The sequence below is a fragment of the Xenopus laevis genome, chromosome 9_10L (assembly GCF_017654675.1).
Source record: "Xenopus laevis strain J_2021 chromosome 9_10L, Xenopus_laevis_v10.1, whole genome shotgun sequence".
Classification (NCBI taxonomy): Eukaryota; Metazoa; Chordata; class Amphibia; order Anura; family Pipidae; genus Xenopus; species Xenopus laevis.
This window is the reverse complement of record NC_054387.1, coordinates 128,364,448-128,652,805: the sequence shown is the minus strand read 5'-3', so window position 1 is coordinate 128,652,805 and position 288,358 is coordinate 128,364,448. Positions and strand designations below refer to the sequence as shown.

The following is a 288,358-nucleotide window of genomic DNA, read 5'->3' as shown; positions in this document are numbered from 1 at the left end:
CAAAATGTTGGGAGGTATGGAGATGGGCAAGTCTGATTGTACGATGATTCATACGATGGGATCTTTGCGTCTATGGCCAGCTTTAGTGTCTATTAAGATTGATTTAGTGGTCTGCTATTTTAATGGCTTCTGTGAAATGCATGTCTGTGATGTGTATTTCTGTGTGTGTTTAAGCTGGCCACGGACGCAAAGATCCATCGTACGAATCAACGTAAGATCGGACTTCCCCATCTCCCGACCCGCCACTAACCATTCAGATCAAATAAAGTAGTAAAAGAACAGATCAGAAGATGTTCTGCCCCTGACAGTAATCGTACGAAAGTTATGTCTGACAAAAGCTGGTGACAGTCTCCCACTGAAAATCACACAATCGGCAATACACGCAGAGATATTATCGGCAGCCAACAGAAATTTTCTAACCTGTCCCATCGACCAAACCACCGATCTACGACGGACGAAAAATGTCTGGACTCTCCACACACGGTCCGAAAATCGTACGAATCCTCGGTTTGTACAATCAGATGTTTGCATCTATGGCCAGCTTTAGGGTATCTCTGTGTGTGACTATGTGTGTGTCTGTGACTGTATGTGTGTGTATGTGTGTGTGTGACTGTGTGTGTGTGTGACTGTGTGTGTGACTGTGTGTGTGTGTGTGTGTGACTGTGTGTGTCTGTGACTGTATGTGTGTGTATGTGTGTGTGACTGTGTGTGTGTGTGTGTGTGTGTGGACTGTGTGTGTGTGTGACTGTGTTATATGTGTGTGTGTGACTGTGTGTATATGTGTGTGTGTGTGTGTGTGTGTGTATATGTGTGTGTGTGTGTGTGACTGTGTGTGTGTGTATGTGTGTGTGTGTGTGTGTGTGTGTGTGTGTGTGTGTGTGTGTGTATATGTGTGTGTGTGTGTGTATATGTGTGTGTGGTGTGACTGTGTGGTGTGTGTGTGTGTATGACTGTGTGTATATGTGTGTGTGTGTGGACTGTGTGTGTGTGTGTGTGTGTGACTGTGTGTGTGTGTGTGTGTGTGTGTGTGTGTGTGTGTGTGTGTGTGTGACTGTGTGTGTGTATGTGTGTGTGTGACTGTGTGTGTAGTGTGTGTGTGTGACTGTGTGTGTGTGTGTGTGTGTGTGTGTGTGACTGTGTGACTTGTCTACTCCTGATCTTTCTAACTCTGTCCTTTCCCAAGTCACAGACTGTCTCTCTGCTGTCTCCTCCTGGATGTCACAGCGCCACCTGAAACTGAACCTTTCTAAAACAGAACTCATTATATTTCCTCCAAGATCTTCCCCTGTCCCTCAGATATCACTCACCGTAAACAACAACACCTTTCATTCCACCACACAGGCTGCCTAGGAGTCATCTTAGACTCACATCTGTCTTTTTCACCACACATTCAAACACTTGCAAAATCTTGCCGTATTCAACTGCGCAACATTGCTCGAATACGACCCTATCTCAGTCAGAATCAACTAAAACACTGATTCAGTCTCTCATCATCTCCCGCCTTGATTACTGCAACTTACTCCTCACAGGTATTCCAACAAGTCACCTTTCACAACTCCAATCTGTACTAAACGCGGCCGCTAGACTCATTCATCTATCTCGCGCTCAACATCAGCTGCTCCCATATGTATGTCCCTTCACTGGCTCCCAATCTCTTCTAGAATCAAATTCAAATTACTAACACTCACATTCAAGGCCCTTAATAATGAAACCCCTCCCTATATTTCATCTCTAATCTCCAAATACTCTCCTTCACGAAACCTACGCTCTGCTTCTGATCTTCGCCTCACTTCTCCTCTGGTCACTTCTGCCCATTCTCGTCTACAAGACTTCTCTCTGGCTTCTGCTTTTCTCTGGAACTCTCTGCCACAAGCTGTCAGACTTTCTCCTTCCTTCCAAACTTTCAAGCGCTCCTTAAAGACCCATCTGTTTAAAGAGGCTTATTCGATGTACCTTAATTAATCATTGCTGTATCAAAAATGACAAAGTGTTTATACAATCCTAATGTCTCAATTGTACCCTAACCTTTTTAGTTTGTAAACCCTATTGTACTCTGTAATCCTTGTCTGTTATCCACCATTTATTCCCTGTTTGCTATAACTGCAGTAAAGCACTGCGTATCTTGACAGCGCTATATAAATAAATGATGATGATGATGATGATGATGACTGTGTGTGACTGTGTGTGCCTGAGTCTGTGACTGCGTGTGTGACTGTATGTGTGTGTGTGTGTGTGTGACTGTGTGTGTGTGACTGTGTGTGCCTGAGTCTGTGACTGCGTGTGTGACTGTGTGTGACTGTGTGTGTGTGACTGTGTGTGTGTGTGTGTGACTGTGTGTGTGTGTGTGTGTGTGTGATGTGATGTGTGTGTGTGTGTGTGACTGTGTGTGTGTGTGTGTGTGACTGTGTGTATGTGTGTGTGTGTGTGTGACTGTGTATATGTGTGTGTGTGTGTGACTGTGTGTATATGTGTGTGTGTGACTGTGTGTGTGTGTGTGACTGTGTGTATATGTGTGTGTGTGTGTGACTGTGTTGTGTGTGTGTGTGTGTGACTGTATGTGTGTGTGTGTGTGACTGTGTGTATGTGTGTGTGTGTGTGACTGTGTGTATGTGTGTGTGTGTGTGTGTGTTGTGACTGTGTGTGTGTGACTGTGTGTGCCTGAGTCTGTGACTGCGTGTGTGACTATATGTGTGTGTTCCTGAGGCTGCGTGTGCGTTTGCCTGTGTTTGTCTGAATCTGTGCCTGTTTGTGTATCTGAGAGTTGTTGCCAGTATTGCAGATTGTGACTGCATAAAGAGAACATGATAAAAAAAAATGTGACAATTTCATGTGGGAAAGTGACTATTGAGGGAAGAAGTGGAGAGAAAAAAAATGGCAAAGGGGCAAATGGCAAAGGCAAGTAGAGAAAAAGAAAATGGGATAGATAAATTGTTGCATACATGAAAGAAAATGGAATTGTAGTGGACAGCAGAAGAGAAAAAAAAAGGAGGAGAGGTACAGAGAAGAACCACTGAGGGATGGGAACAAGAACAAAATAAAAAGAAAAAATGTTAAATTATTAAAGGTGGAAAAGTGGCAACCCATAAAAAGGAGAAGTAGTCCTTTAAAGCGAAGTGAACAAGTAAAGAGGAAAACTGGAAAGATCGAGCAAGGAGAGAATAGAATGGAGGAGAGGCCATTGGATAACAAGGTATGCCATTCATACATACATACTATAAGCTTCAAGAAGGGGTTGGATCAACTTGAAGATCAATGAATAAAGCTTACCCTGGAGAACCTTAAAACCATTGTCTTGTTTATTTCAATACACACAACATGTTTCGAGTCCAAGGACTCTTCATCAGGTGCTTATTACACAGTGCAAAAAACCAAAAGAATAAATACATCCTCAAACCCCATCAAGTGGTGTCAGCTCCACCCACCGGCCAGACCATAATAGTATCAAATACATCCTAAAGAGTACTGCCATCTTGTGGCCTACTCCAAAAACACACCTTTTTAACATTTTAGTGTAAAAGTATACAAAGTAATTACATAATAATCACAATACAGTGTATACATTGTTTCAAAAGGAAGTAGTGGTTTCCTACCCTTTGTAGATATAGAATATCTTTAACTGACGTTAATACAATGTTGCAGTTCAACTCTACAAAAAAGAAACAGGTTTATATTAGTCACATATACGTATTACAAAAAGCATTTAATACTGAAGGCATCATTCAATCCCCATGGTTCCATTGCATTAAGTGTATCTATCCACTTGGCTTCAGTTTGTAAGAGTAGTGTTTTTCTATCGCCACCCCGTGTCGGTATTTTCACCTCCTCAAGTACCTGCCACCTTAAACTGGCGCTGTTATGTCTGTAGTCATGGAAGTGTTTTTCCCACTGGGGTGTGAGTTTTAACATCAGTGGGGTTATAATTCGTAATGGAGCGTTTATGTTCTCCAATTCTGACCCTAACTTTCCTCTTAGTCTGGCCAACATAAATTTTACCACAAGGGCATTTGAGCCCGTATACCACAGACTCTGTGTTACATGTGCTGTAGTGTTTAATAGCAATTTTATTGCCTTTTAAGGGATGTGTTACAAACGGACCTTTTATAATTGTAAGTATGGGACATTCCCTTGCCTTAACTGCAGTAATTGCAACTCAATTATAAAAGGTCCGTTTGTAACACATCCCTTAAAAGGCAATAAATTGCTATTAAACACTACAGCACATGTAACACAGAGTCTGTGGTATACGGGCTCAAATGCCCTTGTGGTAAAATTTATGTTGGCCAGACTAAGAGGAAAGTTAGGGTCAGAATTGGAGAACATAAACGCTCCATTACGAATTATAACCCCACTGATGTTAAAACTCACACCCCAGTGGGAAAACACTTCCATGACTACAGACATAACAGCGCCAGTTTAAGGTGGCAGGTACTTGAGGAGGTGAAAAATACCGACACGGGGTGGCGATAGAAAAACACTACTCTTACAAACTGAAGCCAAGTGGATAGATACACTTAATGCAATGGAACCATGGGGATTGAATGATGCCTTCAGTATTAAATGCTTTTTGTAATACGTATATGTGACTAATATAAACCTGTTTCTTTTTTGTAGAGTTGAACTGCAACATGTATTAACGTCAGTTAAAGATATTCTATATCTACAAAGGGTAGGAAACCACTACTTCCTTTTGAAACAATGTATACACTGTATTGTGATTATTATGTAATTACTTTGTATACTTTTACACTAAAATGTTAAAAAGGTGTGTTTTTGGAGTAGGCCACAAGATGGCAGTACTCTTTAGGATGTATTTGATACTATTATGGTCTGGCCGGTGGGTGGAGCTGACACCACTTGATGGGGTTTGAGGATGTATTTATTCTTTTGGTTTTTGCACTGTGTAATAAGCACCTGATGAAGAGTCCTTGGACTCGAAACATGTTGTGTGTATTGAAATAAACAAGACAATGGTTTTAAGGTTCTCCAGGGTAAGCTTTATTCATTGATCTTTGAGATTCCATGACTGGGCGGAGTCAGACACCCTGTTTGAGAGCAAATACGCATTTATACAACGCTGCAAGGATATCACCTAAAGCATTGTATTTCATTTGTAAAATTCCGTCGTTGGATCAACTTGTACTATGTTCTATCTTCCATAATCCTGTATTCAATCCCTTGCTAAAAAGCCATATTATAGAAAAGCTTTGTAGATTCTGAAACCAGAATATTGGTACAAGTAATTTGTGCGATTCCTTTGCCTCCTTGCCCCCTGGAAATTTTCTGCGAACACCCATGGTCCCACCAGACCAGTCCGACCTTACTATCACAACCTCATAGCATCTGGTTCATCCAAGAATACCTCTCAATGGTCCTGTTTTTTTGAGAAGCTTCATGGGAAAGTGGTGCAGTGTGGCCAGACCAGGGGAGTATCAGGGCTTTACTGAATGTAGTCAGGATGTAAGTAAGAAATTTAGAGGGATGGGGATGTCTTTGACATTAGAAACCATTCTGAGAGGGCCAAGCAAGGCCTGGAGGAAAAGAGTTTTCATCAGAAGAGAGGCACCATGATGTGCTTTGATGTGGTTACTTGGCCTCCTTTGTAGAAGATGGTGGCTGGGATCTAAGGGGGGGGGACATGACAGGGTTATGTTGTGGGGGTATCTTCCATACTCTCTTCTGAGAAACATCTGAGGAGAAGTCGTTTAGCTTGCACATTGAGTTACACTGTTCTTCGTTATTGATCGTTCTTCATTGGTTGTGTTAGCAGCCCTCTGTACTGTATGCCATTTGTTTGTTTATAAGAGTAGGGAAATCTAGAACAAACACAGATTTTGGCTAATAATTCAGCAAACAACAATTGATGGATGGAGCAGTGTTTTCTTGGATGAGAACGTATGTAGGTCCAGAACCTGTGGTAGGAGGACTTAAAAAGTTCCTTAGCTAGATGTAAAGGAATCAAGTGAAGGAAGTTCTAGTAGAGGACTGTTTATGAGGGAAACTTCTCAAGGTGCTTTTCAGTAACCAGCAGTGCAGGAGATGGAGGACAAGGACAACAGAAACTAGAAGGTAACAGATTTTTTTGCATAAGGCTGTTTTTATCTGTGTTCTACCCATGTGAAGGGAATACAGGTATGGAATCCATTACTGAATTAAGGGAAGGTCATCTCCCATAGACATCATTTTAATGACATTTTTTAAGATTTCCGTTTTCTGTGTAATAATGAAACAGTACCTTCTACTTGATGCCAATTAAGATATCGTGAAAATTATTAAAGGCAAACAATCCTACTGGGTTAAATTGATTTAAATTACTTTTTAGTAGATGTAAGGTCGGGAGATTCAAATTATGGAAAGATCCATAGTCTAAAAACCCCAGCTCCCAAACATTCTGGATAACAGGTCACATACCTTTATACTGATCCACACATTAGAATGCACAACATTTCTATTTTGCCAGTAAAGTTTTTGGACTAGGAAGGAAAAACCTTGGTATATACAGGGACCTTTTTCTTTTCTATGAAATGGTGACATAGATTGCAGATATCTGGGGGGTTTTCTTGGTTATTTCACTGACGAATGCAATTACAGTTTGGCAGCCATGCAATGCAGAATACACAAATGCTACAATGATTGACTGGATTAAGATCTGGTGCATTGATAGATTTTATTTGGCCTGTGATGAGTAACCCACACACTGTACAACCAAACTGCTAAATCAGAGAGCAACATGTTGCTCCCCAACCCTTGGATGTTGCTTTCAGAAGCCTCAAAGCAGGTGCTTATTTTTGAATTCCAGGCTTGGAGGAAAGTTTTGGTTGTATAAAAACCAGATGCACTGCCAAACAAAGCCTCCTGTAGGCTGTCAGTCCTCATAGGGGCTACTGAATGGCCAATCACAGCCCTTATTTTGCACCTACCAGCAACATTTTTAATGTTTTTGTGCTCCCAGCTCTGAATGTTGCTCATGGGTAAAAAAGTTTGGGGACCCCTGTGCTAAATCATGTCCAATAAGAATAAAGTGTCCTGTTTTAAGGCAGGGCTGCTCAACTCCAAAACTCAAGTTCCTTGCACAGTCTATTACTGATTATTCACAAACTATATATAGTTTAGATAGACTTCCCCTTTAATGTTGGAATTCCAGAAAAACACAGAGAGACTCACAGAAGCTCCTGGTTACATCCTGCTGTGTATTACCATATTGTAAATAAGGGCTCAGCAGATGACTCTCTAGAGATAACGAGTGTAGGGAACGTATCTAAACATACAGCGAGAGGTAAGAGACTGAGGGACGGTGGGCTATAGAAAGGCAGGGAGAGTGGAACAGTACAGTGTAATATCAAACTATTGCATGTGTAATATATAGAGTGGGAGATCATTAGAAAGAGGATCGAGTAGTTAATCTCTACCTGTTACTGATTGCAGCTATCGGTTTTCCATTGGGGATCAGTTGGCCATTCTTGCATGATGCTTCCACTGGTGTTACTGGTCCTGGGACTGTTTGCAGACTGGGGTGAGGAATTCTTCATCCAAATATCCCAGTTCCTCTCTTTCTCTTTCTTATTTTCCTCTCTATCTATCCCCACTCCTAGGGATGGCATTGAAATGTAACACTCTGATAGAGGGGCGTAAGGAGGTCACTGAGTGTCCACCAGGGCAGAAGATCTGCATGACCCATTCTATCTCCAACAATAACAGAACAGGTGAGTATGACTTTATGTGAGTACAAGGTGATTCATGAGATCACACTCAGGCATATGGAAAATACAATGAAATTCCATGTGCAGCATTCTTTAATTCTTAGGCACATAGGGTGGATTTCACACATTTTACCCTTTAGAATTTTTTGGGGAGGTGAAAGACCTCTGTTGCTTCCTGTAGAGTTAAATAGCAGCAGCTCAAATTCCACAGTAGCCTTGTCCATGTTTAGGCTGTTGGCTTGCAACTCTGTGGGAGGTGGTGTGGGTTGATTTGTGAGGTTAAAGGAGAACTTTGTGCAGTTTTTTAAATCAGGATTTGTCTCCTAAAGCTATGTAGCACAAACCAGTTCATAAGCAGATCAGGGATTGACAAAAAAAGTGGGGAGAAATTTTAAAGGAATTTCCCTTAGTTTTCTATAGATGTTGCAGAAAAAAGTATTTATAGATGCAAGAAAATTCAACAGTGAAAATTCTACTGATCAAAAACTTCATTATAAATGCAAAAGAAGTGACCAATAAGAACGCTGATTCCCAGCACTATGTCAGACATCTTGCTGTTATGTTACATATAGAGATAATTATTATATCATTTTATTCTTCATTATATGACACAGGAATCAGACATGGGGATAAAGGACAGACTTGTTCAGTAATGGGAAACTGGGCTTAAAGCTTCCAACTCCAGTTGCAGGAACAAAGAACATGGAGCCACATTGATACAGATCAGCTGGGATTCTCATTGGAGGATTTTTTGCATTTTAAATCGGTCGCTGGCTGTGGAGATTTTGGGATAAGTTTTATTGTGCAATTTTGCTTTAAGAATACAACCCTGATGTTGCTTCACTACAGCTCCCAGCATGCCTCAACCTTCATTATATATTACATTATTCTGGGATTTGTAGTCCAACAACAACTGAGTAAAGTTTGGTTGCGCAGTGCAGCAGGGTTTACTACCCCTTTAATAAAACCTATATGTAAATATTATTTAATATTAAAGTGATAAGGTGGCACTGCAAGTGCAAAAGCTCAAAGAGAGGCTGAAATCTGCATAGTAGTGACACAGGAGCAACAGACTGAAATAGAGAACCCAATCACCTTATTAATTGCACCATTGTAACCCCTTTCTTGCTGGTTCTTATACTTACGTTAAACCCATTTTTCTTTTTCCTCCTAAAACAGACATCACCAAGGGTTGCACCACGTTTGGCAGATGCACCAGGCGGGACGTCTTCCTCTATGAAAGTGAAGAGATTCACTGCTGTAACATAGATCTGTGCAATTAGACACCAGCCTGTAGAGCATCTAATCAATTCCTTCAGGTGCCTCTAGAGGGCGCCAGTCTCCTCTTCCCAGTCTTTCTTCTTCTCTTCTCTTTGGTCATTGTATATTCAGCCTCAGGTATGGCTGTTCCCCCAGAGCTTCACTGTCCAGCTTCTTAGCAGTAGATTATTTAGCTGTAATAGATGATGGTATATAAAGAAGGGGATGGTTCCGATTGACCAAGCAGGAGGAAATAAGAAGATTTTGGAAGACCTTACTGAGACCTATTGGCCTCTAGCTAGAAATTCCAGGCCCCATAGAAGGCTGAGTATTTCTCCTTTATGAAACCAGTTTGCTCTCTGCTCATCAATAAAGACCCCTTAACGTTAATGATACATCAATGCATTTGTTGAATTTATCCAATTGCCTTGTTTGAAGAAATGCTTCATTTACCATTATATTATACCAGTGTATGATCATCACTCACGTTTGTCCAGCGTTTTCTTTGTAAGTAGATGAAACTGATGACATTTATGGATAAGTGACAGCAATTGTTGGTGATATGTAGATAGGGTAGACTTTACTGTGCACACCATGTAGCTCAATGGGAGATGACTTACGGGACATATAGTATCAAGAACAAGTATTTAGAGTTGCCACCTTTTGCTGCTCGGTGGGTGGCGATTTCATGTGGGAGGGATGGTGAAGACATGTGGGCGTGGTTTGGACAGATTGGGGTGGAGACTGAGAGGTGAACATAGTTCAAGTGGGTGAGGACTTAAATGGGCAGTTCATGGCATAATTATGTGAAGCGGTATTAAAAATGGTTTGGCAAATACTGGCTATGCAGAAGAGTCAGCAGCGTTCTGCATTGTAGACCACCGGCCAATGAAAAGATAGGTGAAGGGCTGAGTTACAATGGCAGTTAGCAGCAGTCAGAAGAAGAGAGGAAGAGGAAGTCCTGGAGCCCCAGTTTTGGAGAAGATAGAAGATGCACTCGGTGTACCCCTTCATCAGTGAAATAGTACACAGATGCAAGTACAACCCATTAGTGTTCAAATACCCAACAGTCTCCATCTCCCCTGAAGTGGCCTTCATGCCCAACATCACATGATAGAATGCATATGAGGTTACTAGTCATTCTGCTTACATCTCCATCTTGCCAACCAGTGCAAAGGAATGTATATGCCATCTTGCCAACCACTTGCCAGCCTCCAGTGGCCTCCTTGCCAGTGACACCCAGTCTTGGGGGCACCTACTAGAAAGAGGCAGAATGTGAGGGCTACACTTATTAATTCAAACACATTCTACAGCACTTATAATAGCACAAGAGGACAGAGGGGCTACATGGGATGCTGCAGTTTTTTAGTAGCCCAAAAATGCACCTCTCCGTAGACCTGAATATAAATCGCCCAAGAAACATCACTACATCTTCCTGCCATGATTCACAAGAATCTAGAATTGTCGATCAGTGAAGTCCAGGTTGTTTTATTGCTCCAAAAGGCTTTATGAAGAACTGATTCTGACCAGTTAATAATTTCAATAATTAATCATTCACACAATGATGCACATTTTGTGAAGTTGTTTTAATTCCAGACTGATGTGATTCACCCGATTGTGCTAGTAAAAAACACAAATCTTGGTTAGTAATCCAGTTATCAGAGGGAGACAAAAAGAGGGTGGAACCTTAGGCAAGAGGTAGAGATACCTGGGGCTAGGACACCAGGTTCCTATGGTAGCCCTGTTGCATCTCCAGTTAATAGCTTTATTGTAATAATAGACATGCAGGTGGAGTTGTCATATTTGCATGCTCCATTTTGAGGAGAAAAGATGCAGGTCCAGAACCTGTAGTAGGAGGCCTCAGAACAGAGTTCTCAAGGAGCTGTATAGTAGCCAGCAGCCCCATAAACTCATCATCCCCCTCTTTGCTCAGGGCAGGAAAGGAAGGACCATGTCTCTGACATCCAGAAGGTAATAGAATTGTTTTAGTGGACTTCATCTCACTAAGCATAAGGCTGCTTTTATCTCTGTTCTAACCAGGTGAGAATATATCCAAAAGGAATACAATAATCTTCACATTAGAGTGTGCATCATTCCTGTTTAGTTTTTGGACTAAACATGGACAAAGGTTGGTATATCTAGGGACCACTTTGACCTCTCAAATGATGGCCCAGACTTCAGATATCTGTGTTTTTGACTATTTTGTTGGCCAATGAAATTACAGTTGGTCGCTATGCATCCTGCGGTACATTGGTTGCTTGGAAGAGCTGATGTATTGAGGATTTTTTCACCAGTGAGGTTTACCCCATACACTGTACAACCAAACTGTATGTCCACTCAGAATTAAGAGTCTGGTTTCAAGGCAGGGTTGCTCCACCTCAGAACACGAGTTCCTTGAGGTGATTACCCTAACTAATTATATGTGGTTAAGATAGACTTCTACTTAAATTCTGGAGGAGCAAACGCAGAGATCCTGCAATGTATTACCATACTGTAAATAACGCCTCAGCAGACGACTCTCTGGAGATAATGAGTGTAGCAAACGTAACTGAACATATAGCGAGAGGTAAGAGACTGAGGGACGGTAGGCTATAGAAAGGCAGAGAGAGTGGGACAGTGCAGTGTAATATCAAGAGAAGAACATATCAAGTTATTCTGCTTCTTATACAATATTAAAAATCCCCTATTATATATAAAGAGGAATAGAAGCTAATATATATGTGTTATATAGAGAATAGATTGAGATTTAGATGTGTCATAGTACCCTAAATAATACCAGAGTAGTACAGGTATGGGACCTGTTATCCAGAATGCTCGGGACCTGGGGTTTTCCGGATAACAGATCTTTCCGTAATTTCGGTCTTCATGCCTTAAGTCTACTAGAAATTAATTTAAACATTGAATAAACCCAATAGGCTGGTTGTGCTTCCAATAAGGATTAATTGTATCTTAGTTGGGATCAAGTACAAGGTACTGTTTTTATAATTACGGCGAAAAAAGAAAATCATTTTTAAAAATTTGGACTATTTGGATAAAATGGAGTCTATGGGAGACAGCCATTCCGTAATTCGGAGCTTTCTGGATATCTGGTTTCCGGATAAGGGATCCTATACCTGTAGTTCATTTGACAGAGGATCTAGTAGTTAATTTCAGTGAGATTGAGGCTTTCCCTTGGGATCAGTTGGCCATTCCCCCATAATGCTGCGCAACTGGTGTTACTGGTCCTGGGGCTGAATTATTCATCCAAACATCCCAGTTCCTCTCCTTCCCTTTCTCCCTCTCTCTATCCCCCACTTCCAGGGGTGGCACTGAGATGTAACACTCTGAGAGAGGGGCGTAAGTGAGTCAATTAGTGCCCACCAGAGTAGAACATCTGCATGGCCCATTCTATCTCCAACAATAACAAAACAGGTGAGTATGACTCTATGTGAGTGCAAGGTGGTTAATGATATGACGCTCACTGATTACTATGGGATTAATTTAGGCCTAAAGCACAAAAGATATCTAAAAGAAATTTCAGATACAAGCCACTTTCTATTATATATACATTAAAGTAGGCATTATACTGATTTAAAGTTATTTGTAAATGCAATGTAAGAAGTCAGCTCAAAAAGCAGACCATGGATAGATAATAAAGTGGGGAACATGTTAATAAAAAAATATATATAAACATTTTATTAAACATCCCCTAAATGATAAGTGCATTTTTTTTACCCGAATGTTCCCCTTTAATTTGTCAGGCACTGGGTGGCACTATGAGATATACACACAGTGTAATGATTATTACATTTTTCTTTTCCTCCTGAAAGAGAAATCACAAAGGAGTGTGTGTGACATCACTTCCTGCCTGAGTCTCTCCCTGCTCTGGGCTCAGATTACAGCAGAGAAGGGAGGGAGGGGGGAAGAGGAGCAAACTGAGCATGCTCTTGCCCAGGGCAATGAGGTTTAAGCTGAAGACAGGAAGTCTGATACAGAAGCCCATGTATACACAATAGAAGGAAAGAAATGCTGTGGGTTTTTTTTATAGGGGACTCAGAGCAGCATTACTTTGGGGGTTTACTGGTATATTTTGATGGACCTTGCTGATAAGGCTTACTTAGTTTTAAAATTTCCTTCTCCTTTAAGGATGGAATTACTTTCTGGCAGGCTGTTTTTTCTTCCTACTCAATGTAACTGAATGTGTCTCAGTGAGACCTGGATTTTACTATTGAGTGCTGTTCTTAGATCTACCAGGCAGCTGTTTTCTTGTGTTAGGGAGCTGCTATCTGGTTACTTTCCAATTGTTCTGTTGATGGGCTGCTGGGGGGGAGGCTATCACTCCAACTTGCAGTACAGCAGTAAAGAGTGACTGAAGTTTATCAGAGCACAGGTCACATGACTGGGGGCAGCTGGGAAACTGACAATAGGTCAGATTTTCAAAATTAAATATAAAAAAATCTGTTTGCTCTTTTGAGAAATGGATTTCAGTGCAGAATACTCCTGGAACAGCGCTATTAACTGATGTGTTTTGAAAAATAAATTTTTCCCATGACAATATCCCTTTTAAAACAATAAAAAAGATTTGTGTTAGTAATGTTCTTAATGTAAATGTGGGCAGGCTTTCCTTGTCCTTGTAGTTATCAGATGGTGGCTTTCTTTCTGATTGTTTGTACTTCCAGCGCTCAAACAGGATATTATTGAATTAGAGAGGGTACAGAGAAGGACAACTAAGCTGGTAAAAGGTATGGGAAATCTTAGCTATGAGGAAAGACTGGCCAAGTTAGGGTTGTTCCTGGGCTGGTCTATTGTTTAGTCTGGGATGCTGTGACTCAAACTTCCCTGGACTGGTGAAGTTTTTTGCTGAAACTCTGGCCTAGCGATTCTATTAAAATACTGTCAAGTAGTGATGTGCGGGCCGACCCGATGCCCGCGGTACCCATGGTTTACCCGCGGGTCAGGCGGGTTCCAGTCGACCGCGCACTGCTCCTCGTGGGTGGTGGGCAGGTGCGGATTGAGCCCTTCTCCTGCTCTCCCCGCCACCTTCAAATGCCGACGTCCGTCTTCCGGTTTTATAGTCTCGCATCTGCTCGCCCCGCCCCTTTTGTGACGTCCTTTTTTGTGACCCCGGAAGTGCGGGCGGGCGTGGGCTGGAGCAGGGCGGGTTAGGGTCGGGTGCGGTTCAGGAAAACCCTGACCCGCACATCACTACTGTCAAGGCTTCACAAAATGAAAGCCCCACATATTCCTTTTTTTGAGTTATCTTGCAAATTGACATTACGATAAGCAGTTTGCATATTTTTGTCCTTTACATTTCTGTTTTCATTGAGAAACAACAACATTTTCCACTTTGCCATAGGCAGTAATGACAGAGGGAAAACTAAAATAGACTAAAAACAGGAAACTGCATTATCGTAAGGGGCCAGAGGAGGCGCTGCTGCTACTGTGGATTCCACTGGCTGTACTGTATTCTTACATAGGCAGAGATGTTATTCTACCTTGGGACATCTTACTGTTGTCTAGTAAAACACAAGATAAGGGGTCTCAGTTACAGTATGTAGGTGTGTCCCCAGTAACAAAAGGCACCATAGGGTTCATTTACAAATGTAAGTACAAATTAAATGACAAAAAGCACCCAAATCTGTAACATCCAGATGCTTCAAACGATGCTTGCATTAATACATGCCTTTACATTCCCCTTTACTGAATAAGGAGCAAATTTGAAAACCATTTCCAAAGCAGAGAGCATTGCCACAGCAGAATTGCTACCCACATTGACCCCAAGAATGTGCGCACTCCATTTATCAAATCAGTTGTTGATTATCTCCATTAAGTTCATAACTAAGGCAAGTCAAAAATAACTCCAGAAGTCTACATCTGCATTTCTTTTATTATGTTATTGCCATAAATGGAAACATCTGGAAAGTCCATCGTCCTCCACTTTGGGACATTGCAGAATTTTCTAATCACTCAAATAAACATGTTTATCATCTTTATTATAAAAGCCCACAATGGCGTCCTTTCACTTGACATGGCCAATATATTCATTTTGGTTTATCTCCCCTTATGCTTCTGCAATATGGAGTTGCAATATGATCTGATAAAGAAAATAAAAACAGAAACGATTTATTATATTGGGAGCAAGGATGCTCTGTTCTAGGCATAAATCTTCTCCATGGGTTGATAGAGCCCATACTACTGTACAGGGAAACTGTGAGTGGGTAGGGTTGCCACCTTTCCTTTACTGGTTCTCCAGATGGTGGGAGAGGGGTGACATCATGGTCAAGACTAGTGATGTTGGTGCAGGACTAGTGATGCTGGTGCAGGACTAGTATGTTGGTGACTAGTGATGTTGGAGGTGGGACTATGATGTGGGATCAGTGATTCCAAGATTGTCACATCAATCAAAGGGAGTCCTCTCTGGATTTCCTCTTTAAGAAAACTGGACATGCAGTTTTGGACAGTCCCTCCAAAAAGGGACATGTGGCAACCTTATGGTTGGGTAGCACTTCGGAAATTGAGAAGGAAAAGCAGCAACAGAATATCTAACTGGAGTAGATAACTCAGTAAGTGGAATCAGTGGTCCAGGTGCATCATCCCCAAATCATCAGCTCAGGTAGTGGGAAACCAATATTATGCAAATAAACAGAAATGGGTAACCCGGCACTGTAGGGAATCCACGGGGGCCAAAAATATAGAAGTAAAAGTAATATTAATTAATAACGTAAAAAAATACACATCTCCCTAGGCCCTATGCGTTTCATGCCCAATAGGCACTTAATCATATTGCTTTTACTTCTATATATGTTGCCTTGTGGATTCCATAGAGGGGTAGATGGACCATTTCTGTTTATTAGCACTTGGACATTCTCTTGGACATAGCTTGAGCAGGCATTACGTATAGGACTCTATAGCACACAAACGTGCTGCTCTTGGCTCTTTGCACCAGAGTTTTAGTACAAGGTTGTACATCACTGGGCACAGAATGCAATGCATAGTAGAGTGCTACATTCATGAGCCCTAGCAACCATGCAATGACTAAGACACTGGAATACGAATAGGAGAGGCCTGAATAGAAAGATGAATACTAAAAAGTAACAGCAATAACAATACATTTTAGCCTTACAGAGCATTTGTTTTTAGATGGGGTCTAGTGACAAGTCAGAAGAAGAAGGCAAATAATTAAAAAACTATAAAAAATAATTAATGAAGGCCAAATGAAAAGTTGCTTAGCATTAGCCATTCCATAACATACTAAAATTTTACTTAAATGTAAACTACTCCTTTAAACATGAAATAAAATATATTTATGGAATGTGAATAATTACGATAATACGTGAGGCCAATCAGGCTGGAAGATAGAAAGTATTGTCACTACCCCAGCCGGCACCACATAAGTTTCACTCAGTCGCAGGCCCTGGAATAGAAAGAAAGGAAATGTTTCAGGAAGAGAAAATAGTAACAAGAGGCAGATGTTCAGGAATCCATTTCTATAAAAGGCTAAAGATTTGAATTGTCTGCAAATATCTCCTTAAAATAAAATAAACGACACTACAATGAAATCATAATCAGAATTTAGGCACCTTACATCTTAAAGTCTTACATGCCTACACTTAAAGGGATACAGAATATTTGCAGATACATGAACGTATGAAAATCCCAGTGGTTACTGAAGCTTGATATGGTTTTCTATGGCATCATACGCCCCTTAGATAGAATATAAATACTTACAGCAGGGATGTAGGGTATATAGAATGTATTTCTCACAAGTCCCAGGGAAGCTGCAACCCAGGGAAAGGCAAGAGCCCACTGTGAAGAACATAGAGAAGACAAGTTCATCAGTGTCATTGTCTGACATCAAACATTCACTACAATATGGTGGAATTACTGTCTTTTCTGCTGATATTTCAGTTACTGTGAAAGGTGACACTGAAAATGGCTACTGATTGGTTCCCATACATATAGCACACACATATATTTCTTTATACTCACGTTCCATACGCTGGGTCTGCACAGTGCATTTCCCACACAGATTATTGTAGTTCCGTATGTTACAAGGGACAAAGAGACAGAGCTCTAAAAGAGAGGGTTTGTGTCAGTACCAGTGCCCAACTTTCCAAGGTACCAGGGTGTAACTACAGAGGAAGCAGACCCTGCGGCTGCAGGGGGGCCCATGAGACTTATGAGACCCTCATTATTGAAAAATTTCATACTGGTAAAACAGGACAACCTCTGGATATATTGGGGACCCTAACATTATTTTGCTGTGGGGTCCAGGAACATCTAGTTACACCACTGTCTGGTACATCACTAAGGTATGAGACAATATATATATAATTATATGTATTTCCCACAATGCCTAAAACCATCAAGGCCACTCATCATTCTAGTCACATGCCTGCTTCCCTGAGCTGGCAATCCTTTTCTGTTATCCAAAGTGCTCGGGACCAGGGGTTTTCCTGATAAGGAATTTTTCCGTGATTTCCATGCTTTAAATCATTTCCATACTAAAAAATAGTTTAAACATTGAATAAACCCAATTATCTTGTTTACCTCCAGTAAGGATTAATTATAGGGATGCAGCGAATCCAGGATTCGGTTCGGGATTCGACCAGGATTCGGGCTTTTTCAGCAGGATTCGGCTGAATCCTTTTTCCCGGTCGAACCAAATCTGAATCCTAATTTGCATATGCAAATTGGGGTGGGGAGGAAATCACATGACTTTTTGTTACAAAACAAGGAAGTGATTTTTTTCCCCTTCTCACCCCTAATTTGCATATACAAATTAGGATTTGGTTCGGTATTCGGACGAATCTTTCGTGAAGGATTCGGGGGTTCGGCCGATTCCAAAATAGTGGATTTGCATCCCTTATTAATTATATCTTAGTTTGGTCAAGTACAAGGTATTTCTTTTATTATTACAGAGAAAAAGGAAATCTGTACAAAAAAAATGTAAGTATTGATTAAAAAGGAGTCATTGGGATATGGCCATCCTGTAATATGGAACTTTCTGGATAACGGGTTTCTAGATTACAACCTGTACCACATTTGCCATGAGAACTTGTTCTTGAGTGCCATGTAGGCATCTCCTTCCCTTCTCCCAGGTGTCCCCAGCGCCAGATCTAGGAGGGCACATGCACAGTAGGGAATCTCAGGAAAAGTTCTTTACTGAGCATGTGCTGACCCACTCTCAATAGGGGGTGCATGAAAGACTGGAAGAAGCTCCCAGGCTGCTGCATATTTTGAAGAAAAGAAACCCAAGCCTGGGGTTACAGGTAAACACCTAGAATCATTCAGGGTGCCCAAGAACTAGGCATAAATTTAAACCCACTTAATATCTTTTCTCAATGTACAGCTCACTGGAGAGCTCATTACAATTGTAGAAGAATGGTGGAAAAGCCCTTTAAATGTTTAAAGACATACTATTGTCACAGTACAATGCTCCATAGTGCCTGAAACCATGTAAGTAGAACTTGAGAGCAACTCCAGGGATGTCCCTGTCACCAGCAGCTATTAAATCTGTCCCTTGTCCAACAAGCTTTATAGTTCAATGGGGGGGCTGGATGTCCCAGAACATGAGGATGTTTGTGATCCCTACAAGGAAGACTATCAAGATGTTCATCATTAAATACAATACATGTGCTGTAGTTACTTACATCTGGCACGCGCATAAACCGTCTGCTCCACAGGGAGATTGTTGTGCAAGCAAAGAGAAGAGAAAGCTGTTCCAAAAACAAAGAAGAGAATGTTTTAGTTATATTCTATCCTGCCTTAAATAGGGACCTCTGCTCCCACCATGTCCATAGGTTTTTTCAAGTAAAGTTCACTATTTACTGTAATACCATTTTCTAAACTTCCACCATGGTTTTTGTGTCAAATGGAAATATTAAGAGGAGAATGGATAAGTATTTTTGATTTTGTGAAAATATTTATCCGCTCTGCTAGAAATTTAGTTCTTATACAAGTTGTTCTTTCCAGGCTCAACCACAACCTCAACTTCCTTTGCTTACTCTGCTAAATTGACTTTTATAATCCCATTATAAGAGATGTTGCAAAGCACAAAAAATGTGCAAATCTGCATATGTAAATCACTTTTTATCTTCCAGGCCATTAAAGTCATTCCCCTAAGTTAGTATCCTCACTGCCACTTTCTCAACAACAGTACTGCACCCCCCCCCATACTGCCTGTTTCCCCTACCTGTTTGAAAACATTAGAACATTTGATTGGCAGGTGCCATCTTACACCCAAACAGAAAACAGAAGGTGCTAAGATTAAGTGCCCATGTGCACGAAACGCATAAGGCTATGTATTCATTTACTTTGTGGCCTGAAATAAAGTTCTCCTTTCTTTTACAAGCCTGACGTTTTCTGTTTAGTTGGATACCTTCACCTTGAGCTGTAGGTCTGGGGCATGTGCACCCAGACCCCATGTACTACTGGTGAGATTAAAATTCATTGGCCCTGCATTGGGAATTTCTTTCTTTGAATGTATCATTTATAACAGCCATCTTACACCACATAATCTTCTCCTCCAAGCAATCACCAACACTGAGCATGTGCCTTTGTAACCTCTAGATCTGGCTTGAACTTCTAATGCTCAGTGTGGTTAATATCTTGGAGGAGAAGATTATGTGGGGCAAGAGGGCACCATTGAACTCTGACTTTTGGGAAGAGTTAGGGAAATGCGAGGTGCAGTGATGTGTTTCAATTGATACGATATGGGAACCTTACCAACAAGATGATCTTAAAAGTATGGCCAGCTTTAATTCTTTGCAAGGCACTGTATTCATGTTTTAAAAAAAACAAGAATAGTATTGGTTAATAATGGCAATTTCGCCCCTTGTGAAACATATAAAGATATTAGGATTTATCTTAAAGGTTAAGTAAACCTTAAAAATAAGTGAATGTAAAATGAATGTACTATTCTAAGCATTTTTGCAATGTACGTTCATTATTTATTTTGTTTTTTGTTTCTTCCAAGATATTAAGGATACATGTACTGTTAATATGAATGAATTTTGTTACAACAGCACCACCTGCTGGTCATTTTCCCACCAGTCTGACCACCAAGTAGTCAAGGAAGTTGTCAGGAGAAAGAAAAGGCTGCTCTGATGTTCTTCTGCTTAGGAAAAAAATTAGAAACCTTTTTCACATCTTTCCTAATCATAAGAACATCAGAGCAGCCTCTTTCTTTCTCCTGACAACTTTCTTGACTACCTGGTGGTCAGACTGGTGGGAAAATGAACAGCAGGGGTGCTGTTGGAACAAAATTCATTCATATTAACAGCACATGTATCCCTTAATATCTTGAATCTAAAAAAAAAAATAATAAATATACATTGCAAAAGTGCTTAGAATATCCCCTCGTTAACTTTATATTCACTTATTTTTAAGGTTTACTTATCATTTAAAAATTTTTGCTCTGTATATAAATAGCAGAAAATGATTTCTTATTAATAACAGCATTACCCAAAAAATACAGTATTCTATACTTTGGCTTAAAACCAGTAGTACTTACGTTCTTAAAAGTTGGATCAGAGCAGGCACATCTCAAGGTGACCAGGTTAGCGCATAGCATATGAGAGACACCAAGGGGGAGTTCTAAGAGAGAGTAAATTGTTCACTCAGTTTCCAGGAAAAATAATTACAATAGACAAAGCCAATCGAAATGCACCTTTATGTTCATTTTCATCTCCAGATGAAAATTAACGGGCAGTTCAGATTCACAAAATTATTCTCAAATAGTATGCCCCAATTAATGACCTTTTTTCCCCAATATCATTGTATTCTTCTAAAATGTCCATTTGTGTAATGTTCCTAATGGCAGTTTTTTTAACAGCTACAGTCTATCATATGTATATATATATATATCAAAAAGTTCTGTGCAGGAAATATAAATTGGACACACCTCAATGTTAAATTAGAAGAGTAGGATATGGCATAGGTATGGGACATGTTATCCAGAATGTTTAGAACCTGGGGTTTTCCGAATAATGGATCTTCTATAATTTGGATCTCCATACTTTAAGTCAACTAGAAGATGATGTAAACATTAAATAAACCAATAGGCTGGTAGTTCGTCCAATAAGGATTAATTATATAATAGTTGGGATCAAGTACAAGCTACTGTTATTATTACAGAGAAAAAGGAAATAATTTTTAAAATTTTGATTATTTGGATAAAATGGAGTCTAAGGGTGACGGCCTTCCTGTAATTTGGAGCTTTCTGGATAACGGGTTTCTGGATAACGGATACCATAACTGTAATTAATGTAAGACTTCCAGTTGCCAACAAAATCCTGGACTATGGAAAAAAACATTACATCAGATTCATGGACAAGAGTGCAGTGAGAACAAATTATCTCATGGTTTATCATGTGATCAAGTCATGGAGGAGATTCAATTTGAGGAGAAAAAACTTTTCTCCAAATTCAGTTCCAGTTTTTTCTCCCATAGACTTCAATAGCGTTTTCTCCTGATACACAGTGAGATAAGTGTTTCTGAATTGATTTGCATCTCAAATTGAATCTCTTCCATGAGTTAACGTTGGATAGTTAACTATGGGACCTCTGTGGTCTTCTGTGTGGGTGGTATGTAGAACATTTTGGACCTACAGTAAAGCAGGTGAGTAAAGCACCACTCAAGAAAAGGCTGTGGTTCATTTACACTGTCTAGGAGCCAGTTTGAATGCAACATTATTAAAGAGGAAATATATTGGTGAAAATATAGAAATGCAAATGAAAAATATCTGTCTGATTGATGTCATCAAGCCGGCAGTTGATCTGTAATGGTAGGATGTTACCTTTCTGGGTTTCAAGTCCTTCTCTTTATCAGGTGAGTCTTTCTCCTCATCCCACTGATTAGATATGAAGAAGAAAGAACTGACAGTCAATCATACATCTCTAATGGATATTCTGTATAGTAACAAGTAAACCCAAGTCTAGTAACCCCTGAGATGTTTGTTTTCAAACATTGGCCCAGTAAATGCTACCAGTTGACTAGATCCTATAGGTGACTAGCAAACATTTCACACTTTGAATCAGATTCAATTCAATAAGAAAAAGGTTTATCACATGAAAAGTCATGGATGAGATTCAATTTGAGAGGCAATTCATCTCAGAAAAACTTCTCAGGGTTTATCACTTGAAAACTCTATTGAAGTCTATGGGGAAAAAAACTGGAACTGAATTTGGAGAAAAGTTTATTTTCCTCTAATTAAATTTTGTCAATGACTTTTCACCTGATAAACCATGACACAATTCTTTCTCACTGAATTGAATCTGGGCCTTTATTGCATAACACAGCAGAAAGAAAAAGTTATCTCCTGTTTTATCACGTGAAAACTCATGGACGGGACTCAATTCGAGGAGAAAAATACTTTTCTCCAAATTCACTTCCAGTTTCTTTTCCATAGACTTCAATAGAGTTACGTAAAAAACAGTGAGATTTGAATCTCGACCATGAGTTTTCACATGATAAACCTTTTTCTCACTTTTTTTTTGTGAATTTGGCCCAATATGTCTTATCCCCACCCATAGCCATCTTATAAACCCCCTACATAGGTCATGTGGGGCTGGTCATATATATAGATACCAGTATATTATACACATGATTCCAACCCAGGGCCCTAACAGAGACTGGGGGGGGGGGGCAATTGACCAATGTAGGGACGACAATACCAAATACAGGTATGGGATCTGTTATCCCAAAACCCGTTATCCAGAAAGCTCTGAATTACGGAAAGGCCATCTCCCATAGTCTCCATTTCCATTTTCTCTGTGATAATAAAACAGTACCTTGTACTTGATCCCAACTAAGACCAGATTAATCCTTATTGGAGGCAAAACAATCCTATTGGGTTTAATTAATGTTCAAATGATTTTTTTAGTATACTAACCACCATATGTTATAAAAGGCACTAAGTTTGCCCAGGAGCAGTAACCCTTAGCAAACAGGTGACCAGTAAATTCTACTTGCAGATTGCTTACTATGGGTTACTGCTCCAGGGCAAACTTAGTGCCTTTAATTACATAACCCCATTGTGGAAAACCCCAGGTCCCGAGCATTCTGGATAACAGGTACCTTACCAGTCACTGCTGAGTGCCCATGTGGGCTCTAAAAGCTTTACTTTTACCAGAAAATTGGTCCTAAGGTCAATAGATAGATACCCACCATGTTTATACTCTTGTGGGAAGCTGTGGAAGAAATAGACAGTTATTATTTTACATTTATAACGTGTAATTCTGTAATTGATTATAAAATATACTCAGTACTTACCTGCAGTAATTATTTCTTTTATGGGTGCCATTTTGCTTATCAATATGTTGTTATTAGTCTTGTCCTCCTGCTGAACAGGAATAGATCCTGGGCTTTGAGTTTGATGGTTGGTTGACTATGAAGAATTCTGTTCTTTGCATTATGACTGCTGTCAACTGGGTCATCAGCAATTACCATCACTTGTCTTTCCCTGCCAGAATGACAGGACAGAGAGTTACAGTGGTCAGTTAATGACTAAATGATGAACAAGTTCCTCAGATGCTGGAAGGCTCTTCTACACAACATATTGGAGAGCCACAGTCTGCAACAAGGTTGACCCTGTGCCAACCTGTAATCTTGAAACTGTAGTTGTCCAAGTTTTTTTTTTTTGTCCAAGTTGTCTATTTGAAGCCAAAAGCCTCTCCATGTCTCATGTATTTTTATATTTCTGGTCATCAAGACCATCAATAGGTTTTATAATAAGCAGAAAGGGTGATTTCAATACTCTTGGTGCCAACACAGATAGGGCATCATAAACAAGGGTGTTCCTGGGGCCCAGGGCATTCCAAGGTTACACAATTACATAGTTAATTGGGTTGAAAAAAGTCCATCAAGTTCACCCCCTCCAAATGAACCCCATTGCATGCATGTATATATATATATGTCGTCTGAAGGTGCACACCGTTTCCACGTTCATGTACCTGGGTGCCAGCTGAACATTAAGTAGATGCAGAAGTTGAAAGTAGCGACACTCACAGGTTTTGTAGAAGGTTTGAAAACAAAAGTGTTGTTTATTGAAGCTCAACGTTTCGATCCCCACAGGGATCTTCGTCAGGAGAACACAAACAAACGTTTGTTTGTGTTCTCCTGACGAAGATCCCTGTGGGGGATCGAAACGTTGAGCTTCAATAAACAACACTTTTGTTTTCAAACCTTCTACAAAACCTGTGAGTGTCGCTACTTTCAACTTTTATATATATATATATATATATATATATCAAACAAGGGAAAGTTGTGCTCACCACTATTTTTTTAAAAACATTAGGCGGGGGTGCAATGAGGCTGTGACCACAAAATACATATAGACACATACAAGAGTCCTCTGCACTCAACCCATTCTCAATATATTTAAGACAGCGACATTTTGTGCATACTGCTACTAAAAAATGCCTTACCCTTTAAACAAAACAGGGATTGTTTGTCCATATATTGCAATATATTTAAGCTGGCCAACTACGTCAAAGTCATCCCATATCTGGCCAGTCCTACGCTTAATTTTCATCTGATTCATTAAGAATTCTATTGCTTCATTATACATTTTACAAAGGGACTAGGTTTTACCTGCAACTTACTAGCTGCTTTCAAAGTAAACCTCCATACTTGGCTGCCCTTTTATTAGACACCAGTGGGATCACCTGACTATAGCTGTAAAATGTATAATGAAGCAATAGAATTCTTAATGAATCAGATGAAAATTAAGCGTAGGACTGGCCAGATATGGGATGACTTTGACGTAGTTGGCCAGCTTAAATATATTGCAATATATGGACAAACAATCCCTGTTTTGTTTAAAGGGTAAGGCATTTTTTAGTAGCAGTAGCACAAATGTCGCTGTCTTAAATATATTGAGAATGGGTTGAGTGCAGAGGACTCTTGTATGTGTCTATATGTATTTTGTGGTCACAGCCTCATTGCACCCCACCTAATGTTTTTAAAAAATAGTGGTGAGCACAACTTTCCCTTGTTTGTTATAGTTATACAAGAGCAGTGACCAGCTCTATGTTTGTAGCTCCCACCCTTTCCCAATATAGTCAGGTGATCCCACTGGTGTCTAATAAAAGGGCAGCCAAGTATGGAGGTTTACTTTTGAAAGCAGCTAGTAAGTTGCAGGTAAACCTAGTCCCTTTGTAAAATTATTAATGAAGCAATAGAATCTTAATGAATCAGATGAAAATTAAGCGTAGGACTGGCCAGATATGGGATGACTTTGACGTAGTTGTTCAGCTTAAATATATTGCAATATATGGACAAACAATCCCTGTTTTGTTTAAAGGGTAAGGCATTTTTTAGTAGCAGTATGCACAAAATGTCTCTGTCTTAAATATATTGATAATGGGTTGAGTGCAGAGGACTCTTGTATGTGTCTATATATATATATATATATATATATATATACTTTTTGTAGATTTTAATAGTTACATAGTTAAGTTGGTTGAAAAAAGACCAACATAAAGGTGTTTTGACCTCAGCAAGTACATTCTGGGAATTCAAGATTACAGTGTAACAGGAACTAGTAAAGGGAGCAATGAAGGTGCAGTATCACATGTTAGAGTGACCATATACAGGCAGATTTAATCTGCAGATTCGTGCTCCTTTACACCATGTATGGGGACCTCCAAGAGAACCACACAACAAATATCTGTCTGAAAATAGGACAGCTATCGATTGGGGCAGGTTTGAATTTTCCTCAAATTTGGGGACCATATTGGCTCGTTGATGTGTCCTTCTTTCCGACGGCTTGCCATTCCCAGCATTGTACTCTGATTGCTTGGCCCTTGTGAATAAAGCCAATATTGTCCACCTTAAGTGGGCATATTGGGAAAAGATCTGCTCATTAGGTGACCTCCTAGATCTTATAGTGTATGGCCACCTTTAGTGTAGCCCTCTGATCAAATGCACAGTCCATTCTCTTAAGTATCTACAGACCATAAATTCACAAAGCATACACTATGTCTATTGCATTAAAGGCATTGTAAATGATAATGAGGATAATGAGCTTTTACATTAATAACCCTATCGTGAACCAATGTTTTGATCTTCTTTCAGTGGCATAACTAGAGTGCACCGGCCCCCTCCAAAAAAATCTTCAGGGGGCCAGGTGCACTCTGATCCCCATCCTCCCGCCCACTTCCCATCCTGCATCTGCTCCGCCCAATCCCGCCCACTCCCAGCCATCTTGTGCCCCACTTCCTCACCGCAAGTAAGATAGTGGCTGGGCAGGAGGGTGTTTTTATATTAGCTATAGAGGAAGGAGACCCCACAGTCTGGGCCCCTCTGTGACTGCATGGTCTGTTTCCTCTATATATATATATATATATAATATATATATATATATATATAGTGAAGGGAAAAACCGGCACTCACGAAAATGTCATCAATTATGCCTGGGTGCAGTCCTAGTTGAAGTTTGAATATAAAGCTGGAAATGGAGATCGCACTCACAGGTCTTAGAAGTGTTTAAATGTCTTTATTCAGTGGACAATCGCTGACGTTTCGGCTGACACGACAGCTTTTCTCAAAGAAAGAAAGGCTGTCGTGTCGTGAAATACTTCTAAGACCTGTGAGTGCGATCTCCATTTCCAGCTTTATATATATATTTTTGATATTATATATATATATATATATATATATATATATATATTATATACTGTATATATAGTTAAAAAAACTTCGAACTTCAAATTCAAAAAGACCAATTTTTGGGGGTCGAAGTGAGCCGAATTCGGCCTACTTTCAATCGTATGATCGTACTTTGATACTAATTTTTTTTTTACTTCGACCTTCGATCTCCCAAACTCCCCCAATTGTCTCCATACAGGTTCTAGGAGGTCCCCCATAGGCTAAAACAGCACTTTGCAGCTTTTAGGTTGCGAATGGTCGAAGTCGAAGTTTTAAACAGACAGTACTTCAAAAAAATTCGACCTTCGAATTTCGAAGTTTTTCTTTCCACTTTGAATCTAAGTATGATTATTCCCTAGTCGAAGTACACAAGAAATAGCTTGAAATTCGAAGTTTTTCACTTCGAAACTTCACCTCAACCTTTGATTAATCTGCCCCATAAAGTAGCCCTTGTTGGAAAATATGAGGATATTAGAAGTAACCTCATAGTTCCATGACCTTTATAAAAGCACTCGGCTTTCGGCCTCGTACTTTTATATGGTCATGAAACTCCTCGATGACTTAAAATATCCTTATATTTTACAATAGGGGGTACTTTATTCACTATATAATATTATTTCCTATTGCTTTACCTTTCTCCCAAGTCTCTTTCCTGTTCATCCTTCATTCTGACTAGTGATGGGCTAATTTGTCCCATTTTGCTTCGCCATGAGTTTTGCAAAACTGATTTTTGACGCCTGCGACAATTCAAAGTTGACGGCGACGCCCATTAAAGTCAATGGGCGTCCATTACTTGTCACCGGTGTCTAAATTGTTGCCGACTTCGATGAAACTTTTATCGCGGCAAATTCGGGAATTTATTCGTCGGTGATGAAACACGGACATTTGCCACGAATTTGCGCCTGGCGAATAAATTCACCCATCACTAATTCTGACCTTCAAACTACCGATTGGTTACTAATGCAATATTCATCGCAACCAACCAGCAGGCGGCTTTGAGCTACTGTATCTACGGCAGGCAGAGAAAAACTGTGACTGGTTATGTGCGGCCCATTTATATAACTAGATTTTTGGTGTTGTTGGAAACTTTACCCCTTACCGAGAATGCTGGATAGAACTTGCAGCTCATCGTCATACAGAGAATCAGTCACGTCGGTGATATTGAGCCTCCCACTGTTCATGGAGTGATACAAAATGGCCAAAGTTGTTAGTATAGACGGATTCCCTAAAAGCGGAGGCGTTGGAGTTGGTAATGACAAAGGGCTGGAGGCAGATGTTGGTATAATCCCGCAGAGCGTTGACAAGCCAAAGGTATTCATCTTCCCCACTCCTGGAGAATATCCCCACCGCTGTCTGTTTGCTCGACGACATTTTTACCTGGAGAGATAAGCGCTTGAGTCATTGTGTTTAATGATTATTTATCCTGTTCTTACCCCCCATTTCTACTGGCACCAGCTTTATTCTTTATAAGTGATCTGGGATGGTTTTAAACACAGAGGGATGGAGCGAACTTCACTGGGAACAGAAAGGGCAGTGACATAGTGACAAAGTGCTGCGGAACATGTTGGTGCTTTATCAATAAATAATAGCAATAATATACAGTCCAAGGGCAGTTACAGAGCTGAGGACAAAAATCAAGGTGCGGATCAGAAACTGTTCATATCCATAGTGTTTGAGTTCCTTTGTATTGTCCCTGTGCTGTCTCTTTGCACCCATTGCACCCTTGATAGTATATTGCCCTAAGATAAGTGATTAGTGCACGACTGTATATAAACCATATAGTGACACACTGTAGTGATCAGTGCCTGGATCTCATAGTGTATTTGTGTGCAGTACTAAAGGCAAAGTCACGCCACTTTTCTCTCTCTCTCTGTTCTCCCTCCCTCCTTCCCCTTCTTCTGTCCCTGCCTCCATCTGTTCTTCCCCCTGCATTAAATTCCCAACACTTTCATACTTCTCCCCTCTCCTCTTACCTTCTAGCTGAGCTTTTCCTATTGCTTTTGTACGTCTTCTTTATCCCCAGCGACTTCACTCATTCTTCTTGTCCCTCTCTCAGGCCTTTGCCCAGTGAAAGTGAAAGTAAAGGAGTGGTTGGAGCGTAGCTGAGAGACAGGAGGAGGGGGGGCAGGTCTCAAGCGAGATCTCTCTTCCTATCAGTGCTAGTTGTTAGTGACACCCAGTAATCAGCCTGCAGTCACGGCTATGGGTGCTCACTCCCTGTCCCATTCCATCATCTCTCCCCATAGAAAATACCGTTTCATTCTGCTTAAAAATCCAGTTTGTTGAAATAAACACATTCCTATCATTTCTGCCTATATGTGCTTTGCTACAGCTGAGGTTCTGTGACACCTGCTTAATTCTCTTATTTTGGGATATTGTTACAATGAATCTATCACTCTCGCGTTATAACAGTGACGCACAATCAATGCGCCTTACATTATTATTCTTTATTTGTATTTTACGGAAGAGCCTGACAGAATCTCCAGATGAAAATTAACGGGGCAGTTCAGATTCACAAAAATTATTCTCAAATAGTATGCCCCAATTAATGACCTTTTTTCCGCAATATCATTGTATTCTTCTAAAATGTCCATTTGTGTAAAAAAAAAGTTCTGTGCAGGAAATATAAACTGGACACACCTCAATGTTAAATTAGAAGAGTAGGATATGGCATAGGTATGGGACCTGTTATCCAGAATGTTTAGAACCTGGGGTTTTCCGAATAATGGATCTTCTATAATTTGGATCTCCATACTTTAAGTCAACTAGAAGATGATGTAAACATTAAATAAACCCAATAGGCTGGTAGTTCTTCCAACAAGGATTAATTATATAATAGTTGGAATCAAGTACAAGCTACTGTTTTATTATTACAGAGAAAAAGGAAATAATTTTTAAAAATTTTGATTATTTGGATAAAATGGAGTCTAAGGGAGACGGCCTTCCTGTTCGGAGCTTTCTGGATAACGGGTTTCTGGATAACGGATCCCATAACTTTAATTAATGTAAGGCTTCCAGTTGCCAACAAAAATCCTGGACTATGGAAACAAACATAACGTCAGATTCATGGACGAGAGTGTAGTGAGAACAAATTGGTTTATGGTTTATCATGTGATCAAGTCATGGAGGAGATTCAATTTGAGGAGAAAAAACTTTTCTCCAACTTCAGTTCCAGTTTTTTCTCCCATAGACTTCAATAGCGTTTTCTCGTGATACACAGTGAGATAAGTGTTTCTGAATTGATTTGCATCTCAAATTGAATCTCGTCCATGAGTTAACGTTGTATAGTTAACTATGGGACCTCTGTGGTCTTCTGTGTGGGTGGTATGTAGAACATTTTGGACCTACAGTAAAGCAGGTGAGTAAAGCACCACTCACGAAAAGGCTGCGGTCTAGGAGCCAGTTTGAATGCAACATTATTAAAGAGGAAATATATTGGTGAAAATATAGAAATGCAAATGAAAAATATCTGTTTGATTGATGTCATCAAGCCGGCAGTTGATCTGTAATGGTAGGATGTTACCTTTCTGGGTTTCAAGTCCTTCTCTTTATCAGGTGAGTCTTTCTCCTCATCCCACTGATTAGATATGAAGAAGAAAGAACTGACAGTCAATCATACATCTCTAATGGATATTCTGTATAGTAACAAGTAAACCCAAGTCTAGTAACCCCTGAGATGTTTGTTTTCAAAACATTGGCCCAGTAAATGCTACCAGTTGACTAGATCCTATAGGTGACTAGCAAACATTTCACACTTTGAATCAGATTCAATTCAATAAGAAAAAGGTTTATCACATGAAAAGTCATGGATGAGATTCAATTTGAGATGCAATTCATCTCAGAAAAACTTCTCAGTGTTTATCACTTGAAAACTCTATTGAAGTCTATGGGAAAAAAACTGGAACTGAATTTGGAGAAAAGTTTATTCTCCTCTAATTAAATTTTGTCAATGACTATTCACTTGATAAAACATGAGATAATTTTTTTTCTCACTGAATTGAATCTGGGCCTTTATTGCATAACACAGCAGAAAGAAAAAGTTATCTCCTGTTTTATCACGTGAAAACTCATGGACGGGACTCAATTCGAGGAGAAAAATACTTTTCTTGTCCCCCCTCTGACCAGAAACACCCCCTTTCAGATACGGCTTTGAGATGGTCAAACTACCTGTTAAGGGACATTACCCCTACTCAGTTAACTTCTTCATTGGTTAAATTTAATAAATGTTTTTTCTCGGAGGATTGGAGATCTCAACATTTCAAATTAATCCATCTTGGTTATGGTAAACTTTTTCGTTCTTATAAGGGTTTAAGTTAGGTTTCGTTTTGTCCCAAATGTAATCAAGAAAATGTAAACCTTTTTCATTATCTTTGGAGCTGCCCTCACATTACTCTTGTTTGGCAAAAAGTAAGAGATTTTATTAATTCTAAGTTGAAAATAAATCTAACTATATCTCCAGTTTATGCCCTTTTGAATATTGGCACCCCTTCTTTTTCTTTGAGTAAACATTGTAAATCTGATCCTGTTTTGATCTCAAACTTAATTTTACGGTTTATGGCGGCTACAAAGAAGGCCCTATTTCTGTTTTGGATTTCAGAGTCTACCCCCTCCTTAAAAGAAATTTTAGTATATCTAAACCAGTTATGCTGGCAAGAGGCCATAAAAATTAAATTTGAAGAACCACACATTAATACTATGTTTTCTAATGATTGGTCTCTTTATTTCGATCAAATAGACTCTAAATATAAAACTAATATTCAAGAGCTATTATTGATTTAACTATCCTAATGTCTGGGCAACATAATTAACTCAGTGTTTTTTTGTTTTTTTTTGTGTTTCTGTAACTCCACCATGCGAGGTATAGGTTTGTTTTAGTTATGTGTTGCTTTTGTTAGTTTAAACAGTAGATCTGGTAACTAAACATTATTATATACGTCATATGTACTCTTATTTGAGGCAAGTATAATCCTCATGTTTTCACAATTGTATTATTCCTTTGTAGTAGAAACAGCACGTTAAATGCATTCAAATAGTTTAATCATACTCAATTTACGCTGTGTAAAAGTATTTCTGTATATTTTTGAAAACCCAATAAAAATGTTGAAAAAAAAAAAAAAAAAAAAAAAAAAATACTTTTCTCCAAATTCACTTCCAGTTTCTTTTCCATAGACTTCAATAGAGTTACGTAAAAAACAGTGAGATTTGAATCTCGACCATGAGTTTTCACATGATAAACCTTTTTCTCACTTTTTTTGTGAATTTGGCCCAATATGTCTTATCCCCACCCATAGCCATCTTATAAACCCCCTACATAGGTCATGTGGGGCTGGTCATATATATAGATACCAGTATATTATGCACATGATTCCAACCCAGGGCCCTAGCAGAGACTGGGGGGGGGGGCAATTGACCAATGTAGGGATGACAATACCAAATACAGGTATGGGATCTGTTATCCCAAAACCTGTTATCCAGAAAGCTCTGAATTACGGAAAGGCCATCTCCCATAGTCTCCATTTCCATTTTCTCTGTGATAATAAAACAGTACCTTGTACTTGATCCCAACTAAGACCAGATTAATCCTTATTGGAGGCAAAACAATCCTATTGGGTTTTAATTAATGTTCAAATGATTTTTTTTAGTATACTAACCACCATATGTTATAAAAGGCACTAAGTTTGCCCAGGAGCAGTAACACTTAGCAAACAGGTGACCAGTAAATTCTACTTGCAGATTGGTTACTATGGGTTACTGCTCCAGGGCAAACTTAGTGCCTTTAATTACATAACCCCATTGTGGAAAACCCCAGGTCCCGAGCATTCTGGATAACAGGTACCTTACCAGTCTCTGCTGAGTGCCCATGTGGGCTCTAAAAGCTTTACTTTTACCAGAATATTGGTCCTAAGGTCAATAGATAGATACCCACCATGTTTATACTCTTGTGGGAAGCTGTGGAAGAAATAAACAGTTATTATTTTACATTTATAACGTGTAATTCTGTAATTGATTATAAAATATACTCAGTACTTACCTGCAGTAACTATTTCTTTTATGGGTGCCATTTTGCTTAACAATATGTTGTAATTAGTCTTGTCCTCCCTGCTGAACAGGAATAGATCCAGAGCTTTGAGTCTGATGGTTGGTTGACTATGAAGAATTCTGTTCTTTGCATTATGACTGCTGTCAACTAGGTCATCAGCAATTACCACCACTTTGTCTTTCCCTGCCAGAATGACAGGACAGAGAGTTACAGTGGTCAGTTAATGACTAAATGATGAACAAGTTCCTCAGATGCTGGAAGGCTCTTCTACACAACATATTGGAGAGCCACAGTCTGCAACAAGGTTGACCCTGTGCCAACCTGTAATCTTGAAACTGTAGTTGTCCAAGTTTTTTTTTTTTGTCCAAGTTGTCTATTTGAAGCCAAAAGCCTCTCCATGTCTCATGTATTTTTATATTTCTGGTCATCAAGACCATCAATAGGTTTTATAATAAGCAGAAAGGGTGATTTCAATACTCTTGGTGCCAACACAGATAGTTACACAATTACATAGTTAATTGGGTTGAAAAAAGTCCATCAGGTTCACCCCCTCCAAATGAAACCCATTGCGTGTATATATATATATATATATATATATATATATATATATATACTTATTGTAGATTTTAATAGTTACATAATTAAGTTGGGTTGAAAAAAGACCAACATAAAGGTGTTTTGACCTCAGCAAGTACATTCTGGGAATTCAAGACTTACAGTGTAAACAGGGAACTAGTAAAGGGAGCAATGAAGGTGCAGTATCACATGTTAGAGTGACCATATACAGGCAGATTTAATCTGCAGATTCGTGCTCCTTACACCATGTATGGGGACCTCCAAGAGAACCACACAACAAATATCTGTCTGAAAATAGGACAGCTATCGATTGGGCAGGTTTGAATTTTCCCTCAAATTTGGGACCATATTGGCTCGTTGATGTGTCCTTCTTTCCGACGGCTTGCATTCCCAGCATTGTACTCTGATTGCTTGGCCCTTGTGAATAAAGCCAATATTGTCCACCTTAAGTGGGCATATTGGGAAAAGATCTGCTCATTAGGTGACCTCCTAGATCTTATAGTGTATGGCCACCTTTAGTGTAGCCCTCTGATCAAATGCACAGTCCATTCTCTTAAGTATCTACAGACCATAAATTCACAAAGCATACACTATGTCTATTGCATTAAAGGCATTGTAAATGATAATGAGGATAATGAGCTTTTACATTAATAACCCTATCGTGAACCAATGTTTTGATCTTCTTTCAGTGGCATAACTAGAGTGCACCGGCCCCCTCCAAAAAAATCTTCAGAGGGGCCAGGTGCACTCTGATCCCCATCCTCCCGCCCACTTCCCATCCTGCATCTGCTCCGCCCAAGTCCCGCCCACTCCCAGCCATCTTGTGCCCCACTTCCTCACCGCAAGTAAGATAGTGGCTGGGCAGGAGGGTGTTTTTATATTAGCTATAGAGGAAGGAGACCCCACAGTCTGGGCCCCTCTGTGACTGCATGGTCTGTTTCCTCTATATATATATATATATATATATTTTTTTTTTTGTTCCTGAAGATGGCTCCAGCGGACGAGCCGAAACGTTGATCAATAAAAGTTTTTCTATTTTTGTATAAAGATCTGTTGGTGCGGTTTTTCTTTATGCTTATTACTATTGATATATATAACCAGCACACAGGCATTGCTCTTTGGTGTGCACTGTGTCTAAATTTACTATATATATATATATATATATATATATATATATATATATATATATGATATATATATGAAAGCAGCTAGTAAGTTGCAGGTAAAACGTATTCGTCCCTTTTATAAAATATATAATTAAACCATAGAATTCTTAATGAATCAGATGAAAATTAAGCGTAGGACTGGCCAGATATGGGATGACTTTGACGTAGTTGGCCAGCTTAAATATATTGCAATATATGGACAAACAATCCCTGTTTTGTTTAAAGGGTAAGGCATTTTTCAGTAGCAGTAGCACAAAATGTCTCTGTCTTAAATATATTGATAATGGGTTGAGTGCAGAGGAATCTTGTATTTGTCTATATATATATATATATATATATATATATATATATATATATATATATATATATACATACAGTATATATATATATATCTATATATAGTTAAAAAAACTTCGAACTTCAAATTCAAAAAGACTAATTTTTTGGGGGGTCGAAGTGGGCCGAATTCGGCCTACTTTCAATCGTATGGTCGTACTTTGATACAAATTCTTTTTTACTTCGACCTTCGATCTCCCAAACTCCCCCAATTGTCTCCATACAGGTTCTAGGAGGTCCTCCATAGGCTAAAACAGCACTTTGCAGCTTTTAGGTTGCGAATGGTCGAAGTCGAAGTTTTAAACAGACAGTACTTCAAAAAAATTCGAATTTCGAAGTTTTTCTTTCCACTTTGAATCTAAGTATGATTATTCCCTAGTCGAAGTACACAAGAAATAGCTTGAAATTCGAAGTTTTTCACTTCGAAACTTCATCTCAACCTTTGATAAATCTGCCCCATAAAGTAGCCCTTGTTGGAAAATATGACTATATTAGAAGTAACCTCGGAGTTCCATGACCTTTATAAAAGCACTCGGCTTTCGGCCTCGAGTTTTTATATGGTCATGGGACTCCTCGATGACTTAAAATATCCTTATATTTTACAATAGGGGCTACTTTATTCACTATATTATATTATTTCCTATTGCTTTACCTTTCTCCCAAGTCTCTTTCCTGTTCATCCTTCATTCTGACTAGTGATGGGCTAATTTGTCCCATTTTGCTTCGCCACGAGTTTCGCAAAACTGATTTTGACGCCTGCGACAATTCAAAGTTGACGGCGACGCCCATTAAAGTCAATGGGCGTCCATTACTTGTCACCGGTGTCTAAATTGTTGCCGACTTCGATGAAACTTTTATCGCGGCAAATTCGGGAATTTATTCGTCGGTGATGAAACACGGACATTTGCCACGAATTTGCGCCTGGCGAATAAATTCACCCATCACTAATTCTGACCTTCAAACTACCGATTGGTTACTAATGCAATATTCATCGCAACCAACCAGCAGGCGGCTTTGAGCTACTGTATCTACGGCAGGCAGAGAAAAAACTGTGACTGGTTATGTGCAGCCCATTTATATAACTAGATGTTTGGTGTTGTTGGAAACTTTACCCCTTACCGAGAATGCTGGATAGAACTTGCAGCTCATCGTCATACAGTGGATCAGTCACGTCGGTGATATTGAGGCTCCCTCTGTTCATGGAGTGATACAAAATGGCAAAGGTGTTAGTATAGACGGATTCCCTAAAAGCGGAGGCGTTGGAGTTGGTAATGACAAAGGGCTGGGGCAGAGGTTGGTAACATCCCGCAGAGCGTTGACAAGCCAAAGGTATTCATCTTCCCCACTCCTGGAGAATATCCCCACCACTGTCTGTTTACTCCACGACATTTTTACCTGGAGAGATAAGCGCTTGAGTCATTGTGTTAATGATTATTTATCCTGTTCTTACCCCCCATTTCTACTGGCACCAGCTTTATTCTTTATAAGTGATCTGGGATGGTTTTCAACACAGAGGGATGGAGCGAACGTCACTGGGAACAGAAAGGGCAGTGACATAGTGACAAAGTGCTGCGGAACATGTTGGTGCTTTATCAATAAATAATAGCAATAATATACAGTCCAAGGGCAGTTACAGAGCTGAGGACAAAAATGAAGGTGCGGATCAGAAACTGTCATATTCTTAGTGTTTGAGTTCCTTTGTATTGTCCCTGTGCTGTCTCTTTGCACCCATTGCACCCTTGATAGTATATTGCCCTAAGATAAGTGATTAGTGCACGACTGTATATAAACCATATAGTGACACACTGTAGTGATCAGTGCCTGGATCTCATAGTGTATTTGTGTGCAGTACTAAAGGCAAAGTCACGCCACTTTTCTCTCTCTCTCTGTTCTTCCCCCTGCATTAAATTCCCAACACTTTCATACTTCTCCCCTCTCCTCTTACCTTCTAGCTGAGCTTTTCCTATTGCTTTTGTACGTCTTCTTTATCCCCAGCGACTTCACTCGTTCTTCTTGTCCCTCTCTCAGGCCTTTGCGCAGTGAAAGTGAAAGTAAAGGAGTGGTTGGAGCGTAGCTGATAGACAGGAGGAGGGGGGGCAGGTCTCATGCGAGATCTCTCTTCCTATCAGTGCTAGTTGTTAGTGACACCCAGTAATCAGCCTGCAGTCACGGCTATGGGTGCTCACTCCCTGTCCCATTCCATCATCTCTCCCCATAGAAAATACCATTTCATTCTGCTTAAACATCCAGTTTGTTGAAATAAACACATTCCTATCATTTCTGCCTATATGTGCTTTGCTACAGCTGAGGTTCTGTGACACCTGCTTAATTCTCTTATTTTGGGATATTGTTACAATGAATCCATCACTCTCGCGTTATAACAGTGACGCACAATCAATGCGCCTTTACATTATTATTCTTTATTTGTATTTTACAGAAGAGCCTGACAGAATCTGAACCTTTACTATCACTAGTGATAGGCTAATCTGTCCTGTTTCGGTGAAAATATTTGCAAAACTTCAAAAAAAATTAGCGAAACAACGAAAAATTCTCAATGGGCACCATAATTATTTTTGAAGCGCGACAATTTCGACGAGTGGCGATTTTTTTTTTTTTTTTTGTCGCAGTGAATTTTCCCACTGTGAATTTTCACGGCAATTGCGATGAAATTCATCGCCAATCCATGACTCACGAATAAATTCACCCATCACTAACTATCACGTCACTAAAAAACACTGGGCAACTTTTTTCATGTGCTGCAACTTGAGGATGGGATTTAGTCTTTTTAGGGCGGATTTGGTATTTGATTTCACGGAGAATTATTATTCAGATTTATTTCATTTCTTGCAGCTTTTGGATTGGGCTTCATCATTTTTTCATGGATTGTAAGTTACTGTATGATCTTTCCTATTCTGACCATACACTAGAAGAACCAATCTTTTGCCAAGGTTGCCAAGAGAGCGGATCTTTCCCCCGATATGCCCACCAAAGGTGATATTGGGCTAATCCTATTGTTTGGCCAAACGACTGGATTATAACAATGGCAATGGGTGCTGACAGGACAAGGATCACATCAACTAGCCAACGTGGTCCTTGATTTCAAGGGAAAATCAAACCCGATCCCCATACCCAGGCAGATAAGCTGACGTCACAAATCAGACCGATATTGGCAGCTTAAATCTGTGTGGCCACCTTTAGTCTATAACTGTTAGATTGCAAGCTTTGTTGAGCATGATGAGTCCGTAATGTTCATACTCTGTAATCCTCTGCTCTCTCACTGACAGTCTGTATCATTCCCACACTTTAACCCACTGTTCTTTCTTTATTCATATGTCACTTTCCCCTTTTATTCGTTGATTTCCCATTACCCATGTGCCTATTTACCTTTAACCTTTGTATTTGTCTTCAGTCCCCCTGCCTGTAAGCACATTCCTCCCCCTCCTCTGTCTTTAGTTCAGCCCTTCGCTGAGTCAGAATGAAAGTGAAAGGGACTTTACCATGTGGATGGGAGGGGGAGGAAATGGATAAGCCACATTCTCTCTAATCGCTGCACTTCTGTATCTAATCACTCACGTACAGGCCTCTGTCTGGGCTGCCTTTCTTCCTTCCTCATCTGTTCTATATTGAGAGCACGTGGGGATTTTAATAATTGCTGATCAGACTTGTGGCCCCTAGAAAGTATGAATGTGTAGCTTGTGTTGTACTAGGAATTTATTAAAGGGGAAATTCGATTTTTCCTTCTGTACTGGTTTAAAGATTGTGCATCAGCACAACAAAAAGCTGTAACATGAAATCGTGTCAATCTCTGTGTTAGAGGGAGGGAATATTGCTGGACCATGTAACTAATAGTGAGCTCCCTAGAGCACTTATAGAACAGACTATAAGGGTAAGGGCACACGATAAGATTTGGGAACATTTAGTCTCTTCTTTGGACGACTAATCTCCCCAAAAAGCCTTCCCACCGGCTAGAATCTAAATTGCCAGGGGATGGCACTAGGAATGGAGGAAACTTTGGGCGACTTCGGAAAACGCAGTGATCCGAGTGCCATCCCACCGCCAATTTAGATTCTAGCCGATGGGTGTCTCTGCCCTAAGGGGCAGATTTATCAAATTTTGAGTCGTTTTTTCCCTGAAAAATTCTTATTTTTTCAGTACATATTCACTAAAAAATAGAATTGTTCGGATTTTTGAATAAAAACTCAAGCTGGAAAGAGCTTGAATCCAAAAATTCTTGTAGCCTTGATGTTCAAGTTTATTCAGTGGTTTTCACTCGAAAACTCAATCATTTCAAATTTTGTTCTGTGGCAAAACTCGATCAGTTCATTTTGCGTCCTGACTTCACTAATACCAGTTTTTTTACATTCAAATGTTTTCTTTAATAAGAAACCATTTGAGTTGTAAGTTCATTTGAGGTCTAAATAAGATGATATACCTTTAAAATTTGACCGTTGACAAATATGCCCCTATGGTCCATAATCATCTGAAGTCACAAACAATTGGATATAGAAAGCAAAACACAATGACTACAAACAATATCATTTTATTAAAGGATAAGGTTTTGCACTGCCCATTCCTGTGTGGATGTAATTTGCCTGTAATATACTGGGAGCAGCTGGTGGAATCTGGGGCTGGTAGATAAGGAATGTAGGTAAGGTGGGTATCTGTACCATATCCAGAGTGCAACTGAAGAGTTATATACCAGGGTACAGGAGGTTGGAGATGTTTTCTGTGCAACCTAATTCCAGCACAGGACTCTATAAGCCTTAGTTGCATGAAGATCAGTTTCCAAGTATCATAGGCATTTTCTTGGATGACCCTGAAATGTAATAGTCAGAATTACTGTAAGTCAGAGCACTAGTTAGTTGATGGGTGAAACATTATAAATAAACATTAATACCATTGGAAAGAGGCATAAGTGCATCAAAGCAGTTACTCTACCATAAGAGAGTTTATGAATAGGGCCTCTATGTAATAAACTTTTCAAATATAGTTTTAATCAAATAAGTATATCATTAAAGAGGATTATATCAACTTACACTGAAAATTTGGGGCCCCTTATTAAATAACATAATGACCAAAAGATCCATCCCAAGAGCAATCACTGTGTAGGGAACCTAAAAAAAGAAAAAAGGAGAGGACACTCATGTAAGCATACATTCTAATAAAGGAGTTTTAAGTCTTTTTGCTTTTTAGACTTGAAATGAGTCTAAATGAGTTTTTAGATCTTTTGTTCTCCATCGTTTGGTCAGAGACACCTCCTCATTACCAAGTTTATAGATGTAACAAAAATTTGTAGAATTCATCCTGCTATTGTTTTAAAATGTCAAGGTCAGCAAAATAGACATCAACCTAAAAGTCCTTCATGGATTCCATGAGTATTTATATGAGCATATAAGCATCTAACCCTCACTTTCAACCTAGAAGTTCTTCAAGCAGGGATTTCATGCGCACATAGAATTAAGAGCAATTAAGAATTCAACCCAAATCTCAACCTAGAAGTTCTTCAAGCAGGGATTTCATGGACACCTAGAAGAACAAATGATAATTCAACCAAAATCTCAACCTAGAAGTTCTTCAAGCAGGGATTTCATGGACACCTAGAAGAGCAAATAATAATTCAACCCAAATCTCAACCTAGAAGTTCTTCAAGCAGGGATTTTATGGATACCTAGAAGAGCAAATAATAATTCAACCCAAATCTCAACCTAGAAGTTCTTCAAGCAGGGATTTCATGAGCACCTAGAAGAGCAAATAAGAATTCCACCCAAATCTCAACCTAGAAGTTCTTTGAGAAAGAATTCCATGGCTACCTAGGAGAGCAAATACGCAGTCCCCCAAATCTTAACCTAGAAGACATTTAAGCATGATAATCTAGGAGAGGAACTAAGCGTTAATCCGAAATCTCAACCTAAAAGTCATTCAAGCAGGGAGTCCATATGTATCCAAGAAAATAAGAATTCACCCTAAATCTCAACCTAGAATTCTTTCACACAGGGATTCTATTAGTATCTAAGATATAAATTAAGAATTAAAGCCACATCTCACATTATTTGGCCTTCAAACTATAACCACAAGTTGCTGCTTTTGGCAGGTCCCTTAAGGAAGCCAGACCTACTGATCTAATAAAGTAATAACATTATTTATACTTACCATCTGTACTGACCAAACTCCCCAAATCATAACAATGCCTTCAACCAGAAGTACTGCAGATACTAATGGTAGGAGTGGGCAAGCAAGGCTCTGTAATAGAAATTTCATTTCTATTTAATTAATGGAAAATCAAACCAGGCTAAGCGCATAACACAAGAGCAAACTGAAGCTGCTGCGGAAGCGTTTTCCTATGTAACTAAAGTTTAATAGGAGCAAATTCTTTCTAATTTAAACAGAATGCCTCTAGGATTAAGCAGAACATATAATAGTCAATATTAGCAACCATTCTAAAACAAGTAAGCATCTTACTGAACCTTAAATAGGGCAAAAACTGTTGACTGTCCCAAACAATGTGGCTGCTCTTGGATCAGGAGTTAAAAGTTAAAAATTACACATCTCCATGGGCCCATAATGTATCTGCTCTTGGATCAGGAGGTTTTGAAAATCCCATGAGGCAAGGACCAGTTCTTGACCAATTCCTGACAAGTCTTCTAACCTGGTGCCAAAGATCCTTTAGTTTGGTGGCCTTGGATCTTCTTGTGTATAGCCATCATTAGACTGTTCAAAACACTTACACTTTTCTGCTGTGAAGTTTTCTTTCTTGATGGGCTGTCCACAAACATTGGAAGCAAATCAGGCTGTGGGGTAAATGAGAGGTAAAGCAAAGCATATATGTCCCACTCAAAGCAAAGAAACACAGTATATACCAAAATATTTGCTCATTAAATGGATTAACATGGATTTGTCAGCTTGGTGGTTATTCGCACAATCTGGGACATATAAATATGCCTTTAAATTCTCAACATAATAACTTACTAAAAGGGCCTTAAAAGTCATAGTTGGAGTAAATATGGATCTGGGTCTGTTCTATGGAATTAGCAGGGAGTAACTCGTATTGGTTCACAGAATATATGTAGTGGTAATACAAAGCCCTATTGTGCTGTACCCCTCACTGCAAAATCTATCCCCAAAATAAATGATCTCTTTAATTCTTTCTTCCTACATGCTTTCCATAAAGTAGAAATACTTACATCACTGCCTGAAAATGCAGCTCTGTAAATCATAAAGGACACCTTCAAGTTGGTTATCACTATAAGAATGATCTGCAGAAAGAAACATTTCATTTCACTTGATATTCCATTAAATCAGCACTTATAGTCCATATATACTACATCTTGATTCTACATCTGTCAAGTTATACACATCACCATGTTGGGAATCTAAGAAGGACATTAAATTGCCCAAAAACCTAGGGGCAAATTTACTAATCTCCGAAAATTCGCCAGCGACGGCTTCGCTCACATCGCAACACTTCGCCAGTCGTGGATTCACCAGGTCAACGCTAATTTACTAAAATCCGAAGTTGCCCCCAGGGAGCTGAACGATGACGAAGTTCCGCTAGCGTTACAGCGACAATCGAAGCGAAGTTGCACTAGCGTTGCCTAATTTGCATACAGTTGGAAGTTAAATTTGAATGGATGTATATGTTGCAGCAAATACTTTACACTACCGGGAATCCTTAATAAAATAAAATAAAGTTGTTATATTGCCCTACACATGAAGCCACTGTATAGTTTATGTGCCATATGTTAAGGGGAAGCCTGGTTACCCCAAAAAAATGTACAATCTTTTGCAGCCTATCACCCTGAAAAAGGAAAAGACGCTAGTGTTTTTTTGGGACTTAGAAAAATTGTAAACTATTTTTGAGGAACTCCTATCTACTCTATTGCACTTCGCCTGGTCTGAGGTGATGAAGGCAAGTCTGGCGCAAGAGGTAGAAATCTGCATCTTATTGAATTTGCGCAGTTATGTCCATTCGCCAGAGCGAAAATTCGCCAGGCGTTAGGGAGCGAAGAAGCACTAGAGTCTATCTCCATCGCTAGCGATGTTACGCCAGTGCCTGTTAGTAAATCAGTGAAGTACCGAAATGATGTCACGCTGGAGAATTTTTGCCTGCTTTAGTCACTTGCCCTTAAGTAAATTTGCCCCATAGAATAGACCTTACTGGTCTTACATTATGGCACAACATTTCATCTGGGAAAAAGGGTGTGGCTAATTGTGCCAGATGTATCAGTTGACCTTCCTCCATCTATACAATATATTGCTTTATTGTAGAATGGAATGGGATATGAATGGGATAATTAAATCGTTAGTCAGGGTTCTCATAAAAGGGATATGTTGTGGTGGAGGGGGGGGGCTAATAAATAAATCCAGTATTCTAGCTAAATTCTTTGTTGGGTTTTAGTTCCCCTTTAATTGTTGAAAATTAAATAGCTTACATACAGTAGGTCTTAATTGAAAGTGAATACATACATTATAAAAATCATCAGGACTTCGGACAAAGATAATGGCAACAAACCATAAAACAAGGAAGCACAATGGAACAATCTAAAGGATTAAAAAAAAACAAGAAAAAAATGATTATTCAAGGTCACTTCATGATCCACCGATTTGCAGCATTTCATTGTTTTTTTTCCATTAGTCAGCACTTTCATGACAGTCAGGAGAGGGTTAACAATCAACATTAATCAGTTCATCAAGTCAATGAATGTGTCACATCATCACAGTTGTTGGACTGCTTGAGCCACAGCCCCGAGCACTAACTCCCAGACAGTTTGTTAATCCCAGATGCAGATGATTTTGGATTTTGGAATTTTAACATAATAACTTCATAAATCTGAATTTTTTTCAGCGACATCATTAATGGCCCTTAAGTTTTTTAGATTCCAATGCATTACTTTCATTTCTAAATGAAATATATTAATAAATGTATTATAATATTATACAAATATTTAGATTAAGATATTTTATATATATATATATATATATATATATATATATATATATATATATAAAATATCTTAATCTAAATAATCCATAAATAATTATATATATATATATATATATATAATATATATATATATATATATATATATATATATATATATATATAATTATTTATGGATTATTTATGTCATTTTGAGCCTTCCAGTTCCCTGTTTATTACAGCATTACAGTACATTACAGACCCCTTGGATATACTGTATTAGCACGAGGTGAAAGAATGAAGTTTTAACCAATCATTTTGCTTCCTTTTCTGCACCTAGCGCTGGTTCTCCTAATACTAAATGAGACCTGGTTTGTGTTATTAAATGATATTCTGCCATTGCATTTGAAGGAACGAGTAGATTACTTACAGCACTTCCCAGGGAGTGGCCACTGCCCTCTAGAACAAAAACAGAAGACATTTTTTAAGATACTTATCTTTATTATACAACGGCTGATTTCCTGATGGTTCCAAAAGACAAAAAACAAAAAGCTTGCCTTATGGTAAGCAATCCCAAAGGTTGGAAAGGTTAGATGAACATATACAGTATAGTAATAATATGATAAATAAAAGGTGCAACCAACTTGTTACTCCAGACCGGTCTAGTTTATTGTTTTGTTTCATTACCTTTTGTGCAAATTGCAATAATTATACACAAATCATGTAGAGTCGTTATTATTGTGCATTTTGGTCACTTTCTAGTCCTGAACAGCAAAAAATGATTCTTATAACCATTTGGTCTGGTGGTAGGGCCCAAGTCTAAAATCATCTTCAAGCCTAAACCTACCCTGATAATCCAGCCAATGAGAATACACAATAGATTAATGTATAAACTAACTGAGTCTGCACAGCTTGCTGGATATCCTCTGCAACACTGATCTTAATAAGGCAAGCCTTGGAATTGCTTCTGTTTAAAGCCGCCTATATTCTTTAAACTTGGGTAACTACAGAGTAAGGTTAAAGGGATACTGACATGGGAAAAATGTTTTTTTTCAAAACACATCAGTTAATAGAGCTGCTCCAGCAGACTTCTGAACTGAAATCCATTTTTCAAAAGAGCAAACTGATTTTTTTATATTCAATTTTGAAATCTGACATGGGGCTATTGGCAGTTTTCCAGCTGCCCCCAGTCATGTGACTTGTGCTCTGATAAACTTCAGCCACTCTTTGCTGCTATAAAGTGAGTGATATCACCCTCCATCAGCAGAAAATGGGAAGGTATAGCTGCCTGGTAGATATAGGAACAGCACTCAATAGTAATATCCAGGTCCCACTGTGACCCCCATTCAGTTACAGTGAGTAGAAGAAACAATAGCCTGTCAGAAAGCAGTTCCATAGTGCAGCACTCACTCTTTCTGAAAGCACATGACCAGACAGAATGAACTGAGATGCGCCTACACACCAATATTACAACTAAAAAAATACACTGTATACTTGTTGGTTCAGAAATGTAATTTTATATGGTAGAGTGAATTATTTGCTGTGTAAACAGTGTCATTTAAAAATAAAAAGGACCCCATACAAATCATGACAGAATCCCTTTAACTAGAGGAATATGAAATAATGTCAGTATCCCATACAGGTCGTTTTCTGTACATCTGACTTTATTTCTTAAAGCCATTAAAGGATCAGTAACATAAAATAAAATTCGTTAGTATAGAATGGAAAAAAACCCCACAAAGGCAAATGAAACTTTTAAATAGCTAAGTCTTTATTAAGAAATAAAATACCGAAACTCCGCTTTCGCGACACAGCGACGATCCATCATGCTGTGATCGATTTCTCCTCCCTGGCTATCTCCTATAAGGAAGGCAGGGAGAAGAAATTGAGCGCCGCACGATGGATCACCACATCACCTTTTCTGAAGAGGAGCGCAAGCGGAGTTTCAGTAAGTTATTTCTTAATAAAGACTTAGCGATTTAAAAGTTTTGTCCTTGTGTTTTTTTTTCCGTTCAATAAAAAAAATTGATGTAACTGGTCCTTTAAGTAGATTTGACTAAAGCTGGGTGTTGGCCCCATTTGTTCTCTTGGTCAGCCAGTGGCTCCGTAATGTGTCAGATGAAGGTGAAACATTATCAAGAATAGGAAGGAGCAGTGTCAATAAAAGGTAACGGCTAGAGGGAAACAACAGGGATAACAGCTCTTGAGGCTGCTGGTGGTCCCAGAGAAGCCCTGATTGCCACTTTCAATACATGTTTTTCCTTGAATCATCTTTGCCATGGCATGGGGGCCCTGATGCCATGGAATGTTTAGTTCAGCTGTTAGTATTGGCACACTGGCTACAGTATGGTAGCATCACAAGATCGTCATGTATGACGATGTACATAATGATGACATGTACAAAATGTATGACAGTGCAGCCTAACTTTTAACTTTTAAGGGAATATATTAACATCACCACAACTCAGAAACGACTAAAAAAAAACAAACAAACAAATGAAATGAATCAAAAATTAAGTTTTGCTAATTTATGCAGCTTTATTCAAGATGCAGTATTTGTAGAAACAGCCATGCGGAGGAGTATTAAGCCCAATATATGCCATGGATAGAGGAGGGGAGACGGGGTGCAGAGTGGGAATAAAACTGCTGCTCATCACTTGCTGGAGTGAAGCCACGCTGGGTTTATATGCACTGGGTCAAAGGCGAGAAGGAACATTTTTCAAGTTTACATTGAAGTACCTCTTCTTGTTACAGTCTTCTGATGAAATTATCACAAGCCTGTAAAAAGAAGAGATGTACAGGGTATTATATTTTAAATTTGTGAATTAATAGAACCGTTGACACCTTTGCAAAGATAGAAGCCCCATGCAGTTAAAATGTCAACCCCTTATTCTCCCCTTCACTTATTTGTAAAGTCCATTTGATGCAGTTGACCTCCTCTTATGGTTATAGGGTTTCCTAAACTAGACACATTATTCAATATTCTGTACGTGTCCCTTAATTCCCCTGTGTATTCTGTATAAGTCACTTAGGAGAACCTCTGTAAATGGACCAGCAAAAACTTTGTAGCCTATTTCAAGAGTCAAGACCAAGTTTCTTGGAGTTATCTAAATGTATCAATCAAAAAAAAATCTACAACATTTAATGAACATATTTGCCTGCTAAAACATTCAACTTTTTTTTGTAGGAAAACAGCACTAGGCCAAGTCCCATGTTTTCTAATTTTCCCTGAATTATAAAGAGTTTTAGAAAACACTGAGAGAATTTTAATGAAAGAAAATGAAAAACATGAATGTGCCAAGATACTGTATGTACTAAAATGACTGTACCTGTCGTGAACTTTTCTTTGAAGGGATTCATCAAGTTCCTCATAATACTGTTATTCTGCTTTGTTTCTTTGTCTATAAGGAAGATATTCCAGGCCAGATTTGCTATCTTAGGCTGACTCTTAAGGATTCTGTTTCGAGCAGTGGAGCTGCTGTCATCTAGATCATCAACAACTACTGCAACCTTGTCTATGCCTGTAAAATAAACACAAATATAGGAATAGAGAAATTTTCATTATACTGTGATCATAAACAAATTCAAGGCTCCATAATAGACGAAAGTGGGTCATCTAATCAACAAATCCATTTTTTACTCCCTTTGGCCATCAATCAGATCATTTTGGAGGCCTATGGAGATAAACCAGAAGAGGACTCCATCAACAGGTAGATGCAGTCCTCTTCTGACACCATTTTCTAACCCGCCTGATAGATACCTGGTGACTCTAAAGTTGATAGTTTATATCAACCCATGCATGGCCAGATTTATAAAGGATGACAGATCTATGCTTCAGTATACAATGGAGCAAGTTTAATGAACCCTAATGGCTCAGCATGAGCTTTAACAGTATTCCGGGGACAAGTTTTGGACCTACATCCCCTTTAAGATGGGCATGAAGATAATTTTGAAATCTTTGAAATGCTATGTGTGATGCATGATGGAGGCAACTCTAGGTACCTAGTTCAGATGATAGATATTCCAGCTCGTCATCATACAAAGAATCCATCACATCAGTGATATTGGTCCTTCCTCTACTCAGGGAGTGATACAATATGGCATAATTGCATCGACACACCTCTTCTCTGAATTTAAAGCTGTTAGTATTGGTGATGACAAAAGGTAAGACAGTGTGACCTGTGGACTTTATCAGGTAATTTATAAGCCAGTTGTATTCCTCAGGGCTGGATCTGGAAAACATTCCAATTGTTGCTTTTTTGCTAGACCTCGGACTCTGCCATGAAATACAGATACACAATGATCATTCACATCATCAGTAGATTTAATGACAGTACATGTAAGATAAGAAGTACTTCCAAAAAGTCCCATGCAGAGTCCCATTTACAGCCCTGGACAGTTGTCTGCCCCCTAACTACAAAGATTTCTCTGGCTTTTAGTATAAACACAACAGGAGCCCTGTGAGAGATGATAAGGAGCTTATGCTCCGCCTTCTGGTAAGACAATGGCTGATTAGGCAAGGTTAAAACTGCAAGCTATGCTAGTAACTCTAACTCACAGTAGCTTGGGCAAAATAAAAAAAGTAAACATATATTACCCTTGGGCAAACCCACATGAAAAATGAAGGTATTCTAGACCTTTTATCATGTAATACTAGACCATAATATATTTCACTGTACCGTGTCAGGATAGTTGACTTCATGAGAGACACGTGCACTGGAGTTGAATCTTTTGGCAATAATCAACACGGCTATTCCACTGGATAGAAATGTAAGAAGAATCTTTGTATAAAAGAAAAGAAAAACAAATGTTAAACAGGATATCGCACAGTTTATTGTGTTATACGGAAGCTATAGGCAAGCACACAAGACTTCATTTCTGTAGCAAGTGGGGATTTTTCCATATTTAAATAATAATAATAGTGTTTTAAACATAACAAATTCATATTTTAAAAAAGAATATTGTTTGCGTGTCTATTATGGACTATGTACTCCACATGAGGCACATGGAATGTCAAATGTCTGTTGGCAAACCTAAAAGGTTGGACGTGTGGATGTTGCTTACACAATTGGGCCCTAGGTGTTTTATTTGATAATATTATACATACAGGTTTTCATTAAGTTATTGGTTAAACAAATTTCTGGTTTAGAGGAGGTTTTCGTGAGGTTTTAGTCCAATTTAGGCAGGATAATCCCAAATTTCAGACCACCAAAGGGGTGAGGTTTACCAAAAAGATGGTGGAACATTGAGGAGATTATGCCCTTCTCTTATAGTCACCACGTGTGGTTGACCATATCATGGCCATGGCCTAAAGTGTCCATGTATATGTCTCATTTCTCATCTTTCCATAGAGTGGCCAGAGCTTAAACAGTATGTGACTGATCTGCTCATATACTGGCATATATGGTGCATTGGCAGATAACATTTTCAAAGCTGCCCCATTGCCAAACTGACCAAATTTCACAGTAGTGGTCTATCTAATATAATATAAGTTGGGTTATAAGCTGTTTTTCTTTGTTGAGGATGATTAGGAATGTTGAGGATGATTAGGAAGAAATGTAACTGTCATGCTAGTCATTTTTCTCATTTGTGGCAAAATTTGTAATTGTGTGGACCTTAAAAAGATGAATTTAATTCAATTTTCATCCAGTAGGGTAATGAGAAGTCTCCACAGTAAAATATATTTAGATCCACCATCTACTGAATATTGAGAGAAGTTGTATATTAGCACACGCATCCTAAGTTTGCTTTCTTTTTTTCAAAGCCCCTTGTAGGAGAAATATGCTCACATCAGGTCCTTAGACTCCATCTGGCAAGGACTTTAATATTTCTTCTCAATGCGGCCACAGTACGTGCTGAGGCTTTTCCCAATATGACAACTCTACCCTGGTCTTTATAGGAGCCTCCTTCTTTCTCCTTCTACATGACACTCAACACCCCTAACACAATTAGTTAGTCAGCTCCACTTAGAATATTTCCCAGGCAGCCTTTGGGTTCTTCCTGCACCTTCATGAACTCGTATTCACCCTCAGCTTCGACCATCACTGACTGTAAATAATACATGTCGAATATTCCAAAAATACTCCTCACACAGCAACATTTTCTAAGCTAAGGATAATTTTCATGAGCTAGGCATGTAGACATGGACATACTGTACTTACAGTAGCGTGATATGATGCAACTTCCATCCAAAGAATGATATTCATTTCCAGGTAGGTAACTAAAGCTGCCCATATGAGCACCCCCCGCATGGAATGCTGAAAGAACAGTATATATGGTTATTATTCTAACAGTTTTTGTCTTTGGTGATATCATTGTCTCCTTCAACAGTTGGTTTCACAATCTCACTTTGTAGAGATAAGCCAAAAACCCTTAGGTTTGTTCTACTAAAAGAGACTTCTGGTCAAATGTCTCTGCCTAGTATGGTGCAAATATAGAGATGTAGCTGTTCTATTTATTAATTTATAAGGGTGGTAGTATGGGGATATTTCCATAGCAACTGCAAGAACTTGGCATATATAACTTGTGCCCATACAGAACACACATCATCATATATATAATGTAAAACTTCCTCTGTGGGAATGGGATTAAGGGAAATGCACGGCACTAATAATAATAGACCCCAAAAAAACGCAAAGGAAAACTCACAGAATTGCTTGCGAAGATGATGAGTAAAGATCCTACAGCAATAGTTGTGATTATCAAACCCATCTGCAAAACATGATATAAATCAGCACCTTCAGCAGGTGATTCCAATGTTGTGCTACTTCTCAGTTGTTTAGGACACCCAAGCACCCATGAAAGAAAGAAATGTATGTGTTTTGAATATGTAAATAGGTCTCGGCCTAGTAAACATATGAAAACACTTTTCATCAAATACTTGCACCTAATAATGGTATGTCTAGCACCAATATACTCAACATACCTATTAATGTATAAAGGAATCCTGTATGTTCCATGTGCCATTGACCTACTTGTGCTCAATATACAATCATCAGATTAACATTTTGCACCCATAATTGTCTGTTGAGACATTTTTCACATTCTGCAAAATGGTATCAGCCATTTTCTAGCTTGCAGCTTTTATGTTAAAGGATAAGTAAACCTCGAAAATAAGTGAATATAAAATGAATTAGGGCGATATTCTAAGAACTTTTGTAATTTACATTCATTATTTATTATGTTTTATTCCAAGATATTAAAGGATACATGTACTGTTAATATGAATGAATTTGTTACAACAGCGCCACCATCGCTGCTGGTCATATTCCGTCCAGTCTGACCACCAAGTAGCCAAGGAAGCTGTCAGGAGAAAGAAAGAGGCTGCTTTTAAGTTCTTCTGCTTAGGAAAGATTTGAGAAAGGTTTCTAACTTTTTTTTAAACCAGAAGAAAATCAGAGCAGCCTCTTTCTTTCTCCTGACAACTTCCTTGACTACTTGGTGGTCAGAATGGTCGGAAAATGACCAGCAGGTGGCGCTGTTGTAACAAAATTAATTTATGTTACAGTACATGCATCCCTTAATATCTTGGAATCTAAAAAAAAAAAAAAATAATAATATACATTGCAAAAGTTCCTAGAATAACACCCTCATTTACTTTAAATAAAGATTAAAAAGTAATATGTAATAATAAATATAGTTATATTTCAGTGGGTTTGCATGTTATATATTTACTTACAGAAAAGAAAACTGATTTATCAGGGAGCAGGAAGAGGTACCAGGACAAAACCAAGACGCCAGCAAGAAGCTAAAGTAGGAAACAACAACGCAGAAGACATTGTATTACATAGATTAGTTTTGTTCTATTCGCAAATACTGAGCATTCTGCATCGTCCACTATATAATAAAGGATGATGTAATCCAGCAAGAGCTGTGAACCCCAAAGAGATACCATCCAGAGCCTCTAACAGTTGTCTGCCCCCTAACTACATCCTACCAAGATTTCTCTGGCTTTTAGTATAAACACAACAGGAGCCCTGTGAGAGATGATAAGAAGCTTGTGCTCAGCCTTCTGGTAAGACAATGGCTGATTAGGCAAGGTTAAAACTGCAAGCTATGCTAGTAACTCTAACTCACAGCAGCTTGGGCAAAATAAAAAAAAAAGTAAACATATATTACCCTTGGGCAAACCCACATGAAAAATTAAGGTATTCTAGGCCTTTTATCATGTAATACTAGACCATAATATATTTCACTGTACCGTGTCAGGATAGTTGACTTCATGAGAGACACGTGCACTGGAGTTGAATCTTTTGGCAATAATCAACACGGCTATTCCACTAGATAGAAATGTAAGAAGAATCTTTGTATAAAAGAAAAGAAAAACAAATGTTAAACAGGATATCGCACAGTTTATTGTGTTATACAGAAGCTATAGGCAAGCACACAAGACTTCATTTCTGTAGCAAGTGGGGATTTTTCCATATTTAAATATATAATAATAGTGTTTTTAAACATACCGGTAACAAATTCATATTTTAAAAAAGAATATTATTTGCGTGTCTATTATGGACTATGTTCTCCACATGAGGCACATGGAATATCAAAATATGGACTGTGTTTTCAATGAATGTGTGTGTGTTGGCAAACCTAAAAGGTTGGACGTATGGATGTTGCTTACACAATTGGGCCCTAGGTGTTTTATTTGATAATATTATACATACAGGTTTTCATTCAGTTATTGGTTAAACAAATTTCTGGTTTAGAGGAGGTTTTCTTGAGGTTTTAGTCCAATTTAGGCAGGATAATCCCAAATTTCAGACCACCAAAGGGGTGAGGTTTACCAAAAAGATGGTGGAACATTGAGGAGATTATGCCCTTCTCTTATCACCACGTGTCGTTGACCATATCATGGCCATGGCCTAAAGTGTCCATGTATACGTCTCATTTCTCATCTTTCTATAGAGTGGCCATATAAACCCAGACCTTAAACAGTATGTGACTGATCTGCTCATATATTGGCATATATGGTGCATTGGCAGATAACATTTTCAAAACTGCCCCATCCCCAAACTGACCAAATTTCACAGTAGCGGTCTATCTAATATAATATTAGGTGGGGTAATAAGCTGTTTTTAGTTGTTGAGGATGATTAGGAAGAAATACAACTGTCATGCTAGTCATTTTTCTCATTTGTGGCAAAATTAGTAATTGTGTGGACCTTAAAAAGATGAATTTAATTCAATTTTCATGCAGTAGGGTAATGAGAAGTCTCCACAGTAAAATATATTTAGATCCCACCATCTACTGAATATTAAGAGAAGTATTTTAGCATAAGCATCCTGAGTTTGCTCTCTTTTTTCAAAGCCCCTTGTAGAGAAATATGCTCAACCTCCTTCTTTCTCCTTCTCCATGAGACTCAACACCACTAACACAATTAGTTAATCAGCTCCACTTAGAATATTTCCCAGGCAGCCTTTGGGTTCTTCCTGCACCTTCATGAACTTGTATTCACCCTCAGCTTCGACCATCACTGACTGTAAATAGTACATGTCGAATATTCCAAAAATACTCCTCACACAGCAATATTTTCTAAGCTAAGGATAATTTTCATGAGCTAGGAGTGTAGACAATGACATACTGTACTTACAGTAGCGTAATATGATGCAACTTCCATCCAAAGAATGATATTCATTTCCAGGTAGGTCACTACAACGCATATGAGCTTCACCAGCATGGAATGCTGAAAGAGCAGTATATATGGTTATTATTCTAACAGTTTTTGTCTTTGGTGATATCATTGTCTCCTTCAACAGTTGGTTTCACAATCTCACTTTGTAGAGATAAGCCAAAAACCATGGGGTTTGTTCTACTAAAAGAGACTTCTGGTCAAATGTCTCTGCCTAGTATGGTGCAAATTAAGAGATGTAGCTGTTCTATTTATTAATTTATAAGGGTGGTAGTATGGGATATTTCCATAGCAACTGCAAGAACATGGCATATATAACTTGTGCGCATACAGAACACACAACATCATATTTATAATGTAAAACTTCCTCTGTGGGAATGGGATTAAGGGAAATGCACGGCACTAATAATAATAGACCAAAAAAACGCAAGGGAAAACTCACAGATTTGCTTGCGAAGATGATGAGTAAAGATCCTACAGCAATAGTTGTGATAATCAAACCCATCTGCAAAACATGAGACATAAATCAGCACCTTCAGCAGGCGATTCCAATGTTGTGCTACTTCTCAGTTGTTTAGGACACCCAAGCACCCATGAAAGAAAGAAATGTATGTGTTTTGAATATGTAAATAGGTCTCGGCCTAGTAAACATATGAAAACACTTTTCATCAAATACTTGCACCTAATAATGGTATGCCTCGCACCAATGTACTCAACATACCTATTAATGTATCAAGGAATCCTGTATGTTCCATGTGCCATTGACCTACTTGTGCTCAATATACATTCATCAGATTAACATTTTGCACCCATAATTGTCTGTTGAGACATTTTTCACATTCTGCAAAATGGTATCAGCCATTTTCTAGCTTGCAGCTTTTATGTTTAAGGATAAGTAAACCTCCGAAAATAAGTGAATATAAAATTAATAAGGGCGATATTCTAAGCCCTTTTGTAATTTACATTCATTATTTATTATGTTTTTATTCCAAGATATTAAAGGATACATGTGCTGTTAATATGAATGAATTTGTTACAACAGCGCCACCATCGCTGCTGGTCATATTCCGTCCAGTCTGACCACCAAGTAGCCAAGGAAGTTGTCAGGAGAAAGAAAGAGGCTGCTTTTAAGTTCTTCTGCTTAGGAAAGATTTGAGAAAGGTTTCTAATTTTTTTTAAACCAGAAGAACATCAGAGCAGCCTCTTTCTTTCTCCTGACAACTTCCTTGACTACTTGGTGGTCAGACTGGTGGGAAAATGACCAGCAGGTGGCGCTGTAGTAACAAAATTAATTTATGTTACAGTACATGTATCCCTTAATATCTTGGAATCTAAAAAAAAAATAATAATAATATGCATTGCAAAAGTTCCTAGAATAACACCCTCGTTAATTATACATTCACTTATTATCATGGTTTACTTGTCCTTTAAATAAAGATTAAAAAACAATATGTAATAATAAAATATAGTTATATTTCAGTGGGTTTGCATGTTATATATTTACTTACAGAAAAGAAAACTGGTTTATCAGGGAGCAGGAAGAGGTACCAGGACAAAACCAAGACGCCAGCCAGAACCAGAAGCTAAAGTAGGAAACAACAACGCAGAAGACATTGTATTACATAGATTCGTTTTGTTCTATTCGCAAATACTGAGCATTCTGCATCGTCCACTATATAATAAAGGATGATGTAATCCAGCAAGAGCTGTGAACCCCAAAGAGATACCATCAGCAGCCTCTAACAATAAATGCGCAATCAAGGGAGGACATCTCACGTAGGGGCAAATTTATCAAAGGTCGAATTTCGAAGTTATATAAAAAAAAAATAAACTCTAATAAATTTGAATGTACTCACAACTCGAATGGGAGGTTATGTATGAAAAAACTCAAATGTCTAATATTCTATTGGATACGAATGACCCGAAAATTGTAATCAAATCGGTTTGACTTGTAAACGGACTAGGGATGCACCGAATCCACTATTTTGGATTCGGCCGAACCCCCGAATCCTTCATGAAGGATTCAGCCGGATACCGAATCCGAATCCTAATTTGCATATGCAAATTAGCGGTGGGAAGGGGAATAAATTTTTTACCTCTCCGACCCTAATTTGCATATGCAAATTAGGATTCAGATTCGGTTCGGCCCGGGCAGAAGGATTCGGCCCGAATCCGAATCCTGCTGAAAAAGGCCGAATCCTGGCCGAATCCCGAACCAAATCCTGGATTCAGTGCATCCCTAAAATGGACTCGGCAGGTGTTAGGTAACAAATATCCAAATTAGAACTGTTTCCAGGGTTGAGGTGTGATAAATCTCGCATTCAAATTCGAGTTGGTGATTTCAAATTAACATTTGTTGAGTTTTAACCAAAAAAAATTTCAATTCGCATTCAAACCTTAATAAATCTGCCCCCTTAATCTATATTTTACAAAGTGAGGTTACCATTGTCCTTGAGCCTCCACTGTATGTGCAGCAGAAGTAATTAACATTGGGACCATGGTTTTAAGTAATAACATAAGTTAACACTATTACATCCTTAGTTCTCCGGTTCTTCGACCCCTCTAGTGACCATCTTTAGGCCATTGCTTACTCATATAGCTGAGTGTGTTTATTTACATTACTCTTGATTCCTGCATAAGAAGTGGACATTTTACAGATGTCAAGAACTGATTTAAAGGAATCAGATTTGCTTTCTGTAGAAAACACTTACAGATGCAGCCACTTTGGTTTTGTCTGTTTGACACAGAATAACTAAACACAGATATCCCATTTATCTCATTAACACAGAAAACTGTGTCACAACATCCCATCTAATTAAAGCATTCACCATTGTGAACAATGGTGCTTTGGTATACTAATGAAAAGGTTAAATGCATTAAATGAGTTAAGATGACTTTAGATAACCCAGTTTCTTCAATTAACACCTGAGTCATGACGCATTTAACTCACAAATCCAAGTGGCTTCATCTGTACTTCAAGCACTGGTTGTCCTCCAGCATGTCCTGCAAAAAAAACCCAAAGAAATAGGAATTGTCATTTTCAAGTCTTCTCAAGTAGAACTTTGTCACCCATGGAAGAATGCCTCAAAGCATCCAAAAATACCTTTCAAGCTATTAGAATGCATTCCATGCTATGATCCACATTTTTCTTGGTCATCTGTAGAGAGGTGATCTCCCACAGTGTGACAAAGTTGATAATGCCCTAAAAGTTCCTCTTCATTTCACAGTGCTACTGTTGCCTTGAAAACATCTCAGTGGGGAGAAGATAAAATGTCTAAGCACAGAGTTCTTGCATCTAGACCAATGGCTATGCTCTGGGCCCAGATTAAACATTTAGAACAAGGTGCAGAGTGCAACACTGTTGGGCACAACCTTCCTTGCTCAAGCTAGTGGCAGTGACAGGGGACACTTACCCTCAGTACCAAGTAATAAATACCTGTAACATCCTGGTTTCTTCTGCCTTCAATTCGGTTCATTGTCTATTGAGTAGTCAGTCTCTGAATGAAGAAGAATCTTAAATAAGCATGGCAACCACTTGTGGCCTCATAACAAATACAAATGACCCCAAGGGAGGAGAGGAGACTTGGTAAGGGGGAGGTGAGCCCAAGAAATGGTGGAAAACAAGGTCAGACTGATCTACCAGAATATCCCCCAGTAGAACCAAGCCTAGGACTATTCCCACTTGCCCATCCTTATTTCCGACATGGACCTGATAAACAAATATCACTTGCCTCAATCTATATCTAATCTATATCTAAGGAGGAGAGAGCAGGAGGCCGAACCCCCAATCCTTCGAGAAAGATTCGGCTGAATACCAAACCGAATCCTAATTTGCATATGGAAATTTTGGTTGGGAAGGGGAAAACATTTTTTACTTCCTTGTTTGTGACAAAAAGTCATGTGATTTCCCTACACACCCCTAATTTGTATAATGTAAATTAGGATTCATATTCGGTTCGGCCGGCATAAGGATTCGGCCGAATCTTGCTGAAAAAGGCAGAATCCTGTCCGAATCCCAAACTGACCCCTGGATTCAGTGAATCCCTAATATTGACAACATGCCTCTGAAATATGAGTGAACTAGAGTGCCATCTTTCCCAATGGAGACCAGGCAGGGGGCGAGGCTGTGACATATAGGGGCATGGCAGTGATGCCGGCGATCAGTGATTGGTCAGTTGATCTGTCAATCATGGGGAACCAGGCAGGAAGTTTTTACCTGGACAGCCCTTGAAAATACTGGTGGGCAACCCTAAGTGTAACCCTGTTGTGTTATAACCTTTGTTATATGTTCGAGAACCTCTGGCATCCTGTTTGCTTCCTCGCTGCAGCAGAGAGTTGTAGTTGCACAGCTCCCTCTCACTTATACTTATAGAGGACCCAGCTGGGAAGAAGAGTCAGTTGTGGCCCATGTTCCACCAGCCTGAGCTAGACAAGTGCATTGTGGGACAAGATAGGGTTACGCATGATTCTGTCTGGTGGATTTACTAACAATTCTGCCAGTGTGAGACATGAGCTGATAATGTACAAACACTCCCCTATCTGACCAATCCCACCTCACTGCACCAAACTGCAATCTTGCCCTTAGTCATATAAGCCTCAGGAGATCCGGGCCACTTAGACCTTCCCCTAAGTAAGACCCCTCTTAGTGTCCTGCTCTGCGCTCCTGGTCTGTCATTGCACAGCTACTACATTTACCCCTCTTACTTACACTTCTCTCTCTGTATCTGTCGCTCTTCTACTTCTCTTCTTCTTCTTCTTCCCTGTTACTTTCTGCTCGCACTTCTCATCCCCTCGGTTGTGAGCTGAATTATCAGTATAAAGTACAAGGCTTAGAATGGCAGCGAGTCAGAATGAAAGTGGAAGTGAATTATTTTAGTACATTAGGGTGGGGCAAGAGAACATGGCAATTGCTGGAGACAGCTGCATTATATATACACGTATCAGCCACTAAAAAGATATTAAATAAAGAAGGGTTTCAAACTTCCACAGCATTTTTGTAAACAACATAGTTGAGTGTTTAGTAAATAAATATATAAATATAAGCCTCGGGCGGTAACTTGTATAGGATCTATAGAGTGGGCTATTAGTACATGTGCTGCTGGTACTCAGAATGAACTTGAATAGTATATACAAAACTGAGCGGAGAGAAAGAGAGAGTAGAACAAAGGACTTGGCACTCCCTGCACCTTCCTGCAATGTGAGTGATTAGTACCAGGAAACCCAGAGTACAGTGAATAAACACGATATACATATAGTAATTATAACACAGGATTAGCATATACAGTATATATATAAAACATACCTCCCAAACAGTCCCGTTTTCAGAGGGACAGTCCCCTCTTTTGAGGAACTCATCCCACAGTCCCGTTTGTACTAAAAAGTCCTGATTTTCACTGCACAGAACAGCCAGTAAAAGAAAAAAAAGTTTCTAACTTAATTGGCTTTTGGCAGAGAGCCAAGAACAGCTAACAGGTGCAACTAAGATGCATTGTAACAATTTTGAGTAATTTTGAGTAATTGTAACGATATAAGATAACAGGTCCCTTGGGAGAAGTTAGACTCACAGCTTAAATGGCAATTCACCTTCATTAGTAAAACTGTAATAACTGAAAAAACTTTCATAACTGCCAAATTTTGTAAAATGAACATTGTTATTAGGGGGGTGTGGCCACAAAATGGGCGTGGTCAAAAAATTGCCTCTTATCCCTCTTTTTATTTCCAAAATGTTGGGAGGTATGGAGATGGGCAAGTTGATTGTACGATGATTCATACGATGGGATCTTTGCGTCTATGGCCAGCTTTAGTGTCTATTAAGATTGATTTAGTTGGTCTGCTATTTTAATGGCTTCTGTGAAATGCATGTCTGTGATGTGTATTTCTGTGTGTGTTAAGCTGGCCACGGACGCAAAGATCCATCGTACGAATCAACGTAAGATCGGACTTCCCCATCTCCCGACCCGCCACTAACCATTCAGATCAAATAAAGTAGTAAAAGAACAGATCAGAAGATGTTCTGCCCTGACAGTAATCGTACGAAAGTTATGTCTGACAAAAGCTGGTGACAGTCTCCCACTGAAAATCACACAATCGGCAATACACGCAGAGATATTATCGGCAGCCAACAGAAATTTTCTAACCTGTCCCATCGACCAAACCACCGATCTACGACGGACGAAAAATGTCTGGACTCTCCACACACGGTCCGAAATCGTACGAATCCTCGGTTTGTACAATCAGATGTTTGCATCTATGGCCAGCTTTAGGGTATCTCTGTGTGTGACTATGTGTGTGTCTGTGACTGTATGTGTGTGTATGTGTGTGTGTGACTGTGTGTGTGTGTGACTGTGTGTGTGACTGTGTGTGTGTGTGTGTGTGACTGTGTGTGTCTGTGACTGTATGTGTGTGTATGTGTGTGTGACTGTGTGTTGTGTGTGTGTGTGTGTGACTGTGTGTGTGTGTGACTGTGTGTATATGTGTGTGTGTGACTGTGTGTATATGTGTGTGTGTGTGTGTGTGACTGTGTGTATTGTGTGTGTGTGTGTGTGACTGTGTGTGTGTGTATGTGTGTGTTGTGTGTGTGTGTGTGTGTGTGTGTGTGTGTGACTGTGTGTATATGTGTGTGTGTGACTGTGTGTATATGTGTGTGTGTGTGTGGACTGTGTGTGTGTGTGTGTGTGTATGACTGTGTGTATATGTGTGTGTGTGTGACTGTGTGTGTGTGTGTGTGTGTATGACTGTGTGTATATGTGTGTGTGTGTGACTGTGTGTGTGTGTGTGTGTGTGGTGTGTGACTGTGTGTGTATGTGTGTGTGTGTGACTGTGTGTGTATGTGTGTGTGTGTGTGACTGTGTGTGTGTGTGTGTGTGTGTGTGTGACTGTGTGACTTGTCTACTCCTGATCTTTCTAACTCTGTCCTTTCCCAAGTCACAGACTGTCTCTCTGCTGTCTCCTCCTGGATGTCACAGCGCCACCTGAAACTGAACCTTTCTAAAACAGAACTCATTATATTTCCTCCAAGATCTTCCCCTGTCCCTCAGATATCACTCACCGTAAACAACAACACCTTTCATTCCACCACACAGGCTGCCTAGGAGTCATCTTAGACTCACATCTGTCTTTTTCACCACACATTCAAACACTTGCAAAATCTTGCCGTATTCAACTGCGCAACATTGCTCGAATACGACCCTATCTCAGTTCAGAATCAACTAAAACACTGATTCAGTCTCTCATCATCTCCCGCCTTGATTACTGCAACTTACTCCTCACAGGTATTCCAACAAGTCACCTTTCACAACTCCAATCTGTACTAAACGCGGCCGCTAGACTCATTCATCTATCTCGCCGCTCACATCAGCTGCTCCATATGTATGTCCCTTCACTGGCTCCCAATCTCTTCTAGAATCAAATTCAAATTACTAACACTCACATTCAAGGCCCTTAATAATGAAAACCCCTCCCTATATTTCATCTCTAATCTCCAAATACTCTCCTTCACGAAACCTACGCTCTGCTTCTGATCTTCGCCTCACTTCTCCTCTGGTCACTTCTGCCCATTCTCGTCTACAAGACTTCTCTCTGGCTTCTGCTTTTCTCTGGAACTCTCTGCCACAAGCTGTCAGACTTTCTCCTTCCTTCCAAACTTTCAAGCGCTCCTTAAAGACCCATCTGTTTAAAGAGGCTTATTCGATGTACCTTAATTAATCATTGCTGTATCAAAAATGACAAAGTGTTTATACAATCCTAATGTCTCAATTGTACCCTAACCTTTTAGTTTGTAAACCCTATTGTACTCTGTAATCCTTGTCTGTTATCCACCATTTATTCCCTGTTTGCTATAACTGCAGTAAAGCACTGCGTATCTTGACAGCGCTATATAAATAAATGATGATGATGATGATGATGATGACTGTGTGTGACTGTGTGTGCCTGAGTCTGTGACTGCGTGTGTGACTGTATGGTGTGTGTGTGTGTGTGTGACTGTGTGTGTGTGACTGTGTGTGCCTGAGTCTGTGACTGCGTGTGTGACTGTATGTGTGTGTGTGTGTGACTGTGTGTATGTGTGTGTGTGTGTGACTGTGTGTGTGTGTGTGTGTGACTGTGTGTATAATGTGTTGTGTGTGTGTGAACTGTGTGTAATATGTGTGTGTGTGTGTGACTGTGTGTGTGTGGGTGTGTGTGACTGGTGTTTATTGTTTGTGTTGTGTTGGCTGTGTATATGTGTGTGTGTGTGTGACTGTGTGGATAATGTGGGTGTGTGTGACTGTGTGTGTGTGTGTGACTGTGTTATATGTGTGTGTGTGTGTGACTGTGTGTGTGTTGTGTGTGTGTGTGACTGTATGTGTGGTGTGGTGTGACTGTTGTATGTGTGTGTGTGTGTGACTGTGGTGTATTGTGTGTGTTGTGTGTGTGTGTGACTGTGTGTGTGTGACTGGTGTGCCTGATCTGTGACTGCGTGTGTGACTATATGTTGTGTTTCCGAAGGCTGCGTGTTTGCGTTTGCCTGTGTTTGTCTGAATGTCTGTGCCTTTTGTGTATCTGAGAGTTGTTGCAAGTATTGCAGATGTGAATGCATAAAGAGAACATGATAAAAAAAAATGTGGACAATTTCATGTGGGAAAAGTGACTATTGAGGAAGGAAGTGGAGAGAAAAAAAAAAATGGCAAAGGGGCAAATGGCAAGGAAGTAGAGAAAGAAAATGGGCATAGATAAATTGTTGCCATTACATGACAAGAAATGAAATTGTAGTGAACAGCAGAAAGAGAAAAAAAAGGAGGAGAAGGTACAGGAGAAGAACCACTGAGGGATGGGAAAAAGAACAAAATAAAAAGAAAAAAATGTTAAATTATTAAGGTGGAAAAAGTGGCAACCCATAAAAGGAGAAGTAGTCCTTAAGCGGAAGTGACAAGTAAGAGAGGAAAACTGGAAAGATGCGAGCAAAGGAGAGAATAGAATGGAGGGAGAGGCAATTGGATAACAGAGGTATGCCAATTGCATACATACATACTATAAGCTTCAGATAGGGGTTGGATCAACATTGAGTCAATGAATAAAGTTACCTGGAGAACCTTAAAACCATTGTCTTGTTTATTTCAATAACACACACATGTTTCGATCCAAGGACTCTTCAACAAAGGTGCTTATTACACAGTGCAAAAAACCAAAGAATAAATAACATCCTCAAAACCCCACAAGTGGTGTCAGCTCCACCCACCGGCCAGAACCATAATAGATCAAATACTCCTAAAGAGATACTGCCATCTTGTGGACTAACTCAAAACACACCTTTTTAACATTTTAGTGGTTAAAAGTATACAAAGTAATACATAATAATCCAGCAATACAGTGTATCATTGTTTTCAAAAAGGATAGTGGATTCCTACCTTTGTAGATATAGATAATCTTTAACTGACGTTAATACAATGTTGGCAGTTCAACTCTACAAAAAGAAACCAGGTTTATATTAGTCACATATACGTATTACAAAAAAGCATTTAATGACTGAAGGGCATCATTCAATCCCATGGTTCCATTCGCATTAAGTGTATCTATCCACTTGGCTTCAAGTTTGTAAGGAGTAGTGTTTTTTCTATCGCCACCTCGCCAAGACCGTGTCGGTATTTTCACCTCCTCAAGTACCATGCCACCTTAAACTTGGCGCTGTTAATGTCCTGTAGTCATGGAAGTGTCCAACGGGGTGTGAGTTTTAACATCAGTGGGTGATAATTCGTATGGGCGTTTTTGTTCTCCAATTCTACCCTAACTTTCCTCTTAGCTGGCCAACATAAATTTTACCACAAGGGCATTGAGCCGTAATATCACAGCCTCTGTGTTACATGGCTGTAGTGTTTAATAGCAATTTTATTGCCTTTTTAAAGGGATGTGTTAAAACGGAGCTTTATAAATTGTAAGTATGGGACATTCCGCTTGCTTAACTGCAGTAATTGCAAACTCAAATTATAAAAGGTCCGTTTGGGTAACACATCTTAAAAGGCTAAATAAAAATTGCTATTAAAACACTACAGCACATGTAACAGCAGAGTCTGTGGTAATACGGCTCAAATGCCCTTGTGGTAAAATTATGTTGGCCAGACAAGAGGAAAAGTAGGTCAGAATTGGAAATAACGCTCCATTAGAATTATAACCCCACTGATTTAAAACTCACACCCCAGTGGGAAACACTCCATGACTACAGACATAACAGCGCCAGTCTTAAGGTGGCAGGTACTTGAGGAGGTGAAAATACCGACACGGGGTGGCGATAGAAAAACACTACTCCTTAAAACTGAAGCCAAGTTGGATAGATAACTAATGCAAATGGAACCATGGAAGGAATGATGCCTTCAGTAATAATATCTTTTTTGTAATACGTAATATGTGAACTACTAAACCTGTTTCTTTTTTGTTAAGTTGAACTGCAAACATTGTATTAACGTCAGTTAAAGATATTCTATATCTAGCAAAGGGTAGGAACACTACTTCTTTTGAAACAATGTATACACTGTATTGTGATTATTATGTAATTATTGTATACTTTTTACACTAAATGTTAAAAAAGGTGTGTTTTTGGAGTAAGGCCACAAGATGGCAGTACTCTTTAGGATGTATTGATACATTATGTCTGGCCGGTGGGTGGAGCTGACACCACTGATGGGGTTTGGAGGATGTATTTATTCTTTGGTTTTTTGGCACTGTGTAATAAGCACCTGATGAAGAGTCCTCTGACTCGAAAATGTTGTGTTGTATTGAAATAAACAAGACAATGGTTTTAAGGTTCTCCAGGTAAGCTTTATTCATTGACTTTTGAGATTCCATGTGGGCGGAGTCAGACACTCCTGTTTGGAGAAGCAAATACGCATTTATACAACGCTGCAAAGATTCACGCATAATAGCATTTGTATTTCATTTGTAAAATTCCGTCGTTGATCAACTTGTATCTATGTTCTATTCTTCCAAATAAGTCCGTATTCAATCCCTTGCTAAATAAGCCATATTATAGAAAGAGCTTTGTAGATTCTGAAACGCGATAATTGGTAACAGTAATTTGTGCGATTCATTGCCTCCTTGCCACCCTGAAATTTTCTGCGAACACCCATGGTCCCACCAGACCAGTCCGACCTTACTATCACAACCTCAATAGCATCTGTTCATCCAAGAATATACTTCCAAATGGTCCTGTTTTTTGAAGAAGCCTTCTGGGAAAGTGGTGCAGTGTGGCCAGACCAGGGGAGTATCAGGCTTTACTGAATGTAGTCAGGATGTAAGTAAGAAATTTAGAGGATGGGGATGTCTTTGACATTAAAACCATTCCTGAGAGGGCCAGAGCAAGGCCTGGAGAAAGAGTTTTTCATCAGAAGAGGAGGGCACCATGAATGTGCTTTGATGTGGTTTACTTGCCTCTTTGTAGAAGATGGTGGCTTGGGATCTAAGGGGGGGGGACATGACATGGGTATGTTGTGGGGGTATCTTCCATACTCCTCTTCTGAGAAACTCTGAGGAGAAATCGTTTAGAGCTTGGCACATTGAGTACACTGTTCTTCGTTATTGATCGTTCTTCCATATGGTTGTGTTAGCATCCCTCCTTACGTAATGCATTTGTGTTTATAGAGTAGGGAATCTAGAACAAACACAGATTTTGGCTAATAATTCAAGCAAACAACAATGATGGATGGAGCCAGTGTTTTCTTGGATGAAGAACGTAATGTAGGTCCAGAACCTGTGGTAGGAGGATTTAAAAAGTTCCTTAGCTTTAGATGTAAAGGAATCAAGTGAAGAAGTTTAGTAGAGGACTGTTTATGAGGAACTCTCAAAGGTGCTTTCAGTAACCAGCAGTGCAGGAGAGGAGGACAAGGACAACAGAAACTAGAAGGTAACGAGATTTTTTGCATAAGGCTGTTTTTATCTGTGTTCCTACCCATGTGAAGGGAATACAGGTATGGAATTCCATTACTGAATTAAGGGAAGGTCATCCTCCCATAGACATCATTTTAATGACATTTTTTTAAGATTTCCGTTTTCTGTGTAATAATGAAACCAGAACCTCTACTTGAAATTGCAATTAAAGATATCGTGAAAAATTATAAAGGCAAACATCCTACTGGGTAAATTGATTTAAATTACTTTTTAGTAGAATGTAAGGTCGGGAGATTCAAATTATGGAAGATACCATAGTCTAAAACCCCAGTCCCAAACATTCTGGATAACAGGTACATACCTTATACTGATCCACACTCATTAGAATGCACAAACATTTCTATTTTGCCAGTAAAAGTTTTTTGGACTAGGAAGGAAAAACCTTGGTATATACAGGGACTTTTTCTTTCTAATGAAATGGTGACATAGATTGCAGATACGGGGTTTTCTTGTTATTTCACTGACGAATGCAATTACAGTTTGGCAAGGCCATGCATGCAGAATAACACAAATGCACAATGATGACTGGATTAAGATCTGGTGCTTGATAGATTTTATTTGGCCTTGATGAGTAACCCACACACTGTACACCAAACTGCTAAATTCAGAGAGCAACATGTTGCTCCCCAACCCGTTGATGTTGCTTTCAAGAAAGCCTCAACGCAGGTGCTTTATTTTTTGAATTCCAGGCTTGGAAGGAAGTTTTGTTGTATAAAACAATGCACTGCAAACAAAGCCTCCTGTAGGCTGTCATCCCTCATAGGGCTACTGGAATGGCCAATCACAGCCACTTATTTTGCACCTACCAGCAACATTTTTAAATGTTTTTGTGCTCCCAGCTCTGAATGTTGCTAATGGGTAAAAAAGTTTGGGGACACCTGTGGCTAAATCATGGTCCAATAAGAATAAAGTGTCCCTGTTTTAAAGCAGGGCTGGCTCAACTGCCAAAACTCAAAGTTCCTTGCACAGTTATACTGATGTATTCACGAAACTATATATAGTTTAGATAGAACTTTCACCCTTTAATGTTGGATCAGAAAAACACAGAGAGACTCACAGAAGCTCCCTGGTTACTCACTGCTGTGTATACCATATTGTAAATAAGGGCTCAGGCAGATGACTCTCTAGGATACAGAGTGTAGGGACGTATCTAAACATACAGCGAGAAGGTAAGAGACTGAGGACGGTGGCTAGTAGAAAGGCAGGGAGAGTGGAACAGTACAGTGTAATATCAAACTATTGCATGTGTAATATATAGAGTGGGAGATCATTAGAAAGAGGATCGAGTTAGTAATCTCTACCTGTTACTGATTGCAGTATCGGTTTTTCCATTGGGGATCAGTTGGCCATTTTGCTGATGCCTTCACTGGTGTTACTGGTCCAACTGGGACTGTTTGCAGACTGGGGTGAGGAAATTCTTCAACCAAATATCCCAGTCCTCTCTTTTCTCTTTGCTTATTTTCCTCTTCTATCTATCCCACTCCTAGGGATGGCAATGAAATGTAACACTCTGATCAGAGGGGCGTAAGGAGGTCCCACTGAGTGTCCACCAGGGCAGAGAAGATCCTGATGACCCTTCTATCATCCAACAATAACAGAACAGGTGGAGTATGACTTTATGTGAGTACAGTAGGTGATTCAGAGATCACACCTCAGGCCATAAATGAAAATACAAATGAAATTCCATGTGCAGCAATTCTTTAATTCTTAGGCACAAGGGTGGATTTCAACACATTAACCTTTAGAATTTTTTTGGGGAGGTGAAGACCCTTGTTGCTTCTGTAGAGTTAATGCAGCAGATCAAATTCCACAGTAGCCTTGTCCATGTTTAGGGCTTGTTGGTTGCAACTGCTGTGGATGGTTGGTGTGGGTTGATTTGGTGAAGGTTAAAGGAGAACTTTGTGCAGTTTTTTAAATCAGGATTTGTCTCCTAGAAGCTAATGTAGCAAAAACCAGTTCATAAGCAGATCAGGGATTGACAAAAAAGTGGGAGAAATTTTAAAGGGATTCCCTTAAGTTTTCCTATAGATGTTGCAGAAAAAAGTTTTTAGGATGCATAGAAAATTTCCAACAGTGAAAATTCTAAAACTGATCAAAAACTTCAATTATAAATGCAAAAGAAGTTGACCAATAAGCAACGCTGATTCCCAGCACTATGTCAGACATCTGCTGTTATGTTTACATATAGAGATAATAATTATGTCATTTTATTCTTCATTATATGACACTGGAATCAGACATGGGGATAAAGGACAGACTTGTTCAGTGCTGGGAAACTGGGCTTAAAGCTTCCAACTCCAGTTGCAGGAACAAAGAACAAGGAGCCAGACTGATGCAGATCAGCTGGGATTCTCATTTGAAGATTTTTTGCATTTTAAATCGGTCGCTGACTGTGGAGATTTTGGCATAAGTTTTATTGTGCAATTATGCTTTAAGAATACAACCCTGATGTTGCTTTACTACAGCTCCCAGCATGCCTCTACCTTCATTATATATTACATTATTCTGGGATTTGTAGTCCAACAACAACTGAGTAAAGTTTGGTTGCGCAGTGCAGCAGGGTTTACTAGCCCTTTAATAAAAACCTATATGTAAATATTATTTAATATTAAAGTGATAAGTGCAATTGTATTACTCTGTTCCCTTTTAATTTATAAGCCATCCACTGGGTGGCACTGTAAGTGCAAAAGCTCAAAGAGAGGCTGAAATCTTCATAGTCTATTGCAGGGTTCCCCAACCTTTTTCACCCATGAGCAACATTCAGATTTGAAAAGATTGGGGAGCAACACAAGCACAATAAATGTTCCTGGGTGGTGCCAAATTAGGGTTTTGTTGGCTATTGGTAGCCCCTATGTGGACTGGCATGATACAGGAGGGTCTGTTTGGTAGTACATCTGGTTTTAAGCAACTAAAACTTGCCAACATGTTGCTCATGTGCTGCTGGTTGGGGATCACTGCTCTAGTGACACAGGAGCAACAAACTGAAATAGAGAACCCAATCACCTTATTAATTGCACCATTGTAACCCCTTTCTTGCTGGTTCTTATACTTATGTTAGCCCCATTTTTCTTTTTCCTCCTAAAACAGACATCACCAAGGGTTGCACCACGTTTGGCAGATGCACCAGGCGGGACGTCTTCCTCTATGAAAGTGAAGAGATTCACTGCTGTAACATAGATCTGTGCAATTAGAAACTAGCCTGTAGAACATCTAATCAATTCCTACAGGTGCCTCTAGAGGGCGCAAGTCTACTCTTCCCAGTCTTTCTTCTTCGCTTCTCTTTGGTCAGTTGCATTGTATATTCAGCCTCAGGTATGGCTGTTCCCCCAGAGCTTCACTGTCCAGCTTCTTAGCAGTAGATTATTTAGCTGTAATAGATGATGGTATATAAAGAAGGGGATGGTTCCGTTTGACCAAGCAGGAGGAAATAAGAAGATTTTGGAAGACCTTACTGAGACCTATTGGCCTCTAGCTAGAAATTCCAGGCCCCATATGAAACCAGTTTGCTCTCTGCTCATCAATAAAGACCCCTTAACCTGTAGAAATGATACATCAATACATTTGTTGAATTATGATCCAATTGCCTTGTTGATAGGGAAGAAATGCTTCATTTACCATTATATATACCAGTGTATGATCATCACTCACGTTTGTCCAGCGTTTTCTTTGTAAGAAGATGAAACTGATGACATTTATGGATAAGTGACAGCAATTGTTGGTGATATGTAGATAGGATAGACTTTACTGTGCAAACCATGTATCTCAATGGGAGATGACGTACGGGACATATAGTATCAAGAACAAGTATTTAGAGTTGCCAACTTTTGCTGCTCAGTGGGTGGCGATTTCATGTGGGAGGGATGGTGAAGACATGTGGGCAAGGTTGGGACAGATTGGGGTGGAGACTGAGAGGTGAAGATAGTTCAAGTGGGTGAGGACTTAAATGGGCAGCTCATGGCATAATTATGTGAAGCGGTATTAAAAATGGTTTGGAAAATACTGGCTATGCAGAAGAGTCAGCAGCGTTCTGCATTGTAGACCACCGGCCAATGAAAAGATAGGTGAAGGGCTGAGTTACAATGGCAGTTAGCAGCAGTCAGAAGAAGAGAGGAAGAGGAAGTCCTGGAGCCCCAGTTTTGGAGAAGATAGAAGATGCACTCGGTGTACCCCTTCATCAGTGAAATAGTACACAGATGCAAGTACAACCCATTAATGTTCAAATACCCAACAGTCTCCATCTCCCCTGAAGTGGCCTTCATGCCCAACATCACATGATAGAATGCATATGAGGTTACTAGTCATTCTGCTTACATCTCCATCTTGCCAACCAGTGCAAAGGAATGTATATGCCATCTTGCCAACCACTTGCCAGCCTCCAGTGGCCTCCTTGCCAGTGACACCCAGTCTTGGGGGCACCTACTAGAAAGAGGCAGAATTTGAGGGCTACACTTATTAATTCAAACACATTCTACAGCACTTATAATAGCACAAGAGGACAGAGGGGCTACATGGGATGCTGCAGTTTTTTAGTAGCCCAAAAATGCACCTCTCCGTAGACCTGAATATAAATCGCCCAAGAAACATCACTACATCTTCCTGCCATGATTCACAAGAATCTAGAATTGTCGATCAGTGAAGTCCAGGTTGTTTTATTGCTCCAAAAGGCTTTATGAAGAACTGATTCTGACCAGTTAATAATTTCAATAATTAATCTTTCACACAATGATGCACATTTTGTGAAGTTGTTTTAATTCCAGACTGATGTGATTCACCCGATTGTGCTAGTAAAAACACAAATCTTGGTTAGTAATCCAGTTATCAGAGGGAGACAAAAAGAGGGTGGAACCTTAGGCAAGAGGTAGAGATACCTGGGGCTAGGACACCAGGTTCCTATGGTAGCCCTGTTGCATCTCCAGTTAATAGCTTTATTGTAATAATAGACATGCAGGTGGAGTTGTCATATTTGCATGCTCCATTTTGAGGAGAAAAGATGCAGGTCCAGAACCTGTAGTAGGAGGCCTCAGAACAGAGTTCTCAAGGAGCTGTATAGTAGCCAGCAGCCCCATAAACTCATCATCCCCCTCTTTGCTCAGGGCAGGAAAGGAAGGACCATGTCTCTGACATCCAGAAGGTAACAGAATTGTTTTAGTGGACTTCATCTCACTAAGCATAAGGCTGCTTTTATCTCTGTTCTAACCAGGTGAGAAATATCTCCAAAAGGAATACAATAATCTTCACATTAGAGTGTGCATCATTCCTGTTTAGTTTTTGGACTAAACATGGACAAAGGTTGGTATATCTAGGGACCACTTTGACCTCTCAAATGATGACCCAGACTTCAGATATCTGTGTTTTTGACTATTTTGTTGGACAATGAAATTATAGTTGGTCGCTATGCATCCTGCGGTACATTGGTTACTTGGAAGAGCTGATGTATTGAGGGATTTTTCACCAGTGAGGTTTACCCCATACACTGTACAACCAAACTGTATGTCCACTCAGAATTAAGAGTCTGGTTTCAAGGCAGGGTTGCTCCACCTCAGAACACAAGTTCCTTGAGGTGATTACCCTAACTAATTATATGTGGTTAAGATAGACTTCTACTTAAATTCTGGAGGAGCAAACGCAGAGATCCTGCAATGTATTATCATACTGTAAATAAGGCTTCAGCAGACGACTCTCTGGAGATAATGAGTGTAGCAAACGTAACTGAACATATAGCGAGAGGTAAGAGGCTGAGGGACGGTAGGCTATAGAAAGGCAGAGAGAGTGGGACAGTGCAGTGTAATATCAAGAGAAGAACATATCAAGTTATTCTGCTTCTTATACAATATTAAAAACCCCCTATTATATATAAAGAGGAATAGAAGCTAATATATATGTGTTATATAGAGAATAGATTGAGATTTAGATGTGTCATAGTACCCTAAATAATACCAGAGTAGTACAGGTATGGGACCTGTTATCCAGAATGCTCGGGACCTGGGGTTTTCCGGATAACAGATCTTTCCGTAATTTCGGTCTTCATGCCTTAAGTCTACTAGAAATTAATTTAAACATTGAATAAACCCAATAGGCTGGTTGTGCTTCCAATAAGGATTAATTGTATCTTAGTTGGGATCAAGTACAAGGTACTGTTTTATAATTACGGCGAAAAAGAAAATCATTTTTAAAAATTTGGACTATTTGGATAAAATGGAGTCTATGGGAGACAGCCATTCCGTAATTCGGAGCTTTCTGGATATCTGGTTTCCGGATAAGGGATCCTATACCTGTAGTTCATTTGACAGAGGATCTAGTAGTTAATTTCAGTGAGATTGAGGCTTTCCCTTGGGGATCAGTTGGCCATTCCCCCATAATGCTGCAACTGGTGTTACTGGTCCTGGGGCTGAATTATTCATCCAAACATCCCAGTTCCTCTCCTTCCCTTTCTCCCTCTCTCTATCCCCCACTTCCAGGGGTGGCACTGAGATGTAACACTCTGAGAGAGGGGCGTAAGTGAGTCAATTAGTGCCCACCAGAGTAGAACATCTGCATGGCCCATTCTATCTCCAACAATAACAAAACAGGTGAGTATGACTCTATGTGAGTGCAAGGTGGTTAATGATATGACGCTCACTGATTACTATGGGATTAATTTAGGCCTAAAGCACAAAAGATATCTAAAAGAAATTTCAGATACAAGCCACTTTCTATTATATATACATTAAAGTAGGCTTTATACTGATTTAAAGTTATTTGTAAATGCAATGTAGCAGAAGTCAGCTCAAAAAGCAGACCATGGATAGATAATAAAGTGGGGAACATGTTAATAAAAAATATATATAAACATTTTATTAAACATCCCCTAAATGATAAGTGCATTTTTTTTACCCGAATGTTCCCCTTTAATTTGTCAGGCACTGGGTGGCACTATGAGATATACACACAGTGTAATGATTATTACATTTTTCTTTTCCTCCTGAAAGAGAAATCACAAAGGAGTGCATTAAAGGACCAGTAACATCAATTTTTTTTTCTCAAAAATTCGTTAGTACACAACGAAAAAATAACACCAACACAAATTAAAATTTAAAATAACAAAGCCTTTATTAAGAAATAACTTACAGAAACTCCACTTCCTGTCCTCTGCAGAAACGGCGAAAGGGCGACCATTCTTCCTGCAGCGCTCGATTTGTCCTCCCTGGTTAGCTCCAACATTCTACTGACAGCGTGTGAAGCGAGGTGAAGCGAGTTGAAGCTGCGGATCAAGACCCTGCGGGACCAACACTTGAAGCCCTTGCTGCTGTAGGAGTGCGGGAAACCAACTGGTGCAGGCAGCCTAAGATGCAGGCAGTTTCCTGGGAGCAAGCGGTTCTCCCTCCACAGGCAGCTGAGGCTCGGTATCTCCACAGCTCAGTGCGAGGCAAAGGACAGGGGAAGACTTACGGCCAGTCTGGAGCTGCCTCAGTGCAGCAGTGCAGCGAGACGCCATCCAATTTTAGATGTGCGAGTGGTTCTGCAAGAAATAATCGGCTGTCGCGGTTTGCTTGTCCTCTATTTAGCCCACTGGTCATTATTAGCCTGTGTGTCCGTATGTACTCACCTGCCAAGAGGGAGCCGGGCAGAAGGAGCCAAAAGAGGACCCCGCACAGGACTTGCAGTTCTATCCGGCTTCAGCTCTTCAGTCCAGAGTAAGGGAGAGCCGGGCATGGAGGAGCGCTACTATCCAGTCACGTGTTGCAGCAGGCATAACCCTTAGGGCCGGAGGAGCGCGGCTCTCATTGATGAGTAGTGAGTGATTCGGACTCCGTTGAGGAGGGCACATGCAGCTCAGTCCCGCACCTCCCTCCTGTCCGACACTGCTGGGACAAATTTCGTCAAGTGGGAAGCGGCGCTAAATAGAGGACAAGCAAACCGCGACAGCCGATTATTTCTTGCAGAACCACCCGCACATCTAAAATTGGATGGTGTCTCGCTGCACTGAGGCAGCTCCAGACTGGCCGTAAGTCTTCCCCTGTCCTTTGCCTCGCACTGAGCTGTGGAGATACCGAGCCTCAGCTGCCTGTGGAGGGAGAACCGCTTGCTCCCAGGAAACTGCCTGCATCTTAGGCTGCCTGCACCAGTTGGTTTCCCGCACTCCTACAGCAGCAAGGGCTTCATGTGTTGGTCCCGCATTGTCCGCAGCTTCAACTCGCTTCACCTCGCTTCACACGCTGTCAGTAGAATGTTGGAGCTAACCAGGGAGGACAAATCGAGCGCTGCAGGAAGAATGGTCGCCCTTTCGCCGTTTCTGCAGAGGACAGGAAGTGGAGTTTCTGTAAGTTATTTCTTAATAAAGGCTTTGTTATTTTAAATTTTAATTTGTGTTGGTGTTATTTTTTCGTTGTGTACTAACGAATTTTTGAGAAAAAAAATTTGATGTTACTGGTCCTTTAACATGTGTGACATCACTTCCTGCCTGAGTCTCTCCCTGCTCTGGGCTCAGATTACAGCAGAGAAGGGAGGGAGGGGGGAAGAGGAGCAAACTGAGCATGCTCTTGCCCAGGGCAATGAGGTTTAAGCTGAAGACAGGAAGTCTGATACAGAAGCCCATGTATACACAATAGAAGGAAAGAAATGCTGTGGGTTTTTTTTATAGGGGACTCAGAGCAGCACTACTTTGGGGGTTTACTGGTATATTTTGATGGACCTTGCTGATAAGGCTTACTTAGTTTTAAAATTTCCTTCTCCTTTAAGGATGGAATTACTTTCTGGCAGGCTGTTTTTTCTCCTACTCAATGTAACTGAATGTGTCTCAGTGGGACCTGGATTTTACTATTGAGTGCTGTTCTTAGATCTACCAGGCAGCTGTTTTCTTGTGTTAGGGAGCTGCTATCTGGTTACTTTCCAATTGTTCTGTTGATGGGCTGCTGGGGGGGGAGGCTATCACTCCAACTTGCAGTACAGCAGTAAAGAGTGACTGAAGTTTATCAGAGCACAGGTCACATGACTGGGGGCAGCTGGGAAACTGACAATAGGTCAGATTTCAAAATTAAATATAAAAAAATCTGTTTGCTCTTTTGAGAAATGGATTTCAGTGCAGAATACTCCTGGAACAGCGCTATTAACTGATGTGTTTTGAAAAATAAATTTTTCCCATGACAATATCCCTTTAAAACAATAAAAAGATTTGTGTTAGTAATGTTCTTAATGTAAATGTGGGCAGGCTTTCCTTGTCCTTGTAGTTATCAGATGGTGGCTTCTTTCTGATTGTTTGTACTTCCAGCGCTCAAACAGGATATTATTGAATTAGAGAGGGTACAGAGAAGGACAACTAAGCTGGTAAAAGGTATGAAAAATCTTAGCTATGAGGAAAGACTGGCCAAGTTAGGGTTGTTCCCTGGGCTGGTCTATTGTTTAGTCTGGGATGCTGTGACTCAAACTTCCCTGGACTGGTGAAGTTTTTTGCTGAAACTCTGGCCTAGCGATTCTATTAAAATACTGTCAAGTAGTGATGTGCGGGCCGACCCGATGCCCGCGGTACCCACGGGTTTACCCGCGGGTCAGGCGGGTTCCAGTCGACCGCGCACTGCTCCTCGTGGGTGGTGGGCAGGTGCGGATTGAGCCCTTCTCCTGCTCTCCCCGCCACCTTCAAATGCCAGCGTCCGACTTCCGGTTTTATAGTCTCGCATCTGCTCGCCCCGCCCCTTTTGTGACGTCCTTTTGTGACCCCGGAAGTGCGGGCGGGCGTGGGCTGGAGCAGGGTGGGTTAGGGTCGGGTGCGGTTCAGGAAAACCCTGACCCGCACATCACTACTGTCAAGGCTTCACAAAATGAAAGCCCCACATATTCCTTTTTTTGAGTTATCTTGCAAATTGACATTACGATAAGCAGTTTGCATATTTTTGTCCTTTACATTTCTGTTTTCATTGAGAAACAACAACATTTTCCACTTTGCCATAGGCAGTAATGACAGAGGGAAAACTAAAATAGACTAAAAACAGGAAACTGCATTATCGTAAGGGGCCAGAGGAGGCGCTGCTGCTACTGTGGATTCCACTGGCTGTACTGTATTCTTACATAGGCAGAGATGTTATTCTACCTTGGGACATCTTACTGTTGTCTAGTAAAAACACAAGATAAGGGGTCTCAGTTACAGTATGTAGGTGTGTCCCCAGTAACAAAAGGCACCATAGGGTTCATTTACAAATGTAAGTACAAATTAAATGACAAAAAGCACCCAAATCTGTAACATCCAGATGCTTCAAACGATGCTTGCATTAATACATGCCTTTACATTCCCCTTTACTGAATAATGAGCAAATTTGAAAACCATTTCCAAAGCAGAGAGCATTGCCACAGCAGAATTGTTACCCACATTGACCCCAAGAATGTGCGCACTCCATTTATCAAATCAGTTGTTGATTTATCTCCATTAAGTTCATAACTAAGGCAAGTCAAAAATAACTCCAGAAGTCTACATCTGCATTTCTTTTATTATGTTATTGCCATAAATGGAAACATCTGGAAAGTCCATCGTCCTCCACTTTGGGACATTGCAGAATTTTCTAATCACTCAAATAAACATGTTTATCATCTTTATTATAAAAGCCCACAATGGCGTCCTTTCACTTGACATGGCCAATATATTCATTTTGGTTTATCTCCCCTTATGCTTCTGCAATATGGAGTTGCAATATGATCTGATAAAGAAAATAAAAACAGAAACGATTTATTATATTGGGAGCAAGGATGCTCTGTTCTAGGCATAAATCTTCTCCATGGGTTGATAGAGCCCATACTACTGTACAGGGAAACTGTGAGTGGGTAGGGTTGCCACCTTTCCTTTACTGGTTCTCCAGATGGTGGGAGAGGGGTGACATCATGGTCAAGACTAGTGATGTTGGTGCAGGACTAGTGATGCTGGTGCAGGACTAGTGATGTTGGTGCAGGACTAGTGATGTTGGAGGTGGGACTATGATGTGGGATCAGTGATTCCAAGATTGTCACATCAATCAAAGGGAGTCCTCTCTGGATTTCCTCTTTAAGAAAACTGGACATGCAGTTTTGGACAGTCCCTCCAAAAAGGGACATGTAGCAACCTTATGGTTGGGTAGCACTTCGGAAATTGAGAAGGAAAAGCAGCAACAGAATATCTAACTGGAGTAGATAACTCAGTAAGTGGAATCAGTGGTCCAGGTGCATCATCCCCAAATCATCAGCTCAGGTAGTGGGAAACCAATATTATGCAAATAAACAGAAATGGGTAACCCGGCACTGTAGGGAATCCACGGGGCCAAAAATATAGAAGTAAAAGTAATATTTATTAATAACATAAAAAAAATACCCATCTCCATGGGCCCAATGCGTTTCATGCCCAATAGGCACTTAATCATATTGCTTTTACTTCTATATATTTTGCCTTGTGGATTCCATAGAGGGCAGATGGACCATTTCTGTTTATTAGCACTTGGACATTCTCTTGGACATAGCTTGAGCAGCCATTACGTATAGGACTCTATAGCACACAAATGTGCTGCTCTTGGCTCTTTGCACCAGAGTTTTAGCACATGGTTGTACATCACTGGGCACAGAATGCAATGCATAGTAGAGTGCTACATTCATGAGCCCTAGCAACCATGCAATGACTAAGACACTGGAATACGAATAGGAGAGGCCTGAATAGAAAGATGAATACTAAAAAGTAGCAATAACAATACATTTTAGCCTTACAGAGCATTTGTTTTTAGATGGGGTCAGTGACAAGTCAGAAGAAGAAGGCAAATAATTAAAAAACTATAAAAAATAATTAATGAAGGCCAAATAAAAAGTTGCTTAGCATTGGCCATTCCATAACATACTAAAATTTAAATGTAAACCACCCCTTTAAACATAAAATAAAATATATTTATGGAATGTGAATAATTACGATAATACGTGAGGCCAATCAGGCTGGGAGATAGAAAGTATTGTCACTACCCCAGCCGGCACCATATAAGTTTCACTCAGTCGCAGGCCCTGGAATAGAAAGAAAGGAAATGTTTCAGGAAGAGAAAATAGTAACAAGAGGCAGATGTTCAGGAATCCATTTCTATAAAAGGCTAAAGATTTGCATTGTCTGCAAATATCTCCCTAAAATAAAATAAACGACACTACAATGAAAGCATAATGAGAATTTAGGCACCTTACATCTTAAAGTCTTACATGCCTACACATAAAGGGATACAGAATATTTGCAGATACATGAACGTATGAAAATCCCAGTGGTTACTGAAGCTTGGTATGGTTTTCTATGGCATCATACGCCCCTTAGATAGAATATAAATACTTACAGCAGGTATGTAGGGTATATAGAATGTATTTCTCACAAGTCCCAGGGAAGCTGCAACCCAGGGAAAGGCAAGAGCCCACTGTGAAGAACACAGAGAAGACAAGTTCATCAGTGTCATTGTCTGACATCAAACATTCACTACAATATGGTGGAATTACTGTCTTTTCTGCTGATATTTCAGTTACTGTGAAAGGTGACACTGAAAATGGCTACTGATTGGTTCCCATACATATAGCACACACATATATTTCTTTATACTCACGTTCCATACGCTGGGTCTGCACAGTGCATTTCCCACACAGATTACTGTAGTTCCGTATGTTACAAGGGACAAAGAGACAGAGCTCTAAAAGAGAGAGTTTGTGTCAGTACCAGTGCCCAACTTTCCAAGGTACCAGGGTGTAACTACAGAGGAAGCAGAGGAGGCCCATGAGACTTATGAGACCCTCATTATTGAAAAATGTCATACTGGTAAAACAGGACAACCTCTGGATATATTGGGACCCTAACATTATTTTGCTGTGGGGTCCAGGAACATCTAGTTACACCACCGCCTGGTACATCACTAAGGTATGAGACAATATATATATAATTATATGTATTTCCCACAATGCCTAAAACCATCAAGGTCACTCATCATTCTAGTCACATGCCTGCTTCCCTGAGCTGGCAATCCTTTTCTGTTATCCAAAATGCTCGGGACCAGGGGTTTTCCTGATAAGGAATTTTTCCATAACTTAGATTTCCATGCTTTAAATCATTTCCATACTAAAAAATAGTTTAATCATTGAATGAACCCAATTATCTTGTTTTACCTCCCGTAAGGATTAATTATAGGGATGCAGCGAATCCAGGATTCGGTTCGGGATTCAACCAGGATTCGGGCTTTTTCAGCAGTCGAACCAAATCCGAATCCTAATTTGCATATGCAAATTAGGGGTGGGGAGGGAAATCACATGACTTTTTGTTACAAAACCAGGAAGTGAATTTTTTTCCCCTGCTCACCCCTAATTTGAATATGCAAATTAGGATTTGGTTTAGTATTCGGCCGAATCTTTCGTGAAGGATTCGGGGGTTCGGTCGATTCCAAAATAGTGGATTTTAATATTAATTATATCTTAGTTTGGGTCAAGTACAAGGTATTTGATTAAAAAGGAGTCAATGGGATATGGCCATCCTATAATATTGAACTTTCTGGATAACAGGTTTCTAGAATACAACCTGTACCACATTTGCCATGAGAACTTGTTCTTGAGTGCCATGTAGGCATCTCCTTCCCTTCTCCCAGGTGTCCCCAGCGCCAGATCTAGGAGGGCACATGCACAGTAGGGAATCTCAGGAAAAGTTCTTTACTGAGCATGTGCTGACCCACTCTCAATAGGGGTGCATGAAAGACTGGAAGAAGCTCCCAGGCTGCTGCATATTTTGAAGAAAAGGAACCCAAGCCTGGGGTTACAGGTAAACACCTAGAATCATTCAGGATGCCCAAGAACTAGGCATAAATTTAAACCCACTTAATATCTTTACTCAATGTACAGTTCACTGGAAATCTCATTACAATTGTAGAAGAAAGGGGGGGGAAGCACTTTAAATGTTTAAAGACATACTATTGTCACAGTACAATGCTCCATAGTGCCTGAAACCATGTAAGTAGAACTTGAGAGCAACTCCAGGGATGTCCCTGTCACCAGCAGCTATTAAATCTGTCCCTTGTCCAACAAGCTTTATAGTTCAATGGGGGGGCTGGATGTCTCAGACCATGAGGATGTTTGTGATCCCAGCAAGGAAGACTATCAAGATGTTCATCATTAAATACAATAAATGTGCTGTAGCTACTTACATCTGGCACGCGCATATACCGTCTGATCCACGGGGAGATTGTTGTGCAAGCAAAGAGAAGAGAAAGCTGTTCCAAAAACAAAGAAGAGAATGTTTTAGTTATATTCTATCCTGCCTTAAATAGGGACCTCTGCTCCCACCATGTCCATAGGTTTTTTTCAAGTAAAGTTCACTATTTACTGTAATACCATTTTCTAAACTTCCACCATGGTTTTTGTTGTCAAATGGAAATATTAAGAGGAGAATGGATAAGTATTTTGATTTTGTGAAAATATTTATCTGCTCTGCTAGAAATTTAGGTCTTATACAAGTTGTTCTTTCCAGGCTCAACCACAACCTCAACTTCCTTTGCTACTCTGCTAAATTGACTTTTATAATCCCATTATAAGAGATGTGGCAAAGCACAAAAAATGTGCAAATCTGCATATGTAAATCACTTTTTATCTTCCAGGCCATTAAAGTCATTCCCCTAAATTAGTATCCCAGGAGCCCTCACTGCCACTTTCTCAAAAACAGTACTGCACCCCCCCCCCATACTGACCTGTTTCCCCTACCTGTTTGAAAACATTAAACATTTGATTGGCAGTGCATCTTACACCCGATAAAAAAAGGAAAACAGAAGGTGCTATGATTAAGTGCCCATTGCTACGAAACGCATTAAGGCTATGTATTCATTACTTGTGGCTGAAATAAAGTTCTCCTTTCTTTTACAGCTGACGTTTTCTGTTAGTTGATACCTTCAGCCTTTGAGCTGTAGGTCTGGGCATGTCAACCAACCGCAGTACTACTGCGAGATTAACATTCATTGGCCCTGCATTGGGAATTATTCTTTGAATGTATGCATCTTTAAAGCAGCCATCTTACACCACCTAATCTTCTCCTCATTGTTCCTTAGCTTGAACCAGAGCAAAAAAATCACCAACACTGAGCATGTGCTTTGCAACCCACCTCTAGATCTGCGCTTGAACTCCTAAAATGCTCAGTGTGGTAATTAGCTTGGAGGAGAGAGATGCGGGGCAAGAGGGCAACCATTCAACTCTGACTTTTGGGAACGAGTTATGGAAATGCGAGGTGCAGTGATGTGTTTCCAATTGATACGATATGGGGAACCTTAACAACAAGATGATCTTAAAAGTATAATGACCAGCTTTAATTCTTTGCAAAGCACCTGTATCAGTGTTTTAGAAAACAAGAATATTATTGGTTAATAATCGCAATTTCACCCTTGTGAAACATATAAAATATTAGGATTTAATCTGTAAAGGTTAAGTAAAACTTATTATTATTATAAGTCAAAGAAATAAGTGAAATGTAAAAATGAAGTAAGGGGTACTATTCTAGCACTTTTGCAATGTATATTCATTATTTATTTGTTTTTTGTTTCTTCCAAGATTTAAAGGGATACATGTACTGTTAATATCGAATGAATTTGTCACAGCAGCACACCTGCTGGTCATTTTCCCACCCAGTCTACCACTCAAGTAGTGCAAGGAAGTTTGTAGGAGAAAGAAAAAGGCTGTGCTCTGATGTCTTCCGCTTAGGAAAATAAATTAGAAACCTTTCTATCATCTTTCCTAATCATAAGAAATCAGATGCAGCTTTTTCTTTCTTCCTGACAACCCTGACTACTGGTGTCAGACTGGTGGGAAACTGAACAGCAGGTGGTGGCTGTTGAAGCAAAATTCGAAATCTAAAAAAAATAAATAAATAAATATACATTGCAAAAGTGCTTAGAATATCCCTGCGTTCACTTTATATTCACTTATATTTAAGGTTTAAGCTGTTATCATGTTAAAATTTTGCTCTGTATATAAATAGCAGAACTTTAATAAGTGATTTGCTTATGTAAATAACACATTACCAACAAAACTCAGTATTCCTATACTTTGCTTAAAACCAGTAGTACTTACGTGTCTTAAAAGTTGGATCAGAGATGCCCATCTCAGGTGACCAGGTTAGCCGCATTAGCATATGAGAGACAGCAAAAAGGTGGGAGTTCAAGAGAGAGTAAATTTGTTCACTCATTTTCCAGGAACACTAAGTTTCTGTGCAGGAAATAAAAACTGGCCACACCTCAATGTTAAATTTAGAAGAGGTAGGATAGGCATAGGTAATGGGACCCTGGTTATCCAGAATGTTTAGAACCTGGGTTTCCGAAAATATGATCTTCTATAATTTCGGATCTCCTACTTTAAGTCAACTAGAAGATGAATGTAAAATTAAATAACCCAATAGGCCTGGTAGTCTCGTCCAATAAGGATTATTATATAATAGTTGGATCAAGTACAAGCTACTGTTATTACAGAGAAAAGGAAATAATTTTTAAAATTTGATTATTTTGGATAAATGGAGTTCTAAGGGATGACGGCTTCCGTAATTTGGAGCTTCTGGATAACGGGTTCTGGATAACGGATCCATAACTGTAATAATTAAGCTTCCAGTTGCCAACAAAATCCTGGACTATGGAAAAAAACATTACAATCAGATTCATGACAAGAGTGCAGTGAGAACATATCCTCTTGGTTTTATCATTGTGATCAAGTCCATGGAGAGCATTCAATTTGAGGAGAAAAAACTTTTCTCCAACTTCAGTCCAGTTTTTCTCCATCCGACTTCAATAGCGTTTTCTCCTGATACACAGTGAGATATAAGTGGTTCTGATTGATTTGCACTCAAATTGAATCTCTGTCCATGAGTTAACGTTGGATAGTTAACTATGGGACCTCTGTGTCTTCTGTGTGGGTGGTATGTAGAGAATTTTGGACCTACAGTAACGCAGGTGAGTAAAGCCCACTCAAGAAGGCTGTGGGTTTCATTTACCTGTCTAGGAGCATTTGAATGCGAAATTATAAAGAGGATAAATATATCTGGTTGAAATATAGAAAGCAAAATTGAAAAAATATTGTCTGATTGATGTGCATCAGCCGGCAGTTGAATCTGTAAATGGTAGGAGTTACGTTTCGGTTTCAAGTCCTGTCTCTTTATCAGGTGAGGTCTTCTCTCCTCATCCCACTGAAGTTAAATATGTAGAAGAAAGAACTGACAGTCAATCATATCATCTCTAATGGATATTCTGTATAGTACAAGGTAAACCCAAGTTCTGTAACCTCCTGAGATGTTTTGTTTTCAAACATGGCCCAGTAATGCTACCGAGTTGACTAGATCCTATGAGGTGACTAAAATGCAAACATTTCACACTTTGAATCAGATTCAATTCAATAAGAAAAAGATTTATCACATGAAAAAGTGATAAGATTCAAATTTGAGAGCAATTCATCTCAAAAAACTCTCAGAGTTATCATTTGTCTTGAAAAACTCTATTGAAGTTCTATGGGAAAAAAAACTGGAACTGAATTGTGGAGAAAAGTTTATTTTCCTCAATTAAATTTGTTAATGACTTTTCACCTGATAACCATGGACAACATCTTTTCTCACTGAATTGAATCTGGGGCCTTTTATTCATAACACAGCAGAAAGAAAAGTTATCTCCTGTTTTTTTATCAGTAAAACTCATGGACGGGACTTCAATTCGAGGAGACAAAATACTTTTCTCCAAATTCACTTCCAGTTCTTTTCCATAGACTTCAAATAGAGTTACGTAAAACAGTGAGATTTGAATCTCGACCATTGAGTTTTCACATGAAATAGAACTTTTTCTCACTTTTTTTTTGTGAATTTGGCCAATATGTCTATCCCACCCATAGCCATCTTATAAACCCTACATAGTATGTGGGGCTTGGTCATATTTATATAGAACAGTATATTTATCATCATGATGCCAAACCAGGGCCTAAACAGAGACTGGGGGGGGGCGAATTTGCCCAATGTAGGAGACAATTACCAAACTACAAGGTATGGGATGCTGTTATCCCAAAACCGCGTTATCCAGAAAAGCTCTGAATCTACGGAAAGGCATCTCCATACGTCTCCATTTCCATTTTCTCTGTGATCATAAAACAGTAACCTTGTACTTGATCCCAACTAAGACAGATTAATCCTTATTGGAGCAAAACAATCCTAATTGGGTTTAAATTAATGTTCAAGATGATTTTTTTTAGTATACTAACACCATATTGTATATAAGGCACTAAGTTTGCCCAGAGCGTAACCCTTAGCAAACACGGTGACCAGTGAAATTCTACTTGCATGATTGGTTCTATGGTACTGCTCTCAGGGCAAACTTAGTGCCTTTAATATCATAACCCATTGTGGAAAACCCCAGTCCCGAGCATTCTGGATAACAGGTACCTTACTGTCACTGCTGATGCCCATGTGGCTCTTAAAAGCTTTACTTTTACCAGAATATTGGTCTAAGGTCAATAGATAGATACCAACCATGTTTATACTCTTGTGGGACTGTGAAGAATAGACAGTTTTATTTTACATTTATAACGTGTAAGTTTGTTATTGATTATAAAATATATCTCAGCTACTTTACCTGCCGTAAGTTATTTCTTTTATGGGTGCCATTTTGCTTTATCAATATGTCTGTTATATGTCTTTGTCCTCCCTGCTGAACAGGAATAGATCCTGGCTTTGAGTTCGATGGTTGGTTTGACTATGAAGAATTCTGTTCTTTGCATTATGACTGCTGTTCAGCTGGGTCATCAGCGAATTACCATTCACCTTGTTTTCCCTGCAGAATGACAGGACAAGAGAGTACAGTTGTCAGTTTAATGACTAAATGATGAAGACAAGTTCCTCAGGCTGCTGGAAGGCTCTTCTACACAACATATTGGAGACTCACGTCGCAACAAGGTTGACCCCTGTGCCAACCTGTAATTCTTGAACTGTAGTTTGTCCAGTTTTTTTTTGTCCAAGTTGTCTATTTGAAGCCAAAGTCCCTCTCATGTCTGAGTATTTATATTCTGGTCATCAAGAACGCATCAATAGGTTTTATAATAGCAGAAAAGGGTGATTTCAATACTCTTGGTGCAACACAAGATAGGGGACATAACAAGGGTGTCTGGGGCCCCAGGGCATTCCGAAGGTTACTACAATTACATAGTTAATTTGGGTTGAAAAAAGTCCATCAAGGTTTCACTCCCCTCCAAATGAACCCCATTGCATGCATGTTATTATATATATATCTATACATATATTATATATTACCCAATAGGCTGGTAGTTCGTCCAATGAAGGATTAAATATATAATAGTTGGGATCAAGTACAAGCTACTGTTATTACAGGAGAAAAAGGAAATAAATTTTTAAAATTCTTGCAATTATTTTGGATAAAATGGAGTCTAAGAGGAGACGGCCTTGGTGGGTGGCTGTGCATTTGGAAGCTTTCTCGGATAACGGGTTCTGATAACCGGATCCATAACTGTAATTAATGTAAGACTTCCAGTTGCCAAAAAATCCTGACTATGGAAAAACATTACATCAGATTCATGGACATAGAGTGCAGTGAGAACAAATTATCTCATGTTTTATCATGTGATCAAGTCATGGAGGAGTTCAATTTGAGGAGAAGAAAACTTTTCCAATGTCAGTTCGGCAGTTTTTTTCTCATAGACTTAATAGGTCTTTTCTGATACACAGTGAGAATAAGTGTTTCTGAATTGATTTGCATCTCAAATGAATCTCTTCATGAGTTAACGTTGGATAGTTAATCTAATGGGAGCCTCTGTGGTTTCTGTGTGGGTGGTATGTAAGACACATTTTGGACCTACAGTAAAGAGGTGGTAAAGCACCCCTCAAGAAAAGGCTTGGTTCATTTACACACTGTCTAGGAGGCCAGTTTGAAATGCCACACATTATTAAGAGGAAATATATTGGTGAATATAGAAATGCAAATTAAAAATATCTGTCTGAATTGATGTCCATCAAGCCGGCAGTTGATGCTGTAATGGTAGCGATTTATTTCCTGGGTTTCAAGTCCTTCTCTTTATCAGGTGAGTCTTTCTCCTCATCCACTGATTAGATATGAAGAAGAAAGAATGACAGTCAATGCATACATCTCTAATGGATATTCTGTATAGTAACAAGTAACCAAGTCTAAGTACCCCTGAGATGTTTTGTTTTCAAACATTGGCTCAAGTAATGCTACCAGTTGATAGATCCTATAGGTGACTAGCAAACATTTCAACACTTTTGAATGCAGATTCAATTCAATAAGAAAAAGATTTATCACATGAAAAGTGGATAAGATTCAATTTGAGAGGCAATTCATCTCAGAAAAACTTCTCAGGGTTTATCACTTGAAAACTCTATTGAAGTCTATGGGAAAAAAAAACTGGAACTGAATTTGGAGAAAAGTTTATTTTCCTCTAATTAAATTTTGTTAATGACTTTTCACCTGATAAACCATGACACAATTCTTTCTCACTGAATTGAATCTGGGCCCTTTATTTCATAACACAGCAGAAAGAAAAAGTTATCTCCTGTTTTATCACGTGAAAACTCATGGACGGGACTCAATTCGAGGAGAAAAATACTTTTCTCCAAATTCACTTCCAGTTTCTTTTCCATAGACTTCAATAGAGTTACGTAAAAAACAGTGAGATTTGAATCTCGACCATGAGTTTTCACATGATAAACCTTTTTTCTCACTTTTTTTTGTGAATTTGGCCCAATATGTCTTATCCCCACCCATAGCCATCTTATAAACCCCCTACATAGGTCATGTGGGGCTGGTCATATATATAGATACCAGTATATTATACACATGATTCCAACCCAGGGCCCTAACAGAGACTGGGGGGGGGCAATTGACCAATGTAGGGACGACAATACCAAATACAGGTATGGGATCTGTTATCCCAAAACCCGTTATCCAGAAAGCTCTGAATTACGGAAAGGCCATCTCCCATAGTCTCCATTTCCATTTTCTCTGTGATAATAAAACAGTACCTTGTACTTGATCCCAACTAAGACCAGATTAATCCTTATTGGAGGCAAAACAATCCTATTGGGTTTAATTAATGTTCAAATGATTTTTTTTAGTATACTAACCACCATATGTTATAAAAGGCACTAAGTTTGCCCAGGAGCAGTAACCCTTAGCAAACAGGTGACCAGTAAATTCTACTTGCAGATTGGTTACTATGGGTTACTGCTCCAGGGCAAACTTAGTGCCTTTAATTACATAACCCCATTGTGGAAAACCCCAGGTCCCGAGCATTCTGGATAACAGGTACCTTACCTGTCACTGCTGAGTGCCCATGTGGGCTCTAAAAGCTTTACTTTTACCAGAATATTGGTCCTAAGGTCAATAGATAGATACCCACCATGTTTATACTCTTGTGGGAAGCTGTGGAAGAAATAGACAGTTATTATTTTACATTTATAACGTGTAATTCTGTAATTGATTATAAAATATACTCAGTACTTACCTGCAGTAATTATTTCTTTTATGGGTGCCATTTTGCTTATCAATATGTTGTTATTAGTCTTGTCCTCCCTGCTGAACAGGAATAGATCCTGGGCTTTGAGTTTGATGGTTGGTTGACTATGAAGAATTCTGTTCTTTGCATTATGACTGCTGTCAACTGGGTCATCAGCAATTACCATCACCTTGTCTTTCCCTGCCAGAATGACAGGACAGAGAGTTACAGTGGTCAGTTAATGACTAAATGATGAACAAGTTCCTCAGATGCTGGAAGGCTCTTCTACACAACATATTGGAGAGCCACAGTCTGCAACAAGGTTGACCCTGTGCCAACCTGTAATCTTGAAACTGTAGTTGTCCAAGTTTTTTTTTTTTTTGTCCAAGTTGTCTATTTGAAGCCAAAAGCCTCTCCATGTCTCATGTATTTTTATATTTCTGGTCATCAAGACCATCAATAGGTTTTATAATAAGCAGAAAGGGTGATTTCAATACTCTTGGTGCCAACACAGATAGGGCATCATAAACAAGGGTGTTCCTGGGGCCCAGGGCATTCCAAGGTTACACAATTACATAGTTAATTGGGTTGAAAAAAGTCCATCAAGTTCACCCCTCCAAATGAACCCCATTGCATGCATGTATATATATATATATATATATATATATATATATATATATATGTCGTCTGAAGGTGCACACCGTTTCCACGTTCATGTACCTGGGTGCCAGCTGAACATTAAGTAGATGCAGAAGTTGAAAGTAGCGACACTCACAGGTTTTGTAGAAGGTTTGAAAACAAAAGTGTTGTTTATTGAAGCTCAACGTTTCGATCCCCCACAGGGATCTTCGTCAGGAGAACACAAACAAACGTTTGTTTGTGTTCTCCTGACGAAGATCCCTGTGGGGGATCGAAACGTTGAGCTTCAATAAACAACACTTTTGTTTTCAAACCTTCTACAAAACCTGTGAGTGTCGCTACTTTCAACTTCTATATATATATATATATATACTTTTTGTAGATTTTAATAGTTACATAGTTAAGTTGGGTTGAAAAAAGACCAACATAAAGGTGTTTTGACCTCAGCAAGTACATTCTGGGAATTCAAGATTTACAGTGTAAACAGGGAACTAGTAAAGGGAGCAATGAAGGTGCAGTATCACATGTTAGAGTGACCATATACAGGCAGATTTAATCTGCAGATTCGTGCTCCTTACACCATGTATGGGGACCTCCAAGAGAACCACACAACAAATATCTGTCTGAAAATAGGACAGCTATCGATTGGGCAGGTTTGAATTTTCCCTCAAATTTGGGACCATATTGGCTCGTTGATGTGTCCTTCTTTCCGACGGCTTGCATTCCCAGCATTGTACTCTGATTGCTTGGCCCTTGTGAATAAAGCCAATATTGTCCACCTTAAGTGGGCATATTGGGAAAAGATCTGCTCATTAGGTGACCTCCTAGATCTTATAGTGTATGGCCACCTTTAGTGTAACCCTCTGATCAAATGCACAGTCCATTCTCTTAAGTATCTACAGACCATAAATTCACAAAGCATACACTATGTCTATTGCATTAAAGGCATTGTAAATGATAATGAGGATAATGAGCTTTTACATTAATAACCCTATCGTGAACCAATGTTTTGATCTTCTTTCAGTGGCATAACTAGAGTGCACCGGCCCCATCCAAAAAAATCTTCAGGGGGCCAGGTGCACTCTGATCCCCATCCTCCCGCCCACTTCCCATCCTGCATCTGCTCCGCCCAATCCCGCCCACTCCCAGCCATCTTGTGCCCCACTTCCTCACCGCAAGTAAGATAGTGGCTGGGCAGGAGGGTGTTTTTATATTAGCTATAGAGGAAGGAGACCCCACAGTCTGGGCCCCTCTGTGACTGCATGGTCTGTTTCCTCTATATATATATATATATATATATATATATATATAGTGAAGGGAAAAACCGGCACTCACGAAAATGTCATCAATTATGCCTGGGTGCAGTCCTAGTTGAAGTTTGAATATAAAGCTGGAAATGGAGATCGCACTCACAGGTCTTAGAAGTGTTTAAATGTCTTTATTCAGTGGACAATCGCTGACGTTTCGGCTGACACGACAGCTTTTCTCAAAGAAAGAAAGGCTGTCGTGTCGTGAAATACTTCTAAGACCTGTGAGTGCGATCTCCATTTCCAGCTTTATATATATATTTTTGATATTATATATATATATATATATATATATATATATATATATATATATATACTGTATATATAGTTAAAAAAACTTCGAACTTCAAATTCAAAAAGACCAATTTTTGGGGGTCGAAGTGGGCCGAATTCGGCCTACTTTCAATCGTATGATCGTACTTTGATACAAATTTTTTTTTTACTTCGACCTTCGATCTCCCAAACTCCCCCAATTGTCTCCATACAGGTTCTAGGAGGTCCCCCATAGGCTAAAACAGCACTTTGCAGCTTTTAGGTTGCGAATGGTCGAAGTCGAAGTTTTAAACAGACAGTACTTCAAAAAAATTCGACCTTCGAATTTCGAAGTTTTTCTTTCCACTTTGAATCTAAGTATGATTATTCCCTAGTCGAAGTACACAAGAAATAGCTTGAAATTCGAAGTTTTTCACTTCGAAACTTCACCTCAACCTTTGATTAATCTGCCCCATAAAGTAGCCCTTGTTGGAAAATATGAGGATATTAGAAGTAACCTCATAGTTCCATGACCTTTATAAAAGCACTCGGCTTTCGGCCTCGTACTTTTATATGGTCATGAAACTCCTCGATGACTTAAAATATCCTTATATTTTACAATAGGGGGTACTTTATTCACTATATAATATTATTTCCTATTGCTTTACCTTTCTCCCAAGTCTCTTTCCTGTTCATCCTTCATTCTGACTAGTGATGGGCTAATTTGTCCCATTTTGCTTTGCCATGAGTTTTGCAAAACTGATTTTGACGCCTGCGACAATTCAAAGTTGACGGCGACGCCCATTAAAGTCAATGGGCGTCCATTACTTGTCACCGGTGTCTAAATTGTTGCCGACTTCGATGAAACTTTTATCGCAGCAAATTCGGGAATTTATTCGTCGGTGATGAAACACGGACATTTGCCACGAATTTGCGCCTGGCGAATAAATTCACCCATCACTAATTCTGACCTTCAAACTACCGATTGGTTACTAATGCAATATTCATCGCAACCAACCAGCAGGCGGCTTTGAGCTACTGTATCTACGGCAGGCAGAGAAAAAACTGTGACTGGTTATGTGCGGCCCATTTATATAACTAGATTTTTGGTGTTGTTGGAAACTTTACCCCTTACCGAGAATGCTGGATAGAACTTGCAGCTCATCGTCATACAGAGAATCAGTCACGTCGGTGATATTGAGCCTCCCACTGTTCATGGAGTGATACAAAATGGCAAAGTTGTTAGTATAGACGGATTCCCTAAAAGCGGAGGCGTTGGAGTTGGTAATGACAAAGGGCTGGAGGCAGATGTTGGTATCATCCCGCAGAGCGTTGACAAGCCAAAGGTATTCATCTTTCCTACTCCTGGAGAATATCCCCACCACTGTCTGTTTGCTCGACGACATTTTTACCTGGAGAGATAAGCGCTTGAGTCATTGTGTTTAATGATTATTTATCCTGTTCTTACCCCCCATTTCTACTGGCACCAGCTTTATTCTTTATAAGTGATCTGGGATGGTTTTAAACACAGAGGGATGGAGCGAACTTCACTGGGAACAGAAAGGGCAGTGACATAGTGACAAAGTGCTGCGGAACATGTTGGTGCTTTATCAATAAATAATAGCAATAATATACAGTCCAAGGGCAGTTACAGAGCTGAGGACAAAAATCAAGGTGCGGATCAGAAACTGTCATATCCATAGTGTTTGAGTTCCTTTGTATTGTCCCTGTGCTGTCTCTTTGCACCCATTGCACCCTTGATAGTATATTGCCCTAAGATAAGTGATTAGTGCACGACTGTATATAAACCATATAGTGACACACTGTAGTGATCAGTGCCTGGATCTCATAGTGTATTTGTGTGCAGTACTAAAGGCAAAGTCACGCCACTTTTCTCTCTCTCTCTGTTCTCCCTCCCTCCTTCCCCTTCTTCTGTCCCTGCCTCCATCTGTTCTTCCCCCTGCATTAAATTCCCAACACTTTCATACTTCTCCCCTCTCCTCTTACCTTCTAGCTGAGCTTTTCCTATTGCTTTTGTACGTCTTCTTTATCCCCAGCGACTTCACTCATTCTTCTTGTCCCTCTCTCAGGCCTTTGCCCAGTGAAAGTGAAAGTAAAGGAGTGGTTGGAGCGTAGCTGCGAGACAGGAGGAGGGGGGGCAGGTCTCAAGCGAGATCTCTCTTCCTATCAGTGCTAGTTGTTAGTGACACCCAGTAATCAGCCTGCAGTCACGGCTATGGGTGCTCACTCCCTGTCCCATTCCATCATCTCTCCCCATAGAAAATACCGTTTCATTCTGCTTAAAAATCCAGTTTGTTGAAATAAACACATTCCTATCATTTCTGCCATATGTGCTTTGCTACAGCTGAGGTTCTGGACACCTGCTTAATTCTCTTATTTGGGATATTGTTACAATGAATCTATCACTCTCGCGTGTATAAACAGTGACGCACAATCAAATGCGCCTTTACATTATTATTCTTTATTTGTATTTTACGGAAGAGCCTGACAGAATCTCCAGATGAAAATTAACGGGGCAGTTCAGATTCACAAAAATTATTCTCAAATAGTATGCCCCAATTAAGACCTTTTTTTCCGGCAATATCATTTGTATTCTTCTAAAATGTCCATTTGGTGTAAAAAAAAAGTTCTGTGCAGGAAATATAAACTGGACACACCTCAATGTTAAATTAGAAGAGTAGGATATGGCATAGGTATGGGACCTGTTATCCAGAATGTTTAGAACTGGGTTTTCCGAATAATGGATCTTCTATAATTTGGATCTCCATACTTTAAGTCAACTAGAAGATGATGTAAACATTAAATAAACCCAATAGGCTGGTAGTTCTTCCAACAAGGATTTAATTATATAATAGTTGGAATCAAGTACAAGCTACTGTTTTATTATTAACAGAGAAAAAGGAAATATTTTTAAAAATTTTGATTATTTGGATAAAATGGAGTCTAAGGGAGACGGCCTTCCTGTTCGGAGCTTTCCGGATAACGGGTTTCTGGATAACGGATCCCATAACTTTAATTAATGTAAGGCTTCCAGTTGCCAAACAAAAATCCTGGACTATGGAAACAAAACATAACGTCAGATTCATGGACGAGAGTGTAGTGAGAACAAATTGGTTTAATGGTTTAATCATGTGATCAAGTCATGGAGGAGATTCAATTTGAGGAGAAAAAACTTTTCTCCAACTTCAGTTCCAGTTTTTTCTCCCATAGACTTCAATAGCGTTTTCTCGTGGATACACAGTGAGATAAGTGTTTCTGAATTGATTTGCATCTCAAATTGAATCTCGTCCATGAGTTAACGTTGTATAGTTAACTATGGGACCTCTGTGGTCTTCTGTGTGGGTGGTATGTAGAACATTTTGGACCTACAGTAAAGCAGTGAGTAAAGCACCACTCACGAAAAGGCTGTGGTTCATTTACACTGTCTAGGAGCCAGTTTGAATGCAACATTATTAAAGAGGAAATATATTGGTGAAAATATAGAAATGCAAATGAAAAAATATCTGTTTGATTGATGTCATCAAGCCGGCAGTTGATCTGTAATGGTAGGATGTTACCTTTCTGGGTTTCAAGTCCTTCTCTTTATCAGGTGAGTCTTTCTCCTCATCCCACTGATTAGATATGAAGAAGAAAGAACTGACAGTCAATCATACATCTCTAATGGATATTCTGTATAGTAACAAGTAAACCCAAGTCTAGTAACCCCTGAGATGTTTGTTTTCAAACATTGGCCCAGTAAATGCTACCAGTTGACTAGATCCTATAGGTGACTAGCAAACATTTCACACTTTGAATCAGATTCAATTCCAATAAGAAAAAGGTTTATCACATGAAAAGTCATGGATGAGATTCAATTTGAGATGCAATTCATCTCAGAAAAACTTCTCAGTGTTTATCACTTGAAAACTCTATTGAAGTCTATGGGAAAAAAACTGGAACTGAATTTGGAGAAAAGTTTATTCTCCTCTAATTAAATTTTGTCAATGACTATTCACGTGATAAAACATGAGATAATTTTTTTCTCACTGAATTGAATCTGGGCCTTTATTGCATAACACAGCAGAAAGAAAAAGTTATCTCCTGTTTATCACGTGAAAACTCATGGACGGGACTCAATTCGAGGAGAAAAATACTTTTCTTGTCCCCCCCTCTGACCAGAAACACCCCCTTTCAGATACGGCTTTGAGATGGTCAAACTACCTGTTAAGGGACATTACCCCTACTCAGTTAACTTCTTCATTGGTTAAATTTAATAAATGTTTTTTCTCGGAGGATTGGAGATCTCAACATTTCAATTAATCCATCTTGGTTATGGTAAACTTTTTCGTTCTTATAAGGGTTTAAGTTAGGTTTCGTTTTGTCCCAAATGTAATCAAGAAAATGTAAACCTTTTTCATTATCTTTGGAGCTGCCCTCACATTACTCTTGTTTGGCAAAAAAGTAAGAGATTTTATTAATTCTAAATTGAAAATAAATCTAACTATATCTCCAGTTTATGCCCTTTTGAATATTGGCACCCCTTCTTTTTCTTTGAGTAAACATTGTAAATCTGATCCTGTTTTGATCTCAAACTTAATTTTACGGTTTATGGCGGCTACAAAGAAGGCCCTATTTCTGTTTTGGATTTCAGAGTCTACCCCCTCCTTAAAAGAAATTTTAGTATATCTAAACCAGTTATGCTGGCAAGAGGCCATAAAAATTAAATTTGAAGAACCACACATTAATACTATGTTTCTAATGATTGGTCTCTTTATTTCGATCAAATAGACTCTAAATATAAAACTAATATTCAAGAGCTATTATTGATTTAACTATCCTAATGTCTGGGCAACATAATTAACTCAGTGTTTTTTTTGTTTTTTTTTTGTGTTTCTGTAACTCCACCATGCGAGTATAGGTTTTGTTTTAGTTATGTGTTGCTTTTGTTAGTTTAAACAGTAGATCTGGTAACTAAACATTATTATATACGTCATATGTACTCTTATTTGAGGCAAGTATAATCCTCATGTTTTCACAATTGTATTATTCCTTTGTAGTAGAAACAGCACGTTAAATGCATTCAAATAGTTTAATCATACTCAATTTACGCTGTGTAAAAGTATTTCTGTATATTTTTGAAAACCCAATAAAATGTTGAAAAAGAAAAAAAAAAAAAAAAAATACTTTTCTCCAAATTCACTTCCAGTTTCTTTTCCATAGACTTCAATAGAGTTACGTAAAAAACAGTGAGATTTGAATCTCGACCATGAGTTTTCACATGATAAACCTTTTTCTCACTTTTTTTGTGAATTTGGCCCAATATGTCTTATCCCCACCCATAGCCATCTTATAAACCCCCTACATAGGTCATGTGGGGCTGGTCATATATATAGATACCAGTATATTATGCACATGATTCCAACCCAGGGCCCTAGCAGAGACTGGGGGGGGGGGCAATTGACCAATGTAGGGATGACAATACCAAATACAGGTATGGGATCTGTTATCCCAAAACCTGTTATCCAGAAAGCTCTGAATTACGGAAAGGCCATCTCCCATAGTCTCCATTTCCATTTTCTCTGTGATAATAAAACAGTACCTTGTACTTGATCCCAACTAAGACCAGATTAATCCTTATTGGAGGCAAAACCAATCCTATTGGGTTTTAATTAATGTTCAAATGATTTTTTTTAGTATACTAACCACCATATGTTATAAAAGGCACTAAGTTTGCCCAGGAGCAGTAACACTTAGCAAACAGGTGACCAGTAAATTCTACTTGCAGATTGGTTACTATGGGTTACTGCTCCAGGGCAAACTTAGTGCCTTTAATTACATAACCCCATTGTGGAAAACCCCAGGTCCCGAGCATTCTGGATAACAGGTACCTTACCAGTCTCTGCTGAGTGCCCATGTGGGCTCTAAAAGCTTTACTTTTACCAGAATATTGGTCCTAAGGTCAATAGATAGATACCCACCATGTTTTATACTCTTGTGGGAAGCTGTGGAGAAATAAACAGTTATTATTTTACATTTATAACGTGTAATTCTGTAATTGATTATAAAATATACTCAGTACTTACCTGCAGTAACTATTTCTTTTATGGGTGCCATTTTGCTTAACAATATGTTGTAATTAGTCTTGTCCTCCCTGCTGAACAGGAATAGATCCAGAGCTTTGAGTCTGATGGTTGGTTGACTATGAAGAATTCTGTTCTTTGCATTATGACTGCTGTCAACTAGGTCATCAGCAATTACCACCACTTTGTCTTTCCCTGCCAGAATGACAGGACAGAGAGTTACAGTGGTCAGTTTAATGACTAAATGATGAACAAGTTCCTCAGATGCTGGAAGGCTCTTCTACACAACATATTGGAGAGCCACAGTCTGCAACAAGGTTGACCCTGTGCCAACCTGTAATCTTGAAACTGTAGTTGTCCAAGTTTTTTTTTTTTGTCCAAGTTGTCTATTTGAAGCCAAAAGCCTCTCCATGTCTCATGTATTTTATATTTCTGGTCATCAAGACCATCAATAGGTTTTATAATAAGCAGAAAGGGTGATTTCAATACTCTTGGTGCCAACACAGATAGTTACACAATTACATAGTTAATTGGGTTGAAAAAAGTCCATCAGGTTCACCCCCTCCAAATGAAACCCATTGCGTGTATATATATATATATATATATAATATATATATATATATATATATATATACTTATTGTAGATTTTAATAGTTACATAATTAAGTTGGGTTGAAAAAAGACCAACATAAAGGTGTTTTGACCTCAGCAAGTACATTCTGGGAATTCAAGACTTACAGTGTAAACAGGGAACTAGTAAAGGGAGCAATGAAGGTGCAGTATCACATGTTAGAGTGACCATATACAGGCAGATTTAATCTGCAGATTCGTGCTCCTTACACCATGTATGGGGACCTCAAGAGAACCACACAACAAATATCTGTCTGAAAATAGGACAGCTATCGATTGGGCAGGTTTGAATTTTCCCTCAAATTTGGGACCAATATTGGCTCCGTTGATGTGTCCTTCTTTCCGACGGCTTGCATTCCCAGCATTGTACTCTGATTGCTTGGCCCTTGTGAATAAAGCCAATATTGTCCACCTTAAGTGGGCATATTGGGAAAAGATCTGCTCATTAGGTGACCTCCTAGATCTTATAGTGTATGGCCACCTTTAGTGTAGCCCTCTGATCAAATGCACAGTCCCATTCTCTTAAGTATCTACAGACCATAAATTCACAAAGCATATGTCTATTGCATTAAAGGCATTGTAAATGATAATGAGGATAATGAGCTTTTACATTAATAACCCTATCGTGAACCAATGTTTTGATCTTCTTTCAGTGGCATAACTAGAGTGCACCGGCCCCCTCCAAAAAAATCTTCAGAGGGGCCCGGTGCACTCTGATCCCCATCCTCCCGCCCACTTCCCATCCTGCATCTGCTCCGCCCAATCCCGCCCACTCCCAGCCATCTTGTGCCCCACTTCCTCACCGCAAGTAAGATAGTGGCTGGGCAGGAGGGGTTTTTATATTAGCTATAGAGGAAGGAGACCCCACAGTCTGGGCCCCTCTGTGACTGCATGGTCTGTTTCCTCTATATATATATATATATATTTTTTTTTTTTTGTTCCTGAAGATGGCTCCAGCGGACGAGCCGAAACGTTGATCAATAAAAGTTTTTCTATTTTTGTATAAAGATCTGTTGGTGCGGTTTTTCTTTATGCTTATTACTATTGATATATATAACCAGCACACAGGCATTGCTCTTTGGTGTGCACTGTGTCTAAATTTACTATATATATATATATATATATATATATATATATATATATATATATATATATATATTATATATATTAATATATATAATATATATATGATATATATATGAAAGCAGCTAGTAAGTTGCAGGTAAAACGTATTCGTCCCTTTTTATAAAATGTATAATTAAACCATAGAATTCTTAATGAATCAGATTGAAAATTAAGCGTAGGACTGGCCAGATATGGGATGACTGTGACGTAGTTGGCCAGCTTAAATATATTGCAATATATGGACAAACAATCCCTGTTTTGTTTAAATGGTAAGGCATTTTTCAGTAGCAGTAGCACAAATGTCTCTGTCTTAAATATATGATAATGGGTTGAGTGCAGAGGAATCTTGTATTTGTCTATATATATATATATATATATATATATATATATATACATATATATATATATATACATACAGTATATATATATATATCTATATATAGTTAAAAAAACTTCGAACTTCAAATTCAAAAGACTAATTTTTTGGGGGGTCGAAGTGGGCCGAATTCGGCCTACTTTCAATCGTATGGTCGTACTTTGATACAAATTCTTTTTTACTTCGACCTTCGATCTCCCAAACTCCCCCAATTGTCTCCATACAGGTTCTAGGAGGTCCTCCATAGGCTAAAACAGCACTTTGCAGCTTTTAGGTTGCGAATGGTCGAAGTCGAAGTTTTAAAACAGACAGTACTTCAAAAAAATTCGAATTTCGAAGTTTTCTTTCCACTTTGAATCTAAGTATGATTATTCCCTAGTCGAAGTACACAAGAAATAGCTTGAAATTCGAAGTTTTTCACTTCGAAACTTCATCTCAACCTTTGATAAATCTGCCCCATAAAGTAGCCCTTGTTGGAAAATATGAGGATATTAGAAGTAACCTCGGAGTTCCATGACCTTTATAAAAGCACTCGGCTTTCGGCCTCGAGTTTTTATATGGTCATGGGACTCCTCGATGACTTAAAATATCCTTATATTTTACAATAGGGGCTACTTTATTCACTATATTATATTATTTCCTATTGCTTTACCTTTCTCCCAAGTCTCTTTCCTGTTCATCCTTCATTCTGACTAGTGATGGGCTAATTTGTCCCATTTTGCTTCGCCACGAGTTTCGCAAAACTGATTTTGACGCCTGCGACAATTCAAAGTTGACGGCGACGCCCATTAAAGTCAATGGGCGTCCATTACTTGTCACCGGGTGTCTAAATTGTTGCCGACTTCGATGAAACTTTTATCGCGGCAAATTCGGGAATTTATTCGTCGGTGATGAAACACGGACATTTGCCACGAATTTGCGCCTGGCGAATAAATTCACCCATCACTAATTCTGACCTTCAAACTACCGATTGGTTACTAATGCAATATTCATCGCAACCAACCAAACTGGCGGCTTTGAGCTACTGTATCTACGGCAGGCAGAGAAAAAACTGTGACTGGTTATGTGCAGCCCATTTATATAACTAGATTTTTGGTGTTGTTGGAAACTTTACCCCTTACCGAGAATGCTGGATAGAACTTGCAGCTCATCGTCATACAGTGAATCAGTCACGTCGGTGATATTGAGGCTCCCTCTGTTCATGGAGTGATACAAAATGGCAAAGGTGTTAGTATAGACGGATTCCCTAAAAGCGGAGGCGTTGGAGTTGGTAATGACAAAGGGCTGGGGGCAGAGGTTGGTAACATCCCGCAGAGCGTTGACAAGCCAAAGGTATTCATGTTCCCCACTCCTGGAGAATATCCCCACCACTGTCTGTTTGCTCCACGACATTTTTACCTGGAGAGATAAGCGCTTGAGTCATTGTGTTAATGATTATTTATCCTGTTCTTACCCCCCATTTCTACTGGCACCAGCTTTATTCTTTATAAGTGATCTGGGATGGTTTTAAACACAGAGGGATGGAGCGAACGTCACTGGGAACAGAAAGGGCAGTGACATAGTGACAAAGTGCTGCGGAACATGTTGGTGCTTTATCAATAAATAATAGCAATAATATACAGTCCAAGGGGCAGTTACAGAGCTGAGGACAAAAATGAAGGTGCGGATCAGAAACTGTCATATTCTTAGTGTTTGAGTTCCTTTGTATTGTCCCTGTGCTGTCTCTTTGCACCCATTGCACCCTTGATAGTATATTGCCCTAAGATAAGTGATTAGTGCACGACTGTATATAAACCATATAGTGACACACTGTAGTGATCAGTGCCTGGATCTCATAGTGTATTTGTGTGCAGTACTAAAGGCAAAGTCACGCCACTTTTCTCTCTCTCTCTGTTCTTCCCCCTGCATTAAATTCCCAACACTTTCATACTTCTCCCCTCTCCTCTTACCTTCTAGCTGAGCTTTTCCTATTGCTTTTGTACGTCTTCTTTATCCCCAGCGACTTCACTCGTTCTTCTTGTCCCTCTCTCAGGCCTTTGCGCAGTGAAAGTGAAAGTAAAGGAGTGGTTGGAGCGTAGCTGATAGACAGGAGGAGGGGGGGCAGGTCTCATGCGAGATCTCTCTTACTATCAGTGCTAGTTGTTAGTGACACCCAGTAATCAGCCTGCAGTCACGGCTATGGGTGCTCACTCCCTGTCCCATTCCATCATCTCTCCCCATAGAAAATACAGTTTCATTCTGCTTAAACATCCAGTTTGTTGAAATAAACACATTCCTATCATTTCTGCCTATATGTGCTTTGCTACAGCTGAGGTTCTGTGACACCTGCTTAATTCTCTTATTTTGGGATATTGTTACAATGAATCCATCACTCTCGCGTTATAACAGTGACGCACAATCAATGCGCCTTTACATTATTATTCTTTATTTGTATTTTACAGAAGAGCCTGACAGAATCTGAACCTTTACTATCACTAGTGATAGGCTAATCTGTCCCGTTTCGGTGAAAAAATTTGCAAAACTTCAAAAAAAATTAGCGAAACAACGAAAAATTCTCAATGGGCGTCATAATTATTTTTGAAGCGCGACAATTTCGACGAGTGGCGATTTTTTTTTTGTCGCAGTGAATTTTCCCACTGTGAATTTTCACGGCAATTGCGATGAAATTCATCGCCAATCCATGACTCACGAATAAATTCACCCATCACTAACTATCACGTCACTAAAAAACACTGGGCAACTTTTTTCATGTGCTGCAACTTGAGGATGGGATTTAGTCTTTTTAGGGCGGATTTGGTATTTGATTTCACGGAGAATTATTATTCAGATTTATTTCATTTCTTGCTTCTTAGCAGCTTTTGGATTGGGCTTCATCATTTTTTCATGGTTTGTAAGTTACTGTATGATCTTTCCTATTCTGACCATACACTAGAAGAACCAATCTTTTGCCAAGGTTGCCAAGAGAGCGGATCTTTCCCCCGATATGCCCACCAAAGGCGATATTGGGCTAATCCTATTGTTCGGCCCTAGGGCCAAACGACTGGATTATAACAATGGCAATGGGTGCTGACAGGACAAGGATCGTATCAACTAGCCAACGTGGTCCTTGATTTCAAGGGAAAATCAAACCCGATCCCCATACCCAGGCAGATAAGCTGACGTCACGAATCAGACCGATATCGGCAGCTTAAATCTGTGTGGCCACCTTTAGTCTTTAACTGTTAGATTGCAAGCTTTGTTGAGCATGATGAGTCCGTAATGTTCATACTCTGTAATCCTCTGCTCTCTCACTGACAGTCTGTATCATTCCCACACTTTAACCCACTGTTCTTTCTTTATTCATATGTCACTTTCCCCTTTTATTCGTTGATTTCCCATTACCCATGTGCCTATTTACCTTTAACCTTTGTATTTGTCTTCAGTCCCCCTGCCTGTAAGCACATTCCTCCCCCTCCTCTGTCTTTAGTTCAGCCCTTCGCTGAGTCAGAATGAAAGTGAAAGGGACTTTACCATGTGGATGGGAGGGGGAGGAAATGAATAAGCCACATTCTCTCTAATCGCTGCACTTCTGTATCTAATCACTCACGTACAGGCCTCTGTCTGGGCTGCCTTTCTTCCTTCCTCATCTGTTCTATATTGAGAGCACGTGGGGATTTTAATAATTGCTGATCAGACTTGTGGCCCCTAGAAAGTATGAATGTGTAGCTTGTGTTGTACTAGGCATTTATTAAAGGGGAAATTCGATTTTTCCTTCTGTACTGGTTTAAAGATTGTGCATCAGCACAACAAAAAGCTGTAACATGAAATCGTGTCATTCTCTGTGTTAGAGGGAGGGAATATTGCTGGACCATGTAACTAATAGTTAGCTCCCTAGAGCACTTATAGAATAGACTATAAGGGTAAGGGCACACACTAAGATTTGGGAACATTTAGTCTCTTCTTTGGATGACTAATCTCCCCAAAAAGCCTTCCCACCGGCTAGAATCTAAATTGCCAGGGGATGGCACTAGGAATGGAGGAAACTTTGGGCGACTTCGGAAAACGCAGTTATCCGAGTGCCATCCCACCGCCAATTTAGATTCTAGCCAGTGGGTGTCTCTGCCCTAATCAAATTTTGAATCGTATTTTCCGTGAAAAATTTGTATTTTTTCAGTACATATTCACTTTTGTGAGTTAAAAAAAAAATAGAATTGTTTGGATTTTTGAATAAAAACTCGAAGCTGGAAATAGCTCGAATCCAAAAATACTCCATCTCAAACCTGTCAAAGTCATGTTTGAAGATGTTTGTAGCCTTGATGTTCAAGTTTTTTCAGTGGTTTTCATTCGAAAACTCAATCATTTCAAATTTTTTTCTGTGGCAAAACTCGATCAGTTTTGCGTCCTGACTTCACTAACACCAGTTTTTTACATTCAAATGTTTTCTTTAATAAGAAACCATTTGAGTTGTAAGTTCATTTGAGGTCTAAATAAGATGATATACCTCTAAAATTTGACCGTTGACAAATATGCCCCTATGGTCCATAATCATCTGAAGTCATAAACAATTGGATATAGAAAGCAAAACACAATGACTACAAACAATATAATTTTATTAAAGGATAAGGCTTTGCACTGCCCATTCCTGTGTGGATGTAATTTGTCTGTAATATACTGGGAGCAGCTGGTGGAATCTGGGGCTGGTAGATAAGGAATGTAGGTAAGGTGGGTATCTGTACCATATCCAGAGTGCAACTGAAGAGTTATATACCAGGGTACAGGAGGTTGGAGATGTTTTATGTGCAACCTAATTCCAGCACAGGACTCTATAAGCCTTAGTTGCATGAAGATCAGTTTCCAAGTATCATAGGCATTTTCTTGGATGACCCTGAAATGTAATAGTCAGAATTACTGCAAGTCAGAGCACTAGTTAGTTGATGGGTGAAACATTATAAATAAACATTAATACCATTGGAAAGAGGCATAAGTGCATCAAAGCAGTTACTCTACCATAAGAGAGTTTATGAATAGGGCCTCTATGTAATAAACTTTTCAAATATAGTTTTAATCAAATAAGTATATCATTAAAGAGGATTATATCAACTTACACTGAAAATCTGGGGCCCCTTATTAAATAACATAATGACCAAAAGATCCATCCCAAGAGCAATCACTGTGTAGAGAACCTAAAAAAAGAAAAAAGGAGAGGACACTCATGTAAGCATACATTCTAATAAAGGAGTTTTAAGTCTTTTTGCTTTTTAGACTTGAAATGAGTCTAAACGAGTTTTTAGATCTTTTGTTCTCCATCATTTGGTCAGAGACACCTCCCCATTACCAAGCTTATAGATGTAACAAAAAAATTGTAGAATTCATCCTGCTATTGTTTTAAAATGTCAAGGACAGCAAAAAAGTCCTTCATGGATTCCATGAGTATTTAGATGAGCATATAAGCATCTAACCCTCACTTTCAACCTAGAAGTTCTTCAAGCAGGGATTTCACTCACACATATAATTAAGAGCAATTAAGAATTCAACCCAAATCTCAACCTAGCAGTTCTTCAAGCAGGGATTTCATGGATACCTAGAAGAGCAAATAATAATTCAACCAAAATCTCAACCTAGAAGTTCTTCAAGCAGGGATTTCATGGATACCTAGAAGAACAAATAGTAATTCAACCAAAATCACAACCTAGAAGTTCTTCAAGCAGGGATTTCATGGATACCTAGAAGAACAAATAGTAATTCAACCAAAATCACCACCTAGAAGTTCTTCAAGCAGGGATTTCATGAGCACCTAGAAGAGCAAATAAGAATTCCACCCAAATCTCATCCTAGAAGTTCTCTGAGAAAGAATTCCATGGCTACCTAGGAGAGCAAATACGCAGTCCCCCAAATCTTAACCTAGAAGATAATCTAATAACCATGATAATCTAGGAGAGGAACTAAGCGTTAATCCGAAATCTCAATCTAAAAGTCATTCAAGCAGGGAGTCCATATGTATCTAAGAAAGAAAATAAGAATTCACCCTAAATCTGAACCTAGAAGTCTTTCACACAGGGATTCTACTAGTATCGAAGATAGAAATTAAGAATTTAAACCAAATCTTTCATTATTTGACCTTCAAGCTATAGCCACAAGTAAATGCTTTTGGCAGGTCCCTTAAGGAGGCCAGACCTACTGATCTAATAAAGTATCTGCTGAAGAGCCAAATAACATTATTTATACTTACCTTCTGTACTGACCAAACTCCCCAAATCATAACAATGCATTCAACCAGAAGTACTGTAAATACTAATGGCAGGAGTGGGCAAGCAAGGCTCTGTAATAGAAATTTCATTTCTATTTAATTAATGGAAATTCAAACCAGGCTAAGCGCATAACACAAGAGCAAACTGAAGCTGCTTTTTCATATGTAAGCGTTTTCATATGTAACTAAAGTTTAATAGGAGCAAATTCTTTCTAATTTAAACAGAATGCATCTAGGATTAAGCAGAACATATAATAGTCAATATTAGCAACCATTCTAAAACAAGTAAGCATCTTACTGAACCTTAAATAGGGCAAAAACTGTTGACTGTCCCAAACAATGTGGCTGCTCTTGGATCAGGAGTTAAACGTTAAAAATTACACATCTCCATGGGCCCATAATGTATCTGCTCTTGGATCAGGAGGTTTTGAAAATCCCATGAGGCAAGGACCAGTTCAAGACCAATTCCTGACAAGTCTTCTATGGATCTGGGTCTGTTCTATGGAATTAGCAGGGAGTAACTCGTATTGGTTCACAGAATATATGTAGTGGTAATACAAAGCCCTATTGTGCTGTACCCCTCACTGCAAAATCTATCCCCAAAATAAATGATCTCTTTAATTCTTTCTTCCTACATGCTTTCCATAAAGTAGAAATACTTACATCACTGCCTGAAAATGCAGCTCTGTAAATCATAAAGGACACCTTCAAGTTGGTTATCACTATAAGAATGATCTGCAGAAAGAAACATTTCATTTCACTTGATATTCCATTAAATCAGCACTTATAGTCCATATATACTACATCTTGATTCTACATCTGTCAAGTTATACACATCACCATGTTGGGAATCTAAGAAGGACATTAAATTGCCCAAAAACCTAGGGGCAAATTTACTAATCTCCGAAAATTCGCCAGCGACGGCTTCGCTCACATCGCAACACTTCGCCAGTCGTGGATTCACCAGGTCAACGCTAATTTACTAAAATCCGAAGTTGCCCCAGGGAGCCGAACGATGGCGAAGTTCCGCTAGCGTTACAGCGACAATCGAAGCGAAGTTGCACTAGCGTTGGCTAATTTGCATACGGTTGGAAGTTAAATTTGAATGGATGTATATGTTGCAGCAAATACATTACACTACCGGGAATCCTTAATAAAATAAAATAAAGTTGTTATATTGCCCTACACATGAGCCCACTGTATAGTTTATGTGCCATATGTTAGGAAATGTGGGGGGAAGCCTGGTTATCCCAAAAAATGTACAATCTTTTGCATCACCCTGAAAAAGGAAACAACGCCAGCGTTTTTTGGGACTTAGAAAAATTGTAAACTATTTTGAGGAAGTCCTATCTACTCTATTGCACTTCGCCTGGTCTGAGGTGATGAAGGCAAGTCTGGCGCAAGAGGTAAAAATCCGCATCTTAGTGAATTTGCGCAGTTACGTCCATTCGCCAGAGCGAAAATTCACCAGGCGTTAGGGAGCAAAGTAGCACTAGAGTCTATCTCCATCGCTAGCGAAGTTACCCCAGTGCCTGTTAGTAAATCGACGAAGTACCGAAATGATGTCACGCTGGCGAATGTTCGCCTGCTTTAATCACTTCGCCCTTTAGTAAATTTGCCCCATAGAATAGACCTAACTGGTCTTACATTATGGCACAACATTTCATCTGGGAAAAAGGGTGTGGCTAATTGTGCCAGATGTATCAGTTGACCTTCCTCCATCTATACAATATATTGCTTTATAGTAGAATGGAATGGGATAATTAAATCGTTAGTCAGGGTTCTCATAAAAGGGATATGTTGTGGTGGAGGGGGGGGGCTAATAAATAAATCCAGTATTCTAGCTAAATTCTTTGTTGGGTTTTAGTTCCCCTTTAATTGTTGAAAATTAAATAGCTTATATACAGTAGGTCTTAATTGAAAGTGAATACATACATTATAAAAATCATCAGGACTTCTGACAAAGATAATGGCAGCAAACCATAAAACAAGGAAGCACAATGGAACAATCTAAAGGATTAAAAAAAAACAAGAAAAAAATGATTATTCAAGGTCACTTCATGATCCACCGATTTGCAGCATTTCATTGTTTTTTTTCCATTAGTCAACACTTTCATGACAGTCAGGAGAGGGTTAACAATCAACATTAATCAGTTCATCAAGTCAATGAATGTGTCACATCATCACAGTTGTTGGACTGCTTGAGCCACAGCCCCGAGCACTAACTCCCAGACAGTTTGTTAATCCCAGATGCAGATGATTTTGGATTTTGGAATTTTAACATAATAACTTCATAAATCTGAATTTTTTTCAGCGACATCATTAATGGCCCTTAAGTTTTTTTAGATTCCAATGCATTACTTTCATTTCTAAATGAAATATATTAATAAATGTATTATAATATTATACAAATATTTAGATTAAGATATTTTATATATATATATATATAATATCAAAACAGGGGGGGTTGTGGGAGCACTCTAAAGGCTTTAAAGTATATATATATATAAGTATAATAAATGCTATTGCATATGTACCCAAAACAGGGGTTATTTTGTTACAAAGTTATGATCATAAAATTGATAAGCCACCATACCACGTCAAGGTAAACCCCGAATGGCGGTCCCTAACTTGTTTTATATTTTATGTGCATTTTAGCATTACCTGTAATCAATGTCCATTGAACGCTGTTTTTTCACTTGACGTGGTATGGTGGCTTATCAATTTTATGATCATAACTTTGTAACAAAATAACCCCTGTTTTGGGGTACATATGCAATAGCATTTATTATACTTATATATATATATATATACTTAAAAGCCTTTAGAGTGCTCCCACAACCCCCCTGTTTTGATATTATATATATATATATATATATATAAAATATCTTAATCTAAATAATCCATAAATAATTATATATATATATATATATATATATATATATATATATATATATATATATATATAATTATTTATGGATTATTTATGTCATTTTGAGCCTTCCAGCTCCCTGTTTATTACAGCATTACAGTACATTACAGACCCCTTGGATATACTGTATTAGCACGAGGTGAAAGAATGAAGTTTTAACCAATCATTTTGCTTCCTTTTCTGCACCTAGCGCTGGCTCTCCTAATACTAAATGAGACCTGGTTTGTGTTATTAAATGATATTCTGCCATTGCATTTGAAGGAACGAGTAGATTACTTACAGCACTTCCCAGGGAGTGGCCACTGCCCTCTAGAACAAAAACAGAAGACATTTTTTAAGATACTTATCTTTATTATACAACGGCTGATTTCCTGATGGTTCCAAAAGACAAAAAACAAAAAGCTTGCCTTATGGTAAGCAATCCCAAAGGTTGGAAAGGTTAGATGAACATATACAGTATAGTAATAATATGATAAATAAAAGGTGCAACCAACTTGTTACTCCAGACCGGTCTAGTTTATTGTTTTGTTTCATTACCTTTTGTGCAAATTGCAATAATTATACACAAATCATGTAGAGTCGTTATTATTGTGCATTTTGGTCACTTTCTAGTCCTGAACAGCAAAAAATAATCCTTATAAACATTTGGTCTGGTGGTAGGGCCCAAGTCTAAAATCATTTTACCCTGATAATCCAGCCAATGAGAATACACAATGGATTAATGCATAAACTAATGGAGTCTGCACAGCTTGCTGGATATCATTTGCAACACTGATCTTAATAAGGCAAGCCTTGGAATTGCTTCTGTTTAAAGCCGTCTATATTCTTTAAACTTGGGTAACTACAGAGTAAGGTTAAAGGGATACTGACATGGGAAAAATGTTTTTTTTCAAAACACATCAGTTAATAGAGCTGCTCCAGCAGACTTCTGAACTTAAATCCATTTTTCAAAAGAGCAAACTGATTTTTTTATATTCAATTTTGAAATCTGACATGGGGCTATTGGCAGTTTTCCAGCTGCCCCCAGTCATGTGACTTGTGCTCTGATAAACTTCAGTCACTCTTTGCTGCTATAAATGAGTGATATTACCCTCCCCCGACAGCAGTCCATCATCAGAACAATGGGAAGGTAACCAGATAGCTGCCTGGTAGATATAGAAACAGCACTCAATAGTAAAATCCAGGTCCCACTGCGACCCCATTCAGTTACAGTGAGTAGAAGAAACAATAGCCTGTCAGAAAGCAGTTCCATAGTGCAGCACTCGCTCTTTCTGAAAGCACATGACCAGACAGAATGACCTGAGATGCACCTACACACCAATATTACAACTAAAAAATACACTGTATACTTGTTGGTTCAGAAATGTAATTTTATATGGTAGAGTGAATTATTTGCTGTGTAAACAGTGTCATTTAAAAATAAAAAGGACCCCATACAAATCATGACAGAATCCCTTTAACTAGAGGAATATGAAATAATGTCAGTATCCCATACAGGTCGTATGGGATTACTTAAAGCCATTAAAGGATCAGTAACATAAAATAAAATTCGTTAGTATAGAATGGAAAAAAACCCCACAAAGGCAAATGAAACTTTTAAATAGCAAAGTCTTTATTAAGAAATAAAATACCGAAACTCCGCTTTCGCGACACAGCGACGATCCATCATGCTGTGATCGATTTCTCCTCCCTGGCTATCTCCTATAAGGAAGGCAGGGAGAAGAAATTGAGCGCCGCACGATGGATCACCACATCACCTTTTCTGAAGAGGAGCGCAAGCGGAGTTTCGGTAAGTTATTTCTTAATAAAGACTTAGCGATTTAAAAGTTTTGTCCTTGTGTTTTTTTTCCGTTCAATAAAAAAAATTGATGTAACTGGTCCTTTAAGTAGATTTGACTAAAGCTGGGTGTTGGCCCCATTTGTTCTCTTGGTCAGCCAGTGGCTCCGTAATGTGTCAGATGAAGGTGAAACATTATCAAGAATAGGAAGGAGCAGTGTCAATAAAAGGTAACGCTAGAGGGAAACAACAGGGATAACAGCTCTTGAGGCTGGTGGTGGTCCCAGAGAAGCCCTGATTGCCACTTTCAATACATGTTTTTCCTTGAATCATCTTTGCCATGGCATGGGGGCCCTGATGCCATGGAATGTTTAGTTCAGCTGTTAGTATTGGCACACTGGCTACAGTATGGTAGCATCACAAGTTCGTCATGTATGACGATGTACATAATGATGACTAGGGATGTCGCGGACTGTTCGCCGGCGAACTTGTTCGCGCGAACATCGGCTGTTCGCGCTCGCCGAATGTTCGCGAACGTCGCGCGACGTTCGCCATTTTGGGTTCGCCTTACCTGGCGCTTTTTTTTGACCTCTCACCCCAGACCAGCAGATACATGGCAGCCAATCAGGAAGCTCTCCCTCCTGGACCACCCCCACACCCCCTGGACCACTCCCCTTCCATATATAAACTGAAGCCCTGCAGCGTTTTTTCATTCTGCCTGTGTGTGCTTGCAAGAGCTAGTGTAGGGAGAGAGCTGTTACTGATTTCACTGATTTCTTTGAGGGACAGTTGATAGTAAGTTTGCTGGCTAGTAATCTACTTGATACTGCTCTGTATTGGAGGGATAGAAGTCTGCAGGGATTTGAGGGACATTTTAGGGTAGCTTTGCTGGCTAGTAATCTACCTTCTACTGCAGTGCTCTGTATGTAGCTGCTGTGGGCACTGATCTCTTCTGATCTCATCTGCTGACTGCTGTAATAACCCAATAGTCCTTGTAAGGACTGCTTTTATTTTCTTTTTTGTTTTTTTACTTTGCTAGTTGCTACTATAAGCCCAGTGCTATTAGTCTAGCAGTGTTGGGGAGTGGGACTGGTGTGCTACTGTGCTGCTCCTAGTAGTTCAGCAGCACCAACCCGAGAAAATATTTTTTTTTAATATACATATATTTTTTTTTTCTTTTACTTATCTTACTGTTCTTTAACGTGTACAGTGCTGTTGCTGTTCTTCATAGTAGTGCACCAATAGTAGTGCACTTGCAGGCATTATTTGCTCAGTGTGTTCTTCATTTTCAAACAACAACCATCTAGCTGTGTGAGCTTGTTCACATTCTGTCTAAATATCAATAATAATACCGTCTCTAGAAACACCACCCGAGTGACGTTTTTCAGGCAGCAATAATATATTCCGTATCCACTGCTGTAGTAGTGTATACGTTAACCTTGTAGGCATTATTTGCTCAGTGTGTTCTTCATTTTCAAACAACAACCATCTAGCTGTGTGAGCTTGTTCACATTCTGTCTAAATATCAATAATAATACCGTCTCTAGAAACACCACCCGAGTGACGTTTTTCAGGCAGCAATCATATATATCGTATCCACTGCTGTAGTAGTGTATACGTTAACCTTGTAGGCATTATTTGCTCAGTGTGTTCTTCATTTTCAAACAACAACCATCTAGCTGTGTGAGCTTGTTCACATTCTGTCTAAATATCAATAATAATACCGTCTCTAGAAACACCACCCGAGTGACGTTTTTCAGGCAGCAATCATATATATCGTATCCACTGCTGTAGTAGTGTATACGTTAACCTTGTAGGCATTATTTGCTCAGTGTGTTCTTCATTTTCAAACAACAACCATCTAGCTGTGTGAGCTTGTTCACTTTCTGTCTAAATATCAATAATAATACCGTCTCTAGAAACACCACCCGAGTGACGTTTTTCAGGCAGCAATAATATATTCCGTATCCACTGCTGTAGTAGTGTATACGTTGACCTTGTAGGCCTTGTTTGCCCAGTGTGTTCTTCTTCTTCATTTTCAAACCACTGCCACTTAGCTGTGTGAGCTTTTTCACATTCTGTCTAAATATCAATAATAATACCGTCTCTAGAAACACCACCCGAGTGACGTTTTTCAGGCAGCAATAATATATTCCGTATCCACTGCTGTAGTAGTGTATACGTTAACCTTGTAGGCATTATTTGCTCAGTGTGTTCTTCATTTTCAAACAACAACCATCTAGCTGTGTGAGCTTGTTCACATTCTGTCTAAATATCAATAATAATACCGTCTCTAGAAACACCACCCGAGTGACGTTTTTCAGGCAGCAATAATATATTCCGTATCCACTGCTGTAGTAGTGTATACGTTGACCTTGTAGGCCTTGTTTGCCCAGTGTGTTCTTCTTCTTCATTTTCAAACAACAACCATCTAGCTGTGTGAGCTTGTTCACATTCTGTCTAAATATCAATAATAATACCGTCTCTAGAAACACCACCCGAGTGACGTTTTTCAGGCAGCAATAATATATTCCGTATCCACTGCTGTAGTAGTGTATACGTTAACCTTGTAGGCATTATTTACTCAGTGTGTTCTTCATATTCAAACAACAACCATCTAGCTGTGTGAGCTTGTTCACATTCTGTCTAAATATCAATAATAATACCGTCTCTAGAAACACCACCCGAGTGACGTTTTTCAGGCAACAATAATATATTCCGTATCCACTGCTGTAGTAGTGTATACGTTGACCTTGTAGGCCTTGTTTGCCCAGTGTGTTCTTCTTCTTCATTTTCAAACAACAACCATCTAGCTGTGTGAGCTTGTTCACATTCTGTCTAAATATCAATAATAATACCGTCTCTAGAAACACCACCCGAGTGACGTTTTTCAGGCAGCAATAATATATTCCGTATCCACTGCTGTAGTAGTGTATACGTTAACCTTGTAGGCATTATTTGCTCAGTGTGTTCTTCATTTTCAAACAACAACCATCTAGCTGTGTGAGCTTGTTCACATTCTGTCTAAATATCAATAATAATACCGTCTCTAGAAACACCACCCGAGTGACGTTTTTCAGGCAGCAATAATATATTCCGTATCCACTGCTGTAGTAGTGTATACGTTGACCTTGTAGGCCTTGTTTGCCCAGTGTGTTCTTCTTCTTCATTTTCAAACAACAACCATCTAGCTGTGTGAGCTTGTTCACATTCTGTCTAAATATCAATAATAATACCGTCTCTAGAAACACCACCCGAGTGACGTTTTTCAGGCAGCAATAATATATTCCGTATCCACTGCTGTAGTAGTGTATACGTTGACCTTGTAGGCCTTGTTTGCCCAGTGTGTTCTTCTTCTTCATTTTCAAACAACTCCCATCTAGCTGTGTGAGCTTGTTCACATTCTGTCTAAATATCAATAATAATACCGTCTCTAGAAACACCACCTGAGTTGTTGTTGTTGCTGTTTTAAAAATAATGCCAGGCAAAGGCAGGCCGCCACGCAGAGGCACAAGGGGCTGTGCTGCTATGCTATCCTGTGGCCCTAGGAAATTGCCCAGTTTTAAAAAGGCAATGACCCTGAACTCCCAAAATGCTGAAGAGGTAGTTGACTGGCTTACACAGCACACCCCATCCTCTACCGTTTCTAACTTTACCACAACATCCTCATCCTCCACTGCTATGGGCACCCCACGTAACACTTCCTCCACCACCGGCGCCCCTTCTTCACTGGAGTCAGAGGAGTTATTTTCACATGAGTTTCTTGAACTGAGTGATGCGCAACCATTATTGGCAGAAGAAGATGAAGGAGATGAGGACGTTACACCAGATTTAATTATGGCAGAGAACACAACAGAGATGGACATAATGAGTGATGACGAGGAGGTCCCCGCTGCTGCTTCCTTCTGTGAGCTGTTAGAAGAAATTGATGCATCTGAGGAGAATGAGGATGAGGAGATTGATGTTTTATGGGTGCCCAGTAGAAGAGAAGAAGAGGAGGATAGTTCAGATGGAGAGACGGAGAGTCAGAGAGGCAGGAGGAGAATAAGACTTAGAAGAAGCAGGGAGGACAGCTCGCAGGGAACAGTAGGGCAACAACATGTATCGGCACCTGTGGTCAGCCGGCCAACGCACCCGCCATTGCCGCCAACGCCGCCGACTTCTACTGTTACCGCCAGATTGCCAGCCTCAAAAAGGTCAGCAGTGTGGGATTTTTTTAATGTGTGTGCCTCTGACAAAAGCGTTGTCATTTGCAATGAGTGCAGTCAGAAACTGAGTCTTGGGAAGCCCAACAGCCACATAGGTACAACTTCTATGCGAAGGCACATGAACGGCAAGCACAAAGCACTTTGGGAGCAACACCTCAAAGGCAACAGGCAAACTAAAAGCCACCCTCCTTCTGGTCCAGCATCTTACTGCTCTACCTCTGCTGTCCTTCACCCGTCTGAACCACCCTCCACTCCGCCTTCCACCTTGACCACCTGTTCCCATTCCCAGTCATCTGCCCCCAGCCAAGTTTCTGTGAGGGCCATGTTTGAGCGTAAGAAGCCAATGTCTGCTAGTCACCCCCTTGCCCGGCGTCTGACAGCTGGCTTGTCCGCACTCTTAGCCCGCCAGCTTTTACCATACCAGCTGGTGGACTCTGAGGCCTTCCGCAAATTTGTAGCAATTGGGACACCGCAGTGGAAGGTACCCAGCCGCAATTTTTTTTCAAAAAAGGGAATACCACACCTGTACCACCATGTGCAGAGCCAAGTCACCGCATCTCTGTCACTTAGTGTTGGGCCAAAGGTCCATATGACTACTGACGCATGGTCCTCCAAGCATGGTCAGGGCAGGTATGTCACCTACACTGCCCACTGGGTGAACTTGTTAATGGCTGGGAAGCAGGGAATGTGTAGCTCAACAACGACAGTGGAGTTGGTGTCACCGCCACGGATTGCACGCGGTTCTGCCACCACCTCTACTCCTCCTTCGCTCTCTACCTCGTCTTCTTCCTCTTCTTCGTCCTCTGCTGCTGGGTCCTCCTCCTCCACACCTGTGCACCCCCAGCTCCCCCTAGGCTATTCGACGTGCCAGGTACGCCGTTGTCATGCTGTCTTGGGGATGACGTGCCTGGAAAGCAAAAACCATACCGGATCTGTACTCCTGTCATCTCTGCAGTCACAGGCCGATCGGTGGCTGACCCCACACCAACTGAAGATCGGAAAAGTGGTGTGTGACAATGGAAGCAATCTGTTGGCAGCACTGAGACTGGGCAATTTAACACATGTGCCCTGCATGGCACATGTTCTGAATTTAATAGTACAACGTTTTGTCTCAAAGTACCCAGGATTCCAGGACATTCTCAGGCAGTCCAGGAAGGTGTCGGCCCATTTCAGACGTTCCTACACAGCCATGGCACGCCTTGCTGACATTCAGCAGCGGTACAAAATGCCAGTCAGGCGTTTGATTTGCGACAGCCAGACTCGCTGGAATTCAACGCTCCTCATGTTGGAACGTCTGCTGCAACAACAAAGAGCCGTCAACGAATACCTGTTTGAACTGGGTGGTAGGACTGGATCTGCAGAGCTGGGGATTTTTTTACCCCGTTACTGGGTGCTTATGCGCGATGCCTGCAGGCTCATGCGCCCTTTTGAAGAGGTTACAAATATGGTCAGTCGCACCGAAGGCACCATCAGCGACCTAATACCCTTCGCTTTCTTCCTGGAGCGTGCCGTGCGACGAGTGACAGATGAGGCTGTAGACCAGCGTGACGAGGAGCAGGAAGCGCACGATTTCTGGTTGGAATCACCAGAACGAACCCAGGCACCTGCTGCAACGCAGGGAGAGGTGTCAGAAGTGGAGTCAGAGGAGGAAGGTGGCTTTGTGGAGGAGGAGGACCAACAGGAGCAGGCTTCCCAGGGGGCTAGTGGTGACCTTTTGGGGACCCCTGGTCTTGTACGTGGCTGGGGGGAGGAGACCATGGATGATGCAGTCCTTGATAACGAGGAAGCGGAGATGGATACCTCTGCATCCAACCTTGTGAGAATGGGGTCTTTCATGCTGTCATGCCTGTTGAAGGACCCCCGTATCAAGAGGCTTAAGGAGAAGGACCTGTACTGGGTCGCGACTCTACTAGACCCTCGGTACAAGCATAAAGTGGCAGAAATGTTACCAACATACCACAAGTCTGAAAGGATGCTGCATTTAGAAACCAGCCTGCAAAACATGTTGTACAATGCTTATAAGGGTGATGTCACTTCAGGAACTCATCAACATTCCAGGGGCAGAGGTGCCAGTAATCCTGCCACGAGCGCACCTGCAAGGACAAAGCACTTTGGCCACTCTGTAACGTCAGACATGCAAATGTTTTTCAGTCCAAGGCAGCGGCAGAACCGTTCGGGATCCACCCTCAAAGAACGCCTCGACCGGCAGGTAGCGGACTACCTGGCATTAACTGCAGATATCGACACTCTGAGGAGCGATGAACCCCTGGACTACTGGGTGCGCAGGCTTGATCTGTGGCCAGAGCTGTCACAATTTGCCATGAACCTCTTGTCTTGCCCCGCCTCAAGTGTCCTCTCAGAAAGGACCTTCAGTGCAGCAGGAGGGATTGTAACTGAGAAGAGAACTCGCCTAGGTCACAAAAGTGTGGATTACCTGACCTTTATTAAAATGAATGAGGGGTGGATCTCGGAGGGTTACTGCACGCCGGAAGACTTGTGCTGAGTTTCTGATTCTGACTCCCCATGCAGCTGTCCTTCTCTGCACGCCTCATGACTCCACATACAGCTGTCCTTTAGCGTCCTCCTCCCTCCACCACCATTACAAACTAGGGTGCAAACCCTACTGGTTTAATTTGAATCCAGGTAAATCCTGAGTTTTTCTGGCCTCTGTGCTTCAGTGGCTGTGACAAAAAAATTGAATATTTTCAGCATTTATATGGCATATTTTTTATGGCCTCTGTGCTTCAGTGGCTGCGACCAAAAAAAACAGAATATTTTCTGCATTTATATGGCATATTTTTTCTGGCCTCTGTGCTTCAGTGGCTGTGACAAAAAAATGAATATTTTCAGCATTTATATGGCATATTTTTTATGGCCTCTGTGCTTCAGTGGCTGCGACCAAAAAAAACAGAATATTTTCTGCATTTATATGGCATATTTTTTCTGGCCTCTGTGCTTCAGTGGCTGTGACAAAAAAATGAATATTTTCAGCATTTATATGGCATATTTTTTCTGGCCTCTGTGCTTCAGTGGCTGCGACCAAAAAAACCAGAATATTTTCTGCATTTATATGGCATATTTTTTCTGGCCTCTGTGCTTCAGTGGCTGTGACAAAAAAATGAATATTTTCAGCATTTATATGGCATATTTTTTATGGCCTCTGTGCTTCAGTGGCTGCAACCAAAAAAAACAGAATATTTTCTGCATTTATATGGCATATTTTTTCTGGCCTCTGTGCTTCAGTGGCTGTGACAAAAAAATGAATATTTTCAGCATTTATATGGCATATTTTTTCTGGCCTCTGTGCTTCAGTGGCTGCGACCAAAAAAAACAGAATATTTTCTGCATTTATATGGCATATTTTTTCTGGCCTCTGTGCTTCAGTGGCTGTGACAAAAAAATGAATATTTTCAGCATTTATATGGCATATTTTTTCTGGCCTCTGTGCTTCAGTGGCTGTGACAAAAAAATGAATATTTTCAGCATTTATATGGCATATTTTTTCTGGCCTCTGTGCTTCAGTGGCTGCGACCAAAAAAAACAGAATATTTTCTGCATTTATATGGCATATTTTTTCTGGCCTCTGTGCTTCAGTGGCTGTGACAAAAAATGAATATTTTCAGCATTTATATGGCATATTTTTTCTGGCCTCTGTGCTTCAGTGGCTGCGACCAAAAAAAAACAGAATATTTTCTGCATTTATATGGCATATTTTTTCTGGCCTCTGTGCTTCAGTGGCTGTGACAAAAAAATGAATATTTTCAGCATTTATATGGCATATTTTTTCTGGCCTCTGTGCTTCAGTGGCTGCGACAAAAAAAACAGAATATTTTCAGCATTTATATGGCATATTTTTTATGGCCTCTGTGCTTCAGTGGCTGCGACCAAAAAAATTGAATATTTTCAGCATTTATATGGCATATTTTTTCTGGCCTCTGTGCTTCAGTGTCTGCGACCAAAAAAATTTATATTGTTAGCATTTATATGGCATATTTTTCCTGGCCTCTGTGCTGCAGTGGCTGCGACCAAAAAAAATTAATATTGTTTGCATTTATATGGCATATTTTTTCTGGCCTCTGTGCTGCAGTGGCTGCAACAAAAAAAAATTAATATTGTTTGCATTTATATGGCATATTTTTTCTGGCCTCTGTGCTGCAGTGGCTGCGACAAAAAAAAATTAATATTTTCAGCATTTATATGGCATATTGTTTCTGGACTTCTGGTTCAGTGGCTGCGACAAAAAAAACATAATTTTTCAGGAAAGTACACATGCCTAATTTTTCAGGGTTCTGCAACAGTGGCAAAATCGCATCTTTTATGGTCACCGCAGGTGATCAATAAAGTAGACCAAAACTGGGCCCACACTGCAGAATCGGTGTTTTTTGGTTCACTTCACTGTACATTGAATTACCTCTGCCTGAGCGTGCACGTGCGCACAAGCACGATGACTGGTAAACACACCACTACAGAAATATTGCCACCAACAGGACGAACATCCTGGAGGTGACAAGCAACTAGTAATTAAAAACTATTATTTGCTCACTTGACGGTATCATTCATTAAAGCTCTTTGCGTCTTTTTGCGTTGCAGTAAGCACCGCGTTTCGTCTTTGCGTGTGAACAGGCTGTAACCTTTACACGACTTGATTGGCATGTAGACGCCGGACGTTTTAAAGCATTTTATTACACAGGTTTAGAAATGTAGTGTGATTTCTGCCCTTTACAGCACAAAACGCAGCGCTGTGTCAACAATGGATTTTTTAGAAACATTTTTGCCCTTGATCCCCCTCTGGCATGCCACTGTCCAGGTCGTTGCACCCTTTAAACAACTTTAAAATCATTTTTCTGTCCAGAAATGTCTTTTCTAGCTTTTAAAATTCGCCTTCCCATTGAAGTCTATGGGGTTCGCGACGTTCGCGAACCGTTCGCATTTTTGACGCAAGTTCGCGAATATGTTCGCGAACTTTTTTTCCGACGTTCGCTACATCCCTAATGATGACATGTACAAAATGTATGACAGTGCAGCCTAACTTTTAAGGGAATATATTAACATCACCACAACTCAGAAACGACAAAAAAAACAAACAAACAAATGAAATGAATCAAAAATTACATTTTGCTAATTTATACAGCTTTAAATAAAGATGCAGTATTTGTAGAAACAGCCATGCGGAGGAGTATAAAGCCCAATATATGCCATGGATAGAGGAGGGGAGACGGGATGCAGAGTGGGAATAAAACTGCTGCTCATCACTTGCTGGAGTGAAGCCGCGTTGGGTTTATATGCACTGGGTCAAAGGCGAGAAGGAACATTTTTCAAGTTTACATTGAAGTACCTCTTCTTGTTTAGGGATGTAGCGAACCGCCGATAATGTGTTCGCGAACGCCGTTCGCGAACACCGGCAAAAAATGCGAACAGTTCGCGAACAGTTCGCGAACTTCGAACATCCGAAAATCGTTCGATTCGAACGATCTGAGGATTTTAATCGTTCGATCGAACGATTTTCGTTCGAATCGAACGAAAATCGTTCGATTTTAGCGATCGAATGGTCGAATGGTCGAACGATTTTGACGCGAACGCCTATTGGCGAACGTCGCGCGACGTTCGCGAACTTGCGGCGGACGCGAACAGCCGATGTTCGCGCGAACAAGTTCGCCGCCGAACAGTCCGCGACATCCCTATTCTTGTTACAGTCTTCTGATGAAATTATCACAAGCCTGTAAAAAGAAGAGATGTACAGGGTATTATATTTTAAATTTGTGAATTAATAGAACCTTTGACACCTTTGCAAAGATAGAAGCCCCATGCAGTTGAAATGTCAACCCCTTATTCTCCCCTTCACTTATTTGTAAAGTCCATTTGATGCAGTTGACCTCCTCTTATGGTTATAGGGTTTCCTAAACTAGACACATTATTCAATATTCTGTACGTGTCCCTTAATTCCCCTGTGTATTCAGTATAAGTCACTTAGGAGAACCTCTGTAAATGGACCAGCAAACACTTTGTAGCCTATTTCACTATTTCAAGAGTCAAGACCAAGTTTCTTGGAGTTATCTAAATGTATCAATCAAAAAAAAATCTACAACATTTAATGAACATATTTGCCTGCTAAAACATTCAACTTTTTTTTGTAGGAAAACAGCACTAGGCAGTCCCATGTTTTCTAATTTTCCCTGAATTATAAAGAGTTTTAGAAAACACTGAGAGAATTTTAATGAAAGAAAATGAAAAACATGAATGTGCCAAGATACTGTATGTACTAAAATGACTGTACCTGTCGTGAACTTTTCTTTGATGGGATTCATCAAGTTCCTCATAATACTGTTATTCTGCTTTGTTTCTTTGTCTATAAGGAAGATATTCCAGGCCAGATTTGCTATTTTAGGCTGACTGTTTAGGATTCTGTTTCGAGCAGTGGAGCTCCTGTCAACTAGATCATCAACAACTACTGCAACCTTGTCTATGCCTGTAAAATAAACACAAATATAGGAATAGAGAAATTTTCATTATACTGTGATCATAAACAAATTCAAGGCTCCATAATAGACGAAAGGGGGTCATCTAATCAACAAATCCATTTTTTACTCCCTTTGGCCATCAATCAGATCATTTTGGAGGCATATGGAGATCCACCAGAAGAGGACTCCATCAACAGGTAGATGCAGTCCTCTTCTGACACCATTTTCTAACCCGCCTGATAGATACCTGGTGAGCAGGTTACCAGGAAGTCTCCATAAATCACCCAACAGGTTTCCAAGTCAATCCAGAAGGACTCTAAAGTTGACAGTTTATATCAGCCCATGCATGGCCAGATTTATAAAGGATGACAGATCTATGCTTCAGTATACAATGGAGCAAGCTTTAATGAACCCTAATGGCTCAGCATGAGCTTTAACAGTATTCCGGGGACGAGTTTTGGACCTACATCCCCTTTAAGATGGGCATGAAGATAATTTTGAAATCTTTGAAATGCTATGTGTGATGCATGATGGAGGCAACGCTAGGTACCTAGTTCAGATGATTGATATTCCAGCTCGTCATCATACAAAGAATCCGTCACATCAGTGATATTGATCCTTCCTCTACTCATGGAGTGATACAATATGGCATAATTGCATCGACACACCTCTTCTCTGAATTTAAAGCTGTTAGTATTGGTGATGACAAAAGGTAAGACAGTGTGACCTGTGGACTCTATCAGGTAACTTATAAGCCAGTTGTATTCCTCAGGGCTGGATCTGGAAAATATTCCAATTGTTGCTTTTTTGCTAGACCTCGGACTCTGCCATGAAATACAGATACACAATGATCATTCACATCATCAGTAGATTTAATGACAGTACATGTAAGATAAGAAGTACTTCCAAAAAGTCCCATGCAGAGTCCCATTTACAGCCCTGGACAGTTGTCTGCCCCCTAACTACATCCTACCAAGATTTCTCTGGCTTTTAGTATAAACACAACAGGAGCCCTGTGAGAGATGATAAGGAGCTTGTGCTCCGCCTTCTGGTAAGACAATGGCTGATTAGGCAAGGTTAAAACTGCAAGCTATGCTAGTAACTCTAACTCACAGCAGCTTGGGCAAAATAAAAAAAAGTAAACATATATTACCCTTGGGCAAACCCACATGAAAAATGAAGGTATTCTAGGCCTTTTATCATGTAATACTAGACCATAATATATTTCACTGTACCGTGTCAGGATAGATGACTTCATGAGAGACACGTGCACTGGAGTTGAATCTTTTGGCAATAATCAACACGGCTATTCCACTGGATAGAAATGTAAGAAGAATCTTTGTATAAAAGAAAAGAAAAACAAATGTTAAACAGGATATCGCACAGTTTATTGTGTTATACAGAAGCTATAGGCAAGCACACAACACTTCATTTCTATAGCAAGTGGGGATTTTTCCATATTTAAATAATAATAATAGTGTTTTTAAACATAACAAATTCATATTTTAAAAAAGAATATTGTTTGCGTGTCTATTATGGACTATGTACTCCACATGAGGCACATGGAATGTCAAATGTCTGTTGGCAAACCTAAAAGGTTGGACATATGGATGTTGCTTACACAATTGGGCCCTAGGTGTTTTATTTGATAATATTATACATACAGGTTTTCATTAAGTTATTGGTTAAACAAATTTCTGGTTTAGAGGAGGTTTTCGTGAGGTTTTAGTCCAATTTAGGCAGGATAATCCCAAATTTCAGACCACCAAAGGGGTGAGGTTTACCAAAAAGATGGTGGAACATTGAGGAGATTATGCCCTTCTCTTATAGTCACCACGTGTGGTTGACCATATCATGGCCATGGCCTAAAGTGTCCATGTATATGTCTCATTTCTCATCTTTCCATAGAGTGGCCAGAGCTTAAACAGTATGTGACTGATCTGCTCATATACTGGCATATATGGTGCATTGGCAGATAACATTTTCAAAGCTGCCCCATTGCCAAACTGACCAAATTTCACAGTAGTGGTCTATCTAATATAATATAAGTTGGGTTATAAGCTGTTTTTCTTTGTTGAGGATGATTAGGAATGTTGAGGATGATTAGGAAGAAATGTAACTGTCATGCTAGTCATTTTTCTCATTTGTGGCAAAATTTGTAATTGTGTGGACCTTAAAAAGATGAATTTAATTCAATTTTCATCCAGTAGGGTAATGAGAAGTCTCCACAGTAAAATATATTTAGATCCACCATCTACTGAATATTGAGAGAAGTTGTATATTAGCACACGCATCCTAAGATTGCTTTCTTTTTTTCAAAGCCCCTTGTAGGAGAAATATGCTCACATCAGGTCCTTAGACTCCATCTGGCAAGGACTTTAATATTTCTTCTCAATGCGGCCACAGTACGTGCTGAGGCTTTTCCCAATATGACAACTCTACCCTGGTCTTTATAGGAGCCTCCTTCTTTCTCCTTCTACATGACACTCAACACCCCTAACACAATTAGTTAGACAGCTCCACTTAGAATATTTCCCAGGCAGCCTTTGGGTTCTTCCTGCACCTTCATGAACTCGTATTCACCCTCAGCTTCGACCATCACTGACTGTAAATAGTACATGTCGAATATTCCAAAAATACTCCTCAAACAGCAACATTTTCTAAGCTAAGGATAATTTTCATGAGCTAGGCATGTAGACATGGACATACTGTACTTACAGTAGCGTGATATGATGCAACTTCCATCCAAAGAATGATATTCATTTCCAGGTAGGTAACTAAAGCTGCCCATATGAGCATCACCAGCATGGAATGCTGAAAGAGCAGTATATATGGTTATTATTACAGTTTTTGTCTTTGGTGATATCATTGTCTCCTTCAACAGTTGGTTTCACAATCTCACTTTGTAGAGATAAGCCAAAAACCCTTAGGTTTGTTCTACTAAAAGAGACTTCTGGTCAAATGTCTCTGCCTAGTATGGTGCAAATATAGAGATGTAGCTGTTCTATTTATTAATTTATAAGGGTGGTAGTATGGGGATATTTCCATAGCAACTGCAAGAACTTGGCATATATAACTTGTGCCCATACAGAACACACAACATCATATTTATAATGTAAAACTTCCTCTGTGGGAATGGGATTAAGGGAAATGCACGGCACTAATAATAATAGACCCAAAAAAAACGCAAAGGAAAACTCACAGATTTGCTTGCGAAGATGATGAGTAAAGATCCTACAGCAAAAGTTGTGATTATCAAACCCATCTGCAAAACATGAGATATAAATCAGCACCTTCAGCAGGCGATTCCAATGTTGTGCTACTTCTCAATTGTTTAGGACACCCAAGCACCCATGAAAGAAAGAAATGTATGTGTTTTGAATATGTAAATAGGTCTCGGCCTAGTAAACATATGAAAACACTTTTCATCAAATACTTGCACCTAATAATGGTATGTCTAGCACCAATGTACTCAACATACCTATTGATGTATCAAGGAATCCTGTATGTTCCATGTGCCATTGACCTACTTGTGCTCAATATACAATCATCAGATTAACATTTTGCACCCATAATTGTCTGTTGAGACATTTTTCACATTCTGCAAAATGGTATCAGCCATTTTCTAGCTTGCAGCTTTTATGTTAAAGGATAAGTAAACCTCGAAAATAAGTGAATATAAAATTAATAAGGGCGATATTCTAAGCCCTTTTGTAATTTACATTCATTATTTATTATGTTTTTATTCCAAGATATTAAAGGATACATGTACTGTTAATATGAATGAATTTGTTACAACAGCGCCACCATCGCTGCTGGTCATATTCCGTCCAGTCTGACCACCAAGTAGCCAAGGAAGTTGTCAGGAGAAAGAAAGAGGCTGCTTTTAAGTTCTTCTGCTTAGGAAAGATTTGAGAAAGGTTTCTAACTTTTTTTTAAACCAGAAGAAAATCAGAGCAGCCTCTTTCTTTCTCCTGACAACTTCCTTGACTACTTGGTGGTCAGAATGGTCGGAAAATGACCAGCAGGTGGCGCTGTTGTAACAAAATTAATTTATGTTACAGTACATGCATCCCTTAATATCTTGGAATCTAAAAAAAAAAAAAAATAATAATATACATTGCAAAAGTTCCTAGAATAACACCCTCATTTACTTTAAATAAAGATTAAAAAGTAATATGTAATAATAAAATATAGTTATATTTCAGTGGGTTTGCATGTTATATATTTACTTACAGAAAAGAAAACTGATTTATCAGGGAGCAGGAAGAGGTACCAGGACAAAACCAAGACGCCAGCCAGAACCAGAAGCTAAAGTAGGAAACAACAACGCAGAAGACATTGTATTACATAGATTAGTTTTGTTCTATTCGCAAATACTGAGCATTCTGCATCGTCCACTATATAATAAAGGATGATGTAATCCAGCAAGAGCTGTGAACCCCAAAGAGATACCATCCAGAGCCTCTAACAGTTGTCTGCCCCCTAACTACATCCTACCAAGATTTCTCTGGCTTTTAGTATAAACACAACAGGAGCCCTGTGAGAGATGATAAGAAGCTTGTGCTCAGCCTTCTGGTAAGACAATGGCTGATTAGGCAAGGTTAAAACTGCAAGCTATGCTAGTAACTCTAACTCACAGTAGCTTGGGCAAAATAAAAAAAAAGTAAACATATATTACCCTTGGGCAAACCCACATGAAAAATTAAGGTATTCTAGGCCTTTTATCATGTAATACTAGACCATAATATATTTCACTGTACCGTGTCACGATAGATGACGTCATGAGAGACACGTGCATTGAAGTTGAATCTTTTGGCAATAATCAACACGGCTATTCCACTAGATAGAAATGTAAGAAGAATCTTTGTATAAAAGAAAAGAAAAACAAATGTTAAACAGGATATCGCACAGTTTATTGTGTTATACAGAAGCTATAGGCAAGCACATAAGACTTCATTTCTGTAGCAAGTGGGGATTTTTCCATATTTAAATATATAATAATAGTGTTTTTAAACATACCGGTAACAAATTCATATTTTAAAAAAGAATATTATTTGCGTGTCTATTATGGACTATGTTCTCCACATGAGGCACATGGAATATCAAAATATGGACTGTGTTTTCAATGAATGTGTGTGTGTTGGCAAACCTAAAAGGTTGGACGTATGGATGTTGCTTACACAATTGGGCCCTAGGTGTTTTATTTGATAATATTATACATACAGGTTTTCATTCAGTTATTGGTTAAACAAATTTCTGGTTTAGAGGAGGTTTTCTTGAGGTTTTAGTCCAATTTAGGCAGGATAATCCCAAATTTCAGACCACCAAAGGGGTGAGGTTTACCAAAAAGATGGTGGAACATTGAGGAGATTATGCCCTTCTCTTATCACCACGTGTCGTTGACCATATCATGGCCATGGCCTAAAGTGTCCATGTATACGTCTCATTTCTCATCTTTCTATAGAGTGGCCATATAAACCCAGACCTTAAACAGTATGTGACTGATCTGCTCACATATTGGCATATATGGTGCATTGGCAGATAACATTTTCAAAACTGCCCCATCCCCAAACTGACCAAATTTCACAGTAGCGGTCTATCTAATATAATATTAGGTGGGTAATAAGCTGTTTTTAGTTGTTGAGGATGATTAGGAAGAAATACAACTGTCATGCTAGTCATTTTTCTCATTTGTGGCAAAATTAGTAATTGTGTGGACCTTAAAAAGATGAATTTAATTCAATTTTCATGCAGTAGGGTAATGAGAAGTCTCCACAGTAAAATATATTTAGATCCCACCATCTACTGAATATTAAGAGAAGTATTTTAGCATAAGCATCCTGAGTTTGCTCTCTTTTTTTCAAAGCCCCTTGTAGAGAAATATGCTCAACCTCCTTCTTTCTCCTTCTCCATGAGACTCAACACCACTAACACAATTAGTTAATCAGCTCCACTTAGAATATTTCCCAGGCAGCCTTTGGGTTCTTCCTGCACCTTCATGAACTTGTATTCACCCTCAGCTTCGACCATCACTGACTGTAAATAGTACATGTCGAATATTCCAAAAATACTCCTCATACAGCAATATTTTCTAAGCTAAGGATAATTTTCATGAGCTAGGAGTGTAGACAAGGACATACTGTACTTACAGTAGCGTAATATGATGCAACTTCCATCCAAAGAATGATATTCATTTCCAGGTAGGTCACTACAACGCATATGAGCATCACCAGCATGGAATGCTGAAAGAACAGTATATATGGTTATTATTCTAACAGTTTTTGTCTTTGGTGATATCATTGTCTCCTTCAACAGTTGGTTTCACAATCTCACTTTGTAGAGATAAGCCAAAAACCCTATGGGTTTGTTCTACTAAAAGAGACTTCTGGTCAAATGTCTCTGCCTAGTATGGTGCAAATATAGAGATGTAGCTGTTCTATTTATTAATTTATAAGGGTGGTAGTATGGGGATATTTCCATAGCAACTGCAAGAACTTGGCATATATAACTTGTGCCCATACAGAACACACATCATCATATTTATAATGTAAAACTTCCTCTGTGGGAATGGGATTAAGGGAAATGCACGGCACTAATAATAATAGACCCAAAAAAAACGCAAGGGAAAACTCACAGAATTGTTTGCGAAGATGATGAGTAAAAATCCTACATAGTGATGGGCGAATTTGCGCCGTTTCGCTTCGCCGGAAAATTCGCGAATTTCGCGCGAAATTCGCGAAACGGCGAAAAATTCGCGAAACGGCGCCGGCGTCTCGTTTTTGACGCCGGCGCCCGTTTTTGACGCCGGCGTCCGTTTTTCGGGAAAATTTTTTTTGACGCCGGTGAATTTTTACCGCGAATTTTCGCGTGCGTTTTGCGAATTTATTCGCTGGGCGTGAATCGCGCAAATTCGCCGCGAATTCGCGCCTGGCGAATAAATTCGCCCATCACTAATCCTACAGCAATAGTTGTGATAATCAAACCCATCTGCAAAACATGAGATATAAATCAGCACCTTCAGCAGGAGATTCCAATGTTGTGCTACTTCTCAGTTGTTTAGGACACCCAAGCACCCATGAAAGAAAGAAATGTATGTGTTTTGAATATGTAAATAGGTCTCGGCCTAGTAAACATATGAAAACACTTTTCATCAAATACTTGCACCTAATAATGGTATGTCTAGCACCAATGTACTCAACATACCTATTAATGTATCAAGGAATCCTGTATGTTCCATGTGCCATTGACCTACTTGTGCTCAATATACAATCATCAGATTAACATTTTGCACCCATAATTGTCTGTTGAGACATTTTTCACATTCTGCAAAATGGTATCAGCCATTTTCTAGCTTGCAGCTTTTATGTTAAAGGATAAGTAAACCTCGAAAATAAGTGAATATAAAATGAATTAGGGCGATATTCTAAGAACTTTTGTAATTTACATTCATTATTTATTATGTTTTTATTCCAAGATATTAAAGGATACATGTACTATTAATATGAATGAATTTTGTTACAACAGCGCCACCATCGCTGCTGTTCATATTCCGTCCAGTCTGAACACCAAGTAGCCAAGGAAGTTGTCAGGAGAAAGAAAGAGGCTGCTTTTAATTTCTTCTGCTTAGGAAAGATTTGAGAAAGGTTTCTAACTTTTTTTTAAACCAGAAGAAAATCAGAGAAGCCTCTTTCTTTCTCCTGACAACTTCCTTGACTACTTGGTGGTCAGAATGATTGGAAAATGACCAGCAGGTGGCGCTGTTGTAACTAAATTAATTTATGTTACAGTACATGTATCCCTTAATATCTTGGAATCTAAAAAAAAAATAATAATAATATGCATTGCAAAAGTTCCTAGAATAACACCCTCGTTAATTATACATTCACTTATTATCATGGTTTACTTGTCCTTTAAATAAAGATTTAAAAGCATTATGTAATAATAAAATATAGTTATATTTCAGTGGGTTTGCATGTTATATATTTACTTACAGAAAAGAAAACTGATTTATCAGGGAGCAGGAAGAGGTACCAGGACAAAACCAAGACGCCAGCCAGAAGCTAAAGTAGGAAACAACAACGCAGAAGACATTGTATTACATAGATTAGTTTTGTTCTATTCGCAAATACTGAGCATTCTGCATCGTCCACTATATAATAAAACACTAAAAGGATGATGTAATCCAGCAAGAGCTGTGAACCCCAAAGAGATACCATCAGCAGCCTCTAACAATAAATGTGCAATCAAGGGAGGACATCTCACTTAGGGGCAAATTTATCAAAGGTCGAATTTCGAAGTTATATAAAAAAAAAATTAACTCTAATAAATTTGAATGTACTCACAACTCGAATGGGAGGTTATGTATGAAAAAACTCAAATGTCTAATATTCTATTGGATACGAATGACCCGAAAATTGTAATCAAATCGGTTTGACTTGTAAATGGACTAGGGATGCACCGAATCCACTATTTTGGATTCGGCCGAACCCCCGAATCCTTCATGAAGGATTCAGCCGGATACCGAATCCGAATCCTAATTTGCATATGCAAATTAGTGGTGGGAAGGGGAATACATTTTTTACCTCTCCGACCCTAATTTGCATATGCAAATTAGGATTCAGATTCGGTTCGGCCCGGGCAGAAGGATTCGGCCGAATCCGAATCCTGCTGAAAAAGGCCGAATCCTGGCCGAATCCCAAACCAAATCCTGGATTCAGTGCATCCCTAAAATGGACTCGTCAGGTGTTAGGTAACAAATATCCAAAATTAGAACTGTTTCCAGGGTTGAGGTGTGATAAATCTCACATTCAAATTCGAGTTGGTGATTTCAAATTAACATTTGTTGAGTTTTAACCAAAAAAAAATTTCAATTCGCATTCAAACCTTAATAAATCTGCCCCTTAATCTATATTTTACAAAGTGAGGTTACCATTGTCCTTGAGCCTCCACTGTATGTGCAGCAGAAGTAATTAACATTGGGACCATGGTCTATAAGTAATAACATAAGTTAACACTATTCCATCCTTAGTTCTCCGGTTCTCCGACCTCTCTAGTGACCATCTTTAGGCCATTGCTACTCATATAGCTGAGTGTGTTTATTTACATTACTCTTGATTCCTGCATAAGAAGTGGACATTTTACAGATGTCAAGAACTGATTTAAAGGAATCAGATTTGCTTTCTGTAGAAAACACTTACTGTACTTCAAGCACTGGTTGTCCTCCAGCATGTCCTGCAAAAAAACACCAAAGAAATAGGAATTGTCATTTTCAAGTCTTCTCAAGTAGAACTTTGTCACCCATGGAAGAATGCCTCAAAGCATCCAAAAATACCTTTCAAGCTATAAGAATGCATTCCATGCTATGATCCACATTTTTCTTGGTCATCTGTAGAGAGGTGATCTCCCACAGTGTGACAAAGTTGATAATGCCCTAAAAGTTCCTCTTCATTTCACAGTGCTACTGTTGCCTTGAAACATCTCAGTGGGGAGAAGATAAAATGTCTAAGCACAGAGGACTTGCATCTAGACCAATGACTATGCTCTGGGCCCAGATTAAACATTTAGAACAAGGTGCAGAGTGCAACACTGTTGGGCACAACCTTCCTTGCTCAAGCTAGTGGTAGTGACAGGGGACACTTACCCTCAGTACCAAGTAATAAATACCTGTAACATCCTGGTTTCTTCTGCCTTCAATTCGGTTCATTGTCTATTGAGTAGTCAGTCTCTGAATGAAGAAGAATCTTAAATTAAGCATGGCAACCACTTGTGGCCTCATAAAAAATACAAATGACCCCAAGGGGAGGAGAGGAGTCTTGGTAAGGGGGAGCCCAAGAAATGGTGTAAAACAAGGTCAGACTGATCTACCAGAATATCCCCCAGTAGACCAAGCCTAGGACTGTTCCCACTTGCCCATCCTTATTTCCAACATGGACCTGATAAACAAATATCACTTGCCTCAAGCTATATCTAAAGAGTCGGCTCAGAGTGTGGGGTTCTCTGGTGGGCCCTAAGAGACCCCGTATGACACTGGTAGAGGAGCTTTAATGTCAGCTGCTTATGTTCAGGGCAGCTGCAATGGTGGTCGGATGGGTCGGCTGCTTCATTGGCTTCCTCTGAAACTGTCGGCCAGTGTTGGACTGGGACACCATGGGCCCACCCAAAAACCTTTGACTAGGGGTCCACTAATTAATCTTAGACCAGGGGCCCACTATTAGTACTATTATTTTTCCTCTTATCACTCAACCTCTATTCTCCTAATCTCTTTCTTTTACATACTATAATCTATTATTCCATCTATTTAGCCTCTTTGTTCTCATAGCATTTGGGAATAGCCATGAAATAGGCCAAATGTCTAGCAGAGAGGGCCACTGACTCTTTGGCCCACCGGGACTTTTCCTGGTATCCCGGTGGGCCAGTCCGACACTGCTGTCGGCTCTTTGCTGATGGTTAATTTATCAAAATTAGAATTAGTGTAATGTTAGGAGTTTTTCTAATTTGAGTAAACTTTTTTTTTTTTTAGAATTCGAGTTTGGGTTAGTTTATCCACTGTGAGGAAGCCAGATAGGCGAAATGAGGACTTTCAACAGAAAGCTTTTTAATTGGTTTTCGTTATTTTTTTTATAACTATTGAATTGTTTTCCTTCTTCTTCTGACTGTTTCCAGCTTTCTAATGGGGGTCACTGACCCCATCTAAAAAACAAATGCTCTGTAAGGCTACAAATGTATTGTTATTGCTACTTTTTATTACTCATCTTTCTATTCAGGCCTCTCCTATTCATATTCCAGTCTCTTATTCAAATCAATGCATGGTTGGTAGAGTAGTGTGGACCCTAGCAACCAGACGGCTGGAATTGCAAACTGCAGAACTGACGAATAAAAAGCTAAATAACTCCACCAATGATAAAAAATGAAAACCAATTGCAAATTGTCTCAGAATATCACTCTCTACATCACAATAAAAGTTAATTCAAAGGTGCAAAACCCCTTTTAAAATTCTAGTTGCCCTTTAACCTAGGGCCAGATGGGGCGTTCACGAGTGTGCACATGAAACTTAGGAAGGCACGGGGAGGGAGTTTGAGTGATAGAAGGGAGAGGAGGAGAGAGCAGGAGGCCGAAAACCCAAATCCTTCCAGAAAGATTCGGCTGAATACCAAACCGAATCCTAATTTGCATATGGAAATTTTGGTTGGGAAGGGGAAAACATTTTTACTTCCTTGTTTTGTGACAAAAAGTCACGTGATTTTCCCTACACACCCCTAATTTGTATATGTAAATTAGGATTCATATTCGGTTCGGCCGGGCTTAAGGATTCGGCCGAATCCTGCTGAAAAAGGCAGAATCCTGGCCGAATCCCTAACTGACTCCTGGATTCAGTGCATCCCTAATATTGACAACATGCCTCTGAAATATGAGTGTAACTAGAGTTGCCATCTTTTCCCCAATGGAGACCAGGCAGGGGGCGAGGCTGTGACATATAAGGGCATGGCAGTGATGCTGCGATCAGTGATTGGTCAATCGATCTGTCAATTATGGGGAACTGGGCAGGAAGTTTTGACCTGGACAGCCCTTATAAATACGGAACAGTACAGTGTAATATCAAACTATTGCATGTGTAATATATAGAGTGGGAGATCATTAGAAAGAGGATTGAGTAGTTAATCTCTACCTGTTACTGATTGCAGCTATCGGTTTTCCATTGGGGATCAGTTGGCCGTTCTTGCATGATGCTTCCACTGGTGTTACTGGTCCTGGGACTGTTTGCAGACTGGGGTGAGGAATTCTCCATCCAAATATCCCAGTTCCTCTCTTTCTCTTTCTTCCCAACTCTCTCCCTCTTATTTTCCTCTCTATCTATCCCCACTCCTAGGGATGGCATTGAAATGTAACACTCTGATAGAGGGGCGTAAGGAGGTCACTGAGTGTCCACCAGGGCAGAAGATCTGCATGACCCATTCTATCTCCAACAATAACAGAACAGGTGAGTATGACTTTATGTGAGTACAAGGTGATTCATGAGATCACACTCAGGCATATGGAAAATACAATGAAATTCCATGTGCAGCATTCTTTAATTCTTAGGCACATAGGGTGGATTTCACGCATTTTGCCCTCAGAATTTTTTGGGGAGGTGAAAGACCTCTGTTGCTTCCTGTAGAGTTAAATAGCAGCAGCTTAAATTCCACAGTAGCCTTGTCCATGTTTAGGCTGTTGGCTTGCAACTCTGTGGGAGGTGGTGTGGGTTGATTTGTGAGGTTAAAGGAGAACTTCAAACAAAATCCAGGATTTGTCTCCTGAAACAATGTAGCATAAACCAGTTCATAAGCAGATCAGGGATAGACAAAAAAGTGTGGAGAAATGTTAAAGGAGTAATAAACCCAACTGAAATGCTGTCCCACAGCTCCCCTTAGTTTTCTATAGATGTTGAAGAAAAACGTATTTATAGATGCAAGAAAATTCAACAGTGAAAATTCTACTGATCAAGAACTTCATTATAAACGCAAAAGAAGTGACCAATGAGAATGCTGATTCCCAGCACTATGTCAGGTATCTTGTTGTTATGTTACATATAGAGATAATTATGTCATTTTATTCTTCATTATATGACACTGGAATCAGACATGGGGATAAAGGACAGACTTGTTCAGTGCTGGGAAACTGGGCTTAAAGCTTCCAACTCCAGTTGCAGGAACAAAGAACAAGGAGCCAGACTGATGCAGATCAGCTGGGATTCTCATTTGAAGATTTTTTGCATTTTAAATCGGTCGCTGACTGTGGAGATTTTGGCATAAGTTTTATTGTGCAATTATGCTTTAAGAATACAACCCTGATGTTGCTTTACTACAGCTCCCAGCATGCCTCTACCTTCATTATATATTACATTATTCTGGGATTTGTAGTCCAACAACAACTGAGTAAAGTTTGGTTGCGCAGTGCAGCAGGGTTTACTAGCCCTTTAATAAAAACCTATATGTAAATATTATTTAATATTAAAGTGATAAGTGCAATTGTATTACTCTGTTCCCTTTTAATTTATAAGCCATCCACTGGGTGGCACTGTAAGTGCAAAAGCTCAAAGAGAGGCTGAAATCTTCATAGTCTATTGCAGGGTTCCCCAACCTTTTTCACCCATGAGCAACATTCAGATTTGAAAAGATTGGGGAGCAACACAAGCACAATAAATGTTCCTGGGTGGTGCCAAATTAGGGTTTTGTTGGCTATTGGTAGCCCCTATGTGGACTGGCATGATACAGGAGGGTCTGTTTGGTAGTACATCTGGTTTTAAGCAACTAAAACTTGCCAACATGTTGCTCATGTGCTGCTGGTTGGGGATCACTGCTCTAGTGACACAGGAGCAACAAACTGAAATAGAGAACCCAATCACCTTATTAATTGCACCATTGTAACCCCTTTCTTGCTGGTTCTTATACTTATGTTAGCCCCATTTTTCTTTTTCCTCCTAAAACAGACATCACCAAGGGTTGCACCACGTTTGGCAGATGCACCAGGCGGGACGTCTTCCTCTATGAAAGTGAAGAGATTCACTGCTGTAACATAGATCTGTGCAATTAGAAACTAGCCTGTAGAACATCTAATCAATTCCTACAGGTGCCTCTAGAGGGCGCAAGTCTACTCTTCCCAGTCTTTCTTCTTCGCTTCTCTTTGGTCAGTTGCATTGTATATTCAGCCTCAGGTATGGCTGTTCCCCCAGAGCTTCACTGTCCAGCTTCTTAGCAGTAGATTATTTAGCTGTAATAGATGATGGTATATAAAGAAGGGGATGGTTCCGTTTGACCAAGCAGGAGGAAATAAGAAGATTTTGGAAGACCTTACTGAGACCTATTGGCCTCTAGCTAGAAATTCCAGGCCCCATATGAAACCAGTTTGCTCTCTGCTCATCAATAAAGACCCCTTAACCTGTAGAAATGATACATCAATACATTTGTTGAATTATGATCCAATTGCCTTGTTGATAGGGAAGAAATGCTTCATTTACCATTATATATACCAGTGTATGATCATCACTCACGTTTGTCCAGCGTTTTCTTTGTAAGAAGATGAAACTGATGACATTTATGGATAAGTGACAGCAATTGTTGGTGATATGTAGATAGGATAGACTTTACTGTGCAAACCATGTATCTCAATGGGAGATGACGTACGGGACATATAGTATCAAGAACAAGTATTTAGAGTTGCCAACTTTTGCTGCTCAGTGGGTGGCGATTTCATGTGGGAGGGATGGTGAAGACATGTGGGCAAGGTTGGGACAGATTGGGGTGGAGACTGAGAGGTGAAGATAGTTCAAGTGGGTGAGGACTTAAATGGGCAGCTCATGGCATAATTATGTGAAGCGGTATTAAAAATGGTTTGGAAAATACTGGCTATGCAGAAGAGTCAGCAGCGTTCTGCATTGTAGACCACCGGCCAATGAAAAGATAGGTGAAGGGCTGAGTTACAATGGCAGTTAGCAGCAGTCAGAAGAAGAGAGGAAGAGGAAGTCCTGGAGCCCCAGTTTTGGAGAAGATAGAAGATGCACTCGGTGTACCCCTTCATCAGTGAAATAGTACACAGATGCAAGTACAACCCATTAATGTTCAAATACCCAACAGTCTCCATCTCCCCTGAAGTGGCCTTCATGCCCAACATCACATGATAGAATGCATATGAGGTTACTAGTCATTCTGCTTACATCTCCATCTTGCCAACCAGTGCAAAGGAATGTATATGCCATCTTGCCAACCACTTGCCAGCCTCCAGTGGCCTCCTTGCCAGTGACACCCAGTCTTGGGGGCACCTACTAGAAAGAGGCAGAATTTGAGGGCTACACTTATTAATTCAAACACATTCTACAGCACTTATAATAGCACAAGAGGACAGAGGGGCTACATGGGATGCTGCAGTTTTTTAGTAGCCCAAAAATGCACCTCTCCGTAGACCTGAATATAAATCGCCCAAGAAACATCACTACATCTTCCTGCCATGATTCACAAGAATCTAGAATTGTCGATCAGTGAAGTCCAGGTTGTTTTATTGCTCCAAAAGGCTTTATGAAGAACTGATTCTGACCAGTTAATAATTTCAATAATTAATCTTTCACACAATGATGCACATTTTGTGAAGTTGTTTTAATTCCAGACTGATGTGATTCACCCGATTGTGCTAGTAAAAACACAAATCTTGGTTAGTAATCCAGTTATCAGAGGGAGACAAAAAGAGGGTGGAACCTTAGGCAAGAGGTAGAGATACCTGGGGCTAGGACACCAGGTTCCTATGGTAGCCCTGTTGCATCTCCAGTTAATAGCTTTATTGTAATAATAGACATGCAGGTGGAGTTGTCATATTTGCATGCTCCATTTTGAGGAGAAAAGATGCAGGTCCAGAACCTGTAGTAGGAGGCCTCAGAACAGAGTTCTCAAGGAGCTGTATAGTAGCCAGCAGCCCCATAAACTCATCATCCCCCTCTTTGCTCAGGGCAGGAAAGGAAGGACCATGTCTCTGACATCCAGAAGGTAACAGAATTGTTTTAGTGGACTTCATCTCACTAAGCATAAGGCTGCTTTTATCTCTGTTCTAACCAGGTGAGAAATATCTCCAAAAGGAATACAATAATCTTCACATTAGAGTGTGCATCATTCCTGTTTAGTTTTTGGACTAAACATGGACAAAGGTTGGTATATCTAGGGACCACTTTGACCTCTCAAATGATGACCCAGACTTCAGATATCTGTGTTTTTGACTATTTTGTTGGACAATGAAATTATAGTTGGTCGCTATGCATCCTGCGGTACATTGGTTACTTGGAAGAGCTGATGTATTGAGGGATTTTTCACCAGTGAGGTTTACCCCATACACTGTACAACCAAACTGTATGTCCACTCAGAATTAAGAGTCTGGTTTCAAGGCAGGGTTGCTCCACCTCAGAACACAAGTTCCTTGAGGTGATTACCCTAACTAATTATATGTGGTTAAGATAGACTTCTACTTAAATTCTGGAGGAGCAAACGCAGAGATCCTGCAATGTATTATCATACTGTAAATAAGGCTTCAGCAGACGACTCTCTGGAGATAATGAGTGTAGCAAACGTAACTGAACATATAGCGAGAGGTAAGAGGCTGAGGGACGGTAGGCTATAGAAAGGCAGAGAGAGTGGGACAGTGCAGTGTAATATCAAGAGAAGAACATATCAAGTTATTCTGCTTCTTATACAATATTAAAAACCCCCTATTATATATAAAGAGGAATAGAAGCTAATATATATGTGTTATATAGAGAATAGATTGAGATTTAGATGTGTCATAGTACCCTAAATAATACCAGAGTAGTACAGGTATGGGACCTGTTATCCAGAATGCTCGGGACCTGGGGTTTTCCGGATAACAGATCTTTCCGTAATTTCGGTCTTCATGCCTTAAGTCTACTAGAAATTAATTTAAACATTGAATAAACCCAATAGGCTGGTTGTGCTTCCAATAAGGATTAATTGTATCTTAGTTGGGATCAAGTACAAGGTACTGTTTTATAATTACGGCGAAAAAGAAAATCATTTTTAAAAATTTGGACTATTTGGATAAAATGGAGTCTATGGGAGACAGCCATTCCGTAATTCGGAGCTTTCTGGATATCTGGTTTCCGGATAAGGGATCCTATACCTGTAGTTCATTTGACAGAGGATCTAGTAGTTAATTTCAGTGAGATTGAGGCTTTCCCTTGGGGATCAGTTGGCCATTCCCCCATAATGCTGCAACTGGTGTTACTGGTCCTGGGGCTGAATTATTCATCCAAACATCCCAGTTCCTCTCCTTCCCTTTCTCCCTCTCTCTATCCCCCACTTCCAGGGGTGGCACTGAGATGTAACACTCTGAGAGAGGGGCGTAAGTGAGTCAATTAGTGCCCACCAGAGTAGAACATCTGCATGGCCCATTCTATCTCCAACAATAACAAAACAGGTGAGTATGACTCTATGTGAGTGCAAGGTGGTTAATGATATGACGCTCACTGATTACTATGGGATTAATTTAGGCCTAAAGCACAAAAGATATCTAAAAGAAATTTCAGATACAAGCCACTTTCTATTATATATACATTAAAGTAGGCTTTATACTGATTTAAAGTTATTTGTAAATGCAATGTAGCAGAAGTCAGCTCAAAAAGCAGACCATGGATAGATAATAAAGTGGGGAACATGTTAATAAAAAATATATATAAACATTTTATTAAACATCCCCTAAATGATAAGTGCATTTTTTTTACCCGAATGTTCCCCTTTAATTTGTCAGGCACTGGGTGGCACTATGAGATATACACACAGTGTAATGATTATTACATTTTTCTTTTCCTCCTGAAAGAGAAATCACAAAGGAGTGCATTAAAGGACCAGTAACATCAATTTTTTTTTCTCAAAAATTCGTTAGTACACAACGAAAAAATAACACCAACACAAATTAAAATTTAAAATAACAAAGCCTTTATTAAGAAATAACTTACAGAAACTCCACTTCCTGTCCTCTGCAGAAACGGCGAAAGGGCGACCATTCTTCCTGCAGCGCTCGATTTGTCCTCCCTGGTTAGCTCCAACATTCTACTGACAGCGTGTGAAGCGAGGTGAAGCGAGTTGAAGCTGCGGATCAAGACCCTGCGGGACCAACACTTGAAGCCCTTGCTGCTGTAGGAGTGCGGGAAACCAACTGGTGCAGGCAGCCTAAGATGCAGGCAGTTTCCTGGGAGCAAGCGGTTCTCCCTCCACAGGCAGCTGAGGCTCGGTATCTCCACAGCTCAGTGCGAGGCAAAGGACAGGGGAAGACTTACGGCCAGTCTGGAGCTGCCTCAGTGCAGCAGTGCAGCGAGACGCCATCCAATTTTAGATGTGCGAGTGGTTCTGCAAGAAATAATCGGCTGTCGCGGTTTGCTTGTCCTCTATTTAGCCCACTGGTCATTATTAGCCTGTGTGTCCGTATGTACTCACCTGCCAAGAGGGAGCCGGGCAGAAGGAGCCAAAAGAGGACCCCGCACAGGACTTGCAGTTCTATCCGGCTTCAGCTCTTCAGTCCAGAGTAAGGGAGAGCCGGGCATGGAGGAGCGCTACTATCCAGTCACGTGTTGCAGCAGGCATAACCCTTAGGGCCGGAGGAGCGCGGCTCTCATTGATGAGTAGTGAGTGATTCGGACTCCGTTGAGGAGGGCACATGCAGCTCAGTCCCGCACCTCCCTCCTGTCCGACACTGCTGGGACAAATTTCGTCAAGTGGGAAGCGGCGCTAAATAGAGGACAAGCAAACCGCGACAGCCGATTATTTCTTGCAGAACCACCCGCACATCTAAAATTGGATGGTGTCTCGCTGCACTGAGGCAGCTCCAGACTGGCCGTAAGTCTTCCCCTGTCCTTTGCCTCGCACTGAGCTGTGGAGATACCGAGCCTCAGCTGCCTGTGGAGGGAGAACCGCTTGCTCCCAGGAAACTGCCTGCATCTTAGGCTGCCTGCACCAGTTGGTTTCCCGCACTCCTACAGCAGCAAGGGCTTCATGTGTTGGTCCCGCAGGGTCTTGATCCGCAGCTTCAACTCGCTTCACCTCGCTTCACACGCTGTCAGTAGAATGTTGGAGCTAACCAGGGAGGACAAATCGAGCGCTGCAGGAAGAATGGTCGCCCTTTCGCCGTTTCTGCAGAGGACAGGAAGTGGAGTTTCTGTAAGTTATTTCTTAATAAAGGCTTTGTTATTTTAAATTTTAATTTGTGTTGGTGTTATTTTTTCGTTGTGTACTAACGAATTTTTGAGAAAAAAAATTTGATGTTACTGGTCCTTTAACATGTGTGACATCACTTCCTGCCTGAGTCTCTCCCTGCTCTGGGCTCAGATTACAGCAGAGAAGGGAGGGAGGGGGGAAGAGGAGCAAACTGAGCATGCTCTTGCCCAGGGCAATGAGGTTTAAGCTGAAGACAGGAAGTCTGATACAGAAGCCCATGTATACACAATAGAAGGAAAGAAATGCTGTGGGTTTTTTTTATAGGGGACTCAGAGCAGCACTACTTTGGGGGTTTACTGGTATATTTTGATGGACCTTGCTGATAAGGCTTACTTAGTTTTAAAATTTCCTTCTCCTTTAAGGATGGAATTACTTTCTGGCAGGCTGTTTTTTCTCCTACTCAATGTAACTGAATGTGTCTCAGTGGGACCTGGATTTTACTATTGAGTGCTGTTCTTAGATCTACCAGGCAGCTGTTTTCTTGTGTTAGGGAGCTGCTATCTGGTTACTTTCCAATTGTTCTGTTGATGGGCTGCTGGGGGGGGAGGCTATCACTCCAACTTGCAGTACAGCAGTAAAGAGTGACTGAAGTTTATCAGAGCACAGGTCACATGACTGGGGGCAGCTGGGAAACTGACAATAGGTCAGATTTCAAAATTAAATATAAAAAAATCTGTTTGCTCTTTTGAGAAATGGATTTCAGTGCAGAATACTCCTGGAACAGCGCTATTAACTGATGTGTTTTGAAAAATAAATTTTTCCCATGACAATATCCCTTTAAAACAATAAAAAGATTTGTGTTAGTAATGTTCTTAATGTAAATGTGGGCAGGCTTTCCTTGTCCTTGTAGTTATCAGATGGTGGCTTCTTTCTGATTGTTTGTACTTCCAGCGCTCAAACAGGATATTATTGAATTAGAGAGGGTACAGAGAAGGACAACTAAGCTGGTAAAAGGTATGAAAAATCTTAGCTATGAGGAAAGACTGGCCAAGTTAGGGTTGTTCCCTGGGCTGGTCTATTGTTTAGTCTGGGATGCTGTGACTCAAACTTCCCTGGACTGGTGAAGTTTTTTGCTGAAACTCTGGCCTAGCGATTCTATTAAAATACTGTCAAGTAGTGATGTGCGGGCCGACCCGATGCCCGCGGTACCCACGGGTTTACCCGCGGGTCAGGCGGGTTCCAGTCGACCGCGCACTGCTCCTCGTGGGTGGTGGGCAGGTGCGGATTGAGCCCTTCTCCTGCTCTCCCCGCCACCTTCAAATGCCAGCGTCCGACTTCCGGTTTTATAGTCTCGCATCTGCTCGCCCCGCCCCTTTTGTGACGTCCTTTTGTGACCCCGGAAGTGCGGGCGGGCGTGGGCTGGAGCAGGGTGGGTTAGGGTCGGGTGCGGTTCAGGAAAACCCTGACCCGCACATCACTACTGTCAAGGCTTCACAAAATGAAAGCCCCACATATTCCTTTTTTTGAGTTATCTTGCAAATTGACATTACGATAAGCAGTTTGCATATTTTTGTCCTTTACATTTCTGTTTTCATTGAGAAACAACAACATTTTCCACTTTGCCATAGGCAGTAATGACAGAGGGAAAACTAAAATAGACTAAAAACAGGAAACTGCATTATCGTAAGGGGCCAGAGGAGGCGCTGCTGCTACTGTGGATTCCACTGGCTGTACTGTATTCTTACATAGGCAGAGATGTTATTCTACCTTGGGACATCTTACTGTTGTCTAGTAAAACACAAGATAAGGGGTCTCAGTTACAGTATGTAGGTGTGTCCCCAGTAACAAAAGGCACCATAGGGTTCATTTACAAATGTAAGTACAAATTAAATGACAAAAAGCACCCAAATCTGTAACATCCAGATGCTTCAAACGATGCTTGCATTAATACATGCCTTTACATTCCCCTTTACTGAATAATGAGCAAATTTGAAAACCATTTCCAAAGCAGAGAGCATTGCCACAGCAGAATTGTTACCCACATTGACCCCAAGAATGTGCGCACTCCATTTATCAAATCAGTTGTTGATTTATCTCCATTAAGTTCATAACTAAGGCAAGTCAAAAATAACTCCAGAAGTCTACATCTGCATTTCTTTTATTATGTTATTGCCATAAATGGAAACATCTGGAAAGTCCATCGTCCTCCACTTTGGGACATTGCAGAATTTTCTAATCACTCAAATAAACATGTTTATCATCTTTATTATAAAAGCCCACAATGGCGTCCTTTCACTTGACATGGCCAATATATTCATTTTGGTTTATCTCCCCTTATGCTTCTGCAATATGGAGTTGCAATATGATCTGATAAAGAAAATAAAAACAGAAACGATTTATTATATTGGGAGCAAGGATGCTCTGTTCTAGGCATAAATCTTCTCCATGGGTTGATAGAGCCCATACTACTGTACAGGGAAACTGTGAGTGGGTAGGGTTGCCACCTTTCCTTTACTGGTTCTCCAGATGGTGGGAGAGGGGTGACATCATGGTCAAGACTAGTGATGTTGGTGCAGGACTAGTGATGCTGGTGCAGGACTAGTGATGTTGGTGCAGGACTAGTGATGTTGGAGGTGGGACTATGATGTGGGATCAGTGATTCCAAGATTGTCACATCAATCAAAGGGAGTCCTCTCTGGATTTCCTCTTTAAGAAAACTGGACATGCAGTTTTGGACAGTCCCTCCAAAAAGGGACATGTAGCAACCTTATGGTTGGGTAGCACTTCGGAAATTGAGAAGGAAAAGCAGCAACAGAATATCTAACTGGAGTAGATAACTCAGTAAGTGGAATCAGTGGTCCAGGTGCATCATCCCCAAATCATCAGCTCAGGTAGTGGGAAACCAATATTATGCAAATAAACAGAAATGGGTAACCCGGCACTGTAGGGAATCCACGGGGCCAAAAATATAGAAGTAAAAGTAATATTTATTAATAACATAAAAAAAATACCCATCTCCATGGGCCCAATGCGTTTCATGCCCAATAGGCACTTAATCATATTGCTTTTACTTCTATATATTTTGCCTTGTGGATTCCATAGAGGGCAGATGGACCATTTCTGTTTATTAGCACTTGGACATTCTCTTGGACATAGCTTGAGCAGCCATTACGTATAGGACTCTATAGCACACAAATGTGCTGCTCTTGGCTCTTTGCACCAGAGTTTTAGCACATGGTTGTACATCACTGGGCACAGAATGCAATGCATAGTAGAGTGCTACATTCATGAGCCCTAGCAACCATGCAATGACTAAGACACTGGAATACGAATAGGAGAGGCCTGAATAGAAAGATGAATACTAAAAAGTAGCAATAACAATACATTTTAGCCTTACAGAGCATTTGTTTTTAGATGGGGTCAGTGACAAGTCAGAAGAAGAAGGCAAATAATTAAAAAACTATAAAAAATAATTAATGAAGGCCAAATAAAAAGTTGCTTAGCATTGGCCATTCCATAACATACTAAAATTTAAATGTAAACCACCCCTTTAAACATAAAATAAAATATATTTATGGAATGTGAATAATTACGATAATACGTGAGGCCAATCAGGCTGGGAGATAGAAAGTATTGTCACTACCCCAGCCGGCACCATATAAGTTTCACTCAGTCGCAGGCCCTGGAATAGAAAGAAAGGAAATGTTTCAGGAAGAGAAAATAGTAACAAGAGGCAGATGTTCAGGAATCCATTTCTATAAAAGGCTAAAGATTTGCATTGTCTGCAAATATCTCCCTAAAATAAAATAAACGACACTACAATGAAAGCATAATGAGAATTTAGGCACCTTACATCTTAAAGTCTTACATGCCTACACATAAAGGGATACAGAATATTTGCAGATACATGAACGTATGAAAATCCCAGTGGTTACTGAAGCTTGGTATGGTTTTCTATGGCATCATACGCCCCTTAGATAGAATATAAATACTTACAGCAGGTATGTAGGGTATATAGAATGTATTTCTCACAAGTCCCAGGGAAGCTGCAACCCAGGGAAAGGCAAGAGCCCACTGTGAAGAACACAGAGAAGACAAGTTCATCAGTGTCATTGTCTGACATCAAACATTCACTACAATATGGTGGAATTACTGTCTTTTCTGCTGATATTTCAGTTACTGTGAAAGGTGACACTGAAAATGGCTACTGATTGGTTCCCATACATATAGCACACACATATATTTCTTTATACTCACGTTCCATACGCTGGGTCTGCACAGTGCATTTCCCACACAGATTACTGTAGTTCCGTATGTTACAAGGGACAAAGAGACAGAGCTCTAAAAGAGAGAGTTTGTGTCAGTACCAGTGCCCAACTTTCCAAGGTACCAGGGTGTAACTACAGAGGAAGCAGAGGAGGCCCATGAGACTTATGAGACCCTCATTATTGAAAAATGTCATACTGGTAAAACAGGACAACCTCTGGATATATTGGGGACCCTAACATTATTTTGCTGTGGGGTCCAGGAACATCTAGTTACACCACCGCCTGGTACATCACTAAGGTATGAGACAATATATATATAATTATATGTATTTCCCACAATGCCTAAAACCATCAAGGTCACTCATCATTCTAGTCACATGCCTGCTTCCCTGAGCTGGCAATCCTTTTCTGTTATCCAAAATGCTCGGGACCAGGGGTTTTCCTGATAAGGAATTTTTCCATAACTTAGATTTCCATGCTTTAAATCATTTCCATACTAAAAAATAGTTTAATCATTGAATGAACCCAATTATCTTGTTTTACCTCCCGTAAGGATTAATTATAGGGATGCAGCGAATCCAGGATTCGGTTCGGGATTCAACCAGGATTCGGGCTTTTTCAGCAGTCGAACCAAATCCGAATCCTAATTTGCATATGCAAATTAGGGGTGGGGAGGGAAATCACATGACTTTTTGTTACAAAACCAGGAAGTGAATTTTTTTCCCCTGCTCACCCCTAATTTGAATATGCAAATTAGGATTTGGTTTAGTATTCGGCCGAATCTTTCGTGAAGGATTCGGGGGTTCGGTCGATTCCAAAATAGTGGATTTTAATATTAATTATATCTTAGTTTGGGTCAAGTACAAGGTATTTGATTAAAAAGGAGTCAATGGGATATGGCCATCCTATAATATTGAACTTTCTGGATAACAGGTTTCTAGAATACAACCTGTACCACATTTGCCATGAGAACTTGTTCTTGAGTGCCATGTAGGCATCTCCTTCCCTTCTCCCAGGTGTCCCCAGCGCCAGATCTAGGAGGGCACATGCACAGTAGGGAATCTCAGGAAAAGTTCTTTACTGAGCATGTGCTGACCCACTCTCAATAGGGGTGCATGAAAGACTGGAAGAAGCTCCCAGGCTGCTGCATATTTTGAAGAAAAGGAACCCAAGCCTGGGGTTACAGGTAAACACCTAGAATCATTCAGGATGCCCAAGAACTAGGCATAAATTTAAACCCACTTAATATCTTTACTCAATGTACAGTTCACTGGAAATCTCATTACAATTGTAGAAGAAAGGGGGGGGAAGCACTTTAAATGTTTAAAGACATACTATTGTCACAGTACAATGCTCCATAGTGCCTGAAACCATGTAAGTAGAACTTGAGAGCAACTCCAGGGATGTCCCTGTCACCAGCAGCTATTAAATCTGTCCCTTGTCCAACAAGCTTTATAGTTCAATGGGGGGGCTGGATGTCTCAGACCATGAGGATGTTTGTGATCCCAGCAAGGAAGACTATCAAGATGTTCATCATTAAATACAATAAATGTGCTGTAGCTACTTACATCTGGCACGCGCATATACCGTCTGATCCACGGGGAGATTGTTGTGCAAGCAAAGAGAAGAGAAAGCTGTTCCAAAAACAAAGAAGAGAATGTTTTAGTTATATTCTATCCTGCCTTAAATAGGGACCTCTGCTCCCACCATGTCCATAGGTTTTTTTCAAGTAAAGTTCACTATTTACTGTAATACCATTTTCTAAACTTCCACCATGGTTTTTGTGTCAAATGGAAATATTAAGAGGAGAATGGATAAGTATTTTGATTTTGTGAAAATATTTATCTGCTCTGCTAGAAATTTAGGTCTTATACAAGTTGTTCTTTCCAGGCTCAACCACAACCTCAACTTCCTTTGCTACTCTGCTAAATTGACTTTTATAATCCCATTATAAGAGATGTGGCAAAGCACAAAAAATGTGCAAATCTGCATATGTAAATCACTTTTTATCTTCCAGGCCATTAAAGTCATTCCCCTAAATTAGTATCCCAGGAGCCCTCACTGCCACTTTCTCAAAAACAGTACTGCACCCCCCCCCCATACTGACCTGTTTCCCCTACCTGTTTGAAAACATTAGAACATTTGATTGGCAGGTGCCATCTTACACCCAAAAAGAAAACAGAAGGTGCTATGATTAAGTGCCCAAGTGCACGAAACGCATTAAGGCTATGTATTCATTTACTTTGTGGCCTGAAATAAAGTTCTCCTTTCTTTTACAAGCCTGACGTTTTCTGTTTAGTTGGATACCTTCACCTTGAGCTGTAGGTCTGGGGCATGTGCAACCAGACCCCATGTACTACTGATGAGATTAAAATTCATTGGCCCTGCATTGGGAATTTCTTTCTTTGAATGTATCATTTATAACAGCCATCTTACACCACCTAATCTTCTCCTCCAAGCAATCACCAACACTGAGCATGTGCCTTTGCAACCACTCTAGATCTGGCTTGAACTTCTAATGCTCAGTGTGGTTAATAGCTTGGAGGAGAAGATTATGCGGGGCAAGAGGGCACCATTCAACTCTGACTTTTGGGAAGAGTTATGGAAATGCGAGGTGCAGTGATGTGTTTCAATTGATACGATATGGGAACCTTACCAACAAGATGATCTTAAAAGTATGACCAGCTTTAATTCTTTGCAAAGCACTGTATTCATGTTTTAGAAAAACAAGAATATTATTGGTTAATAATGGCAATTTCACCCTTGTGAAACATATAAAGATATTAGGATTTATCTTAAAGGTTAAGTAAAAACTTATTATTACTTATTAAGTAAAAAAATAAGTGAATGTAAAATGAGTAAGGGTACTATTCTAAGCACTTTTGCAATGTATATTCATTATTTATTTTGTTTTTTGTTTCTTCCAAGATATTAAGGGATACATGTACTGTTAATATGAATGAATTTTGTCACAACAGCACCACCTGCTGGTCATTTTCCCACCAGTCTGACCACCAAGTAGTCAAGGAAGTTGTCAGGAGAAAGAAAAAGGCTGCTCTGATGTTCTTCTGCTTAGGAAAAAAATTAGAAACCTTTCTCACATCTTTCCTAATCATAAGAACATCAGAGCAGCCTTTTTCTTTCTCCTGACAACTTCCTTGACTACCTGGTGGTCAGACTGGTGGGAAACTGACCAGCAGGTGGTGCTGTTGGAACAAAATTCAAATCTAAAAAAAATAAATAATAAATATACATTGCAAAAGTGCTTAGAATATCCCCTCGTTAACTTTATATTCACTTATTTTTAAGGTTTACTTATCATTTAAAATTTTTTGCTCTGTATATAAATAGCAGAACTTTATAGTGATTTCTTATTAATAACAGCATTACCCAAAAAATACAGTATTCTATACTTTGGCTTAAAACCAGTAGTACTTACGTTCTTAAAAGTTGGATCAGAGCATGCCCATCTCAAGGTGACCAGGTTAGCCGCATAGCATATGAGAGACACCAAGGTGGAGTTCTAAGAGAGAGTAAATTGTTCACTCAGTTTCCAGGAAAAATAAGTTCTGTGCAGGAAATATAAACTGGACACACCTCAATGTTAAATTAGAAGAGTAGGATATGGCATAGGTATGGGACCTGTTATCCAGAATGTTTAGAACCTGGGGTTTTCCGAATAATGGATCTTCTATAATTTGGATCTCCATACTTTAAGTCAACTAGAAGATGATGTAAACATTAAATAAACCCAATAGGCTGGTAGTTCGTCCAATAAGGATTAATTATATAATAGTTGGGATCAAGTACAAGCTACTGTTATTACAGAGAAAAAGGAAATAATTTTTAAAAATTTTGATTATTTGGATAAAATGGAGTCTAAGGGAGACGGCCTTCCTGTAATTTGGAGCTTTCTGGATAACGGGTTTCTGGATAACGGATCCCATAACTGTAATTAATGTAAGACTTCCAGTTGCCAACAAAATCCTGGACTATGGAAAAAAACATTACATCAGATTCATGGACAAGAGTGCAGTGAGAACAAATTATCTCATGGTTTATCATGTGATCAAGTCATGGAGGAGATTCAATTTGAGGAGAAAAAACTTTTCTCCAACTTCAGTTCCAGTTTTTTCTCCCATAGACTTCAATAGCGTTTTCTCCTGATACACAGTGAGATAAGTGTTTCTGAATTGATTTGCATCTCAAATTGAATCTCTTCCATGAGTTAACGTTGGATAGTTAACTATGGGACCTCTGTGGTCTTCTGTGTGGGTGGTATGTAGAACATTTTGGACCTACAGTAAAGCAGGTGAGTAAAGCACCACTCAAGAAAAGGCTGTGGTTCATTTACACTGTCTAGGAGCCAGTTTGAATGCAACATTATTAAAGAGGAAATATATTGGTGAAAATATAGAAATGCAAATTAAAAATATCTGTCTGATTGATGTCATCAAGCCGGCAGTTGATCTGTAATGGTAGGATGTTACCTTTCTGGGTTTCAAGTCCTTCTCTTTATCAGGTGAGTCTTTCTCCTCATCCCACTGATTAGATATGAAGAAGAAAGAACTGACAGTCAATCATACATCTCTAATGGATATTCTGTATAGTAACAAGTAAACCCAAGTCTAGTAACCCCTGAGATGTTTGTTTTCAAACATTGGCCCAGTAAATGCTACCAGTTGACTAGATCCTATAGGTGACTAGCAAACATTTCACACTTTGAATCAGATTCAATTCAATAAGAAAAAGATTTATCACATGAAAAGTGGATAAGATTCAATTTGAGAGGCAATTCATCTCAGAAAAACTTCTCAGGGTTTATCACTTGAAAACTCTATTGAAGTCTATGGGAAAAAAAAACTGGAACTGAATTTGGAGAAAAGTTTATTTTCCTCTAATTAAATTTTGTTAATGACTTTTCACCTGATAAACCATGACACAATTCTTTCTCACTGAATTGAATCTGGGCCTTTATTTCATAACACAGCAGAAAGAAAAAGTTATCTCCTGTTTTATCACGTGAAAACTCATGGACGGGACTCAATTCGAGGAGAAAAATACTTTTCTCCAAATTCACTTCCAGTTTCTTTTCCATAGACTTCAATAGAGTTACGTAAAAAACAGTGAGATTTGAATCTCGACCATGAGTTTTCACATGATAAACCTTTTTCTCACTTTTTTTTGTGAATTTGGCCCAATATGTCTTATCCCCACCCATAGCCATCTTATAAACCCCCTACATAGGTCATGTGGGGCTGGTCATATATATAGATACCAGTATATTATACACATGATTCCAACCCAGGGCCCTAACAGAGACTGGGGGGGGGGCAATTGACCAATGTAGGGACGACAATACCAAATACAGGTATGGGATCTGTTATCCCAAAACCCGTTATCCAGAAAGCTCTGAATTACGGAAAGGCCATCTCCCATAGTCTCCATTTCCATTTTCTCTGTGATAATAAAACAGTACCTTGTACTTGATCCCAACTAAGACCAGATTAATCCTTATTGGAGGCAAAACAATCCTATTGGGTTTAATTAATGTTCAAATGATTTTTTTTAGTATACTAACCACCATATGTTATAAAAGGCACTAAGTTTGCCCAGGAGCAGTAACCCTTAGCAAACAGGTGACCAGTAAATTCTACTTGCAGATTGGTTACTATGGGTTACTGCTCCAGGGCAAACTTAGTGCCTTTAATTACATAACCCCATTGTGGAAAACCCCAGGTCCCGAGCATTCTGGATAACAGGTACCTTACCTGTCACTGCTGAGTGCCCATGTGGGCTCTAAAAGCTTTACTTTTACCAGAATATTGGTCCTAAGGTCAATAGATAGATACCCACCATGTTTATACTCTTGTGGGAAGCTGTGGAAGAAATAGACAGTTATTATTTTACATTTATAACGTGTAATTCTGTAATTGATTATAAAATATACTCAGTACTTACCTGCAGTAATTATTTCTTTTATGGGTGCCATTTTGCTTATCAATATGTTGTTATTAGTCTTGTCCTCCCTGCTGAACAGGAATAGATCCTGGGCTTTGAGTTTGATGGTTGGTTGACTATGAAGAATTCTGTTCTTTGCATTATGACTGCTGTCAACTGGGTCATCAGCAATTACCATCACCTTGTCTTTCCCTGCCAGAATGACAGGACAGAGAGTTACAGTGGTCAGTTAATGACTAAATGATGAACAAGTTCCTCAGATGCTGGAAGGCTCTTCTACACAACATATTGGAGAGCCACAGTCTGCAACAAGGTTGACCCTGTGCCAACCTGTAATCTTGAAACTGTAGTTGTCCAAGTTTTTTTTTTTTGTCCAAGTTGTCTATTTGAAGCCAAAAGCCTCTCCATGTCTCATGTATTTTTATATTTCTGGTCATCAAGACCATCAATAGGTTTTATAATAAGCAGAAAGGGTGATTTCAATACTCTTGGTGCCAACACAGATAGGGCATCATAAACAAGGGTGTTCCTGGGGCCCAGGGCATTCCAAGGTTACACAATTACATAGTTAATTGGGTTGAAAAAAGTCCATCAAGTTCACCCCCTCCAAATGAACCCCATTGCATGCATGTATATATATATATATATATATATATATATATATATATATATATGTCGTCTGAAGGTGCACACCGTTTCCACGTTCATGTACCTGGGTGCCAGCTGAACATTAAGTAGATGCAGAAGTTGAAAGTAGCGACACTCACAGGTTTTGTAGAAGGTTTGAAAACAAAAGTGTTGTTTATTGAAGCTCAACGTTTCGATCCCCCACAGGGATCTTCGTCAGGAGAACACAAACAAACGTTTGTTTGTGTTCTCCTGACGAAGATCCCTGTGGGGGATCGAAACGTTGAGCTTCAATAAACAACACTTTTGTTTTCAAACCTTCTACAAAACCTGTGAGTGTCGCTACTTTCAACTTCTATATATATATATATATATACTTTTTGTAGATTTTAATAGTTACATAGTTAAGTTGGGTTGAAAAAAGACCAACATAAAGGTGTTTTGACCTCAGCAAGTACATTCTGGGAATTCAAGATTTACAGTGTAAACAGGGAACTAGTAAAGGGAGCAATGAAGGTGCAGTATCACATGTTAGAGTGACCATATACAGGCAGATTTAATCTGCAGATTCGTGCTCCTTACACCATGTATGGGGACCTCCAAGAGAACCACACAACAAATATCTGTCTGAAAATAGGACAGCTATCGATTGGGCAGGTTTGAATTTTCCCTCAAATTTGGGACCATATTGGCTCGTTGATGTGTCCTTCTTTCCGACGGCTTGCATTCCCAGCATTGTACTCTGATTGCTTGGCCCTTGTGAATAAAGCCAATATTGTCCACCTTAAGTGGGCATATTGGGAAAAGATCTGCTCATTAGGTGACCTCCTAGATCTTATAGTGTATGGCCACCTTTAGTGTAACCCTCTGATCAAATGCACAGTCCATTCTCTTAAGTATCTACAGACCATAAATTCACAAAGCATACACTATGTCTATTGCATTAAAGGCATTGTAAATGATAATGAGGATAATGAGCTTTTACATTAATAACCCTATCGTGAACCAATGTTTTGATCTTCTTTCAGTGGCATAACTAGAGTGCACCGGCCCCATCCAAAAAAATCTTCAGGGGGGCCAGGTGCACTCTGATCCCCATCCTCCCGCCCACTTCCCATCCTGCATCTGCTCCGCCCAATCCCGCCCACTCCCAGCCATCTTGTGCCCCACTTCCTCACCGCAAGTAAGATAGTGGCTGGGCAGGAGGGTGTTTTTATATTAGCTATAGAGGAAGGAGACCCCACAGTCTGGGCCCCTCTGTGACTGCATGGTCTGTTTCCTCTCTATATATATATATATATATATATATATATATATATAGTGAAGGGAAAAACCGGCACTCACGAAAATGTCATCAATTATGCCTGGGTGCAGTCCTAGTTGAAGTTTGAATATAAAGCTGGAAATGGAGATCGCACTCACAGGTCTTAGAAGTGTTTAAATGTCTTTATTCAGTGGACAATCGCTGACGTTTCGGCTGACACGACAGCTTTTCTCAAAGAAAGAAAGGCTGTCGTGTCGTGAAATACTTCTAAGACCTGTGAGTGCGATCTCCATTTCCAGCTTTATATATATATTTTTGATATTATATATATATATATATATATATATATATATATATATATATATACTGTATATATAGTTAAAAAAACTTCGAACTTCAAATTCAAAAAGACCAATTTTTGGGGGTCGAAGTGGGCCGAATTCGGCCTACTTTCAATCGTATGATCGTACTTTGATACAAATTTTTTTTTTACTTCGACCTTCGATCTCCCAAACTCCCCCAATTGTCTCCATACAGGTTCTAGGAGGTCCCCCATAGGCTAAAACAGCACTTTGCAGCTTTTAGGTTGCGAATGGTCGAAGTCGAAGTTTTAAACAGACAGTACTTCAAAAAAATTCGACCTTCGAATTTCGAAGTTTTTCTTTCCACTTTGAATCTAAGTATGATTATTCCCTAGTCGAAGTACACAAGAAATAGCTTGAAATTCGAAGTTTTTCACTTCGAAACTTCACCTCAACCTTTGATTAATCTGCCCCATAAAGTAGCCCTTGTTGGAAAATATGAGGATATTAGAAGTAACCTCATAGTTCCATGACCTTTATAAAAGCACTCGGCTTTCGGCCTCGTACTTTTATATGGTCATGAAACTCCTCGATGACTTAAAATATCCTTATATTTTACAATAGGGGGTACTTTATTCACTATATAATATTATTTCCTATTGCTTTACCTTTCTCCCAAGTCTCTTTCCTGTTCATCCTTCATTCTGACTAGTGATGGGCTAATTTGTCCCATTTTGCTTTGCCATGAGTTTTGCAAAACTGATTTTGACGCCTGCGACAATTCAAAGTTGACGGCGACGCCCATTAAAGTCAATGGGCGTCCATTACTTGTCACCGGTGTCTAAATTGTTGCCGACTTCGATGAAACTTTTATCGCAGCAAATTCGGGAATTTATTCGTCGGTGATGAAACACGGACATTTGCCACGAATTTGCGCCTGGCGAATAAATTCACCCATCACTAATTCTGACCTTCAAACTACCGATTGGTTACTAATGCAATATTCATCGCAACCAACCAGCAGGCGGCTTTGAGCTACTGTATCTACGGCAGGCAGAGAAAAAACTGTGACTGGTTATGTGCGGCCCATTTATATAACTAGATTTTTGGTGTTGTTGGAAACTTTACCCCTTACCGAGAATGCTGGATAGAACTTGCAGCTCATCGTCATACAGAGAATCAGTCACGTCGGTGATATTGAGCCTCCCACTGTTCATGGAGTGATACAAAATGGCAAAGTTGTTAGTATAGACGGATTCCCTAAAAGCGGAGGCGTTGGAGTTGGTAATGACAAAGGGCTGGAGGCAGATGTTGGTATCATCCCGCAGAGCGTTGACAAGCCAAAGGTATTCATCTTTCCTACTCCTGGAGAATATCCCCACCACTGTCTGTTTGCTCGACGACATTTTTACCTGGAGAGATAAGCGCTTGAGTCATTGTGTTTAATGATTATTTATCCTGTTCTTACCCCCCATTTCTACTGGCACCAGCTTTATTCTTTATAAGTGATCTGGGATGGTTTTAAACACAGAGGGATGGAGCGAACTTCACTGGGAACAGAAAGGGCAGTGACATAGTGACAAAGTGCTGCGGAACATGTTGGTGCTTTATCAATAAATAATAGCAATAATATACAGTCCAAGGGCAGTTACAGAGCTGAGGACAAAAATCAAGGTGCGGATCAGAAACTGTCATATCCATAGTGTTTGAGTTCCTTTGTATTGTCCCTGTGCTGTCTCTTTGCACCCATTGCACCCTTGATAGTATATTGCCCTAAGATAAGTGATTAGTGCACGACTGTATATAAACCATATAGTGACACACTGTAGTGATCAGTGCCTGGATCTCATAGTGTATTTGTGTGCAGTACTAAAGGCAAAGTCACGCCACTTTTCTCTCTCTCTCTGTTCTCCCTCCCTCCTTCCCCTTCTTCTGTCCCTGCCTCCATCTGTTCTTCCCCCTGCATTAAATTCCCAACACTTTCATACTTCTCCCCTCTCCTCTTACCTTCTAGCTGAGCTTTTCCTATTGCTTTTGTACGTCTTCTTTATCCCCAGCGACTTCACTCATTCTTCTTGTCCCTCTCTCAGGCCTTTGCCCAGTGAAAGTGAAAGTAAAGGAGTGGTTGGAGCGTAGCTGCGAGACAGGAGGAGGGGGGGCAGGTCTCAAGCGAGATCTCTCTTCCTATCAGTGCTAGTTGTTAGTGACACCCAGTAATCAGCCTGCAGTCACGGCTATGGGTGCTCACTCCCTGTCCCATTCCATCATCTCTCCCCATAGAAAATACCGTTTCATTCTGCTTAAAAATCCAGTTTGTTGAAATAAACACATTCCTATCATTTCTGCCTATATGTGCTTTGCTACAGCTGAGGTTCTGTGACACCTGCTTAATTCTCTTATTTTGGGATATTGTTACAATGAATCTATCACTCTCGCGTTATAACAGTGACGCACAATCAATGCGCCTTTACATTATTATTCTTTATTTGTATTTTACGGAAGAGCCTGACAGAATCTCCAGATGAAAATTAACGGGGCAGTTCAGATTCACAAAAATTATTCTCAAATAGTATGCCCCAATTAATGACCTTTTTTCCGCAATATCATTGTATTCTTCTAAAATGTCCATTTGTGTAAAAAAAAAGTTCTGTGCAGGAAATATAAACTGGACACACCTCAATGTTAAATTAGAAGAGTAGGATATGGCATAGGTATGGGACCTGTTATCCAGAATGTTTAGAACCTGGGGTTTTCCGAATAATGGATCTTCTATAATTTGGATCTCCATACTTTAAGTCAACTAGAAGATGATGTAAACATTAAATAAACCCAATAGGCTGGTAGTTCTTCCAACAAGGATTAATTATATAATAGTTGGAATCAAGTACAAGCTACTGTTTTATTATTACAGAGAAAAAGGAAATAATTTTTAAAAATTTTGATTATTTGGATAAAATGGAGTCTAAGGGAGACGGCCTTCCTGTTCGGAGCTTTCCGGATAACGGGTTTCTGGATAACGGATCCCATAACTTTAATTAATGTAAGGCTTCCAGTTGCCAACAAAAATCCTGGACTATGGAAACAAACATAACGTCAGATTCATGGACGAGAGTGTAGTGAGAACAAATTGGTTTATGGTTTATCATGTGATCAAGTCATGGAGGAGATTCAATTTGAGGAGAAAAAACTTTTCTCCAACTTCAGTTCCAGTTTTTTCTCCCATAGACTTCAATAGCGTTTTCTCGTGATACACAGTGAGATAAGTGTTTCTGAATTGATTTGCATCTCAAATTGAATCTCGTCCATGAGTTAACGTTGTATAGTTAACTATGGGACCTCTGTGGTCTTCTGTGTGGGTGGTATGTAGAACATTTTGGACCTACAGTAAAGCAGGTGAGTAAAGCACCACTCACGAAAAGGCTGTGGTTCATTTACACTGTCTAGGAGCCAGTTTGAATGCAACATTATTAAAGAGGAAATATATTGGTGAAAATATAGAAATGCAAATGAAAAATATCTGTTTGATTGATGTCATCAAGCCGGCAGTTGATCTGTAATGGTAGGATGTTACCTTTCTGGGTTTCAAGTCCTTCTCTTTATCAGGTGAGTCTTTCTCCTCATCCCACTGATTAGATATGAAGAAGAAAGAACTGACAGTCAATCATACATCTCTAATGGATATTCTGTATAGTAACAAGTAAACCCAAGTCTAGTAACCCCTGAGATGTTTGTTTTCAAACATTGGCCCAGTAAATGCTACCAGTTGACTAGATCCTATAGGTGACTAGCAAACATTTCACACTTTGAATCAGATTCAATTCAATAAGAAAAAGGTTTATCACATGAAAAGTCATGGATGAGATTCAATTTGAGATGCAATTCATCTCAGAAAAACTTCTCAGTGTTTATCACTTGAAAACTCTATTGAAGTCTATGGGAAAAAAACTGGAACTGAATTTGGAGAAAAGTTTATTCTCCTCTAATTAAATTTTGTCAATGACTATTCACGTGATAAAACATGAGATAATTTTTTTTCTCACTGAATTGAATCTGGGCCTTTATTGCATAACACAGCAGAAAGAAAAAGTTATCTCCTGTTTTATCACGTGAAAACTCATGGACGGGACTCAATTCGAGGAGAAAAATACTTTTCTTGTCCCCCCTCTGACCAGAAACACCCCCTTTCAGATACGGCTTTGAGATGGTCAAACTACCTGTTAAGGGACATTACCCCTACTCAGTTAACTTCTTCATTGGTTAAATTTAATAAATGTTTTTTCTCGGAGGATTGGAGATCTCAACATTTCAAATTAATCCATCTTGGTTATGGTAAACTTTTTCGTTCTTATAAGGGTTTAAGTTAGGTTTCGTTTTGTCCCAAATGTAATCAAGAAAATGTAAACCTTTTTCATTATCTTTGGAGCTGCCCTCACATTACTCTTGTTTGGCAAAAAGTAAGAGATTTTATTAATTCTAAATTGAAAATAAATCTAACTATATCTCCAGTTTATGCCCTTTTGAATATTGGCACCCCTTCTTTTTCTTTGAGTAAACATTGTAAATCTGATCCTGTTTTGATCTCAAACTTAATTTTACGGTTTATGGCGGCTACAAAGAAGGCCCTATTTCTGTTTTGGATTTCAGAGTCTACCCCCTCCTTAAAAGAAATTTTAGTATATCTAAACCAGTTATGCTGGCAAGAGGCCATAAAAATTAAATTTGAAGAACCACACATTAATACTATGTTTTCTAATGATTGGTCTCTTTATTTCGATCAAATAGACTCTAAATATAAAACTAATATTCAAGAGCTATTATTGATTTAACTATCCTAATGTCTGGGCAACATAATTAACTCAGTGTTTTTTTTGTTTTTTTTTGTGTTTCTGTAACTCCACCATGCGAGGTATAGGTTTGTTTTAGTTATGTGTTGCTTTTGTTAGTTTAAACAGTAGATCTGGTAACTAAACATTATTATATACGTCATATGTACTCTTATTTGAGGCAAGTATAATCCTCATGTTTTCACAATTGTATTATTCCTTTGTAGTAGAAACAGCACGTTAAATGCATTCAAATAGTTTAATCATACTCAATTTACGCTGTGTAAAAGTATTTCTGTATATTTTTGAAAACCCAATAAAAATGTTGAAAAAGAAAAAAAAAAAAAAAAAATACTTTTCTCCAAATTCACTTCCAGTTTCTTTTCCATAGACTTCAATAGAGTTACGTAAAAAACAGTGAGATTTGAATCTCGACCATGAGTTTTCACATGATAAACCTTTTTCTCACTTTTTTTGTGAATTTGGCCCAATATGTCTTATCCCCACCCATAGCCATCTTATAAACCCCCTACATAGGTCATGTGGGGCTGGTCATATATATAGATACCAGTATATTATGCACATGATTCCAACCCAGGGCCCTAGCAGAGACTGGGGGGGGGGGGCAATTGACCAATGTAGGGATGACAATACCAAATACAGGTATGGGATCTGTTATCCCAAAACCTGTTATCCAGAAAGCTCTGAATTACGGAAAGGCCATCTCCCATAGTCTCCATTTCCATTTTCTCTGTGATAATAAAACAGTACCTTGTACTTGATCCCAACTAAGACCAGATTAATCCTTATTGGAGGCAAAACAATCCTATTGGGTTTAATTAATGTTCAAATGATTTTTTTTAGTATACTAACCACCATATGTTATAAAAGGCACTAAGTTTGCCCAGGAGCAGTAACACTTAGCAAACAGGTGACCAGTAAATTCTACTTGCAGATTGGTTACTATGGGTTACTGCTCCAGGGCAAACTTAGTGCCTTTAATTACATAACCCCATTGTGGAAAACCCCAGGTCCCGAGCATTCTGGATAACAGGTACCTTACCAGTCTCTGCTGAGTGCCCATGTGGGCTCTAAAAGCTTTACTTTTACCAGAATATTGGTCCTAAGGTCAATAGATAGATACCCACCATGTTTATACTCTTGTGGGAAGCTGTGGAAGAAATAAACAGTTATTATTTTACATTTATAACGTGTAATTCTGTAATTGATTATAAAATATACTCAGTACTTACCTGCAGTAACTATTTCTTTTATGGGTGCCATTTTGCTTAACAATATGTTGTAATTAGTCTTGTCCTCCCTGCTGAACAGGAATAGATCCAGAGCTTTGAGTCTGATGGTTGGTTGACTATGAAGAATTCTGTTCTTTGCATTATGACTGCTGTCAACTAGGTCATCAGCAATTACCACCACTTTGTCTTTCCCTGCCAGAATGACAGGACAGAGAGTTACAGTGGTCAGTTAATGACTAAATGATGAACAAGTTCCTCAGATGCTGGAAGGCTCTTCTACACAACATATTGGAGAGCCACAGTCTGCAACAAGGTTGACCCTGTGCCAACCTGTAATCTTGAAACTGTAGTTGTCCAAGTTTTTTTTTTTTGTCCAAGTTGTCTATTTGAAGCCAAAAGCCTCTCCATGTCTCATGTATTTTTATATTTCTGGTCATCAAGACCATCAATAGGTTTTATAATAAGCAGAAAGGGTGATTTCAATACTCTTGGTGCCAACACAGATAGTTACACAATTACATAGTTAATTGGGTTGAAAAAAGTCCATCAGGTTCACCCCCTCCAAATGAAACCCATTGCGTGTATATATATATATATATATATATATATATATATATATATATATATATATATATACTTATTGTAGATTTTAATAGTTACATAATTAAGTTGGGTTGAAAAAAGACCAACATAAAGGTGTTTTGACCTCAGCAAGTACATTCTGGGAATTCAAGACTTACAGTGTAAACAGGGAACTAGTAAAGGGAGCAATGAAGGTGCAGTATCACATGTTAGAGTGACCATATACAGGCAGATTTAATCTGCAGATTCGTGCTCCTTACACCATGTATGGGGACCTCCAAGAGAACCACACAACAAATATCTGTCTGAAAATAGGACAGCTATCGATTGGGCAGGTTTGAATTTTCCCTCAAATTTGGGACCATATTGGCTCGTTGATGTGTCCTTCTTTCCGACGGCTTGCATTCCCAGCATTGTACTCTGATTGCTTGGCCCTTGTGAATAAAGCCAATATTGTCCACCTTAAGTGGGCATATTGGGAAAAGATCTGCTCATTAGGTGACCTCCTAGATCTTATAGTGTATGGCCACCTTTAGTGTAGCCCTCTGATCAAATGCACAGTCCATTCTCTTAAGTATCTACAGACCATAAATTCACAAAGCATATGTCTATTGCATTAAAGGCATTGTAAATGATAATGAGGATAATGAGCTTTTACATTAATAACCCTATCGTGAACCAATGTTTTGATCTTCTTTCAGTGGCATAACTAGAGTGCACCGGCCCCCTCCAAAAAAATCTTCAGAGGGGCCCGGTGCACTCTGATCCCCATCCTCCCGCCCACTTCCCATCCTGCATCTGCTCCGCCCAATCCCGCCCACTCCCAGCCATCTTGTGCCCCACTTCCTCACCGCAAGTAAGATAGTGGCTGGGCAGGAGGGTGTTTTTATATTAGCTATAGAGGAAGGAGACCCCACAGTCTGGGCCCCTCTGTGACTGCATGGTCTGTTTCCTCTATATATATATATATATATTTTTTTTTTTTGTTCCTGAAGATGGCTCCAGCGGACGAGCCGAAACGTTGATCAATAAAAGTTTTTCTATTTTTGTATAAAGATCTGTTGGTGCGGTTTTTCTTTATGCTTATTACTATTGATATATATAACCAGCACACAGGCATTGCTCTTTGGTGTGCACTGTGTCTAAATTTACTATATATATATATATATATATATATATATATATATATATATATATATATATATATATATATATATATATATATATATATATGATATATATATGAAAGCAGCTAGTAAGTTGCAGGTAAAACGTATTCGTCCCTTTTATAAAATGTATAATTAAACCATAGAATTCTTAATGAATCAGATGAAAATTAAGCGTAGGACTGGCCAGATATGGGATGACTGTGACGTAGTTGGCCAGCTTAAATATATTGCAATATATGGACAAACAATCCCTGTTTTGTTTAAATGGTAAGGCATTTTTCAGTAGCAGTAGCACAAAATGTCTCTGTCTTAAATATATTGATAATGGGTTGAGTGCAGAGGAATCTTGTATTTGTCTATATATATATATATATATATATATATATATATACATATATATATATATATACATACAGTATATATATATATATCTATATATAGTTAAAAAAACTTCGAACTTCAAATTCAAAAAGACTAATTTTTTGGGGGGTCGAAGTGGGCCGAATTCGGCCTACTTTCAATCGTATGGTCGTACTTTGATACAAATTCTTTTTTACTTCGACCTTCGATCTCCCAAACTCCCCCAATTGTCTCCATACAGGTTCTAGGAGGTCCTCCATAGGCTAAAACAGCACTTTGCAGCTTTTAGGTTGCGAATGGTCGAAGTCGAAGTTTTAAACAGACAGTACTTCAAAAAAATTCGAATTTCGAAGTTTTTCTTTCCACTTTGAATCTAAGTATGATTATTCCCTAGTCGAAGTACACAAGAAATAGCTTGAAATTCGAAGTTTTTCACTTCGAAACTTCATCTCAACCTTTGATAAATCTGCCCCATAAAGTAGCCCTTGTTGGAAAATATGAGGATATTAGAAGTAACCTCGGAGTTCCATGACCTTTATAAAAGCACTCGGCTTTCGGCCTCGAGTTTTTATATGGTCATGGGACTCCTCGATGACTTAAAATATCCTTATATTTTACAATAGGGGCTACTTTATTCACTATATTATATTATTTCCTATTGCTTTACCTTTCTCCCAAGTCTCTTTCCTGTTCATCCTTCATTCTGACTAGTGATGGGCTAATTTGTCCCATTTTGCTTCGCCACGAGTTTCGCAAAACTGATTTTGACGCCTGCGACAATTCAAAGTTGACGGCGACGCCCATTAAAGTCAATGGGCGTCCATTACTTGTCACCGGTGTCTAAATTGTTGCCGACTTCGATGAAACTTTTATCGCGGCAAATTCGGGAATTTATTCGTCGGTGATGAAACACGGACATTTGCCACGAATTTGCGCCTGGCGAATAAATTCACCCATCACTAATTCTGACCTTCAAACTACCGATTGGTTACTAATGCAATATTCATCGCAACCAACCAACTGGCGGCTTTGAGCTACTGTATCTACGGCAGGCAGAGAAAAAACTGTGACTGGTTATGTGCAGCCCATTTATATAACTAGATTTTTGGTGTTGTTGGAAACTTTACCCCTTACCGAGAATGCTGGATAGAACTTGCAGCTCATCGTCATACAGTGAATCAGTCACGTCGGTGATATTGAGGCTCCCTCTGTTCATGGAGTGATACAAAATGGCAAAGGTGTTAGTATAGACGGATTCCCTAAAAGCGGAGGCGTTGGAGTTGGTAATGACAAAGGGCTGGGGGCAGAGGTTGGTAACATCCCGCAGAGCGTTGACAAGCCAAAGGTATTCATGTTCCCCACTCCTGGAGAATATCCCCACCACTGTCTGTTTGCTCCACGACATTTTTACCTGGAGAGATAAGCGCTTGAGTCATTGTGTTAATGATTATTTATCCTGTTCTTACCCCCCATTTCTACTGGCACCAGCTTTATTCTTTATAAGTGATCTGGGATGGTTTTCAACACAGAGGGATGGAGCGAACTTCACTGGGAACAGAAAGGGCAGTGACATAGTGACAAAGTGCTGCGGAACATGTTGGTGCTTTATCAATAAATAATAGCAATAATATACAGTCCAAGGGCAGTTACAGAGCTGAGGACAAAAATGAAGGTGCGGATCAGAAACTGTCATATTCTTAGTGTTTGAGTTCCTTTGTATTGTCCCTGTGCTGTCTCTTTGCACCCATTGCACCCTTGATAGTATATTGCCCTAAGATAAGTGATTAGTGCACGACTGTATATAAACCATATAGTGACACACTGTAGTGATCAGTGCCTGGATCTCATAGTGTATTTGTGTGCAGTACTAAAGGCAAAGTCACGCCACTTTTCTCTCTCTCTCTGTTCTTCCCCCTGCATTAAATTCCCAACACTTTCATACTTCTCCCCTCTCCTCTTACCTTCTAGCTGAGCTTTTCCTATTGCTTTTGTACGTCTTCTTTATCCCCAGCGACTTCACTCGTTCTTCTTGTCCCTCTCTCAGGCCTTTGCGCAGTGAAAGTGAAAGTAAAGGAGTGGTTGGAGCGTAGCTGATAGACAGGAGGAGGGGGGGCAGGTCTCATGCGAGATCTCTCTTACTATCAGTGCTAGTTGTTAGTGACACCCAGTAATCAGCCTGCAGTCACGGCTATGGGTGCTCACTCCCTGTCCCATTCCATCATCTCTCCCCATAGAAAATACAGTTTCATTCTGCTTAAAATCCAGTTTGTTGAAATAAACACATTCCTATCATTTCTGCCTATATGTGCTTTGCTACAGCTGAGGTTCTGTGACACCTGCTTAATTCTCTTATTTTGGGATATTGTTACAATGAATCCATCACTCTCGCGTTATAACAGTGACGCACAATCAATGCGCCTTTACATTATTATTCTTTATTTGTATTTTACAGAAGAGCCTGACAGAATCTGAACCTTTACTATCACTAGTGATAGGCTAATCTGTCCCGTTTCGGTGAAAAAATTTGCAAAACTTCAAAAAAAATTAGCGAAACAACGAAAAATTCTCAATGGGCGTCATAATTATTTTTGAAGCGCGACAATTTCGACGAGTGGCGATTTTTTTTTTGTCGCAGTGAATTTTCCCACTGTGAATTTTCACGGCAATTGCGATGAAATTCATCGCCAATCCATGACTCACGAATAAATTCACCCATCACTAACTATCACGTCACTAAAAAACACTGGGCAACTTTTTTCATGTGCTGCAACTTGAGGATGGGATTTAGTCTTTTTAGGGCGGATTTGGTATTTGATTTCACGGAGAATTATTATTCAGATTTATTTCATTTCTTGCTTCTTAGCAGCTTTTGGATTGGGCTTCATCATTTTTTCATGGTTTGTAAGTTACTGTATGATCTTTCCTATTCTGACCATACACTAGAAGAACCAATCTTTTGCCAAGGTTGCCAAGAGAGCGGATCTTTCCCCCGATATGCCCACCAAAGGCGATATTGGGCTAATCCTATTGTTCGGCCCTAGGGCCAAACGACTGGATTATAACAATGGCAATGGGTGCTGACAGGACAAGGATCGTATCAACTAGCCAACGTGGTCCTTGATTTCAAGGGAAAATCAAACCCGATCCCCATACCCAGGCAGATAAGCTGACGTCACGAATCAGACCGATATCGGCAGCTTAAATCTGTGTGGCCACCTTTAGTCTTTAACTGTTAGATTGCAAGCTTTGTTGAGCATGATGAGTCCGTAATGTTCATACTCTGTAATCCTCTGCTCTCTCACTGACAGTCTGTATCATTCCCACACTTTAACCCACTGTTCTTTCTTTATTCATATGTCACTTTCCCCTTTTATTCGTTGATTTCCCATTACCCATGTGCCTATTTACCTTTAACCTTTGTATTTGTCTTCAGTCCCCCTGCCTGTAAGCACATTCCTCCCCCTCCTCTGTCTTTAGTTCAGCCCTTCGCTGAGTCAGAATGAAAGTGAAAGGGACTTTACCATGTGGATGGGAGGGGGAGGAAATGAATAAGCCACATTCTCTCTAATCGCTGCACTTCTGTATCTAATCACTCACGTACAGGCCTCTGTCTGGGCTGCCTTTCTTCCTTCCTCATCTGTTCTATATTGAGAGCACGTGGGGATTTTAATAATTGCTGATCAGACTTGTGGCCCCTAGAAAGTATGAATGTGTAGCTTGTGTTGTACTAGGCATTTATTAAAGGGGAAATTCGATTTTTCCTTCTGTACTGGTTTAAAGATTGTGCATCAGCACAACAAAAAGCTGTAACATGAAATCGTGTCATTCTCTGTGTTAGAGGGAGGGAATATTGCTGGACCATGTAACTAATAGTTAGCTCCCTAGAGCACTTATAGAATAGACTATAAGGGTAAGGGCACACACTAAGATTTGGGAACATTTAGTCTCTTCTTTGGATGACTAATCTCCCCAAAAAGCCTTCCCACCGGCTAGAATCTAAATTGCCAGGGGATGGCACTAGGAATGGAGGAAACTTTGGGCGACTTCGGAAAACGCAGTTATCCGAGTGCCATCCCACCGCCAATTTAGATTCTAGCCAGTGGGTGTCTCTGCCCTAATCAAATTTTGAATCGTATTTTCCGTGAAAAATTTGTATTTTTTCAGTACATATTCACTTTTGTGAGTTAAAAAAAAAATAGAATTGTTTGGATTTTTGAATAAAAACTCGAAGCTGGAAATAGCTCGAATCCAAAAATACTCCATCTCAAACCTGTCAAAGTCATGTTTGAAGATGTTTGTAGCCTTGATGTTCAAGTTTTTTCAGTGGTTTTCATTCGAAAACTCAATCATTTCAAATTTTTTTCTGTGGCAAAACTCGATCAGTTTTGCGTCCTGACTTCACTAACACCAGTTTTTTACATTCAAATGTTTTCTTTAATAAGAAACCATTTGAGTTGTAAGTTCATTTGAGGTCTAAATAAGCTGATATACCTCTAAAATTTGACCGTTGACAAATATGCCCCTTTGGTCCATAATCATCTGAAGTCATAAACAATTGGATATAGAAAGCAAAACACAATGACTACAAACAATATAATTTTATTAAAGGATAAGGCTTTGCACTGCCCATTCCTGTGTGGGTGTGTAATCTGTCTGTAATATACTGGGAGCAGCTGGTGGAATCTGGGGCTGGTAGATAAGGAATGTAGGTAAGGTGGGTATCTGTACCATATCCAGAGTGCAACTGAAGAGTTATATACCAGGGTACAGGAGGTTGGAGATGTTTTATGTGCAACCTAATTCCAGCACAGGACTCTATAAGCCTTAGTTGCATGAAGATCAGTTTCCAAGTATCATAGGCATTTTCTTGGATGACCCTGAAATGTAATAGTCAGAATTACTGTAAGTCAGAGCACTAGTTAGTTGATGGGTGAAACATTATAAATAAACATTAATACCATTGGAAAGAGGCATAAGTGCATCAAAGCAGTTACTCTACCATAAGAGAGTTTATGAATAGGGCCTCTATGTAATAAACTTTTCAAATATAGTTTTAATCAAATAAGTATATCATTAAAGAGGATTATATCAACTTACACTGAAAATCTGGGGCCCCTTATTAAATAACATAATGACCAAAAGATCCATCCCAAGAGCAATCACTGTGTAGAGAACCTAAAAAAAGAAAAAGGAGAGGACACTCATGTAAGCATACATTCTAATAAAGGAGTTTTAAGTCTTTTTTGCTTTTTAGACTTGAAATGAGTCTAAACGAGTTTTTAGATCTTTTGTTCTCCATCATTTGGTCAGAGACACCTCCCCATTACCAAGCTTATAGATGTAACAAAAAAATTGTAGAATTCATCCTGCTATTGTTTTAAAATGTCAAGGACAGCAAAAAAGTCCTTCATGGATTCCATGAGTATTTAGATGAGCATATAAGCATCTAACCCTCACTTTCAACCTAGAAGTTCTTCAAGCAGGGATTTCACTCACACATATAATTAAGAGCAATTAAGAATTCAACCCAAATCTCAACCTAGCAGTTCTTCAAGCAGGGATTTCATGGATACCTAGAAGAGCATATAATAATTCAACCAAAATCTCAACCTAGAAGTTCTTCAAGCAGGGATTTCATGGATACCTAGAAGAACAAATAGTAATTCAACCAAAATCACAACCTAGAAGTTCTTCAAGCAGGGATTTCATGGATACCTAGAAGAACAAATAGTAATTCAACCAAAATCACCACCTAGAAGTTCTTCAAGCAGGGATTTCATGAGCACCTAGAAGAGCAAATAAGAATTCCACCCAAATCTCATCCTAGAAGTTCTCTGAGAAAGAATTCCATGGCTACCTAGGAGAGCAAATACGCAGTCCCCCAAATCTTAACCTAGAAGATAATCTAATAACCATGATAATCTAGGAGAGGAACTAAGCGTTAATCCGAAATCTCAATCTAAAAGTCATTCAAGCAGGGAGTCCATATGTATCTAAGAAAGAAAATAAGAATTCACCCTAAATCTGAACCTAGAAGTCTTTCACACAGGGATTCTATTAGTATCGAAGATAGAAATTAAGAATTTAAGCCAAATCTTTCATTATTTGACCTTCAAGCTATAGCCACAAGTAAATGCTTTTGGCAGGTCCCTTAAGGAAGCCAGACCTACTGATCTAATAAAGTATCTGCTGAAGAGCCAAATAACATTATTTATACTTACCATCTGTACTGACCAAACTCCCCAAATCATAACAATGCATTCAACCAGAAGTACTGCAGATACTAATGGCAGGAGTGGCCAAGCAAGGCTCTGTAATAGAAATTTCATTTCTATTTAATTAATGGAAATTCAAACCAGGCTAAGCGCATAACACAAGAGCAAACTGAAGCTGCTTTTTCATATGTAAGCGTTTTCATATGTAACTAAAGTTTAATAGGAGCAAATTCTTTCTAATTTAAACAGAATGCATCTAGGATTAAGCAGAACATATAATAGTCAATATTAGCAACCATTCTAAAACAAGTAAGCATCTTACTGAACCTTAAATAGGGCAAAAACTGTTGACTGTCCCAAACAATGTGGCTGCTCTTGGATCAGGAGTTAAACGTTAAAAATTACACATCTCCATGGGCCCATTATGTATCTGCTCTTGGATCAGGAGGTTTTGAAAATCCCATGAGGCAAGGACCAGTTCTTGACCAATTCCTGACAGGTCTTCTAACCTGGTGCCAAAGATCCTTTAGTTTGGTGGCCTTGGATCTTCTTGTGTATAGCCATCATTAGACTGTTCAAAACACTTACTCTTTTCTGGTGTGAAGTTTTCTTTCTTGATGGGCTGTCCACAAACATTGGAAGCAAATCAGGCTGTGGGGTAAATGAGAGGTAAAGCAAAGCATATATGTCCCACTCAAAGCAAATAAACACAGTATATACCAAAATATTTGCTCATTAAATGTATTAACATGGATTTGTCAGCTTGGTGGTTATTCGCACAATCTGGGACATATAAATATGCCTTTAAATTCTCAACATAATAACTTACTAAAAGGGCCTTAAAAGTCATAGTTGGAGTAAATATGGATCTGGGTCTGTTCTATGGAATTAGCAGGGAGTAACTCGTATTGGTTCACAGAATATATGTAGTGGTAATACAAAGCCCTATTGTGCTGTACCCCTCACTGCAAAATCTATCCCCAAAATAAATGATCTCTTTAATTCTTTCTTCCTACATGCTTTCCATAAAGTAGAAATACTTACATCACTGCCTGAAAATGCAGCTCTGTAAATCATAAAGGACACCTTCAAGTTGGTTATCACTATAAGAATGATCTGCAGAAAGAAACATTTCATTTCACTTGATATTCCATTAAATCAGCACTTATAGTCCATATATACTACATCTTGATTCTACATCTGTCAAGTTATACACATCACCATGTTGGGAATCTAAGAAGGACATTAAATTGCCCAAAAACCTAGGGGCAAATTTACTAATCTCTGAAAATTCGCCAGCGACGGCTTCGCTCACATCGCAACACTTCGCCAGTCGTGGATTCACCAGGTCAACGCTAATTTACTAAAATCCGAAGTTGCCCCCAGGGAGCTGAACGATGACGAAGTTCCGCTAGCGTTACAGCGACAATCGAAGCGAAGTTGCACTAGCGTTGCCTAATTTGCATACGGTTGGAAGTTAAATTTGAATGGATGTATATGTTGCAGCAAATACTTTACACTACCGGGAATCCTTAATAAAATAAAATAAAGTTGTTATATTGCCCTACACATGAAGCCACTGTATAGTTTATGTGCCATATGTTAGGGGGAAGCCTGGTTACCCCAAAAAAATGTACAATCTTTTGCAGCCTATCACCCTGAAAAAGGAAAAGACGCTAGTGTTTTTTTGGGACTTAGAAAATTGTAAACTATTTTTGAGGAACTCCTATCTACTCTATTGCACTTCGCCTGGTCTGAGGTGATGAAGGCAAGTCTGGCGCAAGAGGTAGAAATCTGCATCTTATTGAATTTGCGCAGTTATGTCCATTCGCCAGAGCGAAAATTTGCCAGGCGTTAGGGAGCGAAGAAGCACTAGAGTCTATCTCCATCGCTAGCGATGTTACGCCAGTGCCTGTTAGTAAATCAGTGAAGTACCGAAATGATGTCACGCTGGAGAATTTTTGCCTGCTTTAGTCACTTGCCCTTAAGTAAATTTGCCCCATAGAATAGAGCTTACTGGTCTTACATTATGGCACAACATTTCATCTGGGAAAAAGGGTGTGGCTAATTGTGCCAGATGTATCAGTTGACCTTCCTCCATCTATACAATATATTGCCTTATTGTAGAATGGAATGGGATATGAATGGGATAATTAAATCGTTAGTCAGGGTTCCCATAAAAGGGATATGTTGTGGTGGAGGGGGGGGCTAATAAATAAATCCAGTATTCTTGCTAAATTCTTTGTTGGGTTTTAGTTCCCCTTTAATTGTTGAAAATTAAATAGCTTACATACAGTAGGTCTTAATTGAAAGTGAATACATACATTATAAAAATCATCAGGACTTCGGACAAAGATAATGGCAACAAACCATAAAACAAGGAAGCACAATGGAACAATCTAAAGGATTAGAAAAAAACAAGAAAAAAATGATTATTCAAGGTCACTTCATGATCCACCGATTTGCAGCATTTCATTGTTTTTTTTCCATTAGTCAACACTTTCATGACAGTCAGGAGAGGGTTAACAATCAACATTAATCAGTTCATCAAGTCAATGAATGTGTCACATCATCACAGTTGTTGGACTGCTTGAGCCACAGCCCCGAGCACTAACTCCCAGACATTTTGTTAATCCCAGATGCAGATGATTTTGGATTTTGGAATTTTAACATAATAACTTCATAAATCTGAATTTTTTTCAGCGACATCATTAATGGCCCTTAAGTTTTTTTAGATTCCAATGCATTACTTTCATTTCTAAATGAAATATATTAATAAATGTATGATAATATTATACAAATATTTAGATTAAGATATTTTATATATATATATATATAATATCAAAACAGGGGGGGTTGTGGAGCACTCTAAAGGCTTTAAAGTATATATATATATAAGTATAATAAATGCTATTGCATATGTACCCAAAACAGGGGTTATTTTGTTACAAAGTTATGATCATAAAATTGATAAGCCACCATACCACGTCAAGGTAAACCCCGAATGGCGGTCCCTAACTTGTTTTATATTTTATGTGCATTTTAGCATTACCTGTAATCAATGTCCATTGAACGCTGTTTTTTCACTTGACGTGGTATGGTGGCTTATCAATTTATGATCATAACTTTGTAACAAAATAACCCTGTTTTGGGTACATATGCAATAGCATTTATTATACTTATATATATATATATATACTTAAAAGCCTTTAGAGTGCTCCCACAACCCCCCTGTTTTGATATTATATATATATATATATATATAAAATATCTTAATCTAAATAATCCATAAATAATTATATATATATATATATATATATATATATATATATATATATATATATATATAATTATTTATGGATTATTTATGTCATTTTGAGCCTTCCAGCTCCCTGTTTATTACAGCATTACAGTACATTACAGACCCCTTGGATATACTGTATTAGCACGAGGTGAAAGAATGAAGTTTTAACCAATCATTTTGCTTCCTTTTCTGCACCTAGCGCTGGCTCTCCTAATACTAAATGAGACCTGGTTTGTGTTATTAAATGATATTCTGCCATTGCATTTGAAGGAACGAGTAGATTACTTACAGCACTTCCCAGGGAGTGGCCACTGCCCTCTAGAACAAAAACAGAAGACATTTTTTAAGATACTTATCTTTATTATACAACGGCTGATTTCCTGATGGTTCCAAAAGACAAAAAACAAAAAGCTTGCCTTATGGTAAGCAATCCCAAAGGTTGGAAAGGTTAGATGAACATATACAGTATAGTAATAATATGATAAATAAAAGGTGCAACCAACTTGTTACTCCAGACCGGTCTAGTTTATTGTTTTGTTTCATTACCTTTTGTGCAAATTGCAATAATTATACACAAATCATGTAGAGTCGTTATTATTGTGCATTTTGGTCACTTTCTAGTCCTGAACAGCAAAAAATAATCCTTATAAACATTTGGTCTGGTGGTAGGGCCCAAGTCTAAAATCATTTTACCCTGATAATCCAGCCAATGAGAATACACAATGGATTAATGCATAAACTAATGGAGTCTGCACAGCTTGCTGGATATCATTTGCAACACTGATCTTAATAAGGCAAGCCTTGGAATTGCTTCTGTTTAAAGCCGTCTATATTCTTTAAACTTGGGTAACTACAGAGTAAGGTTAAAGGGATACTGACATGGGAAAAATGTTTTTTTTCAAAACACATCAGTTAATAGAGCTGCTCCAGCAGACTTCTGAACTTAAATCCATTTTTCAAAAGAGCAAACTGATTTTTTTATATTCAATTTTGAAATCTGACATGGGGCTATTGGCAGTTTTCCAGCTGCCCCCAGTCATGTGACTTGTGCTCTGATAAACTTCAGTCACTCTTTGCTGCTATAAATGAGTGATATTACCCTCCCCCGACAGCAGTCCATCATCAGAACAATGGGAAGGTAACCAGATAGCTGCCTGGTAGATATAGAAACAGCACTCAATAGTAAAATCCAGGTCCCACTGCGACCCCATTCAGTTACAGTGAGTAGAAGAAACAATAGCCTGTCAGAAAGCAGTTCCATAGTGCAGCACTCGCTCTTTCTGAAAGCACATGACCAGACAGAATGACCTGAGATGCACCTACACACCAATATTACAACTAAAAAATACACTGTATACTTGTTGGTTCAGAAATGTAATTTTATATGGTAGAGTGAATTATTTGCTGTGTAAACAGTGTCATTTAAAAATAAAAAGGACCCCATACAAATCATGACAGAATCCCTTTAACTAGAGGAATATGAAATAATGTCAGTATCCCATACAGGTCGTATGGGATTACTTAAAGCCATTAAAGGATCAGTAACATAAAATAAAATTCGTTAGTATAGAATGGAAAAAAACCCCACAAAGGCAAATGAAACTTTTAAATAGCAAAGTCTTTATTAAGAAATAAATACCGAAACTCCGCTTTCGCGACACAGCGACGATCCATCATGCTGTGATCGATTTCTCCTCCCTGGCTATCTCCTATAAGGAAGGCAGGGAGAAGAAATTGAGCGCCGCACGATGGATCACCACATCACCTTTTCTGAAGAGGAGCGCAAGCGGAGTTTCGGTAAGTTATTTCTTAATAAAGACTTAGCGATTTAAAAGTTTTGTCCTTGTGTTTTTTTTCCGTTCAATAAAAAAAATTGATGTAACTGGTCCTTTAAGTAGATTTGACTAAAGCTGGGTGTTGGCCCCATTTGTTCTCTTGGTCAGCCAGTGGCTCCGTAATGTGTCAGATGAAGGTGAAACATTATCAAGAATAGGAAGGAGCAGTGTCAATAAAAGGTAACGCTAGAGGGAAACAACAGGGATAACAGCTCTTGAGGCTGGTGGTGGTCCCAGAGAAGCCCTGATTGCCACTTTCAATACATGTTTTTCCTTGAATCATCTTTGCCATGGCATGGGGGCCCTGATGCCATGGAATGTTTAGTTCAGCTGTTAGTATTGGCACACTGGCTACAGTATGGTAGCATCACAAGATCGTCATGTATGACGATGTACATAATGATGACTAGGGATGTCGCGGACTGTTCGCCGGCGAACTTGTTCGCGCGAACATCGGCTGTTCGCGCTCGCCGAATGTTCGCGAACGTCGCGCGACGTTCGCCATTTTGGGTTCGCCTTACCTGGCGCTTTTTTTTGACCTCTCACCCCAGACCAGCAGATACATGGCAGCCAATCAGGAAGCTCTCCCTCCTGGACCACCCCCACACCCCCTGGACCACTCCCCTTCCATATATAAACTGAAGCCCTGCAGCGTTTTTTCATTCTGCCTGTGTGTGCTTGCAAGAGCTAGTGTAGGGAGAGAGCTGTTACTGATTTCACTGATTTCTTTGAGGGACAGTTGATAGTAAGTTTGCTGGCTAGTAATCTACTTGATACTGCTCTGTATTGGAGGGATAGAAGTCTGCAGGGATTTGAGGGACATTTTAGGGTAGCTTTGCTGGCTAGTAATCTACCTTCTACTGCAGTGCTCTGTATGTAGCTGCTGTGGGCACTGATCTCTTCTGATCTCATCTGCTGACTGCTGTAATAACCCAATAGTCCTTGTAAGGACTGCTTTTATTTTCTTTTTTGTTTTTTTACTTTGCTAGTTGCTACTATAAGCCCAGTGCTATTAGTCTAGCAGTGTTGGGGAGTGGGACTGGTGTGCTACTGTGCTGCTCCTAGTAGTTCAGCAGCACCAACCCGAGAAAAATATTTTTTTTTAATATACATATATTTTTTTTTTCTTTTACTTATCTTACTGTTCTTTAACGTGTACAGTGCTGTTGCTGTTCTTCATAGTAGTGCACCAATAGTAGTGCACTTGCAGGCATTATTTGCTCAGTGTGTTCTTCATTTTCAAACAACAACCATCTAGCTGTGTGAGCTTGTTCACATTCTGTCTAAATATCAATAATAATACCGTCTCTAGAAACACCACCCGAGTGACGTTTTTCAGGCAGCAATCATATATATCGTATCCACTGCTGTAGTAGTGTATACGTTAACCTTGTAGGCATTATTTGCTCAGTGTGTTCTTCATTTTCAAACAACAACCATCTAGCTGTGTGAGCTTGTTCACATTCTGTCTAAATATCAATAATAATACCGTCTCTAGAAACACCACCCGAGTGACGTTTTTCAGGCAGCGATCATATATATCGTATCCACTGCTGTAGTAGTGTATACGTTAACCTTGTAGGCATTATTTGCTCAGTGTGTTCTTCATTTTCAAACAACAACCATCTAGCTGTGTGAGCTTGTTCACATTCTGTCTAAATATCAATAATAATACCGTCTCTAGAAACACCACCCGAGTGACGTTTTTCAGGCAGCAATCATATATATCGTATCCACTGCTGTAGTAGTGTATACGTTAACCTTGTAGGCATTATTTGCTCAGTGTGTTCTTCATTTTCAAACAACAACCATCTAGCTGTGTGAGCTTGTTCACATTCTGTCTAAATATCAATAATAATACCGTCTCTAGAAACACCACCCGAGTGACGTTTTTCAGGCAGCAATCATATATATCGTATCCACTGCTGTAGTAGTGTATACGTTAACCTTGTAGGCATTATTTGCTCAGTGTGTTCTTCATTTTCAAACAACAACCATCTAGCTGTGTGAGCTTGTTCACTTTCTGTCTAAATATCAATAATAATACCGTCTCTAGAAACACCACCCGAGTGACGTTTTTCAGGCAGCAATAATATATTCCGTATCCACTGCTGTAGTAGTGTATACGTTGACCTTGTAGGCCTTGTTTGCCCAGTGTGTTCTTCTTCTTCATTTTCAAACCACTGCCACTTAGCTGTGTGAGCTTTTTCACATTCTGTCTAAATATCAATAATAATACCGTCTCTAGAAACACCACCCGAGTGACGTTTTTCAGGCAGCAATAATATATTCCGTATCCACTGCTGTAGTAGTGTATACGTTAACCTTGTAGGCATTATTTGCTCAGTGTGTTCTTCATTTTCAAACAACAACCATCTAGCTGTGTGAGCTTGTTCACATTCTGTCTAAATATCAATAATAATACCGTCTCTAGAAACACCACCCGAGTGACGTTTTTCAGGCAGCAATAATATATTCCGTATCCACTGCTGTAGTAGTGTATACGTTGACCTTGTAGGCCTTGTTTGCCCAGTGTGTTCTTCTTCTTCATTTTCAAACAACAACCATCTAGCTGTGTGAGCTTGTTCACATTCTGTCTAAATATCAATAATAATACCGTCTCTAGAAACACCACCCGAGTGACGTTTTTCAGGCAGCAATAATATATTCCGTATCCACTGCTGTAGTAGTGTATACGTTAACCTTGTAGGCATTATTTACTCAGTGTGTTCTTCATATTCAAACAACAACCATCTAGCTGTGTGAGCTTGTTCACATTCTGTCTAAATATCAATAATAATACCGTCTCTAGAAACACCACCCGAGTGACGTTTTTCAGGCAACAATAATATATTCCGTATCCACTGCTGTAGTAGTGTATACGTTGACCTTGTAGGCCTTGTTTGCCCAGTGTGTTCTTCTTCTTCATTTTCAAACAACAACCATCTAGCTGTGTGAGCTTGTTCACATTCTGTCTAAATATCAATAATAATACCGTCTCTAGAAACACCACCCGAGTGACGTTTTTCAGGCAGCAATAATATATTCCGTATCCACTGCTGTAGTAGTGTATACGTTAACCTTGTAGGCATTATTTGCTCAGTGTGTTCTTCATTTTCAAACAACAACCATCTAGCTGTGTGAGCTTGTTCACATTCTGTCTAAATATCAATAATAATACCGTCTCTAGAAACACCACCCGAGTGACGTTTTTCAGGCAGCAATAATATATTCCGTATCCACTGCTGTAGTAGTGTATACGTTGACCTTGTAGGCCTTGTTTGCCCAGTGTGTTCTTCTTCTTCATTTTCAAACAACAACCATCTAGCTGTGTGAGCTTGTTCACATTCTGTCTAAATATCAATAATAATACCGTCTCTAGAAACACCACCCGAGTGACGTTTTTCAGGCAGCAATAATATATTCCGTATCCACTGCTGTAGTAGTGTATACGTTGACCTTGTAGGCCTTGTTTGCCCAGTGTGTTCTTCTTCTTCATTTTCAAACAACTCCCATCTAGCTGTGTGAGCTTGTTCACATTCTGTCTAAATATCAATAATAATACCGTCTCTAGAAACACCACCTGAGTTGTTGTTGTTGCTGTTTTAAAAATAATGCCAGGCAAAGGCAGGCCGCCACGCAGAGGCACAAGGGGCTGTGCTGCTATGCTATCCTGTGGCCCTAGGAAATTGCCCAGTTTTAAAAAGGCAATGACCCTGAACTCCCAAAATGCTGAAGAGGTAGTTGACTGGCTTACACAGCACACCCCATCCTCTACCGTTTCTAACTTTACCACAACATCCTCATCCTCCACTGCTATGGGCACCCCACGTAACACTTCCTCCACCACCGGCGCCCCTTCTTCACTGGAGTCAGAGGAGTTATTTTCACATGAGTTTCTTGAACTGAGTGATGCGCAACCATTATTGGCAGAAGAAGATGAAGGAGATGAGGACGTTACACCAGATTTAATTCTGGCAGAGAACACAACAGAGATGGACATAATGAGTGATGACGAGGAGGTCCCCGCTGCTGCTTCCTTCTGTGAGCTGTTAGAAGAAATTGATGCATCTGAGGAGAATGAGGATGAGGAGATTGATGTTTTATGGGTGCCCAGTAGAAGAGAAGAAGAGGAGGATAGTTCAGATGGAGAGACGGAGAGTCAGAGAGGCAGGAGGAGAATAAGACTTAGAAGAAGCAGGGAGGACAGCTCGCAGGGAACAGTAGGGCAACAACATGTATCGGCACCTGTGGTCAGCCGGCCAATGCACCCGCCATTGCCGCCAACGCCGCCGACTTCTACTGTTACCGCCAGATTGCCAGCCTCAAAAAGGTCAGCAGTGTGGGATTTTTTTAATGTGTGTGCCTCTGACAAAAGCGTTGTCATTTGCAATGAGTGCAGTCAGAAACTGAGTCTTGGGAAGCCCAACAGCCACATAGGTACAACTTCTATGCGAAGGCACATGAACGGCAAGCACAAAGCACTTTGGGAGCAACACCTCAAAGGCAACAGGCAAACTAAAAGCCACCCTCCTTCTGGTCCAGCATCTTACTGCTCTACCTCTGCTGTCCTTCACCCGTCTGAACCACCCTCCACTCCGCCTTCCACCTTGACCACCAGTTCCCATTCCCAGTCATCTGCCCCCAGCCAAGTTTCTGTGAGGGCCATGTTTGAGCGTAAGAAGCCAATGTCTGCTAGTCACCCCCTTGCCCGGCGTCTGACAGCTGGCTTGTCCGCACTCTTAGCCCGCCAGCTTTTACCATACCAGCTGGTGGACTCTGAGGCCTTCCGCAAATTTGTAGCAATTGGGACACCGCAGTGGAAGGTACCCAGCCGCAATTTTTTTTCAAAAAAGGGAATACCACACCTGTACCACCATGTGCAGAGCCAAGTCACCGCATCTCTGTCACTTAGTGTTGGGCCAAAGGTCCATATGACTACTGACGCATGGTCCTCCAAGCATGGTCAGGGCAGGTATGTCACCTACACTGCCCACTGGGTGAACTTGTTAATGGCTGGGAAGCAGGGAATGTGTAGCTCAACAACGACAGTGGAGTTGGTGTCACCGCCACGGATTGCACGCGGTTCTGCCACCACCTCTACTCCTCCTTCGCTCTCTACCTCGTCTTCTTCCTCTTCTTCGTCCTCTGCTGCTGGGTCCTCCTCCTCCACACCTGTGCACCCCCAGCTCCCCCTAGGCTATTCGACGTGCCAGGTACGCCGTTGTCATGCTGTCTTGGGGATGACGTGCCTGGAAAGCAAAAACCATACCGGATCTGTACTCCTGTCATCTCTGCAGTCACAGGCCGATCGGTGGCTGACCCCACACCAACTGAAGATCGGAAAAGTGGTGTGTGACAATGGAAGCAATCTGTTGGCAGCACTGAGACTGGGCAATTTAACACATGTGCCCTGCATGGCACATGTTCTGAATTTAATAGTACAACGTTTTGTCTCAAAGTACCCAGGATTCCAGGACATTCTCAGGCAGTCCAGGAAGGTGTCGGCCCATTTCAGACGTTCCTACACAGCCATGGCACGCCTTGCTGACATTCAGCAGCGGTACAAAATGCCAGTCAGGCGTTTGATTTGCGACAGCCAGACTCGCTGGAATTCAACGCTCCTCATGTTGGAACGTCTGCTGCAACAACAAAGAGCCGTCAACGAATACCTGTTTGAACTGGGTGGTAGGACTGGATCTGCAGAGCTGGGGATTTTTTTACCCCGTTACTGGGTGCTTATGCGCGATGCCTGCAGGCTCATGCGCCCTTTTGAAGAGGTTACAAATATGGTCAGTCGCACCGAAGGCACCATCAGCGACCTAATACCCTTCGCTTTCTTCCTGGAGCGTGCCGTGCGACGAGTGACAGATGAGGCTGTAGACCAGCGTGACGAGGAGCAGGAAGCGCACGATTTCTGGTTGGAATCACCAGAACGAACCCAGGCACCTGCTGCAACGCAGGGAGAGGTGTCAGAAGTGGAGTCAGAGGAGGAAGGTGGCTTTGTGGAGGAGGAGGACCAACAGGAGCAGGCTTCCCAGGGGGCTAGTGGTGACCTTTTGGGGACCCCTGGTCTTGTACGTGGCTGGGGGGAGGAGACCATGGATGATGCAGTCCTTGATAACGAGGAAGCGGAGATGGATACCTCTGCATCCAACCTTGTGAGAATGGGGTCTTTCATGCTGTCATGCCTGTTGAAGGACCCCCGTATCAAGAGGCTTAAGGAGAAGGACCTGTACTGGGTCGCGACTCTACTAGACCCTCGGTACAAGCATAAAGTGGCAGAAATGTTACCAACATACCACAAGTCTGAAAGGATGCTGCATTTAGAAACCAGCCTGCAAAACATGTTGTACAATGCTTATAAGGGTGATGTCACTTCAGGAACTCATCAACATTCCAGGGGCAGAGGTGCCAGTAATCCTGCCACGAGCGCACCTGCAAGGACAAAGCACTTTGGCCACTCTGTAACGTCAGACATGCAAATGTTTTTCAGTCCAAGGCAGCGGCAGAACCGTTCGGGATCCACCCTCAAATAACGCCTCGACCGGCAGGTAGCGGACTACCTGGCATTAACTGCAGATATCGACACTCTGAGGAGCGATGAACCCCTGGACTACTGGGTGCGCAGGCTTGATCTGTGGCCAGAGCTGTCACAATTTGCCATGAACCTCTTGTCTTGCCCCGCCTCAAGTGTCCTCTCAGAAAGGACCTTCAGTGCAGCAGGAGGGATTGTAACTGAGAAGAGAACTCGCCTAGGTCACAAAAGTGTGGATTACCTGACCTTTATTAAAATGAATGAGGGGTGGATCTCGGAGGGTTACTGCACGCCGGAAGACTTGTGCTGAGTTTCTGATTCTGACTCCCCATGCAGCTGTCCTTCTCTGCACGCCTCATGACTCCACATACAGCTGTCCTTTAGCGTCCTCCTCCCTCCACCACCATTACAAACTAGGGTGCAAACCCTACTGGTTTAATTTGAATCCAGGTAAATCCTGAGTTTTTCTGGCCTCTGTGCTTCAGTGGCTGTGACAAAAAAATTGAATATTTTCAGCATTTATATGGCATATTGTTTCTGGACTTCTGGTTCAGTGGCTGCGACAAAAAAAACATAATTTTTCAGGAAAGTACACATGCCTAATTTTTCAGGGTTCTGCAACAGTGGCAAAATCGCATCTTTTATGGTCACCGCAGGTGATCAATAAAGTAGACCAAAACTGGGCCCACACTGCAGAATCAGTGTTTTTTGGTTCGCTTCACTGTACATTGAATTACCTCTGCCTGACCGTGCACGTGCGCACAAGCACGGTGACTGCTAAACACACCACTACAGAAATATTGCCACCAACAGGACGAACATCCTGGAGGTGACAAGCAACTAGTAATTAAAAACTATTATTTGCTCACTTGACGGTATCATTCATTAAAGCTCTTTGCGTCTTTTTGCGTTGCAGTAAGCACCGCGTTTCGTCTTTGCGTGTGAACAGGCTGTAACCTTTACACGACTTGATTGGCATGTAGACGCCGGACGTTTTAAAGCATTTTATTACACAGGTTTAGAAATGTAGTGTGATTTCTGCCCTTTACAGCACAAAACGCAGCGCTGTGTCAACAATGGATTTTTTAGAAACATTTTTGCCCTTGATCCCCCTCTGGCATGCCACTGTCCAGGTCGTTGCACCCTTTAAACAACTTTAAAATCATTTTTCTGTCCAGAAATGTCTTTTCTAGCTTTTAAAATTCGCCTTCCCATTGAAGTCTATGGGGTTCGCGACGTTCGCGAACCGTTCGCATTTTTGACGCAAGTTCGCGAATATGTTCGCGAACTTTTTTTCCGACGTTCGCTACATCCCTAATGATGACATGTACAAAATGTATGACAGTGCAGCCTAACTTTTAAGGGAATATATTAACATCACCACAACTCAGAAACGACAAAAAAAACAAACAAACAAATGAAATGAATCAAAAATTACATTTTGCTAATTTATACAGCTTTAAATAAAGATGCAGTATTTGTAGAAACAGCCATGCGGAGGAGTATTAAGCCCAATATATGCCATGGATAGAGGAGGGGAGACGGGATGCAGAGTGGGAATAAAACTGCTGCTCATCACTTGCTGGAGTGAAGCCACGCTGGGTTTATATGCACTGGGTCAAAGGCGAGAAGGAACATTTTTCAAGTTTACATTGAAGTACCTCTTCTGTTACAGTCTTCTGATGAAATTATCACAAGCCTGTAAAAAGAAGAGATGTACAGGGTATTATATTTTAAATTTGTGAATTAATAGAACCTTTGACACCTTTGCAAAGATAGAAGCCCCATGCAGTTGAAATGTCAACCCCTTATTCTCCCCTTCACTTATTTGTAAAGTCCATTTGATGCAGTTGACCTCCTCTTATGGTTATAGGGTTTCCTAAACTAGACACATTATTCAATATTCTGTACGTGTCCCTTAATTCCCCTGTGTATTCAGTATAAGTCACTTAGGAGAACCTCTGTAAATGGACCAGCAAACACTTTGTAGCCTATTTCACTATTTCAAGAGTCAAGACCAAGTTTCTTGGAGTTATCTAAATGTATCAATCAAAAAAAAATCTACAACATTTAATGAACATATTTGCCTGCTAAAACATTCAACTTTTTTTTGTAGGAAAACAGCACTAGGCAGTCCCATGTTTTCTAATTTTCCCTGAATTATAAAGAGTTTTAGAAAACACTGAGAGAATTTTAATGAAAGAAAATGAAAAACATGAATGTGCCAAGATACTGTATGTACTAAAATGACTGTACCTGTCGTGAACTTTTCTTTGATGGGATTCATCAAGTTCCTCATAATACTGTTATTCTGCTTTGTTTCTTTGTCTATAAGGAAGATATTCCAGGCCAGATTTGCTATTTTAGGCTGACTGTTTAGGATTCTGTTTCGAGCAGTGGAGCTCCTGTCAACTAGATCATCAACAACTACTGCAACCTTGTCTATGCCTGTAAAATAAACACAAATATAGGAATAGAGAAATTTTCATTATACTGTGATCATAAACAAATTCAAGGCTCCATAATAGACGAAAGGGGGTCATCTAATCAACAAATCCATTTTTTACTCCCTTTGGCCATCAATCAGATCATTTTGGAGGCATATGGAGATCCACCAGAAGAGGACTCCATCAACAGGTAGATGCAGTCCTCTTCTGACACCATTTTCTAACCCGCCTGATAGATACCTGGTGAGCAGGTTACCAGGAAGTCTCCATAAATCACCCAACAGGTTTCCAAGTCAATCCAGAAGGACTCTAAAGTTGACAGTTTATATCAGCCCATGCATGGCCAGATTTATAAAGGATGACAGATCTATGCTTCAGTATACAATGGAGCAAGCTTTAATGAACCCTAATGGCTCAGCATGAGCTTTAACAGTATTCCGGGGACGAGTTTTGGACCTACATCCCCTTTAAGATGGGCATGAAGATAATTTTGAAATCTTTGAAATGCTATGTGTGATGCATGATGGAGGCAACGCTAGGTACCTAGTTCAGATGATTGATATTCCAGCTCGTCATCATACAAAGAATCCGTCACATCAGTGATATTGATCCTTCCTCTACTCATGGAGTGATACAATATGGCATAATTGCATCGACACACCTCTTCTCTGAATTTAAAGCTGTTAGTATTGGTGATGACAAAAGGTAAGACAGTGTGACCTGTGGACTCTATCAGGTAACTTATAAGCCAGTTGTATTCCTCAGGGCTGGATCTGGAAAATATTCCAATTGTTGCTTTTTTGCTAGACCTCGGACTCTGCCATGAAATACAGATACACAATGATCATTCACATCATCAGTAGATTTAATGACAGTACATGTAAGATAAGAAGTACTTCCAAAAAGTCCCATGCAGAGTCCCATTTACAGCCCTGGACAGTTGTCTGCCCCCTAACTACATCCTACCAAGATTTCTCTGGCTTTTAGTATAAACACAACAGGAGCCCTGTGAGAGATGATAAGGAGCTTGTGCTCCGCCTTCTGGTAAGACAATGGCTGATTAGGCAAGGTTAAAACTGCAAGCTATGCTAGTAACTCTAACTCACAGCAGCTTGGGCAAAATAAAAAAAAGTAAACATATATTACCCTTGGGCAAACCCACATGAAAAATGAAGGTATTCTAGGCCTTTTATCATGTAATACTAGACCATAATATATTTCACTGTACCGTGTCAGGATAGATGACTTCATGAGAGACACGTGCACTGGAGTTGAATCTTTTGGCAATAATCAACACGGCTATTCCACTGGATAGAAATGTAAGAAGAATCTTTGTATAAAAGAAAAGAAAAACAAATGTTAAACAGGATATCGCACAGTTTATTGTGTTATACAGAAGCTATAGGCAAGCACACAACACTTCATTTCTATAGCAAGTGGGGATTTTTCCATATTTAAATAATAATAATAGTGTTTTTAAACATAACAAATTCATATTTTAAAAAAGAATATTGTTTGCGTGTCTATTATGGACTATGTACTCCACATGAGGCACATGGAATGTCAAATGTCTGTTGGCAAACCTAAAAGGTTGGACATATGGATGTTGCTTACACAATTGGGCCCTAGGTGTTTTATTTGATAATATTATACATACAGGTTTTCATTAAGTTATTGGTTAAACAAATTTCTGGTTTAGAGGAGGTTTTCGTGAGGTTTTAGTCCAATTTAGGCAGGATAATCCCAAATTTCAGACCACCAAAGGGGTGAGGTTTACCAAAAAGATGGTGGAACATTGAGGAGATTATGCCCTTCTCTTATAGTCACCACGTGTGGTTGACCATATCATGGCCATGGCCTAAAGTGTCCATGTATATGTCTCATTTCTCATCTTTCCATAGAGTGGCCAGAGCTTAAACAGTATGTGACTGATCTGCTCATATACTGGCATATATGGTGCATTGGCAGATAACATTTTCAAAGCTGCCCCATTGCCAAACTGACCAAATTTCACAGTAGTGGTCTATCTAATATAATATAAGTTGGGTTATAAGCTGTTTTTCTTTGTTGAGGATGATTAGGAATGTTGAGGATGATTAGGAAGAAATGTAACTGTCATGCTAGTCATTTTTCTCATTTGTGGCAAAATTTGTAATTGTGTGGACCTTAAAAAGATGAATTTAATTCAATTTTCATCCAGTAGGGTAATGAGAAGTCTCCACAGTAAAATATATTTAGATCCACCATCTACTGAATATTGAGAGAAGTTGTATATTAGCACACGCATCCTAAGATTGCTTTCTTTTTTTCAAAGCCCCTTGTAGGAGAAATATGCTCACATCAGGTCCTTAGACTCCATCTGGCAAGGACTTTAATATTTCTTCTCAATGCGGCCACAGTACGTGCTGAGGCTTTTCCCAATATGACAACTCTACCCTGGTCTTTATAGGAGCCTCCTTCTTTCTCCTTCTACATGACACTCAACACCCCTAACACAATTAGTTAGACAGCTCCACTTAGAATATTTCCCAGGCAGCCTTTGGGTTCTTCCTGCACCTTCATGAACTCGTATTCACCCTCAGCTTCGACCATCACTGACTGTAAATAGTACATGTCGAATATTCCAAAAATACTCCTCAAACAGCAACATTTTCTAAGCTAAGGATAATTTTCATGAGCTAGGCATGTAGACATGGACATACTGTACTTACAGTAGCGTGATATGATGCAACTTCCATCCAAAGAATGATATTCATTTCCAGGTAGGTAACTAAAGCTGCCCATATGAGCATCACCAGCATGGAATGCTGAAAGAGCAGTATATATGGTTATTATTACAGTTTTTGTCTTTGGTGATATCATTGTCTCCTTCAACAGTTGGTTTCACAATCTCACTTTGTAGAGATAAGCCAAAAACCCTTAGGTTTGTTCTACTAAAAGAGACTTCTGGTCAAATGTCTCTGCCTAGTATGGTGCAAATATAGAGATGTAGCTGTTCTATTTATTAATTTATAAGGGTGGTAGTATGGGGATATTTCCATAGCAACTGCAAGAACTTGGCATATATAACTTGTGCCCATACAGAACACACAACATCATATTTATAATGTAAAACTTCCTCTGTGGGAATGGGATTAAGGGAAATGCACGGCACTAATAATAATAGACCCAAAAAAAACGCAAAGGAAAACTCACAGATTTGCTTGCGAAGATGATGAGTAAAGATCCTACAGCAAAAGTTGTGATTATCAAACCCATCTGCAAAACATGAGATATAAATCAGCACCTTCAGCAGGCGATTCCAATGTTGTGCTACTTCTCAATTGTTTAGGACACCCAAGCACCCATGAAAGAAAGAAATGTATGTGTTTTGAATATGTAAATAGGTCTCGGCCTAGTAAACATATGAAAACACTTTTCATCAAATACTTGCACCTAATAATGGTATGTCTAGCACCAATGTACTCAACATACCTATTGATGTATCAAGGAATCCTGTATGTTCCATGTGCCATTGACCTACTTGTGCTCAATATACAATCATCAGATTAACATTTTGCACCCATAATTGTCTGTTGAGACATTTTTCACATTCTGCAAAATGGTATCAGCCATTTTCTAGCTTGCAGCTTTTATGTTAAAGGATAAGTAAACCTCGAAAATAAGTGAATATAAAATTAATAAGGGCGATATTCTAAGCCCTTTTGTAATTTACATTCATTATTTATTATGTTTTATTCCAAGATATTAAAGGATACATGTACTGTTAATATGAATGAATTTGTTACAACAGCGCCACCATCGCTGCTGGTCATATTCCGTCCAGTCTGACCACCAAGTAGCCAAGGAAGTTGTCAGGAGAAAGAAAGAGGCTGCTTTTAAGTTCTTCTGCTTAGGAAAGATTTGAGAAAGGTTTCTAACTTTTTTTTAAACCAGAAGAAAATCAGAGCAGCCTCTTTCTTTCTCCTGACAACTTCCTTGACTACTTGGTGGTCAGAATGGTCGGAAAATGACCAGCAGGTGGCGCTGTTGTAACAAAATTAATTTATGTTACAGTACATGCATCCCTTAATATCTTGGAATCTAAAAAAAAAAAAAAATAATAATATACATTGCAAAAGTTCCTAGAATAACACCCTCATTTACTTTAAATAAAGATTAAAAAGTAATATGTAATAATAAAATATAGTTATATTTCAGTGGGTTTGCATGTTATATATTTACTTACAGAAAAGAAAACTGATTTATCAGGGAGCAGGAAGAGGTACCAGGACAAAACCAAGACGCCAGCCAGAACCAGAAGCTAAAGTAGGAAACAACAACGCAGAAGACATTGTATTACATAGATTAGTTTTGTTCTATTCGCAAATACTGAGCATTCTGCATCGTCCACTATATAATAAAGGATGATGTAATCCAGCAAGAGCTGTGAACCCCAAAGAGATACCATCCAGAGCCTCTAACAGTTGTCTGCTCCCTAACTACATCCTACCAAGATTTCTCTGGCTTTTAGTATAAACACAACAGGAGCCCTGTGAGAGATGATAAGAAGCTTGTGCTCAGCCTTCTGGTAAGACAATGGCTGATTAGGCAAGGTTAAAACTGCAAGCTATGCTAGTAACTCTAACTCACAGTAGCTTGGGCAAAATAAAAAAAAAGTAAACATATATTACCCTTGGGCAAACCCACATGAAAAATTAAGGTATTCTAGGCCTTTTATCATGTAATACTAGACCATAATATATTTCACTGTACCGTGTCAGGATAGTTGACTTCATGAGAGACACGTGCACTGGAGTTGAATATTTTGGCAATAATCAACACGGCTATTCGTGAGGAGGAGGAGGTTTTCGTGAGGTTTTAGTCCAATTTAGGCAGGATAATCCCAAATTTCAGACCACCAAAGGGGTGAGGTTTACCAAAAAGATGGTGGAACATTGAGGAGATTATGCCCTTCTCTTATCACCACGTGTCGTTGACCATATCATGGCCATGGCCTAAAGTGTCCATGTATACGTCTCATTTCTCATCTTTCTATAGAGTGGCCATATAAACCCAGACCTTAAACAGTATGTGACTGATCTGCTCATACATTGGCATATATGGTGCATTGGCAGATAACATTTTCAAAACTGCCCCATCCCCAAACTGACCAAATTTCACAGTAGCGGTCTATCTAATATAATATTAGGTGGGTAATAAGCTGTTTTTAGTTGTTGAGGATGATTAGGAAGAAATACAACTGTCATGCTAGTCATTTTTCTCATTTGTGGCAAAATTAGTAATTGTGTGGACCTTAAAAAGATGAATTTAATTCAATTTTCATGCAGTAGGGTAATGAGAAGTCTCCACAGTAAAATATATTTAGATCCCACCATCTACTGAATATTAAGAGAAGTATTTTAGCATAAGCATCCTGAGTTTGCTCTCTTTTTTTCAAAGCCCCTTGTAGAGAAATATGCTCAACCTCCTTCTTTCTCCTTCTCCATGAGACTCAACACCCCTAACACAATTAGTTAATCAGCTCTACTTAGAATATTTCCCAGGCAGCCTTTGGGTTCTTCCTGCTCCTTCATGAACTTGTATTCACCCTCAGCTTCGACCATCACTGACTGTAAATAATACATGTCGAATATTCCAAAAGTACTCCTCACACAGCAATATTTTCTAAGCTAAGGATAATTTTCATGAGCTAGGAGTGTAGACAATGACATATTGTACTTACAGTAGCGTAATATGATGCAACTTCCATCCAAAGAATGATATTCATTTTCAGGTAGGTAACTAAAGCTGCCCATATGAGCATCACCAGCATGGAATGCTGAAAGAACAGTATATATGGTTATTATTCTAACAGTTTTTGTCTTTGGTGATATCATTGTCTCCTTCAACAGTTGGTTTCACAATCTCACTTTGTAGAGATAAGCCAAAAACCCTTAGGTTTGTTCTACTAAAAGAGACTTCTGGTCAAATGTCTCTGCCTAGTATGGTGCAAATATAGAGATGTAGCTGTTCTATTTATTAATTTATAAGGGTGGTAGTATGGGGATATTTCCATAGCAACTGCAAGAACTTGGCATATATAACTTGTGCCCATACAGAACACACATCATCATATTTATAATGTAAAACTTCCTCTGTGGGAATGGGATTAAGGGAAATGCACGGCACTGATAATAATAGACCCAAAAAAAACGCAAAGGAAAACTCACAGAATTGCTTGCGAAGATGATGAGTAAAGATCCTACAGCAAAAGTTGTGATTATCAAACCCATCTGCAAAACATGAGATATAAATCAGCACCTTCAGCAGGCGATTCCAATGTTGTGCTACTTCTCAGTTGTTTAGGACACCCAAGCACCCATGAAAGAAAGAAATGTATGTGTTTTGAATATGTAAATAGGTCTCGGCCTAGTAAACATATGAAAACACTTTTCATCAAATACTTGCACCTAATAATGGTATGCCTAGCACCAATGTACTCAACATACCTATTAATGTATAAAGGAATCCTGTATGTTCCATGTGCCATTGACCTACTTGTGCTCAATATACAATCATCAGATTAACATTTTGCACCCATAATTGTCTGTTGAGACATTTTTCACATTCTGCAAAATGGTATCAGCCATTTTCTAGCTTGCAGCTTTTATGTTAAAGGATAAGTAAACCTCGAAAATAAGTGAATATAAAATAAATTAGGGCGATATTCTAAGAACTTTTGTAATTTACATTCATTATTTATTATGTTTTTATTCCAAGATATTAAAGGATACATGTACTGTTAATATGAATGAATTTGTTACAACAGCGCCACCATCGCTGCTGTTCATATTCCGTCCAGTCTGACCACCAAGTAGCCAAGGAAGTTGTCAGGAGAAAGAAAGAGGCTGCTTTTAAGTTCTTCTGCTTAGGAAAGATTTGAGAAAGGTTTCTAACTTTTTTTTAAACCAGAAGAAAATCAGAGCAGCCTCTTTCTTTCTCCTGACAACTTCCTTGACTACTTGGTGGTCAGAATGGTCGGAAAATGACCAGCAGGTGGCGCTGTTGTAACAAAATTAATTTATGTTACAGTACATGCATCCCTTAATATCTTGGAATCTAAAAAAAAAAAAAATAATAATATACATTGCAAAAGTTCCTAGAATAACACCCTCATTTACTTTAAATAAAGATTAAAAAGTAATATGTAATAATAAAATATAGTTATATTTCAGTGGGTTTGCATGTTATATATTTACTTACAGAAAAGAAAACTGATTTATCAGGGAGCAGGAAGAGGTACCAGGACAAAACCAAGACGCCAGCCAGAACCAGAAGCTAAAGTAGGAAACAACAACGCAGAAGACATTGTATTACATAGATTAGTTTTGTTCTATTCGCAAATACTGAGCATTCTGCATCGTCCACTATATAATAAAGGATGATGTAATCCAGCAAGAGCTGTGAACCCCAAAGAGATACCATCCAGAGCCTCTAACAGTTATCTGCCCCCTAACTACATCCTACCAAGATTTCTCTGGCTTTTAGTATAAACACAACAGGAGCCCTGTGAGAGATGATAAGAAGCTTGTGCTCAGCCTTCTGGTAAGACAATGGCTGATTAGGCAAGGTTAAAACTGCAAGCTATGCTAGTAACTCTAACTCACAGTAGCTTGGGCAAAATAAAAAAAAAGTAAACATATATTACCCTTGGGCAAACCCACATGAAAAATTAAGGTATTCTAGGCCTTTTATCATGTAATACTAGACCATAATATATTTCACTGTACCGTGTCAGGATAGTTGACTTCATGAGAGACACGTGCACTGGAGTTGAATCTTTTGGCAATAATCAAGACGGCTGTTCCACTGGATAGAAATGTAAGAAGAATCTTTGTATAAAAGAAAAGAAAAACAAATGTTAAACAGGATATCGCACAGTTTATTGTGTTATACAGAAGCTATAGGCAAGCACACAACACTTCATTTCTGTAGCAAGTGGGGATTTTTCCATATTTAAATATATAATAATAGTGTTTTTAAACATACCGGTAACAAATTCATATTTTAAAAAAGAATATTATTTGCGTGTCTATTATGGACTATGTACTCCACATGAGGCACATGGAATATCAAAATATGGACTGTGTTTTCAATGAATGTGTGTGTGTTGGCAAACCTAAAAGGTTGGACGTCAGGATGTTGCTTACACAATTGGGCCCTAGGTGTTTTATTTGATAATATTATACATACAGGTTTTCATTCAGTTATTGGTTAAACAAAATTCTGGTTTAGAGGAGGTTTTCGTGAGGTTTTAGTCCAATTTAGGCAGGATAATCCCAAATTTCAGACCACCAAAGGGGTGAGGTTTACCAAAAAGATGGTGGAACATTGAGGAGATTATGCCCTTCTCTTATCACCACGTGTCGTTGACCATATCATGGCCATGGCCTAAAGTGTCCATGTATACGTCTCATTTCTCATCTTTCTATAGAGTGGCCATATAAACCCAGACCTTAAACAGTATGTGACTGATCTGCTCATATATTGGCATATATGGTGCATTGGCAGATAACATTTTCAAAACTGCCCCATCCCCAAACTGACCAAATTTCACAGTAGCGGTCTATCTAATATAATATTAGGTGGGTAATAAGCTGTTTTTAGTTGTTGAGGATGATTAGGAAGAAATACAACTGTCATGCTAGTCATTTTTCTCATTTGTGGCAAAATTAGTAATTGTGTGGACCTTAAAAAGATGAATTTAATTCAATTTTCATGCAGTAGGGTAATGAGAAGTCTCCACTATATATATAGATCTATATTTAGATCCCACCATCTACTGAATATTAAGAGAAGTATTTTAGCATAAGCATCCTGAGTTTGCTCTCTTTTTTTCAAAGCCCCTTGTAGAGAAATATGCTCAACCTCCTTCTTTCTCCTTCTCCATGAGACTCAACACCCCTAACACAATTAGTTAATCAGCTCCACTTAGAATATTTCCCAGGCAGCCTTTGGGTTCTTCCTGCTCCTTCATGAACTTGTATTCACCCTCAGCTTCGACCATCACTGACTGTAAATAATACATGTCGAATATTCCAAAAGTACTCCTCACACAGCAATATTTTCTAAGCTAAGGATAATTTTCATGAGCTAGGAGTGTAGACAAGGACATATTGTACTTACAGTAGCGTAATATGATGCAACTTCCATCCAAAGAATGATATTCATTTCCAGGTAGGTCACTACAAGCCATATGAGCATCACCAGCATGGAATGCTGAAAGAACAGTATATATGGTTATTATTCTAACAGTTTTTGTCTTTGGTGATATCATTGTCTCCTTCAACAGTTGGTTTCACAATCTCACTTTGTAGAGATAAGCCAAAAACCCTTATGTTTGTTCTACTAAAAGAGACTTCTGGTCAAATGTCTCTGCCTAGTATGGTGCAAATATAGAGATGTAGCTGTTCTATTTATTAATTTATAAGGGTGGTAGTATGGGGATATTTCCATAGCAACTGCAAGAACTTGGCATATATAACTTGTGCCCATACAGAACACACATCATCATATTTATAATGTAAAACTTCCTCTGTGGGAATGGGATTAAGGGAAATGCACGGCACTAATAATAATAGACCCAAAAAAAACGCAAGGGAAAACTCACAGAATTGTTTGCGAAGATGATGAGTAAAAATCCTACATAGTGATGGGCGAATTTGTGCCGTTTCGCTTCGCCGGAAAATTCGCGAATTTCGCGCGAAATTCGCGAAACGGCGAAAAATTCGCGAAACGGCGCCGGTGTCTCGTTTTTGACGCCGGCGCCCGTTTTTGTCGTCCGTTTTTATGGAAAAATTTTTTTGACGCCGGCGAATTTTTACCGCGAATTTTCGCGTGCGTTTTGCGAATTTATTCGCTGGGCGCGAATCGCGCAAATTCGCCGCGAATTTGCGCCTGGCGAATAAATTCGCCCATCACTAATCCTACAGCAATAGTTGTGATAATCAAACCCATCTGCAAAACATGAGATATAAATCAGCACCTTCAGCAGGAGATTCCAATGTTGTGCTACTTCTCAGTTGTTTAGGACACCCAAGCACCCATGAAAGAAAGAAATGTATGTGTTTTGAATATGTAAATAGGTCTCGGCCTAGTAAACATATGAAAACACTTTTCATCAAATACTTGCACCTAATAATGGTATGTCTAGCACCAATGTACTCAACATACCTATTAATGTATAAAGGAATCCTGTATGTTCCATGTGCCATTGACCTACTTGTGCTCAATATACAATCATCAGATTAACATTTTGCACCCATAATTGTCTGTTGAGACATTTTTCACATTCTGCAAAATGGTATCAGCCATTTTCTAGCTTGCAGCTTTTATGTTAAAGGATAAGTAAACCTCGAAAATAAGTGAATATAAAATGAATTAGGGCGATATTCTAAGTACTTTTGTAATTTACATTCATTATTTATTATGTTTTTATTCCAAGATATTAAAGGATAAATGTACTATTAATATGAATGAATTTTGTTACAACAGCGCCACCATCGCTGCTGTTCATATTCCGTCCAGTCTGAACACCAAGTAGCCAAGGAAGTTGTCAGGAGAAAGAAAGAGGCTGCTTTTAATTTCTTCTGCTTAGGAAAGATTTGAGAAAGGTTTCTAACTTTTTTTTAAACCAGAAGAAAATGAGAGAAGCCTCTTTCTTTCTCCTGACAACTTCCTTGACTACTTGGTGGTCAGAATGATTGGAAAATGACGAGCAGGTGGCGCTGTTGTAACAAAATTAATTTATGTTACAGTACATGTATCCCTTAATATCTTGGAATCTAAAAAAAAAATAATAATAATATGCATTGCAAAAGTTCCTAGAATAACACCCTCGTTAATTATACATTCACTTATTATCATGGTTTACTTGTCCTTTAAATAAAGATTTAAAAGCATTATGTAATAATAAAATATAGTTATATTTCAGTGGGTTTGCATGTTATATATTTACTTACAGAAAAGAAAACTGATTTATCAGGGAGCAGGAAGAGGTACCAGGACAAAACCAAGACGCCAGCCAGAACCAGAAGCTAAAGTAGGAAACAACAACACAGAAGACATTGTATTACATAGATTAGTTTTGTTCTATTCGCAAATACTGAGCATTCTGCATCGTCCACTATATAATAAAACACTAAAAGGATGATGTAATCCAGCAAGAGCTGTGAACCCCAAAGAGATACCATCAGCAGCCTCTAACAATAAATGCGCAATCAAGGGAGGACATCTCACGTAGGGGCAAATTTATCAAAGGTCGAATTTCGAAGTTATATAAAAAAAAATTTAACTCTAATAAATTTGAATGTACTCACAACTCGAATGGGAGGTTATGTATGAAAAAACTCAAATGTCTAATATTCTATTGGATACGAATGACCCGAAAATTGTAATCAAATCGGTTTGACTTGTAAATGGACTAGGGATGCACCGAATCCACTATTTTGGATTCGGCCGAACCCCCGAATCCTTCATGAAGGATTCAGCCGGATACCGAATCCGAATCCTAATTTGCATATGCAAATTAGGATTCAGATTCGGTTCGGCCCGGGCAGAAGGATTCGGCCGAATCCGAATCCTGCTGAAAAAGGCCGAATCCTGGCCGAATCCCGAACCAAATCCTGGATTCAGTGCATCCCTAAAATGGACTCGTCAGGTGTTAGGTAACAAATATCCAAAATTAGAACTGTTTCCAGGGTTGAGGTGTGATAAATCTCACATTCAAATTCGAGTTGGTGATTTCAAATTAACATTTGTTGAGTTTTAACCAAAAAAAAATTTCAATTCGCATTCAAATCTTAATAAATCTGCCCCTTAATCTATATTTTACAAAGTGAGGTTACCATTGTCCTTGAGCCTCCACTGTATGTGCAGCAGAAGTAATTAACATTGGGACCATGGTCTATAAGTAATAACATAAGTTAACACTATTCCATCCTTAGTTCTCCGGTTCTCCGACCTCTCTAGTGACCATCTTTAGGCCATTGCTACTCATATAGCTGAGTGTGTTTATTTACATTACTCTTGATTCCTGCATAAGAAGTGGACATTTTACAGATGTCAAGAACTGATTTAAAGGAATCAGATTTGTTTTCTGTAGAAAACACTTACTTCAGGCACTGGTTGTCCTCCCGCATGTCCTACAAAAAAAAAAAAAAATAGGAATTGTCATTTTCAAGTCTTCTCAAGTAGTACTTTGTCACCCATGGAAGAATGCCTCAAAGCATCCACAAATACCTTTCAATCTATAAGAATGCATTCCATGCTATGATCCACATTTTTCTTGGTCATCTTAAGAGAGGTGATCTCCCACAGTGTGACAAAGTTGATAATGCCCTAAAAGTTCCTCTTCATTTCACAGTGCTACTGTTGCCTTGAAACATCTCAGTGGGGTATATTTATCAAAGAGGGAGAAGATGAAATTTCTAAGCACAGAGTTCTTGCATCTAGACCAATGGCTATGCTCTGGGCCCAGATTAAACATTTAGAACAATGTGCAGAGTGCAACATTGTTGGGCACAACCTGTTATGGACAGAAGTATGTCCGGAGAGTATTTTGTCCCTTCCAAATTGTGATGAGTAAGTTCAGCTAGCTGATAAGAAGAAATGACACTGACACGACTGTTCAGTATGCAAAATGCTTCTCTCTGTTTTATTGTAAGATATCAAAAGGTTATATAGGCAAAGAGGGGGTTATGTTGCCCTTGCGGTTAAGCTATGTGGTTTCACATGGAAAGATACAAACTTCATAGATATAAAAATAGATATCAAACTTCGTAGATATAGATCTTGAAATTGGAGGAAATACAACGAAATATAAAGTACAAAGTTCTTATGCAGTTTTAATTTAGCAGTCATCTTCCAGGAACAGCTGCATAGAGGCATGACCACAAGCTGGCGTGACCTTTTAGACCGAGTCTCTTTTCTGTGAAGTGCAGGTGTCTTCCCAGAATAGGTGCAGAGTAGCATGACCAACACGAGACTGTTTCCTGTGAAGAGGTTTATCTTTGGTTTCATCCTAGCTAGTATTGATATATGTTTTGCAAATAGCTGAGTAAGGAAATATAGCAGATACACAGTAAAACAGTAAAATAGACTTTTTAAATGAGAGCATACAGAATAGACTGACCAGTCCACCACAATCCCCCCTAAAAACGTCTATTTTGCTGTCCCTACCTAGATAGAAGTTAGGAAGTTGCTCCAGAGGGAGTACACCCTAGTGGTGGGTATGATGTTTCAGCGTGGTCTGGAGAGACCTGCACAAAATCAGTGACCAACCCTGCCAACATGACTAACAGCACTGTCCTTAACCTGAGCGAAGGAGGGGGGTGGAAGCGGGTGGAGGTGCGGGAGTGGGTGCTGGGGTCATGGGAATGTATTGGGAGAGTGCTGTTGTCGGAATATAAGGGAGAGAGCGGGGATCAATGAGGAGAGAAGCATTTTGCATACTGAACAGTCGTGTCAGTGTCATTTCTTCTTATCAGCTAGCTGAACTTACTCATCACAATTTGGAAGGGACAAAATACTCTCCGGACATACTTCTGTCCATAACAAACCTTCCTTGCTCAAGCTAGTGGCAGTGACAGGGGACACTTACCCTCAGTACCAAGTAATAAATACCTGTAACATCCTGGTTTCTTCTGCCTTCAATTCGGTTCATTGTCTATTGAGTAGTCAGTCTCTGAATGAAGAAGAATCTTAAATTAAGCATGGCAACCACTTGTGGCCTCATAAAAAATACAAATGACCCCAAGGGGAGGAGAGGAGACTTGGTAAGGGGGAGCCCAAGAAATGGTGTAAAACAAGGTCAGACTGATCTACCAGAATATCCCCCAGTAGACCAAGCCTAGGACTATTCCCACTTGCCCATCCTTATTTCCGACATGGACCTGATAAGCAAATATCACTTGCCTCAATCTATATCTAATTGTTGTAAGAGTCGGCCCAGAGTGTGGGGTTCTCTGGTGGGCCCTAAGAGACCCCGTATGACACTGGTAGAGGAGCCTTAATGTCAGCTGCTTCATTGGCTTCCTCTGAAACTGTCGGCTCTTTGCTGATGGCTGATTTATCAAAATTAGAATTAGTGTAATGTTAGAAGTTTTTCTAATTTGAGTAAACTTTCATTTTTTTTTTTTTTTAGAATTCGAGTTTGGGTTAGTTTATCCGCTGTGAGGAAGCCAGATAGGCGAAATGAGGACTTTCAACAGAAAGCTTTTTAATTGGTTTTCATTATTTTTTTTATAGCTATTGAATTGTTTTCCTTCTTCTTCTGACTGTTTCCAGCTTTCAAATGGGGGTCACTGACCCCATCTAAAAAACAAGTACTATGCAAGACTACAAATGTATTGTTATTGCTACTTGTTATTGCTCATCTTTCTATTCAGGCCTCTCCTATTCATATTCCAGTCTCTTCTTCAAATCAATGCATGGTTGGTAGGGTAGTTTGGACCCTAGCAACCAGACGGCTGGAATTGCAAACTGCAGAACTGCCGAATAAAAAGCTAAATAACTCCACCAATGATAAAAAATGAAAACCAATTGCAAATTGTCTCAGAATATCACTCTCTACATCACAATAAAAGTTAATTCAAAGGTGCAAAACCCCTTTTAAAATTCTAGGTGCCCTTTAACCTAGGGCCAGATGGGGCATTCACGAGTGTGCACATGAAAGGGAGTGATAGAAGGGAGAGGAGGAGAGAGCAGGTGGCTGAACCCCCGAATCCTTCGCGAAAGATTCGGCCAAATACTGAACCGAATCCTAATTTGCATATGGAAATTTTTGTTGGGAAGGGGAAAACTTTTTTTACTTCCTTGTTTTGTGACAAAAAGTCACGTGATTTTCCCTACACACCCCTAATTTGTATATGTAAATTGGAATTCATATACGGTTCAACCGGGCATAAGGATTCGGCCGAATCCTGCTGAATCCTGGTCGAATCCCAAACTGACCCCTGGATTCAGTGCATCCCTAATATTGACAACATGCCTCTGAAATCTGAGTGTAACTAGAGTTGCCATCTTTTCCCCAATGGAGACCAGGGAGGGGGCGAGTCTGTGACATATAGGGGCATGGCAGTGATGCGGCGATCAGTGATTGGTCAATCGATCTGTCAATTATGGGGAACCGGGCAGGAAGTTTGTAGTTGCACAGCTCCCTCTCACTTATACTTATAGAGGACACAGCTGGGAAGAAGAGTCCAGTGTGGCCCATGTTCCACCAGCCTGAGCTAGACAAGTGCATTGTGGGACAAGATAGGGTTACGCATGATTCTGTCTGGTGGATTTACTAACAATTCTGCCAGTGTGAGCCATGAAGCTGATAATGTACAAACACTCCCCTATCTGACCAATCCCACCTCACTGCACAAACTGCAATCTTGCCCTTAGTCATATAAGCTCAGGAGATCCGGGGCCACTTAGACCTTCCCCTCAGTAAGACCCCTCTCAGTGTCCTGCTCTGCGCTCCTGGCCTGTCATTGCACAGCTACTACATTTACCCCTCTTACTTACACTTCTCTCTCTGTATCTGTCGTCTCTTCTACTTCTCTTCTTCTTCTTCTTCCCTGTTACTTTCTGCTCGCACTTCTCTTTCTCATCCCCCTCGGCTGTGAGCTGAATATCAGTATAAAGTACAAGGCTTAGAATGGCAGCGAGTCAGAATGAAAGTGGAAGTGAATTATTTTAGTACATTAGGGTGGGGCAAGAGAACATGCAATTGCTGGAGACAGCTGAATTATATATACACGTATCAGCCACTAAAAAGATATTAAATAAAGAAGGTTTTCAACTTCCATCAGCATTTTGTAAGCTACATAGTTGAGTGTTTAGTAAATGAATATATAAATATAAGCCTCGGGCTGTAACTTTTATAGGATCATAGAGTGGGCTATTAGTACATGTGCTGCTGGTACTCAGAATGAACTTGAATAGTATATACAATACTGAGCGGAGAGAAAGAGAGAGTAGAACAAAGGACTGGCACTCCCTGCACCTTCCTGCAATGTGAGTGATTAGTACCAGGAAACCCAGAGTACAGTGAATAAACACGATATACATATAGTAATTATAACACAGGATTAGCATATACAGTATATATATAAAAACATACCTCCCAACAGTCCCGTTTTCAGAGGGACAGTCCCCTCTTTTGAGAACTCATCCCACAGTCCCGTTTGTACTAAAAAGTCCTGATTTTCACTGCACAGAACAGCCAGTAAAAGAAAAAAAAGTTTCTAACTTAATTGGCTTTTGGCAGAGAGCCCGGAACAGCTAACAGGTGCAACTAAGATGCATTGTAACAATTTTGAGATAAGCAAATAAGTAATTGTAACGATATAAGGTAACAGGTCCCTTGGGAGAAGTTAGACTCACAGCATAAAGGGCAATTCACCTTCATTAGTAAAACTGTAATAACTGAAAAAACTTTCATAACCTGCCAAATTTTGTAAAATGAACGTTGTAATTAGGGGGTGTGGCCACAAAAATGGGCATGGTTAAAAAAATTGCCTCTTATCCCTCTTTTTATTTCCAAAATGTTGGGAGGTATGGAGATGGGCAAGTCTGATTGTACGATGATTCATACGATGGGATCTTTGCGTCTATGGCCAGCTTTAGTGTCTATTAAGATTGATTTAGTGGTCTGCTATTTTAATGGCTTCTGTGAAATGCAAATGTCTGTGATGTGTATTTCTGTGTGTGTTAAGCCGGCCATGGACGCAAAGATCCCATCGTACGAATCAACGTAAGATCGGACTTCCCCATCTCCCGACCTGCCACTAACCATTCAGATCAAATAAAGTAGTAAAAGAACAGATCAGAAGATGTTCTGCCCCTGACAGTAATCGTACGAAAGTTATGTCTGACAAAAGCTGGTGACAGTCTTCCTCTGAAAATCGTATGATCGGCAATACACACAGAGATATTATCGGCAGCCAACAGAAATTTTCTAACCTGTCCCATCGACCAAACCACCGATCTCCGACGGACGAAAAATGTCTGGACTCTCCACACACGGCCCGAAAATCGTACGAATCCTCGGTTTGTACAATCAGATGTTTGCATCTATGGCCAGCTTTAGGGTATCTCTGTGTGTGACTATGTGTGTGTCTGTGACTGTATGTGTGTGTATGTGTGTGTGTGTGTGTGTGTGTGTGTCTGTGACTGTATGTGTGTGTGTGTGTGACTGTGTGTATATGTGTGTGTGTGACTGTGTGTATATGTGTGTGTGTGACTGTGTGTGTGTGTGTGTGACTGTGTGTATATGTGTGTGTGTGTGTGTGTGTATGTGTGTGTGTGTGTGACTGTGTGTATATGTGTGTGTGTGACTGTGTGTATATGTGTGTGTGTGACTGTGTGTGTGTGTGTGTGACTGTGTGTATATGTGTGTGTGTGTGTGTGTATGTGTGTGTGTGTGTGTATGTGTTACAAACGGACCTTTTATAATTGTAAGTATGGGACATTCCCTTGCCTTAACTGCAGTAATTGCAACTCAATTATAAAAGGTCCGTTTGTAACACATCCCTTAAAAGGCAATAAAATTGCTATTAAACACTACAGCACATGTAACACAGAGTCTGTGGTATACGGGCTCAAATGCCCTTGTGGTAAAATTTATGTTGGCCAGACTAAGAGGAAAGTTAGGGTCAGAATTGGAGAACATAAACGCTCCATTACGAATTATAACCCCACTGATGTTAAAACTCACACCCCTGTGGGAAAACACTTCCATGACTACAGACATAACAGCGCCAGTTTAAGGTGGCAGGTACTTGAGGAGGTGAAAATACCGACACGGGGTGGCGATAGAAAAACACTACTCTTACAAACTGAAGCCAAGTGGATAGATACACTTAATGCAATGGAACCATGGGGATTGAATGATGCCTTCAGTATTAAATGCTTTTTGTAATACGTATATGTGACTAATATAAACCTGTTTCTTTTTTGTAGAGTTGAACTGCAACATTGTATTAACGTCAGTTAAAGATATTCTATATCTACAAAGGGTAGGAAACCACTACTTCCTTTTGAAACAATGTATACACTGTATTGTGATTATTATGTAATTACTTTGTATACTTTTACACTAAAATGTTAAAAAGGTGTGTTTTTGGAGTAGGCCACAAGATGGCAGTACTCTTTAGGATGTATTTGATACTATTATGGTCTGGCCGGTGGGTGGAGCTGACACCACTTGATGGGGTTTGAGGATGTATTTATTCTTTTGGTTTTTTGCACTGTGTAATAAGCACCTGATGAAGAGTCCTTGGACTCGAAACATGTTGTGTGTATTGAAATAAACAAGACAATGGTTTTAAGGATCTCCAGGGTAAGCTTTATTCATTGATCTTTGAGATTCCATGACTGGGCGGAGTCAGACACCCTGTTTGAGAGCAAATACGCATTTATACAACGCTGCAAGGATATCACCTAAAGCATTGTATTTCATTTGTAAAATTCCGTCGTTGGATCAACTTGTACTATGTTCTATCTTCCATAATCCTGTATTCAATCCCTTGCTAAAAAGCCATATTATAGAAAAGCTTTGTAGATTCTGAAACCAGAATATTGGTACAAGTAATTTGTGCGATTCCTTTGCCTCCTTGCCCCCTGGAAATTTTCTGCGAACACCCATGGTCCCACCAGACCAGTCCGACCCTACTATCAGAACCTCATAGCATCTAGTTCATCCAAGCATACCTTTTAATGGTCCTGTTTTTTTGAGAAGCTTCATGGGAAAGTGGTGCAGTGTGGCCAGACCAGGGGAGTATCAGGGCTTTACTGAATGAAGTCAGGATGTAAGTAAGAAATTTAGAGGGATGGGGATGTCTTTGACATTAGAAACCATTCTGAGAGGGCCAAGCAAGGCCTGGAGGAAAAGAGTTTTCATCAGAAGAGAGGCCCATGATGTGCTTTGATGTGGTTACTTGGCCTCCTTTGTAGAAGATGGTGGCTGGGATCTAAGGGGGGGGGACATGACAGGGTTATGTTGTGGGGGTATCTTCCATACTCTCTTCTGAGAAACATCTGAGGAGAAGTCGTTTAGCTTGCACATTGAGTTACACTGTTCTTCGTTATTGATCGTTCTTCATTTGTTGTGTTAGCAGCCCTCTGTACTGTATGCCATTTGTTTGTTTATAAGAGTAGGGAAATCTAGAACAAACACACATTTTGGCTAATAATTCAGCAAACAACAATTGATGGATGGAGCAGTGTTTTCATGGATGAGAACGTATGTAGGTCCAGAACCTGTGGTAGGAGGACTTAAAAAGTTCCTTAGCTAGATGTAAAGGAATCAAGTGAAGGAAGTTCTAGTAGAGGACTGTTTATGAGGGAAACTTCTCAAGGTGCTTTTCAGTAACCAGCAGTGCAGGAGATGGAGGACAAGGACAACAGAAACTAGAAGGTTCTACCCATGTGAAGGGAATACAGGTATGGAATCCATTACTGAATTAAGGGAAGGTCATCTCCCATAGACATCATTTTAATGACATTTTTTAAGATTTCCGTTTTCTGTGTAATAATGAAACAGTACCTTCTACTTGATGCCAACTAAGATAGCGTGAATATTATTAAAGGCAAACAATCCTACTGGGTTAAATTGATTTAAATTACTTTTTAGTAGATGTAAGGTCGGGAGATTCAAATTATGGAAAGATTCATAGTCTGAAAACCCCAGCTCCCAAACATTCTGGATAACAGGTCACATACCTTTACACTGATCCACACATTACAATGCACAACATTTCTATTTTGCCAGTAAAGTTTTTGGACTAAGGAAGGAAAAACCTTGGTATATATATTCTTTTCTATGAAATGGTGACATAGATTGCAGATATCTGGGGGGTTTTCTTGGTTATTTCACTGACGAATGCAATTACAGTTTGTCAGCCATGCAATGCAGAATACACAAATGCTACAATGATTGACTGGATTAAGATCTGGTGCAATGGCCAATCACAGCCCTTATTTTGCACCTACCAGCAACATTTTTAATGTTTTTGTGCTCCCAGCTCTTTTTACATCTGAATGTTGCTCATGGGTAAAAAAGTTTGGGGACCCCTGTGCTAAATCATGTCCAATAAGAATAAAGTGTCCTGTTTTAAGGCAGGGCTGCTCAACTCCAAAACTCAAGTTCCTTGCGCAGTCTATTACTGATTATTCACAAACTATATATAGTTTAGATAGACTTCCCCTTTAATGTTGGAATTCCAGAAAACACAGAGAGACTCACAGAAGCTCCTGGTTACATCCTGCTGTGTATTACCATATTGTAAATAAGGGCTCAGCAGATGACTCTCTAGAGATAACGAGTGTAGGGAACGTATCTAAACATACAGCGAGAGGTAAGAGACTGAGGGACGGTGGGCTATAGAAAGGCAGGGAGAGCGGAACAGTACAGTGTAATATCAAACTATTGCATGTGTAATATAAAGAGTGGGAGATCATTAGAAAGAGGATCGAGTAGTTAATCTCTACCTGTTACTGATTGCAGCTATCGGTTTTCCATTGGGGATCAGTTGGCCATTCTTGCATGATGCTTCCACTGGTGTTACTGGTCCTGGGACTGTTTGCAGACTGGGGTGAGGAATTCTTCATCCAAATATCCCAGTTCCTCTCTTTCTCTTTCTTATTTTCCTCTCTATCTATCCCCACTCCTAGGGATGGCATTGAAATGTAACACTCTGATAGAGGGGCGTAAGGAGGTCACTGAGTGTCCACCAGGGCAGAAGATCTGCATGACCCATTCTATCTCCAACAATAACAGAACAGGTGAGTATGACTTTATGTGAGCACAAGGTGATTCATGAGATCACACTCAGGCATATGGAAAATACAATGAAATTCCATGTGCAGCATTCTTTAATTCTTAGGCACATAGGGTGGATTTCACACATTTTACCCTTTAGAATTTTTTGGGGAGGTGAAAGACCTCTGTTGCTTCCTGTAGAGTTAAATAGCAGCAGCTCAAATTCCACAGTAGCCTTGTCCATGTTTAGGCTGTTGTCTTGCAACTCTGTGGGAGGTGGTGTGGGTTGATTTGTGAGGTTAAAGGAGAACTTTGTGCAGTTTTTTAAAACAGGATTTGTCTCCTAAAGCTATGTAGCACAAACCAGTTCATAAGCAGATCAGGGATAGACAAAAAAAGTGGGGAGAAATTTTAAAGGAAATTCCTTCCCACAGCTCCCCTTAGTTTTCTATAGATGTTGCAGAAAAAAGTATTTATAGATGCAAGAAAATTCAACAGTGAAAATTCTACTGATCAAAAACTTCATTATAAATGCAAAAGTAGTGACCAATGAGAATGCTGATTCCCAGCACTATGTCAGGTATCTTGTTGTTATGTTACATATAGAGATAATTATTATATCATTTTATTCTTCATTATATGACACTGGAATCAGACATGAGGATAAAGGACAGACTTGTTCAGTGCTGGGAAACTGGGCTTAAAGCTTCCAACTCCAGTTGCAGTAACAAAGAACATGGAGCCAGATTGATACAGATCAGCTGGGATTCTCATTGGAGGATTTTTTGCATTTTAAATCGGTCGCTGACTGTGGAGATTTTGGGATAAGTTTTATTGTGCAATTTTGCTTTAAGAATACAACCCTGATGTTGCTTTACCAGCATGCCTCAACCTTCATTATTTTATATATATTTATTTTATATATTACATTTTTCTGGGATTTGTAGTCCAACAACAACTGAGTAAAGTTTGGTTGTGCAGTGCAGCAGGGTTTACTAGCCGTTTAATAAAACCTATATGTAAATATTATTTAATATTATATATGATAAGTGCAATTGTATTACTCTGATCCCATGTAAGACATCCACTGGGTGGCACTGTAAGTGCAAAAGCTCAAAGAGAGGCTGAAATCTGCATAATCTTCTGACACAGGAGCAGCAGACTGAAATAGAGAACCCAATCACCTTATTAATTGCACCATTGTAACCCCTTTCTTGCTGGTTCTTATACTTACGTTAGCCCCATTTTTCTTTTTCCTCCTAAAACAGACATCACCAAGGGTTGCACCACGTTTGGCAGATGCACCAGGCGGAACGTCTTCCTCTATGAAAGTGAAGAGATTCACTGCTGTAACATAGATCTGTGCAATTAGACACCAGCCTGTAGAGCATCTAATCAATTCCTACAGGTGCCTCTAGAGGGCGCCAGTCTCCTCTTTCCAGTCTTTCTTCTTCTCTTCTCTTTGGTCAGTTGCATTGTATATTCAGCCTCAGATATGGCTGTTCCCCCAGAGCTTCACTGTCCAGCTTCTTAGCAGTAGATTATTTAGCTGTAATACATGATGGTATATAAAGAAGGGGATGGTTCCGTTTGACCAAGCAGGAGGAAATAAGAAGATTTTGGAAGACCTTACTGAGACCTATTGACCTCTAGCTAGAAATCCCAGGCCCCATAGAAGGCTGAGTATTTCTCCTTTATGAAACCAGTTTGCTCTCTGCTCATCAATAAAGACCCCTTAACCTGTAGAATTGATACATCAATACATTTGTTGAATTATGATCCAATTGCCTTGTTGATTGGGAAGAAATGCTTCATTTACCATTAAATATATCAGTGTATGATCATCACTCACGTTTGTCCAGCGTTTTCTTTGTAAGTAGATGAAACAGATGACAGATTTGACATTTAAAGGAGAAGGAAAGGTCCAAGCCAGTTTATTGCCAACGGATTAGCCACAATAGATTAGCCACATTCTGCAGAATGCTTTACCATACCTGCGTAAACAGCTCTAGACACTGTCTCTGTTTGTTTAGGATAGAAGCTGCCATTTAAACTTGGTGTGACATCACTTCCTGGCTGAGTCTCTCCCTGCTCACTTACAGCTCTGAGCTCAGATTACAGCAGGGAGGGGAGGAGGGAGGCGGAGAGGAACAAACTGAGCATGCTTAAGCCCTAGCCCTGGAGGTTTAAGATGAAAACAGGAAGTCTGATACAGAGCCCATGTGTACAAATGCTGTGTTTGTTTTGACAAAGGACTCAGAGCAGCATTACTTTGAGGGTTTACTGGTGTATGTATATAGGCCTTTCTGATAAAGCTTACTTACTTTTAACCTTTACTTCTCCTTTAAGGATAAGTGACAGCAATTTTTGGTGATATGTAGATAGGGTAGACCATGTAGCTCAATGGGAGATGACTTATGGGACATATAGTATCAAGAACAAGTATTTAGAGTTGCCAACTTTTGCTGCTCGGTGGGTGGCGATTTCATGTGGGAGGGATGGTGAAGACATGTGGGCGAGGTTTGGACAGATTGGGGTGGAGACTGAGAGGTGAACATAGTTGAAGTGGGTGAGGACTTAAATGGGCAGTTCATGGCATAATTATGTGAGGCAGTATTAAAAATGGTTTGGCAAATGCTGGCTATGCAGAAGAGTCAGCAGCGTTCTGCATTGTAGAACACCGGCCAATCAAAAGATAGGGGAAGGGCTGAGTTACAATGGCAGCTAGCAGCAGTCAGAAGAAGAGAGGAAGAGGAGTCCTGGAGCCCCAGTTTTGGAGAAGATAGAAGATGCACTCGTGTACCCAAAGTACCTCCAATCATTTATTTGTGCGGAGTACAAAAAATCAAACGTTTTTAGGGGCCTTACGCCCCCTTCATCAGTGGAATAGTACACAGATGCATGTATAACCTATTAGTGTTCAAATACCCAACAGTCTCCATCTCCCCTGAAGTGGCCTTCATGCCCAACATCACTTGAGAGAATGCATATGAGGTTAGTAGTCATTCTGCTTACATCCCCATCTTGCCAACCAGCGCAAAGGAATGTATATGCCATCTTGCCAACCACTTGCCAGTGACACCCAGTCTTGGGGGCACCTACTAGAAAGAGGCAGAATTTGAGGGCTACACTTATTAATTCAGACACATTCTCCAACACTTATAATAGCACAAGAGGACAGAGGGGCTACATGGGGTGATGCAGTTTTTTAGTAGTCCAAAAATGCACCTCTCCGTAGACAAATATAAACCGCCCAAGAAACATCACTACATCTTCCTGCCAAGATTCACAATAATCTAGAATTGTTGATCAGTGAAGTCCAGGTTGTTTTATTGCCCCAAAAGGCTTTATGAAGAACTGATTCTGACCAGTTAATAATTTCAATAATTAATCATTCACACAATGAAGCACATTTTGTGAAGTTGTACTGATTCCAGACTGATGTGATTCACCCGAATGTGCTAGTAAAAACACAAATCTTGGTTAGTAATCCAGTTATCAGAGGGAGACAAAGAGAGGGTGGAACCTTAGGCACGAGGTAGAGATTCCTGGGGCTAGGACACCAGGTTCCTATGGTAGCCCTGTTGCATCTCCAGTTAATAGCTTTATTGTAATAATAGACATGCAGATAGAGTAGTCATATTTTGCATGCTCCATTTTGAGGAGAAAAGATGCAGGTCCAGAACCTGTAGTAGGAGGCCTCAGAACAGAGTTCTCAAGGAGCTGTATAGTAGCCAGCAGCCCCATAAACTCATCATACCCTTCATTTGTATCCCTCCCCCTCTTTGCTCAGGGCAGGAAAGGAAGGACTATATCTCTGGCACCTAGAAGGTAACAAAATTGTTTTAGTGGACTTCATCTCACTAAGCATAAGTCTGCTTTTATCTCTGTTCTAACCAGGTGAGAAATATCTCCAAAAGGAATACAATAATCTTCACATTAGAGTGTGCATCATTCCTGTTTAGTTTTTGGACTAAACATGGACAAAGGTTGGTATATCCAGGGACCACTTTGACCTCTCAAATGATGGCCCAGACTGCAGATATCTGTGTTTTTGACTATTTTGTTGGCCAATGAAATTATAGTTGGTCGCTATGCATCCTGCGGTACATTGGTTGCTTGGAAGATCTGATGTATTGAGGGGTTTTTCACCAGTGAGGTTTACCCCATACACTGTACAACCAAACTGTATGTCCACTCAGAATTAAGAGTCTGGTTTCAAGGCAGGGTTGCTCCACCTCAGAACTCGAGTTCCTTGAGGTGTTTTCCCTAACTAATTATATGTGGTTAAGATAGACTTCTACTTAAATTCTGGAGGAGCTAACGCAGAGATCCTGCAATGTATTACCATATTGTAAATAAGGCCTCAGCAGACAACTCTCTGGAGATAACGAGTGTAGTGAACAGATCTGAACATACAGTGATAGATTAGAGACTGAGGGACTGTGGGCTAAGGAAAGGCAGGGAGAGTGGGACAGTACAATGTAATATCAAACTATTGCATGTGTAATATATAGAGTGGGAGATCATTAGAAAGAGGATCGAGTAGTTAATCTCTACCTGTTACTGATTGCAGCTATCGGTTTTCCATTGGGGATCAGTTGGCTGTTCTTGCATGATGCTTCCACTAGTGTTACTGGTCCTGGGACTGTTTACAGACTGGGGTGAGGAATTCTTCATCCAAATATCCCAGTTCCTCTCTTTCTCTTTCTTCCCCACTCTCTCTTATTTTCCTCTCTATCCATCCTCACTCCTAGGGATGGCATTGAAATGTAACACTCTGATAGAGGGGCGTAAGGAGGTCACTGAGTGTCCACCAGGACAGAAGATCTGCATGACTCATTCTATCTCCAACAATAACAGAACAGGTGAGTATGACTTTATGTGAGTACAAGGTGATTCATGAGATCACACTCAGGCATATGGAAAATACAATGAAATTCCATGTGCAGCATTCTTTAATTCTTAGGCACATAGGGGTAAATTTATCAAAAAGTAAAGTTCCGCCACTTTAGTGGATTGGGGTGGAGACAGGTAGATGAAAATGGAAGGATTGGTGAGGACACTGGTAGATGGAGATGGCAGGATTGGGGAGGAGACTAGTAGATGGACATGGAAGGATTGGGGAGGAGACTGGTAGATGGAGATGGAAGGATTGGGGTAGAGACTGGTAGATGGACATGGAAGGATTGGGGAGGACAATGGTAGATGGACATGGTAGGATTGGAAAGGATACTGGTAAATGGACATGGAAGGATTAGGGTGGAGACGGGTAGATGGACATGTATAGATAAGTACAGAACCCTGTGAAACGGCACTTCTCGAAGAAGCTCAGGGATAGACAAGAGAAAAAAATGAAATGGAAAGAGAGAAATAATTTTCCAATATAGTGTAATAGGTTAGTTTGCTTTTCACCACCTTTCTGTGTGAAATTGATTTACTTTACACATTCAAGGGAATAGCCCACTCCTTCATTCTTATCTTTTTGGGATCCGCAACCAAAACTAGTTGGGTTCTAACAGATGTTCTATATAGATTGAAGCATCTCAACCATTAATATTGTCCAGGTTCCACTCCGGATTCACTAGGAGAGATGCACTTCTAATAGTGTAAAATCGCTTTAATATACATTAACAATTTTAAAAGTTACACTCACAAAACTCGAGCTTCACACAACGTGTCTCTTCCTGGACGCACTCTGGAATGAGAAGTCACGTCATCCAGTGGATAGGCAGAAGAGACATGGGCCTAGAGCGCAGGGGGGCCAGGGGAGCAGTGCCAATGAGACGAGTTGAGAAGCGCCCCTCAGCTAACCAGGGGTGGCAAAAAACTGCTCCTTGTACCTTTCAGAGCTGAATTTCTTCTGGTGAAAGTGCAAACTAGCAATGCGACCCCCCCTCAGACCCTCTTCTAGGGCAGGAAAGGTAAGTGTTGGGAGGACAAGGGGGGGCAGCCAGTTTGCTTGATATGTACATATTTTGAAAATCTGGTGAGTAAGCAATTTCACCTGAGGTGGGCTGATTTACCATCCTTGGTCTAACTTACCTGAAGGGTCTACAGCACTTGACACTTTTTAAACAAGTTTCACGTAAACACAGCACAGTGTGTTGCACTTGGCACTTTAATAAACAAATTTAACGGTACTGCACCATAGTATCCATTCTTGCGCTTCTCTACAGAGATTTGTTTTGCACTGGAGAGTCCAGCAGAGTGGACCAGTGAAGGGCGGCTGCAGTCAAGATTCTTTACACCAGTTGAGGATTTCACAATTTAAGTGCTGAATGAACTTTGTTTGTATTGTGCAGGGGAGCCGGCAGCACTCAGCACTATAGGGTAGGAACCAATCAGCAGCTAGGCTGACCTGATAGGGAACTGAAGCCTGTCTGTGTTTGTGTGACTGCAGGGCTGTGATTGGCTGTCCCCCTCCTACTATGCTTTTGGCAGGGACCATTAGGACACGCCCATCACTCATTTGATCTATAGGGAACTCAAATAAACGGGCTATTTTTGAAGACAATATCAGTGTCGGACTGGGACACCAGGGGCCCACCCAAAAACCTCAGACCAGGGGCCCACTCTCAGTATTATTATTCTTTTTTCTCCTAATTCAACCTCTATTCATCTAGTCTCTTTATATTACATACTATATTCTATTATTCCATCTATTTAGCCTCTTTGTTCTCATAGAAATAGGGAATGGCCATGAAATAGGCCAAATGTTTAGCAGTAGGGTTGCCACCTTTATGTCTGGCTGAGACCGGGCAGGCAGGCCCGTGACGCCAGTGGGCGTGTCTGTGACGTCAGTGGGCGGACCCATGACGTCAGTTGGTAGATCCGTGATGTCAGTGGGCGGGGCTATGACTCGGTGATCAGCGATTGGCCAATCGCCGTGCCAATGAAGGGAATCCCGCCCGGTTTTCCTTATTTGGAAAACCGGCAGAAAGTATAGACCCGGGCAGCCCCTCAAAATACCGGGCTGTCCGGGTCAAAACCGGACAGGTGGCAACCCTATTAGCAGCACAAGGGCCCCCTGACACCTGGGCCCACCGGGAGTTTTCCTGGTATCCCTGTGGGCCAGTCTGACACTGGACAATATCAATTTACAGCTAAATGTAAAACCAGCACTATTCAGTATACACAATTATCCAATATGTCTCCTTTAATGTAAATTGCTCTGTGTTGGGCTGACAAGCACTCGTAGCATAATTGGGCTACTAAAAAGTGCAACATTAAAGAAGTGCCCTGGGTAACGACGAGTTTATTCCCCGTGTGCCATTGCTGTAGTTCTGTCAGCAAGTTATTCAGCCCTCAATGTCAGCTGTCAGTGTCAATGTGCTAATAAAGTTTTGTGTAGAGGGAAAAAAAAGCACCAGTAACCTGAGCTGGAAATGGCAGCGAGCGGAGAGCAGCAGAGAGCAGATCAGGTGAGAGCCATGTGCTGTTATTGCTCTGCAGTGTGTCTGTTCTGCTCTGCAGCCTCTTTGTACTGCTCTGCCAGACAGCTCTGTGCTGCTTTTGTGTCAGTTTGCAGTGATCTTCGAAATGGCTGTATTGTATTGCAGAATGTGTGTGACTGCAGAGTGTGTGTGTGTGACTGCAGAGTGTGTGTGTGTGACTGCAGAGTGTGTGTGTGTGACTGCAGAGTGTGTGTCTGACTGCAGAGTGTGTGTGTGTGACCGCAGACTGTGCTTGCAAGTGTAGTGTCACACAGTAGACTGTCATGGAAGTTTGGGTCACATGATACAGGGTGGCACCTCCTCCCTTTAAACACATAAGGTGGAATGTAAAAGTGGTTTCAAATAGAATAAACATGAGAACAATTAAAGATCTCATAAAGAGAACTACAACTCCCACAATCCACCAGAGAACTCGACAGGCAGTCGCAGCTAGAGGGCTACAGATGGGTTGTGTCTGGTGTATAAAAACAAAACAAATGGGGCTCAGTTCTAATATAAAACGAGGGACCCTGACCACATCTATTCCATAGCCCGACTGTGTAAAACCTCAGGCGTAAAGGGGTGGGTCACCATTCCGTTAACTTTTAGTATGTTATCGAATTGCCAATTTTTAATTGGTCTTCATTATTTGTTTTTTATAGTTTTTAAATTATTTACCTTTTTCTTCTGATTCTTTCAAGCTTTCAAATGGGGGTCGCTGACACCACTAAAACCCCAAATGCTCTGTAAGGCTACACATTTATTCTTATTGCTACTTTTAATTACTCATCTTTATATTCAGGCCTCTCCTATTCATATTCCAGTCTCTTATTCAAAGCAATACATGGTTGCTAGGGTAATTTGGACCCTAGCAACCAGGCGGCTGAAATTGCAATCTGGAGAGCTGCTGAATAAAAAGCTAAATAACTCAAAAACCACAAATAATAAAAAATGCAAATTGGCTCTCTATCACTCTTAGGGTAGAGGCACACAGAGCTATTTGGGGGGAAATTAGTTGCCCAGCGACAAATCGCCTCTTCTTCGGGCGACTAATCTTCCCTCAATGTGCTTCATTTTCCGGTGTTGCCAGAAGTGTACTCTTTTAATATTTTTAAGGTTTTATTATGTGCCATGCTGTATGCTATACAATTCTTTATCTTGTTGGCTGCTTTGTTTTATTCAGACTTATTGCTCTTATGGATGTCCTAAGGTTAATGATTGCATTAAAGGGGATGTTAACCCAGCCGTAATGCCATCTCACAGCTCCCCTTTTTCTATAGAAGTTACAAAAAATCACCAATGAGAAATCTACTGATCAAAAACTTCATTCTAGATGCAAAAGAAGTGACCAATGAGATTGCTGATTCCCAGCACTATGTCAGACATCTTATTGTTATGTTACATATAGAGATAATTATGTCATTTTATTCTTCATTATATGACACTGGAATCAGACATGGGGATAAAGGACAGACTTGTCCAGTTGCAGGAACAAAGAACATACCTCCCAACTGTCCAGTTTCCAGCGAAACCGTCCCGCTTTTGACAGCTCAACCCGCAGTCCCGTGTTTATACTGAAAAGTCCCAACTTTCTCTGCACTGAACAGCCAGAAAAAGAAACAAAGTTTCTAACTTAATTGACTTTTGGCAGAGAGCCCAGAACAGCCACCAGATACAACTAAGCTACTTTTCAACAATTTTGAGATAAGCAAATAAGTCATTGTAACAATTTAGATAAGGAGGTCCCTTGGGAAAAGTTAGACTCGCAGCTTAAAGGGCAATTCACCTTCATTAGCGAAACTGTAATAACTAAAAAAAACACAGAAATATGTTCAAACTTTCATAACCTGACAAATTTTGTAAAATGAACATGGGTGTGGGTCAAAAAGGAACATGGAGCCAGATTGATACAGATCAGCTGTGATTCTCAATGGAGGATTATTTTGCATTTTAAAGTGGCCTATTCTAAGCACTTTTGCAATGTAGATTCATTATTTATTTTGTTTTTTCCCAAGATATTAAGGGATACATGTACTGTTAATATGAATGAATTTTGTTACAACAGCGCCACCTGCTGGTCAGTTTCCCACCAGTCTGACCACCAAGTAGTCAAGGAAATTGTCAGGAGAGAGATAGAGGCTGCTCTGATGTTCTTCTGCTTAGGAAAAAAATAGAAACCTTTTTGAAATCTTTCCTAAGCAGAAGAACATCAGAACAGCCTCTTTCTTTCTCCTGACAACTTCCTTGACTACTTGGTGGTCTGACTGGTGGGAAACTGACCAGCAGGTGGCGCTGTTGTAACAAATTTCAAGTTAACAGTACATGTATCCCTTAATATCTTGGAATCTAAATATATAAATGATGAATGTACATTGCAAAAGTGCTTAGAATAGCCCCCTCATTAATTTTATATTCACTTAAGGTTTACTTATCGTTTAAAGGGGTTGTTCACCTTTAAATTAACTTTTAGTATGCCATAGAGAGTGATATTCTGAGACAATATGCAATTGGTCTTCTTTTTTTTTATTACACGTGGTTTTTGTGGATTTTGGCTTTTTATACAGCAGCTCTCCCGTTTACAATTTCGATGCTCTGGGTGCTGGGGTCCAAATTCCCCTAGCAACCATACACGGATTTAAATAAGAGACTGGAATATGAATAGGAGAGGCCTGAATAGAGTAATTAAAAATTGCACGGTATTTATTTATTTTTTATGATAAGTTTGGGAGTGGTGGGTGGGGAGGTGGAGAAACCAATTAATTCGGGTGGTTTGTTATGTGTGGCGTTAATTATGCAACAATAAGCACACTAATTATAGTTTATGTATCTGTCAAGCAACATTTTCTCCCATATATCAATCATACAAACAGAAATCAGCAATTATAGCAATATACAGGAGGAAATATGAGGAAATTGAGATGAGACATGTCAGTTGTGAAATGGAATATCTAGAAGGGAATCTATATGTAAACATGAGACAAAGCTTTGCTTGAAAGCCCGTCATGGGCAAGATCCAATGAACAATGGTGGTTGTTTGCTTTCAGTTAAAGTAACGAGTACAATGGTACTGCTCGTGGCTTTCTATGGGGTTACCAGACCATGATCAAACCTTATAATGTCTATTACATCTCACCACCATTCTTCTCACTATTCTTTCACTTTTGAAGTCGGTAGTTCTGGTTTGCTTCAACATAGTTTTGGAAAAAAAATCTGTTTTAGATGGACTTTAATGGGGGAAACTCCTAACAAGATGGCAACAGCATTCTGTCTGGCCACAATATATCTGGTGTGCAGTCCCTCTTTGGAATTGGAATGAACACAGGAAACCAACTAGGCCTTGTTGTTGCTAATACTTGCCTACTGTATTTACTAATGCAAAAACATTGCATATTTGTAAAGGATCAGGGTCAGATGCAGTTCTGTACAATTAGGTGCGCTGGCCAGCGGGTCCGTCCTGTTCCGGCTGTGCGGGTGTTTTTTGTTAACAAGCAAATTAAGAAAATGTATTCTATTGGCTCTCCTTCCGTGACTTCATGCCCGTCTGTATCTGAGTGGTTCCTCAGCCTTTCAAATCGCTCTCTCTCCCACTTTGCCCAAGCTGGCTATCTGGTTATCAGATCCTGCTCAAGTAGTGATGGGTGAATAAATATGGCAGGTGCGAATTCGTAGAGAATATCTGCACTTCGCCACCGTCTAACAAACTGCAGCGAAAATTTGCGTCAACATTATTCGGACGCCCTTTGACTTTAATTCCGGTGTCAAAATTGATGCGAGAGTCAGAATTGACATGGACGGCGTTAAAATTCGGGTTTTAGTCATTTTCCGCCGTTTCGCGAATTTCGCTGGAAATTCATGAATTTTACAGGAAAAACTAAACGGGTCAAATTTATCAATCACTATGCTCAAGCCCATGTTTTAGTTTACTGGTTTTTGACTCTCCGCCTGGATATTGATTCTGATTCTTGCTGCCTGACCTGACCTTGGCCCGTTCCTGTTTACGTCTCTGCCTCCTCCTTATCTGTACTTTTGTACTATTTTGCCCTAGAAGTGTGCAAGTTCCTTTTCCGACCTGCCGCTAAAAGTTCCGGGGTCCCTAAAGGGCGTTGGGAAGACCAGGGTTGGCAGGAGTTTCCCTGTTACAAGGGTTTCCAGCTGTCTCCCAGGGTTCCACGCTAACAAATACTCACAATATTGTAATGGAAGATGCTTAGGGAGGGGTTGTATAATATTTTATTAAAGTACAAACAAGGGCAGATTTATCAAAGGTCGAATTTTGAAGTTATATGATTTTTTTTTAACTCTAGTAAATTCAAATTTACTTATTTATAGATTATATATGAAAAAACTTGAATATCAAATATTTGATCGAATACAAATGACCCAAAAATTTGAAACAAATTCGAATCAAATCGAATCAAACTCGAATGTCAGGAAGGCAACGGACATCTTCAAATGGTTCAACGGACCTCTGCCATTGACTTGTACATGAACTCAGCAGGTGTGTTTAGGCGGCAAATATTCAAATTTGAACTGTTCCAGGGTTGAGGGGTGATAAATCTCACATTCAAAAATTCAAATTCAAGTTGGTGAATTAAAAATTCGAATTTGTGAGTTCTGACCAACAATTTTTTTAAAAAAATTCAAATTTGAATTTACCATTCGAACCTTAATAAATCTGCCCCCAAGTGTTTGTGAAGTTTATACGTTTTTTTAATTTACAGATGCTTATGTTCCACAAGACAGCAATTTAGCAGTGCAGAACACTGCCCATTGTAGACACCCCTGTGAAGCAGGTGTTTTAAAGCAGTCTTAAACTTCCTTTCGATTTCATTTTTAAGAAAATATCAGTTAAAAATATTCAAGCACTTTCTCTTGATTTTGCCATTTGAAACCATTATGTCAAGCAAAAATTAACAAAAATAAATCTCATGTCCAAAATCTATATACATAATAAAATTATCAATTCATATTTTTAGTATGAAGTCGTAAATTCATAGAAAAAATAAGTTCACTTATTTGTCCCACCTTATTTGTCCTATTTTGCTCTTTTTTTCGTTTTGGGCTTTGTCCAAGAAATACCTTAAAGTGGAAAAATTGCAACTTGTGGCACAAGATTGAATTGTTTTTCAATAGATGAAGTGAACAAAAAGATGGCTGCGTTCCAATCAGAGACCCAATCCACCACCATCAACGGTGAAGATAACCAGGCAACAACCCAAACTTTACATATCAGGATCACGGATAAACTGAGGGTATAAAAAAATCGGCACCATCGTTTGGATCTCACTCATTTTGCATTCCTGTATAGGATCTTTTCCTATCAGCTTATGGAGAATGGAGAATACCAGAAACAACCATCCGCAATACCACAAAGGTCCTCAAAGATAGTCAACCAAACAACAATAAGCCTGAAATGTCAGAGTCACACTAGCTAGTGTTATAGGCCCAATCACAGAAATCTTGAACAAATGTCCACTCAATCTCAAAGAATGGAGGAAGAACAGAGGATCTCCTCACTTGAGGATGAACTAGACAAGGCGCAATCAAGACAAGACATTTTAATGACAATCACCCAGTTAAAAATGGGAAAACACCAGCCCTGATCATTTCTCTGCTGAGTTTTATAAATGACTAAAACCTGAAAATACCTGAAATAACCCTTATTTTAACAATTCTATATGATGAGCCCCTCGTAGGTTCCCACCTATGGCATGAAGTGAAAATGGCTGGACCCTGCATCATACAGGCCTAAGCCTTTGTTAAATCAGAATCTAAAATATTTTAGCTAAAATAATGGTAAACTACAACAAACCCTCCCTTGCATACTTACCAAAATTCAAGTAAGGTTCTTCAAATATAGACACCCAGTTTAAGCCACCTGAAAGTTTTGGCCATGCTATACCATTGTTACATGGAAAAAACAGAATATGACACATTTTGCAACCTAAACAGAGACAACGCGTTTGACAGGTTCTCCTATGCACAAATAAGATGCCTATTAAAATTCCAACATTATGGCAAATAGAAGCTCAATTTATTAAGGTCTTATTCCACACTCAAGTATTTGGCACAGCAAATGATCTAGAATCAGACTCGCTAAACTACAGCAATATAAAACACTCTGTGGAGTCAGTCTTCCTAACATTACAAAATACAATGAGGTTACACTTCTTAGATATGCATGAGACTTGTTACTTTAGTGAGTCCTTTATATCACTGTAGACCTAGACCAACAACTGACAGATGGCCTCAGTCTGAACCAACTGCTTCATTCACCATTGTCTGACATTTCACCTGCCATGCAAGACAATCCATTGTTTATAGATACATATGATACACTCTGTCTGACACAGATTCAATTTATCCCTCTACCGCTCTCCACTCCTTACGTGGCTGGGAAATAAAAACTTCCCCAGTGGCCTACACAATCCCATCCTTCGACAATAAAGAAGACAAGGCCTACATATTGGACAAGACTTACTGAAAGGTTAAACTACCCTTCATTCACTAATACAACTTGCTGGAAAATTTCCATTTACTTCTCCATGCACATTTCTATGTTTACAAGTCCAACACAAACTCTGAAACGATTGATAAATAAGGACAAACACAACCCATTAAACCAAATGGTGAAAGATAGTGTAGGGACCCATAGGATTAATGGCTTCTATGGCTTCATTCCTTACTCTACAGTGCTTCATTTCCTTGTTGCTGGATTAAAACCCATGTAACCATTCGTACTTAGTTACATACACAGTTCATTGGTCCTCAGGTTGATGACCATATTCTGCCTCGCTGTAACATTGTGCATGGCAATGAGTGGCCCTTTCTCTTTGGCCTGCATCTAGGTGGATGTCCATTGAGCCTGGAGTCAACAAGGCCACAGAAGTGTTAGACCATAAAGGAACAATCCCTTTAGAAAAGTCAAGAAGCAGGGATGCCGTGAACTAGTATTACAACGTGGCGCTTTAACTGAATAAAGCTTTGAGTTATTTTGCAACGAACCCCTGACATCCTCCTTTCTGTTATTTAACATTTTTGGCAGTATAGATGTGAATATCAACAATGCCCTCAAATGTTCCTTTCACTTAACGAAAGCCCATCCTACTGAAAGAGGGTCTTATGTAACCCATGCTCTACTCTACTCTACTAGTTGGTTTTAGCTTGTTTTAAGCCAAAACAAGCTTACAATTGAAACAAAAACAATCTGCTTCATAGGCTACCATTCAATTGGACCACTAACATACAGTACATACTGTATAACATTACCCTGCCAGATCTCTTGAAATATATTAACAAATATCAAGAGATGGCCTTGCAGCTCCTCCAAAACTCTCCTCCATTACTCCTAAAAAATGTTTACTCTTCCCTCAGACATACGGCTCAGATACCTAGTCTTCAAAACAAACCTTATTCACATTTTTTGGTTTGAGATCACTTCATACTGGACACAAGCTGCTGGGAAACCACTCAAGGCACTAGAACGTGTAATATTACGTCTTACATGCAAACCCACAAAACCCGAGAAAGACTTGGCAGGAAGGCTGGCAGCAGCAGCCCAAAAGTCAATCCTGTTACCCAGAATGCCTGGGGGTTTCAGGATAATGGGTATTTCCATAATTTCACATCTTAAGTCTACTAGAAAATCATTTAAACGTTCAGGGGGTTATTTATTACAGTCCAAGTGCTAAAAACCTGAATTTTTCAAAAATGTGTTTTTTTTACTATAAAATCCAATTTTTAGTGGGAAAAAACATAAATTTTTTACAATTTATTATATCCCAAGGATGCAAAAAGTCAGAATCCAAAAATACTCCGTCTTCAACCTGTCAAGGTCCTGTAGAATTCAATGGCAGAGGTCCTATTTGCAATTTGAAAATATTATGTTCTGCACTGGGTTTCGTACGATAATCTGAACATTGCAGGCTTTTCAGCTGATTTCACAAAAAATTCTGACTTTTCAGCCGTCAAATCCGAAACATTCGGATTTTTTGCACCACCATCCGAAAAAATTTCGGTTTTCGTACAACAATCCTAAAAAGTTGTGGTTTTTGTACGACAAATCTGAAAAAGTTGAGGTTTTTCCCGATCCAATTTCTTTGTATTTTTCTAATAATAAATAAGGGATGCTAGTTTGGTCGGACTTTAAAACATCAGAAAAATTTGCATTTTAATAAATAACCCCCTAAATGAACCCAATAGGCTGGTTTTACCTTCAATGAGGATTAATTATAATTGGATCAAGTACAAGGTACTGTTTTATTATTACAGAGAAAAAGGAAAACAGTTTTAAAAAATGTAATTATTTGGATAAAATGGAGTCTATGGGAGATGGCCCCTCCCTTAATTTGGAGATTTCTGGATAACGGCTTTGGATAATACACCAATGGCTCCATATAATTAATCAAGATAAAAATTCAGAACTAGTAACAGAGGAATAAAATTCCGTAAAATACAATAAAATAGTCAAACGGATAGTGTGCTAAGGGGGAATGTAATAAAAGTCGGTAACGGAAAAAATATTTGTAATGTGAAATTCGCGAGATGGCGAAAAATTCGCAAAGCAGCGCCGGCGTCTCGTTTTTGCCGCGAATTTTCGCTGGCATTTTGCGAATTTATTCGCTGGCGGCGAATCACGCAAATTCACCGCGAATTCGCTCCTGGCGAATAAATTCGCCCATCACTAATAGAGAGGAAAATGTTCTTCAGTTTGAAAAATTGTCCATTTGCAGTTACCGTATATACTCGAGTATAAGCCGTCCCGAGTATAAGCCGAGGTACCTAGTTTTACCTCCAAAAACTGGGAAAGTTTATTGACTCGAGTATAAGCCTAGGGTGAGAAATGCAGCAGCTTCTGGTAAGTTTCAATCAAAAAATTGAGGGTTTCTGCTCCCATTGGAGGTGCCGGCGTCTCGTTTTTGGATGCCGGCGACCATTTTTGGACGCCGGCAAATATTCTTGGAGACTATTCTTGGATGCCGGCGACTATTCTTAGGCGCCGGCGACTATTCTTAGGCGCAGGCAACCGTTTTTGCGCTTGACCCGAGTATAAGCCGAGGTAGAGTTTTTCAGCATATTTTGGGGGCTGAAAAACTCTGCTTATACTCGAGTATATATGGTAGTTCTGAAATTTGCAATGTTTTCTATATTCCATTTAACTTTGCATTGTAATCTATTTCTTTTTATCCATCTATTCAATTATAATCTATTTCTTTTTATGCTAACTTACTTGTGTTGTGCAATTATTATGCGCTGTTATTATTTGTCACTGTGCATTTTCAAATGCTAATAAATATAATTGGAAAAGATAGATGTAAATTTGGAGCATCCGGACTTGATGATTAATCATACACAATGGGCAAATCTGAACCGTTTTGCTTTTTTTTGATGTACGACATTTAGGGGCACAATTATCAAGGGTAGAATATTGAGGGTTAATAAACCCTTGAATTCGACCCTCGAATTTCAAATTCAAAGGATTTAGCGCAAGTAAAAATCGTTCAAGCAATAAAATCCTTCAAATGGAACGATTTGAACGATTTTAAGCGACCGATCGAAGGATTTTTCTTCGATCAAAAAAAGTTAGAAAACTGATGGGGAAGGTCCCCGTAGGCTAAACTGGCAAAGTATGCAGTCTAAGTATTTTTTAAAGAGACAGTACTTCGACGAATGGTTGAAGTATTTTTACTTCGAATCGTTCGAATCGAAGTCGAAGGTTGTAGTAGCCTATTCGATGGTCGAAGTACCCAAAAAAATACTTCGAAATTCCAAGTTTTTTTCATTTGAATCCTTCATTCGAGCTTAGTAAGTGTGCCCCTTTGAGTCTCTGGGTGTCATTTTCACAGCAAAACTTAGGGAAAAAATTCGCTCATCACTGTTAATCATTAAAGACCTTTCACTACTCATTGTAGTATCTTTTTCAGTTCAACTGACTGGTAAGGGACATCTCTTCCAATAACCCAATCACGATGATGCAGTATAACTATCCAGAGAGGTGACAAGTGAAACTCACAGTGGTTGTGAATGCCGTGTACTGTAATTACTGGGATACAATTACCATTGTGTCCTGCAACTCAAAGAGACAGGTGTTATTTGTGAGAGTTGCATGAATGGAGGGGTGAAGTTTTGTGAAATCGCTGAGGCAAAGATGTTAGAACCACATTGTATGTAGCAGACAGGCGGTGCTGAAGGCCTCCTCCTCTGTTGAGGTGCCTTAACATGAATTGTCTCTTTTATGCCTCATTCAAACCTGCGGACTTCTTTGTCCAAAATGTGAACATTGCTATCTTGAGCAACTGCGTCACTTGTTTTAAGTTATAGAAATACAAGAGTCTTGCCCTGTAGAGTTCGCCCTCCTATGCTGGACCATCAGCTTGGTGAGCAGTTGTTTTGTCTCCCCAATGTATAGATCATTGCACTCCTCGCTACACTGGAATCTGTATACCACATTGTTTTGTTTTTCTTTTGGTATTGGATCCTTTGGGTGTACCAGTTTTTGTCTCAGTGTGCTGCTAGGTTTAAAAAAACCACAGGGATGTGATGTTTGTTGAACATCCTCCTGAGTTTCTCTGATACTCCAGCTACACATGGAATGACTATGTTGTGCCGACTCTGGGGCAAATTCACTAAGATTCGTAGTTGCGCCAGGCGTAACTTTGCCGCACTCCGCCACACTTCGCCAGGCGTAGTTTCACCAGCGCTTCGCAAATTCACTAAAATCCGAAGTTGCACTCAGGGGTAGCGTAAGGTTGTGAAGTTGCGCTAGCGTTGCTTTGCTAAGTAAAGCGAAGTTACGCTAGCGTAGGCTAATTTGCATACGGCGCCAAATTCAAATTTCAATGGAGGAATACGTATCAGCACTACAAATGGCTAGAAAAGCTTCAAAACATCAAATAAAAATTTTATTTTGCCCTACACATGTGCCCACTGTCTAGGTAAGTTGCCATGAGTTAGGAAATGTAGGGGGGAAGGAGGGGAGCCCCAAAAAATTTTTCGATCTTTTTCAGCCTATCACCCATAATGTAGAAAACACGCCAGCGTTTTTTGGGACTTAGAAAAAATTTTGACTTTTTTTGAAGCAATCCCTATCTACTCTATTGCGCTTCGCCTGGTCTGAGGTGGCGAAGGAAGTCTAGCGTAAAAGGTAGTGTCCAGTACACTGCGCGCGTTAGTGAATTTGCGTAGTTACGTCGCTAGCGAAACTTCGCCAGGCGTAAGGGTGCGAAGTAACACTAGCGAAACTACGCCAGCGTTTGTTAGTGAATTTGCGCAGTAACGAAAATGCCAAACGCTAGCGAAGTAACGCTAGCGTTCGGCGCTTCGGCGCTTAGTGAATTTGCCCCTTCTGTGTCTCAGGGGGGTTATTTCTTTTCCTGTTCTAAGAATGGCTTGGATGATTTTTTGGACAGACATAATATCAAAGGCTATTGTGATACTAAGCTCTATAGTTAGTATAGGTATGGGTATATAGAATTTAATTAAAAGTAGGGAGGGGTGTGGGTATGGGGCTGGGTTTTCATTTGGAGGGGTTGAACTTGATGGACTTTGTCTTTTTTCAACCCAATTTAACTATGTAACTATGTCCTTGTTGGGCTGTTTTGTTGTTGCAGGGCCAGAACTAGGAGTAGGCAGAGTAGGCACCCACCTAGGGCGTAATCATGGGAGGGGTACTATTAAAGGAACAGTTCAGTGTAAAATAAAAACTGGCTAAATAGACAGGCTGTGCAAAATAAAAAATGTATCTGATATAATTAGTTTGCCAAAAAATATAATGTATAAAGGCTGGAGTGACTGGATGTGTAACATAATAGCTAGAATACTACTTCCTGCTTTGCAGCTCTCTTGCTTTCCACTGATTGGTTACCAGGCAGTAACCAATCAGTGACTTGAGGGGGGCACATTGGACGAATCTGAGCTGAATGCTAAGGATCAATTGCAAACTCCCATGTGGCCCCCTTATACTCACTGACTAACTCAGAGTTAGAGAGCTGCAAAGCAGGAAGTAGTGTTCTGGCTATAATGTTAGACATCGTTTACTAGAAATATGACTTTCCCCTGTATCAAAGACGTACAGTGCACACAATATAAAATTGTTAGAGATTTTTATTGAACCATTCAAGAATTTACAATTTCTACATTTTACTTGGTTCTTTTATAAGTGAAGAAGTGTGAAAAAGAAGGCAAACTACGGGGCAAGTCGATAAAAGCCGCACCCACCTTATAACATGCCACACGTCTTCATTTACTGTATGCTGGTGATTTCTCTGGTTTCAGCTTATGAACTTTTATGAGCACCCTATACTTTGTACCATGCATATAGTTCATCGGGGAAGGCTAAACAGTGACAATTTGTAAGAAGTCATTTACACACCACACGTTATTACCAACAGAGAATCAAGTACCATTTGATTCAGCATCACTATCTGCACCAAGCGACTTGAAGATCCCGTTTCAAGGCCTGAAGTGGGAATCAAGGGCCCTGGGCAGTACGCGCGTTTACTCCATGCGTTTGCTCCACAGGAGAGATCTCAGTCAACAAAATGGGGACCCCCAGTTTTATATGCTCTAATAAACAATGAGCTCATACATTAAACACTTGGTTAACAACAGATCTTGATTCCCATGCTCTCATCAAGAGTTGGCCAGGCTTCCAACTAGCACACCCGAAGCAGAGATCTTATCTTTTCGGTTAGTTGTACATATTCTGCCCCTGAAAGGACGTTTCTATGAGATCTTGCAGAAGTCTGACTAATTGAGTTCAATAGTTCCTTTCCTACAAAGCTGTCTTATACAAGATATTTCTATCAAAGTATTACCCTGAGCCACCATTGATAAAACTTCTCTCATTACATTCCACCCTTTGGCTCTGGGTAACATAGTAACATAGTAAGTTAGGTTGGAAAAAGGCGCACGCCCATCAAGTTGAAATTTTTAGTTTATATATAACCTGTTAACTGCCAGTTGATCTAGAGGAAGGCAAAAAAAAGCTTATGAAGCTTCTCCAATTTTCCTCAGAGGGGAAAATAATCCTTCCTGACTCCAAAAATGGCAATGGGACCAGTCCCTGGATCAACTTGTACTATGAGCTATCTCCCATATCCCTGTATTCCCTCACTTGCTAAACACCATCCAACCTCATCTTAAAGCTACACATGACAATACACTTTTTGAAGGTGTGCCACCCTTCCGAAATCCAGAATAGCCAAAGTCTCGAAACTGCGAAAAGACCCGAAGTCACAGAAACAGCCAAAATTGAAGTCCTGAAGCGCGAAAATACCCAAAGTCACAAAAACAGCTGAGATTGAAGTCCTGAAGCGGCAAAAAGACAGGAGTCGTGAAAACAGATGAAATTGAAGTCCTGAAGCGGCAAAATGACTCGAAATCATGAAAGGAGGCAAAGTTGAAGTACTGAATTCTACGGAACACTAATGTGTGTTTTTATTATTTTTTTTAATCCCCTGGCCACCACTGTATTATTTTAATATAGGCCCCTGTCACCAATGTTTCTTAAAAAAATATTCTCTGGGGCCCCAATTTTATTTTACTTGAAAGGTGGGCCCTGGCAGCAATGTTTTTTTTAACTTATAGGGGGGCCCTGGTTACTAATTTTTTTTTAACTTATAAGGGCCGACCATCAATAGCTTTTTATAACTTGTGTGGGGGGGTTACCTTATTTAGCGTTGATGTCTGTGTGGTCTTTTAACTGTGGTTTGGAGTAGGCGGGATCTGGGACTGGGGTGGGCAGGGTTTCTAATGGCAGCCCTGTGGATAATACATTTGGTAGTAAGCACCTGCATGATCACAATTATTATACACAATTATTATACACAGGCATTACTCAACTGACATTATACTTGGCATAATTTTCTTGGCTATGATTAGGCAATTTGTCTGCTATCATTATAAGATTAGGCATTGTTTGCCTATTAATAGAACATGCACTGGATAAACACAACAGCATATAGCACATTAGTATGAGCAATAGGATTATTATACAAGTAATTCCAAATACATATCTTAACTGCTCGAAATCAGGTAACCATTCAAATAACTAATCCTGCCAAGCTCATGATTGTATCCGAGTTATATGCTCTTCTAACTCCCATCGTTTTAAAGTGAATGTTCCTAGAGTGATCACTCAAATGAAAGCAACACATTCCTACGAAATCCTGAGACCCATGATTATGCACTAAGGGTAAATAATCAATTGTAACACAATTTGTAACACTGCTTAACATGTGCCCTGATAATCCAGCAACAAATCACTTAAAGCTTGCCTAGTATCTAATAGTGATGGGCGAATCAGACCCATTTCGCTTGACCAAAAATTTGGCAAAATGCGTTGAAGTCTTTGGGTGACAATATTTTTTCAGCGCTTGTCGCAATTTTGAAGAGCGACAATTTCTTGACGCGCAACAAGTTTTTTCACCCATTGGAGTCTTTGGGCGTCATTTTTGTGATGAAACTTGGTGAAAAAAATTTGATCATTACTAGTATCTAATCTTCCTACCTCTTTGGATTCAAATTTGATTAGAAACTTTTATCAAAGTATTACTCCGAGCCACCATTTAATATATCGCTTATGTTTATATGTTTAAAGCCCCAACAAAATTATAACCCTCGATTTTTCTCCTCCTCAGATAATTAACCTGAAGGATAAAGTATGCCTGGTGACTGGTGCCAGCTCTGGGATTGGTGGCGGCACTGCGCTACTCTTTGCCCGCCTGGGAGCCCGATTGGCGCTGAATGGACGGAATGAGGAGAAGTTGCAGGAGACGGCTCTAGCATGTGAACAGTATTCAGGGGTGAAGGTAAATATTGCAGTTTCATGCCCTTGACCAACACTTTTTGGGTGCACTTATTTCAGCGAAAACCAGGGGTTCCCTTTTCCTCCATTATAATAGCTAAACTATAGCAGTAAACTATAGTTCTAGTTTATATGTATAAAAAAGTGTGAATGGATTGTGCTAGAACCAAAGTTCCATGGCAGGGCTAGTTTGTGTCTGTAATGATAAAGTTGTGCCTTATTTGCCCAGGTCTGTGGTTTTGACCAAAACATGTTCTCATGCCGGCCTCCCAAAGTTTGCCTTTCAGTTTTGCTCCTTGGGTCTATTACAAGTTTGAGAAATGATGTTGAGGGTTAATTGACTTTCTTTATTCTCCAGGTGGACGATATGTGAGCAACTACGTTTTTGGATAATCGATTTGGATGGTTTGCCAATGGTCTTTGAGAATGTGCGGCTTAAATATTTCCATTAAAACGTCACACAAACCACCAAATAATGATTATAATGAAGGTCGTGTCACCATAAGCTTCTCACTTTGTGCTTAACTTGAAATCGTCTGGTGTCTAGCCAGCGATAAAATGTCATATCCTGGGGTTAAAACTGGTGTTTTGCAAGAAAACAATTTTACTAGGTTCAGACTAGTTCTTTCCTGCCGGTTATGTGTAGAACAGACTGTAGTGGCCAGTTTCTAGCAGATTCTGATTGGAGGACATTGCTTTCTATTATACACCTTATTTATGTACAGTGAACTAAAGTGTGTTGGCCATACAGCTGGCCCACTCAAGATGGGAGTACTGGCACCATGTATATAAAGAAATCATTATGTGTATGTATATGCTTATTTATATAGCAGAACTATACAGCAGAACAACACACTAATAGAACAAACATGGGTCAATATAATAAGAAAGAAGTACAAAGTACAATCACTTTCATGATTATGTGCTCAGTGTTAAGGAAACAGGAAGAAGGAATTTACACTTTCACATAAATGAACTTGGCCTTGGTTTTATCTCTTTTGCGACTCTTAAAAATAGCGCATACGTTGTCATCCTACCAACATCCTTTCCAATGCTAACTAAAAGTATTGTGTAGTTTTGTACAAGAGATGAGGTCCTCTGCACGCACCCATTATCTGTATATAGGGCATTAAGGTCATGCGTACACTAAGCTACTAAAAAATTCCCTCGCCTTTCTCGTTTCTATGGAAATCCATAGGAACATTTCAGTATTTCTAGCAGAGTTGAGGCACCAACATCTTTCTGCATAAAGGTTCTTATAAGCCTCCCAAGCCTAGTGTTACTCCTAGTGTTGTGCCAGTGACACCTGGAAATTTACATATATGTCTCTGTATATAAAACCCACTATTTGGGATTCGGCCAAATCCTTGAATCCTTCATGAAAGATTCGGCTGAATACCGAAACGAATTTGCAATTTGCAATTTGCATATGAAAATTAGGGCCAGGAAAAGGAAAAAGTGGAAACATTTTTTTTTTACTTCCTTGTTTTATGTCACATTATTTCCCTTCCTGTTCCTAATTTACATATGCAAATTAGGGGTTTGGATTTGGTTCAGCCAGGCACAAGGATTCGGCCAAATGGAATCCTGGAGAAAAACTCAGAATCTTGGCTGATTCCCGAACCAAATCCTGGATTCAATGCATCCTTAGTATATACAGGAAAAGCTTTTTTTATTGAGAAAATTAATGCTTTTCTTGTAGATCCACTTTCCTAGTTCTACATATGCTAATAAGAAACCCTTCACTTGACAAATGAGCTCCTGTAAAGCCAAATCCTAATCTGTTGGGAATTTTACCAGCATACAGCCCTGGCTGTGCTTAAAAACCCATTAGGTGAGATATTGGATGGATAGATAGATAGATAGATAGATAGATAGATAGATAGACAGACAGACAGACAGACAGACAGACATACAGACAGATAGATAGACCCAGTATTTCCAACTTGCAGCCTCAGTTTGTAAAATGTCTCCCTGATTAAGGAACAAAAAGTATTTTCTTGTAACATTTATCTATAGTTTGCTGCAAACATACACATTTGTTTCCTTAAAAGGGGTCTGAATAGCATCAAAGTCCTCACCAAAAGTTGTAGATCTTCTAATGGGGCAGAAATACATATATGGAGTAACCGCAGAAGAAGGCTACAAGAAATTCTAGCATTACTGGTATAGATGATGACTAAGCTTTCCGGCTATAACATTTCTAAATTGCTATTGTCTGGTTTCTCCAATATGCTGTAGCCTCTGTTGGTACCTGGAGACCTGACAGATGAAGAATGTGTCCGAAAAATAATTGAGGAGACAGTGGCACATTTTGGTCAGCTCGACGTGTTAGTGAACAGTGGTGGTATCTTGGCCATGGGAACTGTGGAAAACACCTCTCTGCAGGACTTTGATCGAGTGATGAATGTCAATGTCAGGTTAGACCATCTGAGTCAATAGATGAGCCTCAATGTGTATATATCAAATATGTAATCACAAAGCTATATGCTAAGGCCATGTTTAGGGCCAATGTATTGTAGCCAGGCGTGTAGTCTTCCTCTACTATTAAGTGTGGTCTCATTTTGTTTCAGAGCCATCTTTTATCTCACACATTTGGCTGTGCCGCATCTCATCAAGACCAAGGGAAACATCATCAATGTATCTAGTGTGAATGGCCAGAGGTCGGTTAGTATGGCTCGTTCCAGTTCTTTCTATTAGTAGCAGTAACATTGTCTGAGTCTGTTCAGTAGACCCAAGTGAACTATGAATATTTTCAGGTGCTTCTCAGAGGGGGTGGCAGTGGTCTTTGATAAAATGGTGGCTAAATTGGTGAAATCTTGACATGTGGCATTATTCTTACACACAAAAACAGGTGGATTAACAACTGGAATTATCCAGTTCATTCCAACATCACATGCCTATGCTCTATACTAATGACAAACGCAAGACTTACCATGACTTCTTTTATTATACTTTAGTTCCCTGGTGTTCTGGCATACTGCATGTCAAAATCAGCAGTCGATCAACTGACAAGGTGTGCAGCTTTGGGTATGTACTATACTGCAGGATACAAAGTGTCAGTGGTCACATGTACATAATAAGTTGACTAGATTCCACCAAAACTAAAGTACTGAGAATCTTCCAAGCCAGTGGAAAGGTGCTCCCAAAGGTCTTTAGGCACCACCAAGAGCATAGTGTAGTGTGACTTATGTCTGTGGTAAATGGATATATTAAAATCTGCACTTTTGAATTTTTGAGACAGTCTATCTTGTCAGCCTTCAGACTCCTTGGATAGGACTTATTGAATGTCCTAATCTATTCCAAAAGAGAGGCACTGTTGAGTGGTGCGAAGAATTGTAGGTCAACAAAACAATGTAGGAATACTGTACAGTAGTAGATAATAAAACAGGGCAGTTGACATGTTGTAAAACATGTTCTGCACCGTCTCTAAAAAAATTATGTTAAAACGCTATCATTTATTTCAAGCTATTAAAAACAAGAGACAGAAGACAAGAACCACATCACTTGACGTGTTTCAGACCTCAGGTCCTTTATCATAGTTTGTATGGATTGGTGGCACTAGATTGGTGTCTTCAGTGCCAAGGGAAAAATAGAGGAATCTGTTGGAAAAGAAGGGCACTGAGTTTATATGATACTGATGAGGCCTAATATTTGGCTTTACCTTTAAATTGCAATATTCTAGTTTCATAGTCAAAAAAATTGTAAGGTACAAACAGGTCATTCATCTCTAGATGAGTTTCTAGATGAGAAACTCAGTGCTATCAAAACAAACCTGACAATAATTTGATCTAGTTGATATAGACACTGTCCTATTTACTGTCATCTTGTTACAGTGCTATAACAATAGAGGCAGCAAATCCAGCATTTGCTTGGGCCCTACAATATACATAACCTAGTGGTAGTCTTCTCTGATATCTGGTGTACTAATTATGAACCACACGCTCTTTTCCTTAACCTCACTACTATTTTATTATTTAGAACTGGCCCCTAAGCAAGTCCGGGTCAATGCCGTTTGGTGAGTGTTTTTTCTCTTTGCACTCTTGTGAGAAATTGGATTTTCCTTAGACAAAATCCCCAGCGTTGTTTGTACTCAGCCAGTGTAAATAAGTGACTGTTTAACCATCAAACACAGAGCAGACAGGTTAATCCTTCACTGTGTAACTTCATATAGCTGCCATCGGGAATATTAGATTATTGGTAGATGCGTCAATGACCCATATGGTTTTACTTTGACATTGATATCACCACTGCAGGGACTGATGTTTAAAACATTGTTGAATATGTTGGCACTATAATAAATAATGGATGATAATAATATTAAAGGAGAAGGAAAGGCCTATGTACTTGGGGGTGCCAAAAGCTAAGCACCCCAAGTGATTATATTTCCCCCCGGGCCGTTGCTCCTAACAGGAGAAAACTGCACTTGTCTGGAGGTTCTTCCAGGGAGCACCACGGAGCGATTGGATTCCTTCTTCTTCATTCTTCTAAATTCCCAGGGAAGACGCATGCGCTACGGTGTATGCGCACCCACACAAAGAAAGAAGATGATTGCTTTGTGCTGCTCTGCTGATAGGAGCACCGGGGTTTCAGGTAAGTATATACAGTACAATCACTTGGGGTACCTAACTTTTGACACCCCCAAGTAAGTAAAGCCTTTCCATCTCCTTTAATTAATTGAGAAACTCAGACTTCAAGGTGATAAGCACCATAAAGGTGTCTTCCCATGGAAACATTTATTGGTGTTGATCCAGAAGATGCTATCTGCCCGGTTTATACCCACTGATCCCAGGCACAGGAGCTGCCAATTACCTTCCATGAGATGGAGGGAACATTTCTTACCACCAAGCTGCCGATAAGCCCCAAATATCAGAATTCTAAACATCATTAGCAAACCTGTGTACCCTCTTGTAGCTAGAAAGGCATATGTAAGATAATTCCATACCCCAAACCTTGGTAGGACATTTCACATCTAACTACAGTGGATGAAATATTTTCTAGGTTGATAGAGAAGCTATAAAAAGAAAACCTGTGAGGTGTGTTGCATTATGGGTAATAGCTCATTTCAGGGGGAAAGGCCACTTATTTCTATATGTCTACTTGTTTCCTTGTTTACCTGTAGAATTGAATGGGGAGTGTCCAAAACTGCATAGGTACAAGGGTCATAGATGAACCTTCTTGCGTTTGTCTTAGTTTCTCATTCTGTATCTATTTTTAAGTTTCTTTATATTATTATTTCTTTTATTATTTTGTCTTGCAGCCCTGGAGTGATCATTACTGATGTACACAGACGAGCTGGACTGAATGAAGAGCAATATTCAGAGGTAATGCCCTACAGATTCCTGTTTTGTCTCTTCCCTTTAAAATGTTGATGGCAGTGCTTGGTGGACAACAGCTGATGGTACGAGAGAGAGAAAGTAGAACCTCATCTGTGGCTGAGATGGAGCTGGTTGGAGAGAAGCAAACTTGGTTGGGTTTTTGAAGAAAAAAAAACTTTAGAAATGCCTGTCAATACAGAAGAAATAGGAGAATAAACAGTAACTATGAACATTACCAAAGATATAACCACATGGCCATTCCTGAACCACAAGGAGGGCACAATATGGGTACAGTTAAGATAATGCCTGCTGGCTCAGCATCTCAGTGTGGAGCTGTTCTGTTTCAATCCACTGTCCTTAGTGATAGTTCCCTTAGATCTGGGCCAAAACCTTTACAGGACACAACTCACTGTTATGAGCAGATCTCCACAGACAGTTGAACTCAACCAGACTGACACGAGTATTCAGATTTGTTGAAGTTTATTCCAGAAGAAAATCTCCCATACATTGATCAGACCAGTAGGTCAGAGAATATTTTTATCACCAGGGTTGGAAGCCAGTTAGAGATCACCTAAGATGGCTGCTAACTGTAAACTGGGAACTGTTGAAGAGGGGAGAGGGGGTTAGGGGTCACAGTAGCTTCCTGGACTACAGGGAGAGGTAAAGGACAAATAGAGAAAGATGCAGCACACAACAAGAACAATAATATAAAGACAAGTCGTGTGTCCTTTTTGATCCTAGGACCTTATTGTTATAGTACCTTTGCCATGCATAGCCTCTCCTGGTGCCATTTTTATTTTCTAATATATTCTTATCTTTAGTTCCTACAGCGCACTCAACACACACATGCCTTGGGACGTCCTGGCACCGTGGATGAGGTTGCCCAGACAATCGCCTTTCTGGCCTCTGATGCTGCTTCCTTCATTACAGGAGTCACCTTGCCTGTAGATGGAGGCCGCCATGCTATGTGCCCACGATGAGTACCAAGGGCAGATGGTATTAATACAAACAAACGACCAATAATTTACTATATCATTGTCTAACTACAGGATATAGACATCAGCAAGCTTGGTATCACCATTAACAAATAATTCAACCCAATCCTAAAAATGTTGTTGAGGAATCAAAGGTGTCGAATTGTCCAATAAATGTTTGTTTGAAAAGTTTTGAACAATAAAGTCAATGACTGAACTTTAGTCCACTTGGGGGACTGTCATTGGTGTCTTCATGAAACATATCATTCATTATAGAGAACAAACATCTGTCCCTTCTATTGATACATGCATTAGCATACACATATACGGTAATCAGCCTACAATATTCCAAATTTACTGAACAATCTGAACAATCTCACCTCATAAGCCTATTTGAAGCTTTAAAAAAAACTTCTATATGAGGCTTGTTACTATCCATACGACAGCCCTACTCAGAGATCAGAATCTATTGCCCACACTTTACACCTTTATGGTACAATCCTACATTGTCCCACCTGGAATATTCCAGATCCTAAAGTTTGGTTGCAGTGTAAGATAAAATTTATATACAATGTGATTAATAAAGGACAAATACTACCCTTTACTGACCTCAAGGCTAACTTAGCAAACTACCTTACCCCCAGTTGTTTGGAAAATTATGCACATTCCCCATGGTTATTGAAAACTCTTCAAAGTTCTACAGAATCCTCAAAACACACCCTAAACCAATACTACCTAAACTATATGTAAAGTGGGCAACAAATATCCCTTCTTTGACAGCAGATATGTGAGAGGAAGTTCTGGAGTTGATATATGACTCACAATAAGTGTACTGGACAAAATTGGGCAATTTCAATACCGTAGGACTTACCTGACCACTCATCACACAATGTCACTTCCACTATGCAAGAGCTATGCCCCAAATGTAGCCATTGCTATGGACATGTTTTGGTCTTGACCCAAGTCACAAGTATTTTTGGGAACCATTGTGGAGGCATGTTCAACATATCCTCCATACCAGTAACTGTGGAACTCTTGCCTTTACTTCTCAACCAGGTGGAAATTGTATCACAATCCTGGAAGGATTAAACCCTTCTCTCAGCTCTTTTTATAAATTCCAAGAAATTAATTATATTAATTGGAAGTCAACGGAAGGCTCTTATATTGGAACAAAGGGTTAAATAGTGAACAATAATGTTTCTTTATACCAATATTGGGTAAATACTCAGAGGCTGCCCAATACAGTTTGAAACTGTCTGGTGAGAATGGCCCTCCATATACATCCCTGTCTAGGAACCAAATAGTTTCTATTATATGAGTAATTTAAATATGTCTTCACCCCGATCTCACCTACCCCTCTCTCCTCTCCCAGTACTCCCCCTAACCTTTTTCTCACATGAATGGACACATTTTAGTTTTTTGAGAGTGTGCCTAACCATGATCATTGTGCTAATGAACGCCAATTTTACGCCAATTGAACACCAATCACCATAAAAATGATAGAAAGGAAAAACATTGGTTCACTGCCCTGAGCCTGTAGTAGGCATAGAATATCCCGTAGAGAACAGACTGGTGTAATCAAAGTTTATTGTGATCTACAGCTCGACCATGCATGTTTTTGCTTTACTTAGCACTTACTCATTGCATATGAATTCCACTTCCAGGATCTTCTACTCTGGCCTGAAATGTGGACAAAACTGGTGAGCCAATGGTGTCTTTATAGAAGTTGCACAGTTTTCCCTAGGTCTAGTAGCCCATAGCAACAAACCAGTTGGGAGCATTTGATGGTCTACTTTTGGAAAGTAATCATCTGATTAGTTCATATGGGTAATAAAACTTTAGTTTTAGAACTCTAGTACTGGCATAGCAAACACACAGCTTTGGTTACATTGGACCCTCTCTCTCAGTTGTACCCTCATATTGATGTGTGGAGAAAGGGGCGGAGTTGCTTAATTACACCTCTCAGATGCACAGACAAGATTTTGGATGCTAGAGGTGTTGGAATACATGCAACAGCATTCATGCCTAAACACTGGAGTAGTAAAATGGTCACAAGGTGGCGCTGTGAATATTGTTAATGTATGATTGCAATGGTCTTTGCTGTTGTTTTTCTGCACTCTGTTGTTTTTCTTTTCTCTCCACCATATTGGGTTTGATCTTGCATACTGTTTAATGTGCTCTGTATTATCCCTGAGTGATTCACAAGTAAATCCTTTTCCAAGTTGCTGTGCTGAGTGTTCCCTGTGTGATCATCACAAAGACCAACTCTGCCAACAAGAGGATCTTGACCAAATAACAACATATTTATTTAGCAAACAAAGAATCCAGAACCAATGCTAGGCTACCTGGTCTTTTTTTCTGCCTTTAACAGCCGCCTTTCACCTCGGGAAGAGCCCTCGGCTAATTGGATGCCGCCAGGTCTTATTAAGAGAGGAGCCAAGCTAAGGGTTCTGGCCGAGCAGAGGGGCATGACCGTTAGCCGAGTCTTTTTGGGCAAAAGGTCATAGTTCAAGGAGCAGGCAGAAAGCATTGTCAAAACCAGGTGGGTCGGTGCAGGCAGAAAACTAGCGGAATCAAACTGGCAGGGGTCAAAGCCGGGAGGTCAATCAAGAATGGTTGAGACAGGCACGGGTTGGAATACAGATGTCAGAATAGTTGGTTACCAGGCACAGGTCGGGCTCACAGAAATCAGGAATAGTCAGGCAGGCAGGATCAAAATAGGAATCAGAACACAGTTTAATTCAGGATAGCACCCAGGAACTCTCAAAAGATGAACCTAATAACGGGCAATGAACACAGTATAAAAGTCCCTTTAAATACATTTGAATTTGGCGCCACTGCACGCTGATGTCATCACGTCAGCGCCAGTGCGTCTATAAATAAGGAAGATGCGGGACGCGTGCGCACTAAGAAGCCGGCACTGAAGAGGATGGGAGGCAGCCGGCCCACCAGACCACCAGGGTGAGTGTTTCTTACAGAAAGCAGTACTCATGTAGTAGCAATGCAACTATAGAGGTAAAGTGGTAACAGCAATATTCACTTAATGACATCTTCTTGGAGACAGATTTGGCAGGTTCCCACTTCACTTTTGTGATACCCTTTTCTGGACTTGGAAATTCTCTAACCATATTTCCTAACCACTATAATTCCTACACTAAGAGGCAATAAGATATCTCTTAATTTATCACTCCTATTTTGTAGCTCAGAACTGCTCTTTCTAGCTCAGCCTTGCCTTACTCACCTCATTCATGGGGTCCTTGTGCCCCAAATTACATAAACCTTAGGACCTTTTGGGCACATCCTTACTTAGGTCTTGGTCCCAGGCTCTCTAGCACATATCTATCTTGTTCCACAGATGAAGGTCAACAAGGAAGATCCATGAACTCCCAGTCACTATATTAAATCATCCTTGGCCAATAGGAAGGACAACCCCACCCAGGTATCCAGGTTAGAGGCACAATAACTTCCTTTAGAAAATAACCCAATGGATCCCTAAAGTTTAATTCTAGATATACTGTATTTACTCATTGAAGGGGCAGTCTTCTTTCTCTTTCCTACAGTCTAAAATATAGGAGGCCATGTTTAACAAAGCGGCCACACACAACCTTTCAAACACCAGTTTGACCACTGTGCTTTATACTGGTGTTTTGAAATGTACTGTATGGTACTACAAGGAGAATTATTTCACACACATGAATTAGAGACAGTAACCATCGAAAAAATCACAGAAGATATAGTGCCCCTAAATTACAGTTGTCTAGCAGAATCAACAATAATTTGGGGGAACCAAGGTATACTTCATTATGATATGCTTCCAATGGGGATTGATTCTGCTTGATGGGCAGTAGACCTACTCTTGTAGGTATTTTAACCCTCACCTCAGCTAACTGGTTCATCACACTTGCCAGACATCCCAAATTTTCCATAGCAGTCCCAAAAAGCAAAAGATAAGATGTTTGTTAGAAGAAACAAACATAGCCAGTGTAGAATTAGGTGTAGTGGATTATCATTGAGTGGATTGGAGGCAGGATGCTAACCCACAAGGTGTAGGCCGGTTAATCTACGATACATATACACTTGATGAAGCTGGGTCAACCTTCCTTCTTCTGAAGTAGTGAAGCCTACAAAGACCCCTCAAGCCCAATTTACAAATCAGAAGTCTTGGTTGATCTTCATGGCGTTCATAAATGTATGGGGACTGACTGACCTTGCACACAAGGGAAGTCTCCCCCAATGGAAATGTGAGTTTCAGATTTTCTCCTATCTCTAAGTAAAGTTTTAATCGGAAATCTTAGTTGTTGCTTGGGATCATATAGATTTACTAATCCAATGCATTTCCTTGTGATAGAATTACATATCATGCATTGTTGTCTGTTTCTATGTTTTCTATCTGAATCCCAATTCTCTGTGTATCATAGTAATTACCCTGCTTTCTTAAATTCTACACAAGCTTGGGATACTTAAGGCCATAGATTCAATTTCAGAGGCTGATTATCTCATATTCTGAAGTTAGAATCGTGAGTGAAAGGTTTCAGTCTATGGTATTCTCCAGTTTACAATATCTCTTCATGAACCTCTTTCAACTGTTCTCATGGTGTTAAAATATTAATCATCTTTGTTTGTTTAGAATAGGCAAATTCACTGTAGATATACAGTATGGAGAAGATAGAAAGTGGGGTTAATAGCTATTCACTTTTTACCCATATCATTGAAGGAAGAGAGTGGACCCTCCACACTGAGTCAGTAGCTTACTGGAATGTATATAGGGCCCACCGATAGGCCTGCCAGACCTCGGACAGCTATCAACTGAGAAGGTTTGAAAATCCTGTTGGACAAGGAGCAGTGCATTGGCACCAGGACGCAGTCCCCGTCTGACAAACAGCTTTCTTATGTAAATTTCCCCACTGTAATTACAAGTCCAATCCCACCATAATCGAACTGCTGTTCAACAGCCAGCATTGCTTTCCAGAGACTATTATCCACTGTTACTATAGGCACCATCTCTCCCTACTATACCTGCTATCCCACAGTCACACTCCCTTCCCAGAGACTATTATCCACTGTTACTATAGACACCATCTCTCCCTACTATACCTGCTATCCCACAGTCACACTCCCTTCCCAGAGACTATTATCCCACTGTTACTAAAGGTATCATCTCTCCCTACTATACCTGCTATCCCACATTCACACTCCCTTCCCAGAGACTATTATCCCACTGTTACTATAGGCACCATCTCTCCCTACTATACCTGCTATCCCACAGTCACACTCCCTTCCAGAGACTATTATCCACTGTTACTATAGGCACCATCTCGCCCTACTATACCTGCTATCCCACAGTCACACTCCCTTCCCAGAGACTATTATCCCATTGTTACTATAGACACCATCTCTCCCTACTATACCTGCTATCCCACAGTCACACTCCCTTCCCAGAGACTATTATCCACTGTTACTATAGACACCATCTCTCTCTACTATACCTGCTATCCCACAGTCACACTCTCTTCCCAGAGACTATTATCCCATTGTTACTATAGGCACCATCTCTCCCTACTATACCTGCTATCCCACAGTCACACTCCCTTCCCAGAGACTATTATCCACTGTTACTTTAGGCACCATCTCTCCCTACTATACCTGCTATCCCACAGTCACACTCCCTTCCCAGAGACTATTATCCACTGTTACTATAGACACCATCTCTCCCTACTATACCTGCTATCCCACAGTCACACTCCCTTCCCAGAGACTATTATCCACTGTTACTATAGGCACCATTTCTCCCTACTATACCTGCTATCCCACAGTCACACTCCCTTCCCAGAGACTATTATCCACTGTTACTATAGACACCATCTCTCCCTACTATACCTGCTATCCCCACAGTCATACTCCCTTCCCAGAGACTATTATCCACTGTTACTTTAGGCCACCATCTCTCCCTACTATACCTGCTATCCCACAGTCACACTCCCTTCCCAGAGACTATTATCCACTGTTACTATAGACACCATCTCTCCCTACTATACCTGCTATCCCACAGTCACACTCCCTTCCCAGAGACTATTATCCACTGTTACTATAGACACCATCTCTCCCTACTATACCTGCTATCCCACAGTCATACTCCCTTCCCAGAGACTATTATCCACTGTTACTATAGGCACCATCTCTCCCTACTATACCTGCTATCCCACAGTCACACTCCCTTCCCAGATACTATTATTCCACTGTTACTATAGGCACCATCTCTCCCTACTATACCTGCTATCCCACAGTCATACTCCCTTCCCAGAGACTATTATCCACTGTTACTATAGGCACCATCTCTCCCTACTATACCTGCTATCCCACAGTCACACTCCCTTCCCAGATACTATTATTCCACTGTTACTATAGGCACCATCTCTCCCTACTATACCTGCTATCCCACAGTCATACTCCCTTCCCAGAGACTATTATCCCACTGTTACTATAGGCACCATCTCTCCCTACTATACCTGCTATCCCACAGTCACACTCCCTTCCCAGATACTATTATTCCACTGTTACTCAAGGATCCTTCATCAAGTGAAATACAAAAATGCAAACACACCTTATAAAACCACATAATGTACAAAAACTGTGAATATTCATGGCTGCCCAAATAGAAATAGAAATATATCCACTTTTTAATTTAAATAGTGATAATCAACTTAACACACTGTAACATAAAATGTTGCACGTTAAAATATAGCAACAATTGTTGCAATACTAAAACAAACCGCATAAAGCAGCTGCAAGGATAAATGTAGGTACTACTAATATTAAAGTCTACCTACCATTGTAATCCAAAAACATTTAATTTAAAATTAGGGGTTTTACCTAATCAAATATGGATTATACCCAAATTCAGTTTAAAAATACTGTAAACCACAACATTTTTTTAAAAAAATTCAACGTGTTATATGAGAGAGTTAAAAGGAGCAATAAGAGGATTCAGTTTGTATCTAAATATGTTAAAGGGATACTGTCATGGGGAAAATTTTTTTTTTCAAAATGAATCAGTTAATAGTGCTGCTCCAGCAGAATTCTGCACTGAAATCCATTTCTCAAAAGAGCAAACAGGTTTTTTTATATTCAATTTTGAAATCTGACATGGGGCTAGACATTTTGTCAATTTCCCAGCTGCCCCTGGTCATGTGACTTGTGCCTGCACTTTAGGAGAGAAATGCTTTCTGGCAGGCTGCTGTTTTTCCTTCTTAATGTAACTGAACGTGTCTCAGTGAGACATGGGTTTTTACTATTGAGTGTTGTTCTTAGATCTACCAGGCAGCTGTTATCTTGTGTTAGGGAGCTGTTATCTGGTTACCTTCCCATTGTTCTTTTGTTTGGCTGCTGGGGGGGGGGAAGGGAGGGGGTGATATCACTCCAACTTGCAGTACAGCAGTAAAGAGTGATTGAAGTTTATCAGAGCACAAGTCACATGACTTGGGGCAGCTGGGAAATTGACAATATGTCTAGCCCCATGTCAGATTTCAAAATTGAATATAAAAAAATCTGTTTGCTCTTTTGAGAAATGGATTTCAGTGCAGAATTATGCTGGAGCAGCACTATTAACTGATTCATTTTGAAAAAAAAATTTTCCGATGACAGTATCCCTTTAAACACAGTATGGAAATAGAAAAGGTAATTAATAAATATTGGTCAATCCTGCAAGGTGATAATAAGTTTGGAAAGCTCTTTATGGAACCTATTCTTTTCAATTATAAAAAGGGAAAAAGTATCAGGGATGTTTTGTGTCCAGCAGTGCATCAAAAAGGAAACAAGCAAAGGTTTTTCGGGACTCCTAAAAAAGGCACATTCCCGTGCTTCAATTGTGTATGTTGTGCCTCCATTATAAAAGGTGATAGTATTGACCATCCAACACAAGGTACAACGATTAAATTACATGACTATGCTACCTGTGATTCCAAAGGTGTGTTTTTCTACTGACCCTAAACTACAGTATATATAATACGTTGAATTTTTTAAAAAAAATGTTTTGGTTTACAGTGTTTTTACACTGAATTTGGGTATAATCCCTATTTGATTAGGTAAAACCCCTAATTTTAAATGACAAGTTTTTGGATTACAATGGTAGGTAGACTTTAATATGAGTAGTACCTATATTTATCCTTGCAGCTGCTTTATGCGGTTTGTCTTAGTATTGCAACAATTGCTGCTATATGTCAAAAAATGTGCAACATTTTATGTTACAGTGTGTTAAGTTTTTGGACATTATGAAAGGTTACTTCTACTGTTTGAACGTTTAACCTTGGAGTACCTAACGAGTGGAAGAAGGAATCACTTGGCAGCACTAACGAATTAATTATAATAATTTACAGGGGTGGGGCTGTAAGGTGGGGTTGGTTTTATAAGGTGTGTTTGTATATTTGTATTTCACTTGATGAAGGATCCTTGTGATCCGAAACATGTTGTGATGGAATAAATAATTATTTGTGGCAGAGACTGCGTTTTATGTGCTCCATCCATTCCTCTGTTTGCTGAAACTGTCTATGGGACTTCTGGTGTGGGCTGACTGGAGAGTGAGCACGATACACAGGTGAAGGTGACTGAACGAATTTGCTGAATGCTATTCCACAGTCACACTCCCTTCCCAGAGACTATTATCCACTGTTACTATAGGCACCATCTCTCCCTACTATACCTGCTATCCCACAGTCACACTCCCTTCCCAGAGACTATTATCCCACTGTTACTATAGGCACCATCTCTCCCTACTATACCTGCTATCCCACAGTCACACTCCCTTCCCAGAGACTATTATCCACTGTTACTATAGACACCATCTCTCCCTACTATACCTGCTATACCACAGTTACACTCCCTTCCCAGAGACTATTATCCACTGTTACTATAGGCACCATCTCTCCCTACTATACCTGCTATCCCACAGTCACACTCCCTTCCCAGAGACTATTATCCACTGTTACTATAGACACCATCTCTCCCTACTATACCTGCTATCCCACAGTCACACTCCCTTCCAGAGACTATTATCCACTGTTACTATAGGCACCATCTCTCCCTACTATACCTGCTATCCCACAGTCACACTCCCTTCCAGAGACTATTATCCACTGTTACTATAGGCACCATCTCTCCCTTACTATACCTGCTATCCCACAGTCACACTCCCTTCCCAGAGACTATTATCCACTGTTACTATAGACACCATCTCTCCCTACTATACCTGCTATCCCACAGTCACACTCCCTTCCCAGAGACTATTATCCACTGTTACTATAGACACCATCTCTCCCTACTATACCTGTATCCCACAGTCACACTCCCTTCCCAGAGACTATTATTCCACTGTTACTATAGGCACCATCTCTCCCTACTATACCTGCTATCCCACAGTCACACTCCCTTCCCATAGACTATTATCCACTGTTACTATAGACACCATCTCTCCCTACTATACCTGCTATCCCACAGTCACACTCCCTTCCCAGAGACTATTATCCACTGTTACTATAGACACCATCTCTCCCTACTATACCTGCTATCCCACAGTCACATTCTCTTCCCAGAGACTATTATCCCACTGTTACTATAGGCTCCATCTCTCCCTACTATACCTGCTATCCCACAGTCACACTCCCCTCCCCAGAGACTATTATCCACTGTTACTATAGGCACCATCTCTCCCTACTATACCTGCTATCCCACAGTCACACTCTCTTCCTAGAGACTATTATCCCACTGTTACTATAGACACCATCTCTCCCTACTGTACCTGCTATCCCACAGTCACACTCCCTTCCCAGAGACTATTATCCCACTGTTACTATAGGCACCATCTCTCCCTACTATACCTGCTATCCCACAGTCACACTCCCTTCCCAGAGACTATTATCCACTTTTACTATAGGCACCATCTCTCCCTACTATACCTGCTATCCCACAGTCACACTCCCTTCCCAGAGACTATTATACACTGTTACTATAGGCACCATCTCTCCCTACTATACCTGCTATCCCACAGTCACACTCCCTTCCCAGAGACTATTATCCACTGTTACTATAGACACCATCTCTCCCTACTATACCTGCTATCCCATAGCCCCAGTCCTCCGTTCCACATGCTCCTTGGGGTTTTCTATTTAGTTTTTGCATCATTTCACAAGAACACAAGCCTTCAACCTATGTACATATTGTATGTAGTGCTACACAAACATACCAACAAAGACATATTCTCTTTCGATATGGTTAATTTGCAGAGAAATATTTTAATCTTGGCGTCGTCCAAGTTGACTTACTATGTGTGCTCTCATCCCATGTCTTTTGTATCTGCCCTATCCAGTTCCTCATATCCATTGCTGTTTTAGGGCACATTTTCAGTTATAAATGGTTGCTCCAAAACTAGAAAGCAAATTCCTGGGAGTAGGAAGTTGAGCCAAAACCTCTTCATGGCTGATGCGGTAGTAAGGCTCCAGGCATTTGTCTACACTAGTGATGGGTGATTTTGTCCAGTTTTGTCCTGTTTTGTCCCGCACAATTTGCATAACGGCGAAAAGTTTGCAAAACACGAATTTTGCCGCACGTGTCAATTCTGATGCTCGAGTGTATTTTGATGCCAATGTTTAAGTCAATGGGCATCCAAATAATGTTGACACACAACGGTTTTGCCATGAGCAACTTTTCAGACGTGCGTCCAAACATTTTTGAAAAATTCGCAAATTCATGCTTGGCGAATTTATTCACCCATCACTAGTCTACACCAAACAATATCTCTTGTCTTTTTTACCTGGGGGTTGGAGGATAAGCCTTTTTGTCTCCAACATACAGTACCTCATCTTGGATTAACATCTTAAGACAAGAATGTTTTATCTTATCCATAAAGCTGTGAGTGGGTGAATGAGTGAGTGAGTGAGTGAGTGAGTGTGAAAATGTCTTTCCTCTAATCCTAGATTGGTATCATTATTTTCAAACCCAATGTGTGGAGGAAGAGATGCAGTAGGTGGGAGTGACAGTAGTAATTTTCAAAGGAAGAATCAAGAGTTCCGAGTCATAAGGTGGCGTGTCTGACCTGCTGCTTATTTATTTGTCACCCTTGGTTGTCCCCACTTTACATTTCTGAGGCATTTCTGTAATATATGTTACTTCACACCTACATATACAGTACATAAAAAATAGAGTCCCATGTGAATGTCCGCCGGGCAACAGAGAAACACACTAGAACTCTACCATGAAAACCTCTAACACACAAATGCAGAAGTCAACAGTTACTATCTTTAGCACTTAAGGTACCTGAAAGCAACCAGTGTCTTGCCCTCAAATGTTCAGTTGCCTGCAAACATTCAATATTTTTTTGGGGGGTGGTGTGGTCACTATTTTTTATGGGGAAGTTTTTTTTGAGTCAACATTTTCATCCTATTTATGAAATATATTTAAAATCTCACCATTGGTTGTCTCATCAAAACATTTCAGCAGATTTGAGATGGTGAGAAAAAAGTGTCACCAATGGTCATATACTGTATATTGTAAAAAAAAAAAAAGTGTTGCCTGGAAAAAAACAGCGGAAAATCTGATCCATATGGTTTGGATTTAATAAATGCAAGGTCATGATTTTCCAACAGTTGTGGAAAAGCGGGACTAAAAATCACGACGACAGATAAAACTTGTCATTAAAAAGTCACAAGAATTTTTATAAGCTTGAAAAATATGGCAAAACTTGTTTTGGAAAAAGTAAATAGAAACAGTATTATTGGCTAAAGCATTAACATGCCCCATATGACCTTATTATTATTGTGCATGGAGTGGAGGGAATGGACTCCTTTGGACAAGGAGCCCTGTATTGGATACCTTGATCCAGGCCCCCTCAGCCACTATGGAATGGCCTGTTTTGTTCTTTGTTACTGAGAAGTATCTTGTGCACCATCAACCAAAGGCTACAGTGAACCCAATATCCTGGGAAAGGATTTACTTAACGAAGAGTAAAAAGATGGCTGAACAACTAAACATACTAAAATGAAAAAAATCCACAATATTAGTAAACTAAATGATTTTATACTTTGGGTATTACTGGTTCCTTAATCTTAATCGCTAGACGGATCTGAGTGTCAACTGGTGACATCTATAGCTTCAGAGAGAGTTCTCCATTGCGCCAAATTGCTTTATTGCTTTATTGCATACTTGTGAAATGTAATTTGCATATTTTTGAGGAAGGTATGTGGGCAGGACACAATCTAAATGTGTGCTTTTACAAGCTATATGGTTTTTTAACTATATCCCTACAATGCTTAAACACTCAATCATTTCTGGACTTACCAGTAATAATTGGGTGGAGTGAAGAATACTATGAAAAATTAAAACAAAACCCAATCACTCAAGGCACACCTGAGTCAAATGAGTTAATTTATTGTCTGATTTTGTACTTTAAATAGTTTACAACAATCACAAGTATCCTGCTTACATCTGGATTTATAATATTGCTGATAGCTGTGCCATAATCATAGATATATATTACAGAAATATAGAAACATTGGGTTAACAGTCACCCTGATATAGTTCCAGGGGTACACAGGGAACAAATAAGCACTCGCCCCAAATCTCCCCCTAACTGGCCTTCACTCTGGGCCCCCTTAGCTCATAACAAGGTTACAGATATATAGAAACATTGGGGTAACAGTCACCCTGCTATAGTTCCAGGGGGGTACCCAGGGCACAAATAAACACTCACCCCAAATCTCCCCCTAACTGGCCTTCAGACTGGGCTCCCTCAGCTCATAACAAAGTTACAGATATATAAAAACATTGGGGTAACAGTCACCCTGCTATAGTTCCAGGCGTACCCAGGGCACAAATAAGCACTCAATCCAAATCTCCCCCTAACTGGCCTTCAGGCTGGGCCCCCTTAGCTCATAACAAGGTTACAGATATATAGAAACATTGGGGTAATACACCTTGCTATAGTTCCAGGGGTACCCAGGGCACTCAGACCAATTTTTTCCCAAACTGGCCCCTTAGCGAATAACAAGGTTACAGGTTAAAGGGGTCAGGTGCGGGTTGGGTTTTTCTAATCCACACATCACTAATATGGGGGTAGGAAATACTCAAGAAATTGAGTAGGTTTGGAGTGTGACTTGGTTGAAGCCAACCAGAAAAACATCTGTGACATCCTTTATCCACGTCCACCACACACCATTTGCTTTGTTGAGAATGAAGAAAAGATGTCCGTACTGTCAGATTTGCTTGTTTGGAGAAGTCACCCATGGTCACCCATGCCTAGAGCCAAATCAGGCTGATCTGATCATTCCCTCTGGGGTCAATGATGGGATCATGCTCTGGGACCTAAAGAGGTCTGTAGAATTAAATCCATATCAACGCACTGATGCGTTCCTTGTCCAACAGGATTTTCAGACTTCGCTGCTAAATATCTTTTATTGAACACATTCTCTCAGCACTTCGTTATATTGGATATAGTTTTGCACCTGGAGCGGGGGTGCTCAACTGAGATTGAGAGCAGCAAACTACCATTCCCCAGTCGCATATTCTTTTCTCAGGATTTTCAGACTTGCTTGAATGATATCTGCCTGATGTTGGCTAGGCAGGCTGCCAGTCATCTGATTCACAGACCTCGAAGAGAATCAACTTTTGCTAGATTGTTTCACAATCAGAAAGGGATAAATACACACTGCTTTTATGTGCCATTACTAATAATGGTATAACCATTCAAAAAAACATAATAAAAGTATATTGACTAGTTTCTTAGACTTCTTTTCTCTTTCATTAAGCAAATAGTCATTTTTTTTGGTGGTGATCCTCTTTAAAGGGGTTGTTCACCTTTGATTAACTTTTAGTATGATTATATTTCCCTCCCGCCCCCCCGGGCCGGTGCTCCTATCAGGAGAAAACTGCACTGGTCCGGGGGTTCTTCCAGCGAGCACCACGGAGCAATTGGATTCCTCCTTCTTCATTCTTCTAATTTCCTGGGGCAGAAGATCCAGAAGATGCTATCTGCCTGGTTTATACCCACTGATCCCAGGCACAGGAGCTGCCAATTACCTTCCGTGAGATGGAGGGAACATTTCTTACCACCAAGTTGGCGATAAGCCCCAAATATCATGATTGTAAACATCATTAGCAAACATGTGTACCCTCTTGTAGCTAGAAAGGCATATGTAAGATAATTCCATACCCCAAACCTTGGTAGGACATTTCACATCTAACTACAGTGGATAAAATATTTTCTATGTTGATAGAGAAGCTATGAAAAGAAAATCTGTGAGTTGTGTTGCATTATGCGTAATAACTAATTTCAGTGGGAAAGGCCACTTATTTCTATATGTCTACTTGTTTCCTTGTTTACCTGTAGAATTGAATGGGGAGTGTCCAAAACTGCATAGGTACAAGGGTCATAGATGAACCTTCTTGCGTTTGTCTTAGTTTCTCATTCTGTATCATTTTTAAGTTCCTTTTATTTCTTTTATTATTTTGTCTTGCAGCCCTGGAGTGATCATCACTGATGTACACAGACGAGCTGGACTGAATGAAGAGCAAAATTCAGAGGTAATGCCCTACAGATCTCTGTTTTGTCTCTTCCCTTTAAAATATTGATGGCAGTGCTTGGTGGACAACAGCTGATGGTACGAGAGAGAGAAAGTAGAACCTCATCTGTGGCTGAGATGGAGCTGGTTGGAGTGAAGCAAACTTGGTTGGGGTTTTGAAGAAAAAAAAACCTTAGAAATGCCTGTCAATACAGAAGAAATAGGAGAATAAACAATAACCATGAACATTACCAAAGATATAACCACATGGCCATTCCTGAACCATAGGGAGGCACAATATGGGTACAGTGTGGAGCTGTTCTGCTTCAATCCACTGTCCTTAGTGATAGTTCCCTTAGATCTGGGCCAAAACCTTTACAGGACACAACTCACTGTTATGAGCAGATCTCCACAGACAGTTGAACTCAACCAGACTGACACGAGTATTCAGATTTGTTGAAGTTTATTCCAAAACCAAAGAAAATCTCCCATATATTGATCAAACCAGTAGGTCAGAGAATATTGTAATCACCAGGGTTGGAAGGCAGTTAGATATCACCAAAGATGGCTGCTAACTGTAAACTGGGAACTGTTGAATAGGGGAGAGGGGTTAAGGGTCACAGTAGCTTCCTGGACTACAGGAAGAAGTAAAGGACAAATAGAGAATAAGATGCAGCACACAACAAGAACAATAATATTGTAGTACTGAATTTTGGATATTCAACAATTAGCCCATACACGCATACGTTTAAGTTAAGGAACACTTTCAGTAAGGTATTAAGGTCAGTTATTGTGTAGAAGCTAAGGTATAGTTTGTTGTTGTTGTTGTGAAGCATTTGTGTACGTAATTGTTTGTAGTGTGTATTGTTTGTTGTAAACATGGAATTTGTTGAAAGATATGTAAATAAATATGCCTCAGGTGATTACCATTCATGTGCAGATGAGTCTTTGACACATCAGTTTAAAAGTCTACTGACACAGTGTCAAAGTTACAACAATAAAGTAAAATGTAATCATCTTGCAAAAATGGTAAAGAAAATTAAAATGGCTAATGAAATATTAGCATTATTAAAGATGAAAGTTATTGCTGAGAATAAGGCAGAACAGTGGAGAAATGAGAAGGCCCAGTTTAGAGAAGACTTGGAAAAGTTTGGTGAGTCACTTATTGTAGCAGCGAGCACTTCAGAAGAGCATATTTCAGAATTAGAAGAACTGAGGGAGAAGGTAGAACTGTTAGCTAAACAGAATGATTTGTTAGAAGAAAAGTTGAAGGATTGTGAGTAGAGGTGGAGGCTCAGAGAACAACAGGTGATATCTTTAGAAAGCAAGGCTGGATATGAACTAAATGTCACAGTAAGTGTCTGCCCTGTTACTGAGCAAGAGATAAAAGATGGAGAACAAAGTATGAGACCACAAACATGATCTAGTCCCTCTCTCTTTAGCCCCAAATCAGAATGTGCTAGACAACAAATCAATAATACACATGTGCCAACTGATAATAATATTCATTCAAACTCAGCAGCACTGAAAACACAAGAGGTTATAAGTTTGACCCAGATATTGGGAAAGTTTGACACTAATTTATCCCCTATTAGCCTTTCCAATAAATTGGAAGCTGTGGTCAAACAATATAACCTTGGAAATTAAGATGCATGTGCCTTGCTTAGAGCACGGCTTCCATATCAGTTGGCTGCAGAACTTAGGCCTCTGGTTGGTAAGCACATTGGGACATTGTCCAATATCAATGAAAATTGGGGAGGTACCACTGAAAGGTTAAGAGAGTTGCAAAGGATTTTGGGTGGGCATGATACAAAAGGTACAAATGCATTGGTGAATGCAATGTATAGGAAAGGAGATTATCCAGTGTTATTTTGCACTGATTATCTCTCCCTATATAAAGTTGTATTCAGCTGCCCTGATATGTTGCCAGATGAGCCCAATTTCCTCTACTCAACGGCAAATAAATGTAATGTTGATTATAACACAAGAACTGCCCTTAGGTACGCCACCTCACACACCAACTTCATAAATACACTTAGGGATTGGTCTCAGGAGTCTTTTGAATTCCAGAGACATATTTCTGTTCCTTCTAAAAACCACCAAAGCAGGAGATTTCCACAGAAATGTTACAGTTGTGGTAAGTATGGTCATATTGCTCGATTTTGCAGAACTTCTGCCAATCAGCGTGATACTTACCCAATCCATTCAATACAGAGACAAGAGGGGGATGTACAGGAAAATCTAAATGATTATCTCCTTGACCATAGCCCTCCCCCGGAGCCTGAAACTGTTGTCTCCTCTGATAACATAAACACAGGTTCCAATAGTGCAGGGGATCAAAACGAGAGCCAAAATGAGCCCAAAAGGGAATTTCACCCACCTCCCTGTAAAACAGGAAAAGAAGGGACAACTGCCACACCTTTTATGCCTTGGGTGAACATTCCACTGTGGCTTTACAGCAGTTGGTCTCACATTGCTATGCAGATGCTAATGGGCAATTTCTAATGACAAGGAATGTGATGCAATTAAAACTAGAAATAGCCATGACCACTGTATAATGGATGTGTAATATGTACTAATGTTATGTATATTAATTATATGTATGTTTCTTTTTCAGAGTACTGGTGGAACAGTGATTGTCCATTTATCCCGTAAAATGAAGAAGATACTGTGATTTTAAAATTGATTTTTCTTTCAACAGGTTGTAGATTTGTTTTAAGGAGCACAGCACCTGATGACTTTGTGGGGCAAATTCACTAAGGCGCGAAGCGCCAAACGCTAGCGTTAATTCGCTAGCGTTTGGCATTTTCGCTACTGCGCAAATTCACTAACGAACGCTGGCGTAGTTTCGCTAGTGTTACTTCGCAACCTTACGCCAGGCGAATCTTCGCTAGCGACGAAACTACGCAAATTCACTAACTTGCGCAGTGTAGCGAACGCTACCTTTTCCGCTAGACTTCCTTCGCCACCTCAGACCTGGCGAAGCGCAATAGAGTAGATAGGGATTGTTTCAAAAAAAGTCAAAAATTTTTCTAAGTCCCAAAAAACGCTGGCGTGTTTTCTACATGATGGCTGATAGGCTGAAAAAGATCGAAAATTTTTTGGGGCTCCCCTCCTTCCCCCTACATTTCCTGACTCATGGCAACTTACCTAGACAGTGGGCACATGTGTAGGGCAAAATAAATTTTTTATTTGCAGATTTGAAGGTTTTCTAGGCATTTGTAGTGCAGATACCTGTTCCTCCATTGAAATTTGAATTTTGCGCCGTATGCAAATTAGCCTTCACTAGCGCAACTTCGCTTAATATAGAGAAACAACGCTAGCGCAACTCCGCAACCTTACGCTACCCCTGTGCGCAACTTCGGATTTTAGTGAATTTGCGAAGCGCTGGCGAAACTACGCCTGGCGAAGTGCGGCGAAGTGCGGCGAAGTTGCGCCTGGCGCAACTTCGCATCTAAGTGAATTTGCCCCTGTGTATTACACTAAATAACCCTGATTAACTGGATAACTGTATTGTTTTTAAAACCGCATGGTACAATCAATGAGCTCAATGGTAAAATAATTGTTTGCAAACAATTTAAAAAAAATAACATTTAGGGGCCGATTCACAAAGGGTCGAATATCGAGGCCTAATTAACCCTCGATATTTGACTGGGAATTAAAATCCTTCGACTTCGTATATCGAAGTCGAAGGATTTTAGCGCAAATAGTGCGATCAAAGGATTATTCCTTCGATCGAACGATAAAATCCTTCGAACCGAACGATTCGAAGGATTTTAATCCAACAATCGAAGGAATATCCTTCGATCAAAAAAACTTAGGAAAGCCTATGGGGACCTTCCCCATAGGCTAACATTAAGTTCAGTAGCTTTTAGATGGCGAACTAGGGGGTCGAAGTTTTTTCTTAAAGAGACAGTACTTCGACTATCGAATGGTCGAACGATTTTTAGTTCGAATAGTTCGATTCGAAGTCGTAGTTGTAGTCGAAGGTCGTAGTAGCCCATTCGATGGTCGAAGTAGCCCAAAAAACACTTCGAAATTCGAAGTTTTTTTACTTCGAATCCTTCACTCGAAGTTAGTGAATCGGCCCCTTAAACTCAGTAACATCTCATGACAGTATTGGTGTCCTTCTTCTATTATTAACGTCATTTTCCACAGGTATTTGTTTTTGTTCATGTATTTGTGTTGTTAAATGTAAATGTGTTTAAAATGTTTTAAATGTTGTCTCTGTTTAATGTTTTGTGTTAGTTTCTATACAGTATTAGTATTTTTTTTTTTTTCTCTCTACTTGCATAATGTTTCCTAAGTTTTTCGGTACCAAATGGGGGTTGATCATAGTTTTTCTTTTCTAAAGCCCATCAAAAGATGCAGTAGATACATGAAAATGTTTTTACAATTTTTTTATTGCTATTTTTTTTTTTTCCAGCTTTCATTTTATATCATTTAATATTAGTTTTCAACAGAATGTATTGAACAGATAATAGTGCTAAGCATATGATCCTGCTCTTGCTCTTTTATTTCCAGGATCCATGAAACTACGTAAAAAAAAAATGTGGACCCTGGATCAACAAAGTTTGTTTATGTTTTGAAAGGCCAATGTGTTTAGAACTTTTGAATTATATTAAAACAGGTTTCAGAACAACATTACTCACATAGTTTAGATTAACTGGAATGTTTATGTATATATCAATATAAGTATGTTATTTATATTTATGTTTTTAGTTAATGATGTGGTTCGTTGTTTTTTAGAAGTGAATTTACATATAAAGTTAGAATGCATCGTGCGGATAAAAATAACATTAATTTAAGAATATGCAGACTAGCGAACAAATGTCTGTATTATATAAAGTTTAATTTGATGTTATGCTACATGAAATGTATGTGTATATGTAATTTGCAATGTTCCCAGCCAATTGGCATAATACACCGAGAGAGCCACAGGTCCTAAGAGGATTTGCCACAACTTGCGAAGAGGATTTGCCTCGACAGTAATTGTGTTTGTTTTTCAAAGAATATCCAAAAGTATGTTTGTCATTCCAAAAAAAAAAAAAAAAGTGGGGAATGTAGTACTGAATTTTGGATATTCAACAACAAGCCCATACACGCAATGGGTTAACAGATATCTGCCTTTCCATCAATGGCAATTGTGAAGGTGCAAACCTGGACAACAGCCACCCTGCCATAAAACAATCCTCGCAGCTACTGTAATGTCCATATCAAAGAGATGCAAATAACTGGACATACTGGTGTGGGTGCAGGGAGAGCAAGAGTTTCCAAGGGAATGACACTCTGCTGGATCAACAAAGGTATCCCTGGAGCATTGGATTATGGGATTTCTTTCACAGTGCATCCTAATTTGATTTCAGTCCCTTGTCTATCTAACAAGAGATGAACCATCTTCAAGAACAGCTAACATTGATCTGATTGGCTGGGACTGTCTTTTGGGTGTGGCTGTTTTGGGAAAAGGGTCTTCCTTATGTGTATATAAAGAGCAATATAAATACTTTGTTAGTTAGTCACTTTCCACACCCTTCCATTGCACCTTTCCCTAGCCCTTTTTACCTCCCTCCATCTTAGTTAGTTCCCTTTTTATGTTATACCTTTTAGTTCCTTTGTAAATAAATACCACTTATTTAAAGATCAGTCTGTCTCAAGTCATTAGCCTGGCACCCCAAAATAGAGCAGATCAAACAAATATAAAGACAAATTGTGTGTCCTTTTTGATCCTAGGACCTTATTGTTATAGTACATTTGCCATGCATAGCCTCTCCTGGTGCCATTTTTATTTTCTAATTTCTTCTTATCTTTAGTTCCTACAGCGCACTCAACACACACATGCCTTGGGACGTCCTGGCACCGTGGATGAGGTTGCCCAGACAATCGCCTTTCTGGCCTCTGATGCTGCTTCCTTCATTACAGGAGTCAGGGGCGTAACTACAGAGGAAGCAGACCCTGCAGCTGCAGGGGGGCCCAGGAGGTTTAGGGGCCCCATGAGGCCCTACTTAATGAGCATTTTCAATATATATTGGTAAAACAGGACAACCTCTGAATATTTTGGGGGCCCTAAAATAAATTTGCTGTGGGGCCCAGTAACATCTAGTTATGCCACTGACAGGAGTCACCATGCCTGTAGATGGAGGCCGCCATGCTATGTGCCCACGATGAGTACCAAGGGCAGATGGTATTAATACAAACAAACAACCAATAATTTGCTATGTCATTGTCTAACTCAAGGATATAGACATCAGCAAGCTTGGTATCACCATTAACAAATAATTCAACCCAATCCTAAAAATGTTGTTGAGGAATCAAAGGTGTCGAATTGTCCAATAGATGTTTGTTTGAAAAGTTTTGAACAATAAAGTCAATGATTGAACTTTAGTCCACTTGGGGGACTGTCATTGGAGTCTTCATGAAACATATCATTCATTATAGAGAACAAACATCTGTCCCTTCTATTGATACATACATTAGCATACACATATACGGTAATCAGCCTACAATATTCCAAATTCACTGAACAATCTGAACAATCTCACCTCATAAGCTGCTTTGAAGCTTTAAAAAAAAAAACTTCTATATGAGGCTTGTTACTATCCATACGACAGCCCTACTCAGAGATCAGAATCTATTGCTCACACTTTACACCTTTATGGTACAATCCTACATTGTCCCACCTGGAATATTCCAGATCCTAAAGTTTGGTTGCAGTGTTAGATAAAATTTATAGACAATGTGATTAATAAAGGACAAATACTACCCTTTACTGACCTCAAGGCTAACTTACCAAACTACTTTACCCCCAGTTGTTTGGAAGATTATGCACATTCCCCATGGTTATTGAAAACTCTTCAAAGTTCTACAGAATCCTCAAAACACACCCTAAACCAATAATACCAAAACTATATGTAAAGTGGGCAACAAATATCCCTTCTTTGACAGCAGATATGTGAGAGGAAGTTCTGGAGTTGATATATGACTCACAATAAGTGTACTGGACAAAATTGGGCAATTTCAATACCGTAGGACTTACCTGACCACTCATCACACAATGTCACTTCCACTATGCAAGAGCTATGCCCCAAATGTAGCCATTGCTATGGACATGTTTTGGTCTTGGCCCAAGTCACAAGTATTTTGGGGAACCATTGTGGAGGCATGTTAAACATATCCTCCATACCAATAACTGTGGAACTCTTGCCTATATTTCTCAACCAGGTGGAAATTGTGCCTAACCATGAATGCTAATGAACTCCAATTTTACGCCAATTGAACACCAATATTAGGAGAGTTTCACCATAAAAATGATAGAGAGGAAAAACATTGGTTCACTGCCCTGAGCCTGTAGTAGGCATAGAATATCCTGAAGAGAACAGACTGGTGTAATCAAAAGTAGTTTATTGTGATCTACAGCTCGACCATGCAAGTTTTTGCTTTACTTAGCACTTACTTATTGCATATGACTTCCACTTCCAGGATCTTCTACTCTGACCTGAAATGTGGACAAAACTGGTGAGCCAATGGTGTCTTTATAGAAGTTGCACAGTTTTCCCTAGGTCTAGTAGCCCATAGCAACAAACCAGTTGGGAGCATTTGATGGTCTACTTTTGGAAAGTAATCATCTGATTAGTTCATATGGGTAATAAAACTTTAGTTTTAGAACTCTAGTACTGGCATAGCAAACACACAGCTTTGTTTACATTGGACCCTCTCTCTCAGTTGTGCCCTCATATTGATGTGTGGAGAAAGGGGAGAAGTTGCTTAACTACACCTCTCAGATGCACAGACAAGATTTTGGATGCTAGAGGATCTTGAACAAATAACAACATATTTATTTAGCAAACAAACAAAGTGTCACGGTCGGCACCCAGAATCCAGAACCAATGCTAGGCTACCTAGTCTTGGCTCTTTCTTCTGCCTTTAACTGCCGCCTTTCACCTCGGGAAGAGCCCTCGGCTAATTGGATGCCGCCAGGTCTTATTAAGAGAGGAGCCAAGCTAAGGGTTCTGGCCGAGCAGGGGCACGACCGTTAGCAAAGACTTTTTGGGCAAAAGGTCATAGTTCAAGGAGCAGGCAGAAAGCGTCGTCAAAACCAGGCGGGTCGGTGCAGGCAGAAAACTAGCGGAGTCAAACTGGCAGGGCAGATGTCAGAATAGTTGGTTACCAGGCACAGGTCGGGATCACAGAAATCAGGAATAGTCAGGCAGGCAGGATCAAAATAGGAATCAGAACACAGGTTAATTCAGGATAGCAGCCAGGAACTCTCAAAAGATGAACCTAATAACGGGCAATGAACACAGTAAAAAAGTCCCTTCAAATACATTTGAATTTGGCGCCACTGCACGCTGATGTCATCACGTCAGCGCCAGTGCGTCTATAAATAAGGAAGATGCGCGACGCGCGTGCACTAAGAAGCCGGCACTGAAGAGGATGGAAGGCAGTTGGCCCACTAGACCACCAGGGTGAGTGTTTCTTACAGAAAGCAGTACTCATGTAGTAGCAATGCAACAATAGAGGTAAAGTGGTAACAGCAATATTCACTTAATGACATCTTCTTGGAGACAGATTTGGCAGGTTCCCACTTCACTTTTGTGATACCCTTTTCTGGACTTGGATCACCTCCAGAAGAACTTTAAGGAAATTCTCTAACCATATTTCCTAACCACTATAATTCCTACACTAAGAGGTACTATCAATAAGATACCTCTTAATTTATCACTCCTATTTTGTAGCTCAGAACTTCTCTTTCTAGCTCAGCCTTGCCTTACTCACCTACAGTGGTACTATAACAGGAGCTCACCTACCACTATCTACATACCTCATTCATGGGGTCCTTGTGCCCCAAATTGCACAAACCTTAGGACCTTTTGGGCACATCCTTACTTAGGTCTTGGTCCCAGGCTCTCTAGCACATATCTATCTTGTTCCACAGATGAAGGTCAACAAGGAAGATCCATGAACTCCCAGTCACTATATTAAATCATCCTGGGCCAATAGGAAGGACAACCCCACCCAGGTATCCAGGTTAGAGGCACAATAACTTCCTTTAGAAAATAACCCAATGGATCCCTAAAGTGTAATTCTAGATATACTGTATTTACTCATTGAAGGGGCAGTGACTTTCTCTTTCCTACAGTTTAAAATATAGGCGGCCATGTTTAACAGGTATTGAGTGAAGTAGCTTGGGGTTGCAAAGCGGCCACACACAACCTTTCAAACACCAGTTTGACCACTGTGCTCTATCCAGGTGTTTTGAAATGTACTGTATGGTACTACAAGGAGAATGATTTCACACACATGAATTAGAGACAGTAGCCATTGAAAAAACCACAGAAGATATAGTGCCCCTAAATTACAGTGGTCTAGCAGAATCAACAATAATTTGGGGGAACCAAGGTATACTTCATTATGATATGCTTCCTATGGGGATTGATTCTGCTTGATGGGCAGTAGACCTACTCTTGTAGGTATTTTAACCCTCACCTCAGCTAACTGGTTCATCACACTTGGTTCATCACACCTACCAGACATCCCACATTTTCCATAGCAGTCCCAAAAAGCAAAAGATAAGATGTTTGTAAGAAGAAACAAACATGGCCAGTGTAGAAGAGAGGCATAACTAGGTGTAGTGGAATATCATTGAGTGGATTGGAGGCAGGATGCTAACTCACAAGGTGTACGCCGGTTAATCTACGATACATATACACTTGATGAAGCTGGGTCAACCTTCCTTCTTCTGAAGTGGTGAAGCCTACAAAGACCCCTCAAGCCCAGTTTACAAATCAGAAGTCTTGGTTGGTCTTCATGGCGTTCATAAATGTATGGGGACTGACTGACCTTGCACACGAGGGAAGTCTCCCCCAATGGAAATGTGAGTTTCAGATTTTCTCCTATCTCTAAGTAAAGTTTTAATCAGAAATCTTAGTTGTTGCTTGGGATCATATAGATTTACTAACCCAATGCATTTCCTTGTGATAGAATTACATATCATGCATTGTTGTCTGTTTCTATGTTTTCCATCTGAATCCCAATTGTCTGTGTATCATAGTAATTACCCTGCTTTCTTAAATTCGGCACAAGCTTGGGATACTTAAGGCCATAGATTAAATTTCAGAGGCTGATTATCTCATATTCTGAAGTTAGAATCGTGAGTGAAAGGTTTCAGTCTATGGTGTTCTCCAGTTTACAATATCTCTTCATGAACCTCTTTCAACTGTTCTCATGGTGTTAAAATTTTAATCATCTTTGTTTGTTTAGAATAGGCAAATCCACTATATACAGTATGGAGAAGTCAGTAGCTTACTGGAATGTATATGGGGCCCACCGATAGGCCTGCCAGACCTCGGACAGCTATCAACTGAGAAGGTTTGAAAATCCTGTTGGACAAGGAGGAGTGCATTGGCACCAGGACGCAGTCCCCGTCTGACAGTTTTCTGATGTAAATTTTCCCCACTGTAATTACAAGTCCAATCCCACCATAATCGAATTGCTGTTCAACAGCCAGCCTTGCTTTCCAGAGACTATTATCCACTGTTACTATAGACACCATCTCTCCCTACTATACCTGCTATCCCACAGTCACACTCCCTTCCCAGAGACTATTATCCACTGTTACTATAGGCACCATTTCTCCCTACTATACCTGCTATCCCACAGTCACACTCCCTTCCCAGAGACTATTATCCCACTGTTACTATAGACACCATCTCTCTCTACTATACCTGCTATCCCACAGTCACACTCCCTTTCCAGAGACTATTATCCACTGTTACTATAGATACCATCTCTCCCTACTATACCTGTTATCCCACAGTCACACTCCCTTCCCAGAGACTATTATTCCACTGTTACTATAGACACCATCTCTCCCTACTATACCTGCTATCCCACAGTCACACTCCCTTCCCAGAGACTATTATCCCACTGTTACTATAGGCACCATCTCTCCCTACTATACCTGCTATCCACAGTCACACTCCCTTCCCAGAGACTATTATCCACTGTTTACTATAGGACACCATCTCTCCCTACTATACCTGCTATCCCACAGTCACACTCCCTTCCCAGAGACTATTATCCACTGTTACTATAGTCACCATCTCTCCCTACTATACCTGCTATCCCACAGTCACACTCCCTTCCCAGAGATTATTATCCCACTGTTACTATAGGTACCATCTCTCCTTACTATACCTGCTATCCCACAGTCCCACTCCCTTCCCAGAGACTATTATCCACTGTTACTATAGGCACCATTTCTCCCTACTATACCTGCTATCCCACAGTCACACTCCCTTCCCAGAGACTATTATCCCACTGTTACTATAGGCACCATCTCTCCCTACTATACCTGCTATCCCACAGTCCCACTCCCTTCCCAGAGACTATTATCCACTGTTACTATAGGCACCATTTCTCCCTACTATACCTGCTATCCCACAGTCACACTCCCTTCCCAGAGACTATTATCCCACTGTTACTATAGACACCATCTCTCTCTACTATACCTGCTATCCCACAGTCACACTCCCTTTCCAGAGACTATTATCCACTGTTACTATAGATACCATCTCTCCCTACTATACCTGTTATCCCACAGTCACACTCCCTTCCCAGAGACTATTATTCCACTGTTACTATAGACACCATCTCTCCCTACTATAACCTGCTATCCCACAGTCACACTCCCTTCCAAGAGACTATTATCCCAACTGTTACTATAGGCACCATCTCTCCCTACTATACCTGCTATCCCCACAGTCACACTCCCTTCCCAGAGACTATTATCCACTGTTACTATAGACACCATCTCTCCCTACTATACCTGCTATCCCACAGTCACACTCCCTTCCCAGCGACTATTATCCCACTGTAACTATAGACACCATCTCTCCCTACTATACCTGCTATCCCACAGTCACACTCCCTTCCCAGAGACTATTATCCACTGTTACTATAGACACCATCTCTCCCAACTATAACCTGCTATCCACAGTCTCACTCCCTTCCCAGAGACTATTATCCCACTGTTACTATAGGCACCGATCTCTCCCTACTATAGCCTGCTATCCCCACAGTCACACTCCCTTCCCAGAGACTATTATCCACTGTTACTATAGACACCATCTCTCCCTACTATACCTGCTTATCCCACAGTCACACTCCCTTCCCAGAGACTATTATCCACTGTTACTATAGGCACCATCTCTCCCTACTATATACCTGCTATCCCACAGTCACACTCCCTTCCCAGAGACTATTATCCCACTGTTACTATAGGCACCATCTCTCCCTACTTATAGCCTGCTATCCCACAGTCACACTCCCTTCCCAGAGACTATTATCCCCACTGTTACTATAGGCACCATCTCGTCCCTATAATACCTGCTATCCCACAGTCACACTCCCTTCCCAGAGACTATTATCCCACTTGTAACTATTAGGACACCCATCTCTCCTACTATACCTGCTATCCCACAGTCACACTCCTTCCCAGAGACTATTATCCACTGTTACTATAGACACCATCTCTCCTACTATACCTGCTATCCCACAGTCACACTCCCTTCCCAGAGACTATTATCCACTGTTACTATAGACACCATCTTCTCCCTACTATACCTGCTATCCCACAGTCACACTCCTTCCCAGAGACTATTATCCCCACTGTTACTATAGGCACCATCTCTCCCTACTATACCTGCTATCCCACAGTCACACTCCCTTCCCAGCGACTATTATCCCACTGTAACTATAGACACCATCTCTCCCAACTATACCTGCTATCCCACAGCCACACTCCCTTCCCAGAGACTATTATCCACTGTTACTATAGACACCATCTCTCCCTACTATACCTGCTATCCCACAGTCACACTCCCTTCCCAGAGACTATTATCCACTGTTACTATAGACACCATCTCTCCCTACTATACCTGCTATCCCACAGTCACACTCCCTTCCAGAGACTATTATCCACTGTTACTATAGACACCCATGTCTCCCTACTATACCTGCTATCCACAGTCACACTCCTGTCCCAGAGACTATTATCCACTGTTACTATAGGCACCATCTTCCCTACTATACCTGCTATCCCACAGTCACACTCCCTTCCCAGAGACTATTATCCACTGTTACTATAGGCACCATCTTTCCCTACTATACCTGCTATCCCACAGTCACACTCCCTTCCCAGAGACTATTATCCACTGTTACTATAGACACCATCTCTCCCTACTATACCGGCTATCCCACAGTCACACTCCCTTCCCAGAGACTATTATCCACTGTTACTATAGACACATCTCTCCCTACTATACCTGCTATCCCACAGTCACACTCCCTTCCCAGAGACTATTATCCCACTGTTACTATAGACACCATCTCTCCCTACTATACCTGCTATCCCACAGTCACTCTCCCTTCCCAGAGACTATTATCCACTGTTACTCTAGGCACCATATCTCCCTACTATACCTGCTATCCCACAGTCATACTCCCTTCCCAGAGACTATTATCCCACTGTTACTATAGACACCATCTCTCCCTACTATACCTGCTATCCCACAGTCACACTCCCTTCCCAGAGACTATTATCCCACTGTTACTATAGACACCATGTCTCCCTACTATACCTGCTATCCCACAGTCACACTCCCTTCCCAGAGACTATTATCCCACTGTTACTATAGGCACCATCTCTCCCTACTATACCTGCTATCCCACAGCCCCAGTCCTCTGTTCCACATGCTCCTTGGGGTTTTCTATTTAGTTTTTGCATCATTTCACAAGAACACAAGCCTTCAACCTATGTACATATTGTATGTAGTGCTACACAAACATACCAACAAAGACATTTGTCTTTCTTTATGGTTAATTTGCAGAGGAAAATTTTAATCTTGGCGTCGTCCAAGTTGACTTACTATGTGTGCTCTCATCCCTTGTCTTCTGTATCTGCCCTATCCAGTTCCTCATATCCATTGCTGTTTTAGGGCACATTTTCAGTTATAAATGTTTGCTCCAAAACTAGAAAGCAAATTCCTGGGAGTAGGAAGTTGAGCCAAAACCTCTTCATGGCTGATGCGGTAGTAAGGCTCCAGGCATTTGTCTACACTAGTGATGGGTGATTTTGTCCAGTTTTGTCCTGTTTTGTCCCGCACAATTTGCATAACGGCGAAAAGGTGGCAAAACACGAATTTTGCCGCACTTGTCAATTCTGATGCTCGAGTGTATTTTGATGCCAATGTTTAAGTCAATGGGCATCCAAATAATGTTGACACGCAACGGTTTTGCCATGAGCAACTTTTCAGACGTGCGTCCAAACATTTTTGAAAAGACAGAGATTCGCCGCAAATTCATGCTTGGCGAATTTATTCACCCATCACTAGTCTACACCAAACAATATCTCTTGTCTTTTTTACCTGGGGGTTGGAGGATAAGCCTTTCTGTCTCCAACATACAGTACCTCATCTTGGATTAACATCTTAAGACAAGAATGTTTTATCTTATCCATAAAGCTGTGAGTGGGTGAATGAGTGAGTGAGTGAGTGTGAAAATGTCTTTCCTCTAATCCTAGATTGGTATCATTATTTTCAAACCCAATGTGTGGAGGAAGAGATGCAGTAGGTGGGAGTGACAGTAGTAATTTTCAAAGGAAGAATCAAGAGTTCCGAGTCATAAGGTGGCGTGTCTGACCTGCTGCTTATTTATTTGTCACCCTTGGTTGTCCCCACGTTACATTTCTGAGGCATTTCTGTAATATATGTTACTTCACACCTACATATACAGTACATAAAAAATAGAGTCCCATGTGAATGTCCGCTGGGCAACAGAGAAACACACTAGAACTCTACCATGAAAACCTCTAACACACAAATGCAGAAGTCAACAGTTACTATCTTTAGCACTTAAGGTACCTGAAAGCAACCAGTGTCTTGCCCTCAAATGTTCCGTTGCCTGCAAACATTCAATATTTTTTTGGGGGGTGGTGTGGTCACTATTTTTTATGGGGAAGTTTTTTTTGAGTCAACATTTTCATCCTATTTATGAAATATATTTAAAATCTCACCATTGGTTGTCTCATCAAAACATTTCAGCAGATTTGAGATGGTGAGAAAAAAGTGTCACGAATGGTCATATACTGTATATTGTGAAAAAAAAGTGTTGCCTGGAAAAAAAAACAGGGGAAAATCTGATCCATATGGTTTGGATTTAATAAAATGCAAAGTCATGATTTTGCAACAGTTGTGGAAAAGCGGGACTAAAAATCACGACGACAGATAAAACTTGTCATAAAAAAAAAAAATTTTTACAAGCTTGAAAAATATGGCAAAACTTGTTTTTGGAAAAAGTAAATAGACACAGTATTATTGGCTGAAGCATTAACATGCCCCAAATGAGCTTATTATTATTGTGCATGGAGTGGAGGGAATGGACTCCTTTAGTAAAGGAGCCCTGTATTGGATACCTTGATCCAGGCCCCCTCAGCCACTATGGAATGGCCTGTTTTGTTCTTTGTTACTGAGAAGTATCTTGTGCACCATTTTATTATTAACATGTATTTATATAGCGCCAACATATTGCGTAAACATACTAAAAAAAATCAACAATATTAGTAAACTAAATTATTTTATACTTTGGGTATTACTGGTTCCTTAATCTTAATCGCTAGACGGATCTGAGTGTTAACTGGTGACATCTATAGCTTCAGAGAGAGTTCTCCATTGCGCCAAATTGCTTTATTGCTTTATTGCATACATGTGAAATGTAATTTGTATATTTATAGGCACTGAGGAAGGTATGTGGGCAGGACCCAACCTAAATATGTGCTTGAACAAACTATATGGTTTTTTAACTATATCCCTACAATGCTTAAACACTCAATCATTTCTGGACTTACCAGTAATAATTGGGTGGAGTGAAGAACACTATGAAAAATTAAAACAAAACCCAATCACTCAAGGCACACCTGAGTCAAATGAGTTAATTTATTGGCTTATTTTGTACTTTAAATAGTTTACAACAATCACAAGTAGCCTGCTTACATCTGGATTTATAATATTGCTGATAGCTGTGCCATAATCATAGATATATATTACAGAAATATAGAAACATTGGGTTAACAGTCACCCTGATATAGTTCCAGGGGTACCCAGGGAACAAATAAGCACTTGCCCCAAATCTCCCCCTAACTGGCCTTCAGACTGGGCCCCCTTAGCTCATAACAAGGTTACAGATATATAGAAACATTGGGGTAACAGTCACCCTGCTATAGTTCCAGGGGGGTACCCAGGGCACAAATAAGCACTCACCCCAAATCTCCCCCTAACTGACCTTCAGACTGGGCTCCCTTAGCTCATAACAAGGTTACAGATATATAGAAACATTGGGGTATCAGTCACCCTGCTATAGTTCCAGGGGTACCCAGGGCACAAATAAGCACTCAGCCCAAATCTCCCCCTAACTGACCTTCAGACTGGACCCCTTAGCTCATAACAAGGCTACAAATATAGAGAAACATTGGGGTATCAGTCACCCTGCTATAGTTCCAGGGGTACCCAGGGAACAAATAAGCACACACCCCAAATTTTTCCCAAACTGGCCTTCAGACTGGGCCCCTTAGCTCATAACAAGGTTACAGGTTAAGGGGGTCAGGTGCGGGTTGAGTTTTTCTAATCCACGCATCACTAATCTGGGGGTAGGAAATACTCAAGAAATTGAGTAGGTTTGGAATGTGACTTGGTTGTGGCCAACCAGAAGAACATCTGTGACATCCTTCATCTACTGGCCACTGAGCAATATCTATCTAGATCATTAGAGAGTCATCAATCTCTCTCTCATTCTGTCTTCAAGTTTGATCTTGGAGTTATTAACTTGTAAGTTGTTTTGTAATTTAGAACAAGAATATCCAGTTATTTTACCGGAAATACCAGACAGTATTTGCAAGTATGAGCAGCAGACATCACATGGAGTATTCCAATAGCAACATAATTGTGAGAATCCCATAATCAGGGTGTCACTGGATATCGAGTTCATCTATTGTCAGATTTGCTTGTGTTTGGAGAAGTCACCCAGGGTCACCCATGCCTAGAGCCAAATCAGGCTGATATGATCATTCCCTCTGGCGTCAGATGATGGGATCATGCTCTGGGATAAATACACACTGGTTGCAGGTGCCATTTCTAATAATGGTATAACCATTTAAAAAAACATAATAAAAGTATATTGACAAGTTTCTTAGACTTCTTTTCTCTTTCATTAAGCAAATAGTCATTTTTTTGGTGTTGATCCTCTTTAAAGGGGTTGTTCACCTTTAATTAACTTTTAGTATAATGCAGATTTGCAATTAGTTTTCAGTTTTTATCATTTGAGTCAGAAGAAGATGGCAAATAATTCGAAAACTATAAAAAAGAAAAAATGAAGGCCAACTGAGAAGTTGTTAGAATTAGTCATTCTATAACATATGTAGGGGGTTATTTACTAAACTCTGTTGGGCTTATTGGGGCAAAACTCAAATATTTCAGGATTTATTAAGGAATGATGCTGTAAAATTTCCAAATCCAAAAATCCACCATCTCAGACCTGCCGAGGTTGTCCTATCCTATTTGGAAGTTTCTGTTGTCTGCGATGGAATTAGCCCAAAAATCCGACAATTTCTGGCTTTTTTGGGTGAAAATCTGAAAATTGTGGGCGATTCGGGAAAAACTGAGAATAAATTGTACAATTCGGGTTTTCGCTTGATTTTATACAGTTTTTCCCTGATCCGATTAAATCAAGATTTTTTAATAATAAATAAGGTCAAATCGTGGATTTTAGTTTGGTCAGACTTTTTTAAAAAAAATCAGAAAAATTCGGATATTGATAAATAACCCTCTGAAAGTTAACTTAAAGATGAACCACCTCTTTAAGGAAAAAGAATGTCAGCGGCTGTTTGACTTCACGAGGAATGAGTGAACCATCGTAAAAATGTGTTTCGAATAAATATATGTAAAATGATGCAAAGAATCAATGTTCCAGCCTGGAAAGTGGGTACGTCCCATTAGGAGAAACCTGACACCCACTGTTTGCACAGTTCACTCTGGCAAAGAAAGGGAGTAACCAGGAGAAGGGAGCAGAGAAGCAGCAGGTGGAAGAGTCAGAGCATATGGAACATTAATAGAAGAGCAGACACTCACTGACTCACTTCTGTGATTACAGGAGCCACATGGATCAGCTTCATTAGGTGAGTGATTTATGATATTACCTATTCAACCAGCTGATATGAATCCACAATATTCCTGCCATTATTCCCATGCAAAGGGTAAGACGAACTAAAAAAACCCCACATGGGCACAGTTTATATTAGCTCACAATGGGCTGATGGATGTGTTGCTAAGCGAAGGAATAAGTATGGCAGCTCCCACTGTATTTCTAATCATATGAGGGGATGGGATGTCATACAACTCGTTAAAGGAAAAATAAGTGTAATCAAACACATAAAGGGGCAGATTTGCTAAGTTTCGACTGAATTTTCGAAGTACAAAAATTTTGAATTTAGAAAACATTTTTTGGATACTTCGACCATCAAATAGAATACTACGACTTCGATTTGAAGTAAAAATATATTGAATATTTGACCATTTGATAATCGAAGTACTGTCTCTTTAAAAAAAACTTTGACTTCAATACTTCGCCAAATTAAACCTGCCGAATTGCTTTGTTAGCCTATGGTGACCTTCTACAAACTTTTTTACAAAGTCTTTACACATCAAATAAAAATCCTTTGATCGTACGATAAAATCGTTAGATTCGTTAGATTCGAATGATTTAATCGTTCCATCGAACGATTTAATTGTTCGATCAAACGATTTTTATTCGATCATAGGATTGCCAAATTCGGTGAAAAAAGTTTTTCAATTCGATGGTCGAGTTTTTTGTACTTCGAAATTCGACCCTTGATAAATCTGCCCCTTAATATAGGCTTTGCAATAATCTGTTTAAAAAAACTAATTTGCATTGCACATATTTTACCTTTGACAATTGTTATTGCAATCCATCCCCCATTTGATATTAAAGATAGTGAGAGCTGCCATACTGATTCCCTCACGTGCGGCAACCTCCATAAGCAGAGAAGCCCATCCACTCCAGGTCTCCTACATGAAGGTTTTTATCCATCCTTCAGTTTGCATTCAGATCAGTGCGACTCAGTAAGCCTAGAAAGCAGAGATTATAATCATTAAAGCTGACTCGTTCCAACTTCAAAATGGGGGTCACTGACCCCATCTAAAAAAATGCTCTGTAAGGTTAACAATGTATTGTGATTGCAACTTTTTATTACTCATCTTTCTATTCAGGCCTCTCCTATTCATATTCCAGTCTCTTATTCATATCAATGCATGGTTGCCAGGGTAATTTGCACCCTAGCAACCAGATAGCTGAAATAGCAGGCTGGAGAACTGCTAAACAAAAAATAATAAAAAACGAAAAGCAATTGAAATTGTCTCAGAATATCACTCGCTCCATCATATAGAAAAGTTAACTCAAAGGTGAACAACCATTTTAAATAGTAATTTCCATATATTACTCTACTTGTTGCCATTTTTGTGGTTTTTATCTTGTTTTTAGGTTACTGTGTTTCACAGTCAAAGTATCTTTTTCCTCACATTGCACTAGCTTACTACAATGGATTTGTGTATAAGGTGCCACTGGGACTTGTGTCTGAAAATGAATTGTATGTAATTATTTATATGAACTTTTATATACTTTTTTATCACATGGTTGTTAATTGTATGCTAATTGAACACTGCTTAAAGGGATACTGTCATGGGAAAAAAAAATGTTTTCAAAATGAATCAGTTAATAGTGCTGCTCCAGCAGAATTCTGCACTGAAATCCATTTCTCAAAGGAGCAAACCGATTTTTTTATATTCAATTTTGAAATCTGACATGGGGCTAGACATATTTTCAATTTCCCAGCTGCCCCAAGTCATGTGACTTGTGCTCTGATAAACTTCAATCACTCTTTACTGCTGTACTGCAAGTTGGAGTGATATCACCCCCTCCCTTTTTCCCCCAGCAGCCAAACAAAAGAACAATGGGAAGGTAACCAGATAGCAGCTCCCTAACACAAGATAACAGCTGCCTGGTAGATCTAAGAACAGCACTCAATAGTAAAAACCCATGTCCCACTGAGACACATTCAGTTACATTGAGAAGGAAAAACAGCAGTCTGCCAGAAAGCATTTCTCTCCTAAAGTGCAGGCACAAGTCACATGACATGGGGCAGCTGGGAAATTGACAAAATGTCTAGCCCCATGTCAGATTTCAAAATTGAATGTAAAAAAATCTGTTTGCTCTTTTGAGAAATGGATTTCAGTGCAGAATTCTGCTGGAGCAGCACTATTAACTGATGCATTTTGGAAAAAAAAGTTTTTCCCCTGACAGTATCCCTTTAAATGATGTCTGCACTATGTCCACACTATGCTTGACAAAGGGACGTTCCCCGAAACGTTGCACTGCATTAATAAAATTGCAAGGGCTTGCCCTGCTAACTAAATTCTTGTGTGCCGGTGATCCTTCTATGTACCTTGGTTGGGTGGTTGCCGATTCCCCTACCACCGAGCACCAGGACACGCTGCTTGGGTTTTCTGCTGTCTCTCCAAATTGGCTTGTCCCTGTACAGAACCACAAGTAGAAGATCACATCCACAGTCTAATGTGGTCCTCATCCAACAAGATTTTCCAGCCTTCTCAACTGGTACAATTGATCACTCCAGAAATACCGCCATTAAAAAGAATATTACCAGATTGTCAGATATTCCTATCTGGTATTTGTAGAAATGTTTTTTTTTGGATACAGACCTACTGTAGAGGCACTTATGGATGCCAAGCTCAATAATACTTAATCTTTAACTTATTTGTATTCTTTGAGTGCATTCATGACCCAAGCATTTCCAGGCCAAAAACTACACTCAATATAGGGAAGCTTGTCAGCAGTTTCCTTTAAAACATTTATTGAAGCAGAAATGTGGCACAATCTCACGGGGAACAACCCCTTCCTCAGGTGAAATACCAAGTTCACACACTGGACAACTCTTATCCTACAAAAATAAATTGGTGAGGAACAGTTATTTAATTTAAAATATAGTAGTTCTCTTGAACATTAGGGCAGTCTGCAGTAAAATTTAGAATTTTTAAACTTCTGCAATTCCCTCATTTTTCATCACCACCTCCACCACAGTAGTCTAAAGGTTATTTATGCTGAGCAGAGAATATCTTGCAGTTGTAAATCAGCATGTCTTTGACTATTAGGCAATCAAGACTTTTTCTAGATGAACTGGGTCCTCCTGCTTTACATACAATTCAGGAATAGGTAATTTGGTGGCCAACAGGGCATAAAGCCTTCCATAGCTCACAGAATGTTAATATAAAATATATCTGGAACGGTCTAATTCCTAAGACGGACGAATGGCTAGTGTCAGAGGGTTGATATCTGTTACCCCCGCCCTCTATGACACCATAACGCTATAGTGCCCATGGCAGGAGGGACTATAAGGGCTAATGGTCAACTGTGGACAATGGTCACTCATATAACATATAAGCCATACAAATAAATGATCTCCACTCTGTTACTTAGAAGAGTGTCAGCAAGTCTCGTTTGCCCTTTTGCAGAAGTGTTGCTCAATAGCTGGCTGTACCACAATGGCTTTGTTTAGCCAACAGATGTCTACGAGGCTGGACAGTTGGAACCAGAAATCTCTTATGTTGCAAAATTGCACATCTTACAGGAATGTATAAATATATATGTCAGTAAGTCTCCTCGCCACACCATGTTTGGTATTTCCATATACCCCTTGTCACAATTATTGTAAATGCCTTCTGAAAGTTATATAACGCCTGGACCAAGAGGTGGGTCTTTGGTGAGTCCTTGGGTGACATTCTGTGTGTTACTCCAACATCTTACCCAGACACAACTGTTATGTTGTATTATGTATGAATAAATTGCCTGACTATTACTAAAGGTTTTCCTTTACTGAGTTTTGTCTTACACAAGGTCAAAAATGGTACTACTAAAAATACCATCAAGAACTAAGCAGAATTAACTGTATCTCAGTCTTAATATGTTGACCCTTTAATTATTTCCTCAGATGGCCTCTTCTTAACTTATGATAGTAGAAACCCCTTCCTACACAATCTATACTGCCACAAGGACACTTCTCGATTCTAATCCTTCTGCATCTACACTCTGCATTTGATACCGTTCTATTCCATTGCCCTCCAAACCCTGACTCTCTTTTTACCTTTCTAAACAATCCTGCCTTTTCCCTAGTGCTAACAAATGCATCTTACGGTGGGGTGCCTGAAGACTCTGCACTTGGTCCTTGGTTCTATTTTTGGGAGACCACTTTTATTGGATAGTGGTGACATCCAGATATTCTTTAACACTTACCCTGAAATTCCTATTTACCTCTCTGAAGGTTATTTATGATTACATTTTACCATTAGCAAAACCTGTTGCTCTTTCCTCTGTAATATTTCCTGTAACTCTCAAATATGACCTTAACCTATCTGACTTCAACTACAAAACACACTGCTTACCAGCCTTGCAGATTCCCACCTCTCTTCCATCTTGCTCTCACCTAAGAATGAGAACCCAGTCCACCTGTTAAAATCTTTATCATGGCTCTCCTTTAGGCAAAGCATAACTCGCAGACTATTTTACTTATGTTTCAAAGACCTTCACTTCTTCACACCTTTCCTGGTCATCTTCTCTGTTCATCTCACAGCCACACCAGTTATAACAACCATTGACATTTCCCATCTAAAATGTAACCCTAAACCTAGGCCTTAACCTCTGAAACACCTTATGTGTTCTTTCATAAGGAACTCTCCATCAACTTCTTCGAAACACAACTTAAAGGCTTCTTCATGGAGTGCTAGCACAGTATCTGCTGAACTTTTTACCCTACTTGTGTCTGTAAACCATCCACCCACTTAGTGTGCAGTCTCTACTCAAGATAGGTCTCCTTCTACCTCCACAATAATCTTATTGCAGATAAGGCAGATCCCTGTAGAAATTGCAGGTGTAGAGTGAAGGATGAAGCAGATAGGAGGTGCTTTTCAAATGCACAAAAGCTCGGAAAGTGAAAATGGCATTTACGTAACCACCCAATGTAAATAAAAATCAAAAGGCAAATATGTTGCCTTTTATCATCACAGTGTATATGCATTTTACTATGCTTACGTGCACAATGCATTGCATAGTCATGGTTCAGTTCATTTTATTAAAAAAACAAAAATAACTCAGGAGAACTCAGTTCTCAGCATTGGTAAATGCCATATATATTTACAGCTATTGTTTTTCACATATATAATATACATATTATACAAGAACTGCCAGAACTGTAGAAGGGCCAGACTGACCAGGTATTCCTCATTCCTCGTAGTAATAACTGCCTTACTAACAACAACTACATACAACTGGCTTTGCAATCCATACTTAGACTAATTCCAACGCTCGTAGTCTACACCAACGCAAAAGCTATATATATGCGGGAAGATCTGTGTGTTTAATCCCACTTCACTGGGCTGATGAGGGATGGCTGTGATGTCACCAAGATGCCACCTATCGTTGGAAGATATCTACACGGAACCTTATTTTAAAGGGATATGGCGTCCCCCATAGTGGGAAAGTGCTATGGCAGCATCATTACTGTTTGGTGGGGATCTCTCAGTAATGGGTATTTTTTTAAATCATGCTGAAGTGTGGTTTGGAAGATCCTGTATAGCCAACAGATGACCATCTGCAAGGAGTTTTTTATGTTTTGTCCATGTCTATGTGGGTTTCCAACGGGTTCTCTGGTTTCCTCCCACATTCCAAAAACATATAGGTACGTTAAAAGATTCCTAATGAAACTGACCCTATTGTATTGTGTGACCTTAGTTTGTAACTGGGACTGAATGAATTTTAATCTCTGTAAACATCTCTGTCCACATGTTGGGGCTCTATAAATAAAGGACAGTAATAATAATAATAATATACAAAAACTGTAATGAGCTTGTAGACAGATCAGCCAGATATTAGGTTGCAGTCCAATAATTTCTTATCCGTTAACAGCACATTAATGTATCAGTATGTCACATTGCACTTAGTGTTGCTTGAGGTCTTATTGTTTTTCTTCAATCCTGAGAAATTCCACTTAATTTTGCTCTTCTGTTACCTTCGGCACACTGTGATTGATTAAAATTTTCTATCTGAGGTATCCGGCTTGAAGCTTCATCAGGGCTTTGATGTTTGCTTTCTTCTTTACTTTTTGCGTTATTTGTGACGTTGTGTCCTTTTGTTAAATATTATTCTAGCTATAAACCCCTAAGGGAATCTTCTCAGCCAATAAGAACACGTTATGAATCCTTTAGGATTAATCCTTTAGGGAAACCAGATTTTTCTTGGCAAACAGTGCACAGATAATTTATAAATTGGCTGCAATATTGTCATTGTGGTTGGTAATTACCACTCATTGTTATTATCTGTCTTTTATTCTCTCTCTCTCAACTCATTTTATACAACTTACTTTTTTTGGTTTCAGGACAACCTTCTTCTTTCTATGGAATATGGAAATCAGAAGCTGTCAGATAAACTTCATTCTGTGCCTTATTATCAGGGAAGGTGAGTTTAATTCATCAGATTTGGATTATTTGTGAAGGATCAGTTTTTATAAGAAGCCCCATGAAAAGTTAGTGGGAGAAATAATAGGCATTTCTTGTGTTGAAGGAGGACTTTATTGGAGCTATTGATGACTATGTATGTCGTAATGGAGTGATATAATGCAATAACCCATAACAACCAATCAGTGATTGACTTTTTTCAGCCAGATGAAGGTCCAACAATAAAAAAACAAAACTTTGATTGGTTAACCAGGTGCAAATCTGCCCACTGATTATAGATAAACACCAGTTTGTCATGTTAACATTTAGCTTTTTTCCCTTAGGTTGAATTTTTTTCACATTACTCCATAAAAACATTGTATGACTTTTTTTTGCCAAACTCAATATTTTTTTTTTCATTTATGAAACGGTTTAAATTTGTTATTTTCAAAATACATCAATTAATAGTGCTGCTCCAGCAGAATTCTGCACTGAAATCCATTTTTCAAAAGAGCAAAATTATTTTTTTATATTTAATTTTGAAATCTGACATGGGGCTAGACATATTGTCAATTTCCCATGACCCCCCCAGTCATGTGACTTGTGCTCTGATAAACTTCAATCAAATTTGAGTGATATCAATCGCTCCCTTCCCTCAGCAGCCTAACAACAATGGGAAGGTAACCAGATAACAACTGCCTGGTAGATATAAGAACAGCACTCAATAGTAAAAATCCAGGTGCCACTGTGATACATTGGGTAGAGAAACAATAGCCTGTCAGAAAGCAGTTCCATAGTGCAGCACTGGTTCTTTCTGAAAGCACATGACCAGGCAAAGTGACCTGAGATGCGCCTACACACCAATATTACAACCAAAAAAAAATACACTTAGGGGCAGATTTATCAAAGGTCGAATTTCGAAGTGAAATATACTTCGAAATTCGACCATCGAATGGCTATACTTCGACTTCGAATATCGAAGGTTTTTTTTACTGAATTTGACCATTTTGTGGTCGAAGTAAAATCATTCGATCGAACGATGAAATCATTCGAATGAACGTGTCGAACGATTTCAGAGATCGATCCAACGATCCCTATAGGCTAACATAGCACTTCGACAGGTTTAATTTGGCGAACTATTGAAGTCGAAGTTTTTTTAAAGAGACTACTTCGATTATCGAATTTTCAAATATTCAAACTATTTTACTTTGAATCGAATTCGAAGTAAATTCGAAGTCGTAGTATCCTATTCAATGGTCGAAGCATCCAAAAAATTACTTTGAATTTTGAATTTTTTTACTTTGAAAATTCCCTCGAATTCACTCCGACCCTTGATAAATCTGCCCCTTATTGGTATTGGTTTATAATGAAATGTTATATGGTAGAGTGAATTATATGCAGTGTAAACAGTGTAATTAGGAAATAAAAACTACACCAAAAATCATGACAGTATCCCTTTAATGATCTGGTTCAGTTATCAAAGGTTTTCGCCTCTTCCCTCAGGTCTTTCAGCAAAAAGTGTTCACCAATTGATCACAATACGAATCTATATGAAATTCCTACAACTTAATAACATTTTTTCTCATCTTCTTACTTGGGTGTAAATGCTAGAAAAGAATAATAAATAAGAGAAATTTTAATTTTTTAAAAAAAGTGAGGAAAGAATTTAAATTAATTGTAATTCATTTTTTCTCAACCTTGCATAAATTTGCCCCACAACATCAAAACTACAAGAACAGATACTTTTTGGCAAATCTTCAGACAAACCATGCCAGAACAGGCTTGTATGAAATTGCATATAAATTGCCCATGTTTTCACATAATTCTCAATTGTGTTACTCCCATTAGATTAAGTGAATTTTCTGAAAAATGAACTTAAAATAAGAATTCATTTTGAAACTAGTACCAAAGTTTAAAAAATTGCCAATTTTGATTCAAATTTGATTAGAATTTTCGGGTCGGGACTATTCGATCGAATATTAGACGTTCAAGTTTTTTCATAAATAACCTACCATTCAAATTTACTAAAAAAAATTCACATAAATTTGTAATTCGAAATTTGATAAACAACCCCCACATATTCAAGCTTGTCTAGTTGACAACTGATCGTTGATAGCTACTGATGGGCAAATCTGACCCGCTTTGCTTCGCCAAAAATTAGCGAAACGCGAAAATTCACCAAAATGCATTGGTCTAATCACCAAATCTTTTTTGTTGCGCGATGTGGAGTGTCAAATTATTTTTGTCGCTCTACAATTTTTTTCACCAATTGGAGTTTATGGGCGTTATTTTTGCTGCAAAACTCTATGAAAAATTTAGCTCACCACTATTGATAGCTGTTTTATTTGTCTGGTAAGCATACACATGAAGAAAATTGTACGATTACAAATTGTACAAATATTGGCCAATTTTCGGGTGTCCATAGTTCATTCCTCCACCAAATACAATTCTAGGTAGAAGCAGGTTCTTTAAGCACTAGCTGTACCCTAATGAGTATTCAAATGAAAGCTAGAAAGGGGCATAAATAGATACAGTCTACATACAGAATGTATTTTCTTTTCTCCTGTAGATGGTTTGCATTATCCATGTCTTCTGTCTCAGTTTTTAGCCAAGTGTTCGATCTGAATGATGAGACCTTCATTGCCCACATAAACCAGCAAGTTACTCTAAATTGCTCCGTTTTAACGGCAGAGGACTGGAAACAAAACAAGGTACAAGTAATTTGGTTTAAAAACTTCACGGAGAAGATATTAGACTGTGTGGTGGATAAGGGGAAGACCACCAAGTGCCAGTATGGGTCTGGATCATCTAGAGCTCAACTCTCCACTAAAATCATGGAAGGGAATGCTGCACTTGAATTCACCAATGTCCAGGAATCAGATGGTGGGACGTACCAGTGCTGGGTGATCTTCCCTCAGTTCTACAAAAAGAAATACATTGAGCTGCACATACAGGGTGAGATTCTGATGACTGGGGTTTCATATTGGAGGTGCTATTGCTTGTGTGATCAGTATCACCTACTGAATGGGTTTAATGGATCAGATAGTTTCAGAATTATCTAAAGAAAACTATGTACAAGCAGAAACAATAAAGATTATAAAAATGACATCTATACCTATACACGGTAAAGATAAATGTATAATCATGGTAAGAGAACTAAGGTCTCATATTAATATCATCTACAGGTGAAGTAAAGGATGCCTCAGCAGTAGGTGAATCTACTGGCATGAGGTTTACAGACACAATGGAAACCAATTCTTCATGGGACGTAATGCTAAAGAGTGGATGGTTTATTGCCTTTGTACTGGCTGGAGCCATCATTTTGCAGAGATACCGTATGAGGAATAAAAGGTTGAGATACAATAATCTTATTTTATGAACTTCATGTGAACATGATTCTAAGGAGATGTGCCTCTGAGATCTTACATCTTCATGGTTACATTTAGATTTTGTATTGGCCATGCCACTATGACCATTCATAGCCAACTGTTCCAAGAAAACCTGAGTGAATGACTGATACAGTTCATGATGAACACAACGTTACTTGGAGAACATTTTAAACTTGGTGGGCATGTGTCTTTTTTATGATCATCTACTACCTAAATAAATAGTAGTTATTTTTTAAGGCTTAAATGTGTGGAACTGACCCCCAATTAGGTCCAAATTAATGAGAGTCGCATCCTGAAGGTCAGTTAAAAAGAGAATTAGGATGGATGCTGTATTCTTGAATTTGCATAGGACTATAAGTGCTTGGCTTTGATATATAGTAAGAAGAGAGCACTCAGTAAGCAGCAATCTGCTGTGGTTGTATTTTTATAAGACTACTTAGATACACAACATATTGTAGGTCTTATGTACCCTTTCTCAAGTGTAAACAGAACGTGACAAGCTTAATAAACCTTCCCTTCCATCCCCCCAAGGCTCCAAGTGGATAATTAACTAGGAAGGTGTGACCAAGTATCAAGTCCATCACATAGGGAAATTGTCCAATCCAATTGAAGAAAGTCGGAAGTCCATGAAATAGCTTCCAATTCAAAAAAATATCCATAGTGTCTATATAAAACCAATTGTCCACATTAATTGTGCCGTAAACCATCAGTGTCCACATAATACATATTGATCCTATCATCTATCATATCTATCACTTTGAAAGAAGTACTAGAAACTCTGCGTATTTGCTTTAAAATTTGTAATGTACCCTTTGTGTTCCTGGATTCTGTTCTTGACCTCTCTTTTGGTCTGACCAACATACCCCATACCGCACGAGCATTTTAATAGATACACAACATACATCCCATTGATACAGGCAAGTTAAACTGTAAGTGCAGTTGTTAAACAAAATGGCACACCGTCTATGTAAATTAAATATTATATGTATTTATATAGAACATTCTATTGATTATAACAGCCTTGATAAGAACACAGCAGGAGGCACAGCTACAATTGGCTCTTGGGTTTGCAGCAGATAAGTCACTTCTAAGGCAACTCCCTCTCATACCATCACACTTGCCTGTAATATGCTAATATAATCAGTAGGGATGCACCAAAACTACTATTTGGGATTCAGCCGAATCCCTGAATCCTTTGTGAAAGATTCGGCCGAATACAAAACCGAATCCGAATCATACTTTGCATATATGAATTAGGAGCGGTGAAGGAAAAAGTGGGAACATTTTTTTTTACTTCCTTGTTTTGTGACGAAAAGTCACGTGATTTCCCTTCCAGCACCTAATTTACTTATGCAAATTAGGTTTCGGTTCCAGGCCCAAGGATTCAGCCAGATCCGAATCCTGCTGAGAAAAGTTGAATCCTGAACCAAATCCTGGATTTAGTGCATCCCTAAAAAGCAGTGTTATTATATTATGAGTTTTGTTTAGTTTGTTATTCCTCTGAAACCTCATGTTACCTTAGTTGAAATCCCCTTTGCTGTCCAACATTTGCTTGGACCTCCTTGTACACTGTTTTTGTGGGCTGGCGCCGGCTCTTCCCTACGGGTGCGCGCGTCGCAGTCCCTTGTATTTAAAGGCGCGCTGACGTATGACATCAGAGCGCAAAGGCGCGAAATTCAAAAAGTATTTAAGGCCATTTTTTCCACAGCACCTTGCCCGTGATAGGATTTGTTCCTGGTGCTTCTGAGCTTAAGCTATTTTTGTCTGAACCTATTTGTGATTCCTGTTGTGATCCCTGCCTGGCTTTTGACTATTCTGACTTCTGGATCCTGACCCTTGCCTGATTACCCACTACCTCTTCTGATTAACCCTTTGATTGACTACCCGGTTTGACCCTTGCCTGCCTGACAATTCTTGATATCTGCCTGCCTCGACCCAGCCTGTCTGACGATTCTCTTGCTTGCTCCATTTGTACCGTGACCTTCGGCCCAAAAGACTATCTACCTGCCGTGCCCCTTTGCCAGCCAAAACATCTCGCCTTGTACCCCTCGTTAAGTCCAGATGGCACCCAAGTAAGCTGAGGGCTCCTCCCAAAGCCCAACGGTGGTCACACTACTGGTGAAGCCGAGCCGAGACCAGGGTACTTGGCACCTGTTCTGCTATTGGGTGCCGGCCGTGACAGTAGCACAGAGGCAATTTCATGTATAAATCCCTTCAGAACGCATAGCAGAGTAGCATAGAGGCAATTTTATGTATAAAGGAATGCAGCCTGTCGCTCCTCTGCAAAGTGCGTATTTTACTTCTGTGCTCCCCCTCAGTCATTGTACTTTTCCTTCTTCTCCCTTCAACTTCAGCCTTTTTTATACTATATTTGACTGCTCATTTTACATGTGGTGCCCATTTTAACTTCCCGGCCATAATTTTTTACATAATACTGTGATCTTCCACCCAATAACCTTTAGATTATTTAATTTTAGCCAATCATGTTTAAGCAGCCATTTCCAATCTTTAAAAAAGCCATGTTTTTTTTCTTGCAGCCAAGCAGGCAGGCAAAGCTCATATTGGCCTGCACTTGGACTTACAAGTTAAATTAATTGCTTATGTTCCTGTTTAATTTAATGTATACTAATCTTAGTACTTCCCGTTTATTAAACATTGGCTGCAAAAAAAAAAAAAATACATAACCAAGTGGCTTATATTAAAAATTGTAAATGATTTGTTATAATTAAATGGAAAATGAGCAGTGACCATCTTACCCAGCTTGCTGGTCTACAGACTTAGGTATCCAGTTTCAGGAACAGACTTTAGCCAACTGCATGCTTAAATTATTTAAAAGCTCTAGATGTTGCAGGCTACAGGAAACGAATTATAAAACAATCTCCAGGTGGTGCTTAACGTATCTTTAAAGGGATACTGTCATGGGAAAAAAAATGTTTACAAAATGAATCAGTTAATAGTGCTGCTCCAGCAGAATTCTGCACTGAAATCCATTTCTCAAAAGAGCAAACAGATTATTTTATATTCAATTTTGAAATCTGACATGAGGCTAGACATATTGTCAATTTCCCAGCTGCCCCAAGTCATGTGACTTGTGCCCTATAAACTTCAATCACTTTTTACTGCTGTACTGCAAGTTGGAGTGATATCACCCCCTCCCTTTTTCCCCCCAGCAGCCAAACAAAAGAACAATGGGAAGGTAACCAGATAGCAGCTCCCTAACCAGGCCCGGATTTGTGGAAATGCCACCTAGGCCCGGGCCTAGGGTGGCAGGATTTTAGGGGGGCGGCATGCTGCCCAACCACACCCACATTGGTTCAAAAACACTGGGGATGCGCTGGAGATACAATCATTTTTTAAATTTCCTGTGTGCCAATCCCCATTGCTCCTGTCCCCTTTGAGGGGACAGGGGCGATGAACGGTAGTGGGCCTAGGGGCACCTACTATGTAAATCCGGCCCTGTCCCTAACACAAGATAACAGCTGCCTGGTAGACCTAAGAACAACACTCAATAGTAAAAACCCATGTCCCACTGAGACACATTCAGTTACATTGAGAAGGAAAAACAGCAGCCTGCCAGAAAGCATTTCTCTCCTAAAGTGCAGGCACAAGTTACATGACCAGGGGCAGGTGGGAAATTGACAAAATGTCTAGCCTCATGTCAGATTTCAAAATTGAATATAAAAAAAATCAGTTTGCTCTTTTGAGAAATTGATTTCAGTGCAGAATTCTGCTGGAGCAGCACTATTAACTGATTCATTTTGAAAAAAAAAAAAACATGTTTTCCGATGACAGGATCCCTTTAAACACACGAGTGACAGATGTTGGAGATGTGGAATTGAAGAGGGAACGCTGTTACACATTTTCTGGTCCAGTCCACTCATCATTCCATTTTGGAATACCGTCAGACAAACCATAAACCATATTCTACATTTTGATATACCTGAAGATCCGGCATATGTGTTGTTGTTCCATATGGATAAGCCACTTCACAATTTCACTTCTACTATTGAACCTCTCTTGCTAAACGCAGCAAAAATGCTGATTCCACTGAAATAGAAACAGACTGCTACATTACAAGCCTGGTATAATAAGATATAGAGAATTTTACTTACCTACTTGACGTAAATTCCTTTTCTTCTTTTCCCGACATGTCAGTACACATGGGCATTGCCCCTCCCAGACCTGGAGGTAGGACCTATAACATAGCCAATCAAAATGAATCATGACCTATTAGACCACATGACTTCCTCCTCACCACAGTTATACTTTTGCCATAGCAGTACAGTAACCAAAATAAATAATTGGGATGGGAAACACTGTACTGACATGTCGGGACTAGAAGAAAAGGAATTTACGTCAAGTAGGTAAGTAAAATTCTCTATTTCTTCTACGTCCCTCCATGTCAGTACACATGGGATCTACCAAGCCATGCACCGAAAACAAGGGGTGGGAATAACCAACATAATGCAAAAACCAAACTGATGCTAAGGAGGCCCTGAGAAAAGGCCAGCATCACATCCATCCAACAGGGGAGCTGATAAAATGTATATCTCCTGAAAAGGGTAGATAAAAGGCACAATAACAACATGTCCTAGGACATGGTAAACGATTAACAAGAGCTACAAAATCAACCACAAAATTACAGAGACCGGTACTTGAGGATCAAGCATTGTGGATTAAGAATAAACATATTCTGTTTAAAAAGGTTCCCTCAGTGACTAGAAAATACCTGCAATATGGTTATCTGACAAAACCCCCCCTGGGGAAGAACAAAAATCCTGCAACTGTTAAAACAAAAAAGGTGCCTTAGGACAAAACCAGAATGATGGCAATAGCCATCTCAGAACTAAAACACCCTAGAAACCACCAGGAAATCAATCAGATCAGAAACTAAACACAACTTGAATGCATCTATCACCAGTGCTGGAGAAATACACGATCCTCAGCAATAGCAAGTGGCCCTAAAAAGACTTGGCCCACATTAGCCTGGTCCTGCATCTTAATGGAAGCAGCTCAATCCAGTGCTGACCGGAGTCACCTCTACACCAGAGATCAGTCCAAGATCCACTAACTCCATGCTAATAATACCTAATGAAGACTTAACTAAATGTACACCAACTCTGGTTTATCATAAATCAGCATATCATTGTAACCATTGTAGAGCCATGCTGGTACAGCCCAGTAGCTCCACCAACCACCAAATCTAAACTGGGTATACAACAGCACAAAGATAAGCTGCTGAACCAACCAATGTGACTTAAGCCATCTACCAGTAAGCTATGCTGTTGCCCCAGTCAACTGCTACACAAGCAAGCAATGGGACCCAAGCCAATTACAGTTCTAGAAAACACCCACAAAAGCCGAGGCCACTACAGCTCAAGCTGCATAATGCTACAGTTTATGCAAAAACTGAACCAAACCTGTGACCATACATAGAAGCTACTGAACCAGCCAACAGCTGGGATCACAATCCAAAATCAGGCATGCCAGAAGCTTATAGCCTACAGAAACTGGTACCAACCAGCAATGATGCACAATCCACTGGCAGAGAGCCAGCCACCATACATGCAACCAGTGGTGGACCATCCAGCTATTATGTATTCCAACATAGATGTGCAAGGCCATTGTCACACTAGCAGGCCAAGATGCCCGTCAGCTGAAGTGTTTGCAAAAAACCAGAGTGGAATTCGAATACACAAGCAATAGTAAATAAGCCAGCTATTGTGAATGCCACCCTTAGGGACAAGGTAACCAACTGCACTGGCACCTGACACAAAAGTCAATTTTCATACATGCAACAACGGAGCACGTCAGAACTTGCAAAACCCTGGTCCACAAGCCAGCCTTATTGATAATAAGCAGTGGCATACAAGACCAAAAACAATGCATGTAAGGCAGAAGATATCACCAACATCAGCTGCTGAATACCAATCAGCAACAAAATTAGCTATGGGCTGTGAAACTCAGAGCAAACACCAGCTGATGGTACAACCCATGCTAGATCCAACCAAATAGTCAATCACGCCTACTGCTGGTGTAACCAGAACCATACCTGTAAGGATTGCAGACAAGACAAAACCAATGGCTGTTGTCCTGCCAAGGATTGCCGCAAGGCAAACAGACATGCCCACCAAGGGCCACAGCAAGAATAGTAACCATGCCTAACAGCCACCACAGCCTGGCTGGTGACCTATGCACCATAGGTCACAGCCAAGACTGGCAGCCACAAGCCCACAAGGACTATAATAAAAACTAGCGGCCACCTTAGCCAGGGGCCACAGAAAAGGCCAACAGCCCAAGAACCCTGGTAAAAGGCAAGCAAGCACCTAAGTTAAGGGCCATGAAAACAGGCCCGCAGCCATAATAACCCAGGTAAAAGGACAACCAAACAAATGTGCCAAGGGTAAAAGACCACATGACCCAAAGGCTCATGCAACAGGCCAGCAGAACAAGGGCCCTTGTAAAAGGCCAGCAGACCCAGGAGCTGAGGACCATCGTAAAAAGCCATGGACCAAAACAAGGGCTCTAACCCAAGCCAAGGGCCATAATGAAAGCCAGAGGCCACACAAACCCAGCTCCCTGGCAAGATGCCCGAGGCCACACAAAGGGCCATAGACTACAAGCATGTTAAGGTGCCAGTAGACATAACAGTAAGTGCCCTTTAATCTACCAACAATTAAAGAAGGGAAACCTACAGTCACAAAAACTCAGTAGATGTAGTATAACTACAACTGAGCTCCCAACAAAAGCCACCAGATGAGAATAGAATATCTAAGAGAAGGCCTACATCACACAAAAAGACACCATATAACTCGGAACACTGCCTGTTAAGTGTGGAAACATCATAGGAAAAAATGGGGTACAATGCTGCTACAGCAGAACAAACCCCTAGCCAGTCCTGGAAATACCAGGTGTAATAAGAGCACACTTGCCTACCGTGTCTGCGCAGAGAACTCGGGCTCACAAACCTAAGACCTCAGATGACAACTATACAAGAAGTCAGAGGAATACAGGCACCTAACCAGATAATATGCGCTAGACAGTAGGAATAATTCAATCAGATCCTTGGTGGCAGACTGCTTCTAAGGAGCAGACTCAGGGGCGTAACTAAAGAGGAAGCAGACCCTGCGGCTGCAGGTGGGCCCAAAAGGTCCAAATAAAGAGCAATTTCAATACGTATTGGTAAAAAAGCCCAACCTCTGGATATGTTAGGGGCCCTAAAATGAATTTGCTGTGGGGCCCAATGACATCAGGTTACAGCACTGAGCAGACTCAATGTAAGGAAGGAAGGGGCTACCATACTGCTTCAGCAGTGCAAGCCTCCAGCCAACCCTGCAAGCACCCAGTGTAATAAAAGGCAAATATAACCTCTGTGTCTGCACAGAGGACAATAGAAACAACAGTAGCAAACTGAGGAGTATCTGCACATTACCTGATAGCAATGAAAAGTTCGCAGGTTGGAAACTTCAGCTAGAACTCGGATAGGTTTCAGCGGAGGGACATAATTAGCTTATTAACATGCAGACTTAGTACCTTGTGTAAGTGCATTTTGCACAGAGGATTCCAGCTCACAACATACGACTTCATATAATATAAGAAGGAACACAGGCAGCTTACCAGATAGCTCAGACTTGTCAGCAGGAATATCCAGTCCAGTGGAACACTGCTTGTTAAGAGCAGACTCATAAGAAAAGAAGGAAGTGCCATACTGCTTGAGCACATGAGCCAATATAACCACTGTGTCAGCCAAGAGGATGCAGGTTCACCCATACAAAACTTAAAATATTAAACAGCAATTGCAAAGGGGCCAAAGGAACACCTGCACCTTACCAGATAGTGACTAGATAGCTTGATGGAAACTCCAGCCAAAGCCCTGATAGCTTTCAGCTGAGGGACATATTAAGCATATTAACATGCAGACTTCCCAGCGAAATTAATGTTTCAAATACACAATGGATACTGAGAAATCAAAATCTCTGGATTCAGGTACCACACTGCTTAGGCAGAGGGATTCACCAGCCAGTACTTAAAGTGTAGCAAGAGCCAATACTGTATTTTGCACAGAGGACTCCAGCTCACAACATAAGACTTCAGATAATACAAGAAGTCAGGGGAACACAGGCACCTTACCAGATAGCTCAGGCTTGTCAGCAGGAATATCCAGGTGGAACACTGCTTGTTAAGAGCAGACTCATAAGAAGGAAGGAGGTGCCATATTGCTTGATCAGTACAACCTCTAGCCCTCCTGGAGGTGCCTTAGTAACATGAGCCAATATAACTTCTGTGTCTGCACAGAGGATGCAGGTTCACCCATACAAGGCTTAAAATATTAAACAGCAATAGCAACGGGACGAAGGCACACCTGCACCTTATCAGAGTGGCTAATTAGCTGGATGGAAACTCCAGCCAAAGCCCCAATAGCTCTCAGCTGAGGGACATAATTAGCCAATTAGCATGCAGACTTCCCAGTGCACTACACACAGTAGATAATGAAGAATCATACTCACCAGCTTCAGGCAGTTATAACTAGCCCATATACATACCCATGGCCCTTTTGCAGAAGTTCTGTAGAGTTCTGTAAAGTCTCACATACTCAAAAGAAAAGGGGAGTCCAAAAAGCTCACAGGTAACAATGTGGGAAGCCCACACCTGTGTGTTCCCAAAAAAGCACTAGATTGAATCTTGTGCCTCGCTGGGCATATAGCAGGGGGGCTGTTTTAGCACAGGGCTAGGACCATGGCTATGCCCACACCTGCATTTCTTCCCAATAAGCGATAATTTACAGATTATGCGTCTCGAGGCATCAGGTAAAATCTTCTCCATTACCTGGGAATCATCCCTCTGTGTCTACACAGAGGTAAAAAATAAATAAATAAATAAACAAAAAGAAAATACAAAAGAAAAACAAAAAACTGTGTTTGATTTCTCTCAAAATTCAACAACAAAAAATAAAAAGTGAGGAGGGAGATCCTACCTCCCTGTCCAGCAGGACAAAAAATAACTGTGGTGAGGAGGAAGTCATGTGGTCTTATAGGTCATGATTCATTTTGATTGGCTATGTTATAGGTCCTACCTCCAGGTCTGGGAGGGGCAATGCCCATGTGTACTGACATGGAGGGACGTAGAAGAAAGAAGAATTACATAAATTTGAACAATTATCGCTTTTTAATACTGATGAAAACCTCAGTTATACTACTAAATGGTATGGACGGCTCTCATTTAAGGAGTCAGATTATTACAAACAGTCACTCCCCTAGGAGTTCAATGTAGCCTCCTTTTATTGTCACGATCAACGCACAGCTTTGTGATTCATGTTTATTTCTTATTGCATTACTGTTACCTCAACACTTTTTATGACAGTTTCATTATATGAGCCTTTATTTCCAATTGTTAATATATTGGCAATACCGGTGTAATATGTATCACATTGTATTTCCTTCCCTCCTTCTTTACCATTTCTTACTCCCAGCTTACTCCCAGCCTGAATACTGCACAGCCACAGTTACATGAGCTGTTGAGGAGGTAACCCAACAAGTGATGTTATGTCCATCAAAACTGTTTTACCTGCCCTCACTTGCATTCCTATAAGTTCCTACTAATTTACACCTTATTTCTCATATATTAACTGGCCCACAATCTCCCACATTGACCTACTTGTTGGGGCCAAGGTTTCTCTCCCTTGCTAGCTAACCTAGCTGCTTCTCACCTCTGAAGTAAGCAGTTAGAAGATCTCACCTACCTTTAGCTAGCCCTAACCAAGGACAGACTTTATCTAGCTGGGCCTGACTGAGGAAGCATCTGCTACTGTTGGTCTGTGCTAATAAAAGTCAACATAATGAGGTGAACTCTGCGCTCAGTATGTGTCAATTACTTAGTAGCAGCACACACGTAGAAATTCCGGGACCCACTTGTCCATGTATTAAAAAACAATTTATGTAGGTTGAGGTGCAATTTTGTGAGATTCCTAAAAAGAAAGAGGGAGGTGCCGATAGTGTGTTATGCCTTATTATGTTAGCCACAGTCAGAATCGAACCTACTCACATTCGGGTCAGGATGGTAACAGCATATATAACCGTGGTCTTCACAGAATCGTCAATTACACCTGTTAACACAAAGCTTACTATGGTGAAGTACCGGAGGAACCTTTTTTATGGGCCGGATATAGATTGTACTTACAGGATTTTAGATGAATAGTCGCATAACTCGGGGCAGCGCGGGGAACCCGCTCTGATCCGCCTCTAAGACAGTGAAAGCCTGCGGTCAGTTTCCAAAAGAGCGGAAGACTCAGGTGTTTACTCTCAAACCAGCACAGTATTGTCTGACGGTTATCCCTTGCGGAAGCTTCTGGTGTTTCTCCACAAACTTATAGAGTTTCCTTTGCTAGTGGACTAACCGACATGTGGTATATCCAGTCTTTGTATATCTCCTTATACCGTCATCCAAACTCCACAAAATTCTCTATTGATTGTTTTGTGCAAGCGGTTTGTTAATTCAAAGGGATCATATAAGGATGTCACTCGTCTTTCAGTATAATAATAAAAAAGTTACAATTTTATTTGCATTCAAAAACCCAACGCGTTTCATATAAATGTATACTTCCTCAGGGGCATCGCCCACATTACAACACGGTGCAATTTAACCGGTAGTGGGTCAATTAAGATTAATTAGCATAAATTACACGTTTGGACAATACCAATAAAATTACACATTTCATAGTTAGAATAAATGACGCAACTAAATTGTACAAAATATTAATTAAAAATCCTTTTCACATTTAATATGAATGAATTCACCAATTTAATTTATTAAAATCATGAAATCATTTTGTTAATATTAATGTTGTTGAAATTGGTTGATTTTTTGTTTTGTCATTAGTCTTTTAGAAAACAATTTAAATCGATTTCTATGTTTAATCCACTAGGAGTTAATTTTTTAAGATTATGTATCCAGAAAGTTTCCTCTCTCTGGATATTAACTGTATCATATTGTCTCCACGCCAGTGTGGATGTTTCTGTCCTATTGCAGTGAATTTAAGCAATGATGGATCTGAATTGTGTTTCAATTTAAAATGTGATGATAATTTAGGGGGTTATTTATCAAAGTCCAAATTTATCTCAATATTGTCTGAAAAAAAAACTCAGACCAAATCCACATGGGTTTTTTGGGATTATTTATTTATAAACTTTCCCGAAAAATTTTGTTTGGGGTAAAAAAAATTTGCCTGAAAACTCCGAAAATTTCGGGGTATTGCCAAAAACCCAGCGCACATCAAAAAAATCATTTGCACTTCTCCCATTGACTTATATGCAACCTCGACAGGGCTGAGATGCCAGATTTTCAGATTCGGGGTTCGGGGGTTTAATAAATTCCGAAAAATGCTTGATTTTTTTAAAACTCAAATTTTATTTAAAAAAATCATACATTTTTCAAGATTTTTGCATTCGGAGTTTACCAAATCACCCCCTATGGGAGGTCTGAACTTATCTCAATATCGGCTGCTACAAACTCCGATCTAAGCTGCTTGAGGTTCTAACGCTTATTTATTATTACATTTTCCACGAAAATTTGCTTTGCGGTAAAAACTCAGATTTTCAAAAAATTTTCGGGGCTTTCACCTGATTTTCACCTGATTTTCACGTTTTTTCATCCGAAACCTCAGATTTTTGCCCGAAACCTCTGAAAACTTTGGGGTATGGCACGAGACCCAACTCACATTGGGACTTCTCCCATTGACTTTTATGCAACCTTGACAGGTCTGAGATGCCAGATTTTCAGATTTGGACTTTTCCTATACTCAGGGGTTTAATAAATTCTGAAATTTAGATTCAGATTTTTTTAAAAAAACATTAGGAGTTTAGTAAATAGCCCCCTATGTGTCATTAAACCTTTACGTTTATTATTCAAGTGCTTCCTTAATTGAGTTTTCAAGCTTGTCCTTCCCGCATATTGTAAGTTGCACGGACATTGTAACAGATATATTACATTAATAATGTTGCAAGTTATTGTGTCTTTAATGGTAAATTCTTCTTTTGTTACAATAGATTTAAAATGGAACGCCTTTTTTTCTAGATTTTTCCAGATTTTACAGGTTTTGCAAGTTTGACATGGAGAAAAACCCATGTTTTGAAAAATGTGTTTATCCCGGAAGACTTCTGTGTTTTTGTTGGGAGACAGCTCAGTACCAGTATTTGTTTAGTTGTACGGTTTTTTATATATGACACGCAGATGATCTGGGAGAAAGTTGCTTAAATCTTTGTCTTTTCGGAATATGTGCCAGTGTTTTCTTATTATTTATTCCGCCTTCATATTTGATTCATTAAAGGTGATAATAAACGGGATTAAATCATTCATTTCAATGTAGAGTTTTATGGTTTGTTCTTGCCAGTAGCCCATGAAGAGATTGGCGTAACTTGGCGCGAATCTCATTCCCCTTTCTCTTTTGTCTGCATTTTTCAATAGTTCATTTCTATTTTTACTGTCACATATCTTTTTTGCTTTATTTATCAATTCTTCTTTTTTATAACCTTTTTGCTTAAACTGGTCAGTTAGGGGCAGATTTATCAAGGGTCGAATTTCGAAGTGTAAAATACTTTGAAATTTGACCATCGAATTGAAATACTTCGACTCGTGTCGAACGTTTTTAGCGTACTTTCAAGCGATTTTACTTCGATGGGTAAAGACTTAGAAAATGGTTGTAGAAGGTCCCCATAGACTAACATAGCATGTCGGCAGGTTTAATTTGAAGTTTTTTTTAAAGAGACAGTACTTAGATTATCGAATGGTCGAATATTCAAACTAATTTTACTTCGAATCGAATTCGAAGTAAATTCAAAGTCGTAGTATCCTATGTTAGCTTTCTAGAGCATTTTTCTAAGTTTTTGGCATTCGGAGTAAAATCGTACGATTCGAAGTACTACGGTCGGAATACGTTAGTACAATGCTAAAAATCCTACGAATTAGAATTTCATAGGATTCAATTCGATGGTCGAATTTCGAAGTATTTTACACTTCAAAATTCAACCCTTGATAAATCTGCCCCTTACTGTCCTAACCCGAATGCGAGTAGGTTTGATTCTGACTGCGGCTAAAATAGTAAGGCATAACACACTATCGGAACCTTCCTCTTTCTTTTTAGGAATCTCATAAAACTTAAGAAGTGCACCTCAACCTACATAAATTGTTTTTTAATACGTGGACAAGTGGGTGCCGGAATTTCTACGTGTGTGCTGCTACTAAGTAATTGACACGTACTGAGCCCGGAGTTCACCTCATTATATTGACTTTTATTTCTGCACCACAAAAGAACATCGGGTCGTCTTCCACCATGGAAATATTTTATGAATGGAGAAATAGAAATGTGGACATAAATCATATATTTCAATGCAAAGATGATCATAATATGACTGGTGAATACCTATTGAACCAATTGTCTAAATTATTAAATAGAGAGATGAAATTGTGGTGGGATCCTGTGACCTTAGAAAAATATCTAGAGCAAGATATGATCCAAAAGGCTTACTAATACACAAATACTCTATTTTAATAGTGAAGACCCTACTTTTATGGAAAAGGGGAACTTCATTCTAAAACATACCTCTTTTGACCTAATGAGTTTAATTGTAAAGAACCATAAATCACAATTAGAGAAACTAGAAATGGAAACAAATAATATACAGGAAAATTTGGAACCCCTAAAATCAGGAGCAAACCAAATATCATCAAACTAAATTGGTATCTATGGAAAAGGGGATATAGAAAGGAAGCAATCCAAATTTTGGAGAGATAAAAACACACCCTACAATCCAATTAACAAAAAAAGAAGAAATAATTTTCCCCCCGAAATATCAAAAAAGTTACCAAAAAATCCCAAAATATCAAACCAACCTATGAGATTGTACAGAAATTCCGAAATAATTGATGAAGGTTTAAAAACCAAAAATCCTTCTAATTTGAACAGAAACAACAAGCACGATACCCCCTCCTACGGTAAACCCCATTGGGAAAAAAATAAATGACCGGATGTATTTTCTAAGGAGAAGAGAACGAGACAAGGAAAAGAGAGGGTACAATGCAAAAAGAGACGATTTGAGAATTGGTACACTGAACAAAAAAAAGAAAAACCATAGAAGATGAAAATGTGGGAAAGAGAGGAGGTAGAAAATCCAAGAAATATAGAATTACCAGATCTAAAAAAAAAATGTGGATTCTATTTTAGGCATTTATAATCTAACCAATAAAAACTTAAAACCTAACCAAAGGGTTAAAACATGCCCCTACCAACCGACTTAATAATTTTGAAACCTACATAGACACTCAGAAATTTATCAGAAAACTCAGTTTAAAGAAGTACTTCCTAACTAAAGGAGAATTCAAGACCAATACTACATCCAAATACACATATGCACATTTAAAACCCAAATCAACCTTTAACCCTTCAACAGCCATTTTATAAACACATTTAGAGAACTGGTATTGGAAGATCTAGACAAATTGGAGGGTCAGAACCCCATCAAAGATAATTTAACAAGAGCCGAACGAAAATGCCCTAAAGGAATTAAAAGACGATGAATCTATTGTTGTAAAACCTGCTGACAAAGGAGGTTGGGATAGTAATCAAGAGATTAACACACAATTATCAGATGAAAACACAGATAGAAAATCATAATCCACCCACTCTTTATAACCAAGCACTTTCTAATATGCTGGAAGGTGCCAAAAAGGATAAAAGGAATTCTGCTACTTCAAAGTGGATTTTCTAAAAATACCTGTTATATACACTTTATGGAAAAATTCATAGGGACTTAACAAACAAACCTTGTCGTCCCCAGGGTCGGACTGGGGGGCCCAGGGCCCAACAGGGCCGCTGTCCAGGGCCCCCCTCCGGCTCCCTCACTGCAATGGTTCGGCTCGTATGAATGAAGGTGCCATGGGCTGGGCTGCCGAATCCTTTGCGAAAGATTCCGCCAAATACCGAACCGAATCCTAATTTGCATATGCAAATTAGGGGAGGGAAGGGGAAAACATTTTTTACTTCCTTGTTTTGTGACAGAAAGGCATGCGATTTCCCTCCCCGCCACTAATTTGCATATGAAAGTTAGGATTCGGTTCGGCCGGGCAGAAGGATTCGGCCGAATCCGAATCCTGATGAAAAAGTCAGAATCCTGGCCGAATCCCGAACCAAATCCTGGATTCAGTGCATCCCTATAATCAAGGAATATCTGCTGATCAAGAAGGTTCTATAGAAGACGATCAGAAAGATTTTTTATTAAAGGGGATCGAATTCTTACTGATTAAAAAATATTTCTGGTTTTCAAGGTGATTATCAAAGGGACCGCAATGGGAACCCGGTTCGCGCCAAGTTACGCCAATCTCTTCATGGGAAGAACAAACCATAAAACCCTACCTTAACAACAATATAGGTTTGGTTGCCTGGAAACCGCTACATAGATGACTGCCTGTATCTGGAAAGGTCCCAAAATAAACCTTATAACGTTCATACTGAAACTCAATATCAATAACTTTAACTTTACTTTAACTAGCAGCCATAGTACAGGAAGGGTGAACTTTCTAGACCTCTCTATTTTTGTGAACGATGGAAAAGTAGAAACTAGTATCTACTGGAGCACCTGATGAAGGATCACCCAGATCCGAAACATGTTGTGTATTTAAATAAAGTAACTTTTTAACTACGGAAATTGGTTCTCCAGAGTGCTATTTACTATTTGTATCTACTGGAAACCCATAGATTGCAATCAATGTATCCTATATAAAAGCTGTCACCATAAAATATGGCTTAACAATATCCCCTTTAGTGAACTAAAAAGGATAAAAAGAAATTGTAGCCGGAACACAGATTATGAAAAAGAATGCCAGACATAACTGACCAGTTTAAGCAAAAAGATTATAAAGAAGAAGAAGTCATAAATAAAGCAAAAAAGATATGTGCCAGTAAAAATAGAAACGAACTATTGAAAAATGCAGACAAAAGAGAAAGGGGAATGAGATTCGCGCCAAGTTACGCCAATCTCTTCATGGGCTACTGGGAAGAACAAACCATAAAACCCTACATTGAAATGAATGATTTAATCCTGTTTATTATCACCTTTAATGAATCAAATATGAAGGTGGAATAAATAATAAGAAAACACTGGCACATATTCCGAAAACGCAAGGATTTATGCAACTTTCTCCCAGATCATCCGCGTGTCATATATAAAAAAAACACGTACAGTTAAACAAATACTGATACTGAGCTGTCTCCCAACAAAAAAAACACAGAAGTCTTCCGGGATAAACACATTTTTTTTAAAACAAGGGTTTTTTTCCCATGTCAAACTTGCAAAGCCTGTGCAACATGCAAAAATCTGGAAAAAAAAGGCGTTACATTTTAAATATATTGTAACGAATGAAGAATTTACCATTAAAGACACGATAACTTGCAACAGCAAGAATGTAATATATCTGTTACAATGTCTGTGATACTTACAATATGTGGGAAGGACAAGCAGATGCTTGAAAACTTGATTAAGGGATGTCAGGTTCTGCTGAGATTTGAACCAGGGAGTTTTGGGTTTCTGTTTCTTGATCACTGGGCCAGGTGAGCAGCCTGCAGGGTTTGCTCACTATATATTACCTGGCCTGTGTAGCCCCAACCCAGCAGCAGCCTGATTGGTTGCAGTCAGCCAATCAGGGCTAACTCTGCCATATTTTAGGCCAACCTTCTGAACACTCCTTTCTGGAGAATTATTGGCCTTCCTAGTACCAGTAACGAAACTAGGTGGGGGTGGGCCCTGGTGTGGGCCGTTCAGCCGGCCCGCCCCCACCCTCGCCCGTGTGATTTTTCTCTCGCGCTGCAGCCGACTCCAGCCGGCTTCTGGAACCACTTCTGGTTCTGCTCCAGTCCTTCCTTTAACCTTGGCTCCACCTTGCCCTGCCCTGCTTTCCTTGCTATTCTGTATCTTGATCTGCTTTCACTCCAAACCTTTCCCTGCTTTGACCTTGTACTGACCTTGCCTCGCCTGTTCCTGATTCTTGCTTCCTGACCCTACCTTGTACCCCCCCATCTCGCTCTACATCTTGCCCTGCCTTTTCCAGTCCTCTCCTGCTATCCTCTCCAGTCCTCTCTTGCTATCTGCTCCAGTCCTCTCCTGCTATCCGCTCTAGTCCTCTCCTGCTATCCGCTCTAGTCCTCTCCTGCTATCCGCTCCTCTTGCTATTCTGCTCTAGTCTCCTTCTGCTCTAGTCTCCTTCTGCACTCTATCCCCAGTTTGATCTGATCTACGCCCGCACCGTCCTGTTATATCCAGTCTGTTCCTGTCCTGAGTCATCACCCTCTTCATCCTGCCTAGTCCAGTCCTGATCTTTGCACTCTCCGTCCTGTTCTGCTCTGCACCTGATCCAGTCTGACTCATCAACCTGTTCCTCCTTCCCTTTTCGTGTTCCCTAGACACATACAGCTCCTGCCTCAAGGGCTTACTCTTCCCCCATCAGACTCCACAGCACCCCCTACCTAATCCTTGACAAAGGAGCACTTGAATAATAAACGTAAAGGTTATAGACACATAGGGGGTTAGTTATCAAAGTCCGAATTTATCTCAAAATTTCCAGCCACAAACTCCGTTTTAATCTGCATGAGTTTTTTTGGTGTACTTATTAGATTTTCCCGAAAAAAATCAGAATTTCAAAAAATGTTCAGATTTTTGCCCGAAAACTCTGATTTTGTATGCCTTTTTCCTGAAAACTCTGAAATCTTTGGGGTACTGCACGAAACACAGTGCACATCAACAAATCAATGGGACTTGTATGACTTATATGCAACCTCAACAGGTCTGAGATGCCAGATTTTCTGATTCTGACTTTTCCATTCTCGGGGTATAGTAAATTTGAAAAATGTGTGATTTTTTAAAAGTCACAATTCAGATCCATCATTGCTTAAATTCACTGCAATATGACAGAAACATCCACACTGGCGTGGAGACAATATGATACAGTTAATATCCAGAGAGAGACATTAACTCCTAATGGATTAAACTTAGAAATCGATTTACAACGCTAATGACAAAACAAAAATCAATCAATTTCAACAAAATTAATTTTAACAAAACAATTTAATGATTTTAATAAATTAAATTGGTGAATTAGTTCATATTAAATACTAAATTGATGAATTCATTCATATTAAATGTGAAAAGGATTTTTAATTAATGTTTTG

At 39.8% G+C, this 288,358-nt stretch overlaps 8 protein-coding genes across 28 annotated transcripts in view; 4 read left to right on the top strand and 4 right to left on the bottom strand.

Annotated features, from left to right (window-relative positions):
• The window catches only part of LOC121398308, a 216,732-nt gene extending 158,751 nt beyond the window's left edge, over positions 1-57,981 (bottom strand). For 8 of the 11 annotated variants that reach the window (XM_041577396.1, XM_041577398.1, XM_041577389.1 and 5 more), the window contains exons 1-11: positions 57,960-57,981; positions 56,688-56,748; positions 56,202-56,254; positions 54,760-54,834; positions 53,694-53,756; positions 53,213-53,305; positions 51,824-51,925; positions 51,302-51,370; positions 50,272-50,334; positions 49,785-49,880; positions 48,303-48,404 (exon numbers count right to left, since the gene is read on the bottom strand). In XM_041577396.1, coding sequence (XP_041433330.1) covers positions 48,303-48,404; positions 49,785-49,880; positions 50,272-50,334; positions 51,302-51,370; positions 51,824-51,925; positions 53,213-53,305; positions 53,694-53,756; positions 54,760-54,834; positions 56,202-56,254; positions 56,688-56,727 — 756 coding nt within the window. In that variant the 5' untranslated portion in view covers positions 56,728-56,748; positions 57,960-57,981. The remainder of the gene's footprint in view (positions 1-48,302; positions 48,405-49,784; positions 49,881-50,271; positions 50,335-51,301; positions 51,371-51,823; positions 51,926-53,212; positions 53,306-53,693; positions 53,757-54,759; positions 54,835-56,201; positions 56,255-56,687; positions 56,749-57,959) is intronic. The other 3 variants (XM_041577393.1, XM_041577397.1, XM_041577400.1) reach the window with 3 other exon arrangements.
• Positions 57,982-75,603: 17,622 nt separating this feature from the next.
• Positions 75,604-160,000, bottom strand: LOC121398309. Of its 3 annotated transcripts, XM_041577401.1 has the most exons (16): positions 159,887-160,000; positions 159,060-159,336; positions 155,815-156,006; positions 155,710-155,732; positions 153,310-153,363; positions 150,874-151,150; positions 147,546-147,737; positions 147,441-147,463; positions 146,075-146,128; positions 98,154-98,430; positions 94,905-95,096; positions 86,528-86,550; positions 77,719-77,802; positions 77,458-77,535; positions 77,055-77,143; positions 75,604-75,828 (listed from the first exon to the last, which is right to left on the bottom strand). In XM_041577401.1, exons 2-16 carry the CDS (start codon positions 159,328-159,330, stop codon positions 75,786-75,788), a joined length of 1,872 nt encoding a protein of 623 aa, XP_041433335.1. In that variant the 5' UTR covers positions 159,331-159,336; positions 159,887-160,000; the 3' UTR covers positions 75,604-75,785. The 3 variants fall into 3 exon arrangements, with proteins under 3 accessions (XP_041433335.1, XP_041433336.1, XP_041433337.1); XM_041577402.1 differs by lacking the exons at positions 75,604-75,828; positions 77,055-77,143; positions 77,458-77,535; ... (2 more) ...; positions 94,905-95,096; positions 98,154-98,430 and adding exons at positions 139,459-139,683; positions 140,910-140,998; positions 141,313-141,390; ... (1 more) ...; positions 143,153-143,218; positions 145,024-145,107 and having other exon boundaries at positions 159,887-159,998; XM_041577403.1 differs by lacking the exons at positions 75,604-75,828; positions 77,055-77,143; positions 77,458-77,535; ... (3 more) ...; positions 98,154-98,430; positions 146,075-146,128 and adding exons at positions 139,459-139,683; positions 140,910-140,998; positions 141,313-141,390; ... (1 more) ...; positions 143,153-143,218; positions 145,024-145,107 and having other exon boundaries at positions 159,887-159,999.
• Positions 101,641-126,714, bottom strand: LOC121398311. Of its 3 annotated transcripts, XM_041577405.1 has the most exons (14): positions 126,628-126,714; positions 124,786-124,878; positions 122,870-122,944; positions 121,836-121,898; positions 121,352-121,447; positions 119,869-119,970; positions 119,184-119,457; positions 118,450-118,641; positions 106,471-106,499; positions 105,194-105,268; positions 103,922-103,993; positions 103,241-103,330; positions 102,117-102,194; positions 101,644-101,896 (listed from the first exon to the last, which is right to left on the bottom strand). In XM_041577405.1, the coding sequence occupies exons 2-14, from the start codon at positions 124,870-124,872 to the stop codon at positions 101,873-101,875; spliced, it is 1,257 nt and encodes a 418-aa protein (XP_041433339.1). In that variant the 5' UTR covers positions 124,873-124,878; positions 126,628-126,714; the 3' UTR covers positions 101,644-101,872. The 3 variants fall into 3 exon arrangements, with proteins under 3 accessions (XP_041433341.1, XP_041433340.1, XP_041433339.1); XM_041577406.1 differs by lacking the exon at positions 121,836-121,898 and having other exon boundaries at positions 101,642-101,896; XM_041577407.1 differs by lacking the exons at positions 121,352-121,447; positions 121,836-121,898; positions 122,870-122,944 and having other exon boundaries at positions 101,641-101,896.
• Positions 160,001-162,508: 2,508 nt separating the features above from the next.
• Positions 162,509-194,013, bottom strand: LOC108702076. Of its 5 annotated transcripts, XM_041576827.1 has the most exons (22): positions 193,820-194,005; positions 191,930-191,990; positions 190,421-190,449; positions 189,268-189,342; positions 187,433-187,525; positions 186,037-186,138; positions 185,510-185,584; positions 184,477-184,539; positions 183,990-184,085; positions 182,493-182,567; positions 181,460-181,522; positions 180,976-181,071; positions 179,493-179,594; positions 178,808-179,081; positions 178,074-178,265; positions 167,734-167,762; positions 166,465-166,539; positions 165,185-165,256; positions 164,729-164,791; positions 164,147-164,236; positions 163,023-163,100; positions 162,509-162,802 (listed from the first exon to the last, which is right to left on the bottom strand). In XM_041576827.1, the coding sequence occupies exons 2-22, from the start codon at positions 191,967-191,969 to the stop codon at positions 162,779-162,781; spliced, it is 1,806 nt and encodes a 601-aa protein (XP_041432761.1). In that variant the 5' UTR covers positions 191,970-191,990; positions 193,820-194,005; the 3' UTR covers positions 162,509-162,778. The 5 variants fall into 5 exon arrangements, with proteins under 5 accessions (XP_041432761.1, XP_041432764.1, XP_041432763.1 ...); XM_041576830.1 differs by lacking the exon at positions 181,460-181,522 and having other exon boundaries at positions 193,820-194,013; XM_041576829.1 differs by lacking the exon at positions 184,477-184,539 and having other exon boundaries at positions 193,820-194,011.
• A 4,534-nt stretch (positions 194,014-198,547) lies between these two features.
• LOC121398034 (cytotoxin 1b-like) lies at positions 198,548-200,905 on the top strand. Of its 2 annotated transcripts, none has more exons than XM_041576442.1 (4): positions 198,548-198,654; positions 198,804-198,891; positions 198,971-199,081; positions 200,327-200,905. In XM_041576442.1, the coding sequence occupies exons 2-4, from the start codon at positions 198,843-198,845 to the stop codon at positions 200,428-200,430; spliced, it is 264 nt and encodes an 87-aa protein (XP_041432376.1). In that variant the 5' UTR covers positions 198,548-198,654; positions 198,804-198,842; the 3' UTR covers positions 200,431-200,905. The 2 variants fall into 2 exon arrangements, with proteins under 2 accessions (XP_041432376.1, XP_041432377.1); XM_041576443.1 differs by lacking the exon at positions 198,548-198,654 and adding an exon at positions 198,691-198,709.
• A 5,509-nt stretch (positions 200,906-206,414) lies between these two features.
• Positions 206,415-227,809, top strand: MGC79752.L (MGC79752 protein L homeolog). The gene is given in 8 exon segments (NM_001094273.1): positions 206,415-206,482; positions 221,134-221,304; positions 223,542-223,720; positions 223,874-223,967; positions 224,261-224,330; positions 225,282-225,318; positions 226,561-226,624; positions 227,440-227,809. Coding segments are annotated over 8 exon segments (810 nt in total). The 5' UTR covers positions 206,415-206,446; the 3' UTR covers positions 227,599-227,809.
• A 12,998-nt stretch (positions 227,810-240,807) lies between these two features.
• On the top strand, positions 240,808-243,558 carry LOC121398001 (posterior protein-like). Its single transcript, XM_041576325.1, has 3 exons — positions 240,808-240,947; positions 242,094-242,157; positions 242,994-243,558. The coding sequence occupies exons 1-3, from the start codon at positions 240,808-240,810 to the stop codon at positions 243,417-243,419; spliced, it is 630 nt and encodes a 209-aa protein (XP_041432259.1). The 3' UTR covers positions 243,420-243,558.
• Positions 243,559-260,200: 16,642 nt separating this feature from the next.
• Positions 260,201-271,045, top strand: LOC108701747. Of its 2 annotated transcripts, none has more exons than XM_018236771.2 (4): positions 260,201-260,358; positions 266,701-266,780; positions 269,328-269,713; positions 269,944-271,045. In XM_018236771.2, exons 2-4 carry the CDS (start codon positions 266,719-266,721, stop codon positions 270,135-270,137), a joined length of 642 nt encoding a protein of 213 aa, XP_018092260.1. In that variant the 5' UTR covers positions 260,201-260,358; positions 266,701-266,718; the 3' UTR covers positions 270,138-271,045. The 2 variants fall into 2 exon arrangements, with proteins under 2 accessions (XP_018092260.1, XP_018092262.1); XM_018236773.2 differs by having other exon boundaries at positions 260,202-260,358; positions 269,360-269,713.
• The last annotated feature ends 17,313 nt before the right edge of the window (positions 271,046-288,358 follow it).

What these genes read in the sequence shown, in the direction of transcription:
- LOC121398311 (XM_041577405.1), bottom strand. Translation starts at nt 124,872, where the DNA reads ATGCTGGTGATGCTCATATGCGTTGTAGTGACCTACCTGGAAATGAAT. An exon ending in ATAAATCAGTTTTCTTTTCT is followed by an intron (nt 121,899 to 122,869) that starts GTAAGTAAATAT and finishes CATGTTTTGCAG; the next exon opens with ATGGGTTTGATAATCACAAC. An exon ending in GAGTTTGGTCAGTACAGAAG is followed by an intron (nt 102,195 to 103,240) that starts GTAAGTATAAAT and finishes TTCTTTTTTTAG; the next exon opens with GTTCTCTACACAGTGATTGC.
- LOC121398309 (XM_041577401.1), bottom strand. Translation starts at nt 159,330, where the DNA reads ATGTCGTGGAGCAAACAGACAGTGGTGGGGATATTCTCCAGGAGTGGG. An exon ending in CCCACAAGAGTATAAACATG is followed by an intron (nt 77,803 to 86,527) that starts GTGGGTATCTAT and finishes TCTCTCTTTTAG; the next exon opens with AGCTCTGTCTCTTTGTCCCT. An exon ending in GCAGACCCAGCGTATGGAAC is followed by an intron (nt 77,536 to 77,718) that starts GTGAGTATAAAG and finishes TGTTCTTCACAG; the next exon opens with TGGGCTCTTGCCTTTCCCTG.
- LOC108702076 (XM_041576827.1), bottom strand. Translation starts at nt 191,969, where the DNA reads ATGAACCGAATTGAAGGCAGAAGAAACCAGGATGTTACAG. An exon ending in TCATCTTCGCAAGCAATTCT is followed by an intron (nt 184,086 to 184,476) that starts GTGAGTTTTCCT and finishes CTGTTCTTTCAG; the next exon opens with CATTCCATGCTGGTGATGCT. An exon ending in TTGCATCATATTACGCTACT is followed by an intron (nt 182,568 to 183,989) that starts GTAAGTACAATA and finishes TTCCTACTTTAG; the next exon opens with CTTCTGGTTCTGGCTGGCGT.
- LOC121398034 (XM_041576442.1), top strand. Translation starts at nt 198,843, where the DNA reads ATGATGCTTCCACTGGTGTTACTGGTCCTGGGACTGTTTGCAGACTGG. An exon ending in GGGACTGTTTGCAGACTGGG is followed by an intron (nt 198,892 to 198,970) that starts GTGAGGAATTCT and finishes CCCCACTCCTAG; the next exon opens with GGATGGCATTGAAATGTAAC. An exon ending in CTCCAACAATAACAGAACAG is followed by an intron (nt 199,082 to 200,326) that starts GTGAGTATGACT and finishes CTCCTAAAACAG; the next exon opens with ACATCACCAAGGGTTGCACC.
- LOC121398001 (XM_041576325.1), top strand. Translation starts at nt 240,808, where the DNA reads ATGAAGAAAAGATGTCCGTACTGTCAGATTTGCTTGTTTGGAGAAGTC. An exon ending in ATGCTCTGGGACCTAAAGAG is followed by an intron (nt 240,948 to 242,093) that starts GTCTGTAGAATT and finishes TTTGTCTTGCAG; the next exon opens with CCCTGGAGTGATCATCACTG. An exon ending in ATGAAGAGCAAAATTCAGAG is followed by an intron (nt 242,158 to 242,993) that starts GTAATGCCCTAC and finishes AATTGTTTGTAG; the next exon opens with TGTGTATTGTTTGTTGTAAA.
- LOC108701747 (XM_018236771.2), top strand. Translation starts at nt 266,719, where the DNA reads ATGGAATATGGAAATCAGAAGCTGTCAGATAAACTTCATTCTGTGCCT. An exon ending in GTGCCTTATTATCAGGGAAG is followed by an intron (nt 266,781 to 269,327) that starts GTGAGTTTAATT and finishes TTTCTCCTGTAG; the next exon opens with ATGGTTTGCATTATCCATGT. An exon ending in CATTGAGCTGCACATACAGG is followed by an intron (nt 269,714 to 269,943) that starts GTGAGATTCTGA and finishes TATCATCTACAG; the next exon opens with GTGAAGTAAAGGATGCCTCA.